This window comes from Pelodiscus sinensis, chromosome 3 (genome assembly GCF_049634645.1).
Source record: "Pelodiscus sinensis isolate JC-2024 chromosome 3, ASM4963464v1, whole genome shotgun sequence".
Lineage (NCBI taxonomy): Eukaryota > Metazoa > Chordata > Testudines > Trionychidae > Pelodiscus > Pelodiscus sinensis.
In genome coordinates, this window is record NC_134713.1 from 140144808 (window position 1) to 140426582 (window position 281775).

General features: G+C 52.4%; 5 protein-coding genes across 19 annotated transcripts in view; 4 read left to right on the forward strand and 1 right to left on the reverse strand.

Annotated features, from left to right (window-relative positions):
* Positions 1 to 9783: 9783 nt before the first annotated feature.
* On the reverse strand, positions 9784 to 26936 carry MRPL14 (mitochondrial ribosomal protein L14). Of its 3 annotated transcripts, none has more exons than XM_006126512.4 (3): positions 26804 to 26936; positions 14365 to 14458; positions 9784 to 10369 (listed from the first exon to the last, which is right to left on the reverse strand). In XM_006126512.4, exons 2-3 carry the CDS (start codon positions 14436 to 14438, stop codon positions 10003 to 10005), a joined length of 441 nt encoding a protein of 146 aa, XP_006126574.3. In that variant the 5' UTR covers positions 14439 to 14458; positions 26804 to 26936; the 3' UTR covers positions 9784 to 10002. The 3 variants fall into 3 exon arrangements, with proteins under 3 accessions (XP_006126574.3, XP_006126575.1, XP_075781167.1); XM_006126513.4 differs by having other exon boundaries at positions 26772 to 26921; XM_075925052.1 differs by lacking the exon at positions 26804 to 26936 and adding an exon at positions 15933 to 15972.
* A 110-nt stretch (positions 26937 to 27046) lies between these two features.
* TMEM63B (transmembrane protein 63B) lies at positions 27047 to 126669 on the forward strand. 4 transcript variants are annotated; one of them, XM_075925034.1, is made up of 24 exons: positions 27047 to 27196; positions 87354 to 87552; positions 90486 to 90565; positions 97460 to 97498; positions 104690 to 104780; positions 105929 to 105966; positions 107078 to 107220; positions 107685 to 107736; positions 108653 to 108761; positions 109273 to 109343; positions 110157 to 110237; positions 111061 to 111184; positions 111647 to 111780; positions 111973 to 112110; positions 112512 to 112665; positions 113608 to 113714; positions 115166 to 115252; positions 117795 to 117860; positions 118169 to 118331; positions 118813 to 118918; positions 121491 to 121658; positions 121875 to 121990; positions 122509 to 122589; positions 124194 to 126669. In XM_075925034.1, the coding sequence occupies exons 2-24, from the start codon at positions 87376 to 87378 to the stop codon at positions 124359 to 124361; spliced, it is 2493 nt and encodes an 830-aa protein (XP_075781149.1). In that variant the 5' UTR covers positions 27047 to 27196; positions 87354 to 87375; the 3' UTR covers positions 124362 to 126669. The 4 variants fall into 4 exon arrangements, with proteins under 4 accessions (XP_075781149.1, XP_075781152.1, XP_075781150.1 ...); XM_075925035.1 differs by lacking the exon at positions 27047 to 27196 and adding an exon at positions 51558 to 51703; XM_075925036.1 differs by lacking the exon at positions 27047 to 27196 and adding an exon at positions 71565 to 72294.
* Positions 126670 to 134148: 7479 nt separating this feature from the next.
* CAPN11 (calpain 11) lies at positions 134149 to 172381 on the forward strand. 2 transcript variants are annotated; one of them, XM_075925039.1, is made up of 22 exons: positions 134149 to 134291; positions 150131 to 150412; positions 151054 to 151123; positions 158638 to 158756; positions 158949 to 159082; positions 159244 to 159412; positions 160815 to 160898; positions 160983 to 161068; positions 161557 to 161631; positions 162020 to 162180; positions 163000 to 163169; positions 163424 to 163435; positions 164047 to 164258; positions 164767 to 164806; positions 165077 to 165142; positions 165866 to 165923; positions 166036 to 166100; positions 167048 to 167116; positions 167247 to 167325; positions 167825 to 167941; positions 169092 to 169150; positions 169732 to 172381. In XM_075925039.1, exons 2-22 carry the CDS (start codon positions 150167 to 150169, stop codon positions 169756 to 169758), a joined length of 2118 nt encoding a protein of 705 aa, XP_075781154.1. In that variant the 5' UTR covers positions 134149 to 134291; positions 150131 to 150166; the 3' UTR covers positions 169759 to 172381. The 2 variants fall into 2 exon arrangements, with proteins under 2 accessions (XP_075781154.1, XP_075781155.1); XM_075925040.1 differs by lacking the exon at positions 134149 to 134291 and adding an exon at positions 134338 to 134475.
* An 18021-nt stretch (positions 172382 to 190402) lies between these two features.
* LOC102448657 (uncharacterized) lies at positions 190403 to 249097 on the forward strand. Of its 4 annotated transcripts, XM_075925031.1 has the most exons (34): positions 190403 to 190561; positions 191117 to 191186; positions 199308 to 200600; positions 206671 to 206778; positions 212643 to 212804; positions 213746 to 213877; positions 214080 to 214271; positions 215029 to 215112; positions 216208 to 216326; positions 216476 to 216590; positions 217511 to 217597; positions 217972 to 218087; positions 219083 to 219230; positions 220494 to 220603; positions 220934 to 221015; positions 221647 to 221784; positions 222385 to 222641; positions 222967 to 223090; positions 223865 to 224059; positions 224412 to 224567; positions 226933 to 227153; positions 228330 to 228507; positions 229023 to 229124; positions 229741 to 230154; positions 230547 to 230666; positions 235555 to 237393; positions 238681 to 238761; positions 240750 to 240836; positions 241976 to 242067; positions 243544 to 243629; positions 245129 to 245195; positions 245611 to 245783; positions 246865 to 246999; positions 247330 to 249097. In XM_075925031.1, exons 3-34 carry the CDS (start codon positions 200178 to 200180, stop codon positions 247545 to 247547), a joined length of 6561 nt encoding a protein of 2186 aa, XP_075781146.1. In that variant the 5' UTR covers positions 190403 to 190561; positions 191117 to 191186; positions 199308 to 200177; the 3' UTR covers positions 247548 to 249097. The 4 variants fall into 4 exon arrangements, with proteins under 4 accessions (XP_075781146.1, XP_075781147.1, XP_075781148.1 ...); XM_075925032.1 differs by lacking the exon at positions 230547 to 230666; XM_075925033.1 differs by lacking the exon at positions 221647 to 221784.
* Positions 249098 to 252665: 3568 nt separating this feature from the next.
* Positions 252666 to 281775, forward strand: part of SLC29A1 (solute carrier family 29 member 1 (Augustine blood group)) — a 79823-nt gene continuing 50713 nt past the window's right edge. Inside the window, exons 1-2 of one of the 6 annotated variants that reach the window (XM_075925044.1) lie at positions 252666 to 252799; positions 272485 to 272661. The gene's annotated coding sequence lies outside the window, so the exon portion shown is untranslated. The other 5 variants (XM_075925045.1, XM_075925043.1, XM_075925042.1 and 2 more) reach the window with 5 other exon arrangements.

Genomic DNA, 281775 nt, shown 5'->3' on the forward strand with positions numbered 1-281775 from the left:
CGTTAGCCGAGCCCAGACTGAGGCGGGCTCCCCCCAGGACACACTTGGCATGTAAAATCCCCCTGGCTGGGCCCAGGCTGGTTTGCCATTGGCCCCACTAACAAGCAACCTAGCAAACTCCCCACAGCAAATTCCCTCAGGACAGGGGAGGCCTCCCACGACCAGGCCAAGCTTCCTCACCGCAGGCTGCCGCTCCTTTGTCCTGTTGCAGTTGCCTGTGGAACGCGCTGACAGAGAGAGATTTCAGCTATTTCATGTCAATCAGGCTTAGACTGCTTAGTCTCTGGGAGCTCATCTTCACAGCCTCTGGCCCGGCCCACATTTTTGCACCCACGCTGCCCTCCAGCGGCCAAAAGAGGGTTTGTGCAGAGATCTGCGGTGGCTTATAGGAATACCCTTACCTTGTGATCTCTGGTTTAAGACTCTCCCTGAGAGGCAACAGGTGGTCCACTATCTGGATATCGCTGCTAGAGAGAAGCACAGCGACAGTCCCACCTCTCAGTCTTTTGCTTTTGTGTTGCTGGTGATAGGTTCTCAGGCTGGACTTTGCTAAGGTATATCATACCAGGGTCTTACCTCCTTTGGCATCACACTCCCTCACTGCCTCAGTTTCAGGGCTGGATTAAAGCATGGGCTAGCCAGGCAGCTGCCCGGGGCACCAACCTATGGTGGGTGCCTGATGGCAGCTGTAAGGGACGCACAGCACCCCTTATGGCTGCCATCAGACACCATGCGCCCGGCTCCCGGGCTGCAGCAGCTCCCAGCGGCCACTCTGCAGCGGCCGCCTGGGGCAAGGGACGCATTAACCCCCACAACACTGGCCAGCAGCACCCTTCCTCCTGCAGCCCTGCATGGCCAGGCTCGGCCCGCCCTGGGCAGCCTCGGACTGCGTGCCAGCAGCAGTAGCTGGGCTGGGCACATGTGTCCTGCCGCCACCAGCTCCACATGCCCTCCCTCATGTGCCGGCGCGGGGCCACGCGTGCGCCCTTCCCCACACGCCGGCGCAATTAAACTGTCTGCCCGGAGCGCCAGAATGGCTCCGTCTGGCCCTGCTCAGTTTACCTGCTCTGGTCAACTCGTGTTTCCCCTGATGGTCCTCTGTCTCCTGGCCTTTCACACTCCAATGCACCACTTCTTATGCTTGCTAGTGACGTAGCCCTCTGTGACGGCGCGTTGGGGGTTCCCCGTCTCCTGCACCCCGAAATGGCACAAACAGACTGCACCAGCCAGTGGAATTGAGGGTGGTTTATTGCTCCTCCAGCACAGCGCAGCACAGATGTAATCTGGTTACAGGAACTGGGGCTAAGAGGCCTCAGTGCCCCCCCCTTGAGATAGGGGAGTCCCAGCCCCCTCCCCAGCTCCTTATTCCCTGCCTTCCAGCCAGGAACTAACTAACCCTCTTCCAGCCCTGCCCCCCAGCCAGGGCAGCATTCCACCACCCTTTGTTCCTCTCCATGGGGGGTGTCTGGCCACTGGTTCAACAAGTTTGGCATTACCTTTGCCTAGTGAGGCTTTCCCTGCTGGGTCTTGCTCCAGACCAGCCCAGCAAGTACCCCCACTACGTCACACCCTCCTGCCACATCAGAGTGTCCATGGTGGGGAGGAACAAAAATCCAATAAAACAGCTCTCTTGCAACCTCACGTTGGGTCTTCCCCCATTTGACCAGGGTGCACCCCCCACACACTTCACTGAGGCTGGGCTATAGTTCCCTTCCTGGTCTCAGCAAGATCACAGAATAGCAACTTCCTTCCACTCTCACTGGAAGGCCCAGCCTGGACCCCTAAGCCAGGGTGAGTCAACTCTCTTTGGCATCTATCCTGTCCAGATACTTACTTCCTCAGGTACCACTAGCCTCCTTGTATCAGAGCTCCAGGCCCTGGCTCTCTCTCAGCTCCCAGTCTCCTCAGAGTAAGAAAGCATAACCAGTCCTACTCCAGAGCCTAGGCCTGCGGAGAGATCTCACTGCAGGTCTTTCCTAGCTAAGCAGCTCCTGGCAGTCTCTCCCCTCCAGCCAAACATGCTGTATCTTCTAAGAAAGCTTCACTCCAATCTGCCACCACATTATACCTGGGCATCTGAACCCCAAACGCATCACCAGAGAAGCAGGCCTAGAGGGGACTGGGCCTCACCCTAGGAGAGAAGTTCAATTTGGGGGGAGGGGAGGAGGATTTAATCCTAGGCAAGCGCCATCTCTCAGCACACAATCCGATAATAAATCATACATGGTTGTTAGTGCGCTGGCTTTTCACTGTGAGAAAACAGGTTTCTTTGGAATTTGCAGGCCAGTCTGACTTCAGAGCATCTCAGAGGCAGTACTCCCAACAATTACAGCTTGAGCTGGAAAGGGAACATTTATTACTACTCAGTGGGACTGGGGCACTATTTGGTCTCCCTTTGCATAGGGGCTCAGTGGCAGGACTACAGAAAAGACTGCTTGGGAGACACAATGGGGAGAATGCCCTTGGGAAAATCAGGGCCCATAGTAGCTTTATAGAACTGGGTTGGACTCCACACACACTGGTCAGACTTTCTCTTTAGAATGTATAGCACTTGGCTCCTTAGTTATGAACATGAACGGGGGATGGAGAAAAGACACACACCTTGTGGACAGCAGCTGTACTTTTCTGACACATTCCATCAGGTGACAGCCACCTTCGCAGGCAAAGAATTAGAGGGATTGGTAATAGGGCAGGAGGCAGGACTAAGTGATGAACAGTGCAGATGCATAGTAGGGCCTTGCTTATACTTAATACAGAGATCTATGCTCCAGCGATCAACCTTTGGAGTTTGATTTAGCAGGTCTAGTAAGAGACTGCTAAATCGAATGTGGGGGCACCCCTATGAATCCTGGTACGCCATGTGATTTTGAGTAGTAGGGGATATCAATGGGCGAGTTTCTCCCATTGACCTCACGCAGTGCAGCTACCCCAGAAATTCGGCTGAAGGTACGTCCACTCCAGCTACACAATTCTCGTAGCTGGAGTTGCATCTCTTAAATCGACTCTCAGTTTCTGGGGCCCTTGGTTGCATTTCCCAGAGGGCAAGCTGCGTAAGAGGGGCCACTAAAAAAGACACTCCAAACAGGTGGCAACCTTTTCCTTGAAGTACAACCAGTGGAGGATGCTTGTTACAAAGTAAACATGCAACCCTGAACTAGACACAAGGCCCTGAGTTCCCCAATGGGATTGCCTGTATAGTCACTGTCTCTCCATTTGAAGGTCTTTCAGTAGGCTTCCCTGCACTTAACAGAAGCAAACATGCATACAGAGCATAGATGGCAAGAGAAGAGCGTCGGAAGAAAAAGTGAAGATGAGAAGAAAATGTATTTTTGGTTATTGCCCTCTGTGCAGAAAGAAAACCAGCAACAAAGGAGATGGAAATTTTGGACAGATCACAGGAAAATAAAATTAAGACCCCTAAGCCAGCCAGAAAACAGGGGGAAGCAGTCTGTCTACCTTACTAACAATTCTGGACTTGAGATATAGCTAGCCCATCTGTGCCAGCCCACAGTTATTGGGAATCCTATGATAACACACACTAGCACTGGGACTGTTGTAATATATGCATCTCCCAGCATATTCTGAGCAGGACAGAATTCTGTACAAAACACACAAATTACTTAGCATCTTATCTGCACTGCAAGCCACCCAGTTCTATTTTTCCCTCTACCAGCCCAGACACAAGAACTGTTTCAGCAAAAAAATCACTACAAAGGGACTGGAGTTTTTCAGACAGAAAGCATAACACCGGGACACTGATTTCTGGCAGGCCTCTCTCCAGCCACTCATTCCTTGCTGGGCCAAGCCTGGTAAAAAACTGCAGTAGGTTCTATACAGGATATTAGCTTAGTTGTCTGGCGTGTCTGCTTATTTTAACCTCATCAGTTTGGGATTTAGTTCCACATATTTATTTCCTTGCAAATAAAAATCTCTTTATAGTTTAATCCTACATACATCCCATTGTCTTGTCCATTTCCCCCTACCCCTGGCAAAATGCTGGAGAGTTTTGAGATTACCCCATGAAATATTTAATATCCTAACAGCAGGGTCCACTTATCCCAAAAGAAATACATAAATCCTGATGTTCAAAGGTTAAGGACTGGAGGATGTGTGCAGACTTTTAAAGACTCCAACCATTTCTAAGATGACTGTAAGAGCGGAGTAACTGATTATGCAGGAATTACACAGAGTGGATATTTAAATGATTTACAAAGTAATAAGGCAGCTTGATTGTCCCAAGTGGCTCTTGTTCTCGTAACCATGAAGATAAGGCTAGACTCCTTGCAGAAGCCTAAAGCAGTGGCAAAGGACACTTGAAAATACATTTTCATCCTTACCTGTTCTGGACGCAGTGAAAACAATTGTATAGCAGTTGTCCAGTGCATTTTCCCCTACTTCTGTCTCCCTTTCAAAAAATATTTACAATAGGAGAAAGTCTGACTTTCCCGGGTCTTCAGGAAGGATGGAAAAGGCAACTGAGCTGATGAGACTTGATAGGAAATACAGCTTCCTGGAGAGGAGGGTGGCTGTTGAGGTCAGAGGAAGGTTTCCTAAAAGTAGCAGGAAGGATTATTTAGCAATATACAGGCTCATTCTGTGGTTCATTCAGTTTTTACTTGAAAGGCTTTAGCCAGTAGCACACAGTTATGATGAGCATCCAGACAGCTGTACTTCAAAGCACTTTAACTTTCATGATCTATTAGAAAACTATATCACATAATGCTGATTTTCTAAACCTTGGTTGGTTTAACTCACATCATTTTAGGCTCCCCTGTAATTGCACTGGCTAATGCTATATGGGAGTGAAGATTCTGCAAGCCTGACATCCCTGAACCAGAGGAATGTTTATCTGAGGAAACTAGCTATTGTAGCTCCTCAGTGCTAAACTCTTTCACGAACCTAGGAGTCTGTTTTCCAAGTAGATCTTTGCTCAAATTACCTAAACATATACCTGCTCAATCATGGCAATCTAACCTATTTCCGATCTCTTTAAGGATCTCCTGGGATTCTAAACAACTTTAAAACAGGAAAAAGTTTGTCTTGGAACCATTTGACAGTAACCCTTTAAAGCAGGGGTGGCCAACCCATTAAACGAAGAGACCTGAAACAGTAGCGGAAAAAAATGCAAAGAGCTGCACCAGAATTGTTGAGCAACAAAAAACAGAACAAAAAAAAATGCTGGCCTTTTAAAACCAGGCAGGCTTTTTTGCCACATCAGGCTCCTGTCAGCCGCCACCATCCTGCCATGCCAGATGGCTCCCCTGCACCCGGTGACCACAGGGGGTCAGGGGCCGATTATAGGGGCACATGGGGTGGCTTCGCAAGCCCTGGGGGAGGCTTTGCGAGCTGCACCTTCAGGGGGTGAAGAGCCGCATGTGTATTTGGCTTGTGGAATTTATTCTTGTATTGTGTATACAATGCTTCCCTGTGTATTTGGCTTGTGGAATTGGCCTGAAACAACAAGATGACTCTGAGATCCATTAATAAGTGCCAGGGCAGATTAAAGTGTTCTCCAGCAGGTTTGTGTGTGTTGCCGTTTTGGATATCTGATTTGTGTCCATTAATTCTTTTCTGTAGAGACAATCCAGTTTGGCCAATATACATGGCCATGGGGCATTGCTGGCTTTTGATGGCATAGATCATATTAGTGGATGTGCAGTTAAATAAGCCCCTGATGTAGTGACTGTGGTTGGTGGGTTCAGTGATGAAATCGCTTGTCTAGATGTGTGGACAGAGTTGGCACCGGCTGATTGCAGAGGTGGATTCCTGGATGATGATGATGGAGATGTGCTGCATGGTTACTGGAGAGAATTTGTTTGAGGTTAGGGGGCTGGCTGTAGGTGAGGATTGGCCTGTCCCCAAGGCCTGTAAAAGTGAGGGGTCATTTTCCAGGATAGATTATAGACTGTTGATAATGTGTTGGAGGGGGTTAAGTTGTGGGCTGCAGGTGATGACAAGTGGAATTCTGTTTTCTCTTCTTGGCCTGTCTTGAAATAGTTCATGTCTGAGTATTCTTCTGGCTCTGTCAATCTGCTTTTTCATGTCTCTGGGAAGGTAATTCAATTTTAAGAATGCTCTATATAGATCCTGTAGGTGTTTGTTTCTGTCTGTAGGATTGGAGCAAATCAAGTTTATTTTAGGGCTTGGCTGTAAACAGTAGATTGAGAAATGTGTCTTGGATGGAAGCTAGAGGCATGAAGGTAAGTGTAGCGGATGGTAGGTTTCTGGTATAAGGTGGTGAAAATGCATCCATCATGTGGATCTCTGATCCAGGCTGAGACTGATGGTGGGGTGGAAGTTGTTGAAATCCCTGTGAAATTCTTCAAGAGTCTCTTTCCCATGGGTCCACATGATGAAGATGTCATCAATGTAGTTAGAGGGAGAGAGCGGAGGAAACGTTGTTCAAGGTCAGCCATAAAGATGTTGGCATACACATAGAAACCTGTTGGAGAACACTTTAATCTGCCCTGGCACTCATTAATGGATCTCAAAGTCACCTTGTTGTTTCAGGCCAATTCCATAAGCCAAATACACAGGGAAGTGTTGGAGCTTAACTTCATTTACAAGTTTGCGACCCATCACAAAGGTATGAATAAAGTCATTACCTGGCTAGCACACTATCTTCCACATCCTAATGAAGAGAAGAGTGAGGGGGGATTTGATAGCAGCCTTCAACTTCCTGAAGGGAGGTTCCAAGGAGGATGGAAAGAGGCTGTTCTCAGTAGTGACGGATGGCAGAACAAGGAGCAATGATCTCAAGTTACAGTGGGGAAGGTCTAGGTTGGATATTAGGGAAAACTATTTCACTAGGAGGGTGGTGAAGTGCTGGAATGGGTTTCCTAGGGAGGTAGTGGAATCTCTATCCCTAGAGGTTTTTAAGTCTCGGGTTGACAAAGCCCTACCCTTGCTGGGTTGATTTAGTTGGGATTGGTCCTGCTTTGGGCAGGGGGCTGGACTCAATGACCTCCTGAGGTCTCTTCTAGCCCTATGATACTATGACTTTACCAACCAAACAATGAGTAGTCAAGAACAATTTTCACCTTCTCAATTAGCTTTATGTAACGTGAACTCTCTAATTCACTTCCCCCCCCCCCCTCCTTCTATCCCATCCTCCTACCCCATCCCCTATTTATTCTGGAACTGGACTTTTAATACTCCGTTCACGTGAAGAAGTGGGTTGTACCTATGAAAGCCATCTACAGTTTTTTTTAGTCTTTAAGATACTGCTAGACTATTCGGGTTTTTTTAAGTGTTTCCAGTTATAGACTAACTCGGCTACCCCTCTGAAACTTCAGTTGATGAGGTGAACAAACCTGCAACAAGCACAGGAAGTAACTGCTAAAGATCTCAGAGGTTGCCTTACACCTATAAGAGAGGCAATGCTAAATGTCTGGACTACCTCCACATGGGGTTTATAAATACGTAATACAGAGGAAAGAAGATGGCTTTCAGCTATATAAAATCCCAGCTGCAAGACTCATTCAGGCAATGGAGATCCACTAGAGGGCACCACGAGTGCAGAAATAGTGAATGCTTCTGTCTTCACTCCCTCTAATGTAGGATTTTGTGATTCTTTTTAGGAAACAATCGGATCATTTCTGCTGCCCATGCCTTTAACAATCAGAATTATTATAACAAATAAACCATCACTGCTACTCCACTAACCTGGAGAATATGAAAAGGATTACAGATAGAATTTAATTTAACTCATGGGATTTTCACATAGCCACCTTTATCCCGCCAGAGCCCTGACTGTATTGCATCAGCTGTATGCAATCTTTCCCAGTCCTTAGCCAGCACTTCGTAAGCCTTGATGCAACATGTAAGTCAGATGTTTGCTTCCCAAGGTGGCAGATGCCTGTGACACTGTGGAACACTGTAGTGCTGATTTTAAAATAAGTCACAGCAGCTGAAACTCCCTAAAAGTATCATGCCATTCTGGGCCCACGCTCAACCAAAAATGACTTTCTACAATGCCTATGTTTGCAACTCCCTATAGTAGAATAGTAACAAACTCAGGCTCAGGTATCTAACCTACCTGCACTGATCACTGTTAACCACCAGAAGTGGCGTTCCTACTGACCACAGAATCACAGAAATGTAGAACTGGAAGGGACTTTGAGAAGTCATCTAGTGAGTCCAGCACTCTGCACTGAGGAGGTTCACGTATAACTAGACCATCACCAACAGGTATTTTCCCGTCCTGTTCTTAAAAACCTCTAACAGGGATTCCAGAGCCTTGTGGGGGTGCCTACTCCAAAGCTTAATTATCCTTAGAGTTAGAGCCCAGGGCAGGGCCTCTTTTCTACCACAGACACAACAGGTCTTGCACAAAAAAGTGACATAAATGTCCCCTCAAAGGTTTGTTTGGAAGGAGATTGCTATAAAATGAGATGAAGAAACTGTCCTGGGTTAGACTAGAACTAGTCTTTTCTTTAGTTACACCACAAGGCTGAGAACCCGGAAAGCTGGTGGTGTGAAGGTGAAAAAAGGAACCTGAAAGGATTCAAAAAAGAAGTTTTCTAAAAAGAGACTGGGTCTAGTTTAAACCCAATTTTAATTTACTTTTAAAATTATTAAAAAGATTTGGTTTAAAACACACAAGAAACAGTCTGAATATACACCTTCCACAGCAACCTTTGCAACTTGAACCTAAGAGCTAGTGCAGAGAACTAGAAAACAAAACAGACTAGTTTATTTCCAAAGCCCTCCCCTTCAAGACTCTACACACCTGAGTTAGGTATGTAATAGTGTAGTTGATTAACGGATAAGCAAAAGCTTATACATTAATGCTATAGACTACATGCATTTCCCTCCCCCCCCCCCTTGCCAGTACATTTTTTAGCATGCTGGACAGCAGCCCAGCTCAGTCCTGGCTTGCGCAAGGTCCAAGATCTGCTGAGGCTCTGCATTTAAAGTGTAATTAGGAGCCAGGCGGGCAGGCAGCCCGATTCAGTTCCGACTCACACCAGACAGGGGCTGCTGCCACCTTGTGCTTCTGCCTCTGTATCAGAGGCAGCAGCGTGGGGCAAGAGGCAGCCAGGCCATGAGGGGAACTGTTTTTTAAACTGGCTCCCTTTGTGGACCAGCTCCCTCCTACCATCCCGTGCCACTGCCTCCGATACAGAGGTAGCAACGTAGAGCGGCAGGGGGCTCCTCAGGAGAGAGGTCAGAGCACACTGGCTGCTGTTCCCACCCCCAGGGACTATAGAATAGTCGAGTAACCAAGAAGAATTCATGAGGTTAATCGACTATTCAATTAACCAATATTTAATATCCCTAACCTCAGTCCTGGCTTGCATCTCAGATCTTATCAGATTCCCTCAGGCCCCCATTTGTTTTCACTCCCATTCTCACCTCTGCACCTTCCTCTGGAGTGCCCACAGACATGGAGCAACTTCTCACTACCACTATGGTAATTCCCCACAGCTATCCTCATAACAAACCCTCCTGAAGACTTGCTTTTTTCTGCAAGGTCCTAGGAGACTAAGCCATCACTCAAATGCCTTTAGCACTTCAACATTTAATTTCAATCATATACTTTTCTCTGGCTTTCCCCCCCGTGTTTTTTATCTGAGTCTTTTAGACTTGCAAGATCTTTGGGGGCAGGAACTGTACTTATTTGTGCATTACGCATCAGAAAGTATTCTCAATGCTCACACTGTCAAAACTGAGAAACGCAAAAGAGTAAAAAACCAATATAACTGAGCAAAGCAAGTTAGAGTTTTAACATATTAAGTGTTAATGATCTTAGATCAGGTTAACACCACAGGAGGGAAAGGGTTAATCTAAAATAGTTTTATTACCTAACTGCATCACATCCTTTCAGATGTTTCTGCCAAAGTACTTAAAAAATGTTTTTTAATCTTTACAATCTTTTATTCTTAATTCACAATCAGAAGATAAGTCTCCAAATGAACCTTAATTCTTAAATTGAAGCACATGGAACTCTTATGGTTTCCAAGATTATGCAGCAGGACAATCCAAGACCTTTCTTAGTCTTCACACCAAGTTTTGGGCAATGGCCAACACTTTAGAGAACTCTCCTTCGTGCTTCCGCAGGATCAAGGGTATTGGGGTTTTTATTCTAGTCCCAGTTGGGTTTCCATTGTCTTCAATGAGCACTACATTGTTGGAATCAAATCTAGGTGTCATGCAAGGGCCAGGCCTCCTGTGACCTACAATTAAAGCCTTTTTCTTTTCTCCTTTGATAGCCAGGAGAATTTTATCTCCCACTTTACCAACTCCACTCTTGTTATACACATGGATGCATTTGGGTGGCCGATGGTATGGCGTGTTCCCCAAGGTGCTGTTGTCCACCACTCGCACGCGGGTCATTTTCTGTATTGCGCTGCATGCGCCAGTGATGCTGGGAAAAGAGAAGTAAGAATGCTAGACAGAGATTCTCAAACAATTCTTAGGGATCAAGAGCAAAGCCAGCACAGTATAAAACTGATACATGAGCTTGTAATAAGGAGTCAGTGAGAAATACATTCTATACTGGTCATACATTACTGCATGGAAAGTGTTCTTTGAAAGTCAGGTGCTACTTTGGGCTTCATGTACAATTTACTAAATGTAAACAAATTATTCAGGCTAAATTTTAACAGGGTATTCTGAAATATAACTAACACCCTGGTGAACATGAAACCCATCAAGGTTCTATGTCTGGCCTGCAAGGCATTTTGTTTACCATTGCCCATGCATGGGGTTGCCAGATTCTACTGGTTTCTGTCCATGTAGTTTTGCTCCTATCAGTATTACTAAAGTGACACACAGGTGAAGCAAGGGCATGGTAAGTGAGTTGCATGCTGCTTGTATACAACACTGACTGTAAGAGCTATGTGCTCCCCCTTTATCCAATCAAAGCACTGCTATGATTCAATCAGCACATCCCACAAATTTTAGCTATGCAAGCACAGTTAGCAAAATTATCCTATCCCAGGGGACAGTTTTGGCTGCAACAATCTTGCTTCCCACTGAGATGAAGGAGGGCCACTCATAAAGCCCACTCACTAGATTACGTTGCCCATCGTTGCCTCAAAACATGACAATGCAGAGCTTCATGTTTACTTCACCCTTTAGAACCTCCACATGCAAGGTGTTCAGTTTAAAAGTGAAAGGATTTGGGGTTTGGTTTTTTAGTCAGTGCCAAAAACAGCACCAGGGACTTGAGAATCAAACTGAGCTTTTTGTTTCATGCATGTCTTCATGAGTAATAAAGGTTCTATATATACTACATTCTCCCTTCAAGTGACATCTGTGAAGCCCCACTGCCGTCTGCAAATGCGCACAGGTGCCACTTAGGTGGAACTTAAAGGAAAATTCTCTTCATAATTCAAAATAAGGAACAGAGCATGAACTGGCCAGAGACGGGCAACCAGGCCAGAGCAGAGCTGGCCCGCCTCCCGGTCCACCCCTGCTTTTTTTTTTTTTTTTTTACTTTTGTTATTCCCATGAATTGCAGAGGGGCCAGGCAAAAATCGCTCGTTCAGGACCAGTCAAGACCCCAAGGTGCCAGACCAGGGAAGTCCAATCTGTTGTTAGTTACTGAATTACACATGGTCACTCAAAGAAGTTCATGGTGAAAGGCCAGCCTATTCACTCAGGCTCTCCCTAGTTTTACAGATTATTGTAACAATCACAAGATCTTCCTCATTCTCTCTTGAACATAAAGGATTTATGCACATAAATTTGTCTCCCACCCTCCTGAAAGGAGTGGTACACAAACTTCCAGACTCATCAAGTACAGCAGGGGGATGTTAAATTTAGCTTAATCAACAACTGACTAGTCAATAAGGAGAGGGAGCCACAGCAGGGTTAGCTCCTGGCCGGGGAGGGGGGGGAGGGGGGCCTGCTAACCTCACTGCAGCTCTGCCTTTTAAATATATTAAGAGCCTGCTCTTAGATGTGAGCCAGGACACCTGATTCCTGGCTCATGCCAGGTGTCGTGTGTCCCCCCCCCCCCCCCCCCACCCCCTGCACTTCTGCTGCACTTCTGCTTTTTAAATGTATTAAGAGCTGGCAGGTTCTTGGTTTGACAAGATTTGTTCTTTATAAATTCATGCTGGCTGTTACCTATCACCTTATTATCTTCCAGATGTTTGCAAATGGATTCCTTAATTACTTGCTCCATTATCTCCCTGGCACAGAAGTTAAACTGACTGATCTGTAGTTTCCTGGGCTGTTCTTATTTCCTTTTTTATAGATGGGCAAAATATTTTCCCTTTTCCAGTCTTCTGGAATCTCTCTCGACTTCCATGATATTTCAAAGATGATAGCTAAAGGCTCAGATACCTCCTCTATTAGCACCTTGAGTATTCTAAGATGCATTTCATCAGGCCCTGGTGACTTGAAGACATCTAACTTATCTCTAAGTAATTTTTAACTTTTTTTTTAACTTCTAAACCTACCATATGCCTTTGCCTTTCTAATCTTTTCCCTGCATACTTGCATTGTTTACTTGTATTCATCCTTTGTAACTGTACATAGTTTCCACTTTTTATAGGACTCCTTTTTTATTTTTAGAACATGTAAGATCTCCTGGTTAAGCCAAGGAGGTCTCTTGCCATACTTTCTATCTTTCCTATGCAGTGGAATAGTTTGCTTTTGGGCCCTTAATAATGTCCCTTTACTACAATGATGGGTGTGACGTGAATGACTAATAAAGAGTCCATTTATTATACTAACACTCCCCTCGCAAACTTAGGCTTTAATACACATTCAAATTTAAAGCATTTTAAGACATCAGTGTGGCTATGGCACCAATGCTCTAGGTCAGTGGTCGCCAACCAGTCGATCGGGATCTACTGGTAGATCTTGGAGCCTCTGACAGGGGATTCCGACTGGTTTGGCAAAGTGGCTATCAAGCACTGGCACTTCAGCTGAGTCCCCAGAGTGCTGTGCATCTCCTGCTCTTTGCTGTGGAGCTGTCCCTTTCAGGATCCATAAGCTTTCTGTGCAGTGCAGGAGAGGGTGCGGTGCTCACGCCAAGGTGCCCCCTCTCCCACTCTGTATCCTATTTCCACAGAGCAGAGAGGGGGCACAACAGGACTTGGGATGGAGTTTGCTGGCTGCTTTTGAGAGTGGTACAGGGCCAGAGCAGGGGTGAGCCTGCCTTAGCCCCACTGCTCCACCACTAAGGCGCTACCTGAGGTCAGCGGGGCCCTGCTGGAGCCCACATCCTGAAACCCTACCCCAGTCATGAACCCCCTCCTGCACCCCAAACTCCTGTCCTAGCCTGAAAACCCCTGTATCCAAACACCCTCCCAGAGCCTGCACCTAGAACCCCTTCTGGTACTCCAACTGCCTGGCCCAGGCTCAGCTCAGAGCCCCCCTGCACTCCAGATCCCTTAATCCAAGACCAGAGCCTGTGCCCCAATGCCTGTTGAAAAGGAGGGAGGATGGAGTGAGCAGGGGGTGGGGCCTCGCAGAAGGGGCAAGGGTGTTTGGGTTTGAGGTAGATCTTGGATTGCACTTAAATTCAAAAAAGTGATCTCCTGCTTAAAAAGGTTGGAGACCACGGCTCTAGGTAAACCACCTCCACAAAGGGAGTAGCTAACAGTGCGGGGAGACTTTACACTGGCACTTTACAGAGCCATAACTTGCTTCACTTGGGGAGTTCACACCCTAGCCAGAAAGTTACAGAGCAGTAACTTGCAGTGTTGATAAGCCCATCTCTAATCAATCCTGCAATTAATACTGTGTTGGTGGCTCCACACATCCACACACAGCATATTGCAGGATCGTGGTCTTAAAGACTAGTCAATACGTTGCAGTGTATGAAATTAATAAATGAGACTTTAAATTCCTAGAGGCAGGGACTGGCACTTTAAAAGAAAAAGAAAGCTACATAAGGGACACAGTCAAGATACAAGGAAAGAATTTTTAAAATTATTTGTGGTCTAAATACTACACAATCAACACCTGAAGAATTCTAAGCATGTAACTTGACTTTTCACCACTTGGGGCTTTGTTATCTTTTCTGCAAATCATATTCCAGGTGGCAAAAGTAACAAGGCAGCTTTACCTTCTGCTCACAAACCCTGATCATGCAATCAAATAGATACAAGAACTCAGTACACAGCCACAAGATCTGATCATTGGATCAGGCCCACAGCCAGTATCATATCTTGACTGTCAGGCACCAGCATACATTGTTGTATTTGGATTGCTTAGGCAATCTTCTGAATGTCTTTTCATGGATTGTAATTACAATGTTTCTATGACACTGATTTTATATAAAATTAGAATCATGACATTTTGTGTTTGAGATACTAAATGTCCCTTTAAACATGAAAAATACTCAGTTTAAGAAAACAACAGGCATTTCAATAAATTCTGCTTACAGTATTTGAAAAGTACCTGAAATGTCGCTGCTCAACTGCTCTGTTTACTTGGGTTAACAGCAAGCCCAGTCGCCTACTCAAGAAAGCCATTGAGATTCTGGTGACAAGCCCTGCATGAGAAACAAGAGAATTGTGGATTCTGGAAAATGGATAGTGCTGATTTCAAGGGTTTTTTTGTTAAGTAAATCATAGGCTAGAACGCCAAAGACACATTTGGGATGTACAAATATTGTACTCTGAGCATACATTACTTGAGTGCTGACAGCATCCCCAGCATTGGACAAACCAGAGCAACAGTCCCTGTTTGAATCCAACAACCAGTACAACTCAGGCATATTGCAGTGGCAGTAGTAAGTTCAATATCACTACAGTGCAGTTTTCTACCTACGGGGAAATATATCATCTTAGTGCATTTTCTCTCAATGCAAGCCATAAACCATTAATTTTTGGAATTGTGGCCCTGCATGGAGAGAACATAATCTCTATGTAAAAGACTTTATGCAACCATTAACATCTATTAAAATTCTCCATAAAAACAAGAACCAAAATGGAAAAAGAAAATTCTGATTCCTTTAAAGCAGGTTTAAATAAAAAAAATCTGTGAGTTTGTGGATTGCAAGAGTCAAGTCACTAGAAAACATGAAAGGAATGAAGCTTAAATTCCCACTGATCAATGGTGTTCCAAATCTTAGAGAGCAGCAAGCACTCCTCTAGTTTGTAGACCCCAATGCTATTTTCAGACAATATTTCCCCACTTAGGGTGTCCACAGGACACAATCCCTATAACTCAAAAAGTTCTTTCAGGAGACACAGCACTGAGTAGTAATGCCATCCTTCAGTTCCTGCAGCATTCCGAACTCTTATAGCATTTTGTAAGACTTAGGCAGGAATTTATCAGATACCAAAAATGCAAAACTAGATTCCCTGACTTTCTCCCAGACCTATATTTTAGGCACCTTTATTTCTTTGCATCTATGACCATACGGTATAACTAGATTATTTTAAACAAGACTCCCTTTTGCCTCTCTCCTTCCTGAACTAACACTTAAAATACAAAAAATGCTTTTTCCTTCTTCCCCCCCTTCCCCCACATTCCCTATGCATTTAGAAACTGGATCTTTATTAACTCCATTCATCTGAAGTGGGTTGTGCCCACAAAAGCTCGGGATACCATTTACATGTTTTGTTAGCCTCTAAGGTGCTGCAAGACTATTTGTTGTTTTTTAAGTTTTTCCAGTTACAGACTAACTCGGCTACCTCTCTGAAACCTTAAAATACAAGGAGGAGTCCTGTCGCACCTTAAAGACTAGCAGTTTTATTTGGGTATAAGCTATCATAGGTCAAAAACACTTTGTCAGATGTGGCAGAAAGATTAATGTTGACCTTGCCTAGCTACATCAAGGTTAAGACTCTCTATGCCTTGACTCCACTGGGATTTTACAGCCAGATTGCTTCAGTTGCCTAACCCTAAACACATACCTTTCCTGGCACTGACGACACAGACTTTGTCCCCAGTTTTGCTAACCATCTATATGCTCAGTTTTACTTAATGAAGTGAAAGTAAGTCAGGGATGGGCAAGATACCTCTCACAGGCCAGATAAGGCCCATCAGGCCACCGGATCCAGCCCATGGCCGACCCTTCCGGGCCCCATAGGCATGCAACACAGGGCTGCTCCGTGTGAGACTCTATTCTGGAGGGAGAGAGAAGCTTCAGGTCATCTCCATGCCCCCAGACTAATCCTCAACTCCTATTAGTCAGGAACAACCAGCCAATAGGAACTGACCCCACCCAATCTCTCAGCTCCTAGCGGCCAGAACAACCAGACAATAGGAGCTGAGAGATTGGCCTGGGAATGGGGGCAGCGCAAGCCTCTCCCCTCTCGCAGAATGAAGAGCCACGCAGAGGGAGGAGGCTGCATTTTCAATGCTTTGGTGCTGCAGTAGGCAGAGAGCCCATCCTGCCTTGGGGGGTGCTACAGGGCTGCTGGCTGGGAGATGCTTAGGTAAGCGCCTCCCAGCCAAAGCCTGACTCTGGCATCCTTGCCCCTCCTCCACCCCAACTCCCTCCCCTAGGTCACTTTCCAGACCCTCTGCCCCCTGCACCCAGGTCACAACTCCCTCCCAGACCCTGTACCCCCCCTTCCCCCGGCCAGAATCCTCTCCTGCACCCATACTCCCTCCCTGACCTTACACCCCAATTACCTGACCAGGTCACAACCTCCTCCTTCACCCAAACTCCCTCAGACTTCACTGTCTCCTGCACTCCAGTCCCTTACCCCACGTACCCTTCTGCACCCAACCTCCATCCTAGACCCCACACCACCTCCACAGAAAAGTGTGGCCCTTGACCACTTTTTAAAATCTTGGAGTGCCCCCCCACCAAAAATTATTGCCTACCCCTGAATTAAATACACACACAACTCCAGAGCCTCTGTCTAGGCCATGGATCTTTCCAACAGAAGGCATCAATGAGAAATACCAGTGCCTGTCTGCCTCTTATGTTTCACGCTCTCTGTTAAACTCTACACTTCTTATCTTTCAGTGGTGGCTATCCCTTCATGCAGGATGATGCCTGCCAGGGGGAAAAAGTCACTAATGAGATTTAAGATGACTGAGGAATCTGATCCATGTTCTACACATTTTTCCATATACAATACGATGAGTGGGTGCAGGGAGAGAACACAACAGCTGGCTGGGATACAGTAGACTTCCTTCCTCCTCTGCCATTTCTTAGCACCTTGAGCAAAGTGATTCTTTTCATAACAAGCTGAGGCTTGGTGCAAGATGGGACGCCACTGCGATGTATTGCCAGCCAGCTCTTTCCAATTCATGGGGTCAAGCCTCCCTTCTTAAGACATACTTTCAGGTGTCTTTGTGGAGTTTCCTCTCTCCCCCCATGAGTCCTCTTATGACTAGGATGAAAAAAGGGCCCCATTCTCAATCCATACTGGTGTTAAGCAAGGCTGTGTTGTTGACCCCAACCCTTTTTTTCTGACTTGCCATGATCTTGATTCTTATTTGTGACCACTTTTCTTCTGAAATTCAGATTGAAGAGCTGGAGGTCCATGCAATACTCAACCTGTGACACCTTCATTCTAAAACGTAAGTAACCGGGACTGTTATTACTGATCTTCAGTATGCTGAGAACTGTGCTCTCCTCACATACATGGAGGCTGACTTGCAATCCACTCTAGTTCTCTTCTCAGGTGCCTATCACAGCCAGGGACTTTCCCTCAACACTAGGGATGTTAACTAGTTATCCAGTTTAACCAATTACCCAATAAGCATTAGGTTTACCAGAATGCTTACTGGAAAACCGGTTTCACAGCCAACCACAGTAGGCTCAAGCAACTCTGGCTGAGTTCAGTCTGCTATGGGGAGCGGCAGGCAGGGCTGTGCCTGTGTCGGCCGGCGGGACCCTGCCTGCATCAGGGTGTCAGACAAGAACCCCAGCTGCTCCGACTTAGCATGGGGTGTTCCAGCATCCTAGCCTCAGCTGCATGGGGCAAGCAAGTGGATCTCTAGCCCCTGCCAGCCAAAACCACTGTCAGTCGGACTTGGCGCAGGCATGCCAGCAGGAAACCACCTCCTCCACCCTGTGTTAGAGCAGCAGAAGCCAGGAGGGTGTTGAACCAGTTAAATAACTAAAATGTTAGTAGTTTAACTAGTTAACTATTTAAACTCTTTTACATCCCTACTCAACTGTGAAGATTCAGGTGCTCCACCAGCCTACTCCAGCACAAGTCTCTCCTCCCCCTTCCCCCACAAATTGTCATTGGTGGTGAACTCCTGGAAAACACTGAGCATTTCATTGGCTAGCCATTGGTTCATGGAAAGCTGCTGGATGCTTCTAACCCCAAAGCCTCTGTGTGGCGTAAAATTACCCGGCCACTGACACAATACACGCTCTGCATTATTCAAGTGGACAGTATTCAAGAACTGTGTGATCAGTATTCCATCTTTATAGCAATGCTGAAAGAGTCTTCCATTCCCTCTTTCCCATCACATTCCACTAGTCTTAACACTCCCTTTAATCTGAAATGCCCTGCAATTTAGCTACTGCAGTGAAACACACCTTGCACTTACTACTACATAAACAGCAAATCCCCAGGGAACAACAGGTAAGCAGTTTTTTGGTCAATAGTACTGGGTGCCAGACACTCCTGAGTTAAAATTTAGCTCTGATATAATCTGGGTAGCGTTTAACAAGTGATCTATCCTCCCTGCCTTTTTTTCTCCATCTTAATCCCAAGGGGTAGATTTATTTTTTTACTATCTGTGTGGCTGTATAAAAAGCTGGGTTTAAATACACATTTAACAGTCCTTATAAAACACTGAAACTTATCCCATCAGTTGAGCACAGAACAAGTCAACACTCCAGAGAGCTGTTCCCTCATGCTGGCAAATCTTCAAAGCAGGACAGAGAGGAGGAGACAGCATTTGGTACATTCTGTTAGAACAGTAACCACAAATGTATGAACAACAAATTGACTTAGTTTACTTAAATTAGCTTTCCACTGTCATCTCTGTTAATGTTTCAGTGCTTTGACATGTATTTGTAAAAGGTTCTTTCCAGCCCCTCTCAAGCATTCGTTTGGGCAGTTCCAAAAGCTGCTACTGCCCAATCAGCTACCTATAGCTGCTACTGCCCAATCAGCACACAAGAGTATGTTATCTAGGCTAGGCAAGGGACTATTAAACAGTAAAATTTAAATATTAGCATTCTTCTGACTGTTGAATCATTCATGTTAGTATAGAAAAGGCATCTTCTTGTAGCTACTGTTGAAAACAGACTCAAGATAGCCACCGAACCAAAAGCCAATTTCACACAGTGTAGCATTTATATGTCAAGAGCGGCTGCCTTATCATAGAAATGCTCTATCAAAGGCAACAAGTGAGGGGGGCGGGGGAGCAGGAGCCAGTGCTAGGGAGAGCTGGCTTAAAAGCCAGTTCCCCCCAGCACTATTGCGGCAGTGCTGCCTCTCTCCCCATTCCCATGCTGCTGTCTAAAGACAGCAGCACAGAGGGAAAGGAGTCAGGGAGGCTGCCATGAAGGAGCCTCTGCCTGCAGCATGCCCAAGCCTGGCCTGCGCAGACAGGGGCTGCTGGACCCAGCGTGAGCCAGGAATGAGCAAGCCCGGCTCAGTGCCGGATCAGGCCAGGTCCAGGAGCTACTCCCGTTGCAGCTCGGCATTTAAAATGTAGTAATAGCTGGGCAGCTCTTACTACATTTAAAATGTAGAGCTGCAGAGGTCCTGGATCCGGTGTGAGCCGAGACTGAGCCAGGCTTGTTCAGTCCTGGCTAACACTGGGTCCGGGACCTATGCCTGCTGCAGCTCTGCAGTTTAAATGTAGTAGGAGCCGGGCTGCCTACATGCCCAGCTCCTCTACTACATTTAAACTGCAGAGCTACAGGCAGGTAGCTCCTGGACCCATCGTGAGCCAGGACAGATCACCTTCCCTTATCGACTAATCGTGTAGTCAATACAAATTGCATCAACTATACGATAGCCAATTACCCTCCTCTTAGCATCCTTAACTCACACAATAACATGTTCTTAAATGGCGACTACATGTTAAATCCATCCTTTCTAATTTACATCACATAACTGCAGCTAAGCTTTAACAGATTATTTCATATTGAGAGGGTCAACTCTCTAAAACAAAGACCCTGAAGCTGTGTTATCCATCTGCCCCCAACCTTATCAGGTACACTGAACATAAATGCAATTTTTGCTCAAAATACATTTCTGAAAGAAAAAAAAAGTTAATCAACTATTCACTCAAAGGTGACCCAATTCCTAGTCTCCTGATTAAGTCTGAATGTGCAATAACTCACTGCAGTCAACATTCCATTCTCAAGTGTAGTGCAGCATTCCCTCCACTTCAAAAGGCCTTCAGCAGATTTACACTAAGCTCAAACAATGCTAGGAAGAGGAACCTTTCTTAGGTCACAAACCACTGAACGGTATTTACATACTGTACCAATTTTCAAGTGCCACATTAAAATCTACCTTACTCCCTGTCCTTTGGGGATTAAACATTTTTTTTATTTCAATCTTGAAAATATAAGTGTTTTTCAACAGAAGTAAGTATACTACTGCAGTTCTGGAAAGTTCCACTCCACTGAAAACAACCACAGCCAAACTAAGATATTTAATCTAATACAATAATTCCTCATTTAACATGTGCCCGCTTAACACATTTTCGCGATAGCACAATTTTTGGGGGGGGGAACATTTTAATTACATGACTGTCCCCAGAATAACAAGATTTCCCCAGCCAGCCAATTGCTGGCGAATGTGTGGGGCTTCCCCTGCCTCCCTGCAAAGCGGCGGAGGGTTCACCGCTCGCCATGGCATTCCCCACTGACTCCCCCTCACCAGATACAGTGCGGGTCCCAGCAGACCTGTCACAGGAGCATACTCCCAACCCAATCCCCCACCCCTTTCCTCCCCTTCCCTTCCCCAGAGCCAAACACCTCCCCTCCCTGCTGTAACCCAGACACCACTGCTTGAAACGCAACCCCCACCTTTTCCATTATTTTCAATAGGAAAATTGACACCGCATAACATGTTTTCACTTAACACGATCATTTTCTGAAACATATCTATAGTGTTAAATGAGGAATTACTGTACACTGGGCTGCCTCGTTTAACTAATATGATTTGAGGATGTCTTACCACTAACAAAAATAAAAGCAGTGATCATGAGTGCTTATTCCCAAAGGGAGCCAAACAAACCACAAGTTGCTGCTGAGTACCTTTTGCAGGATTCAAACCAAATGGGAAACAAGACTTGGGTCTTCAAATTCTCTTAATTCTCTCTGTGATTCTGCCAGTCAGAAAGATGCTACAAGACCATCTCATCCCAACTCCTTTTTGTGTGCTAAAACCTTAAAGCCCATTGCTAGGAATGGGGTTTAGTATACATAGTCACCATTATTACTACATAAATTCCAATAGCTCAATTCAAGGGACAGAAGCACTTACAAATTGGGAAAGCATTCTGCAGAAGAAGTTCCTAATGGTACATTAGGTCACTATGGGTACATCTACACTGCACAGCTATTTCAGAATACCAAAATAGTTACCTTGTGTCTACACAAGCCACCCGTTATTTCAAAATATTTTTCAAAATAACAGGCATGCTATTTCACTATTCCAGTAAACCTTGTTGCATGAGGGTTAAGGGATGGCTCAAAACAGCACGTTATTTCAAAATTTGGCAATGTGTAGATGCGCCAAATTTCAAAATATCTTATTTTGAGTTTAAGGTGCTATGTAGATGCACCCTAAAAGAGTAAAATGGAAAAAGAGGAAAATCCATTTTTAAGGGACACAATCCACATGACATCTAATCAGTTTGGAAAATGAGTTAGCTACTTGCTTCCTATGGGACCGCATGTAGTCTGACAATCACATTTTCCTATTTTTAACTTATTTTTCTGTCCACTATTGCCAAGTAAAAGGGCAAACATAGAAATCAACTACACACAAAATTGCTATTAAATGTGCAAAACAAATCTGAAAAAAAAGGGGGAAAAACATCTTTGCTAAAATTGAGAGCGAGTAATCTTATTATTAATAGAGTAGCATCTAACATGACCATTCTTTCAAACTGAGACTGAAAAAGTCAAATTCTGGACACTAGGAAAAAATGAGTTCTTTATTCATCATTAAATTGAAGGTGATGAATTCAAGATGATATGCACAAAGCAAATGTCTGAACCTGCAGCAACAGTGTAAGGGCTTATTTATGGAAGGTCTGCCAATGTGCTCAATGAGAGCCTACTGAGAGCTACAGGGGCTCAACCAATTCAGAGTTTTCTTCAAAAGGAAAGATGTGATTAAGAGTTTGTATGTGTTAAAAACAAGGCATAATTGGTTCTATATTAATAACAGACTGTAAAGCCAAGACTCACACAGAGGGAGTTAAGTCTTCTAGAATTCAGGATTTATGAATGGGACTGGTTATTAACTAGGGTATTTATTGGTTCAAGGCAGCAATAAAATTCATTACACCTGTCTTTCAAAAAGAAAAGAAGGAACAATTCTACTTTTACACAGTTTCCAAATGAATCACAAGAATTTGGAATTAGTTATAAGTAGGAATGTAAGAGTTTAACTGGTTAATCAATTAATCAATAAGCTGGTGCTTATCAGTTCTAGGTACTGTTAAACTCTACTGGATCTTACTTTCTAGTCCCCACAGGCTATGCACATATACATCTCAAATCTCAAAACATCTCTTAAATATTTGTGAGATCTAGCAGATAAGACAACAAACAGGAAGTCAGAAGACTGAGTTCTAGTCAAAGATACTGATTTGATTTCCTTTCCCCTCTCCTCCCCCCAGTTCTGCCTTGTCCTTCCTTTATCTCTGCTATTATAGTCCATGATCCCTCACATTTCTGAGCCATCTCCAAGGTTTCCATATTTTTCACTTACCTGAGGGCAGGTAACCAAAGCCCACAGTTAAGTGCAAAACATGGAGACCTGGAAAATGGCTCAGAAATGGGAAGGAGCATGGGCTATAATAGCAGAGATAAAGGAGAGACAACGCAGAACTGGAGGGCAAAATCAAATCAGTATCTTAGATGCCTATATATAAATGCAAGAAATATGAGGAATAAGCAGGAAGAACGTGTTGATTTATTAGCACTACAAAACTATAACATAGTTGGTATCACAAAGACTTGGTGGGATAATACACACATCTGGAATATTGGCACAGAAGGGTACAGCTTGCTCAGAAAGGATAGGCAGGGAGGAAAAGCGAGGTGTTGCCTTATATATTAAGAATGAATGCAATTGGACTGAGGTGGAGATGGACATAGAAGACAGACTTGTTGAGTCTCTGGGTTAGGTTAAACGGAGTAAAAAAAATAAAATAAAAATAAAACAACAGTGACGTCATGCTAGGGGTTTACTACAGACCACCTACCCAGAAAAGGTGGATGAGGCTTTTCTTAAACAACTAACAAAATCATCCCAAGTCCAGGATTTGGTGTGATGGGGGACTTCAACTATCCCCCATCTGTTGAAGAACATATCTATCTGTTGGAAACTAGAACAGCAGGGCACATATTTTGTAATAAGCTCTGGTATTGCATTGGAGACAATTTTTTATTTCAGAAGGTGGAGAAAGCGACTGGGAGGAAGCTGTTCTAGATTTGATTTTAACAAACAGGGTGGAACTGGTTGAAAATTTGAAAGTGGAAGGCAGCTTGGGTGAAAGTGACCATGAAATCATAGTATTCATGATTCTAAGGAATGGTATAAGGGAGAACAGCAAAATAGAGACAATAGATTTCAGGGAGGCAGATTTTAGTAAACTCAGAGAGCTGGTAGGTAAGGACCCATGGGAAACAAGACTAAGAGGAAAAACAACTGAAAAGGGTGGCAGTTTTTTAAAGGGACATTATTAAGGGCTGCAAGCAAACTATTCCACTATGTAGGAAAGATCGCAAGTATGGCAGGAGACTACCTTGGATCAACAGGGAAATCTTATATGATCTAAAAATCAAAAAGGATTCATATAAAAAGCAGAAACTAGGTGAAATTACAAAGGATGAATACAAGCAAATGACGCATGTATGCAGGGGGAAGATTAGAAAGGCAAAGGCACAAGATGAATTCAAACTAGCTAGAGACATAAAAAGTAACAAGACAACATTCTATAAATATATTAGAAGCAAGAGAAAGACCAAGGACAGGGTAGGCCCATTGCTCTGTGAAGAGGAAGAAACAACAATAGAAAACTTGGAAACGGAAGAAGTGCTCAATGACTTATTTGTTTCACTTTTCACCGAGTTTGATGATGAAGGAATGCCTAACATAGTAAATGCCAATGGAAATGGGGGTAGGTTTAGAAGTTTAAAAATGTGTTAAAATTACTTAAAAATAAGTTAGATGTCTTGAAGTCACCAGGGCCTGATGAAATGCATCCTAGAATACCCAAAGGAGCTGATACAGGAGGCATCTGAGCATTTAGCTATTATCTTTGAAAAATCATGGAAGTCAGGAGAGATACCAGAAGACTGGAAAAGGGCAAATATAGTACCCATCTATAAAAAGGGAAATATGAACAACCCAGGAAGCTACAGACCAGTCAGTTTAACTTACGTGCCAGGGAAGATAATGGAGCAAGTAATTAAGGAACCCATCTGCAAACATCTGTAATAAGGTGATAGGTAACAGCCAGCATGGATTTGTAAAGAACAAATCATGTCAAACCAATCTGATAGCTTTCTTTGATAACATATCAAGCCTTGTGGATAAGGGACAAGCGGTGGATGTGGTATACCTAGACTTTAGCAAGGCATTTGACATGGTCTTGCATGAACTTCTTATTAATAAACTCAGGGAAGTGCAACCAAAATGGGCTTGTTTAGTTTAGAAAAGAGAAGAGAGAGGGGATATGATAGCGGTTTTTGGGTATCTAAAAGGGTGTTATGTGGAAGAGGGAGAAAATTGTTCTTCTTGGCCTCTGAGGCTAGAGCAAGAAGCAATGGGCTTAAACTGCAATATGGGAAGTTTAGGTTGGACATTAGGAAAAACTTCCTGCCTGTCAGGGTGGTTAAACACTGGACTAAGTTGCCTAGGAAGGTTGTGGAATCTCCATCACTGGAGATATTTAAGAGGTGGTTAGACAGACACCAGACAATGCTTGGTCCTGCCATGAGGACAGAGGACTGGACTTGATGACCCCCTGAGGTCCTTTCCAGTTCTAGGATTCTAGTCTTAGCTCTACCGCTGACCTGTTATCTAACTACGGCTGTCTTCTCAGCAAAAGAAAAAACAGCTGTGTGTTTACACAAAGAGCTGAGTCAGCTGTCTCAATATAAAATTCTGCAGGAGACCAAGCTAGTTTTTACTCTAAGGGAGCTAGTTGAGGCCAATGTTAGGTCTGGGTACAGTTTTTATCAAGATAAAATCTTAGTCTCCACTGAAGTTTTACTGAGAAACAGCTACGATATTAAATTGTCTTGGTCCATTTCACCTTCAATTTTTTGCGCTTGTCTTCATTAAACATTTACCACCTTCACTACAGTTGGTTCAAGCATTTACATGGGTGCTGCCCCAACCCCTCTTATCAACATGGCTAGACGGATAATTGGTCTGGTCTAGTGTGGCCGTTCTTATGTTCTCAAGAAACAAAATTGTGAGTTATAGTACACTTATGGAGTATCCAGCACAGACATACATGTTGTCTACCTTTTGTAGTTATACCATAAGTTCATTGACACAGGGAGTGTCTCTTACTACAGTGGTTCCAACTGCCGGTCCGCAAACCACTGGCTGCCGGGCCACGGCAGCTCTGGGGACTATGATACATCACCTAGCTAGTGCTCCCTCTGAGGGCCGCCCACCTCAACAGAGCCACGCAGTGGCAGCTCAGCTGCTCAAGAGTGGGGCCATGTGGTGGGCTGCTGCTGCCCCCATCCCAGGAGCAGCAGGGCAGCCACCATGTGGCCCTGGCCCTAGCTTCAGCCATTCCCCAGAGATGGAGCAGCCCCAGCCAGAGACAGAGCAGGAGCTGTGTGGTGGGAGGCCTGTGGCTGCTCTGGTGGCCCCGGCCAAAGCCAGAGTTGGAGCTGCTTGGTGGGAGGCCTGTGGCTCCTCTGGCAGCTGGGACCAGAGCCATGTGGCTGTGGCGGCTCCTCTGGCAGTCAAGGCCAGAGTTGCATGGCCCTGTGACATGACCCCCTATGGTAATGGGGCTCTAGAAATAGGAGGATGTCACTGGAAGGTCTGGGGGTCTCTACGGGGCAGGGACTGGCAGAGCTAAAGCAGGCTGTTCACAGCGGCTCTGGGGGGCAAAGCTTTTGGCGGACTGTCAATATTTTATCTTCATATTCATTACTCGCACAACGAATATGGAAATATGCAAATAAAATGTGACCAGTCCACCAAAACTTTGTGAATGGGTTTGCCGGTCCATGGTGTGCAGCACTAAAGTAACGGCCCCCAGTGTTGGTTGGGGATTAGCGGCACTAGTAAAGAATCACCGGGATGGCCACCCCAAGCCCCATCTAAACCTGAACAAAATGTCCCCTGGCCCGCCAGAAGGGTTACAAGAAAGGGCCGGGGCAGGTTAACAGAAAGGTCTTGCGGCGGGAAAGAGAAGCGGGACAGGCTCGGGGCTGCCACCAAGCGAAGGGGGGGAGGCCAATGAGCGGAGCGCGGGCCAAGCCCGACCCCCCCGGCATTTCAGAACAGCCCCTCCAGGCTGCTCGGTCCTGTATCCCCGTGGCGCCGGGACCCCGCCGAGAGAAGCGGGGCCTTTGCACAGCGCAGCCCCCCCCCCCCGGGGCGCGACACCCCCGCCCGGCCGCGCAGGAGAGGAGCCCGGAGCTGCCTCCAGCCAAGCGCCCGGCCGCCCCCGCCCCTCAGCGCCCCGCTCCGGGCCACGCTCACCCCGCACGGGCTGGGCCCCCACAATCACTCACAGGCTCCCGGGCCCTCGCTCGATCCCAGCACGCATGCGCAAGAGAGGCGCCTCTGAGAGATGAGGCAGGGAGGGACTGGCGTTCCAACCGGCCCGAGGGGAGGGGGGGCGCATGCGCACCAGCCTCTGGCGAGACGTCCTGGGAATAGCCCCTCCCACCCCTACTACCTCCTCCTCCTCCTGCGCAGGAGAGGCCACGCCCCCTCGCTCCTTGTCCCTCTCTCCGCCTACCAGTTCTGCCAGCTGAGCTAGCCAGTGGCTGGCGCGGGAGACTTGGCTGGTGAGGGGCCGGGGTGCCTCTTGTGGGTGGGTGCGGTGCCGCCCTCCCTGCTTCGGAGGGGCCAGCGGGAGCCCGGCAGAAGGAGAGGGGAGCCGGTCCGTGTCTGACCCTGGGGTAAGAGAGCCGCCCGGCACAGACATTGCAATGGCTTATTCCTTCCCTTCCTCCGCCCCCTCCCCCGCCGCTCTTCCCTCTGCAGCAGCACCAGGGACCTGTCTCCAAGGCAGCCTGGAAATGTCTCACTCCTGCGTGCACCTCTCGCCGCCCGTGGGAACTGCTCTCCCCTTCCCTGCTCCGAGATCGGTTCTCCATAGAGCCGAGGGTGGCGCTGAGCCTGCCTCTGAAACAATGGTAGCGGGGTGGCTCGGGGCTCCCTGTGAGCCACCGCTAGGGAGGTGGCTCCCGCAAATGCCCCCGGGTGGTTTTCGACTCTGCCGGGAGCCCAGCAGCGGGCTAGGAGGCTGTCTCAGAGTAGCCCGGGCTGCCCGCAGACGCACGCCAGCCGTATCGGTGTGTCCCCGGCGACACTCGTTCCCCGTGTCGGTGGCGATTTTTATTTTAATCGATCCAGCTCTGTCTGCTTGCAGCTTTCCCCTTCCCTCCCCCACGTCCCCATGTCAAAGCCGATTGGCAAAGGAGGCCACGTATTTTCATGCTATTGAGGCTGGATGGTAGGACTGATCCGGGTTCATTGTCAGGCTCCGAGTGTACGTGAAGCAAGATGGCAAGAGGAGTGTTTCTTTGTTGCTCTCCGTTTTTGGTGGGGTGGGGTAGCGTGATGTGATGTGGGTTCGCGGTGCTGCAGTCTCGCTTTCCCTGGCGGAAGGTGTATTTGTGGGGAGTTGCTTCCTTCTGTTCCACAGTCCCACTCCAGAGCCGTTCTTCTTGGGAGATGACTCTGCAGTCGCCCTTCAAACTGCAGCAGTATTCCTGGGAGAGAGGCCTTGGAAGATCCAGGGCGCTGGAGGCAAAATCCACCGTCCTCCTCCTCAGTTAAAGGAATCTCTTTGAATCCACTCTCCTTCCCCTGGGAGCAAAAGGACTCCCTTGCTTCTGTTCAGTAGCTCATTGTCTGTCAATCTGCCCGATTCTTCTTTTAATGGAGCCTGGCTGGACTGAAAAGGCTCTGAGACAATGTGAATGTAGCCACACACAAAAAAAAAACCAGCTGGGGCAGCTAGGGTCTCTGTCAGAGATGCTTTCTTCTGTCTGGTTTTGAGGAGGAAGGGGGGCTATTTTTGTCAGCTCAAGCAAAGGTATAAGGAAATTATTTTGCCTTAGACTAGATTACACCTCCTAAACCCTTTTATCTGCTGCATGCTGACATCAGCTATTCACTTGCTTACTTCTTTTCCCCAATCCTTTCCTCTTCTCTCCTTTTACTAGTGCTTCACCACCACTACCACCTCCTCCACTTCCTCCTCACTTTCTACCAGGATGTGTTTCTCCTGCTGCTCTGCTATAAATAACAAAGTTGGCTTAAAAGCAAAGAAGGCAACCAGGAGAGATGGGGTGTGATCCTGGGCTGCTGCCATTCCTGTTTGTTATGACTTAGGAATTCCTCCATTCTTCCTTTAATGATCGCAATATTGTCTAATTTTATTCCAAGTCAGAGTGTGCTAATGTGGATCGTCATCTCATGATGCTGATCTGTCCCCCACCCTCCACCCCAGGGATGAATTAACTAATGTTGAGCCATGTTCAATACTGTATACCTGCCATATTATTAAATGGCATGGAGTTGACCCCCAACTTTGTCCAGGTTTGTCATTCTGGATGGAATTTATTCTTTGACTATTGTAGACAAAATATTAAAAGCCTGAATTTTTAGTGAGCAGTAAGAAAAATGGGAGGGGGGGCACTCATGCCCCTTCTGGTCACACTGTAAATTGGGAAATAGCTTCAGATTTTTTTAAATGACATGTCTGATGTGGGAGTATAACATAATTCACATGGGTAGGGCCTTCTGGAAAGCTGAGGGGCATGAATGAGCATCCAAGAGCCTTGTGGGTCTCTTGCTGGTTGGATGTGATTGGCTGGTAGTTTTGGTACTGATTGCATTGGTTCTGAAGTTAGTGCCCCTTCTTAACAACAGTCACCCTTCTGTGAACAGCCTGAAATGTACAATAGGTGTTGGGACTTTGGCTTACATTGCCTCTTATATAAATGGGGATACCGTGTGAGTTATATTTTTAAATGCTGATGGCAATAAAGTCTAGGTACCAATCCTTTCTGTCAAGTAAGTATTATTCACTAGTTCTCAACCTCCATTCAAACAGAAAATTAATATGCATAATCCTGGCCTTAAGGACATACAATTTAAGGCCATCATTCTATAGCCACGACCAGATGCAAAGCCCCTCATGCTGGCATGCCATGCCATTACACTTTCAGGACTATGTATAGTGAGGGTAGAATGTGTATATATTGTTACATTTTATATATATAATGTAACCAGTGGAATGTTACAATATTTCTGCAGCTACAAATGTACCATAGACAACTATATTCCTGATGAAAAGCTGATGCCTATAGCTGACCATAGAACCACATCTCAATGATAAATTACATTAGCGATGGTCATAACACTTAGCATATAGTGTAACTACTCTCTGCAAATGGTTTTTCTAGCCGGTTATGCACCCACCTTTATAGTAGCTCCAACTAGGTTGTATTTCCTTAGTTTGTTTATCCTGGCCTCTGATTTTCTGGATACTATGCTCTGTGTGAGGCTGGCCTTGAAAGGATCATCTGACACAGAATGTGGCTATATTAGCCCGACAGGACATTACACCAGTTCTCCAAAGATGACATTGGCTTCCTCTTCCCTTCCAAGTGCAATGTGAGATGTTGATATTGCTCTATACAGCTTGGCTACGTCTAGACTGGCCCCTTCTCCGGAAGAGGCATGCAAAGCAGGCAAGTCAGAATAGGGAAATCCATGGGGGATTTAAATATCCCCCGCGGGATTTAAATAAACATGGCCACCGCTTTTTTTCCGGCTTGGGGAAAAGCCGGAAAAGAGCGTCTAGACTGGCGCGATCCTCCGGAATAAAGCCCTTTTCCGGAGGATCTCTTATTCCTACTTGCAAGTATCCCACGGGGGATATTTAAATCCCCCGCGGATTTCCCTATTCTGACTTGCCTGCTTTGCATGCCTCTTCCAGAGAAGGGGCCAGTCTAGACGTAGCCCTTGTGTATGGAGTGGGTCTTGGCCACTTGGGAGACATTGCTTCTCTCTTCCAGTGCATCATTGTGGTGAGTGACAGCAGATGGGGGCAAGCAAAAAATGCGGGCATCAGGCAGATATGTCGAAGTTAGGGGAAGGCTAATAATGCTTCTAATGTCTCCAAGAGTCTTGAAGCACTTTGCAAAGATAGTTAAGTATTATCCCTGTCTTGCAGGTGGGGAAACTAAGACACAGATGCCAAAGGACTTCCCCACAGTTGTACAGCGAGGCAGGGCCAGGACTCACTCTGCTGTCCTTCAGTCCCCGGCTCCACCACTAGACCAGTGATACTCAGACTGAGACTCGCAAGCCACAAGTGGCTCTTTAATGTGTCTCCTGAAGCTCTTTGCAGCATGGTACTAAAACACTATGTGATTTTAATTATTAAGCAAGCTGGATATTTTTCCTATGTTGTTAACCAACTGTAGTTGTTAAAATAATAATACATAGTCATTTTGCTGTGAAAATACTTTATAACACAATCTACATATTTCCCTTGTCATATTGTTTAAATATAAATATGAGGTAATATAATAAATGAAACAGTGAATTCCCACTGCTGTGGCTGTTTGGGGGAATGTGGGTCTGTGTGTCCCTGCATGTTCCTTCTCATACCCAAAAGTGTGTCTACTGGGGCAGTGGCCCCCGAACTTTTTTATGCTGCGGACCAGCAAACCCATTCACAAACATTTGGTAGACTGGTAACATTTTAGTTGTATATTTGTTATGCAAATAATCACTATGCTAATGTGCACATAAAATGTTACTGGTTCGCCAAGCCCCTACCCCGTCTCTTGCTCCCCAGTGCCTAACACCCTCCTATGCCCCATGCCCTTTGACCTTTAAATCTCTGACCCCTACAGCCCATGCCAACACCCTCTTGTCCCATGACCCTACCATGCCCTCACCCATCACCCCTTTGCCCCCACCCCTGCACTCACCACAGTGAAGCTGCCACCTCTAGAGAGCATGGCTGTTACTGCTGCATGGGCAGGGAGAGCAGCCCTCCTCCTTTGTACCCCCTCCCTCCTCAAATGCATCTTGCACCCCCATGGGTGGGGAGGGAGCGCAGAGCCCTGGCCAGCCTCCATTACAGGGTGGGAGGTGGGAGGCAGGTGCCTTCTGCTGCTGCCGCTGGCAAAAAAGATTGTGTGGGTGGGAGGAGAGGAGGAGCCCTGGGGAGGCGCCTGCTCCGCCTCAGTGCTGCCACTGGCAAAAGCGGCTGCATGGGCAGGTGGGAGGGGGCAGCAGAGCCCTGGGGAGGCGTCTCGTGCTCCACCTCCTCCTGCTGCCATTCGCAAAAGTGGGCGCGTGGGCAGGGGGAGCGGCCATTGGTGGTATGCGCACCTCCCTCCTTCTTTGTGCCCCCTCCTTTCCTAGCACAGCATGGGGAGGAGGAAGGGAAACTCCTCCTGCTGCCACCACCTGAGCCACCACAGCTGCCAGAAATGAACCACGGGGAACAGCCGGCTTGTGCTCTGACAGCCACCACGGTCCAACAGCCAGTGGTTCAAGGCCCGGCAGTTGTGGGATGCAATGACCACTTGTAGGCATCACACAGAGAGTCTGGGTTATGACTGTGGGCAGCCTAAAGACTATTGCTGATTAAAGAGCTCCCAACTGAATGGAGGGCAGGTAGTAAGGAATGCACCTGAGTGGTGTATGGGGGAAAGAGGAACTTAGTGTGGTGCTCATTAGGTGGACCTGAAGCCCAAAAGCTGATGTGTGTGACTGTGTCTAGGAAACAACCCATCTAGATGAACAGTACATGCTGTACCCCTGTTCTGGTTGTTGAAGCAGTCTATTCCACACCTTAATTAATCTTTGGGCGTGTGTATGTGTAAAGCCATTGACTTTTTGGGAGGACTGTCCATTTCCAGGGCTTACTCCTAGTGACCAAGTGGTTTGCATTTTTACTGGTCCCTCCTGACTGACTACTTCTGCAGATGCTTCACCCTAAGATTGGAGAAAACCTTTGAGGATACGTTGCAGGGATAACCTCACCTTGTGACTGGCATCTAGGCTAGATGGGCTTTAATAGCTTTTGATCCTTCTCTAACTCTCTGTGCAGCAAGCAAGCCAATCACTCAGCTAATAAGAAACTCCAGGAGGACTCCATGCAAACCAGAAATAGCAAAGCATTAAGGATATTACCTCTAATGAGTGCAATTAGCTCGAGTCTTACCTAGAAAATGCCTTTTCCTCTGAAACCTTTTTGCCTTAAGAATATTCTCTCTTCACTGATGGAGGAAGCCAATTCTGCCTTAGCCACCCAGGTAGCACTAGTGGGAATTACATGAACATGACCAACTGTAGAGGGTAGCGGGGAGACCCCAGTGGGGGATGGTGAGTAGATTGTATTACACAACGTTCTGTGTGTCTTTGTAACCTTGGAAGGAAGTGGGGCTACAGGATTTTCTGAGTATTTTGGCTGTTAGCTGTGTAGCCAGGAAATCTCTCTGGAGGACTTGTATACTGGTACCTCTTCCCCTTGGACAAAGACACAATTTTGCCAACCCCAACCGTGTACAAATCATGAACTGGGTACAAAAATCATGTTGTTTTTAAGTTGGGCTCTGAGCCTTCATGTAAACTGAGGGCAACATGTTCCTGATTTGTGAGGAAGCCCTAATAGTCAGCCACACTGTTGGAATGTTTTGTCCCGTGCTAATAATGGAACCAGGCTGAGGTGCCTCAGGCTGCAGGTAGCCTCATGGAATTGCTACCTTCTCCTTTAATACTGTGAGATAGTCTGGGAAGAGTGCATATCCCAGCATACAGTGCTCTGTCTTCATCCAGGCAGCCCAGATGGCACATTGCATGCTGGGACCTATACAATATGTCTACATTGCAACGAAATTAACACCTGTAGTTGGTACTGGTCAGCTGACTGGAGCTCCAGGGCTACAGAATGGCAGTGCAGACATTGAGGCTCTGGGACCCTGAAAGTGGGAAGAATCCCAGAACCTGGCCTCCAGCCTGAGCTCAAACATCTAAATTTCAGCATTACAGCCCCACAATCTGAGCCCTGTGACCCCTGTGGATATCATTAGTCTCTGTGGGAGGCACCTCTAGCCCTGGGGCTCCTGTTCAGTTGCCAAGCCCTGTTCAGTTCCCAGCCTCTGGAAGTCCTTTCTCCCTGCACTGAGATAATTGCAAGAGAGCATTGATTGTGGCTCTAAAAGCCAGTTTGCATATGAAAGGATCTGTGAGCTCTGGAATCTGTTGCCTCCCCTCCTCCACCCTGGCTTACTGGACTTTGGGGTAAATCTGCCCCCTTTTTTTTTTTTTTTTTTTTTTTTAAAGCAACATAATACCCTGGTTGGCATCTGTGGTAATAAATGTCCTGTCAACAGCTATCTGCTGTAGAACTGTCTTCTAGAACACAGGAACAACACAGATGGGAGAAAATGGAAAGTTAAGCAGGAAGGGTCACTCTCTGGGATCCTGGTGCAGCCCTTCCCCCATCTCATCTGGAAGCTGTGTCCTCTGATTGCTAGCCCTTCAAGGCCTTGCATATTCCTGTGTGTGAAGTGCCTCGTGCAACATGACATTAAACAAATAATCAATCAACAGGCTGGCTAGAGGCCAGAATCTGCCCAGTGTTCCCCCCTAGGCACGTGTAACCTTGTTCTTGTGTCAGCCCAAGAGCTTGGAGGTTTTATTTTAAAATGGGTGCCAACCAGGCCAGCCTGCATCTCTGTCCCTATGGTAACAAGCCAGCAAATACAGCCCTGGAACCCTGGGCTGTCGGGAGAGCAAAGAGCCCAGGCTTGCATCGCCCTGCTGACCCAAACTATCTTGCTTGGCTCCACACTCACAAGGAGACCCTGTAATCAACTGGTGAGCCGCCAAGCCCATTTTGTGAAGGATGGTTTATTTCCTTGTTACCACTAGTTTGCTCAGGACTGCTTGGTGCATACAAATCCAGGCATTGTCTGCCCCAAGGAGCTTTGCTAATGAAGCAAACTCAAATGTTAGCTTCTCTAGCGAACTGGCAACTATGACCAGGAATGGGGGACTAAATGATGGAAAATCTTTGGCCAGTTTCCCATCTAGGATTCTGTGAGGTTGCTCAAAGGAAGTTGTTCGAGCATATGGCAGCTGGAATCTCTGGGGATGCCGAGAAGGAGGTTGGAAGCTGATGTTCCCAACATGTGCCATGCAGGAGGGCTCCTTGCCATCTGCCCAGTGCAGTGATCTGCTGGCAGGCATGGCCCAGGAAAAGAGAGCAAAAGCACACACAGGATCCAATTCTTGATGCATATTTTCTCCTCTGAATTTTCCATATGACTTGCTGACCACAGGAAGGAAACAGAAAGTCTGTCAAAAGCTGGAAGTGAAAGGAAAGGATTTCTACCCCTCCAACAGGCTCTGCAAAGTCCCAAACCATGCATAATGCACTTGGAGGCCCTGGGGAGTGGGGAGGAAGGAGAGATTGGAATTCTTAATGCTGCCATTGCCCTTAAATTTCGGAGATGTCACATGAATCTGAGCAGGCCTGGTCAGTGCAGAGCTGGATTTCCTGCTTTGTCCTGTATCTGAAAGTCTTGTGAGTGGGCTAGCAGGGAATGTATCTCAGTGCAATGGCTGAAGGGGCCCAACTACCCCCAGTCCATTCATAGCTAATCTGAGACACTGCAGCTACTGCAACTCAGGGTATGTCTACGCTTGATTCCTCCTTTGAGGGAGGAATGCCAATGTAGACATCCGAAATTGCAAATGAAGCGGGGATTTAAATATCCCACGCTTCATTTGCATAATTGCAGACTGCCGCTTTTCCGCAATAGCGCTATTTTGGGACATCAAACTCGGTCCCCGCGAGGTTATTTCGAGAGAAAACCCTTCCCTCAAAATAACCCTTAAACCTCATTTTTTGAGGAGTAAGGGTTATTTCGAGGGAAGGGTTTTCTCTTGAAATAACTCCACAGGGACTGAGTTTGATGTCCCGAAATAGCGCTATTGCGGAAAAGCGGCAGTCTATGATTATGCAAATGAAATGTGGGATATTTAAATCCCCGCTTCATCTGCAATTTCGGATGTCTACATTGGCATTCCTCCCTCAAAGGAGGAATCAAGCGTAGACGTACCCTCAAGGAACTGGACTGGTTGATCGTCTGTCTTGAAGAAAAGCTTTCCCTTTCAGGCCTGGATGTTGCGGAAATGGGACCTGTAACTCCCCAGCACGGCGAGTGGGACCAGAAGTGCAAATGGGGTGCACAGAGCTTTACTGAGAAACAGGATAGAAATATCCGCCCGTCTCCCCCCAATGGGATTTAGAGTCAAGCAAATAGCTTGCTGAGTTTAAGCAGATAGCTCTACTGAAGCCACTGAATCCTGCCCTGCAGCCCCCTCACTAGTCCAACCCTGGGCTCCCCAGTTAAAATCTGCTATTTCAAAGCTAAATTATAGTAATGCCCAGTGCAAGCTAGACTAAGATGGTCCAACTCATTTTAATGTGTTACCTGAGCTAGATTTTCAGCCCAGATTTCTTGGGAGGAGGAGGTGAGAGCCCTGTGCCCCTTGGAGTACTTCCCTTACTCCTCCCAACTCCTTGCTGGACTTCTTGGTCTTGGTGCTGCTGCTTCTAAAATTTTTGATGGCTCCTCATGTAGTGGCTCCTCTTGCACAACCCTGACTGCAGCCGGGATGGATGGAGGGATCAGCACACGCTGGGAATAGCTCCGCCTGCCTGCTTCCCAGTACAGACCATCTCCCTTTCAGATTCCTCGGCCCCTCAGCCTGCAGGAACAGCTCTGCACTTGTTACATTAGGAAAGGAACGTCTCTGTCTGAACCCATCAGGATGCGGGGTGCAAATGCTAATTCACTGCTTTTTTTTCAAGACTGAAATCTGGAAGTGTAGGCCAGGGATACTGGGGTTTCAATGAGACTAAATCTTATGTGATGCCACAAAGCCTTCCGCCCTGACCCTGGCAGCCCATCCCCATGACAGGCCTGGCACCGCTCCTAGGAAGAAGGGTCTCTTCATACCGAAGTCTGGGGAAGTGAAACACATGCAGCGGAGGGTGAGGCACTTACGGAGCCAGAGCAATATCTGGTCCAGAGAGAGTGCTCGGAGTGTGATATGGCAATCCTCTGTGCCCCCAAGCCTGTAATGAGCAGTACCCTCTTTCTCCATGCTCTTGTTCCTAAGTTAGTCTGGGCATCAGCTACTAATTTCAATGCAAATTAGCAGCAGGGAGCCCATGATGCACAGTGTAAGGGGCAGAATGTTTGTTCTCCAACCCGTAATGGATCATGTTTGTTCCTCTCTGTTACATCATCTTCACATGCTGCCCATCATCCAGCCTCCCACAAACCTAGAAGGTGGCTCTTGAAGTTTTATCCTTCCCTTCCTCAAAGACAGAGATGCTCCTGCCCAGGCCCTCTCTGGGTATGTCTACACTACCACCCTAGTTCGAACTAGGGTGGTTAATGTAGGCAACCGGAGTTGCAAATGAAGCCCGGGATTTGAATTTCCCGGGCTTCATTTGCATATTGCCGGGCGCTGCCATTTTTAAATGTCCGCTAGTTTGGACTCCGTGCCCACGGCTACACGCGGCATGAAATAGGTAGTTCGGATTAGGCTTCCTATTCCGAACTACCGTTACTCCTTGTGGGCGGGTGGCGTATGTGTGCACCCGTTGCAAGGAGCTCCTGACCCTCAGAGACCGAGTTTGGGCTTTGGAGGCCAGGGTGGCTGAACTGGAGGAGCTAAGGGAGGTAGAGAGCTATGTTGATGAGACTTTCCGGGACACTGTAGTACAGTCCCACCTCCAGGCTGAGAGCCCTAGTGCTCTTAAGGAGGATAAAAGTCTCAAGGGAACAGAGCATTCAATGGGAGCAGAGGGAAACCATCCCGTAGTTGGGACCCTCCTCCCAGAGGATGTTGCGGTATCCTCTCGCACTGAGGATACCTCTGAGGGGGAGGGAATGCCAGTTAGGAAGAGGCAGGTGTTAGTAGTGGGTGATTCGATCATTAGAAACATAGATAGTTGGGTTTGCGATGACCGGGAGAACCGTATGGTCACTTGCCTGCCTGGTGCGAAGGTTGTGGATCTCTTGAGGCATCTAGATAGACTTATGTGTAGTGCTGGGGAGGAGCCGGTGGTCGTGGTACATGTAGGTACCAATGACGTAGGGAAGGGTAGGAGAGATGTTCTGGAGGCCAAATTTAGGCTGCTAGGAAAGAGACTGAAATCCAGGACCTCTATGGTGGCATTTTCGGAAATGCTTCCGGTTCCACGCGCAGGGCCAGGTAGGCAGGCGGAGCTTCAGAGTCTCAATGCGTGGATGAGACAATGGTGTAGGGAAGAGGGGTTTAGATTTATTAGGAACTGGGGACACTTTTGGGAGAGGGGGAGCCTATACAGGAAGGATGGGCTCCACCTAAACCAGGGTGGAACCAGACTGCTGACACTAAACATTAAAAAGGCCGTAGAGCAGTTTTTAAACTAAGAGATGGGGGAAAGCCGATTGGTGCGGAGATGCACGTAAATCGGAGGGAGACTTCTCTTAGAGGAGAATCCATTGATAGAGATTCTCTAAGCTGTAGTCAGAAAGAGGGGAGAGGGCGAACCATGGGCCAGGGCAGACAAACAACCGCATACAAAGGAATCCAATGCATCAGGGAAGGGCAGACAAATAAGCAGTGGCAAATTTTTAAAGTGCTTGTACACAAATGCTAGGAGTCTGACTAATAAAATGGGTGAACTAGAGTACCACGTATTAAATGAGGAGATTGACATAATAGGCATCACTGAAACCTGGTGGAATGAGGAAGATCTGTGGGACACAATCATACTGGGATATAAAATATATAGAAAGGATAGAGCAGGCTGGGTGGGTGGCAGAGTGGCACTGTATGTGAAAGATAATGTAGAATCAAACGAAATAAAAATATTAAGTGAATCAACATGTTCCATAGAATCGCTATGGATAGTAATTCCATGCTCCAATAATAAGAAATTAGCAGTAGGGATATATTACCGACCACCTGACCAGGACAGCGACACTGACATTGAAATGCTGAGGGAGATTAGAGAGGCTACCAAAATAGAGAACTCTATAATAATGGGGGATTTTAATTACCCCTATATTGACTGGATACATGTCACCTCAGGAAGAGAAGCGGAGATAAAATTTCTCAATGGCTTAAATGACTGCTTCTTGGAGCAGCTGGTGCAGGAACCCACAAGGGGAGAGGCAATTCTCGATTGAGTCCTGAGTGGAGTGCAGGATCAGGTCCAGGATATAACCGTTACAGGACCGCTTAGGAATAGTGACCATAATATAATAACATTCAACATTCCTGTGGTGGAAAGAACACCTCAGCAGTCCAGCACCCTGGCATTTAATTTAAAAAGGGGGAATTACACAAAAATGAGGAGGTTAGTTAAACAGAAATTAAAAGGCACAGAGACTAGAACCAAATCCCTGAAAGCTGCATGGAAACTTTTTAAAGACACCATAATAGAGGCCCAACTTAAACGTATACCCCAAATTAAAAAACATAGCAAGAGACCTAAAACAGTGTCACCGTGGCTTAACCACCATGTAAAAGAAGCAGCGAGGGACAAAAAGGTATCTTTTAAGAAGTGGAAGTCCAATCCTAGTGAGATAAATAGAAGAGAACATAAACACTGTCAAATCAAGTGTAAAAATGTAATAAGAAAAGCAAAAAAAGATTTTGAGGAACAGCTAGCCAAAAACTCAAAAAGAAATAAAATGTTTTTTAAGTACATTAGAAGCAGGAAGCCTGCTAAAAAACCTGTAAAAGGAGCAATCAAGGAGGATAAAGCCATTGCGGAGAAACTAAATGATTTCTTTGCTTCAGTCTTCACGGCTGAGGACGTTGGGGAGATTCCTGAATCTGCACCGTCCTTTGTGGGTGATGAATCTGAGGAACTGTCCTGGATTGAAGTGTCATTAGAGGAGGTTTTGGAACAAATAGAAAAACTTAATGTTAACAAATCTCCGGGACCGGATGGCATTCATCCAAGGGTTCTAAAAGAACTCAAATGGGAAATTGCTGAGCTATTATCTGTGGTTTGTAACCTATCCTTTAAATCGGCTTCCGTACCTAATGACTGGAAGGTAGCCAACGTGACACCAATATTTAAAAAGGGCTCTAGAGGCGATCCTGGCAATTACAGACCGGTAAGTCTAACTTCAGTACCGGGCAAATTAGTAGAAACAATAGTAAAGAATAAAATTGTGAAGCATGTAGAAGAACATAATTTGTTGGACAAAAGTCAACATGGCTTCTGTAAAGGGAAATCCTGTCTTACTAATCTGTTAGAGTTCTTTGAAGGGGTTAACAAACATGCAGACAAGGGGGATCCAGTAGATACAGTATACTTGGATTTTCAGAAAGCCTTTCACAAGGTCCCTCACCAAAGGCTCTTGTGTAAATTACATGGCCATGGGATAAGAGGGAAGGTCCTTTCTTGGATTGAGAACTGGTTAAAAGACAGGAAACAAAGGGTAGGAATAAATGGTAAATTTTCAGATTGGAGAGGGGTAACTAGTGGTGTCCCCCAAGGGTCAGTCCTGGGACCAATCCTTTTCAACTTATTCATGAATGATCTGGAGAAAGGGGTAAGCAGTGAGATAGTAAAGTTTGCAGATGATACAAAACTGTTTAGGATAGTCAAGACAGAAGCAGACTGTGAGGGACTCCAAGAAGATCTCACCAAACTGAGTGACTGGGCAACAAAATGGCAAATGAAATTTAATGTGGATAAGTGTAAAGTAATGCACATCGGGAGAAATAACCCCAACTATACGTACAGTATGATGGGGGCTAATTTGGCTATGACAAATCAGGAAAGAGATCTTGGAGTTATCGTGGACAGTTCTCTGAAAACTTCCACGCAGTGTGCAGCGGCGGTCAAAAAGGCAAATAGGATGCTAGGAATTATTAGGAAAGGGATAGAAAATAGGGCCCAGAATAACTTACTGCCCCTGTATAAAACTATGGCACGCCCACATCTTGAATACTGTGTACAGATGTGGGCTCCTCACCTCAAAAAAGATATTTTGGCCTTGGAAAGGGTTCAGAAAAGGGTAACTAAAATGATTAGGGGTTTGGAACGGGTCCTATATGAGGAGAGGTTAACGAGACTGGGTCTTTTCAGTTTAGAAAAGAGGAGACTGAGGGGGGATATGATAGAGGTCTATAAAATCATGAGTGGTGTGGAGAGGGCCGATAAAGAAAAGTTATTTATTAGTTCCCTAAATAGAAGAACTAGAGGACACCAAATGAAATTAATGGGGAGCAGATTTAAAACGAATAAAAGAAAGTTCTTCTTCACACAGCGTGTAGTCACCCTGTGGAACTCCTTGCCAGAGGAGGCTGTGAAGGCTAGGACTATAACAGAGTTTAAAGAGAAGCTAGATAATTTCATGGAGGTTAGGTCCATAAAAGGCTATTAGCCAGGGGATACAATGGTGTCCTTGGCCTCTGTTTGTCAGAGGCTGGAGAGGGATGGCAGGAGACAAATTGCTTGATCATTGTCTTCTGTCCACCCTCTCTGGGGCACCTGGGGTGTGTCTAGACTACATGCCTCCTTCGACGGAGGCATGTAGATTAGCCAGATCGGAAGAGGGAAATGAAGCCGCGATTAAAATAATCGCGGCTTCATTTAAATTTAAATGGCTGCCCCGATCTGCCGATCAGCTGTTTGTCGGCAGATCGGGGGAGTCTGGACGCGATGCCCCGACAAAGAAGCCTTTCTTCATCGACACAGGTAAGCCTGGTTTCACGAGGCTTACCTGTGTCGATGAAGAAAGGCTTCTTTGTCGGGGCATCGCGTCCAGACTCCCCCGATCTGCCGACAAACAGCTGATCGGCAGATCGGGGCAGCCATTTAAATTTAAATGAAGCCGCGATTATTTTAATCGCGGCTTCATTTCCCTCTTCCGATCTGGCTAATCTACATGCCTCCGTCGAAGGAGGCATATAGTCTAGACACACCCCTGGTGTTGGCCACTGTTGGCAGACAGGATACTGGGCTAGATGGACCTTTGGTCTGACCCAGTACGGCCATTCTTATGTTCTTATGTTCAAGAAAAAACAGGAACATGGAAATCTCCTATGCAGAGATAAACATCTAATTTAAAGTTTAAACTCACCCTCAGACCAAGCAAAATCACTTTACAGTAACAGAATTAATTACGACTTTCAAAACCTCTAAACTATCCAGAGACTGTAAACAGCATTTCAGAAGGTAGAATCACTAATCACAGAAGCTCCTCCAGTTCCTTGTCATACAGATGAAAACTCAGATGTGACTGAAAAATTGGCGAAGGCCCGAGGACCCACAATGATTTAAATCAATTTTTTGCAGGTATATGGATCGTCTTTTGTTGTCACTATTATAGTTGCAAGGTGTATAATAAATGGAAATGAATTGGAAGACATAGGTCGAAGTTAGAGGCCCCTTTGTCTCCTGAGGCCTGGGCCTAATGGCCCTGCTCCTCTACCCCCCCGCTCCCCCCATAGGGCCTGCTCTTGCCTTGCTCCTCCCCCCTCCCTTGCCAGCTTGAATGAGTTTAGAGTAGCCCCATTTGAGAGGTGTGTTCTGGGCAGATGTCTGTGTCTCCTCTGAAGGGAAGGGGATGCACTTTCTTGGGCTCTGTGAATTTCAGTGCTCCCCTAGGGGTGTTGCATCAGCACCAGAGCAGAGCTGCAGCCAATGTTTGTTTCTGAAAGCTCCAGGTATCAGGGCAGCTACTCCATGATCCTTCAGTAAAAAGATCTTAGTCAAGTCTCTTCTTCATATTCTCCTCTCCTCTCTTCCCCCTCCTAGGGAAGTGGTCTGTGTAGCGTGACTTCTGTCTGGTGTCACTGCTAGTGATCTGATCTCTCCCTGGAACAACCCTCCTCCCCACCTGGCCCCACATGCTCCCATATTGGATGTGCTCTGTAGGTTGCCTTTCAGCCTCTTCTTTCGCCCCTTGATTCCTCTGATTCTCTGTGTGTTGTGTCTGCTGGCTGTGAGCCCCTGCTTGTCCCAGTAAGGAGTTGGCAGAGAGGTGAGGTTTTCCAGGGACCCTCTCTGGAAGGTGAAGGAGCTTGGAGTCTAGGGATGTAGAATTTCAATTAATTGGCTAATCAATTAATTTGCATTGACTATTCGATTAGCCGATAAGGGCAACTCCACCCTTGAAGTGTAGCAGCAGCCCCAGGGCTGTTGCTGCAGAAGCAAAAGTGCTGCAGGCAGAACGGGGCCAGCAGGGGATTCAAGCAGTTCCCTGCTGGCCCTGTGCTCCCCACGCTGTTTCAAAGCAGCAGTGCTGCATGGAGCCCAGGGTCAGCTCAGGCTCCATTCGACATTTCAAAGTGGCAGCACCGCATGGAGCCTGGGGTCAGCTGAGGATTCCCCTGCTGACCCCGGGTTGCACGTGGCATTTCAAAGTGGCAGTGCTGCATGGAGCCCAGGGTCTGGCCCCGGGCTCCACATGGCGCTGCCTCTTTGAATTACTACCTCCGCTTTCCCCACCTTGCTGCCTCTTTCTGATAGAGACAGCAAGGTGGGGGGAGGGGTGGAAGTGACTAGTCGACTAGCCTATCGAATAGTCAACTAGTCATTCACATCCCTATTGGAGCCTACAGACTTTTCACCAGCCACAGCTCTAGCTGGTGCTGAACAAAGCAGCTCAGCTGTGATAGCAAGGGATAGCATGGTTACCTGTCTAAGATGTGATCTCGGAAAACTATGTGTCCTAGCATGCAATGTGGCCTGGCTGCTTGGATGGAGAGAGAGCATTGCTTGCTGTGTTCTGTAGTCTCTGCTGACCAACATCTGTAGTGAGAAAGAAGGAAGCTTCAATTTGTTCCACTTGGTGCCACCTTTACTCTCCTGTCAAGCTGCTGTTGCTGCTCTAGATTGGGTGAAGTTTGAAAACTCCAGTGCCAACAGAGGAGAGAGTTGTTACCTTGGTTCGGTGATGTGGTGGGAGCCTCAAGGGTTAAAGCCGACTACCCAGTGAAACTACTGGATGATGGTGAAACATATGATTTTTTATTAAATGGAATGATTCTTTTATTAAAACCAAATAACTTTCAAATGATTTAAAAAAAACAGGCAATTGCCTAATGCTTATACAGGGTGGAAAAACCTAAACTTAGCTATACTTAACGAATTACAAACTTATTTGATTACAATTCAACTATACGAAATCACTGTTTCTAATTCTCTTAAGGCAGCGCAGCATGCAAGCAAAAAATACAAAAACAAAGCCAATATAATGATAATAAAAACTTCATCCACAGCCAGCCCCTCTATAGTTATTTTAGGTAGCTGGTGGTTAGTTATTAATCTACCTCTACAACTTAACAACTCCTGGGTTACTATTTCTAACACTTATACTTAGCCTATATACAACACCACTATACAACACAAGATTATACAATTTACACAGTGTGGTTAATAGAACTCAGTTACACTTTACAGAATTACACAGTGAAATTAACACGATTCAAGTGTTAACTAAACCAATAACTCATATATTTAAGCAATACTTAACAAATCCAGCAATGATAACAGCATAAAGACACACTAGAACTCGGAGCATGCTCAGAACTCGCACACCCCTATCTTTGACTCGAAGGGTGGGGAGGCAGCTGCAGGGTGATCAATCCTTCAGCCGGACAAAAAAGACACGTGCCCTCAACACTCAGAACCTCCGTCAAACAAAGGAGTTGAGAGTCTTTTATAACATAACCTAATATCCGGTACCTTATTAGGGTCTGTTCCCTGGCCGGGCCTGATAGGCCGGTAATGAAGTAATGTGCAATATTGCCCTATAGGATTATTCATGATGCCCGCCTGATGGCCCCGTGGACAGTGCCGGGTGCGGGCATAGTCAGTGTGCATGGCAGTTGCATCTTATCTCCCTATGCCTACCTCCCTATTTTTCAGAGCCTGTAAGTCCCAGGATGCCTGTATGGTTAAATTCCGTTCACAGAAAGCTGCATTGTGCTTCCCATGCCCCTCTGAGTATCTCACGGTCTGGGTTTTCTGAGAGGGGCCTTGTGTGGCAGGATGGGCGATACGCGAAGGCCATGGTCAGAAAAAGCCTGCTTTACAACACGAGTCCTGTGCTGTTGAGCCTGAACTGGCTAATTAAATAGAGATCTTTTGGTAGTTCCTGACTCAGACTCCTCTGTGCGTAAATTATACTTGTTAAGGATCTTTTGGACTCCCGAACACTATAGTCCTGGCTACACAGACTTGCAATGGTTTAGTTAAGACAGTGCAATCCCCTATGTGGAGATTCTTATTTCAGATTGAGTGGTTTATTTTGAATTAGTTTAGTCCAAAAAAAAAATCTTAAACTGAGTCTGTCCACACTGGGTATTGCATTGCTTTAACGACAGAGGTGCAAATTCATACCTTAGGTGAAATATGTTGACAAGTCTTAAGACCCACTTACTGGCATGTGAGTAACACGTGTCCCTGAGTGAAAGGTGGGTAAGATTGTGAGACACACATGCCCAGGATCGAGGACTGAGTTACTTTCCTTTCCATATCCCAAACAGCTCGGGGGGGCTAAGTTGAGGCTACTGCCTCACTGTCTGCTTCCATCTTGGCCAAATTCCCTTGTCTGCTGAGTCATCAGATGGGAGGTGCAGACCTGGTGGTTCCTTCAATTCAGGTAGCACCACTGTCCATCTGGAATCATTGTTCAATGGTCACACCTCGCTGAGGACATGTCACCATGGAGGAAAAAGTAAATGCTCACTATCCACACCTAATATAGTGCAACCTCTTTACACATCCCTCTTCTCCATACCTCTATGTATGCAGCCCTACCATCCCACAGTCCATCTCTAGATCGGTATAGTGTGCCCATCTCCACAACATCTGCATGCCTTCATTCTTGAGAGCTGTCATCAGTACCGCACGTCCCACCTGCCCAACACACACAGCACGCCAGGCTTCTAGCTGGCTAATGAAGTCAGATGAAACCAAAGGTAAACCTGGTCCCTGCAATTCCCACTAGATAGCAACCTTGAGTTCAGTAGCTTGTCATTTATAGCTCCCTTTCTTTAGGATCCTTAAGCCAGTTTCCAGTGTATGGGACAGAGTTCCTACTCCAGCCTGTTTGAATCAATATTGAGAGTGAAATCTGTGGAAACACTGCTGCAAATGCTGTATTAAGTTCCAGCCATGTCGCACATGCAACTTTCCCTTTGGCCACTAGTGCTTTAATACTATTCAAAATAAAACATGATCCAGTTTGTTTGGCAAGATGTATCCTTGATAAAATCCATGCTGCCTATTGCTCATGGTGTGCTGTAGCATGGGAAGGGAAGGGGATTTATGAAGTCCAGTTACAATGGGGAATCCTGTGGCACCTTAAAGGCTAACAGGTTTATTTGGGCACAAGCTTTGGTGGGCAAGGACCCACTTCATTAGATGCACTGGAGTGGAAAATCCAGTTAGGCTCCTTACTCCTCTTTTGAAATAGGAGTTTTGTGCTTGCTTGTTCTTCTGAAACTCCCTCCCTCCCCTCACCCAGTGGATAATTATACCTGCTTTCTCTTTGAATCGTGAGTGTACGATTTTAGTGGGAATGGAATTTTGACTCCTGGGCAGAGACTGCCAAGACCATTCCTGTGTCCTTTTTGGAAGCTTGGTATTTCAGCAGGTTTGTGAGGTAATTATCAGGGGCTGAGTGAGTTTTATCAGGGGCTGAGTGAGTTTGTTCAAAGGGAGTGTCCTGTGAAAGAGCAGTGTGGCTCACTCTGAAGCATGGTAATAACAAGCTAATCCTATGCTGCTGTCCGGATAAAGCAGGAGTGTCCTTGAGGCAGCTTTGCAAATCAGAAGATAGAAGAATAGGAAGAGACCTGGAGAGATCATTTAGTCCAGTGGTTCTGAACCTTGAGTGGGGGGCCACGAGCAGGTTTCCAGGGGTCCTCCAAGCATGGCCAGCATGAGATTGTTGGGCCCAGGGCAAAGAGCTGAAGTCCCACCTTAGGCAAAGCTTGAGCAACTTGATTCAAAGAGACCAGTTTGGCAAGGGCCTCAGGCTATTGCCTTGCTTGCTACCCCTTTAACATTGACCCTAGCTTTTATATGTAGAAACCCAGGCGGGCCATGGACTTTTTATAGCATGTTGGGAGGGGCCTCAGAAAGAAAAAGGTTGAAAAACAGAGGAGGCCACTAGCCATGTGACACTTCCCCCCTCCCCCGCAGCCCGGGGAAGGGCCAGGACAACCCCCCCTATGTCCCAGGTCTCACTGCTCCCCGCTTTCCCATGCTTGCTCTACTCCTTCCCCACCTCTTTTCCCCCTCCCCAAAAGCAATGTGACCCAGGGGATAAGTGGGGCCGGGAGCTAGCACTGACAGGAGGGGTCTTCCCGCTCTCCCCCCACTTCCCCCGCACTCACAGGCAGCAGTGAGGTGAATGGAGCAATGCAGCCCCAACTTGCTCTGCTCCCCGGCCACATCTCTCCACTTCCCACTGGTGAGTGCAGGGCTGTCCCGCCCCTTCCCCAAATGACATGGCTGAAGCAGCACAGCGAGCTGGGTCGGTTGTTCCACTTGTTCCACAACTGCTGGTGAGTGCAGGAGGGGGAAGACCCCTGCTACAGGCACCAGACCCCCTTTTCTGCCCCTGCAGCTGGTCCCCCCGCACCGGTTGGTGGCTGGGCCATTGACTCTTGCCCTTCCTGCCTATGGTGTTTGAGGGATGTAACCCCTTGTGCTTCCTACATGCATTGCCTATGTTGTGACCCCCTGATTTAGTCCACACAGACACCCCTCTCCCTTATCGCATGCTGAGGCAAGATCAACTAGCCCTAATCTGCCTAGATCATTCCTGATGGCTGTTTGCTAACCTGTTTTTAAAAACTTCCAAGGGTGGAGCTTCTGCAACCTCCCCTGGTAAACTATTCCATGCTTAATTATCTTTTTGCTTAAAAATCTTCACCTAATATCTAGCCTACAGGCCCCCTTGCTGCAGAGTAAAACCCATTGCTTCTTGTTCTTCTGTCAGTGGACAAGGAGGACAGTTGATCACTGTCCTCTTTACGCAAGCCCTTATTTGAAGATTGTTCTTAGGTCTCTCCTCCAATGTCTTTTCTCAAGACATAGATCAAGTTTTCTAAACCTTTTGTCATTTTTGTTGCTTTCCCTGGACTCCCTCCAGTTTGTCCTCCTCTGTCTTGAAGGGTGGCACCAAAACTGGACACGCTATTTCAGCGAAAGCCTCATCAGAGTAGAGTAAAGCTGAACGATTGCCTCCTGTGGCTTGTAAGTGACCTTCCTGTTAACACAGCCCAGAGTATTAGCCGTCTTTGCCACTGCATTACAGCATTGACTCATGTATTCAATTTATGATCCATTATAATCCTGAGATCTTCTTTAGCAGCACTATCACCAAACCATTTTTCTTATTTTGTATTTTTTTGCATGTCATTTCTTCCTTCCCTAAGCATTGTACTTGGCATTTGTCTTTAATGGATTTCATCTTATTGATCTCAAATCAGTTCTCAAGTTTGTCAGGTAATTTTCTCCTCCAAAGTATTTGCAACCCCTCCTGAGTGGCACACAACTTTTATATGCATGCTCTCCAGTCTATTTTCCTACTCATTAATGAAAATATTGTGTAGTGCAGACACAGACTAGATCTGCAGGACCCCCTAGATACATCTTCCCAGTTTGACAGCAAAAAACTGGTGACTACTTTTTGAGTATGGCCTTTCAACAAGTTCTGGACCCATCTTATAGTAATTTCATCTAGACCATATTTCCTTAGTTTCCTTATGAGGATATTGTGTCGGGACTGTATCAAGAACCTTACTACCATCAAGTTCTATCACATCTACTACTTTTCTCCATCTAGACCACTGACATTGTGAAAGAAATAGATTATGTTGGTTTGATATGCTTTGTTCTTGACAAATCCATGTTGGCCAATATTTATTACCCTACTTACTACCTTTAGGTGCTTACAAATTGATTAATAATTGGTTCTAGCATCTTTCTAGGTATTAAAGTTAGGCTGACTGGCTTATAATTCTTTGGATCTGCTGTGTTCCCATAACTGCTAACAGTTTGGAGATTAGTTTCAGATTGCTTCAATTAGTTCAGTACGTATCTTAGGGTGAGCTTCATCAGGCCCTGCCAACTTGAATATCTTCAACTTTTATGTAACTATTCTGTAACTTGTTCTTCTCCTATTCTGGTTTGTGTTCTTTCCCCCGGTTGTTAATGTTAATTGTGACCAGGTGCTTAAACACAATTAACGTTTTTAGTGAAGACTGAAGCAAAATGTACGTTAATGCCTCAGCCATCTTCATGCCATCTGTTAGCTCTTCTTCCCCACTAAGTAGAGGATCTGCACTTTCCTTTGTCTGTCTCTTTCTCCTGATGTATTGATAGAATCTCCTCTTACTGCCATACATGTACCTTGCTAGGTGTAACTCACTATGCATTATCTGACATTAGGTTGTGCCTAGAGGCCTCAGCTAGGTTTGGGCCCCATTTGTTTGGCATTGGACAAGCTTTATAGTGCTGCAAAGCTGACAGTTTAAAAGGCAAGACACAACTGAGGCAAGGAGGGGAGGTGGTGTGCGATGACTGGTGAATGCTGCTCTTCACAGATCTTTGGCAGTAACAGCAGCACTGCTTTGTTTGGCAAGGCACGAGCCTGAGTGTGGCTGGTAAAGATGGGTAAGGAAAAATGGTAGGATAGCTGCAGTTCTATGCAGTCCTTTTTAAACATATATGGATAGGAAAGGCTGCATTGTAGGTTTAAAAGAGGAGCATGGAAGTGCACTGTTATGAATAGAGAAGTAATATGATTACAGGCAGTCCAATAACTTTTCAGCCTTCTACAAAATGCCGTGCCTGTTTTATATGCAGCGTTGTCTCTGCTGTTGCAATTGGGGGAAAGGATAGCTATAATATCTAGCTTGGTTTTATACCCATTAATAAAATCAGCAATGAAGATACAACAAAGAAAAAGAATGTTGGCCTGGATGATTATAAACATGTGCTGGAAACAGACTTGGTGTAGACAGCACTAGGTCAACAGAAGGATTCTTCTGTCAGCCTGTCTACCGCCACTCTAGGAGGTGGAGTAACCCATCCTGTTGGCATTAACAGTCCCCCAAATAGTCTCTACTTACCTCCTACCCAGCCCCCTTTGTTCAGAGCAATCTGACCTTGTACCTCCCTAGCTGCTATTCATGGATTATTTATATTGCTTCTGATGACTTCTCCCCGCCTACCTGTTTTATAAAAGCTCTTTTTTTCCCCTGGGAAGCAGTTCCAAGCTAAATCAGAACTTATTTCTTATTAACCCCATATAGTGAGACAAGAAAGGATTTGACTGGGAAAGGTGTGCCCACTCCAACACATAAGCACATAGCTTGTACCTGATGTTCGCTTCCCCTACAGGCACATGCATAAGTGTACCACCTACGTACACCTGCATTGCTATCCTCCAGCTTTGTGTGATGGCAGAACTGCTGCCTGCATGTACTTGGAACAAGGGCCTGAGAGTGCTTATGCCAAGAAGCAATTCTTAGTGCATGAAATTCACCCCTATGCAGAGGGTCACCACAAGATCTGTTCCTTGCTGGATCATTCGTTGCGGAGCCTCTGCAAAGGGTGAATCTTTTCCACGAGGAGTAAACTGAGGGGAGTTTGGGAGGTTTTTCTTGGCATTCTCCCACCCCTTACAAATGGCATTTCAGAGCCAACTGCAGTCAGCATTTGTGTGCAGAATTGCTCCCCTGACTGATCCCAGCAGGAGAGAAGTCCAGGACTGAGGACTCTAGGCTAAGCATTGCTGTTGACAGGGCATTTGTGGCTAGAGGGTTCTTGAAGCTGAACTGGAGGCCCCTCTGACATCTCCTGTCTGTCTGCTCTTCATAAGGTGTGTGGGAGAGAGGAGGCAGTGTAGGGGTGTGGACTGATAGTGATTCTTAAACTGCCAAATAGGAATTTGCTTGAGACAGCCAAAGTCTCTTCCTGCAGCCCTGTGCCTCAGTTCACCTCATGATCAGGCCAGCCCTGCCTGAGAGAGGGGTTGGCTGTGGCCAGGAGAGGTAAATAGCGGAGCTCGGTGTGTTACAATAAAGATTAATTTTCCCCATGGACAAAACCTTGTTCTTGTTCTTAGATGGCATGTGATACATTTTCATCAGGCTATCGCATGTGTAGTGGGCAGGAATTTTTTTTTTTTTTTTTTGCTTTTGAATGAGATTTGTTTCTCAGCCACATTAGCTCCATCAGAAATGTTTACAGTCCCCAAAACAGTCAAGCTAGTTGGTGTGCGTGCGTGCGCATGCGCACGTACGTACGTATGTATGTACATACGTACCTACACCAGCCCATCATGGCATCTGGAAGCCTGGGCAGGAGGAAGGGCCACTGGCCCAGGCCCCACCACTCGCAGAACTGTCAGGACTCTCGAGGGCAGGTTCCTAGGGATTTTGTCATGCCCTGGTTTACCACACTCTAAAATAACCCTTTGTTGGATTTCAGCAGAAGGATGGCTCAGGAGGCAAGGCACTAGTGTAGGACTTGGAGACCAGGGGTCAAGTCCCTGCTCCGCCACCAATTTCCTGTGTGATCTTGGGGAAGTCACTTCAATGTGACTCCACTTTCTCCCCTACCTCCTGCGGATGGCGTGAGAATAAATACATAAGTCTGGGAAGCACTTTGAGATCTGCTTTTGTTATTTATCACCTTCCATTTGAGAATCGCAGGGTGCTCTACTAACAGGTTCATCTCATAACATCCTTGGGAGGGGACTAAATATCCCCATTGGGCAGATGGGGAAACTGAGGAACAGAGAGGTGGCAGTGACTTGCCTACGGTCATCTAGTGAGTCAGTGGCAGGGTTAGGAATAGAACCACTGCCCTGAGTTCATTTGCCACAAGTCCATGCTGCTTTCCCACTAAGCTTTAAAGCCCGGCGACCGGAGCCCTAGGTGTACTTCTGTCACTTCCTCAGTGAGGCTGAGTGGTAGGCGAGTGCCTGTGTGAACAAACAGCAATGGGTTGTATGAGGAATGGAGAATTCAGCAGAGCACTGCCCAGAACGGTGGGTCTCTGGACTTCGCATTGGGTGGCTGCACAAGCATCTATGACTTAGCAATTTAGGATTTCTGAGTCTGGGAGGAGGAGAGTGGATGAGCACATGAATGAGGGGGTGGGAGAATGACTCAGCTGCGAGGGGGCGGGTGGGCGGAGTGGAGGGGCAGGACATATATGAAAACAGCTGGGCAGTGTTTTTTTTCTGAGAGCTGTGACCTGAAACCCTGGGGAAGCAAACTGGGAACAAGGAGCGTAAACAGAGGAAGACCCAGGGAGGGCCTGAACTCCTCCAGAGACAATGAGGTTCTTCCTGCTCCCCAAGGTAAGAGAGAACATTGGGCTCCATGTGGAGAGCGGGACATGGATTTCTAGAGGCAGCTTCTCAGCTTGGAGCTTGCTCCTGCTCTCCCTGGATGAGCTCTACTCTGCTTGTTGTTCGCCCAGAGGGAGGTGAAAGATATTTGGGAGCAGAAAATCCAGCCAGGTCCTTTGGTTGTTTTATATGCTGTGTGCTCCCTTCACTGTGCCCTCCCTATGCCGTTCTCTAATCCCTGTCATGAGCGCAGACTGGAGTCTTTTGGATCAAGAACATGGGCTCCCCAGCCAGGGCCCTGTGCTCCAAACTCAGCCCTGAGCAAACTTGCAACCCTTGTACAAGGGCTTGTAATGGAGTCGCTTGCCCCATGGGCGTGGCGCCTGCAGGCAGAGGTCTGGGGCCCAGACATTGATTCTGAATCCCCCTCTAAGAATATTTTCTTTCCTGCAAGGGGTCTGAGCCAGCAGCCCGACCATATGGAGGAAGTGAGTCCGGGAAGTGTAGGGGGGAACAGAGCCAGGGGATCCATTACAGACTGATAATGGAGTGGAACATTTCTGGCTATTGTCAAGCAGGAAAGCATTAGATTTCTCTACCGGGGAGAGCTAAGTGCAGGGTCCTGAAGGTGAGCCCAGCATGATCAGACAGTGGGAGAGACAGAGGGAGCAGATAGTGTTCTGGGAAGAGGCAGGAGTAGGCATCGAGGGGTTCGCCTGGATGGTCTTCCAGGCTGTGATCTGGTTTTCCAGTCCAACTATATTGTGTGTTTCAGGTCCCACATTTTTTATAGCCTTCCTGTGAGCTTATCTACTGGACAAGCTTATTACAGGTGGCCGTGCATTCCTGGCACCCTGGCTTTGAAATGAGAGTTGCATTTCTCCTAGGTGAGCGGCCTATCCAAACTGTCAAACCACAGCTGCCCCAGCCAGATGTACTTTTTACGCTGGCATATATTGGCCTTGACACCCTCGTTGTTGGGCCCCTGTGGCATTTTACAGAAGTAGGCACATCACCTACCCCTCCGCCACCTGCTGAGAGACGCTGCCACTTGGTCCATAACTGCTGTGGGATGTTCACAGCTGCCTTGCGTCTGCCGGATGCTCACACGTCTATCACCTGAGGAGGTGTTTGGTGGAAGCTTGTTGTTGTAGGAGCCCTCCAGCCAAGTAGCCCTTATCTATAGCCCCTTCTTGTTCTTTTCGATCAGGGACTGTGATCCCAGGGTGCCATAGGAGAGTGAAGTGAGCAGTTCTGTAAGAAGCCCTTGGTTCAGCTTTGAGATCTTTTTGCCGTTCGCTGATTGCCCTGTGTTCGAATGTTCGCTGGGCCTGTGAGGTTGAAAGCAGTGTGCTCTGATGGCCCTGGCTCAGGCCTCCCCCTCCCACCGGAATCTAATCTAATTCAAGGATGTTTCCTTACACAGTAAGTGGCCACAGGGAAGGCCAGGGCCCTGGAGGCTGCAGCAGCGCGTTTGGTACAGCGTCACGCTGGCTCTTACTCACAAGGGCAAGTCCAATGGCCTTAGCTCTGACTCTCCTGCGGGGTGGGAACCAGCTGAAGGAACCTTACTAAAGGGTGAGGACAAGCCACAGCAGCATGCAGTGCTGTGGGGAGGTGTCTGGTGGGGGCTGCAGAAATCTGTGTTCTTGGTTCCAGTTTAACTTTTCATGTGGCTCCAAAGCGCCAAATACAGCAAACCGAATGTTCGCCACTTCCTGAGAGGCAGGAACGAGAAGTATTATGTTCTCTGTTGATCACCAGGGAGATTAAGGGCCCGGTTTCCAGACGCGTCGAGCACCCGCAGCTCTGCAGGAGATCAATGGGAGCTGCAGGTGATTAGCACCTCTGAAAAATCACTCCCCAGGTGCCACAGAGCTTCAGTGGCAGAAGGATTCTGCGGTTCCAGGCTCCCGGTGCTGTGCCTTGATCCGGAGGCCACAGTGGGTTTTTTGTTTTGTTGTTTTTGTTTTTTCCCAAGCTGGAGATCAGGGAGGCGGTAAAAGTCTATTGAAAGGACATCTGGTACTAAATTAGTGGGATCCTGGAGCATTGCTGATGACAAACCTTTTGTGTAATGGGACAGAGGGGTTGCTAACGTGAACCCCAGTGCATGGATCTGTAGCGTGGCTAGTAAAGCCAGGAGGTGTGGAGCGGATGCTTCAAGTCTCTGTGGTTCTGGTGCAGGCACCGGTGGGATACTGTGCTTGTTTTATCCCAGGTCGGCGAGAGGCTAGCTTCTCTCACCTGCCCTAGCGAGACCGGTGGTGGAATCCTTTCTGGGCCTGTCAGTGTTAGAAAAATGCCAGGTGTAGAACATGGGAGGGAGTTAGAAGAAGAGTGATAAAAGCTCTACTCCTCGGGAGAAGTATGCTAAGTGCAAACAGGCTGGCTCAGTGTGCACAATGCCCAAGGAGCAGTGGGTTTGTTTAGAGGCCCAGGAAGGTAGAACTAGGAGTAATTGAATAAAACCGAACAGAAGGCAATATGGGCTGGATAGCCATAATATTCCTAATAGAAATAGGCAATCAATAGCTGGCCTGGCCTGGGCATAGGATATTTGCCCAGGACAGGCTACATATTCATCTAGATCTCTGGGGCTATGTCTACACTACAGAGTTTTTCCGGGATACAGAGGTATCCTGGAAAAACTCTGCCACATCCAGGGAATGCATCCGCTTTTTCGGGTCCGTTTCCAAAAAAGCAGACGTGCTCTTTTGGAAGCCCTGTATTCCTCATTTCCTGAGGAATAAGGGCTCTTCCGAAGGAGGAGGTTTTTCCCACATTTGGCCCGTGTAGACAGGCCACATGTTGGAAAAGCCTCTTCTGAAAAAAGAATCGGGTAAAGGTATGCAAATTGGGGTTTGCAATTTGCGTGCCTTTTTACAAAAAATACCTGCAGTGTAGACATCACCTGGTTCTACCTGTCCAATCCATATATTACCTGTCCAGTTCCCCACTATTTCTTTTATAGGGAAATAGTGAATCTGAAGTATTGCTAGGTGCAGGGACTGTGGACTTCCCATGATGCAGAGACAAGGGCTGGATCTAGCTCGCTGCAGTTTGTCCCAACTACTTTGACTTCAGTGACGTTGTGCTCAAGTGGCCAGGCCTGCGCCTGGTTCAGGGCCCTCTCCAGCTGTGTTTCAATGCTCTACCCCGGTGCCATCCAGGAGTGGCCGTCAGCCACTTACTGCCGTGCCCGCGGCTTGGCCACGTGGTGGTCTTAGGAGGGCTGGTGGAGTGCAGTCTTGTTTCCATGCTCTGGGATTCCTCTGAGGTTTTGCTCGGGATGCCAGTCACAGAGCGCAGGCTGCTAAGGATGAAATTCCATCCCTCCTGCTTGCTCACGGGGCTGTGGCAAGATTACAGTGACAGGAATAGAGTGTAAACAAACCAGCAGGTTGGCGGAAGCCTAGGAAAGGCAGGAGGAGGTGTTGCCTTCACCCCAGGATCCTTGTACTTTTCCATTTCCAAGTGTGGCGGACTATATATAACCCAGAGCAGGTTGGAGGGGGGTGGGCTGGCTTTGCAGGCTCTGGCCCTGCAGGTCTCTGGCCTTGTTTCTCTCCCAAACTGGTCCATCTTCTCACTCGCTTGTGAGCCTGTCCTGTCCATACACCTCCCTACAGCCTTGGCTTAACGTATCCAGGAACCAGCAGCAGGGATCTTGTTGCAATAAAAAAGATTGCAACAAAAATGGCGGTCAAAAAAGCAGATCAAAAAGGCAAAGAGGATGCTAGGAATTATTAAGAAAGGGATAGAAAATAAGACCCAGAATATCTTACTGCCCCTGTATAAAACTATGGTATGCCCACATCTTGAACACTGTGTACAGATGTGGTCGTCTCACCTCAAAAAAGATATTTTGGCCTTGGAAAGGGTTCAGAAAAGGGAAACTAAAATGATTAGTGGTTTGGAACGGGTCCCATATGAAGAGAGGCTAAAGAGACTGGGACTTTTCAGTTTAGAAAAGAGGAGATTGAGGGGGGATATGATAGAGGTCTATAAAATCATGAGTGGTGTGGAGAGGGCCGATAAAGAAAAGTTATTTATTAGTTCCCTAAATAGAAGAACTAGAGGACACCAAATGAAATTAATGGGTAGCAGGTTTAAAACTAATAAAAGAAAGTTCTTCTTCACACAGCGTGTAGTCAACCTGTGGAACTCCTTGCCAGAGGAGGCTGTGAAGGCTAGGACTATAATAGAGTTTAAAGAGAAGCTAGATAATTTCATGGAGGTTAGGTCCATAAAAGGCTATTAGCCAGGGGATAAAATGGTGTCCTTGGCCTCTGTTTGTCAGAGGCTGGAGAGGGATGGCAGGAGACAAATTGCTTGATCATTATCTTCGGTCCACCCTCTCTGGGACACCTGGTGCTGGCCACTGTTGGCAGATAGGATACTGGGCAGATGGTCCTTTGGTCTGACCCAGTACGGCTGTTCTTATGTTCAGAGGCATGTTTCCTCCACCATTTCAGTGATGTCCCTCCAAACCCCATGTTCTGCAGCCTCGACCAAAGCAGCATTCCCTGCTCCGTTTCAGCTGATCACCCAGCTGTGTGAGTGCTGAGATGCTCCTCTGTGTCGACAGTCCCTTCTGCTACTTGCACCATCTCGAGAGTCCCCCTGGAGGGACAGGGATGGTGAAGGAGCTGAGTGGTGCCACTAAGTGAATCAGACGGGAGCAGAAAAGGGGAGAGTTTCCTCTGTGTGGGACGTGGCCTGGCACGTGGGTCTCAGCCTGGGGGCTGTAACCTCCCCCCTTTCCCTTTCCACATTACCACATGAGAAGGGAATCCTGGCTAGATCCCGCCTCACTCGGGTATTGTCTTGGTATGGAATGGTGCTTAGCATAGGAGGTTGTCCATCAAGATGCCTGGGCTGCCTTTGTGTGTGACCCCAGGCCTTTGCTGTGCCTGAGCCTCTTCATCTGTAAATAGGGTTGCCAGGTGTCCGGTTTTCACCCGGACTGTCCATTATTTGGGTCCTCCATCCAGTGAAAAAAAACAGAAAATACCGGAAGCCTGGCTGAGACAATTTTCTTCTACCGCATCTGGCGGGGGCGGTGGATTAAAGAGTGTGGGGCCATTTAAAGACGCAGTGCTTTTTTCCTTTTTGTTGCTCAACAGCTTTGGTCTCCTCACCAGATTTTTTCCTGGTGTTTTTTTTAGTGTTTGGTATGTTTTGTTAAACCATCTGGCAACCCTATCTGTAAAGTGGGGATACTGCCACATGGCGGAGTGGGTGCTGCTTTGCTGATGGCCAGAATGCCCCACAAGGCACTAGGCGAGCGAGGACACGTTGGTCGTGCATGGCTCGGGAGCAGGCAATGCTAAGAGAGGCAGGTAGCAAGCTGAATGCTCCTAGGAGGTGGGGGTGTTAACAGCATTTGGGAGCCTGGCAGCAGCTTTCTGAAAACCCTTGCTGGACTCCATCCTCTGAAAGGCCTTGAAGCTGAGGAGCTCTGGGACTGGAACATTCTGCTCCTGGACAGGCAGCACCGTCAGTGTCTTCCGGGTTCTGCTCCCAGGAGGGAGGATGCATACCGGGCTTGGGGTGTGAGAAATCTGGCTGCGTTCTCCAAGTTGAGGACATGAGGCAGAGTTAAAGCTGAGGAGCAGAAACTCTGGAGAGGACTGGGCTGACCTGTGCAAGCGCCGTGGCCACTCTCCTGTCAGCCAGTCCCCACTCTTTCCCTGCTCCTGCACCAGCTGTAAAAAGGCAAAGCGCTTTCGTGAAAGATTCCTCCTTATCTCTTGCTTGCAGAGTATACTTTCCTGCTCTGTTATTGGAAGCCCAAATCAAGATACCAAGAAGCTGTTTTTCTCTTGCATAGTAATAAAGTTCTCGCTTACACTCAGTATTTGCAGGTAGCCTCTTCTAGGCAGAATGCATTGCAAAAGGCTTTTTTGATTATTGCAGCTGTTGGGTGAAATGGTCAGACCCAGGTCAAAGCACTGTCAGACTCTGTGACCCTCACTCTTGGAGCTTTCAACCATTTCAGGTCAGGCAGATTTATTTAGATTTGGAGTTGTTTCCTTTCAGAATACCCAGTAACAGTTGCGTGGAAAGCACGGCACCTGTTTTGATGCAGGGTGTGCTTTCTAAGGATCGGATGTTTTACGCAGTTACCTTGTGAGCTGAAACAGAGTCCTCCGTTGGGGAAAATGGCTGTCTTTTTAAAAACTGAATGATCCTAGTGTAGGGAGGCCAGGTGGCTAGGGTCATATTGTTAATAGACACAACTTCTGTTGAGGAACGAGACAAGTCTTTGAGTGCTATAGAGCTCTTTTTCAGGCTCTGTGGGGCACTAAAGCCTTGTCTCTAAGGGTATGTCTACACTGCAAAGTTAATTCGAAATAAAAGCCGTTATTTCGAATTAACTTTAATAGCGTCTATACATAGCAACTGCTATTTCGAAATTAATTCGAAATAGTGGAGTGCTTAATTTGAATTTGGTAAACCTCATTCTGCGAGGAGTAACACCAAATTCAAAATAGCTATTTCGAATTAAGTGCTGTGTAGACACTTAATTCGAAATAGGGGGCCTCCAGCTCTTCCCAGGGAGCCCTGGTGGCCACTCTGGGCACAACCAGGAAAACTTCCTCTCCTTTCCCCCAGCCCCGGCGCCATTAAAGGGGTAGACCCTGGCCACAGTGCCTGTGCCAGCTCCAAGCCTGCCAGCCCAGAGCCACCAGTGGCCACCGGGGCCCCTGACTCAGTGGCCCCAAAACATGAGCCAGCAAGCCACTGGCAGCCAGCCCTCCACTGCTCCCAAGGAGCAGTCTGTCAGCTCCCAGGAGCCTGACAGAGGCTGGAGAAGGTGGGCGCCTTCCTGGTCCAGGGTGGAGATCATGGACCTTATTCAGGTTGGGGGGGATGCCCCCAATTTCCATGATATCCGCACTAGATGGAGGAGTGCGGCTGTCTACGGCAGGATAGCTGCCAGCCTGGCCACCAAAGGCCACATGTGAACCCAGGAGCAGGTTTGCATGAAAATCAAGTTGGTCTGGTGAGACCTCCAACCCTGTGCCCTGATCTTCCCCTCCCCCTTCTTCTCCTTGCTTCCCCCTTCCGGCTCGCCCCTCCAAGTTTTCCCTTCCCCTCTCCTGCCACTCTTCCCTGGTCTCCCCAGAGGTTCATCCTCCCCCCCCCCCATTTTGTTCAATAAACCCAGTTTCTATTTTTGAACATACGTGTCTTTTATTTGACATTAGGAAGGGGGGCTAGGGAGGGGTAAGTGGAAGGACGTGAGGGAGGAATGGGGCACAAGCCCCCGGTGGGGAGGACCGGGGATGCTCTGAGGGCTCCTCGGGGTGGATGCTCTCCCTCAGGGCCTCCTGGAACCTGACAGCCCCCTGATGGACCTCCCCGGATGGCAGCCTGCAGTAAGTGCAGCCGGGCTGATGGCAACGACCCCACGAGACACACCGGCGTGCCCAGGGGCACCTCTGGCTCCATGTGGCTGAGTGCTGTGGTGTCCCGAGTGAGGGCACTCCATGACAGGACTGCTTTGCTGTCCCTCATTGAGGTAGACAAGCAAGTGGGGAACCCTGAGAACTCTCTGTCCAGGGTGGGGGTAGGGTCCCTTTAAGCACAGAGCTCAGTTAGATTCAGGCAGCAGCCCTGCACACTAAGTCCTAACCTGATGCCCTGCCGGCACTGGTTTTGGCCAGCCTTAACTTCAGTTCAGGGTCCACTCAGTGTGGACTTGCTATTTCAAAATAGCAAAATGCTATTTTGAAATAGTTTTTGTGTATAGATGCGTTATTTCAAATTAGCTTAATTCGAATTAACTATTTAGAATTAAGTTAACTCGAATTAATGCTGCAGCGTAGACATACCCTAACAGATGTTCATGCAATAAAAGAGATTATTCCTCATCTCACTCATGTCCAGAGACCAGCACAGCTGCAGCACTGCAAACAATCCTGAGTAGCCCAAACGAGGTACGTAACAACCGATGTGTTAAGCTATCATGTTTGCACAAGGGGAAAAAAAGTTGGACAAATTGTAGAGATGAGGGAAGCTTGGAGAGACCTGCATGTGGGAGTGGGCAGGAAATTAGACTTGTATTTCAATGTGATCGGCATGAAAGAAAGTGTCACATTTCGGGCCAGGAGTGTAAAGCTTTCATGTCCTGTATCAGGGAGGTGACAGTCTATCTCGCTGGGGTATTGAATGCATTCTAGGCACTTCCTAATCAGAAAGATATTGACATACTGGAAGGAGTTCAGAGAAGGGCCATGAAAATGATCAGGGAGTGGAGACAAGTTAGAAAGGGCGAATGTGTGGAGCTTGGCTTGGAGACAGCTAAGGGAGATGGGATAAGTTGACCCATGTTGGAAGGACATAAGTGCTCATAAGGGAAAAGCATTATTTAAGCCTGGGGCTTGATTTAGCAGGAATGGGATGAAATTAAGAAAACCAACGTGTAGGTGGTTGAGAGAAGAGGCTGTAGAACCGTTGTCCAGGAGAATGGATGAAAGCGTCAGGGACTGGGAGTTTGTTAAACTAGCCACGACAAATTATCCTACAGGGAGGTCCTGCAGGGCAAAAAGACTGGAGTAGCTCATCCTTGCCTGAGTGCGACTTGTGCGGTTCCCAGCATCCCAGAAGATGTGTGCATTGTGCTGCCTGGGTAATGAGCTCACAAAAGGGGTGGCCCCGCTTTGGGAAAGCACTCTTAGCACATGTTTATGTCCATCCCTAGGCGGGGAAATGTTTAACATTAAGTATGTCTTTACATCCCCAGTCACTTGAATGGCACATGCTTAAGGTTAAGCACGTACGTAAGAGCATTCGTGGGTAGGGATGTTTCCTTGATGTGGAGCCCTTAGGTGGAGTTGCTTAACACCCCCTCTCCCTATGCCAAGCTCAGGGCAGGCTGTGTCCACAGCAACAATGGGACAAGAAGTGCTGCTCAGATGACAGGACTTTGCCCGGGGAGCAGGTGGGCTAGGACCACAGGGCAGTACAGGTTCTCCCCCTGTGCTCTCCAGGCTATACCCTGCTCTGGCATTGTGGCCAGGGCTTTCCATTGGGAGCAAGCATATCGGGATGTGCCGGGGCAGGATGGGTCTCAGCTTGTCCCAGTGCTTCCTTCCCTTGCTGCAATCTTGCAAAAGTACCACCTTCTTGCTGGCTACCACTGGATAATGGCCACACTTTGCCATGCACCAAGAGAGCACTAATCGGCGGTGTCTCCTATATTTAGCAATAATTGTGTGTGCTTCATTTCTCGGCAGTAATTAATTTCTTGGCATGCCACCAGCCAGCAACAGCTTCCGTAGGTGCAGCTTCTTGCTGATGTAAGTCTCAGTGAACGTCACTTCTGTAGCGCTGCTGCAGGAGGAATCGTCCAATGCAGTGATGTCTTAGAGAACAACCTTTCTAGCCTAACTTCCGCCTGCAATTGCTTCCTAAAACATGCGTGGCTGGTCTCCTGATCCAGCTACCCAGCTGGCCTGGGCTGAAATCTGAGGCCAAGGATGTGGCATCTGTGCCTGCACAAGGAATAGATTTGTCTCAGTTCCCAGGAAATGTGCTGCCTGTCATTAGGCCTGGCTGCTGTCTTGGGGGGCTGTTGGCTCTGGTTTTGACCAGGTGCTGATCCTTCTGCCAGTTTCTGAGTGACGTTTGGGATCTCGTGCCTTCCTGCCCGAAAGGCCAGGGTGCATTGCTCCATTCAGCCCTTCAGGGAGGAGTGGATAGGCTAGGCAGCCCTTAGGAGTTTATGGCACCCTCAGACACTCAGTTGCCATAAGATTCCTTTTCCCCACCAGGGGTAATGGAAGAGCCATCAGGACGGGGCCAGGAAGCCTGGCAGAGGTGGGTGGGGGTATGAGGAAGGAGTGACTGTCTCTTCAGGTTGTCAGGCTGTTTGTTCTACTTTCCCCAGCGTGGCAAGCAAGCACAGTGCGGGCACTAGGAAAGAGAAGCAAAGCTGCAGCTTCTCCCTGGTCAGGGGGTTAGCAGGCAGGCCATCGCCACAGTCACATGCCTCGCTTTCGGTGCTAGGCCATGTGACGTGGGTGCAGGGGAGCGTTGTAGGGAGCTCCGAGGGAAGGGAGCTCTTTGAGTGACACATGGCACCAGCGCTGAGCTGGTGCAGAAATCCAGTGAGGCCTGGTCAGACGGGAGGGGTCACGCTGTACTCACTGTTTGCTCTCCCTGAGGGCTGGGTGCCCAGGATCCCACAGAGCCGGGCGTGTGTGTTCAGAGTTTAAGGAACACACCTGGCAGAGCTAGCAGAGGGAGCTCTGCGGTTCCTTTGCACATGAACCCCAGTGGTGCTGCTACTAAGGAGGTCTGACGTGAGTTGTACAGTGCAGGGAGCAGAGGAGCCTTCCATGGGGCAGCAGCCACCGGGTGCCCAGCCAGTCATGCCTCGTTGATGATCTCCAAGGGCGAGACCCCCCCATTGCAGGCCAACGGGAGGCCCTGTGTTAGGAAGCAAGGTTTCTGTCCGTCTGTCCAGTAGCCTGGCTCTGACAGGCGCCAAAATTTGGTGACACACTGCACTGTGCTGCTCCTCACCCCCGAAGGGCAGCCTTCCTCACCTCACTTGTGGAGGTCTTGGAGCATGGGCCTTGCTGTTCTCTCCAAGTGAGCGTCACTTGCTGGCCGGGGGGGCAGAGCTTCTCCTTCCCAGGAACATAGTTCAAAATGGGGTCAAAACCGGCTGCGCCTTTGACCTCTTTCTGTCTTTCCACGGGCACCCTTTCATGTGACAAGCCCAGGGCCTACACGTCTCTCCGGGTGGAACCCTGCCATTCACCCCACTTTTCAACTGGGTTTCCAGGCTACCGTACCTCTCTGGACCACCCAGGAGTGCTCAGCATGGCACCCCGGGGCTGTAACCTGGCGCTAAGTGCAGTGACACAGGACGGCCTCTTCCGAAGAAGCTGCGTCTCAATCCCAATGACTGTAGCATTTAGGGGGCAAAGGGTTAACACAACAGTCAGCCCACACGCCTGGGTCTTACCGAACGCTGAGCATTCCCTCAAAGAGCAGGCAGGGCCAGCTTATCCCCCGGACTCCAGCCTTTAGGGGCTGGGATTCAGGCCAATTCCCTGCCTCAGTGTCCCTTGTTTCCTGCTGAACTTCAGGGGGTGTCTCTTTAAAACCAGGCATGCCCCTTTGTGCTCTGTTCTCCCCAAACCAGGGCCCCTTCCCCTTGCCAAACAGCTCTGGTGCGCATAGGGGCCTGGAGCGAGACTAGCAAAGAGAACAGCCCAGTCACTGTCTCCTAAATGGAAGCCACAAACTCCTTTCCTGGGACACCACATGGCAGGGCCCCAGCATGACACCCGGCAGCAGGTACAGCTCTCCCCCATTTGCTCACAGCGCGTGGAGCAACATTTCCTGTAAGCTGTGCACTTGGGCGGCCACCCAGGAGAGATTCAAATGCCACCCAGTGGATTAGCACCCAGCAGAATGTGTTTCTACTGGTGGTGCACAACTGCATATAACAAAATTTATTCCACGCATGGATGGAAAAAAATTAGAGGGAACGTTGCTGCAGAGCAGGTATAGTCCAGGCAGCATCAGGGCATGCTTCCTCCTACCACCCCACCAATCTGCCTCCACCCCCTGCCCTGGCAGCTTCCTCTCCTGGGACACACTCTCTGTTCCAGTCACTTGTTATATCAGTGCAGGGACTTGCAGCCCAGGGGCTGTTAGTGCTGCTTGGGGTAAGACCCCCTAAATACCAGGTGAAAGTCTCCAGCCAGTGGATAACGTCACGGTGGGTAGATGGGTAGAGCCCTGTGCGGATACAAAATTGGTATCCCCGTCTGCTTTTGTTATGCTCAGCCCCAGGCTGGTCCATGCTGTCAGTCTCTCTTGGAGGTGGATCAGTGTGTCTGTCTGAGTCTCGGAGGTAGCTGAGGAGCATGTTGGATGCTGTGGCTCATGTTAATCTTCCCCAGCCGATGTGGAATGCCTGTTCCAACTGCTCTCCCATTGTCTGGCCTAGTGGCTAGTCTCGGGTGCTGAGGGCCCTTGGCTAATGTCTGCTGTCAATCAGGAGCACTTGATCTCCTTCCTTCCTATGCTTTGGCTGTCCTATCTCTTTTCAGGGAGGTGTCACTGGGTGGAGCTGGACTTGAACCACTGATAGGCAGTGGCAACGCTTGTATCTCCTCTGCACCTCACCTGTGTAGTGGAGCCATCTGTTAACTGGTGCATGGTGTTTGGCCTCACAAGCGAGTATCTGACTGACACTGGCTCAATTGTTAGTCCCACAAAGATCCCTGATCCTGGGACCCTGCCAGACCTCGCTCCTCTGCATTCCTCCCTCGAGCTGTCTTCCCACCCGCGTACCAGACAGTTCCCTGCAGGTGTAAGTCCATGAGCGGCACTTCTCAGGAGCAGTAGGGATAGGGGGAAAGGGACAGGATGGGAACACAAGCAATTAACAGAGTTTGTGGGGGGGGTATAATAAAGCACAGCTAGTCAGATGAACTTGATTACTTTCTGGGAGGATGACAGACCAAACGCGGCTGCAGGAGAGCAGCAGGTAGATGTATTTGGAATTGAGAAAAGTGTTTGATTCGGTGACTCATGAAACTGAACACTTCAGATTTAGTGCAAATCAGCGCAGCTCTGACGCGGGTGCTTGGACTGAAAAGTGGCTGCAGGATCACAAACAGAAGGAAGCCATTGGACGGCAAGATGTGTTTTTTACTGGGAGGTTATTGCCTCTGCCATGTTTTTACTGCAAGGAAAGCAGAAAAATGGGCAGGAAAGAATTGAGGTTCACCACCATAGAGAGGAAACGGCACTCATACATCTGGGGGAGGGGGACAGGGAAGATGGCTGAAAGTCTATAGGCTGTCAGCTGATTAATAGGAGTCTACAATAAGGTAGGGTAGAGGGAAAAGACCTGCATGCAGAGGGCTTAAGCCACAGTCATGCTCAGATGCACCCAACCTTACATTGCATTCTGGGAATCTTTAGCAGAAAGCTAGATTGGAAGGAGTTCTGCAAAGAGGTGTCAGCATGACCAGTAGTCTACCAATGTGATGGTCAGGATTTCCACTTGTGATGCAGGTGACTGACGTGATTTCCCAAAGAGTTGAGAACCTGGCCCCTCTATGGGTCGCAAGCTGAGCAACCAAAACCATGGGGGTTGCTGGTGAAAATCTTGCCTGAAAGGTGAAGACACAATGGTGGGAGAGAAATTATTTCAACAAGGGACACACAGGGATTTCACTAGGGGAACCTAGGAGGAAATTTAAAAAGGAAGATGTTATTTTTGGCTGAATCTAAAAAAAAAAAAAACCCTTCTAGACAGAGCAGCCTCTCAGACCATGAAATGATCTCCCAAAGAGAGGGAGGGGAGCCCTATTGCTTGGCATCCTGCAGACTGTAACACCCAGAACCCTGACATTATACTGTAGGGCACAGGCCTGAGTTGGGTACCAGGGATGGGGTAAGATTTGTAAAAGCTCTTCTCTGTGTCTATGCCTACTGAGAGGCGACTGCAGCACTTGCAAATGTTCCGGAGCTAGCTTAGCTCTAGCTATCTCCTAAGACAGCAAAGCCACAGCATTTCAGGGCTGTACAAGCCACTGGGAGCAAGACATCTGGGGCCTGATCCAGAGCCCACTATGTCCATGGAAAGATCCTTATGGAAGCAATGCTTAGCACTTTTATGGTGCTTTATTAGGTTCTGTCTAGTCTTACTCTCCTTTCCAGCCACCACAGGATTGTTTCCTCCTGTATCTGTCCAGTGCTTTGCCCAGTCTAGTTTTAAATATCCTAAGGGAGATCCTGCTGCTTCTCTTAGCAGATTATTCCTCAGCCTAGCAGATCACATTTCTCCCTTGCTCCCTCCAGCTTGTCAATATTCCTTGAGTTGCCCAGAGGTGAGTGCAGGATTTGTGCTCTGCTGTATAGGCAACTCCCGCCATCCTGCTCCCAAAGGCAATGCCTCTGCGTGCGGACAAAATGATACTTACTCTTTCTTGCATTAGAGGCTCTTGGCTAATTAGCAGACTCAGCCCATTTGTCCGCTTCTGACCCAGCTGCTCACAGAGCTACACTGTTCTCCCCCAGGATTATTTTTATGGACAGTATCTTTCTCTTTCTGTATGACTTTCAGATTATATGTCCTGTACAAAGTTCCATTGAGCGACTTCCCCGGGCCCACTGCTACCAGAGTGCAAAGGCTCCCAAAATGCACAGACCATTCTTGGCTGTATTCCCGCAGCTGTGCAGCAGTTCAGCACTCTCTGGGTACGTCGGCGCTGAGCTGCGTTTGACTGGTGCCTGTTGATTCAGGTTCACAGGGTTGGGCTGCAGGGCTGTTTCACTGAGCTGCAGATATTTGGCCTCAGCCTGCAGTCTGAGCCCTGGAACCTTCCCAGCATCCTAGAACCCGGGCTTCAGCTGTGGCTTTGTAACTGCCATGTAGACACGCTCATGTCTTCTGTGGCCTGGGCATTAGTGCACCTTGTATGCTAGGGGAGTTGTGTGCTCCAGCGACTACCCCCAGAGAGATGGGCTAGAGTCTCCTGGCTTGCTGAGTGGCCACGTTTGTTCCTGGTCTCGGACTGGGCGCAGCTTGATGAAGCGTCTCGTGGGTGTTACAGAACAGACCTAGCTCTGCAGCTCAGAATTTGATGGGACTGTTTCGGTAGGGCCTGATGTGCAGGAGGCACTAGGATGGGGGAGCGTGTCCACAAGGCGAACAGATTGGTACAGACAGCAAAAGCAGGGTTCTTTGAGAAGCCTAGCCCCATCTCTCTATGGAACATGCTGTGGGTGGGCCCTTTGGGAAGCCTATGGCCCTTGCCCCTTTAGCAGCATCCCCTCACACACAGGCTAAGCCTCTCTTTGCTACTGTTGCCTGGGGCTGAGCCCAGTGTCCCGCGGGCACCACAACAAGGGCCGGTCCAGGCCTGTGGGGAAAGACAGGGATGGGTTTTCTCTTTCTTCCTTCCTTCCGCCCGCGCCTTGGCCGAGGCTGTGGGGACAGTGGCTTCTTCAAACCCACAACTGGTTTTAGTGCTGAAGTGCTGTGATCGGGGTTTGGACTGCTCAGCTCGGTAGATTAGCCTGTGAGACCGTAGGGCTGCTGAGTAGGGAAAGAGAGAAGAAGAGATCCTGGTCTGCTCCTGCAGCCCCCAGGGTGGCTGGCTGACTACATGGCTTCTGGGCGTGCTGTTCCAGCTCGCGGGCACTTTGGCTACACCCCCTCGCAGAGATGTTAGAGTGAAGGCTATTGTGGGTGCTGTTTCAAAACGCCTGAGTCCCACTTCTCTGCATGTCTGTCTGTTGGTCACAGAAACCCCACAGGAGCAAGGGTCGGGGTGATAAGGTCAGCTGAGGAGCAAACCAGATCTGCCAGGTGCTCCAGTCTGGAGGGACAGGGCTGCTCTTTCTTGTGCACCCAGCTTGCCCTCTGCCACAGTGGAGTTGAGCCCAGGGCTAGACAGTCTCCTCAACAAGTAGCTCATTGTTAGCTGCCCTGCTAGGCCCGTCTGATCCCTGCCTGGTGTCAGCTTCTGCTGCCCAGAATGCAAATGACTTAATGTGCATCGCACAGAATGACTTTTCCCAGCTGCTTTTGCCATCTGTCTCAGACTGCATGGTGCTGGGCTGAGGAATTTCATCCAGTCCTTTCCAAAGGGCTCTCCCTCCCTCCCATTCACCTTGCCTTTGCAGAGCCCAAAAAGCACAGGGCCTCGTCTATAAACATGGACAGATGCCCCGACTTCCCCTGCTTCAGAGGGGGCCACGCTCTCCCTCTCCCTGCCACCTTGGAAGAAAGGGAGGCCTGTTGCCCACAGCAGAATGATTGTGCTGAGCAGGACGGAGACCACGGGGAAGATTCTTTGTGCGACACAGTCGGCCTCATCCTCTGAGACAAGCCGTCCTCACTCACTACCCCTCTTGAGGTCTCCTCCGAGTTAGAGCATAGTCAGTGATGCTAGAGCCTGTGGGATGCTGTGGGTGTGGGAGACCTCCACTGGTTAATTTCTGGGGCCTAGGAGTGGACTTGAGAGCTGCCTGACAGCAGTTGATCTGGGTATGTTCTGGAGCACTGCAGCTTAGTGGCCTGGCCTGAGATCTGTGGCTGTCTCTGGTCCTGGGATTTTCTCTCTTCAGCGGGATGCCAGAGGAGGCGTAGACGTGTTAAGGCCTCAGTGAGAGTGCACTCCCAATACCGAGAGACTTCTAACGGCGGGTGCTGGTCAGGGGGAACCTTTTAACCTACAGGCTGAACCTAGGGATGTAACCGTGTAGTCGATTAACCGATAAGCAAAAGCTTTAGGTTAATGCTATAGACTACACTCATTTCCCTGCCTCCGCTCTTGCCAGTAAATTTTTTGGCAGGCTGGCCAACAGCCTGGCTCAGTTCTGGCTCACGCCGGGTCTAGAACCTCCCCCTGCTGCGTCTCTGCATTTAAAGTGTGTTAGGAGCCAGGTGGGCAGGCAGCCCAGCTAGTTCTGGCTCGCACTAGGTCCAGGAGCTCAGAGCCCCCTTAGAGAGGGGCTGCTGCCACCGCGCGCTGCTGCCTCTTTATCAGAGACAGCAGCACTGGGCAACAGGCAGCCGGTCCAGAAGGGGAGTTGGTTTTTAAACTGGCTCCCCTCTTGGTCCAGCTCCTGCCTGGCACTCGGTGCTGCTGCCTTTGATACAGCGGCTGCTGGTCCCACCCTTTGAGACTATAGAATAGTCGACTAGCTGATAAAAATTCAGGAGGTTACTCGACTATTAAATTAACCAATATTTAACATCTCTAGTTGAACCTCTCTAATCTGGCACCCTCAGGACCAAACCAGAGAATTTGCCAGACCACAGGAGGTCAGTATTGTCTAACTGCATTACCGACACTTCCACTGCTGACTGGGCTCTTAGAGGACATTGAGGGGTGAATTAGAGCTAAATAACAGCCCAGAACACAGAGCCAGGGCTGGTGGCTGTAAACAAACTTTATCCATAAGTGGACACCCGGCTAACTAAAATCATGCCGGACCATGGATGGTGCCAGACTAGAAAGGTTCAGTCTGAACTGTGAAATATGATATGGCAACTTGTCCTCTCTGCAGTGCTACCTAAGAGCCTTTTGGCAATTTGGAGCCCGGCCTGGGGCAGTGTCATTCATTATGAAGGGGGGTGTTTTGATGAATGGCTTATGAGCATTGACAGTCCGCTGGAAGCCAGTACAGCTGTGAGAGGCACACACTGAGTCCAGAAGGAGCAGGCATGCTCATGGGGCCAGAGCACAGGATGGAGACTTGGGAGAGCTCAGTTCGATTCCTGACTCTGCCACAAATTCCCTGCATGACCTTTCACGAGCTGCTGCCCCTGTTTTCTGTTCTATACACAGGGGGGTAATGATCCTACCCTACACACCCTGCCAGGAAGCTAAATTCATTGTGCAGTTTTGTGTCCAGGGCTGCAGGAGGAGGAGGAGTGCCATTTATTCAGTGAGTCTAGGGCTGGCACCAGCAGCCCCCCTTTTTCCCCCCAGATGGTTCTGTCGCTGAGCAGGGAACCAGGTGCCGTGACCCAGGCTGGGTGGTGTGAGGTGCCTGCTGCAGCAGAGAGGGTAGGTTACCGTGCCTGTTACACTCTCTCCCCTGGGGGGGCTGAAGCCCATGGCAGCCCGCACTCTCTGAGCTGCATGCTTACAGACAAGCACTCACTATGCAGGAGGCGGCTGAAATGTGGCTTTGAGAGCCTCTGGCCAGGCAGCTCTCACAGGTCAGAAAGTGTAGACAGGCGAATGAGGCCCAGGATTACACTTTCCAGTGAGGTTTCTAGAGGCTGGATTCTCCACCCTCACCGGGTGGGAGGGAGAAATATACTGTGGATAACAGCCGCAAAGAGTGAACTGTGACCCAGACAAATGGACTCTGGCGTTAATGCCTATCCGCAAAGCTAATCTTATCCTTCCTAGTCCCACTTCCCTGCCGTTGTCCTGCACCCTTTTCCCTCCACATGCTGGGCCCTGTCCCGCCCCTTGGACCAACGTGTAGCCATCCAGATGTAGTGGCATCCAGACCCACTTCCACAGCCCCCCAGGGCTCTCCGCATGCCCCAGTGCTTGTTATGCTCCACCAGCCCGCCTGGCGCTGAGGCCAGGGAGTGGGGTTGGGTGCTGGGACTTAACCCCTGGCCCTCCTCATTTCCCACGCATGCTTCACTGCTGCCTTGGACATGTATGGGCCTCAGTGGGCCAGATGCCAGGCTGCAGTGTGTGATGCTTGGTGTGTTCTCCTGCACTGTATAAGAACATAAGAACAGCCAGACTGGGTCAGACCAAAGGTCCATCTAGCCCAGTGTCCTGTCTGCCAACAGTGACCAATACCAGATGCCCCAGAGGGAGGGAATACAGCAGGTAATCCTCATGTGATCCCTCCCCTGTCACCCACTTCCAGAGAAACAGATGCTAGGGACACCATTCCTACACATGCTGGCTAATAGCCGTTGATGGACCTGATCTCCATGAATCTATCTAGCTCTTTTTTGAACCCTGTTAAACTTCTACCCTTCACTGCATCCTCTGGCAAGGAGTTCCTCAGGTTGCCTGTGTGCTTGCATAAAGAAAAACTTCCTTTTGTTTGTTTTAAACCTGCTGCCTATTAATTTCATTTGGTGACCTCTAGTTCTTATACTGTGAGAATAAATAAATAACTTTTCCTTATTCACTTTTTCCACACCAGTCATGATTGTATAGACTTCTATCATATCCCCCCTAAGTTTCCTCTTTTCTAAGATGAAAAGTCCAAGTCTTTTTAATCTCTCTTCATAGGGGACCCGTTCCAAATCCCTCATCATTTTTGTTGCCCTATTCTGAACCTTTTCTAATATCAATATATCTTTTTTTAGATGAGGCAACCACATCTGTACACAGTATTCACAGTGTGGGCGTACCATGGTTTTTTATAGAGGCAATAAGATATTCTCTGCCTTTTTCTCTATCCCTTTTAAATAACTACTAACATTATATTTGCTTGTTTGATTGCTGCTGCACACTGAGTGGATGTTTTCAGAGAACTACCCACAATGACTCAATGATCTCTCTCTTGAGTGGTTGTAGCCAAATTAGTTCCCATAATATTGTATATATAGTTGGGATTATTTTTTACTTTGCATTTATCAACATTAAATTTCATTTGCCATTTTGTTGCTCAATCACTTAATTTTGTGAGATCTTTTTGAAGCTCTTCACTGTCTGCTTTGGTCTTAACTATCTTAAATAGTTTGATATCATCTGCAAATTTTGCCACCTCACTGTTTACCCCTTTCTCCAGATCATTTATAAATAAGTTGAATAGGATGAGTCCCAGGACAGACTCTTGGGGGACCTCACTAGTTACCTCTGTCCACTGGGAAAACTGACCATTTATTCCTACTCTTTGTTTCCTGTCTGTGGCTGTGTACATGCGCACTTCCTGCACTGGGGCTGGGAACCTGGCTGGGAGGCGAGGCGGAAGGGGGAGTTCCCTTGTCAGATGGCTCTGTTCCAGGGCGAGGCAGCACCTTGGAGAGTCAGACCTCATCGGGGTGGGGCATCTGGGCGCAGGGACGGCCTCTCTTGTTGCAACACATGATATTTATTTTTCATACTAAGAAGCATGCCCCTGACACCAAGGCTGCACCCTCTACAAGTCCTCTGTGTTCTCTCTCTCTCTCTCTCGCACACACTCTCACACATACTCTCACAGAGCGTTTTTCCTAGTGTGAAACAGTCCACCTGATCTGTGACTACTGCTGCCCCCGAGTTCAGCAGTGTGGGTCCCCCTCTGGAGGCATCTATCCATTGCCCTTGTGCCTGACTGTCCGATGGTGCAGATGAGTGAGGAGAGCACCCGGAACCAGCTGTTAAATGTCACAACCCCGCGGGTGGTTCCTGGCATCCTACAGAACTGCTCTGTGTCTAATGATGTGCCAGCTGTATTGTCCCAAGCAGCAGCTGTATTGTGCAGCTCCGGGACAGGCAGGCTCAGTAGGGAAGGCAGTGTTAGGGGAACTACCCGGAACAGGTAGAACAGGTCTGATTGGGGCAAGGTCTATACCCCGGTTAGTGGGGCAGCTCAGCACATCTGAGGAACGTTTCTCCCTCCTGCCAGCCCGATTGCCGTGAATGTCATGCAATGCTTGACCCTGATTCCCATCTAGGAAGCCTGGGGCGGCTGCACTCCCTCTCTCTCTTTGCCTTACTTCCTCATTCCTTTATGCTTTCACATGCTGACTCATCAAACTCAGGGCAAGCCTGGGAGAGGCGAGGGGATCCTTCCTCTAGCCAGATGGGTCTTTGAAACTCCCCAGCACACCCTCAAGGGACACTTGGGGCGTGATCCCTGCCACAGCGACCAGTCTGGGTTCAGACTCTGGCAGTACAAGTGGGACAAACGGAGCACGAAGGAGTCTCTGTGCAAGTCCGGTGGTGGGTGTGTCGTGAGAGAGCTGTGTTACACCTAGACTGCCTTGGGAGAAACAGAACAATCTACAGTCACGGAGCTGGGTAGAGCAGTTGGATCTAATTTGCCTGTCATCTGCCTCCTGACCTGTGACTCCCAAGTCCCTTAGACCCGTCAGGAAGCTGATCTGTAGCTGCTGGCAGATGCTTGTGCTGGTGAGTCTAATTCTCCAGTCCTGCTGACTGGACATTTATTGGTTTGGGAGCCTTCTGGCAGAGCTGTGAGGAAGTGGAATGTGTCTTTGCCCGCACACCCTACTGGGCAGAGGTGTGTTTGCCCAGGTTCCCACCTCCAGCAGGAATAGCATGAGATGTCTGGCACCCAGAGGAAGCATGGCCAGCTGGTGCAGTTTCTGCCAGCGCAACTGTTGGGAGAGCTGTGCCCACAACTAATGCCTGGGCTAGCCAGCTGTTGAAACTGTATCCAGGAGCAGATGTAAACAGTGAGTGTATGTTAAGCTGTCTGCTTGGGCAGGGTGCATGAATCTGTCGATCCAGCCTCAGATCTGGCTTTCACATCCCAAGGCAAAGGCTGATGTGGGTGGCACTGGGACAGAAATGGCAAGTGGCATTTCTCCAGCCCACCCCCAAGAATGTGCCCCAATTCTGCTCCAGGGTGGGACAGGGACTCCTCCTGCCATGAGCTGTGCCCACAATGGGCACAGAGCTTCCCCTCCTGGTTCCACGTACATCTACAGGCTGAGACACCTCGCTCCTGCCCAGCCAAAAGGGTTGGACCATGACTGGGAATCTTCTCCCATTCCTGTTTATGGGCCGGGAGTAAATCTCTCACAGCCCATTGTTGTGCCAGGGCTGGGCCCTCTTGCTGTGCCCAGAACTCCAGTGCCACAACTGGGCCGGGCTGGGGCAGGGGAACAGCCTTCAACTGAACCATTCAAGCTTCCGTACGTAAGGACTGGAAGATAGCTAACATGCTGCCAATATTTAAAAAGGGCTGTAGAGGTGATCCTGGCAGTTACAGACAGGTAAGTCTAACGTCAGAACTGGGCACATTTGTTGAAACTATAGTAAAGAATAGAATTGTCAGACACGTAGATGAACATAATTTCATAGAAAGTCAACATGGTTTCTGTAAAGGGAAATCATGCCTTACTAATCTGCTAGAGTTCTTTGAGGGGTCTGTCCTGGGAATAATCCTATTCAAATTATTTCTAAATGATCTGGAAAAAGGAGTAAACAGTAAGGTGGCAAAATTTGCAGATGATACTAAACTGCTCAAGATAGTTAAGACCAAAGCAAACTGTGAAGAGCTTCAAAAAGATCTCACCAAACTTAAGTGTTTGGGCAACAAAATGGCAAATGAAATTTAATGTTAATAAATGCAAAGTAATCCACATTGGAAAAAATAATCCCAACTAGATATACAATATTATGGGGACTAATTTGGCTACAACTACTCAAGAAAGAGATCTTGGAGTTACTGTGGATAGTTCTCTGAAAACATCCACTCAATGTGCAGTGGAAGTCAAAAAAGCAAACAGAATGTTGGGAATCATTAAAAAAGGGATAGAGAATATCTTAATTGCCCCTATATAAAACCATGGTACACCCACATCATCAATACTGCATACATATGTGATCGTCTCATCTCAAAGAGATATTAGCATTGGTAAAGGTTCAGAAAAGGGCAACAAAAATGATGAGGGGTTTGGAACGGGTCCCATATGAAGAGCAATTAGAGACTGGGACTTTTCAGTTTAGAAAAGAGGAGACTAAGGGGGGGTATGATAGAGGTCTATAAAATCATGACTAATGTGGAAAAAGTGAATAAGGAAAAGTTATTTACTTGTGCCCATAACATAAGAAGTAGGGGTCACGAAATGAAATTAATCGGCAGCAGGTTTAAAACAAAGAAAAGGAAGATTTTCTTTACTCAACGCACAGTCAACCTGAGGAACTCCTTGCCAGAGGATGTGGTGAAGGCTAGAACTTTAACAGGGTTCCAAAAAGAGCTAGATAGATTCTTGGAGATGAGGTCCATCCATGGCTATTAGCCAGGATGTGTAGGAATGGTGTCCCTAGCCAATGTTTCTCTGGAGGTGGGTGACAGGGAAGGGATCACATGAGGATTACCTGTTGTGTTCCCTCTCTCTGGGGCATCTGGTATTAGCCGCTGTCGGCAGACAGGATACTGGGCTAGATGGACCTTTGGTCTCACCCGCTATGGCCATTCTTATGTAACAGTTGCAGTTGCCCTGTCTATGTTCTGTCTTTGCTCAGTGCCATAGGCGTGCAGGCACCTCTCTTCTGTGCTCCTTGACCACACATCACTTTTGCAGAGGTGGGGGAGCAGTTCCCCTGCCTCACTCAGATTGGGAGAAAGCTGGCAATAGGCATGGTAGCACCAGCTGGTATGGGGATGGGAATTGTTACTAGAGGCAAGTGGATCAGCACAATGAAATAGCAGGGAATAATCACACACTGCAGCGTAGGGATGGATATGAGAGGACCGACAACAAATGTCTCTAAGAACCCATCCAGAGCATAGAATCATAGAACCCTAGGACTTGAAGGGACCTCGAGAGGTCATTGAGTCCAGTCCCCTGACCTCGTGGCAGGACCCAGTACTGTCTAGACCATCCCTGATAGACATTTAGCTAACCTACTCTTAAATATCTCCAGAGATGGACATTCTACAGCCTCCCTAGGCAATTTATTCCAGTGTTTAATCACCCTGACAGTTAGGAAGTTTTTCTTAATGTCCAACCTAAACCTCCCTTGCTGCAGTTTAAGCCCATTGCTTCTTGTCCTATCCTCAGAGGCCAGGGAGAACAAGTTTTCTTCCTCCTCCTTGTGACACCCTTTTAAGACACCTGAAAACTGCTATCATGTTCCCTCTCAGTCTTCTCTTTTCCAAGCTAAACAAGCCCAATTCTTTGAGTCTTCTCTCATAGCTCATGTTTTCTATGCCTTAATCATTTTTGGTTGTTCTTCTCTGGACCTTCTCCAATTTCTCCACATCTTTCTTGAAATGTGGCTCCCAGAACGGGAACAGTACTCCAGTTGAGGCCTAATCAGCACAGAGTAGAGCAGAAGAATGACTTCTCGTGTCTTGCTCACAACACACCTGTTAATCATCCTAGAATCATATTTGCTTTTTTTGTAACAGCGTCACACTGCTGACTCATATTTAGCTTGTGGTCCACTATAACCCCTAGATCCCTTTCTGCCGTACTCCTTCCTAGACAGTCGCTTACCATTCCGTATGTGTGAAACTGATTGTTCCTTCCTAAGTGGAGCACTTACAACACCGCAACTGACCCTGTGCGAAAGCTAGTGGCTTCTGCTTCCAGCCAGGCACCAGAACGTGAGCTGTGACTCTGAGAAGCAGATGCTTTCAGAGTGTGCTGCCAGCTAATAACTAATGCTCTGCACTAATTCAATCAGTTTCTGTACCAGAGGACTTGAAGCAAGAGCTGTGCACCTTTGTGTGTAGGCACTGAGGTGACCCTGGGAACCACACACCAGTGAGACTAACTGGTTGGACTAATTTACAACATTTTTTATAAAACCCTTAGCTGTGCATTACCTTTGTGCAGTTCCACAAAGGGAAATCATGCCTCGCTAATCTAATAGGATTCTTTGAACAAGTTGGTAAAATAGTGAATAATGGAAATCTGACCATCCTAATCTGTTTAAAAAAAGCCTCAATAACGTCTCCCACAAAAGGCTGTGAAGGAGACCAGTGATGGGAGGAGATGTGTTGTCATTGATCAAAAACTGGCTAAGTAACCAGAAACACACCGCTGGAATAAGTCACATTTTCAACATGGCAAGAAATTAAAAGCAGAGGACCACAAGGTTCTGTACTAGGAATGGTGTTGTTTAAATATATCTATTAATGCTCTGGGAAAGACATGAGCAAAGTAGCAGCCCACTCTGCAAATGACATGGAATTATTTAGATTAGTCTGGACAAGAAGAGAAGACTAAGGAACTCCCGAGTGACATGACATACAGCTTGGTGAATGGGCAAAATGATGGTAGATGGAACTCAGTATTGAAAAATGCACGTGAATGCACACTGAAAGGAATAACTTGTATATTACTCAGCCATCGCTGTGTTCTAAATTAACTGTAATACTCAGGGAAAAGACATGGGCATCACCAGGGGATGGTTCATTAAAGACGATCCTCACGATCCTCAGAGGCATATGGAACAGGGTAGAAAAAAGTACTGAAAATATTATAACGCCATTATGTAAATCAATGACACTGCCTCATCTGGAATACCATGTGCCGTTCTGGTCAGAAAGTACTTTGCAAGCAAAGGACATAGTCAGAAATGGGCAAGAAGAATGAGCAGAGATTGGGAGAAACTTTACATGAAGGGAGGTCAAAACAACTGGGTAGTTTTGGAGAGGAGGCACGTACATACGGACCTAATGGTGTATAAAACAAAGAATGGCCTAAAGAAGGGAGAGTGGATGCTCGTAGGCCAGGGTTGGGCAAGAGGCTATCAGAGGGCCGGATCTGGCCCACCTATCCTTTTCACCCGGCCCATGGTTAGGGTTGCCAGATACTTTCAGAAAAAATCCTGAACATGGCAGGGGGGATAATTAGCTGGGGGGGGGGGGAAGCACTGCGCCTTTAAATTCCCACGCTCCCTGCTCCCCTCGCCCCCGCCAAGAATGTCCCCACGAGCCTTCCGTCCGAGAGAAACAAAATATCGGACATTTTACTTGTCTGGTATTTTCTGGTTTTTTGGGTTGGGGGATGAGTGGGGTTTTTTTGGCTTTTTTTATACCGGACTCTGCAGGTGAAAACTATTAAATAGCAGAGTTGAAAGGGCTCACGCCTCCATGGTGGCTGTGACGGGGTGGAGCAACCCCGTCACCAGCCGCGGGCGGAAGGACCATCCGCGGTTGCGGGGGACGCGGTTTCAGCCCCGGCGACCCAGGGGAACCCGCCGTCGGACAGCCCCCGAGAAGGGCGGGGGCTGGGGAAGGCTGCGGCCGGCCGGCCCGACAGCGGGGAAGACGGTGCGCTGTGTCGCCCGGCGATGACTTTGCCTGACGTCACCGACGCGCCGGCGAAGAGGGACACCAGGCACCCGGGGGCAGGGGAAAGCAGCCGGGGGAGGGAGGATAAAATGGGCCGGATGGACAAGGGAGGGAGGGAGGAAGGCACAGAGGGGAAGGAGGAGCAGGTATCGGAGGGCGCGGGGGAGCCAGGGGGCGGAGGACCCGGGCTACTCACGCTGGGGTAGAGGGAGAGTTGAGCCCGTTGCTGGCGGGGTTTACAGGCCCAGGGAGGGTCGCGGAGCCCATGAGCAGGCGAGTTTAGGGGCAAGCCCCCACCTGCTTCCACTGGGAGTCAAGTTCCTAGTGTTAGGGCCCTGGGCCAGGGTCCGGGAGTGAGGGAGGGCCCGGACCCCACCCTGCCGGCATCGGCCGCGTATCACCTCAAATCCTTTTTTTTGAGCGACACGGTCTTGACCCACGCGAGTAAGGCGTGACAGTGGCTCTCAAGCAACGCGTTAGTGGTAGGCTGGGAACCCTGACAAGGCACAAGTCCTTTAAATAGAAGCAGTTGAAAGGGCTCCCAGCTCCCAGCCCCGCTGCTAACACGTTGCCTGGGAGCCACTGGGGAGGCACGAGCCCTTTCACTTGCTTCTATTTAAGGGTTTGCCCCTATCAGTAGGCTGCCAGGCAATGCACGAGCACACACATCCCACCCTTGGCAGACACAAGCCCTTTAAATAGAAGCATTTGAAAGGGCTTGAGCCTCCCATGGTGGCTTCCGGGCAGCGTGTTAGTGGTGGAGCCGGGAGCTGCGAGCCCTTTCAACTGCTTCTGTTCAAAGGGTTTGCGCCTTCTGCGTGGCTGCTAAGGTGCGAGATCTTTAAATAGCAGGAGTTGAAAGGGTTCACAGCTCCTGACCCTGCTGTTAATGGGTTGCCTGGAAGCTGCAGGGGAGGTGCGAGCCCTTTCAATTCCAGCTATTTAAAGGCCACACCCCTCCTACCTGAGGCTCCACCTCTTCCACCTGAGGCTCCACCCCTTTCAGGGCAGCCCATGACCACTTTGGCATTTTTGAAGTGGCCCCCTTTCAAAAATTATTGCCCATCTCTGTCCTAGGCTATGTCTACACCAGCACATTTGTTTGTCAGAGGTGTGAACCCCCAACCAGTGTAAGTTTCACAGACAGAAGCACCAGTGTGAATAGTTCTTTGTTGGCAGGAGATGCTCTCACAGCAAAGTAGCTACCACTGTTCATTGGTGGTGGTTTAATTATGCCAATAGGAGAGGTCTGTCCTGTTGGCTTACAGTGGCTATAGCACAGCTGTGCCGCTGTAAGGTCTCTAGTGCAGACATAGCCTCATTTATTCTTTCTTATGACAAGAATGCAAGGAAAATTGAAAGGGGATACATTTTAATATGTATAAAAAGCTATGGTCTTATTCAACATAATTTGCCTGGGGAACTCACTGTCACAAGAAGTAATTTGAGGCCAAGCACATAAAAGGATGCACTAAAAAAAGTTCTGGTATTTCTGCTGATAATGAAGCCATCCACAGTTACACTGGACGGGACAAAAACCCTCCTGTTTCAGGGCATGTGCCAGTGTCTACTGGACAAGCTTGGAAGACACTTCCCTATAGATGGGTTTTTTCCACAGTTGTCCACTATAGGTATCATTACACTTTCCTCTGAAGCATCTGGTCCAGCACAGAGAGGATATGGGGCTAGAGACACCTCAGGGCTGATCCAGAAGGGCAATTGTTATGGTTCACAGGTATTGCAGAGGTATTTTGGCTCCTAACTTCCAGTGAATTCAATGAGACACAAGGTGGGTGAGTTAATATCTTTTAATGGATCAACTTCCATTGGTGGAAGAGACAAGCTTAACAGAACTCTTCTTCACAGCAAACCATGATTGAATTCAGTGGAAGTTAGGCACCTCCATACCTTTTGTGGGTCTGTTCCAGTGTTCCTAACACATTTCATACGGGGGCTGTTGAACAGCCATCCTGCTGTTGTCAATCACTGGCACCCTGGAGCTAGGGGGAAACTGGAATCTCGGGGGCTAAGATCCCCAGAACTGGCTTCTGACCTCTCCTCCAGCATCTGAGTCTGTGTTTGGCTCTCAGGATTCAGCCAGCTTCGCCAGAAGTCTGTCCCCACCTCAGTACGTTTCTCCTCAGGAATCCTGTGACTGATTTGCCAAGGGTTTGCCTGTCTGTGTGCTCCAGTTCCTGAGAGAGGCACGCTGCTTCTTAGCAAGCCTACAAGTGCCTGAATTTGCTGGTGCCTCTCTAATTGGTCTCTAGCATGAGCGCCCATGCGTCTTGGCGATTGCCCATCGGTCCTTGGGAGCTGTGTGAAGGGCAAACTGACTGATGGTCTGCTGGGCTACTGACCTTGAGGGGCACGGGTGCACATTTGGCACATCTAGGGCTACCCTGGCCTAGGAATTCCCACACACCAGGTGCCCCAAGCCAATCCTTTGACTCCTGTTCTTTCTTGCTGTTATGGTCCCTTCTTGTCCGCCCTGCATCTAATTGGCTGTCATGACAGCCGTTCAGCCCTGTTGCTGTGGCTGAGCTAAGTGAGGCTAATTGCCGTGCAGGTGCAGCTGCTGCATGAAGAGGTGGGAAGTGAGTCTCGGGGGAAACCAAGCCCAGGCTGTTGTGAGCTGTGAAGAAGCTTAGCCCTGACTCTGCAGCATACATGGCTGATGCCTGAGCAGTCTGGTTTTGACCACCTAGCCCCTCAGAGCAAGTCTCTTTCAAGCTGGCCAGCTCTAGCGCCTGTAAGAGTTTAGTCCTTTGAGTTCCCTGGGGTCCTTCAGGCACAGCTCCCATCCTCCCCTCTGCCCACTCCTGGGTCCGGTGGACACAGCTAGTGAATCTGAGACCTAGAGCCTGGGCAGCAGTAGGACAAGGCAAACGTCCCCTGGGCCCTGCCCTGGAGGGTCCCGCCTCTTGAGAGGAGTTGTCTCTCCATTGCCCATGCTACGTACAAGAGGGCTGATCGCTGCTAATTGAACTAGTGGTGGTTTGTGCGATGGGGCTGTTCTTCCTTTATTATGACTTGGGTCCATACTGGTACGGAGAGTGGAGGAGTCACTGAGGCCGGCACTCCCATCCACAGCCAGAGGTGACTCTCAGACAGTAGAACAGAAGGTTTATTCGTTGACAAGGACACAGCGTAGCACAGACTTGTTAACACAGGAGCCAGGAGCAGTCAGTACAATCCAACTTGAGGAGAAGGGGACCCAGGGCGGCCTGTCTGCATCGTCCACCAGCCAAGAATTCACACACCCTGCAACTTGTCCCCCAGCTTGGAGGCAGCTCCGCCCCCTCCTTTGTTCAGATTCCAGGGCAAGGTGTCACCTAGGTGAGCTCCCCTCACCTAGGCTCAGGTTACAGGACAGCCTGAGCTATTGTGTACCTACTAAAATGGGACAGCCTCCCTCAGTGAGAGCCGCACCCAACATTCCCATTCCCATCTGGACACTGGTGCAGTGCCCAAGGAAACTGAGGCGCACGTGCACACACACACTGTTTCAACAGAGCAGCACAGGAGAGTAGGAATCACCCACAACATCACAGAGTGAACACAACCCCCTCTGTGTCACACGTACATAACTAATCTCTGCCCATCTGCTAAGCTCCTTCCCATCAGGTACAGGTGACATCCACTTCTTCTCTGCTCCCTACAACACTTTTTCTGGCCCTTTTTCCAGTCTAGTTGTGAACATCCTGACTGGTGGAGTTTTAGCCCTTCCCCTGAGACACCGCCCTGCAGCCTCCTAGATCTAGGTCAAGAGGATACTCCTCTTCTGCCACTCCACTCAGTCACTTGTTGACTCCCCCTCCGGTCACTTTGCCCCTCCTAATGTTGGTTGATTGTTATTATTTTCCCCTTTCATTGCCATGTGCGTGTTTCCCAGCAGCCTTCTACCCTATTTAGAGCCCACTGAAGTCAGTGGAAAGATTCCCCTTGACTCCAACGGATGTTGGATTGGGTCCTCTAGGCCTTCCATGTTTGTTGATACCCTGTGGTCTTGCTCAGAGTTGTCTGCAGTATCTGAGGCGGGGTTTCCTCAGCGCTGTATCACACAAGGCCTCCTCCCCTGATCTGCATGCAGCCCAAAACCACAGGGGCCCTTGGGTAATTTTGCTGTTCAACTCCATTCCAGGCTCCTGTGTCATTTGCTGCCCCCTTTTACTCACCCAGATTGCTCTGAGCTGCCGTGTTTTCTCCCTCCCATCGAGTACCTGTTTCTTATTCATTTTGCCAGGGTGACTAAGCTGGCTGACTCCCACGTTATTAGACCCTGATCACTTTATGGCAGCCTGCCCCCTGCTGTCCTGGCTTTTCCTCTCCCTCTCTGACCATGTCAGCACCCTCCCCCATCTCTTATTCCCATCTGTGAATTTAAGGTGATGTATGGCTTCTTTTCCAGGTCATTAGTGCTGCTCTTAAATAAAATCCCAGCCACCTCCCAATTCCCACTGGACTCCTCTAGCCAATCAATAAGCTGCTGTATGTTGTGGCCTTTTGCTTACAGCTTTTCTGGCAGCTCTTCTCCATGTGATTGTGCCTCAGCTGAGCCAATGGGGGGGTTGTTTTTCAAGCAAGATCTCCTGGGACGCAGCAGCAAATCTTCCTTCCTGTGAACCAGCATCCTTGTGCTGGGATGGTGATAGAGCTCTCCAGCTAAACAGGGTGGCTCAGGATGTGGGTGGGAGATATTCATGAAAAACCCAAGTGTTCAAGGAATCAGTGTTGGCCATTTAGCAATGAGGACTCTTTCCTGTTGGTCGGTAATGAACCAGGATGTCACTATGGGGGTTGTGGGGCTTGCCATTCTTTGCATGTGATCTCATTAACTCCTTGGTAGTCCCAGCATCTTGGCCAAACTTGAGTTAACTACACTCTGCAGACCTCTGTCCTTCCTCTATGGGATGACCATCCTTCTCTTCCCGCCTTCAGCTGTTGGGTAGAGTTCCTGGGTGCTGTTAAACAGCTTCCGTATGTCCCCCAGTAGTGGCTAGCCAGGAGAATGTCACTTTGCGCTATTGTTCTGTGCTCTTGGGGTGTAAGGTACTCCGGGGAAAAGTTAATTACAGCAACCTAATGGCTGCATAAATCCTCCCATAGAGCCTTTTCCTTCAGCAACTGATTTTTGCCCCCATTCAATGAAATTATCACACTTCTGTGGGATGACTGGTCTTCCATAAACCACCCTCATGTTCTAGTCACTGCTTCTGAAACTGATTCACTGTACAGTCCCATGTGGTCCACAGCTTCCATGCCGGTGGAGAAGTGTGTGTCTCAGGTTTACAGGCGTTTTTCTGACTAAGTGATCTAAAACTCCCAAGCTGTCACTGCCCTTAGTTGCCTATATGGGTGTGTCAGACGTTCCCTGGTTGGCTGCTGCTTTGATGTAAATTCAGCTTGGAGGCAGGAAGAAAACTCCCAGGAAGATGGAACCGACCTGGAAAGGGGCCTGGAGAGATTAAAGCGGAGAGGGGGGAAGGGCATGTAACCGGATGAGAGGTGGAGTCAGTCTAATCAACCTGAAGGCCTGCCACCGGAAATGGAAAATCGAGTCCAAATACAGACCAGGGGAGCGTACTGCAGCAGCTGCCTCCGGGGAAAAACAAAAAAAACAACCCCAACCCTCAATGATGTGGCCCCCAACTGAGACACTTCACTACCCTGGCGTTCCAGCCCCACTGGGGGAGGAAGAGGGACAGGGAGGATTGAGGTTCGGAGCTTTCCATAGGCCAGATTTACCCTTCTGGGGTTCCAGAGTTAGTGGATTTTGTGGACCTTGCTAGTCTCTGGGGTTGGGACAGAAATAGGGGGTTCAGTGTGTGGGACAGGGCTGCCAGGGGTGCGAGGTCTGGGCATGAGAGGGTAGGGGGTGCTTACTTGTCTTCATGCCCCATGCCAATCCCAGGCACCACCTCCCACTGCTTCCATTGGCCAGATTCCAGCTAATGGGAGCAGCAGGAAAAGCCTCTGTTCTCCAGCCTGGGAAGGGGAGCACTTCTTCCCCACAAGCCAGATCACACTGTGAGGCTCGCAGTTTTCTCCCCTCCCCCCTGCATTGGGAAGCTGGTGCTCCATCCGGGGAGGGCAGGCAGACGAGGCTGGAGTGCCAGTGCGGGCTCCCCACTATGGGAGGAAGGAGGGAGGCTGAGCTCCAGCCACAGACCACCAGGAAGGTGGCCACGGAGCCCCCTCGCGCTGATGAGGACCATGGGGAGGGTGCGTTTGCACCCCTCCTGCATTTGAGCCTGTTATCCCCTGACTGGGTGCTCTAGCTCAGTGTTTCTCAACCAGTGGTGTGAGTACCCTTAGGGGTATGCGAGAGACGTCTGAGGGGTATGTCAACACAACTTGAAATTTGGAGAAAACTGAATTTTTGTTTTAAGTTTTACAGCACTTTATTATTTTTGTACTTTTTACACCCAAACATTTCATCACCCAGCTACTATTAAGTTGTTTAAACAAATGTGTTGCAGAAAACTGTGTGTCTGAAAACTGTATGTCCTGGGGGTACTTATACTTTGAGGGAGGGGGGGATACTTTATTAAAAAAAAGGTTGAGAAACACTGTTCTAGCTGCTGTAAGGAAGGGGACTGAAGTTACCAGGTGGCTGGTGATTACACTGGGAGAGGCTATGAGTGCTGCATTGTTGCATTTCTGGGGCCCTCCTGCCGCTCTCTTGTAAGGACAGAAGCTTAAGCTCACAGGGCACCAATTGTTCTGCTTCCCAGTGTCATGTTGTAGAATCGTAGGTTAGAAAGGGCCACCAGGGTCGTCTAGTCCAACCGCCTGCCAAAATGCAGGATCCCTTGTGTCTGAGTGATCCTTTGAAAACATCCAGTGAAAGAGTTTCCACAACCTCCATGGCAGTCTGTTCCCTTCTCCTACTGTTCTCACAGGTAGGAAGTTTTTCTTACAGTTTAGCCTAACTCAGTCATGCCGTAGTTTGAATCCATTGCCTCTTGTCCTGCCCCGTGGCAAGAAAGAACAGCCTTTCCTCTTCTCTCTCTCTCTCTCTCTCTTTTTTATGGCAGCCTTTCAAGCATCCTGTCCCCCTCAATCTCTTTTCCAAACTAAATGTACCCAGTTTCTTCAGCCTTTGCACATATAGCTTGTTCTGACCCTTTGATCATCTTTGTTGCCCACCTCTGAATCCTTTCCAGTTTCTCCTATGCCCTTTCTATACATTGGAGCACTCTCTCCAGGTTGGGTCACCAGCTAAGACCCAACCAGAAGTACTAGCATCCTCTGCTGATGGTAATGAAATCCAGAACTGTATTTGGTTTTTTGCAGCAGCATCGCACTGCTGACTCATACTGCGATTGTGGTCCACTACAACTCCCAGATGTTTCTCAGCCGAGCTGCTGCCAAACCAAGCAGCCCCCATTTTGTATTTGCGCATTTGGTTTGGCTTCGCTAAGTGCTGCACCTTCCTTTTGTCTTTGTTGAATTTAATTTTGTTGTCTGTAGCCCAGTTCTCCAACTTATCGGGATCCCTCTACATTTTACTTTTCTCTTCCAAAGTATTTGTAACTCCCTCCCCCTTCTCAGCTTTGTGTCATCTGCAAATTTGATCAGTATATTCTCTCTGTGTACATCCAGGTCATTAATAAAGATGTTAAACGATGCCAGAGCCAGCGCAGATCCCTGTGGGATTCCATTTGAGCCCTCTCTCCATTCTGACATCATTCCATTAATAGCTACTCTTTGTTTGCTCTTGTTTAGCCAGTTATGTAGCCACTTAATGGTAGATCTGCCAAGCCAGAATTACTCCAGCGTACTTATCAGAATGTCATGTGAGATTATCAAAAGCCTTTCTGGAGCCCAGGTATATTACGTCCACTGCATTCCCTCTATCCACAAACCAGTCACCCTGTCAAAGAAGGAAATCAAGCTGGTTAGATGTGATTGATTTCGTGATATATCTATGCTTGCAGCTAGTGATTACCCCTTCATCCTCCATGTATTCGCAAATTGAATGTTTTATATAGGGATGTCAGTTATTCACAGTGAACTCCTGTGATTAACTCAAAAAAATTAATTGCAATTTTGATTGCACTGCTAAACAATAGAATAGCAATTGGATGTAATATATATTGGATTTTTTTCTACATTTTCAATTAAAACACAGGTTATCAAACGTGCAGTGCTTACTTTATAGTATTTTTATTGCAAATATTTGAACTGTACAAATGATACAAAAATAGTACTTTTCAGTTTACCTCATACCAGCGCTGTTCCGCAGTCTCTTTATTGTGAAAGTGCAGTGTACAAGCATAGATTGCCACATATCTGCACTCAAACAAAACAACATAAAACTTCAGAACCCTCAAGTCCACTCAGTCTTAGGTCTTTTTCAGTCAATTGCTAAGAGAAACAAGTTTGTTTACATTTGCATGAAATAATGCTGCCTGCTTCTTATTTACAATGCCACCTGAAAGTGAGAACAGGTGTATGCATGCACTTTTGTAGCTAGCATTGCGAGGTTTTTATGTGCGAGATACATTGAGCATTTGTACGTTTCTTGGTGCTTTGTCCACTTTTCCAGAGGATGTGCTTCCATGTTGATGATGCTCATTAAACAAATGTGTTAATTACATTTGTGACTCAACTCCTTGGAGAAGAATTGTACATCTCTTGCTCTGTGTTTTACCCACATTCTGCCATAGATTTCATGTTATAGCAGTCTTGGGTTATGACCCAGCACACATTGTTCATTTTAAGAACACTTTTACTGCAACTTTGACAAAACACAGAGAAGGTATCAATGTGAGATTTCTAAAGATAGCTACAGCACTCAACCCAAAGTTTAAGAATCTGAAAGTGCCTTACAGAATCTGGGCGACAAGGTCTGGAACATGTTCTCAGAAGCTTTAAAAGAGCAACACTCTGAGGCAACACTACAGAACCTGAGCCACCAAAACAGAAAATCGACCTTCTGTGAGTGGCATGTGACTCAGATGATGAAAATGAACATGTGTCAATCCACAGTGCTTTGGATCATAACCGAGCAGAGCCCATTAGCAGCATGGGCACTTGTCTTCTGGAATGGTGGTCGAAGCATGAAGGGAAATACGCATCTTTTGTGCATTTGACATGTAAATACTTTGTGATTCTGGCTACAGTAGGGCCATGTGAACAAACAGCTGTTTTACTTTCTGGTGACATTGTAAACAAGAATCAGGCAGCATTGTTTCCTGCAAATGTAAACAAACTAGCTTGCCTGAGTGGACAAGAAATAGACCTTGAGTGGATTTGTAAAACTTCAGCGCTTACATTGTTTTATTTTTGAATGCAGGGCTTTTTTTGGACATAATTTTATGTTTGGAAGGTCAATGTTCATGATAAAGAGCTTGCAAGTCATTTCTTGCATTAGGTTCTATTTCTTTTGTGTTCTACAGTACAAATATTTGGAATCAAAATCCTCAAAAAGTGAGCACAGTGCACTTTGTATTCTGTGTTGTAATTAACATCAATACATTTGAAAATATAGAAAATATATAAATAAGTAGTATTTTGTTGTTGTTTAACAGAACAATTAACCATGGTTCATTTTTTTAATTGCTTGACAGCCCTAATTTTGAACATTGCTCTAGTAACTTCCCTGGTATCAAAGTCAGGCTGATTGGTCTATAGTTCCCTTATGCCTCTTTTTCCCCCCTTTTTAAAGATGGACACTACATTAGTCCTTTTGCAGTCTTCTGGGATCTCCCCTCTCATCCACCAGTTTGCAAACATCCTTGCCAGTGGCTCCGTGACTTCTTCCACTCCTTCCTTTGGTACTCTGGGGTGAATCGCATCAGGCCCCTCGGATTGAATTCGTTCACATTGGTCAGATCTCTGCTCACTTATTTCAGTCTGCGTCCCTTCCCCTTAATTATTTATGGTACTTTTGCTAGTTGTCCAGTCACATGCTACTTTTTGAGAGAGGGCTGAAGCAAGGTACGTGTCCTCTTCTGCAAGCTTTTGTACCTCCCTGGGCTTCCCGCTGATGATCGCTAGCCAGCTGGTAACTTCATTAGCCAGCTCCCCTTGAGATCACAAAGCAAGAGGCTGCTGTTCAGAAGAGACTGGCAGCTGTGGGAGGTGGCTCTGGGAGATCCCCAGCAGCTGCTTCCTCTGTTACCCAGGTTGCTGACTGGTTGATCAGGTGGGTTTCTAACTGTGCCTTCTCTCCCTCCTCCAGGTAAGACGATGAGGCAGTAGAGATGCTTCCGTTCCTGTTTGCCACCCTGGGCTCGGCAGGGGCCACCTGCAAGGCCTCCACCTGTAGCAACGGCACCAAGGATTACTGCTACAGTGCCCGCATCCGCAGCACTGTGCTGCAGGGCTTGCCCTTTGGGGGAGTGCCCACTGTCTTGGCCCTCGACTTCATGTGCTTTCTGGTACGTCTCCTGCACCATTCTGAGCTGCTGTTTTCTGCGGGGGGCACAGTTGTATGGACATAACCAGTCAGGACTGTCCCCAGATGTGGGAGGGGAATACATCTGGATTGGAGCTGGGATGCCTGGGAGTCAGGACTACTGGCCCTGGTTGTCAGCTCAGGATGGAGGGTGACGGGATGGCATGGGAGCTAGGATTCCCTAATTCTTTCCTTTTCTCAGCTTTGCTACTGGCTCCTCTGTGACCTTGGGCAGCTCACTTGACCCCTCCGTGCCTCGGTTTCCCCTCAGTGAGCACGGGATAATGCTACTGACCTCCCAGAGGTGGTGCGGTTCGGAAGCTCAAGGGATTAGCATCCACAGAGCATATGGCAGCACTCATGTTTGGCAGCCCGGTATTGCTCTTCCTGCCTCGTTTTAGCCACCCGGGGGCTGCTCTGTCCCTGGCAGTGGTAGGCTGGCCAGCTGGAGCACACTGGCTCTCAGGCATCAGAGCACCTGGGTTTTCAATAGCTTCAAGAAAAAAATGCCATGAATCCCTGCTGAAAGGGCGGTGCGCCGCATGGGCAGGGCGAGCTTTCCTGGCAGCCCCACCAGAAGGAACAGCGCCAGGAAGTCACTTACCATGGCCCTCAGTCCTTTGGCTTCTCTGGCAGGGCTGCCAATGAAGGGGCCAGCTAGGGCTGGCTGGGATGGTTGTGAGGAGCAGACTCGGACTCAGGCCTCTCCAGCCCGGCTTCATGCCACGTCCCTCCTGCCCTCACTCACGTCTCACTAAGGAGCGGCGTGAAGTGGACAGGCAAGAAGACAGGGATGGGGAAGGGTTGGGGCTGGAAGGTGGAGGTTTAGGGTAGGGATGCTAAGAGGTGAGTAGTTTCTAATCGTGTAGTCGATTAGAATGTTTATCAACTACACGATTAGTCGATAAGGGAAGTTAAAGCGCCCAGTCGTGGCTTGCGCTGGGTCCAGGACGTACCCCCGCTGCAGCTCTGCAGTTTAAATGTAGTAAGAGCCAGGTGGACAGGCAGCCCAACTCCTACTACATGTAGAGCTGCAGCGGGGGGATGTCCTGGACCCAGCGCGAGCCAGGACTGAGCCAGGCTGCCTGCCTGCCTGGCTCCTACTACATTTTAAATTCAAAGCCGCAGCAGGGGAAGTTCTCTCCCCCCCCCCCCCCCAACTGGGGCTCTGCATTTAAATGTGAGCAGTGTGTACCATTAACCCGTAAGCTTTGCTTATTGTTTAATCAGCTAATCAACAACTCTGTTACATCCCTAGTTTGGGGTGGGCACTAGGGCTATCTATAGGAATAGACACAACTAACGCCAAGGCCGTTGGGCCTTCCTGCCCTGCCAGCCCCGAGCTCCCCTCTGATTCTTCTGCTGCTTCCTGCATAGTCTGAGAGCAGATGGCTTAAACTCCACTAGTGAAATCAGGGCTCGGGAGGCGGGAAGGTTCATCTCTTTGTGCCCTGGAGAGCAGGCGAGGTTGTCACCTATAACGTTCATTGCTTTGTATGACCACAGTGCCTAGGAGCCCTAGGCATGGACCAGATCCCCAGTGTGAGGGGTGAGACAAACACAGTCTCGAGCTGTGTGTGTGGACACAGACGTGTCCCTCAGGCTGGGGAGCTGATCCCGACGTGCTTGTGCTCTGCCTGGGCATCGCCCAGCAGCCATTCCTGTGGAGCCTCCATTCAGGGCTAGGCTCAAGGCTAATGACATCCACCAATCCAGAGCTCCTTTATCTGGAGCCTCTGGGCCGGCTCCGCCTCTCTGGTGTGGCCAGCGTCCATGTAGGCTGTGGGCACACACTGCCTGTGGTGGGCTTGCCCCCTCACGGCCTCTGCTCAGAGGCATTTCCAGACTGGGACAGGATCAGCGGCAGGTGAATGATGCCAAGCCCAGCTGTGGGGCTCTCTCCGAGGAAGAAGCAGGGCCGTTCCAGCCGCTCTGGGAGCAGCATAGCAGTGGGGGCAGGAGCTCTGGTAGGAGAATGCTACAGACTCACTCCAGAGCTCAGATGTGGGCAGTCCTGCATCTCTCAGTCCCGTTTTCTGGGTCTGCCTGCCATGGTGCCCAAACAAGGGCCCTGTTGATGCCTTGCCAGGAGCTGCAGGGCTGCAGCCAGCATGGACACAACAGCAGCCCCCAGGGAGTCCCAGGAGTTCAGAAGTACACCCTTCCTCTCCTGGATTCACACGCAGCACGACCCACTCACCTGGGTCCTTGCTTGCAGGGACTGTGCTCCCTGTATCCCCCTACCCATCAAATGGGATGGCCACCCTTCAAGGTTCCCTCACACCTGCGTGGCAGCACGGCCTTGCAGCCGCTTAATGAGCCCTGCCCAGGGGCTCAGGGCAGCTGGGCACGGAGCTGCCTGTCTGGGGGAGGGATACTGTCTGGGAGAGACTCACCGCTCTGGCCTCAGCAGGGGGCTGCTGCTGTAGCTGAGAGAGAAGTGCCCCCCCCCCCCCCAGGCTGCTCCATGGCCGGGCTCAGTAAGCAGCTGTGGGGCCGTGCTGCTGTGCAGCTTAGCGGGAATCTTGCCACCCTGCAGAGCTTTGCTGGTAGAGCAGTGGCCACACCCACTTCCTGCCGTGCCTTTTCCCTCCCCACAACAAGAGCAGGCCTCTGGGAAGCTTTGGCTAACCGGCAGCAAACTCACACGTGCGTTTGGCTGCCGCTCCGCAATGCGGCCACCCCTCATGGCCGGTTAAGCTGTGATGGCGCCTTGGATTCTTCTCCCTTCCTAGGCCTTGCTGCTGCACCTGGGCGAGAAGGCCTGATTCCTTACACCACATGAGCCAGACAAGCTGCTTCCTCTGTGCCCTGCCGTTATTCTCGCTGTGTCAGGCAGATGGGGCGGGGCGTGGGGGGCAGATCCACCAGCTAGTGGGGCTTTGTCTCATGGTTTCTTCTTGGCTCTTTTTGCAGGCACTGCTGTTTGTCTTTTCAATCTTGCGTAAAGTAGCCTGGGACTATGGACGCCTGGCCCTGGTGACTGACGCTGACAGGTAAGGTCAGGATGTGGGGGGCTTGAAGAAAACTGAGTGCAGTGCAGTGTGCCTAGATGGCACTAGGGTGGGGAAGAGGTAGTGCTTATATTGGCTTACCCCCCATAACTCCCAGGAAGAAAGAGTCCCTGGAGTCCAACCTGCCAGCCCTTTGTCACTCTGATTTCATCCCTGTGCGGCAACAAACCCCGGTGGCTCCAGAAGTAGGATTGCAAAGTATGACTTAAGATTCCCACAATGCTTTGCCAGCTCCCTGCCTTGTGAAAACAGCAGTGGCCCAGCAAGGGATGGCAGAAGAAGATGGGGTAGGGGAGAGGACAAAGGGCAAGGCCTGCCGCAGTAACTGCGTGGCTAGCAATGCAGCAGAGGGGATTGTGCTCACTGATTTCACCTTACGTACAGGTGGGAGCCGCATGCTGGGCTGTCGGGTGTAGAGTTCTTAGCGGGACGGGTCCCGGTAATTGGGGAAGCAGATGTAGCCAGGTGGGGCTGGCTGAGAAGCAGGGCTCTGAGCAGGACGTGTGAGTGAATTGGGTCAGGTGCAGGGGTCCAGGTGACGTTATTGAGGTCCGTGGTAGTGGCCGAAGGGAAAGCTTTTCCCCTTACTGCTGAGGGCAGCGTAGTCTGAAGTCTAATGGGATGTGGCTTGGCTACGGCACTGCCGTGTGGGCTGAAACCCGGTGGAAGAGTTCCAATGGCAGAGAGCAGTGCGCCAGGCGGAGGGGGGGGACTGGAGATCCCGGCTGGCTATGACCTTTCCTGAGGTGGAGGAGGAGTGGGATAATGGTAACGACTGGGAGGCTGCGCTCACACCTACCCTCCCTCGCTCGCGGGAAGCCAGCTCCACAGGGAAGCAATGAGAAGCAGAGTTGTTTCGGGGGCTGCGCCATTCCCCTTATTCCTCAGCATTCCTTGTTTCCAATGCCAAGATGATCTTGCGTTCAGATGCTACTCAGCTCCTCCCTAGAGGCTCTTGAGAGAGGCTTCCATGCTCTCTGGGCCTTTGGTAAAAGCAGGGGTGGCGAACCTACGGCCCATGGGCCGAGTCTGTAGACTCTGCCTTGCAGGGGGGAGGAAAGAGCTCTGTGCACTGCAGCAGAGCGCCCCCTGCAGACCTTGCCAGGCAAAGGCAGCTATGTCCCGTCCCGCCCACATCTGAACTGCACCAGGTAGGTGTCCCAGATCCCACATACCCTCCCATTCCCCTTCTGCACCCTACCTCCCGCCCAGACCCCACCCACCCCGCCGCTTCCCAGCAGTCCCCTCCCGCACATTGAGAACCCCTCCATTTTAGCCCTCAGCAGAGTGGGCCCACAAAATCTACTAGCCTGAGACCCCCAGAAGAGTTAATCTGGCCCTGGGGGCAAGCCCTGAGCCTCGATGCCTCCCCTCCATTCTTCCTGCTTATCACTTGTCTGGCCCCGACTGATATTTTCTGTGGCCCTGGACTCAACAAAGGCTCCCTACCCCAACACGCTTCCTTTCTCAATGGAGGCAAAGGTGTTCTATGTATTTTCAGTTTCACTTTCCATTACACAAGTTACTAGATTGACCTTTAAAAGCAACAGGGAGTTCTGTAGCACTTTATAGACTAACAGATGTATTGGAGCATAAGCTTTCGTGGGCAAAGACCCACTTCGTCAGGTCTTTGCCCATGAAAGCTTATGCTCCAATACATCTGTTCGTCTATTAGGTGCTACAGGACTCCTTGTCGCTTTTGCAGGTATCACGGCTACCCCTGTGATAGATTGACCGTTGCTTCTTTGCTGTCTGTGGTAGGCATTCAACATAGTCTGGTGCAGCAAGGGAAAGAATGGCAGAGCCATTTTCTTCTAGCACTGAACAAGGACTTTTACTAGAATAGATACATTGCCAGAGCTGGTCTGTCTCCTCTGTACTTAGTCAGTGCTGTAAATACTGCAGAGGGGAGAGAAAAATAACACTAGAGACCCAGAGAGATGGGGAAAAGCAGGCGGGAGCTAGTCATGTGAGAAATGTAGCTTATCCCTTGTGGGGAAACCAAATCTCAGTTGGACGGAGGCACCTAGTCAGCAGTAAGACCTAGGGTGAGAACACACAGCTAATTATATGGTCATTGCAAGGAGCTGAAAGAGTTACTACACTCCAAAGCCAAGAAACTCTCACATGCCCTTACCCTTTACAGTCCAGTGTTCTCCGTCAGCCTTGCCAACCACACCCCAAACGATCTGTCCAAGCTGAGGCCACGTCTATGCTAGACCCAGAAGGTTGGCTTAACATACCTGGAGTCAACATACCTTAAGCCGAGCTTGGCGTTGTCTTCACAATGGGAGGTCAACGGGAGCAAATGCTTCTGTTGGCTTCTCTTATTCCTCGCGACTGCCAGAAGTACCAGCGTCGACCAGGAGCACCATCCACATTCGATTTAGTGCAGTGGTTCTCAATTCATTTCAGTCCATGGACCACCAGGCCAATCAAAAAATTTTCTTGGACCACCTCCAGCGCATGTAGCACAAGACGAACGACACAGCAACCGCTCAGCACAACGGCAGCAGTTACACTGACGCTCAGAGCCTCAGATGGAAGTTACTGGCAATACAACGCGGTTGCGTCCTAGGTGACGCTATGGATGACACGCCACGTGCTTGTGAACACGGCGTAAAACAGCCTAACGGCGGCGCTTGCTCATGCCGTGTGACTTTTTCGGTGGTCCACAGGAACATTGTCCAAAGTCACCATGGACCACCAGTTGAGAACCACAGATTTAGTGGGTCTTTGCTAGACTCATTAAATCAAACGCCAGAAGATCAGTCTTCAACTTTGCAAGTGGAGACATGGTCAGCATTGATGCATCTCCTATTTTTTTAGAGGGAGGAGTTGAAGGGGCCAGTAGTTTGAGAACTGTGCCAGGGTCCATCTGGTCCTCCCAACAGAAAAGCAGTACCCCCAGTTCTCCTACCCATCCCTGGGCAGGCAGCAGGGACAAAGGATACCGGGGTGCTGCTTCCGTAAGGAATACTTTGGATTTTCACATGAAATGTGGTTGCCCATGTGACAGTAGCTTTGGGCTGGGATGAGAAACCTAACCCAGGTATGGAGACACAGTCCCTGCACCAGGGGGCCTGTAGTCTCAATTAGACAGACAAACCTTCCCCCCCCCCTTCCCCTCCGCAGGAAACCTGCTGCAGGGGCAGGCTCCATGCGGAACAGGCGGTTTTGTAATCCATTACCACACTGCCCCTTACCAGAATTATATTTCCTGCACCTCCTTATTGGCCTTTTACATTACACATTATGTAAATTCACATCTGAACCCAGGCCCTGCCCATGCTATCAATATTGATAGAAATTGGAATAAAACATTCACAATCCTCAAAAACACTCATTACAAACCCTGCTTAAAGCAGTTCTAACCAAACCAGAACAGCACCATGTCCCTGGCTCATGTCCTTGCTTGATGTGTTTTTTCCATCTCACTGTCTCCAGCTTCTCTCTAATTCTCTCACACTAACAACCTCCATTCTCCTGACCGGAACACCTGTTTGAAAAGGGACCTTGGTGACTCTGGTCAGCACCACTGACCAGCCAGTTAAAAGGCCAGTTGGTGCCACTGCAGGGACCTGCCTTGGCTCTGTGCTGCTCCTGGAAGTAGCTGCCATGTCCCTACAGCCCCTAGGTCAGGGCTACTCAACTTTGGAAGCCCTGGGGGCCACAGTGATACTCACAGCACATGCCGAGGGCCGAAACTTGTGTGGTTGCATGTACATGCAAATATATATGCAAATAGCTTCTTTCACACTGACGGGCATGAATATAAAGATTAAGGCAAGACTACACATTTAAGTCAGTCCTGCTGTTATTAATAAAATGCAATACAGGCAGTCCCCGGGTTACGTACAAGATAGGGACTATAGGTTTGTTCTTAAGTTGAATTTGTATGTAAGTCGGAACTGGCTCCTGATTCAGCCGCTGCTGAAACTGATCAGCGGCTGACTACAGGAAGCCCTAGGCTGAGTTGCTCTGCCCCCGACTTCCTGAAATCAGCCGCTGATCAGTTTCAACAGCGGCTGAATCTGGGCTCCTGGGACAGAACAGCTGGGGCACTGCCGGGTAGGTCCCCGCAGGACCAACCCGGCAGCACCCCACCTGCTCTACCCCAGGCGTCCCGCAACAAAAGCCTGGTCTGCTGGGGGGGGGGGGCGCACTAGCTGCGCCTCCCCCCCCCCCCCCCCAGCACAGCAGGGAGACCCGAGCAAAGCCGCACAGGCGGCGGGACCCCGCTGCCCGTACGGCTTTGCTCCTTTGCCCCGGAGCAAAGCCGCAGAGGCGGGGGACCCCGCCGCCTGTGCGGCTTTGCTCGGGTCTCCCTGCTGTGCTGGAGAGCTCTCCCTCCCCCCCCCCCCCCCCAGCACACCAGGGAGACCTGGAGCAGCTTTTCTCACCCTGGAGGACGTGGTGGTGGGACCGCTGCGCTCTGGGCGGTCCCGCCGCCCGCGAGCTCTGGGGCGAGAAAAGCCCCATTCGTAAGTGCGGATCCGACATAAGTCGGATCCGCGTAAGTCAGGGACTGCCTGTATTTACCCGATTTCCACCCAGATGACAGCACTTTCAATGAGCAATGACAGTCCAGGAATTTAACTACTAAAACGCATCTCAACAGAAGACCATTATCTTGACTTGCCATTGTGGAGCATGTTCCCAGTGGAGGCTGTGTTCAAAGGATCCCACCTGCAGGCCACGTGTTGAGCCCGGCGTAAATCCAAATCGCACCCTGGGCCACAAACACACAGGCCGAGGGCTGCGTGCTGAGTAGCCCTGCTCTACGTGCTGGGACAGCCAGGAATGATGAGGCTCCGCACACTGGCCTTCCCTGACTGCTGGCTCCGCAGCTCCTGTTGGCTGGGAGCCATAACCATTGGGAGCTGCAGAGGGCTAGAGCCTCTTCCTGGGAACTGCAGTAAGCGCCCCCAGGGTCTGTAACCTGCGCCCACATTCCAAACCCCTCAACCCTGGCCCTACTCTAGAGCCCTTACCCCCACTCCTTGCCACTCTGGAGCACCCTCCTGCACCCCAAACCTCTCATCCCTGGCCCCACCCTCTACTTTCCGCATCCTAAAGCCCCCTCCTGTACTCCAAACCCCTCAGCTCCAGCCCAGAGCCCTCTCCTGTGCCTCAAATGCCTCATCCCTGTCCCCACCCCAGAGCCTGTATCTCTTGCCCCAGCCAGTGAAAGTGAGTGAGGGTGGGGAGGAGCAAGCAATGGAGGGAGGAGGGATGGAGCAAGTGTGGGTCAGGGTCTCGGAGAAGAGGTGGAGCAAGGGCAGGCCGGGGTGTTTGGTTTTGTGTTTTAAGTAAGCAACCCTGTATTGGCTGCATCATGCACACTAGTCCTCGCCCCGGTCACTGCTGACTCATTGGCCCCTGCCAGAGGGCAGGGAGTTCTGGGGGGTGAAGTTTTCATGCTCCCCATTCTGGATGCACCAAACAATGAAACAAGGCTCCAATCCTGCTTCCCTGGGACTCTGTGGGGTTGTGCCATCGTCTTCAGTGGGAGCAGGATTTGGCCCCAGGTCTTTGCCTCTAGGAAAAGTGGAGCTGCTTGTCCTAAACTGGCCCCTTAGCTAACACAAAACACGGGGCCTACTTCCCTCGCTGTCAATTTGTGCTAGATGGCCACCGGCACTGCAGGGAGAGGCCTCCATGTGGAAGAACAGCTCAAGGGAAGGAACAAAAGAGAGCAGGGAAGGGGAGCTAAACCAGGGGACTCCTCTAACTTAGCATGGCAGGGATCTTGGCTTAGCCGGGAGCAGCCCTACCAGATCAGCCGTCCAGTTCTCTCAGCTGAGCAGACTCAGTTCTTCAGCAGCTGCCCCAGTCTGGTCTGGAGTTGTGCTGGCGTTCCCAGCGAGGGCAGTTCCTGAAGATCAGCTGGCGTTTTCCCTTTCTGTTGTAGTGAACACAGTAGTGTCCCACCTAGTTGGGGGTAGCAGGCCCAGCTGGAATGTCAGGGCAGATTACGTGGCACGTTTGTAAAGAGCTGCACAACGCCATTGGCTAGAAATGAGTTCTGGGGCCTTGTGCTTGCGTTGCACTATGCCTAGGGCATGGGTTCCCAAACTGGGGGGGGGGGGGTATGTGAGGCAACCCAGCCCCCCCCCTTCCCCCAAGTTTTGCTGCTATTTGGGGGGTGCGTGCGAGGGTTTTTTCAAAAATCAAAAAGGGTGCATGATGCTGAAAAGTTTGGGAACCACTGGCCTAGGGAGTGGAGGACTCATTTTGCCAGATTTAGGAGTCACTTGTGCACTGTGAGTTCTAGATTTTAGGAGCCATTTGCAAACAGTAGGTTCCAGATTTGGGACAGAGCTTGAAACTTTTGGGGATCATTGGGTTCTGGCCTGCTGGGTGTTTCTTTATTTAATTCCCTGAAGATCTCTGAGGATAGACGAGCTAATCTGTCCTTGAGGACACTGTTTGCACTGGCTCGGGAGGGAAAGCCAATGTTTGTTTCCTTCTGTTTGTCTGGGGAAGCAACCATTCAAGTGATGGCGCAATTTTCTACAAAACCCCAAATTCCCGGGCACACCCAAGAATCATCCTAGAGGTTTCATCATTTTAGGGTCTCCCACTCCAAACTAAGGGTCCTTTAAAGGGTGACAGCCTCAGCTGCGGGGCAGACCTGCTAGGAGTGTGTTACTGAGGGAGCAGTGCCATCAGAGAGGTTTCCAGACAAAAAATGCCCTTTGGAGCCTGAAACTGAGTGCTGCATGGAAGGTTTCCCTTGATTTTTCTTTGATCAGATCGTTGACAGGTTTCTCCCAGGTTAGCAAGGGTGTCTGCTGGGACCCAGGAGGCTCCCTGCATGTGCTGCAAAGTTCCCACTGTTGTAACCCTCCCTTTTTGTTTCTCTGCCCCCAGGCAGCGGCGCTGGCAGACGGAGCGAGAGGAGCGGGAATAGTATGTTGTTTTTTTCAGGGTTTTTTTCCTTCCTTTTCTCTCTTTCTCTCCTGTTTTTTCCCTTTGGAGTTGTGTCTCTTGCTTCCAGACTAATCTAAATGGCTGGGGGCTCTGGGCTGGGATTTAGTGTCTCCTGATCAATGCAGACCCTTCCCCTCGTTTCCGTGCCAGCTATACATCACCACTGCGGGCGGATGGGGCTCGTTGTGGCCCCTCTCAAAGAATGGCGCTGGGACACTCCCCCTGCTTCACCACAAGTTCATGTGTGTGCTGGGACTGAGACCTGTTTCCAAAGGCTGGCTGTGCCTGCACACAACTTACCCCTAGATCTTTTTCTCCACCCTTCCCCTGTGTGTCTATGGATCAAGAGGTAGCAGCGATTGTGGGATTCCTGAATACAGATTGCCTTTCATTACTGCTCTTTTATTGGGGTGGCTGGGGGAAGGGGTTTCTCTCACCCCCTGTTTGGAATTAGGCTTTGATCGTATAAGGCCTAGAGGAACCAGAATTCAGTGACCCCACCCAAACCAAGGGCAGCTATGAATAATGCACTGGTGCACTGTCCTGTTTTCCCAATCGCTCCCTCCAGTTCAGCCAGCAGTGCAGATATGAGCTTCCTAGTAGAGAACCGTTGCCAGCACCTCCTGGGACCTTGGCTTGGCATTACCCACTGTAGACCCCCGCAGGGATGGCCGATATGCGGGATGGGCCAGACTGAATAGTCCCTTGTACAGCCACACGTTTGACTTGTCCCCCTCCCTCCCGGGATGTCCTTTTGCATTTGGGTTTCTTCTTAAAAATGCCCCAGAGCCACAGTCTATGAGCGGCCATATTGGGTCAGACTAAAGATCTATCTAGCCCAGTACCCTGAGCCAGGTGCCCAGGAGGGAGTGAACAGAACAGCGAACCATCAAGTGATTTATCCCGTCGCCCATTCTCAGCACCTACACTTGGAGGTTTAGGCCTAATCGCTGAGTCTTTCTTTTGCTGCTGAAAGTGGCGAGGCTGTCTGTCCTGAGGAGGGAGTAGTCGGCTCTCACTGTCGCTCCGGGCCAAGGTGGGAGGCAGTCTGCAGCGGCAAAGCAAGTTTTGCTCAGCTCCAGGGACAAGCAGGGAAGCAACAGAAACTGACCCCATTCACAAGTTCCCGTTGCTGCTCTGCTCACCGCTGGGGCCAGGTGACAGGTGATGTGGGCAGGGTCGGTGAGGCTTCAGAGGGCAGTCCTGCCATTTCCCCCCACTCTGTACTCTTGGCCCTGTGTGCAGAGCCACAGTCTGAAGCCTTTGGCGTGAGAATGTGTCCGGCCCTCGTTCTGTGAGTCTGTCTCACTTGGGCAGCACCAGTGCCTCGTCCTCCTGTGTGGGTTCCTCGTCCGGCTGGGGAGACTCAGGCTAATGTAGGGCTACAGGTGTGAGGACTACAGCAGGAGGGCTGCCTATAGCAGCGTGAGCCTGTGCACCAGAGGGCAGCTGGTGCTCGTCCCAAATCCTGCAGCTTTTCTTATGTCTGAACCGTGTACTGGTGAGGCTGTGGGGTGAGCTGCTCCCAGCCTAACTCATCTGCCTTTTGGCTGACAATGTGGGTGTTGGGCCCCATCTTGCCTGGCCCCAGTGCTGGCTGTGGGGAGGCACGGATCAGCCTGTGTGTGCTGCCCGGAGAGATGTGGGCAGGTACTGGTTGCTCTTGGGGTTAGCGTGGGGCAGGCAGTGGAGATGGGACAGACCTTTCACACCAGCCGCTGCTCTACCAGGGCCTAGTGCAAACACGGCCAGAGAGACTCCGCAGCATCTCCTGCCTCTCCCAGTTCTTCCTGCCTCATTCTCCCCAGCAGCAGGCACAGGCTTCTCTAGGAGCCTCTCTGCTGTCAGCCTGCGAGTGATCTCCAGGTGAGGGGGGGGGGGTCCCAAACCTGCTGGTTGAACTTCGAAGTCTCACTCCCCTCCAAGTCATGGATCTGAAGGAGGAAACCCTGCACCAGACCCATCCTCCTCCATGCTGGCAGGAAGGATGTTAAATTGTGTTTAATCAGCTAATGGAGTCATCGATGGAATTTCCATTGACAACTTGATAAGGGGGGAAACTGCAGAGCTGTAGTGGGGTTAGCTCCCGGCCCGGGAACTAACCCCACTGTGGCTCTGCCTTTTAAATGTAGTAAAAGCCACCCGGCTCTTACTACATTTAAAAGGCAGAAGCGCAATGGAGGAATGAGCGTGAGCTGGGACAGCTGAGTCCTGGCTCGTGCCTAGTCCCCCGCTGTGCTTCTGCCTCCCCCACCGCTCCCACAGAGATGTGCTGGGGGAACTGGCTTTTAAACTATCTCCCCCCAGCACTGGCTCCTGCTCCCCCCCGCTTGTTGCCTTAGCTCCCCATTGAGCCTAGGTTTATCAGGTAGTCAACTACTCAACTAGTTGCTTACATCCCTAGCTGGCAGCATCCTCCCCCAATTCTGTGCGGGGACACAAGACCTACGGAGAAGCAATGCCAGCCACAGTGAGTCTGGGTAGGTTCCTGCTGTAACACTGCTCCTTGCTGGCCATGATCGGGCACCCTCCTCTCCCAAAGGGTGTGGTGTGTTTGTCAGTCTGTCCCTGCGCACACCTGTCTGTCTGCTTGGGCTTTTGGCCGTCTGGCCCCTGGGAGCCCCTCCTCCCTCAATCAGTGAGTCAACTGGCTGGCATCAGCGGAAGTGAAGGAGAAGACTAGCTGAATGCCATGAGAAGGAAGCCAGTCCCCATCTCAGGCTTGCAGCCCCGCCGGGGTTCCCACCCACGCGGCTGCCTACATCACACCACCGACATCACACCTCCCAAACCTTCCCCCATCATCTGCCTGGCAACACGTTGCCCGCTGGCTCCCCCTGGTGGGTCCTGTGTGCGTTTGTTTCTCTGCGCACAGGATTATCGACTCCTACAGTGAGTCATAGCTGCACAGAAATCAAAGCCTGGAGGACACAGATTGCCGGGGGAGGCCTGCCCGTTCCCTTCTCGACCAGGTCTTGAGGGACCAGGCAGGATCAAGCCCCACAGCAGGTTTTGCTAGAGCTTTGTGTCCAGCCTCACGTCCAACGTCCTCATTGCTGGGGCTGCCCATTCACCAGGGCAGGCCACGGTCGCACTAGTGTCATTTGGAATAATCATTTTGTTAATGTTGCCGCATTACTCCTAGTTATATCCCCCTCACCAGACCCTCTCCTCTTCTTCCCACTCAGTCTCCTTCTCCCCCCTTCCCCCTCCCCCCACATTGCTGAGCCAAGCTGGTCAGATGAAATCCTCCTTTCCTCTAAATTGCTTCTCGCTGCCCTTCTCTGCACACCCTTGGTTTGTCTTTCTGATACCAAGGAGCCCAGAGCAGAGCACAGTCACCCAGCTATGGAGCCAGAGCAAGGAGCTTGCGGCCCCTCTGCTTAGGGACATAAAGCCCATGGAATTGAGGGGCTCAGAGTGAAGTGTGGGATACCTGTGTGCCTCAGGGCAGTGCAGAGGGATATGTCTGCCAAGTTCCGCCGGAGCTGCCCGGCTCTTCTCCAGACTCCCCTCAGGACCCTTGGCAGGCAGTATGAATCCTCCAGATTCCTGCAGCTGGGTCACAGTGTGGCCAAGGTCCTTACCGTGGAGTCACTAATGAGGAGCATTTGCCTCTTGCTCCCTTGCTAGGCCTCTGACTTCCCCTCAACTGTTCTCCATCTGATCCTCTGCTTTGTCAGGCCTGGTAGGAGGTTTGAATGGCTCCATGATTTGCTCTGTTCCTATTGCTGCCTGGTTTTCCTGCTTCCTGCACCTCATCCTTCCTTTCCCCTTTCAGGGTTTAGACAGATGGGACTCTCCCACTGTTCCTCTTCTGTCTCCCAGTAACTTTGACTGCTTTTTGCCCCACAGCTCCATATTCTTGTGGTCCATCTGTGGGCAGCCATCTTGAGCCTTGCTCATAAAGAGAGGCCTTATCCATGCCATACATGAGCCAGCCTTGGATGCTTCAGTAGCAAGCTGTCCCAGAATCTGCCACAGGCAGCGGCTAGGGGCTTCAGGTGCAGAGCTGTGGCCCCATTGCCAAACGTACACTGAGTCCCAGACGACGTGTGCTCCTTCAGGCAGGTCTTTGCTTACTGGAGCCTGTTTAGCTGCCTTCAGGCCTCCCATTAGGCCTCTGAGTGCCCTGCTGTTTAAAACTCCCACTTCAGGTAATCACCCTCTTCACCCTTTGCCTCCTCAGGAGATCATAGAATCATTGAGGATGGTTTTCTGGAAGCATCCACTCAGTGTGCAGCTAACAATGTTGGGAACCGTTAGGAAAGGGGTAGATAATAAGACAGAAAATATCATAATGCCGCTCTATAAATCCATGGTACGCCCACAGCTTGAATACTGCATGCAGTTCTGGTCACCCCAGCACAAAAAGATATATTAGAGCTGGAAAAGGTCCCGAGGAGGGCAACAAAAACTATTAAGGGTATGGAACAGCTTCCGTAGGAGGAGAGATTTAAAAGACTTAGAAATGAAATTACTTGGCGAGCGGGAGGGTGGGTGGGGGGAAATGGTAGAGATCTATAAAATCAGAACTGGTGTGGAAAAAGCAAATAAGGAAGTATTATTTATCCCTTCACATAACACAAGAATATGAAATTTAATAGACAGCAGGTTTAAAACAAACCAAAGGAAGTATTTCTTCACACAGCACACAGTCAGCCTGTGGAACTCCTTGCCAGGGGATGTTGTGAAGACCAAAACTGTATTAAAAAATGGGTAAGTTCATGGTGTGTAGGTCCATGAATGGCTATTAGCCAAAATGGCAAGGGACTCAACCCCATGCTTTGGATGTCCCTAAATCTCCAACTGCCAGAAGCATTCTCAGAGACCGGATACTGGCTAGATGGACCATTGGTCTGACCTAATGCTATTATTAATAGAGCTCTGCGTGGATACAAAATTGGTATCTGCATCTGCAAAAATGCGTCATGGCTATCTACATTGATATCTGTGGATGTGGATACCTGTGGATAGAAAGTAGGCATCAGCAGATTTGCAGGACTGTACTTACTAATTCGCACGCACACGTACACACACACATACACACAAAGAGCCTTGCCTAGGTTTTCCTAGCCGGTATGGGCCCAGCTAAAGCTATGGAGCCAGCCCACGAGGTAAACCTCATCCCACGAGGCATAACGGGGCGGTCGACAGATGCGTTTGACGTCAACCGCAGAGCGTCCAGACTAGCGCACTGAGCTGACAAACAGCTGATTGTCACAGCGTGGCAGCTATTTTAATTTAAATGAATTGGCAGTTATTTAAATCGCCTCTTCATTTGGGTATGTCTAGTAAACTAATCTACATGGCTCTGTCGCCAGAGCCATGTAGTCTAGATATACCCTTACTAACTATCCCTTTCCTAACAGTTCCTAACACCCTGTAGTCTTCTTGACTGCTGCTGTGTATTGTGTAGTGGTTTTCAGAGAACTATCCACACTGACTCCAAGATCTCTTTCTGGGGAGTAACAGGTAACACAGAACCCATCACTTTGTGTGTATAGTTGGGATTTTTTTCTCAACGTGTGTTACTTTGCACTTATCAACATTGAATTTAATCTGCCCTTCGGAGCAATCCTGGAAATGAAGTATTTTACATTACTTTGCATTAGTCTATTTGCTCTGCTATGTGGTTGGAGTTTTTTAAAGTATTATGTTAATTCATTCTCCCACCAACCTGATCATTCGTCCAGAGGGGCATAGGAATTGGTCCATCTTTTCCAGAATCATACCTATTGAAATAGCTAATGGCTCCTAGTCACAACACTACCCTAGGAGGAGCCGGAGGCTGTGAGCCTTTAAAATAGCCACAGCAACCCTGGATGGCTGCCAGGCAATACAGTGAGGAAAAAATTGGTTGAATACGGTGAGGAAAAAATTGATTGAGCAAAAACAACCAAAAGTTGTTGAGAAAAAAAAAATCAGACGTGGTGGGGGAAGAATGTCCCAAGTGGCTTTCCATCTGAGAAAAACAGAAAATATCGGACATTTTTTCCAGACACATGCTGCAAATACTGGGCTGTCTGATCCAATACCAGACACCTGGCAACCCTAGGCAATATGGTAGCGTCTGAGCAAGGAGCCTTTTGCTGTGTTTTTAATTCAAAGCCTCCAGCCGCAGACGATTCTGGGAGGAGGCTAGTCCCCAACCCCTCCTCTTCCACCCCACATCCTGCCCCTTCCAGGGGAAGGGGAGCTAGTCCGTGACCACATAGCAAAATTCATTAAGTGGACCTGATGCGAAAATTATAGCTCACCCCTGCTCTAGAAGAAGGTCCAAGAACCCCTCTAGTGGATAGTTATAGCATAACCTCTCCTACTTCTGTGTTTCCCAGCTTTAGGGGTTCCAATTTGAATGGTCCCTCTGTGCACAAGCCCCCTGCGCTTCTATCTTAGCTAGTATCTGTCATTTGTATTTATTCCTTTAAATGTCTCATTCTTACTGTCTTTAACCTTGCTTAGCTCCTGGCCTCAGTAATATCATGTGGCAGAGTGTTCCACAGGGTACAGTTCACATTGTGTTGGGTATTTCTTCCCTTAATAAGTTTAAAGTTTGCCTCTTGGTTTCATGGGGCGCACCGGGGCATTGTGTTATAAAAGGGAAATGGGAGCTCCCACCTCAGCTATGTGCAACCATTGGTCATGGTGTGTCTCTTGACTGGCTCCTCTCTTATTCATCACCTTTCTAAACTAAACAGCCTTCATCTCTCCTCCGGTGGTAGCCTGTGCAGGCCCCTCTTCACTGCGCCTACCGTGTACGCTCTCTCTCCTGTGCATGTTCATGGAAACGCCATGTTCCTTGGTGTTGTCTGAGCTGCTGCGGGGGTCTCCAGCCAAACCTGGGAGGGTGGGGTTAGCAGGGAGGGTGGAAGGGCAGGGACGCTGCTCACATGTGCTCCCCTATGGAGGCCTGCAGAGCAGGTGGACTGTGAGGCTGGCCCTGTGCGCTGCAGCAGGCCCCCCTGGACAACTGAACGGTGCTCTCTGAGGAGGGGGTCTTCACTAACTGCTGTCCTCTCTGCTGTCTGAGGCTCTTCTCTCCATCTCACCTGGAGCAAGCTGACCTGAATTAACCTCTGATTTCCTGGCTAACCTCTGCTTCCTAGCTCAGCCTCCCTCCTCTCCTTCATTAACCCTTTGATTGCCCTCCCCCCCCTGTAATTTCAGCGTGGCCTCTGCTCTGCACTCCGACAACCATGACCGCTACGAGCGCCTCACCTCCGTCTCCAGTTCTGTGGACTTTGACCAGAGGGACAATGTGAGTAGCAGCAAAAATAATCCCGTGCCTGCCAGCTGAGTAGCTCCTAGCCCATCACACACTAGCCAAGTTTTCCAGCCCCCTCAGAAGCGGGGCAGTGTCATCATTCCAATTTTGCAAAAGGGAAACTGAGGCATGGAAAAGGGGAGCCCAAAGCCATATGGTAAATGGGTGAGGGAACAGAACCCAGGAGTCCTGGCTTCTAGTCCCATTCTCTAACCACTAGACAATATTCCCCCTCATAGAACTGGGAAAGGGCCCCAGCGGTCGAGGCTCCCAGTCACACTTCTCCACCCAGTAATTAGCTGTTCAGTTAGCAAAATGTGGTACCATGCAGAGGTGGCCGGTCACATGGTACTGGCTCCTGCTGTTCACATCCAGCTGCTAAATCCCATTACAAGCTAGGCAGCCCACTGATGATTTCCCCGAGGTTGTGGTGAAATGGGGCGGCAGTGTCCAGGTCAGTCGACCAATAGGAGCATGGTTCCCAGGAGACAGGTCCTCCTGTCATCTGGTAAGATGGCTGCTTTTGACATCCTGGGTCAACAGAGGATGACCAGGCCATTGGTGGTAGTGTTGAGCCTGGCACATGTCATAGTCAAGGGGGCATCTGAGGTGTGACCTCCCAGGGCCGGCTTTAGGAAGTGCGGGGCCCAATTCAAACCAAATTATGGTTGAGAAAAAAAAAAAAACCCCGCACACAAAGAAACAACTCACAGACCCTTTAAATCCCCAGAGTTTCAGCCAAACCCACAGGCCGACTCCCCCTCCCACTGCCGCGCTCCTCCTCCGGAGCCAATGTCCCCTCCCGCAGAGCACCCAGCGCGCCTGGCACACTTCTGGGTTTAGGGCGCGGGGCCCTTTTAGGCGCGGGGCCCGATTCGGGGGAATCGGGCTAAAGCCGGCCCTGTGACCTACCACCGATGGGCCTGTCTGTGGTCCTGTATACCTGGGCATTTGTGACCATGTGTGCCCTCTCAGCGTCCCTTTTGTGGCAGGGGAACAAGTGGGCCTGGGGAGAAAAGGGAAGAGGAGCTTTATGTTGCCTGGGGAGGAGCGACAGGGGTAGACTCCCTTTGCTAGGCCCCAAGGAGACTAGCAGAAAGAACCCTCAGTAACCGGGAGCCCCCCATTGTCTCTCTGCACAGGGCTTCTGCTCCTGGCTGACAGCCATCTTCAGGATAAAGTAAGTGGCCCTTGGGCTTGGTTCTAGAGCTTACCCCTGCCAGGCCCAGCAACTAGCGGGCAGTGGGAGATCTGAGGTGGTGGTTCTAGCTGCTTATCTGGGTGGTTGTAACACCTGGTAGCCCCAGCTGGGATCAAAGCCTCCTTGTGCTCGGTGCTGGACAAGCATGTTTTAGGAGCTGGCCCCTGATCATTGAGCTTACAGTCCAGCTAGAAACAGCAGACAAAGGAAGGACTGGTCCCCCCACCCCCACTGTATGGATGAGGCATTGGGACACGGAGACTAAGGGCTCGTGCGTGCAGGTGTGGGTTGCACAGCTGCGTGGGCCCTGCCGGAGTGAGTGCTTACAACAGCCGTGTGGCTACGCCAGCACGGGCCAGCTGCCCAAGGGCAAGCGGCTAGCCCCTTGCGGCCACACTGCTGCGTGCAGCACGCTCACTGGAGTGGCGCTAGCTCGCATCAGTGTCTCCTGGCGGCTCTATAGGTGGGCCTACGTGACTTGTCCAGGGCCACCCAGTGAGCCTGCGGCACAGCAGGGAATTCAGCCCAGCTCTCGCCATCCCATTCCAGTGCCTAGTCACGAGCCCTCTCCCCGCCACCTGCTTCCTTGCTGTATGGCCCCTGCTGAACATGGTGCTCTGAGCAGGGGTCAGGGTCAGTGAAGATCAGGAGAACCTGCCAGGGCCTTTGCAAGAGGACACCTTTGAGCACTTTCCATCCTTCGCTCTGCCAGTCCTGGGGTCAGCGCCATCAGCCCCCTTGCACGAGTGGTTACGGAGACAATGGATTGCATGGGCACCCAGTGAGCCTCCCTTCCCCATGCTGCAGGGCTGGGAGCACCAGGCTTCAGCAGCAGCAGATGGATGTTGGCTGGTGGATTTCCATGTGGGCTGGTGCAAGGCGCTGAGGTCCCTCGCAGGCCGCTCGTGGGCTTTCTGCAGCTCCTCTGAGGGAAGGGGCATTTCGCTCCGGTGTTAGGGGCTGGTGCTCCGGGCGCTTGCCGTGCCCACATGACACATGTAGACGCCCCGGCAGTGGGGACCAAAGGGCTACTGGGATCTGGCCCAGGCCTGTATTAGGTGACACCTCACCACCTTTGTGTCCTTGCCAGGGACGATGAGATCCGGGATAAGTGCGGGGCCGACGCAGTCCATTATCTCTCCTTCCAGCGGCACATCATAGGGCTGCTGGTGGCCGTGGGCGTGCTCTCGGTGGGCATCGTGCTGCCCGTGAACTTCTCAGGGGATCTGCTAGGTGAGTGGGGAGTGGGTTCTCGCTGGCTCTCTTGCGTTCCTGCCTGCGGAAGGGACTCAGCCGGCCCTGCTCACAGCAGCTCAGCACCAGCCCTTGTAGGGGGCCAGTTAGGCTGTGGGCTTTCCAGGTGAAGGCTTCATGCAGTGGCAGGCAGAAGGGGTGCTGTTGTGGGAGGGAGTGGGTGTCTTTTCTCTAGTGGAGACTGGGGTTCTAGCATGCTTAGGGGATGTCCCTGCTCCCTCCCCCTAGCCCCACTGTGGCCTGCTGAACCATCACCCCCTTGCCACTCAGGCAGGAAAACTGGAGCTCACAGACTTAACCCCGTGACCCGTTAGTGTTCCATGGGGCCTGGGGGGTGACTCTGGTTTCAGAGGCATCACCGAGGTGACTCCATGCCCTGCGCCGCCCCAAACCACCACCCTCTGGACTGATGGAAAGGTGTGTGTCTGTCACTCTCTCCCCAGAGAACAACGCTTACAGCTTCGGGCGAACGACAATTGCTAACCTGAATTCTGGGTACGTCGAGGAGGGGTGGAGTGGGGCCCTTGGAGTCTCTCAGGTGGAGCCATGGGCGGGGGGTGCTATCCCAGGAAGGCCCAGGTGGCTCTTTTGCTGCCTCCTCTGTCCCCTACTGCTGCTGTCCCAGCTCATTCACCCTGCAGAGCCAGCTCCCAGAAGCTGTCTCCAGAGCAGAAACCTGGGCGCAGCCTCTGGGGGGCCACAATTGAGCCCTGTACTAGGGATATAATAGTCGATTAACCAATAAGCAAAAGCTTTGGGTTAATGCTGTAGACTACATGCATTTCCCTCCCCCCCACCCTTGCCAGTACATTTTTTGGCAGACTGGTCAGCAGCCTGGCTCAGTTCTGGCTCTCGCCGGGTCCAGAACCTACCCCTGCTGCAGCTCTGCATTTAAAGTATGTTAGGAGCCAGGTGGACAGGCAGCCTGGCTCAGTCCCAGTTCGTGCTGGGTCCAGGAGCTCAGACCCCCTTAGAGAGGGGCTGCTGCCACCCCACGCTGCTGCCTCTTTCTCAGAGTCAGCAGCACTGGGCAGCTGACGCACAAGGGGAGTTGTTTTTTAAACTGGCTCCCATCGTGGACCAGCTCCCGCCTACACTGCTGCCTCTGATACCCTGTCCTCTGCCCCTGGGGACCACAGAATAGTCGAGTAACCGAGAAGAATTCATGAGGTTACTCATCTAGTCAATTAACCAATATTTAACATCCCTACCCTGCACTGGGCAGCAGCCTCGCTGCGTGGGCGCATCCTGCCAACCATTGGACTGTCCCCAGGTGCAGTGCCTGTGGCTGGGGGCGTGGCCCTCGGGGAGAGGGGACTCCCGCTTTGGCTGAGTAGCCCGGCGCGAGGTGGGAGAGGGTTCACTGCACAGGCAGGGTGGCCTCGGCTAAATGGCGTCCCTCTGGTGACAGGAATAACCTGCTGTGGCTGCACACGTCCTTTGCCTTCCTGTACTTGCTGCTGACGGTATACAGCATGCGCCGGCACACCTCCAAGATGCGCTACAAGGAGGATGACCTGGTAAGGATGGCCTGGTCTCCCACCAGGGCACTCTGCTCTTCCAGGCCCCCTTTCTCTGAGTCACGCCCCAGGCAGGATTCTTGCCCACACCTCACCCCTGACACAAGTGAGACAGGCTCTGCGACCCCAGGACCCTCACTGGGTGAATTGAGCTGCAGCAGCGAGCGTGCAGTCTCCTGCCCTGTCCCACTAGGCCCTGCCCCTGCTAGATATGTTCTGGGTCTCCCCCCACTGCACTAAGCCACCTCGCCGCCTGTGGTTAATGCTCCTGCCCTGTCTCTGCACAGGCAGCCGCGGTGTAACAGCCTCACCAGGACAGAATCTGGGCTGGAGCAAATGTTGGCTGTGTCGGGTTACTGACATGCCAGCCAGTGCGGGATAGGAGACTGCCTGGTAACTGTGGGCGCAGCCTGGCCTGGCTTCACTCCATGACCACGGCCAGCTGTCCTGTGCTGCCCACGCTGGGGTTCCCATGCTGCCCTCCTCTCCCCGGCCCCTTTGTCTCTTGCAGGTGAAGCGAACGCTCTTCATTAATGGCATCTCCAAATATGCCGAGTCGGAAAAAATCAAGAAGCATTTTGAGTGAGTCTGCGCATGCTGGGTCCCTGCGTGAGCTGCTTTTCTCCTTGGTGGGAAACTTTTTGGCAAACAAATGAAAACTGCCAACATTTCATTAAAAAAATATTGTCGCCGTAGTTGTTCGTAGGGGCTGTAGTTCTGGTGCCTCGAGCCTGCCGTCTGTTCTATGGACTGGACTGCGTCCCCCAGGGGTTCCACTGTTGTAGCACAAGGCTGCCCCAGTCCACTAGGAGGGACGTAGTCCAGCAGGGGAACCTGGTTGATAGAGAAGAATGGGGGCATCAGGCACCAAAACTGAAACTCCCATGAGGCACCGGGGTGGCATTGCCGAACTGAGTGGTTCTGGTGCTCAGGTGTGGCCGCTGTAGAAGGCAGCCCTAGTCCCAGCCTGTGGAGGAGAGGGAATGCCAAACCTTTCTGCACCCTCTGGAGATCCCTGGGCACAACCAAACCCAGGAATGTGGGGGGATGATGGATTCTGGGGCAGTGGCCAAGCTACACCCAGACCCTCTCCAGCAGTACAGAGGATTCCCCCCCACCTCTTTTTGGGAGCCCCCTACTGAGACCCTGGCTCTCCTTGGGTAAAGGACTGGAGAGCCCAAGGGCTCTGCTGCCCAAGCAGGCCCTCTCCTCCTCAGCCACCCTCAGAAGGGCAGCATGCATGGACACTCACTCTCCCACCCTCGCCCTCCAGGCACAGCGTTAGCTGAATTCCCTGATGGCCTGAGAACCGAGTGTGGGGTGCGCAGAGACCCCCCTGGCACTGGTGCTTTTCACCTCATCACTAATGAGCCTGGGGGTGTTTGCTGTCCACAGAGAGGCTTATTCCAACTGCACTGTGCTGGAGGCCCGCCCCTGCTACAACGTGGCCAGGCTGATGTTCCTTGATGCAGAGAGGTAAAGCTGGGGGCTCCCAACAGGTCTAGGCTAGGAATGTTGCACAGGGGGGCAAGGGATGCAGCTGGGGTGAGGGGCTGGGACTCAGCAACCGGAAGGTTACAGGTCGCCAAAAGAATGCATGTGATGGTCTTGGGGTAGACTTATCTAGGCCATGTCTGCACCACTGAACAGCAATGGAATGGGGGACTGGGTGTGGGAAGCCCAGGGCTGGGATAGCGGGGGGCTTCAGGGAGGGGCACTGGCAGAGCTGTGTGTGGGGAGCCCAGGGCTGGGATAGCAGGCGGCTGCAGGGCAGGGGGAGGGGCACTGGCAGAGCTGTGTGTGGGGAGCCCAGGGCTGGGATAGCAGGCGGCTGCAGGGCAGGGGGAGGGGCACTGGCAGAGCTGTGTGTGGGGAGCCCAGGGCTTTGAGGAGACATTAGCAACTGTGTGGGTGCAGGGCAGAGTGGGGTAGGGCAGAGTTGAATTACCTGGGATGCTCTGGGGTCACCCATCCGCACATATGATCCCCACCAGTGCAATGTCTGAACCCCCCAGATGATAATGGATTTTACTCTCCCGCTTGAGGCCGGGAAGGACCCGCACAGAGGGCCGTCACTTGCTATGGTCACACCAGTGCAGCCTCTGCTTCAACCAACCAGGAAGCTTATTTTCCAAAAATCCATATGGGAGATTCACATAGGCGGAGAGAGCTCCCCATTCTGCACCCGTGTCTGTGCCCCACGGTGCTTCTACCACCCCTGTGTTCTCCCGCACTCTCCCTGTGGTCACTGCTGAGCCTGTCTGAGCCTCTGCTTCCCCTCCCGCCTTGTCCCTTGCAGGAAAAAAGCGGAACGTGGGAAACTCTATTTCACCAACCTGAAGACCAAGGAGAACACCCCGACGATGATCAACCCCAAACCCTGTGGCCACCTCTGCTGCTGCGTCATCAAGGGCTGTGAGAAGGTGCGGGAGTGGGGAGGAGGGACTGAAGGGCCCTAGGCAGCAGCATGGGTGAATCCTGGGAGATGGCCCCTGCTGCTAGCTCCCGCCAGCCACCACGTGGACAAGGGGTTGGCCCAAATCCTGGCACACCAGCTTGCTGCTGTCCCCTTGTCTGCCCTTTGCATCTCAGGGCCTAGTCAAGGAGAGGAAACGTGTTGTCCCCACCCTGTGGCCCCATGCCACCGCCCACCCTGCTGGCCCCCTCTAAACCTCCACCACCACGTCCCCACTCATTGCCTTGTTAGCTTGGATGCGTCCCACCCTAATGCCAGGTGGAGCTGATGCATCACGAAGCTGGTCCAGATTTCCCGGTGGAGCCGCCTGCCACAGGCTGTGGGGCAGGCGAAGGAGCTGTATCCCCAGGCCCTCGGGGCCATGAGGGGGTGGATGGCTCTCGGCTCAGCCCTGCGTCCGTGTGTCCAGGTGGAGGCCATTGAGTATTACACCAAGCTGGAGGAGAAGCTCAAGGATGACTACAAGCGGGAGAAGGAGAAGGTGAACGAGAAGCCTCTGGGGATGGCCTTCGTCACGTTCCACAATGAGACCATTACAGCCATGTAAGCACACGGGGCTGGGGAGGGAGAGTCCCTGTCATTCCCAGGCAGGTGTCTGAGCAACTAGAAAACTTCTTCAGGTCCCCTAGCTCAGCGGAGGCTCAGTGCTCAGGCACCCCCTCCTGATTCCCTGGGGCTCAGCCGCCCTGATCTCGCCCTCTGAGGCCGCCTCACTCTCTCTGCCTCTCCCTCCAGAATCCTCAAAGACTTCAACGTGTGCAAGTGCCAGGGCTGTGCGTGCCGCGGGGAGCCCAAGGCCTCCTCCTGCAGCGAGTCCCTCCACATCTCCAACTGGACCGTCACCTACGCCCCTGACCCACAGAACATTTACTGGTGAGCAGGCCGCCCCTCCTGCCAAGCAGCTCTGGGGAGCCGCAGGGGCAGGCTGGGAAAGGGAAAGTATCATGGACCTAGCCCAGCAGTGCCTGGGACAGCTGGGGGGCTCAGGAGACGGAGTAGTCCCACTGACAGGTCCACACAGCTGGCCAGAGGGGTTTGGCTGATTCTGGGCCAACGGCCCAACCCCGTGTGAGGAGCAATGGATGCGGGAGCCTCTCGCAGGGGTACACGCACATGAAGATTTAACGTCCTGGGTTCTGTTCACCCTGCCTCATAGCCCTACCCAGCACAGACCCAGTGTCTCGGGCACTGGGCTCTGCCCTTCTGCTCCCCCCCTCCCCCCGTGATCCCCTCCTCACCGGCTTCCACACCCCGTCTCTCCCCTCCCCCTGCAGGGAGCACCTCTCCATCCGGGGTTTCATCTGGTGGATCCGCTGCCTGGTTATCAACGTCGTCCTCTTCATCCTCCTCTTCTTCCTCACCACCCCTGCCATCATCATCACCACCATGGATAAGTTCAACGTCACCAAGCCCGTGGAGTATCTGAACGTAAGGCCGGGGGGACGCTCCAGTCCCATCCCATCCTGTGGCACAGCATGGAATGCCCCTGGTTGGTGGGGGTGGGGAAGGTCATGAATGGGCACTAGGTCCCTCCACCTCACGTGTCCATATGGGCTTGGCCCTGTGGGTTCAAGTGCTCCTGCTGGGGAGTCCTTGTCTACGTGACTGCTGTGTGGGCACTGAGAGGGCAGAAAGGTGCCAGACTCCCCATCGCACAGAGCCTGGTGGAGTAGAACAGGGAGCACGTGTTGTTGGAGCCAGAGCCTCTGAGGGGCTGCAAACTGCGTTCTCAGGGAAGACGTGAGTGCCCAGCATTCCACCTGGGTCTCTACAAGAGGCCTTGAGAATATCTCTCTCGTCAGAACCTGGGCCAGTGGGCAATCCCCACTCTCCCCAGGGACCGCCGGGGCACACCAGCCCACAGCCAGCCACGCGTGGCAAGCAGGAGGAAATCCTGGCTCTCCTACCATAATGGAGAGCACGAAAACGCTGTGCTGGCATGCCAAGAGGCCAAGTGGGAAAGCCAAATGTTATGAGAGCAAAGGGGAATTGCAGGGGACACACTGACTGCATTAGGCCACCCCAGCCCGACAATCGGAGTAGCTGCACCCTGGCTAATCCCTACATGGAGATAAATGATCCCCAGGCCTGACCTGAGCTGGTGCATCATTCCCTGCACTATACAACTCCCAGACTCTCCTCTCTCACCAGGGGATAAGGCAGAGGTGCTGCAGGCTTCCATCCAGGATTCCCAAGTAGAGGAAAGCGCCCCTGTTGTTACAGCCCCCAGAGGGGCAGAGTCACACTCAGCTCTGCCTTGGCACAGCTCTGCCATTGGCGATGCACTAGCTTTGCCCCCTGCCCTGCTGAACATGCCCACCTCCGGATTTGCATGGGTTGCAATGAACAGTGTGTGCTTTGCCTTCCCAGAACCCCATCATCACCCAGTTCTTCCCCACCCTGCTGCTGTGGTGCTTCTCCGCTCTGCTGCCAACCATCGTGTATTACTCCGCCTTCTTCGAAGCTCACTGGACCAGGTGAGGACCGCTCTCTGCCTGTGCACCGCTGCCAGCTGTGCACACGCTCCCCACGTTGCACAAGAGCAGACGTCTTAGGCTTGCTAGTCCCAGGCACTGAAGTGCAGCCACCACTGTGCACTGCAGCTGTGAATCAGGCGCTGGATCCCACATCAGAGGCGGCTGCACTTGAGTGACTGGAAAACTGACTGCTGTATGCACAGTCTGTTTTGCTGTATGGGTTCTAGATGCCTGGCAGGCACGGCATGCGCATACATATAATTATCGTTCATGACGTGTCCCATGACCCAAGAGATTTGCTGTGTCTGTCCCGCATGTCCCTGTTCACATGAGGTTGCCTGGCTCAATCTGTTTGAGCTGAGATTTGCTGTAGACCTGCAATCAGGGGGTCTAGTAATCTGACCATAGGGCTGGCAGCCTGGAAATCCACAATTCTCATCCTAGCTGGATATGGCCCTGCGCCTCAGTTTCCTCCTCTGACCAAAGCGATGAATGATTCGAGACAGGGACAAGCTGTGTCCGCCACAGGGGAGGGCTTTACTATACCACTATACCAACAATTCTTGTGTGGTAAAGACTAGCCTCAGTTACTGTTGGGCACTAGGCATGATGCTGTCTGCATTTCCTCCTGTGGCTGATTCAGGAGGGCTGGAGGCTGTACTAAGTGAGAGGGGAAGGGGAATACAGGGATTAGAGTGCCTGCCTGGGGCTTAGGAGACTAGGGTCAGTTCCCTGCTCTGTTACAGATTTCCTCTGTGACCTTGGGCAAGTCTTAGTCTCCCCACCACATAGGGCTGTTGTGAGGATAAAGATATTACAGACTTTAAGAACGTAAGACATCTAAGTACTCAATATCCACTGGATCCCCCTTGTCCATGTTTGTTGACCCTCTCAAAGAACTCTAGCAAAATAATGTTTTTCTTCATGCAGTGTGCAGTCAACCTGTGGAACTCCTTGCCAGAGGATGTTGTGAAGATCAGGACTTAGGGTTCAAAAAAGATACATTCATGGCAGTTAGGTCCATCAATGCTTATTAGCCAGGATGGGTAGGAATGGTGTCCCTAGCCTAAGTTTGTCAGAAGCTGGAAATGGGTGACAGGAGAAGGATCACGTGATGATTACCTGTTGTGTTCCCTCCCGCTAGGGCATCTGGCATTGGCCTCTGTCAGCAGACAGGACACTGGGCTAAATGGACCTTTGGTCTGACCCAGACTGGCCTTTCTTATAGAATCATAGAATTATAGAGCTGGAAGAGACCTCAGAAGGTCCAGCCCCCTGCCCAAGGCAGGACCAATCCCAACTTACATTAATAGTCAAGTGCAACAGGCGGATCGGTGCCAAAGAGACCTAGTGGGTACTTTATAAGTATTTAAGATGGATCAATAGATGGCTGTGATCACCCACAGCCAGGCTCTCAGTCCACTTGCTAATGGCCTCCCCTTTTCCTACAGATCTGGAGAGAACAGGACGACCATGCACAAGTGTTACACCTTCCTCATCTTCATGGTCTTGCTGCTGCCTTCGCTGGGCTTGAGCAGGTGGGTGAGGAGGGAATGAAGCAGGTCTGGAGACCCATGCAGCACTGGGCTGAGGATCCCCTAGTCACTGGGGAGACAGCACGCTCACCCACCCAGCTCTTCTGTAACTATTTGCTGCCATCTGCGCATTGAGAATCGTTTCCCTGGCATTTAGGATGGTGGCAGGCACCTCAGAGTTATGGGGTTTGCCCTTTCAGCTCTCTGCAAGCTGGATCATTTCTCTCCAGTTGCACAGAGCTTAGATCCTGCTCAGTGGGCCCCATACAAACCTATTCAATAAGCGCATTCTCAACTCCGAATTGGCACAATTCCCCACTGTAGTCAGGTGGGGGCAGGATTCAGCCAGCCTCCCCATATATAGCAATGATGCACCGTGCTTTCAGGGTACAGAAATGACAGCCTGTCTCCTGAACCCCCTTCCCAAGCCCTCATGCAGGGTTACATGCTGACGCTCACAAAGCTGCCATTGCTGGTTACCCGCCTGCTCTGCCACCAGGACAGGTGCTCTGCACTGGAGGCCTCATTGCCCAGCTGCTCAGGCATGAAGTGGGAATGAAGGAGCATGCAAGAAAAAAGGAAAACTCCAGGAGATGCTCTTACTTTGTTAGGCCGCCTCCGCACTGAGGGAAAACCTCATTCCAGTGATCGGCATAGCTGCACCCTGGCTGACCTTGATGTGGAGACAGGGACATGCAGCACCGATTGCTGAACTGGGGCTGCTCCTGAGAATGGGCAACCCGTACACGGCTACAGAAAAACACTCTGAATCTGACTGTGTCAGCTCAACAAAAAAATTCTCCTGCAGAAGCTGAAAATACCTGACGCTGTAGCTGAATCTCCACTGATGCGAGCTGAATACAGCCGGTCCCCAAGTTGCGAACGGTTGACTTACGACCGTTCACAGTTACGACCAAAGCTGTCGTAAATGGCGGACCCTGAGTTACGAACGCAATCCGCGCTTACAAACAGCGTAGTCGCGTGTAACTCTATGGGGTCCGATTTACAAACGAACCGAGTAACGACCAATTGCTTGGTCCGTCACCGGTTCGTAAGTCAGGAAGAGGCTGTAGCTGTGTAATCTCTAAGGTGGGGGGTTCCCACTTAAAAGGTCCCTTCAGTTTAAAAATAGAATAATAGAACACTAGAACTGGAAGGGACCTTGAGAGGTCATCGAGTCCAGCCCCCTGCCCTCATGGCAGGACCCAGTACTGTCTAGACCATCCCTGATAGACATTTATCTAACCTGCTCTTAAATATCTCCAGAGATGGAGATTCCACAACCTCCCTAGGCAATTTATTCCAGTGTTTATCCACCCTGACAGGCAGGAGGCTTTTCCTAATGTCCAACCTAAACCTCCCTTGCTGTGATTTTAAAATAATCATGCTGTTGATTAAGAATATTTTACTAGCTATTTATACAAGTGATGCTTCATGTTCAAACTCTTTGCTCCACAGATGATTCCATAGGAGACTATAGGCTGCAGAATTTGGGTCTAAATCTAATAGAATTAAAAGAAATCTGAGAACAAGGATTTATTTTCTGCCTGTTTATTCTGGTGTGTTTGAGGCTATTTGATCCAGATCCTCAAAAAGATTAAGGCACCTCACTGCCATTGATCTTAGGGCCTGGGACTTTGGGACGAGTCAATTTCACTCTTTCCCTTACATAGTTGGGTTCACCCATTCTCTGTGTGGGTCTTTCACCCAGCAAAGGAGAGAGGAAAATGATGCTGCAGGGAGAGGGGCAGGGGGCCTGAAAAGACTTGAAATCCATTTTTTAAAATTAATTAGATTTCAAGTTCATAGGACACGCAAATCACTGATATGTCAGGAGGCAGAAAGATCAAATGAGCAGCCCGGACAGCAAGAGATTATCTCTACTCTTGTTAGGGCAAGTTCTGTGAGGTTTTTTCCTGGACATGTGTATATATTGCCCTAAAAAGATCTGTAGAAATCGCCTGCCCTTCCCGACAGTCCTGCTCTTCCAGCCTTGATATAAATCCTCAGACTGAAAATGCCTCTGCCTCCTCGTTTCATTTTGTATATAACCTCAGAGGTTTTAATCTTTTATATATATATATATATATATGTTGGATCAGATGAGTGGAAACTACTTCCTGTTTTCATGCAGCTTTTCTTTAAAGCAACCATGTAAAGCCCGAGTATAGGGGTCAGCAGAGAATTGCAGCAGACGTTGCTGCTAACTGCCAGGCTAAACTGAATGTGGAAGACCAGGTGTAACAGTGACCAGGGACAGACAGCCCAGTATAATCCGGGCCTTCTCTCCCAGTAGTCTCTCCATGTCCTAAAGATTGCCTCCTCCTCTCTAAACCCTGCCCTGAAGACTAGAAAGGGGAGGAAGGCAGCACGCTCTCATGTACCCGCATGTCAGAGCACCTCCGTGTTCCAAGATTACTCTGCCTTCGCAGCAGGTGGTGTTCCAGCTCCCACCACGAGTCACGACCAAGTGTGCGTACAGTGTGGGATCTCCCAGCATCTATATACTCACGCTAGACCCTTTGTTTCCCATTGTTCTCCCTAGTCTGGATGTGTTTTTCCGCTGGCTGTTTGACAAGAAATTCCTGGCTGTGGCCGCAGTGCGATTTGAGTAAGTGGTCTCCAAGGCTGGAGGGTAGGGAAAGCCTGTCTTCACAAAAGTGACTCCTGCTGGGCCTGCAATTGGGAGGCGGGAGGGGGGCTCTCCCCATATATTCGTGGGAAATGTGGTGAGGCCTAGTCTCACACAGACTTCCTAAGAGGCAGAATATTAGGAGGAAGAGGCAGAACAGTGGCCGTTGCCTGGCAATGCCAGCCCTGGCCAGCATCCTGTCTGCTCCTCTGAACCCGCCCGTATGCCCCTCTGTGCCTGCAGTCAGGTTCAGGTGCGTTACTTAGCTCGCTCTCCTTTGTCCCCAGGTGCGTCTTTCTGCCTGATAACGGGGCTTTCTTTGTTAACTACGTCATCGCCTCCGCCTTCATCGGGAACGCCATGGACCTGCTGCGCATTCCCGGCCTGCTCATGTACATGATCCGCCTCTGTCTGGCCCGCTCGGCCGCCGAGCGCAGGAACGTCAAGCGGGTATGTGCCAGAGCCGCCTCCCCCCGCCCTTGCAGAGAAGGGGTGTGGAGACCTGCGCTGCGCACTGGATGCGTGTCAGGCCTCTGGTGAACAAACAGAGTGTGTTCCAGCAGTTGTGCACTTGTGCAAGCGTGCATGGGGGAGTCTCTGCCTGTGCAAGCTGAACAGCCAGACGCATGCTCGCATGCAGAGGTATGTTGTGTAGTGTATAAGGAACCAGCTGGCTGGCACGTATCCCCTCAGGAATATCAGTGCTGCATCCTGAGAGCCTGGGGAAAGCGGGGGATTCCCACAGCTCTTCTTAAGGCATGTCCCTGTGGAGCTGCAGCGTGTGCAGGCCCATCCACCGAAAGTCTGAACAGGCTGCTGTCCACAGACAGAGCAGTGCACCGGCTCCTGAGATGCCCTCCTCCTTCCCACTGGCCAGGGCACCAGGCCACTCCGTGAGCCATACTGATGCGATGTCTGCTTTCTCCTGCAGCACCAAGCCTACGAGTTCCAGTTCGGAGCCGCCTACGCCTGGATGATGTGCGTCTTCACCGTGGTCATGACCTACAGCATCACCTGCCCCATCATCGTCCCCTTTGGTAGGTGGCACAGCGCCCCTCTGCCTCGCTGCTCATGGAAGGGCTTGCGGCCAAAGCAGGGGGAAGCGGTGTCTTTCATTGCCTCCAGTGGGGGAGCCCGTCTGCAGGGCGGGATGGGAGGCATGGGGGTAAAAAGTTGGGAAACTGAGTCACTGGTTCACTTGATATAGGCTTACTCAATTTTCACCTTCCTTTATACAATTTCAGGCAATGATTGTCACTTACAGGGCCTGGGCATACCATTATGCCAGACAGTTGATCACAGGCAAGACAGAATTGGTAAATGGGCCCTCATTACCACATTGTGGGGTACCGGGATGTCCTACCACTTTCCATGGTTGTCATCTCCTCCTCTGATCCCTTGGTCTGGCCCTTTCTCTTTCTGGCCCAGTGCTTCTCAAGTCTGGGCCCATGTTTGCTTAGGCCTTTCATACATTCCTACGCTACAGAGCACTTAATCAGTATCCTGATGGCTTTTAACAGGCTAGCCCACTGGGTGTGGGTGGCCCTTAAAATGAGCATGTGCACATGTTAATTACCACCGGCAAGGTTTTTCCTGTTCAGTTTTGCAGTTTCTGTGTCATGTCATTTTATATCATCCTGCCCTGGGTCTTCCCCGAAAAACATGGGGGGAGGGGTTCTTTGTCACAGGTTTGTCTGTTTACCTCAACATTTCCAGTACAATACGTACCTTTGTTCTGTCAGCAATACCCTCATTTTGTTCTGTCAGAAATAACCTGTGTAAAAGAATTGGCAAAACCACACTTACGCAGCGAGGTCTTGGCCTGAGTGTTACCTTATCTATGCTCCTTCACTTCCCAGAGATACAAACCCTTAAGCTAGGACTAGCAATGCTTTCAGTGTTTCCGTTTAGCCAGGCTGCATGCATCTCTGTCAGCCCTGCCAGCCAGTCTCCAATATCTCCTGATCTGTCTGGAGAGGGGAGTTGGAAAGCAGGACTATGATTCTTTAAGGGCACAATTTCTTATTGTTTCCAAATGGGGCTTTCAGTCCAAATCTGGTCTGGTTTGGGAACCATTATGAAGAAACATCATAAAGATGCTGCTCTGAATGCATTTGGAGGGCTGTCTCCATGTTGAGGGTCTTGCTGTTCAAGCAACCCCCGTGAGGCCTGGTTAGTGTCCCCTGGGTCCAGTATGTGAGTGTGTGTGCAAATGAGACCCTTGAGAGAGCCAGTCTGTACATAGACACAGTGGCTCTTGCCCGCCCCCCGCCCCAGGTGCCCTGCATTCCCAGCGAAGGGACAGCGAATCACCAGCTGGAGGCTCTGTGCAAATGCCTGCTGCTCCTTCTCACCTGGCCATGTATTGCACAGCGCAGGTAAGAGACGTGGGCCCCCTGCTCCCTACCTGCAGGCTCTCTGCTGCCCCCATTTCAGGGGATGGCCACCCCAGGTAACTGCAGCGAGAACCATCTGCCAGGCTGGGCACTGAGCTGTAGCTTTCCCAGCAGGAACAGAAGGGGCCTGGTTGTCTTTGCATCACAGCTGCTTCGGCTCCGCCTCTTACCCTAAAGGATCCCAGATGCTTTCCCAGATGGCAAGGTGGCCCCTCTGGTGCCCTGGAGGCAGCAGTCCCTGCAGGGTGACAGTTGCAAATTTGTGAGGCTGGCGAACAGAGTCTGGAGGGCCCAGGCCATGCTGTGAGCTGGCGGATCATGGTCTCCAGATGAGGGTGGAGAGTGGTACCCTAGCTACATGATGCTCCATGCTTGGCTGGCTGAGCAGCTTCTCTGCCCAATATGATCAAGGGGGTTGCCATCTCTTGCCTGAAATCGCTTCTTTGAGAGGCCCTGTTTGCAGAGCCCCTGCCTGGAAGGGTGTGCCTGGCCAAGGGTTCCCAGCCAAGCCTCTCAATGCCTGCTGAAGTGGTCATTGCTAATGCCCTGCCTGATTGCTGGTGTCCAGGAGATTGAGCTTTTGGTGTGGTGGCACGGGATGCTTTGTCATGTGTAGGTGGCACAAGCTTCAGCTGGCACAAAGGGGCACCAGAGAGGTCTTTCCATAATGACACGGAAATAGGCCGGGTGTGATACGCCAGGGGCTCGAGGATCCCCCTCTCGAGCAGGGGCAGAGCAATGTGCTTGTGCCCCAAAGCAGGTGGGAGGGAGTTACAGCAGGTACATGTGTCACTGCGAGCACTCAGCTGCCTAGCACAGCAGCCCAGCCTGCTGGAGAGGAGACTGGGAGTGGGGAATAGGCCAGATCGGTCTGGAAAGTCCTCCCTCGCCCTGCTGAATGATGCCTTTCCTTTGTGGAAACGCTGGCTCTGCGTGGGGTGAAACTCCCCCATCACTCTGACCTGCTGTTCAGCGGCGAGGTGGGCTCTGGAGAAGGGCCCTCCCGACAGGAATCGGCACGTGCAGGGGGTAGGAGGGTGTAATGGATAAGTCACTCCCGCGTCCTGGCACCTTGCCTCTGAGTTGTCTCCCTAAAGTCGAGCCCTAAACAGCCTGGCAGAGAGACACTGCTGCTGTCTGTGAGCCATGCCCTGCTGCTGACCTTGGGGCCCAGCAGCCACCTCACTGCTCTTTCCCACTGTCTCTCTCCCAGGGTTGATGTACATGCTCCTCAAGCACCTGGTTGACCGGTACAACCTGTACTACGCTTACCTGCCAGCCAAGCTGGACAAGAAGATCCATTCAGGGGCTGTGAACCAGGTGGTGGCAGCCCCCATTCTCTGCCTCTTCTGGCTCCTCTTCTTCTCCACCATGCGCACCGGTGAGCACAGGCTGAGGGAGGGAGCTAACAGGGCAAGGGAGCGAGTGGCGGACACCGGGTTATAAAGACGTACTCAGCCTGGCTGAGCCTGACCGTGTCAGGCTGCCGGTCCCCCCAGAACCAGGCGCTCACTGGATGTCTCCTCTCGGTGGTGGGCAGAGGCCCCGGAGCGGTGGGTATGGGACCACCCTGACTGTGACTCTTTGCCTTGCCCAGGGTTCCTGGCCCCCACCTCCATGTTCACCTTCGTGGTTCTCGTGATCACTATTGTGATCTGCCTGTGTCACGTCTGCTTCGGACACTTCAAATACCTCAGTGCTCACAACTACAAGGTGAGGTTGTGGGAGGCACCGGGGGGGAGGGCACTGTGGCTGAGGTGATGAGGGGTTACCTCAAGCTGGGCTGTGAGGGAAACGCCTCACAAGGCCGTTCCCCTTCATTATGGGCTCCCTGGTCTAATACCTCTCCTGCCTCCCATATCATACACAGATGGATGTAGTGGAGATGGGGCTCTTGCCGCACCTTGGGGGCACCACACTGCTCTTGGGCTGGGGGGCTTATTGGGGGCATGCCCTCTTGCCATGCCCCATCATCGGCACATGAGCCTGTTCCCTCTCTAGTGACAAAGAACAGGAGCCTCATAGGGCTGCCCCTGAGCTAGGTGTTCAGCCCCCCTTGCCCCTCCCAAACACCAAACCATTGCTTGTGCGCGTTGATTCCCGGATCACATAAGGCTCCCAGGGAAGGCTCGAGGGAGGGCAGCTCCTACAGCAGTGAGGGGGGGCTCAGTGGGCCAGCTGCCCTGCCGTCTCCAGTCCGTGTCTCTCCATTTCATTCTGTTGCCCTCTAGATTGACCACACGGAGGTGGACGCCGTGGACGGGAGGGAGAACGGGCAACCTGTCGCTGTGCCGCCAGTTCCCAAATCCGCTGTAAGTCACCTGTTCCCCTGCTGTCCTGTGTGTGGGTTTGGGATGGGGGAAGAGGGCAGCACATGTCTCTTCCTGTCAGAGGGCCTCGTTCCTGGCCTGGCCCAGCCGGCATCCAAGAATATCTTTGTGCATGTCGCTTGCCCAGCAGAGATGGGGAATTGTTCCACCCTTGCCCCATTCCCCCTCACGCCCCTGATGCTTTGTTCACTTTTTGCCTCTCTCTCAGCTGGGACAGTGAAACCAGACTGGTCAGTTTCCCTGTTGGTTTTGCTTTGTGGCTCTCACCTCTGGGGACGCTGCAGGGCTGGGACCACCATGTCCCAGCGCCAGCTGTTTTCATTGGAAGCTGACATAATGGAATGAAAACACTTTGGGATAACCCCTGCCCCTCCTGTCCAGCCTTCTGTCCAAGGCTGCCCCTTTAATCTCCTGAGCTCACCGGTTCTGGTAATATCTGCTGAGGGGGGAGCTTCAAGGAGCTGGTTATAACTCCTTAACTCTGCCCCCACCTCCGTTGTAAGTTAGAGCTACCTGAGGGCTGTTCTGACCTGTGCCAGCTAGCAGCTGATCTCCAAGAGACCACTGGCCATCTGGGGCTAGCTAGACTGCAACACATCCTAGCCATGCCCTTCATGTACCAGGGCTCTGAAGGCCTCCTAGAGGGGCTGGCTACCCCTGTTCTGAGCGGCACAAAGGGGATGAGGAAGCGGAGCTGGGAGTCCTTCGTAAAGTCCAGATTTGTCCTGAGAGTGACCAGAGGGTGACTAGTAAGGGCAGTTGGGTTCCCCTTCAGCAGTGTGACTCCGCTGACTCTGAATCCCCCGAGTATGGGGAGCAAGGGCGGCCCCTGCCAACTCAGCCAGGGCTGCGTGTGTGCGTGCAGTCGGAGTGGCTACCCCTTGTCACCATTTCCGTTGGGTAAAGCTGCTGTGATGACACCGCTGATCTGTCAATGCGGGGCCAGAATTCCCCAAGCTGTCCTGTCTGCTCCCGGGCTCACCCTGCAGCCCAGCAGGGGCTGTACCAGTAAACCAGCTCTCGTGCTGAACTCCAGCTTGGCAAGGTAGGGGGGAGGCTGAGGGTTCAGTTCCCTTCTGTGCCCCATCTCCACAACAGGGCAGCATCTTTCAAAAGGGCTTTGCTATGTGAGGGCTGGGCTTGTTGATGGCAGCAAGTGTTGGGCACCTGTCCTTTGAGAGAAACTCAGACCTTTCTAATATCCGGCTGGCTAGCCCTCCCCACCCACCACCACACACACACACACACACACACCCAGTTCTCCCACCCCGGCTCTCTGGGGGGCTCAGGTGTTCCCTAAGGCCTTTAGAAAATGGGGGGATGACCTGCAATGGAATGTGAAGAGCTGCCCCCCGGGGCATGTTGCCGGCCTTTCCCATCATCCCCGCGGCTCCCCCGAACACCCACCCCCTCTCTGGGGCCTGTCCCCTGCTGACACAGGCATTCCACCCAGCAGGGATTCCTTCCAGCTCCGGTGTGCCCTGCGCTCAGCCCCCAGTCTGCATGGCGCTGGCCTGCCAGCCTGCGCTGCCGTGGCTTTCCAGCAGCCTCACGCAGCTAACGACCTGTTGTCTTCCTCGCTCCAGCAAAAGTACATCGCCCAGGTGCTTCAAGATTCCTCTCTGGAGGGCGAGGCCACTGAGTCCGAGGAGCAGGGGTCTCAGGACGAAGAGCTCATCAACCCGGACGGCATGAACGACACGGATTTCCAGTCGTGTGAGGACAGCCTGATAGAGAACGAGGTCCACCAGTAGCCCCCCCTCCCCCACCATGGGCAGGAGGGGCAGGAGAGGCCTGGGAGCCGAGGCAGCCGCTGTGAACGGGAGAGAACTGAATGGAGCCGGAAGTGTGGCAAGGACAACGCCAGCCCGGGCCCCTTCCCACCTGCCCAGGCCCTGAAGCTCATTCCAAGGGTGGGACAGGACTGTGCATCAAATTCTCCATTCCCTGCTTCCCCGCCCGCTTCCTCTCACTCCCATCAGGGCGGCCGAGAAGGGACCTGCTCTGACCAGTTACCTTCTCTGACATGGACCGAGGCCAGGTGAGCCCGGCGAGGGGGAAGGAGGAGGAGGAGGAAGATGACTTTGACCCTTGCTGCTTCCATGCTGGGAGGAAGAGGACCCAGAGGCAGCAGAAGCCTGGATGCTTTGGGGTGGCAGGTGTTGCAGTGGGTGTGCTCGGGCCTCCCGTCTGCCCCCCACACATGAAATCTTGAACACTAATAACTTATTAGATTTAAAAGAAAAAAGCTTTAATCAAGGTATTGCAACCCCAGCTAGTAGAGGGTGGCTGTGAGCCCGGCAGCGGGCACTGGTCCTAGCCGCGGGAGGAGCAGTGCCCTGGCACTGTGCTGCCCTCTACCCCGTGCCCGTGTCTCCCCCACGCATGTGCATCGGCGTGTGAGGGCCATGATCCTGCTTGGGTGACGTACCCGGGCCCACTCCTGCTCCTCCGACAGGCTGCCGGGGGCTGGTGGCAACACCCAGCCATGTGTGGGGAGTAGACGTGTCCCGGTGAAAACTCTGCTGGTTCCCTGATGGCGGGAGAGCCCCTCTGGGTGGGGAGGATCCTGGCAGGGCCCCTTGCAGGGCAAGGGGAGCATGGGGCTAGCACGGGCGCATACGGCCTTTTCATGCCTGTGGTAGCTGGCGCCGTCAGGCCACGATGGGGCTCACCGTGGAGCATGTGGCATTGTTTTAAGTGGCTTTTTTGTACATTTCCCCCCCTTCCTTTAAAATAAAAAACTGACACCCAGCTGCTGCCCCCTGTGCTCTCCTGTGTCTGCGCAGCGGGGCCAGCAAGGGCGGGCACTGGGGTAGGCTTTCCCTTACTGCTGTGGAGCGGGGCTGGGCCCTGACCCCAGCCACCAGCCAGTGCTGGGACTGACCCAGATGCCCTGGCCTGGGTACGGAGCCCTGGCTGACCCCTCCTGTGTGTTTGGTTTCCGCCAGTGTAGGGCTGCATCTCCTCGTCCCCATTGCTCAAGCAGCAGCCTCTGCCATCCGCCTCCCCCAGCTCTAGAATCCCCCTCCCCGCCCTGGGAGAGCGGGGTGTCTCCTGGGAGCCTAGTCCCATGGGTGCGTGTGACATGCTGCTGTGGGATTCTCAGGAGACACTGCCGCCTGTTGGGCATATTCCAAACCTCCCCCACCCCGAGCACCGCACTCGTGCTAGGTTGGATTTGCATAGGGAGCTGAGTGCTGGGCAGCTTGGGCACGTGACAGGCCTCCCTGCTGGTAAGCTGAATTTATTTTCCCTTGCCTCCCTCCCCCTGCTGCTCTGTTCCTTGGCCACGGCCAGCCACAGCCCCGACTGTGCAGCCTGCATGGGCACAGCTCCAACGAATTGTAGCTCAAGCAGCACTTGGACTGCAGGGGTGTGTTGGAGCCAGTCGAAGCAGGCTCCGCAGAGGGCTGTAATAACTCGCTCTGGTCCTTCGCTAGCAACTTCCAGCCGGGAGCACCAAGCACTTTATAGACACTAACGAACTATGCCCCTGTGCTCCCAAGAGGGCATTCAGAATCACCACCCCCCTGGTACAGAGGGGGAAACTGAGGCACAGGGCAGGGAAGAGACTTGTCCAAGGTCACACAGGAAGTCCATGGCAGCTTGGACCAGAGACCAGATGTCCGTCCTTTACCTGCCCCAGATGTCCGTCCTTTACCTGCCCCTCTGATAGGAAGTCCAGAGACAATAGCAGGCTTTGCTCCTCGATGGAAGACGACAAAGGAGGAAGGACTCAGACTCCGGCTCCTTCTTAGGAGCATGTTCTATGATAGAGGCTGTGAGGGGTTGGGCCTGGTGAGTTTCTCTGACTTACTTCCCCTCCCCTTAAGAGCTCCCCCTTGAAATGCACGTTGTTGGGGTCTGAGCGATTTCTCCCAGAAGAGGCTAGAAACGCAGCCCAGGGCTCTGAGTGTTTGTGCCCAAACAGGAAAGCCAGGCGGCTGGCTGGCAGTGGTTGCTGTGTCCATGCGGCTGGTGCTAACTGGCACCGTGTCTGTGTCGAGCTGTGTACAATACCCTGTATATATTTGTGTAAAAAAGAAAAACTGGAACTCACCAGCTTGCCAGTCTCTCTGTGTGGAATGGGTTCGTGCTGGCGGTTGCAGCACCTTGGGGAGGGCGGTTCTGCCTGAAGCCAAACCCCAGAGCCTACCGCACTGTGGGGAGGAGACCGCTGCCTGGAGCTGGGACCCAGTGTGACACGCAGACTGGGGCTGGCCCTCAGAGCCGTGGGCACCCTGCGGGCAGGGCATTCTGCCTGCAGCTGGGAGCCACTGGAGGGGCAGGAGGCTCTGCCCAGCCTTGAACGTGACCCTGTCCCCCCGGGTCAGTGTGCCGACAGTGTGGCAGGAAGGCCAGACTGGCCATGCAGTTCCCCAGCTGCCCAACCATCTTCCTCTGCGCCGTGGATAGACTCAGGCTCGGCCACCCAGAACCCAGCGTGGGCTCCTGGTTACCACACCCTGAGTCAAGCACCCCTCCCCCCCAGCCTGAGGTGCTGCCTGCTCTGCCCATTAGCTCCCACAGGGCCTTTTGCCTGAGCAAGCACTCCACAAAGGCACCTGCCACCAGTGGAGAGGGTGGGGCAAATGCCTTTGTAAGGTTCAGTGGTCCCAAGGTGGAGCCTGTGCCGAGAGCCCCAATGTGCCCTCGCTCTGCCTGAGCTGTGGGGCTGGGGGGCTTGGTGGGGTGACAGTCTAATAACCAGTGGTGTGAGGGGCACATCCCAGCCTCTGCTCCTAGGCCTCCCCTGCTAGCTCCGGGCTGGCTCTGCCATCTTGCCCTTTCCTGTAGGGAGATGGAAGGGAACGGAGGCCTGTGGGGTGCGTAGCTGGTGGCTGTTCCCCACTCTGTGCTCTCCACAGCTCCGTGTCCCCTCTCCGGCTTGAGAGGGAGGCTGACTGTTGTATTTGCCCGCTCCCTCAGCCCACTGCCCAGTAATTGTGCTGCCCCTCAGGCGTAGCAGTACCTGGCCCGGCTTTGTGCTCATGTGCCAGGAGTATGGCAAGGGAAGTGGGTCTTCTTCCAATCCACCACAAACAGTCCCACCTATTGGGGGGAGTCTGCCCCTCCACATGATGTCATTGGGGCAGGGATGGGCTCAGCATGGCCATTTTTCCTGGAGGGCTAGGGTATAGGAACCAGCACAAGAGGCAGGGTGAGGGTGGCAGGTTGGGGAGCTTTTTGTCTCTGGCTCAGCAGGGACCCACAGTTGGTCACTGACAGCCGTTCAGTGGCCCATGTGGGAGATAAATTGGCTGGTCTCCAGACAGATCTCAGTGGACAAGTGCTCATCTCACGCCTGCACTGACTGGCTGCCGTGTCGCCACCTTCAGCAGCAAGCCCAAGGATTGACTGGATACCTTGTGGGCGCCCACCCTGTGCCTGCACGTCTGGCTCCAGAGCTGTCAGTTCAGCACCTTTGCCAGCTCTGTATAATCCCAGGTGCCCAGCGACTCTCCACACTGCAGCCCAAGCTGCCTCTGCTCTGGAATCTGCCTCGCCCAGCTGGATCCAAGCGTGAAGCTCCATGCACTGAACCCGTCACCATCCTGCAAGTGGGTGCTGGGCTCACATGGTCCCATACACAGTGTGCCCAGAATTTCTCGGCAATGGAGAATCAGGTGAGCTCTGGCCCCAGCCAGATCCCTGTAAAGGGGTGGCGCGGGTGGCATCTTGCAGTGCGGCCCTGGTGCTGGATAACCTTGGTGGGTTGCAGAGGTTGTTTGCTTTTCCGTTTATTCCTGGTGCAAATGCGGGGAAGTGGTTTCCCTTGGCAAACAGGTTCCCTGTGTGCTGGGCAGGGCTGCAGCTGCCTCTCCACTGCAGAAGCAGGGATGCTTGCTCAGCACCTCCCTGATCCTAAACAGTATAGCTGCCCTCAACCAGTGTGAGCAGTGAGTCTGTGGTCCTGAGCTTGCCCCTGCTGCCCCCGGGCTGTGGGTGGCCCGCACAGCACTCTGGTGTGGCTTTGGGGGCATGCTGATGGTGACCCAGGATGGGATGACCCCCCACAGCACCCTGGGAGGCAGGACTGGAATTGGGGAGGCAGCCAGGGCTCAGGGCAGAGCTGGTTATCAGGGGTCGTGGGTAGAGCTCAAAGGTCCATGAGGGTGTCCCTGACTTAATCTGAGTCCCTGATTGCCATGTGCCCTGCATTGGCATCTCCCTCCCCTTACTGGGTCACGGACATTGGGTAGGGAAGGGCTTTGGCAGGCCCCTTCCAACAGGGCACAGGAGGGTGGGTCCCACACTCCCCTGCAGCCTCCTGCCCTGTCTAGGAGGCAGAGCTCTGGTTTCAAAAGCTGTGGGGGCTGATGTTCCCCGTCCTTCCCTGCGGAAGGTGATTGCCCAGCCTGGCAAGTCTGGGTATGGGGAAACCTGATCCAATGGGCAGCTTTCTGCCTTAGTTGCTCCTTCTGGGGAGGAGACTATCTTCCCTTTTCCTCTCCCGCCAGCTCTCTCTTCTCTCTGCCCCACGCGCAGCTCTCCCCCGCTCTTATCTCCTGCCACCCTTTTTATTCAGCCTTGTTCTCTTGGCACGTCCTTCAGCCCTGCAACCCCTGGGCCCCAAATGGGAAGTGTCCCTCTTACCCACTCCCAGAGGGCCCAAACTGGCAGGGCCCTCTCTTGCTTTGCCTCCCTCCCCAGGGCCCTGAGCTGCTTGGCGAGAGCCAGGCCCTGGCCTAGAATGACGCCCTGTTGACTCTCAACCTTTGGAGCTCCCTGACGTCTTGGAATATTTGAATCTGACATTCCCACCCTCCACCTATTCTCTCCACTTGTCCCTTCCCACTGTATCCCCTGATGCATCTCCTGACACTGCCCAAAGGCGCCCCAGACTCACTGTCACAACAGCAGTGCCTGGCACTTCTAGCCCACGTCACCCATCCAAAGCGCTGCCAGTGCCCAGCAATAGTGTTCAGTGGAGAAATTGTGGGGGTCCCACTGTGGCTGGGTGAGCTGTGGTTCCTTCTGCATCCCGGACAGATTCTCACTCTGCTTTGCTGGGAGCTGCCAGGTCACTTGGGACCAGCGCTGCCTCCTCTCCAGCTGGTCCTACCCAGCTCCTTCCAGCATGTGCCTGGAAGAGGGGGACAGAGCAGATGGGAGGGGGGGGAGGAAATGAAGAGCAAAGGGAAGTTGAGTACCGTTTGTTCTGAGATTGCAGGACAGGCCAATCAAGCAGCAGCCCATTCCTGGTGGCACAATCCCAGGGAACGGAATGACTCCAGAGATGGGGTGCTGTATCCTAGGTGATGGTGACTGGCAGGGCATGAGGGCAAATGGTGTGGGGTGGGGCCACAAACCAATTTTCTATCAAGCCATGGCCCATGCTGTGAATATCCTTGGATGGCTCCGGGCTCCGGGGGCGGGGACAGTCATGTGTGGCAGGAGCCAGTTCTCCTTCTAGGTTGCCAACTGTCTAATGCCACAAACCCAAAGGTCCCTGCCCCGCCCTGAGCCCAGGCCCTGGTCCCAACCTTTCTTAGGCCCCACCCCCACTCACTCCATTTCCCCCTCCCCACTCCATTGCTTGCTCTCCACCCCTTCACTCGCTTCACCCTGCTGGGGCAGGGGATGGGGATGCAGGAGACTGTGTGGGCTCCGCTCTGGGGCAGAGGGTGGGAGTGCAGGAAGAGACTCAGGGGACGGTGTGTACCTTGGGCCGCTCCTGGCCTGCACACCCCTCTAGGAGCTCCTGCCAGGCACCTCCAGACTGTCAGTACCCAAAAGCTAGTCTGGCGGCAGTAGCCTGCGAGAGATAGCAGGGCACGATGCCAGGAGACTCCCGGCAAAACCGGGAGGGTTGGCAAACCACAGGCAATGCCAGCTCCCGGCAGCAGGGGGTGCTCATGGAGCAATTGTGGGGTGGCTTCCTCTAGTTTTGTCTACGGCCACTATCAGGGTTCTGGGCCCCTTTGCTGGGTGCTGCCTGGCTGCTCTGCTCTAGCCAAGAGCCTGGGCAGCACTCAGGCACTCTGGGTGAATGTCCCTCCTGGGCACAAGAGAGCAGCTTCAGGCCCTGCTTCTGGGTGTGGTGCCAGGCATAGCTGAGGCGTGACTCACGGGGATGTGGCTCCAGAGACAAAAACAGCTGTCACTACGATGAGAGGAGGGCTGCCCTCTTAAAGGCGCAGGGGCCTTTCTTCCTCTGCCTTGGCCCTGAGGCACCGCCAGGGGTGCTGGAACAGTTTGTGGCATGAGGGTGCTGAGAACCATTGGCCCAGCCTGCAATCTCTGGATACGATGAAGACCTCATCAAACCTGGGGGTGCAGCAGCCCTCCCCGCAGGCCTGTAGGGTCCGGTGCCACAGGCCAGTTCACAGGCTACATCTTTCCACAGAGGCGCTGGGCCCGCGGCTGCTCCCCTTGAATCAGTGCCCAGACTGTCGCTGGTTTCAGCAGGAGCTGGAGCAGGTCCTCTGGGAAGGAAGGTTTGTCCCAGAGCCCAGGAGGGCACCCAGAAGGCAGGTAGCCCAGAACAAGCTGTAGATAACAGGGAAGACACCAGCAGCAGGAAGGAGGTGACAGGGCCATCTCAAAGGGGCAAGGAGTCTGGGGGGAACATGTACATTTCTCCAGCTTCCCCTGTACCTCACTGACTGCACCCCTTACCCGCTGCTTGTTCCCATTTGAAATGGACCCATTGTGTCCCCTGGGGCAGCCCTTGTTGCTCCCACCTCCAGGGAGATAAGGCAGGGCCTGCAGCTGCATGGATAATTCTGCAAATGCTGATCTTGGGGAAGCACTTTTTTGTACTGGCACCAGAATGAATGAGTCCATCACCCAGCTCCTGGGGCACCTATGAGCCCCTCACTCAGCCCAGTGGCCTCTGAGCCACTAGCCGTGCCTGGGAGCCTTGATGGGCTCACTGAGCAGCTCCACCCACCCTGGGGCTGCACACTGCATGTAATGAATGGACAGTTCTCGTCAGCCGCCTTTGTCTCTCTCCTCAGGGCCAGAAGTCCCGGCACCCTTGCCCCTCTCCTCCAAGGGTTCAGTAACCCTTCTCCCACCGCTCATGCCAGGGGCAGGTGGGTGACGCTGTGCTTGCCATCTCTACAGCTACCACATGCCTGTCCCGTCCCCCCCGCTAGTCTCTGCAGTGGCTGGTAAATAGTGCTGAATGTGTAGCCACCAGCTCTTTCCCGTCAGCCCAGGTGGATCTTCCCTCAGACCTGGCCACGTTGCCTTCACCAGAACTTCTGGAGTGGTTCTGCAGCTCTGTTCAGCTTGCCCTGTTCTCTCCTGGGTGTGTCTGTTTGGCCTAGTCCATGAGCAAGGGATCTCTTGTCTCTAGTTCCCAGCTTCTTGTGCACCCCACAATAGGCTGCTGGGTATTTTGGAGCTAGCTCTTGATCAGTGAGGGACACCTAGAAGATAAAAAGGTCCCAGCAGGTTTTCTGTTAATTCAGCCGCCCAACTGGAGTTTCAATCCCACTCCCTTGGAGCCAAGGGCAACATTTTCACTGCCCTCACTGGAAGAAGGCTGAGGTTAAAAGGGGTGAAAGCAAAGCTCATTAGCCAAATCTAACCTGCTCTGAGTGCTTTGTCCTTGGAGATGTGACCCCTTTATAGCACAGCTGTGTCTGTTCCGCCAGGGACAGGCTTGGGCTGCCCAAGGCTCTGGGTACACCCTGCACCAGTGGGACTGCCCAGGGCAGACACAGAAATGTCATGGGCCAGGGGTTCTTGTGTCATGTTCACCCCACCCGACATTCTCTCCCTCCCAGACCCCAGTTCCATTCTTGCCCTCGCTCCCTGCAGCATTTTCCTTCCTGCAGCTAGTTTGAATTAGTACTTGGCTAGCCTTGCCTGCTTTTGCCTGTCAGCAACAGGCTCTGCCTGTGTTATCCCACCAAGGCAAACCTGTCCTCCAAGTGGAAACGGACTCCCTCTCGCTGTCTCCTGCCCCTCCCATGCTTTGCACCAAAGCAGCGGGTGCTGCTCTTTTCAAACACAACAATGGAAACAAACAAACAGGAAGCATGGGTAAGCTTACAGCAAACACTGAGCCAGTTTCTTCTGCTAGGACTTGCCTAGCCACATGTACTGCAGGGTAACCTAGCACTGCATGCACAGCCCCTCCCTCCATGTGGGCCAGGCGCACACAGCTATACACCACCCCCACTCCTCACACGCCCACCCGACCCAACATTCACAGCACCCCTTTGTGTACTTGCTCCAGGTGCATCCCCCTCCACCAATACTCTTGCCCTGCATGTGTAGCCCCCCAGAACATGTGCGCCTGTAAGGGCATATTACTGTGTGCAGTCTCATAAGCTGCATGTGTGGCTTTATGGGAATAGATGGGTGTACTTGTATAGCCAAACTCGCTGTACAGCTCCGTGTGCTTTGGCACATCCTTCCCTCCCACAGGCTGTAACTATGGGGGGAGATGGGACACTGCTTTGCCCCTCCCTTGAGAGGTGTCTTGAGGGAGAATGCTATCAGGCCTTTCAGTGCATTAGCTCCTAATCTAGCTTGCTGGGGATCTGGTCCCCTCGAGGGGCATCAAGAGCTGCAAAGCCCTTCCCACTGGGTGCTGACTGGATCACTGACCTTTCTGCAGCGCCTCCGGAGCAGTTCTCAGACAAGTGCCTGGAGCGGCTGGAGAGGAGTTTCCCTGTGACCAGCTGAGAAGGATCCAGTTGGCTTAAGGCTGCTGTGGAGGAGCACAGCCTCTTGTTGTTGAGTAAGCAAGGCCCAGCCCTAGGACATCCCAGGCAGTGTGAGAGGAGCATCCTGCTACTGGAGTACAACATGCAACCTGGGCCCAAGAGGCAGAAGTGATTGTGATGAGCGAGCCCTCTTCAGGGTGAAGGAAGATGGCAGCAAGTCCCCAGGGCCTGAGCATTCGAGAGGGAGCCAGGAAGGCTAGGGTTATATTCCTGATTCTGCTGTGGATGTGTTTTGTCACCCCCGCCTCAGTTTCCCCACAGAAGGCTGATCCTGAGCACCTCTTATGTGGGGAGGGTGAGAGGTTGTTTGCACAATGCTGCATGGTTGGCATGCAGGCTAGAAAGGCAGGGTAGCATTATGTGTGTCCTCTACTGGATGGAATCAGAACTACTCACATGTGTGTCAAAGACCCTATACCCATAATGGAGATTCTCCTTCATTTCAGTGATTAGCTCCTCTGCTTCTGGATCCAGGCAGGCCTGAGCCTCTGCTTTAGCCTAGAGTGGGGGGCCAGACTTGGGGCTTTCTCTTAGCCCCAGGGCTTGCCCCTCTGGATGCATCCCTGGCACAGGCACCTTGTGTGGCATGGGGGATCTCTTTGGGCAGCGAAGTGGGAGTGGAGGCTTGTAGTGCAGTCTCCTCCGGCCTTATAACAGCCAGGAGTCGAGTCCTGAGGCAGCCGGAGGCGGACAGGAGCTGCAGCCCGGCCCCCAGAGCAGGGCGAGCCCCAAGCAGCGAGGAAATCCTGCAGCGGGGCGGGGAAGGGGAAACGGGCTTCTCCAGGGAGCAGCTCCAGAGCAGGGAGTCCGACAGCAGCGGCTGCGCCTTTAATTCCTCCGCCCATCCCCCCCGGAGCCCCGGCCCTCCCTCACCCTCAATCTGAGCTGCATGCTCGGCACATCCTGCCCAGCCAAACCCCACCTCCCTCTGCTGCAGCGAGCGGGCCGGGCGGCGCCCAGGGCAGGAGCCGCAAGAAGGGAGCAGCCCGCACAGTAAGTGCCTGCGAGCCGATTAACAGCTCAGCTACTAGCGGCTGCTATTTCCAGCCCCCCCCCCCCCCCCCCGGCGGCCAGGGCCTGTCTGGCAGGGAGGGACGGGCTGGTGGCAGCCCCTCACCCCCCACCCCGGGACACTGGCCCTTCCTGGCAGCTGTTGGGTGTCTCGGTGACTGAGCAGGTGAGTCAGGGCGGAGGCCGCTGCCCCTGGAACAGGCTCCCCCCCCCATCGCTGAAGGGGGGGGACTCGTAGGGCTCTGCCTGGGAGTTTGTGCGCCAGGCCGCCCCCCCTTGGGAAGCGTGAAAAACCCTCCCCACCCGGCTGGGGGCAGCGGTGGCATTTTCTCTGCGCCCTGCCCGGCGAGGGGGAGCAGCTGGGCTGCCCCGGTGCCTGTGAGCCGCAGGGCTGCGGAAGATGCGAGTGCTCAGCCTCCGGGCTGGGTGTGTGTATGGGCGGGGAAGGGCGGGTGTGGGTGCCCCCTGGGCATTGTGGGGTGCCCTGCTGGGAGTGCCAGGCTAGAGCATTCCCCTTCGCTGCACTTCCCCAGTGCACCCCGGCTGGAGAGGGGCCTCTTGCGGGGGAGGGACAGTGGGCATGGGGAGGATCCTGCCTTGCTGAGAAATGACGTCCCAGCCTTGGCCCTGGCAGCAGATGTGTTGCAGCAGTGGGGCCCTGTAAGTGCCTCTTTAGAGGAGGGTGCAGCCCGCTGGCCCTATGGGACTTGGGGGGTCCAGTGGCTCAGGACTGGGAGCTATGCGGGAGCCCGGGGGAGCTGTGTGTGAGGGTGGCTATTGCAGTTTGGCCTCTGCTTGGCTCCTCTTCGGTGCTGTTTACAGGAAATACTTTTCCTGCTGAGAGGCTCTGTGCTGGGCCTTGCGCCCTCTGGGAGGGTCTAAGCCTGTGTGCAAGCACCTCTGAAGACAGCACCTTTTCCTCAGTTGAGATGTCAGACTCGGCCAGAGTGGCTTTGTGGCTACAGAAGATCCCAGAGCATGTTTCCCAGGAGTTGGTGCAAACTCCCTTGGCCTGGCCAGATCCCAGGCTGGGTAACAGAACTGTGCCTTCCTCTAGTCCTCCTTGTTGCTTTTGTTTGGGTGCTTGCCTTGAGTTCTTGTGTGCAGTGTTACTCTCTGAAGTGTTTCACCCCAGAGCCTTTCAGTGCTGGGTGATCAAGCATGTAAAGCACTGCAAATCTGCAGATATCTACTTTAGCTCCATTGGTATCTGCATCCCAGGTGCGGATATCCATGGCTTATTTTTGCATATACAGATGTGGATACAAATTTACATCTAGAAACCTGCAAATTTGCAGATACCAGCTTTATATCGACGAATATTTGCATCCATGGATGTAGCTGCAGATATCAGCAGCTCATTTTTGAAGATGTGGCTACGGATGCCGATTTTGCAAACGCGTGGGGCTCTACAAGTGTGTACAGGCAGTCCCAGAGTTACGCGGATCCGACTTATGTCGGATCTGCAGTTACGAACGGGGCTTTTCTTGCCCCGGAGGATGGGAGCGGCAGGACGCCCAGATGCACCGCGGTCCCACCGCCTGCGTCCTCCGGGGCAAGAAAAGCTGCTCCGCGTCTCCCTGGTCTGCTGGGGGGGGACTCCCCCCCCAGCAGACCAGGGAGACGCGGAGCAAAGCCGCGGAGCACACGGGCAGTGGGACAGCCCAGATGCGCCGCGGCTGTCCCGTGGCCGGCGTCCTCCGAGGCTTTGCTCCCCGTCTCCCTGGTCTGCTGGGGGGAGCACGCGGGCAGCGGGACAGCCGCAGCACATCTGGGTTGTTCCGCTGCCCGCGTGCTCCATGGCTTTGCTCCGCGTCTCCCTAGTCTGCTGGGGGGAGCCCTCCCCCCCCAGCAGACCAGGGAGATGCAGAGCAAAGCCGCGGAGGATGCGGGCGGGACCGCGGCGCGTCTCTGCGGTCCCGCCACCCGCGTCTCCCTGGTCTGCTGGGGGGGGGCAGCTAGTGTGCCCCCCCTCCCCCAGCAGACCAGGCTTTTCTCGCCGATGACGCCTGGGGTAGAGCAGCTGGGGCGCTGCCGGGTTGGTCCCACAGCGCTCCTCGGTGCTACTGGACCAACCCGGCAGCACCCCAGCTGCTCTGTCCCAGGCGTCCAAATTCATCCGCTGTTGAAACTGATCAGCCGCTGATTCCAGAAAGCCCAGGGCAGAGCAACTCTGCCTCCGGCTTCCTGTAGTCAGCCGCTGGTCAGTTTCAGCAGCGGCTGAATCTGGACGCCAGTTCCGACTTACATACAGATTCAACTTAAGAACAAACCTACAGTCCCTATCTTGTACATAACCCGGGGACTGCCTGTATTATATGGAATTTAGGATTGGGGTGTGGCATTCCTTGGACTGATGAGAGGGAAAGTGCTATGCAAACAGCCATGGTAATTCCTTTGTTGCACAGTGTGGTGGTCAGGTGGGTTCAGGCCAGGTTTGAATTAGACCAGGGGTGGGAACCTAAAGCCCCAGGGCAGAATGCAGCCCCCAGCATGCTGGATCCGGCCCCCACAGCTCAGGGCTCCCCTCAGCATTGGTAAGCCTGCACTGGCACTCCCGTCTTCCTGTGGGGCTAGAGCACACACAATCTACTAGCTTGGGACCCCTAGGCTCTGGTGTGCGAGGGAAATGTGGGAGCGTCTTTCTCCTTCTCGGTCAGGAGCCACGTCCGTGAGGATTTGGTTTGCTTCTCACTTGTGTGTAGCCCCCAACTGATTTTTCTGTGGTCAGCAGCCCCTGACCCAAAAAAGGTTCCCTGCCCCTGAACTAGACTCAGTTCCTGTGGTCTGAGCAGCATTCCAAAGTGCTGGGCTCTTTGTGGAGTGAGCAGGGCCCAACCACACACAGCATGAGTGCAGCCCCAGTGCTGCGTGTCCTGTTTCCTTTTGCTTTCTAGCCATGGAGGGGGTTTACCCCTTTTTCCAGTGGGCGATGCAGGCCTTTTCCCTGACGTCATAACTGCAGGGAAGCAGGGTGCTCGTCCTCTTACACAGGCTCTTGATTCAAATCTGGAGGGTTGGCATGGAGCCAGGCCTGTCCTAGATGTTTTGGCAACACTCTCTCCTGCATTGAGTAGGGATGTGACTGGTTAACCAGTTAACATCACTCTTACCGGGTGATGCTTACCAGTTCTGGTTAACCCACAGCTAGGCTGGAGCAGCTCCCTACTGGCATTGCAGTGCAGTGGATCCAGGCCAGCCCCTGCCATGGCCAGACACAGACACATACACACCCTGTTTAAGCAGTTAACTGATTAAATGGGATTTTACATCCCTAGTATCGAGTACTACCTACGGCCAATCCTGGCCAAGGCATGGGAGGAAATGAGACCTGCAGCCGCCCTGCACTTGGTGGGCAGCCCCCTGCAAGCCCATCAGCTTTAGTCCAGGGTGACTTAGTCAGCTCAACAAGGAGCCACTCGCAAATGCCTGGGGAACAGCATGGCCCACAGCAGTGTGGACGGGGCACTTGTGATCAGAGCCAGAACAGTCACCTGGGTTCTGTACCTGGCCTGTGCACTTGTAGAGGGGTCTGCCTGCTGGGTCACCTGCTGTCAGGTGTCAGAGTCACACTGGGGTCCCAGTGCATGGTTCCAAAAAGCTTTGATGTCTGTTCCCTCCTGAGGGGGATCAGTACATCTGAAACTGCTGTCCCTCAAGGGGTACCTAAGACGGTGGTGACCTGGTTGGCAGGAATTGTTGGAGATCGAAGGGCTAGCTGGAGACTTGTCTCCCCCAGTGCATGGAGACTGGAAGAGTCAGCTCCTTGCACAAAGATGGAGGGGGAATTGGTAAGACTAACCCTATTGTGCAACTGGGGAAACTGAGGCAGAGAACAATGGCCTGTTCATGATTGCACAGGGAGTCGGTGGCAGGGCTGGAATTTGAACGCAGGAGTCTTGTGCTGCTTTCCTGGTTAATAATGATTGCAGCCACTGGGTAGTGGGATTCAATGAGGGCATGATGTCGCTGGGAGCTGAGCGACGATGGAACTGGTTGTACGGGGTCAATTTGGGTTTTGGGGGGCCTGGAACAAGAGCAAGTGGAGGCCCCTCCTCATCCCTTTCTCTTGCAATTGTCCCCCACACTCACCATCCTTCCCCCCACCTTGCTCCTGCGGGGAGTGGAGCTAGGGCACAGGGATTTGCCCTGCTTCTCCAGCCAGCCCCTGCATCCAGACCCCATGCCCCAGCAGGAGCACAAGGTGGGCAGAGTGGATTGGGGTGTGAGGGTTCCCCCATTGACCCAGTGGCTAATCTTCCACTGTTGGTAGAGGGGTTGTTTGGCCACTGGAGAGAGGCCTTTGGGGACTGGGAAGGCTGGTTAGTTTGCACCAGACACTGAATAGTCATGTAACTGCACAGAATGTTATCTGTTACATGATGACTCTTTGATAGTCCCCGGGGCGGGGGGGAGGCTGGCAGCAAGTGAGCTCCTGGCCCCACTCCCAGGGAGCCCCCTGCCACCCTACACTGCTGTTTCTGTATCCGAGGCAGCAGCACAGGGTGGCAGGTGGAGCCGGTCCATGAGGGGAGCCAGTTTAAAAACTAGCTCCCTGCTCAGACCAGCTCCCTGCTGCCCCACACTGCTGCCTCTGATACAGAGCAGCAGCATGGGGTGGTAGCAGCCTCTGTCCGTGGGGAGCCCAAGCTCCCCAAGGAGAAGCCTCTGTCCCTGGGATGCAGAGGCTGCTTTGCAGTAGCCTCCCCTCCCCTTCCCACCCCAAGCTGCTGCCTCTCTCTGAGACAGCAGCATGGGTGGGGGCAGGTGGCACTGCAGAGCCAGAGCTGGGGGGAGTTGGCTTTTAAGACAGCTCCCCCCAGCACTGGCTCCTGCCTGGCCAATATGTGTGGGGAGCTGGCTCCCTGTGCGTATTGGATTCAGCCTGCCCCCCGGCCCTCTGCACTGCTGCCTCTCTCTGAGAAGGGAGCAGTGCTGCTCTGAGAGGCAGCAGTGCGGGGGAAGGGGAGGCAGATCCAGTGCTTATGTGGAGCCAGCTTTTAAGCCAGCTCCTCACGGACACCGGCTCCCCCACGCTGCCCTTGATACAGAGGCAGCAAGGGGGGAACCCGCATAGTTGACAGAAGTAACCGATAAGCCCAGGCTTACCCGTGAATTGTCTAGTGAACTGCACGTTTCCGTCCCTCGCTGGAACCCGAGGTCATGGGTTCAGCGGGGGGGAGGAGGCAGAGCAGGATCTCCCTGGCAAGGCACCGAGCTGCTGGCTGCTCTGATGCTTGGCAGGGCTTGGGGAAGGGAGTGAAGTCAGGGAAGGACTTGGAGGGGGAGCCGTGGCATCAAACGATCACACTGAAGAGAAGGAGCTGCAGGGAGAGATGGGAAATGGAAACCTATTGGGTGCCCTCCCGTCCAGCTCCCGGAGGTCAGTGCCCTGCTGGCCCTGTTCCACGTGGCCTGGCCATGGGGCTCCCCCCTCCTCTGCAGTGGTGATTCCCCAGCCATAGCCATCCTGGTGGGAAGACTTCCCTGAGATTCAGCTTTAATTCCCACTATGGATGTGAATGGTTAACTGGTTCCAGTTAACTGGGGGGGCTGGAGTAGCTCCCCACCTGCTGTGGGCAGGGGCTGCTGCAGCCAGTCATTCAGAGCAACCTCTGTCCGCTGGGAGCCTGGGCACGTCGCAGGCAGGGGCTGCTCCATCCCACTGAAGCAGTCCCTGACCTCGGCAGGTGGGAGGGTCACTCCAGCCCAGCCCAACAGGACTGGAGTGACCCCCCCCCCCCGCCCGCATTACCCTGTAATCGGTTAACTGGCTAAATCTTGTGTTTAACCGCTTGACCAATTAAATGGGATTTTACATCCCTAATTCCCACTTCCTTGATCCCACTCCACCCCTCCAGTCACATCCCTACTGCCCGTGGGGTTTACAGCTGCAGGGGCTGCATGATCCACTCCCAGCCACCTCTGAGCTAAGGCTGGCAAACCTAGCTCTTCTGATCCTCTCCTCAGCCCCCACCTTCCTTGGGCCCTTCTCTGAGCTCCTTCCAGCAGGCTGCCATCTATGTGAGGAGATGTCCAGAAATAAGCACTCTATCCCCGACACCAGAGCCCCCCCGCACACCCCAGGAACAGCCCCTGGATGGCACTGTGATCTAACAGTTGTGTCAGTGCAGGATTTGACACCCCCCCACCCAGTAGAGCAACCTGTGGCTATCCAGAATCAATAACTACCCTATTTTGTTCTGTTCTATTCTGGTTCTTATGCTGTGCCCATCACCTTGGTATCTTAGCACCCTGTCCAGAAGAGGCTTGTGATGAAGTGAAACTCCTGGTGTGCTGTTCATGCCACTGCTCTCTGGGGCTCCCCACCATACTCTTGTCCTGGGCCTGGTCCTCTGGTCTCCCCCAGCCAAGGCACAGAGTTGAGGTTACCGCCCCCCTGCAGAGCAGCACAGACACTGAACCAGTTCCGTTCTGGGAGGACTCGGGCCTAAGGGCTCAGCACCCAGGAAACAAACCCCCAACTGGGACCAAAACCCCAAATAAATCTGTCTTACTCTCTGTAAACTTTTACTCCAAGAAAGCTAAAAGGTCTGCCCACTTTATGAACGAGAGATATGCACAGTGATTGCTGTTCCCTTCTAGGTGACAATTATTTACACTGCGTTTGATAATAAAAAAAAGTTTGTATGAAGTATAAAAAGTAGGATTTCAATGGCTGCAAGTGAAAAGAGTCAGATCCAAGCAAGTTGCTAAATTAAAACGAACAAAAAAAACACTTAGCTAGTTCTAATTCGCTAAGAAATTAGTTACAGGCAAATTCTCCCCCTAAACAGCTGTTCTTATCACAGGTAAAATCTTCAAGACAGAGTTGATCTTAACTTGGGCCTACAGCTTTTCTAAGTTCTTTGTCCTCTTAGGGTGGCCCAGGCAGTTTCAAAAGCCAGCTGAAGACAAAGGCTGATTACTTCCCATTGCTTAAAAGGATTCCCCCACAGGGCTGGAACCCTTTGTTTGGCATCTGCCATCCCCATGGAAAAATACCAGGTTCAAGATGAATTCCAGGGCCAGGTGGCATGGTCACATGTCTTTCTAGGACCAACCTCAGTGGACAAATATGACCATTCACAAGTCATTGGTTTGAATACTGAGTCATTAAATACCTAAAGTATCACAAATGATCCTCGTGAGCATATTTAGTACTATAAACAGATTCACACTTCATATTTCTAATCTCATCTGAAGAAGTGGGTTTTGCCCACCCAAGCTCCTGATATATATATATATATTTGTTAGTCTCTAAGGTTCCACAGGACTACTTGTTTTTAAAGTTACAGTCTAACAGGGCTAACTAACCCTCTGAGACTTTTTTCACAGGAAAGGATATACAGGTTCAGCAGACTGTAACTGTAAAATTGATGAGTCACATGACCGGTTTTGCCTAAAGCGTCTGAGTCATGCATATTTATATGCCAGTTCTCATAAAGTGGGGGGAGGGAAGGGGCACATCACAGGGCCTTCTCACCAGGAGGCCTCCAAAGCATCTGGATGGAATTGGGGGGCCCCATGCCACAGCTGTGCGGAGGAGCAGGCTTTCTGGTTGAGCTGGTATTTCAGGGCCCTATTGGTAGCGCTGTGTCTGGGGTCAGTTTTCCAAAAGTCTGGGGCGCTAGAATTGATCCCTGACATTAAAAAGGTCCATGCTGTTGGAGGGGCCTGCCAGGTATGGAGGGGGCCTTGGGCGCTCCCTGGATGACCGTTTGCTTGTGCTTCTCTAACTAAAGCACAATCCAGGGGATCCATTGGCTCCATCAGCACCCGGCTGCAGGGAGATCTGTCTGTTTCTGCTCAGCTGGCATCCAGGCCTGTTCTCCCCTGTGCCTGAAATGTTCTTCACTCCCTCTGCACTGAGGAGGCCTCCAGAATCAGCTGCTGGTTTCCCTCCTTTGTGATCATAGCAGTCATCAGAGCCTTCCAAAATACACTGGATCACAAGGCTAATAATAACCTATGTTGAGCCTACTGGGCAAGGCTCAGCTTATCCACGGGTGGCTTGGCCAAGACAGGGAGCTGCTGCAGTGCTGGGAGGAGCTTGAGATCTTTAAAGAGGAACCAGGAGTGTAGGGAAGGGTGCAGGACCACTAAAAAAGAGGCTGCTAGTTTCTATCCCCCTTGGGGATGAAGAAGAGCTTATAAGAATGGCCAGTGTTGCTAGCGCAAAGAAGTCTGCCTGCATCTGCAGACAGCCTGAAACCGTTGCTCTGTGGGGGTGGCAGCCCCCATCCTCATGCAGGGTGTTCACTCAGCTGGTGATAGAAATGTCAGCATTAATCACCTCATTGCTGATCACTGCATGGAGGGATGGGGAGGGAGGGGTGGTCTGTGCAGCATGGCTGGGAGATTTTGGGGTCACAAGTGGGTGGCCCTTGAGAGATGGCCCCCAATTATTTTTTTTCATCTGATCCCTAGAGCCAGGCAGCCAGAGGGCAGGAATCGAGAGCCCTGTTATGGCAGAGAGCCCCACCCACCAGGAACTAAATTGCAGAAGCAGTGAGGGGTGTTTCCCACTGCTTAGTTTGGGCCTCATTGTGTTCCCGGATGACTGACAGTCCCTGGAGGTATGAATCACCTGGGCAGGCTGTTGCTGGGCACTTAGCCTTTCACCTGCAGCACAGAGCACTGGCAGTGCCACTGGGCAATGCTCTTTCCCATGGCCAGAGCATGTTCACACCCCTTTCAGTGTTGCACAGGCCTGACAGGGAGGTAGGAAAGGGCCTGGCAGAGCACCACAAGGAGGCAAGGGAAACCACAAGGCAGGAAGCAAAGGTAGCACAGATGACTGCCTGATCGTCTTCCTCGCTCTGCCCTGCCTGTCAGGCTACGGCTACACTATGGGTACGTCTAGACTACATGCCTCTGTCGCCAGAGGCATGTAGATTAGGCTACCAGACATAGGAAAATGAAGCGGCGATTTAAATAATCGCTGCTTCATTTAAATTTACATGGCTGCCGCGCTGAGCCGACAAACAGCTGATCATCCTCATACCTGGGATGAGGTATACCTGGGTGGTCGACAAATACCTTTGATGTTGCCACCCGCGCGTCCAGACTATTGCGCTGAGCCGACAAACAGCTGATCAGCTGTTAGTCGGCTCAGCGCGGCAGCCATGTAAATTTAAATGAAGCGGCGATTATTTAAATCGCCGCTTCATTTTCCTATGTCTGGTAGCCTAATCTACATGCCTTTGACGACAGAGGCATGTAGTCTAGACGTACCCTATGCAATTTGCTGGAAGAGGCAATGTCAATAAAGCGCGGATTAGCATTTTCTTGTGCTTCATTTGCATAATCTCTTCTGGTCCGTTGTTGCGCAAAAACAAGCGGTGCGGATGTTTCCTTGTTGTGCAAAAACCTCTTGCGCAAAAACAGACCAGAAGAGATAATGCAAATGAAGCACAAGAAAATGCTAATCCACACTTCATTGGCACTGCCTCTTCCGGCAAAAGCCATAGTGTAGCCGTAGCCTCAGAGACAGGAGCGGCTGACAAAGGTGTTTCCTGGAGGGGAAGGTATTGACTGGACACCCAAGTAATGTGGCTGTGAGGTGCTTGGGCATCCAGAGGTGCTGGTGCAGTGGACCCCGGGGATGGGGAGTCGGCAGTGGGAGCTGGTGAGGGTGCAGGGATGAAAAAGGGGAGTCATAGTATGGCAGGGAGGGGCCGGGTGATGGGGAGAGGAGCCAAATTGGTATTGCCTGGAGTAAGGGATACTGGACAGGCAGTGGGGAGCTCACGCTGCCAGGGAGCGGGCACTAGGTTTATGAAGCTGCTGCAGGGAGAGTATATTCCAGGGGTGGGGAACCTTTTTAGAGTCGGGGGCTGTCGACCCACAGAAAAATCAGTCCGGGGCTGCTCATAAGTGAGAAGCAAAAAAAAGCCCTCTCTGACATGGCCCCCAACTGAAGAGAAAGACATCTCCACATTCCCCTTGCACACCAGAGCCTTGGGGGGGCCATAGCTAGGAGATTTTGTGTTTTCCAGCCCTATAGGAGGATTGCAGGGGGGCTGGAGCACCAGTGTGGTCTCCCCAATGCTGGGGAGGGAGCCCTGAGCCTCAGGGGCTGGATCCAGGCAAGCTGGGGGCCGCATCTGGCCCCCAGACCTTAGGTTCTCCACCCCTGGTATATTCTCTCCCTCCTTACCTCAGTGAGCATCGAAGCAGATGCAGCCAGTGCCTTGATAGGGCGACTTGGTGGGGTGGGAGCCACTTGCACATTGGATTTGAGTCAGGCTTGGTTTCTTGCCCATACTAAAGGAAGCCAGCAAAAGTATAATGTGGGATTTGCCAGGAATTGACCCAGCCTAGCACTGCATTCACTCCCTCCTGATAGGATCTGGGGAGACCACCTCATGACCTAGCCCCATCCAAACTGTGCTGTGCTGAGGGTTGTTGGGGTTTCCTGCCCCACACTGTAGGTGTTCTATGTCCCACCACGCTAGGGGGCTCTGGCACTGGTGCCCCGTAGAATGGGAGGATCCTGGCTGGCAGCAGGGAGGCTGGGGGAATCATAGAATACTAGGACTGGAAGGCACCTCGAGAGGTCGTCGAGTCCAGTCCCCTGCCCTCATGGCAGGACCCAGTACTGTCTAGACCATCCCTGATAGACATTTATCTAACCTACTCTTCAATATCTCCACAGATGGGGATTCCACAACCTCTCTGGGCACTGTGATCCCTGGGGCAAGATTTCTGGCAGCACACGCTACAGAAAAGAGAGTCTAGGTTGGCTATTGCAGTGAGATGTCCTGGGGGTAGCGTAGGGATGTTAAATTTAGTTTAATCAACTAATCCACTAGGTTGATGGATTTTTCCATTGATTAGTTGATAAGCAGGAGAGCCGCAGGAGGGTTTGCTCCCAGCCCGGGAGGTAACCTCCCTGCAGCTCTGCCTTTTAAATGTATTAAGAGCCTGCCAGCTCTTAATACATTTAAAAGGCTGGTGCACAGTACGAGCCAGGAATCAGCTGTCCCGACTCGTGCCAGGTCCCCCCCACTGCACTTCTGATTTTTAAATGTATTAAGCAGAGGCACAGCATCTGGGACTGGGCGCAAGCCAGGAATCAGCTGATTCTCGACTCTCATCCCGTCCCTGCTCCCCCTCTGCCTCCCCTACCCCTGCATTGAGAGGGTGCTGGGGAGAACTTGCTTTTAAACTGTCTCTTCCCCAGCACCGGCTCCTGCTCCCCCCCCTCACCCACCGCTGCCTCTGATAGGGTAGCGCGGGGTGATTGTCTGACCTTAGGACAGATGGAGGGGTGAGGGTCAGCTCCACCAGGGTCCTTCTGCTGCCTTGTGCAAGGAGATGTCTTGTATATTTCCAGCATTGGTCTTGCTAAGTGCCGCCCCCTGTAGGATGAGGAGGAGCCAGCATTGCTGAGGGGGCAGGGATTCCATCAAGCCCTTGGTGTGCTATTTTTTACCTGATGCTTCCCAGCCTCCATGGGCACTAGTGCCAGTACTCTGAGCGAGGTCTCGGCTGTGCCAGCCAGTGCCCATCCCATCAGTAGTGCCCCTCTGTGCTGCCAAGGACCCTGCACTGTCTGCGGTCCCAGAACAGACTCAGGAGCAGCAGCAAGGTGGGTTAGAGTAGACCTTGCTGGATAGAGCTAAGCAGCATACTGGGGCCTGGTGGTCAGGGGAGACCAGTCACATACACCCACAAATTCCAGGGTGGGAGCTGCTAATTAAAGCCTTAATCAGGGGCATGGACTTTGCAGGCCTTTCCTTGTTTGTGGTAGACTCCTTGCCAGCATTCCCTGTAAGCTGAGTGCTTGGGCAGCCATCCAGGAGAAATTCACATGCCACTCAGTGGATTAGCAGAGCGCCCACAGCCGGCAACATGTGTTTCTACTGGTGGTGCATACCCACACATGCCTTGGTGCACATAATAAAATTGATTCTACACATGGATGGAAAAAATTAGAGGGAACATTGCTCCCTGCCTCCACCCATTAGTCACCTACCCAAGAGGTTGCAGTCAAAGCACAGGAAGCTGGGATCTGGCCCAGGTGATCCAGGCTTACGTGGCTGTGGGCCCTATTTGGGAACAGGTGGCTAATGACTGGTGTGGGGAGGGCCACTGTCCACCCATGTCCCCAGCACCGGTGGGCGTTGGTTAGTTGCACACATCTCAACCAGGCCAGAGCTGTGCTCTCACTAATCTGGCATACGGTCTCCTGTGGGGATGGATGGCTGGATGCTCTGGACCTGCCCCTGCATACACATACGCCTCTCCCTCCTGAACCCTCTTGTGGAGGGAAAAATGGCCTGTCAAGCTGGGCGCCATGGCCCAGTTCTACACACTCGCCACAGTGTCTGTGCTATGGAGTGGGGCGTGGGAATGGCTCCTAATTGGGAGGCTGTCCCAGCCAGGGTCCTTGCTATGCTGCCAGCTGGCTCTCACTCAGTCACTTGGTCTCTGTGGCGCTCCTTACCAGGAGGGGCTCTCCTGGAGCAGATGGCACTTTCCCACAGGTGTGGGGAGCCATGCAGCAGGGTCCCATCCCCCCACTGCGACCCGGCTGCCTCCAGGCAGGGCTGCCCAGCCCATGAGCTGCCCAAGGCAAGGAGAGGTGAGAGCAAGGGAAAGGCAGCTGCACCCCAGGAAGTGGGGGAGCATTGCTTATTGAAGGGAGGGGCATAGCTCAAAATGTTCTAGGTTTCTGCCCCCTCCCCCCCCCCACAGAGAGAGAGAGAGAGAGAGAGTCAGCAGGCACTGGCCATCTGCGTTTCCAGGAATCATGCATCCTGTCTGCTCTGAGCTGGGTTTGAGTCATTTTCTCCTGCAGGAGGCGGGCTGCCCCCCTTCACCCCTCAGCAGTTTATCAGCCCAGTGATTCTTGAGCTGGCACCCTACCCAGGGCTGAATCCTATAACTTAGCTTCACAGGACTCCCTGTGGCATGGGGTCCTGGGCAACTGCCCTGCCTACCACTCCCCCCTCCTGCACTTGTGACCCCTTAAAACCTGTCCTGCAGCTCCCAGGCTGGGAAGCCCTGATCTAGACGAGTTGACATACCTGGCTGAGAACCACTGCTCTCGCTCCCTGAGCAGTGCTGGCTCTGTCCTGCAGAGACCTTGCCACTTGCTAATGGGCCTACACATGTGCTGATTCAGCACGGGCTCAGCCAAGGGCCTCAGAAGAAACTATTGTAGGCAAAATCAGCAGTGCAGTGGGAGGGGAGCCTGAGATGCAGCCACTGGGAATGCCTGCCCAGGGCCAGGGGGAGCCTGAGGAGTTCCCACTACAGCCCGCTGCCCCACTCTCACCCATCTCTGAGAAGCGTATCACCCACACCTTCCCCTCACCGACCCGCAGGGAGAGCTAGAAGTGGGACTAGGAGGGACCCAACATCTCCAGTGCCAGTCTCACCCAGCAGGAGCACTGGAGTTCCCACATACAGGGGTCCCCGCTAAAAGTCGCCCTGTTATACATCCGTTCCACACTAAAGTCGTTGACATTTGTAGGAACTGATGCTTTGTAAGTCCTCCCATTCCCCACTATAAGTCATTCAAAACACTTCCCCCCAATTTGCTTAAATGGAAGTCAGCTGCGGGAAAAAAATTCTGCACTTTAAGTTGTTTTGCTATAAGTCCCAAGTTGTTTTTTTTAACGTATCTGGGACTTGTAGCGAGGATCCCCTGTATTCCAGTTCCAGCCTCTATCTGGAGGTGCCATGGGTTGTGGGGCAGGGGCACTGGTGGAGCGGGTGTGCCCACCTATTCCAGGCACTGTAAGCAGGAGTACTGGCCCTGGGAGCAGCTCCCAGCCTCCCCCAAAAGAAGGCACCATGGGGCAGTATCACAGGGACTGGCAGGGCTCCCATCTGTTCCAGTCGCAGAAAGACAGAAAGAGCTGTCAGCAACAAGCATTGCCTTTGGAGGTGGGGGGGAGGGGCAGCTGAGGTGGGCAGGATTCCTGCTTGCTTGGCCCCTTTGCAGCCAAATCTGAAATCCCTGTGTGCTGCTTGGTTCAGAGTTTCAGAAGTGGAGCTACCCTCCCCTACCCCCATCTGCTCGGAGCTGGGGACCACAGCAGCTCTGTTTGTTCAGCCTAACATTATTGTGGATGGAAATGTGGCCTGTCAGGCTGGAAGCCATGGCCCAGTTCTGCACATTAGCGACACTGCCTGTGCTGTAGAGTGGGGTGTGGGAATAGCCCCCACTGTGTATGGCCACCCCAGGGGTCCTTTCTGTGCTGACAATGGGCCCAAGCTCTGTTAATTGTTCTGAGCCAAAAACCAATCTGTAAGGAGAAGATGGTTACTTGGTGGGCGGAACTTTCCAGCCTATTGAAGTAATGGCTGAAAGTACTGGTCAGAGTCCAGAATACAGCAGCTGGATGGTCTACAGCCTTCTCCATAAAGCTGCACTGTTGCATTGCGCACTGGACCAGCTCTGGGCTCCCCACACACAGCTCTGCCAGTGCCCCTCAGCCCTGCCCTGCAGCCCCCTGCTATCCCAGCCCTGGGCTCCCCACACACAGCTCTGCCAGTGCCCCTCCCCCTGCCCTGCAGCCCCCAGCTATCCCAGCCCTGGGCTCCCCTCACACAGCTCTGCCAGTGCCCCTCAGCCCTGCCCTGCAGCCCCCTGCTATCCCAGCCCTGGGCTCCCCACACACAGCTCTGCCAGTGCCCCTCCCCCTGCCCTGCAGCCCCCAGCTATCCCAGCCCTGGGCTCCCCCCACACACAGCTCTGCCAGTGCCCCTCAGCCCTGCCCTGCAGCCCCCTGCTATCCCAGCCCTGGGCTCCCCACACACAGCTCTGCCAGTGCCCCTCCCCCTGCCCTGCAGCCCCCTGCTATCCCAGCCCTGGGCTCCCCACACACAGCTCTGCCAGTGCCCCTCCCCCTGCCCTGCAGCCCCCTGTTACCACAGCCCTGGGCTCCCCACACACAGCTCTGCCAGTGCCCCTCCCCCTGCCCTGCAGCCCCCTGCTATCCCAGCCCTGGGCTCCCCACACACAGCTCTGCCAGTGCCCCTCCCCCTGCCCTGCAGCCGCCTGCTATCCCAGCCCTGGGCTCCCCACACACAGCTCTGCCAGTGCCCCTCCCCCTGCCCTGCAGCCGCCTGCTATCCCAGCCCTGGGCTCCCCACACACAGCTCTGCCAGTGCCCCTCCCCCTGCCCTGCAGCCGCCTGCTATCCCAGCCCTGGGCTCCTGTGACTTAGTGAGGGGTACCTTGCTGGTTGCTATGCTGGGCAGTGGGCTGTGAGTGACATCTGCTGTCTGTAGCGCGGCCCAGCAGGGTAGGGGATGAGTCATTATGCAAGGGGGCTCCGAACCTGTCCGACCACTTATCTCCCAGGGAGCGGAACAATGGGAAGAAGGCAGAGGGGAGCCCTGGCTGGGAGGCAGGGCTGGAAGAGAGTGGTAGTTTCGTCTGGGAAGCAGGGGAGAAGGAGCTAGGGAGGGGGGCTGGGATTGTAGGGCCCAGCCACCCCCCATCTCAAGGGGGGGCACTGAGGCCTCCTAGCCCCGGTTCCTGTAACCAGATTACATCTGTGCTGTGCTATATTCTGGAGAAGCAATAAACTCCCTCTATTCTACTGGCTGGTGGAGTCTGTTCATGCCACTACGGGGGTGCAGGAGGTGGGTAACCCCAATGTGCCGCCACAGCTCCCCACACACAGCTCTGCCAGTGTGCCTTACTCCCAACTCTGCCTCTTCTCTGAATCTTCTTCCAAACTCTGCTTTCCTAGCCATTCCTGAATCTCCTCTTCCCCAGCATCCCCCCTCCCCAACACGCACGCACGCATGCGCCCTGCTGTGCCATGTCTCATCTGGTGCCTTTCTAATTGCAGGGGAGGTGCTGAAGCTAGTGCAGCCTGTGCCTGGCCATGATGCCCTTTGGGGGAATTGCCGCCCGGCTGCAGAGAGACCGGCTGCGAGCAGAGGGAGTGGGTGAGCACCACAATGCCGTCAAGTACCTGAACCAGGACTACGAGGCTCTGAAGCAGCAGTGTCTGGAGAATGGCACACTCTTCGAGGATCCCCAGTTCCCAGCTGTCCCCTCCGTCCTCGGCTTCAAGGAGCTGGGCCCAAATTCTGGCAAGACGCAAGGGTTGCGCTGGAAGCGCCCGTCGGTAAGTGCCTGGCTCTCTCCTTTGTGGGACCTATATCGTCCGTCTGGATCCATGCAGTCACGAGGCCCTGGGCTTTGAGAGCTGCTCTGCCCGGTGACCGCTCTGTGGCGCTCCATCCCTTATTCCTTGGCTCCCTCTGCCTGCCCCAGGCCCCATCTCCCTCAGATGCCCTCCTCCCCACAGGGTGCCAAGGGAGTTCTGTTTGCTTGTTGCCTGCTCTGTGCCTGTAGCCTTCTGCAGGGAGTTCCTTTTCCCTCAGTTAGATCCAGGCATTGAAATTTGGGGGTAGGTCTCAGGGTCACTCCCGCCCCTTCTGCATGGAATCAGACTTGTGCAGGGGTGTGCGCATGTTGTCTTCAGCGACTGGGACCCTCAGTGTGAGTTCTCGTACCATGGCCACTAGCGAGGCTTGAGGCCTTTCTCTGCAGCAGAAGGGCTCAAGGTCATTCCCCACTGATCCCTTTGGAGTGGTTACAGTCCCTGCCCTTGCCCACTGCTGGTGGCACTGGGCACCCATCTCCCCTGAGAGTGCTGCCACCCCTGCTCTCTGAACCAGTCCAGCTGACAGCTACTGGGTAGAGATCAGCACGCAGAGCCTGCTGAGAGCTGGTGCCGGCTTTTGAGTCTCTGCCCTTCTGCAGGAAATCGTGAGTGACCCTCAGTTTATTGTTGGAGGTGCCACGAGGACGGACATCTGTCAAGGGGCTTTAGGTAAGTACTGTACACCCAGTCCCTGCACAGCAGCACCTGGGGTTCAGTATAGGGTGGGGAGCAGGGGTTTGGGTAAGGAGTGCTCAAATGGATTGAAATTGGGGGGAGGGTCCTCTCTCAAGTGCAAAGTGAGGACCACAGTGGCAGGGGCCAGGAATTAATAAGGGGCAATTTCCCAGCATTCTTTCCAGGAGGTGGGGAAGTGACCCCAGGGCGCCAGTCAAATCAACGCTTCTATGACTTCTGTTCTTCCACTATAATCCCGCCGAGCCCTGGAGCTCTGGTTCCAACCAGCTCACCAGGATCTAAGTAAGGCTTCCCTCCTGTTTAACTCTATGGAAAGGGCAGGGGCTCACAACCCCTTCCTTTGTGTGCCTGACTCTTGCTTACAGTAGTACCTGGACATCCCAGTCAGGAGTCCACACCCCATTGTGCTAGACACTGTGCGTCCTTGTCTGTAGAATCATAGAATCATAGGACTGGAAGGGACCTCGAGAGGTCATCGAGTCCAGACCCCGCCCTCAAGGCAGGACCAAGCTCCGTCTACACCATCCCTGACAGATGTCTGTCTAACCTGTTCTTAAATATCTCCAGAGAGGGAGATTCCACCACCTCCCTTGGCAATTTATTCCAATATTTGACCACCCTGACAGTTAGGAATTTTTTCCTAATGTCCAATCTAAACTTCCCCTGCTGCACTTTAACCCCATTACTCCTTGTCCTGTCCTCAGAAACCAAGAGGAACAAATTTTCTCCTTCCTCCTTGTGACACCCTTTTAGATATTTGAAAACCGCTATCATGTCCCCCCTTAATCTTCTTTTTTCCAAACTAAACAAGCCCAGTTCATGAAGCCTGGCTTCATAGGTCATGTTCTCTAGACCTTTAATCATTCTTGTCACTCTTCTCTGTACCCTTTCCAATTTCTCCACATCTTTCTTGAAATGTGGCGCCCAGAACTGGACACAGTACTCCAGCTGAGGCCTAACTAGTGCAGAGTAGAGCGGCAGAATGACTTCACGAGTTTTACTTACAACACACCTGTTGATACAACCTAGAATCATATTTGCTTTTTTTGCAACAGCATCACACTGTTGACTCATATTCAACTTGTGGTCCACTATGACCCCTAGATCCCTTTCCGCCATGCTCCTTCCTAGACAGTCGCTTCCCATCTTGTATGTATGGAACTGATTGTTCCTTCCTAAGTGGAGCACTTTGCATTTCTCTTTATTAAACCTCATCCTGTTTACCTCTGACCATTTCTCTAACTTGCTAAGGTCATTTTGAATTATGTCCCTATCCTCCAAAGAAGTTGCAACCCCACCCAGTTTGGTATCATCTGCAAACTTAATAAGCGTACTCTCTATCCCAATATCTACATCATTGATGAAGATATTGAACAGTAAGGGTCCCAAAACAGACCCTTGCGAAACTCCACTTGTTATCCCTTTCCAGCAGGATTTAGCACCGTTAACAACAACTCTCTGACTATGGTTATCCAGCCAATTATGCACCCACCTTATCGTGGCCTTATCTAAGTTATATTTGCCTAGTTTATCAATAAGAATATCATGCGAGACCGTATCAAATGCCTTACTAAAGTCTAGGTATATGATATCCACCGCTTCTCCCTTATCCACAAGGCTCGTTATCCTATCAAAGAAAGCTATCAGATTAGTTTGGCATGACTTGTTCTTCACAAACCCATGCTGGCTATTCCCTATCACTTTATTACCTTCCAAGTGTTTGCATATGATTTCCTTAATTACCTGCTCCATTATCTTCCCTGGCACAGACGTTAAACTGACCGGTCTGTAGTTTCCTGGGTTATTCTTATTCCCCTTTTTATAGATGGGCACAATATTTGCTCTTTTCCAGTCTTCTGGAATCTCCCCTGTCTGCCATGATTTTTCAAAAATCATAGCTAAAGGCTCAGATACCTCCTCTATCAGCTCCTTGAGTATCCTGGGATGCATTTCATCAGGACCTGGTGACTTGCTGACATCTAACTTTCCTAAGTGATTTTTAACTTGTTCTTTGTGTATCCTATCTTCTAAACTTACCCTCTCTCTGCTTGTATTCACTACGTTAGGCACACCTCCAGACTTCTCGGTGAAGACCGAAACAAAGAAGTCATTGAGCATCTCTGCCATTTCCAAGTTTCCTGTTACTGCTTCTCCCTCCTCACTAAGCAGTGGGCCTACCCTGTCCTTGGTCTTCCTCTTGCTTTTAATGTATTTATAAAAGGTCTTCTTGTTTCCCTTTATGCCTATAGCTAGTTTGATCTCATTTTGTGCCTTTGCCTTTCTAATCTTGCCCCTGCATTCCCATGTTGCTTGCCTATATTCATCCTTTGTTGTTTGTCCTAGTTTCCATTTTTTATATGACTCCTTTTTTATTTTGAGATCATGCAAGATCTCCTTGTTAAGCCAAGCTGGTCTTTTGCCATATTTTCTATCTTTCCTACACAGCGGAATTGTTTGCTTTTGGGCCCTTAACGTCCCTTTGAAATACTTCCAACTCTCCTCAGTTGTTTTTCCCTTCAGTCTTGCTTCCCATGGGACCTTACCTACAAGTTCTCTGAGCTTATCAAAATCTGCCTTCCTGAAATCCATTACCTCAATTGTGCTGGTTTCCCTTCTACCTTTCCTTAAGATCATGAACTCTATTATTTCATGATCACTGTCCCCTATACTGTCTTCCACTTTCAAGTTCTCAACTAGTTCCTCCCTATTTGTTAAAACCAAATCCAGAACAGCTTGTCCTCTGGTAGCTTTTTCAACCTTCTGAAACAGAAAGTTGTCTCCAATGCAGTCCAGAAACTTATTGGATAGCCTGTGCCCCGCTGTGTTAGTTTCCCAACATATGTCTGGATAGTTGAAGTCCCCCATCACCACCAAATCTTGGGCTTTGGATAGTTTTGTTAATTGTTTAAAAAAGGCCTCATCCACCTCTTCCACCTGGCTAGGTGGCCTGTAGTAGACTCCCAGCATGATATCACCCTCGTTTTTTACCCCTTTTAGCTTAACCCAGAGACTCTCTACACAGCTATCTCCTACGTTCATCTCCACTTCAGTCCAAGTGTGTACATTTTTAATATACAAGGCAACCCCTCCTCCCTTTTTTCCCTGTCTGTCCTTCCTGAGCAAACCGTACCCTTCCATACCAACATTCCAATCATGCATCCCATCCCACCAGGTTTCTGTAATACCAATGATATCATAGTTGTATTTATTGGTTAGCAATTCCAGTTCTTCCTGCTTATTACCCATACTTCTCGCATTTGTATATAGGCATCTAAGATTCTGATTTGATCTTGCCTCCCTGTTGTGCCCTGACCCTCCTTTCTCCTTGCCATTATAGGCCGTAGTCCCCCCCCATTTCCAACCCATCTCCCAGTCCCGCACATTCAGCACTTACCTGTGGGCTTTGCTCACCTGTCCTCCTCGAACCTAGTTTAAAGCCCTCCTCACAAGGTTAGCCAGTCTGTGTCCAAACAAGGCCTTCCCACTCCTGGAAAGGTGAACTCCATCTCCGCCAAGCAGTCCCTCCTGGAAGAGCACCCCGTGATCAAGGAAGCCGAATCCCTCCTGGCAACACCATCGTCGCAGCCAGGCATTCACCTCCAGGATGCACCTCTCTCTGCCTGGGCCCCTACCTTTGACAGGAAGGATCTAAGAGAATACCACCTACGCTCCAAACTCCTTCACCCATACTCCCAAAGCCCTGTAGTCACACTTGATCCGCTCAGTGTCACACCTGGCAGTATCATTTGTGCCCACGTGGATGAGTAGCATGGGGTAGTAGTCAGAGGGCCGGATAATCCTCGACAATGCCTCTGTAACATCTCGGATACAGGCCCCTGGCAGACAGCATACCTCTCGAGATGAACTGTCAGGGCGACAGATGGGTGCCTCCGTTCCCCTCAGAAGAGAGTCTCCAACCACCACTACCCTACGTTTCTTCCTCGCAGTGGTGGCAGGAGACTGCTCAACTTTGGTGGTGCAAGGCCTCGTCTCCTCCACCGTGGGGGGTGACTCCTTGTCTCCTGCAGAAAGTAAAGTGTAACTGTTATGTAACAACACAGTGGGAGGGTTAGGAGCAGGGGTGGAACACTGCCTGCTGCCAGAAGTAACCAGCTGCCAGTGCTCACCCTGCACCACCGCCTCCTCCATAAGTGGCTGGTCAACAGTCCCACATCCTAGGACAGTGACCTCAGTGGACTCCACAGGAATACTGTCCAGGAATTCCTCATGGCCTCGAATGCTCCTCAGCCTGGCCACCTCCTCCTGTAGCTCTCCCACCTGCTGCCTGAGAGATTCCACCAGCAGGCACCTTTCACAACGGTTGTCTCCCCCAGCCTGGAGATCACTCAGTGGGAATTGCAAGCCACAAATACCGCAAGACCACACCAGGACCTGGGTAGAGGCATCCATGCTCAGGTTCTGTCTGGATACAGGCACAGGTGGAGGAGACAGGAGAAGTACTGGCACAAGCGCTTCAGGTCTTCATCACCATCAGTAACTCCCTCTGCTCAACTCCCTCTTCAACTCCCCTGTAATAAGCCAGTTCCTGCTCCAGAGAGCTTTCAACCTTGGCATGTGCTGAGAAGGGATAGGGACAAGGCAAGGTAACAGAGCGCAGACTGTGCATGGTGATGGTGGCCGCTCACATAGTGTTTTGCGTGCGGTGTGGTGGAGATGCAATTCAAGGGCTGTGCAGTGGCCCTGCTGATTTTCACAGGGAATGCCTTCCAGGCATGAGGGGAACAAGAGAGAAAGCACAGAGATGGCCCATGGTCTGCGAAGGCTGAGGGAGGCTGTCTGGATAATCTATTAGGTGGGTAGGGTCGAGTAGGGCAGAATGTTAAAGATGAAACCAAGTAGCTTGTGTTTGATGCTGGAGAAGGAGGATCCCATTGAGGGACCCAAAGAGGAAGGTGACACAGTCAGAATGATCTTAGCAGCAATAGGGATCAAGATGGGATGGAATCACAGACATGTAGGGCTGGCAGGGACCCCAAGCATTTGTCTAATTCAGCCCCTCATGCTGAAGCAGGACTAAGGAAACGTAGACACATTCCTGCCATGGATGGTCTAACCTGTTCTTAGAAACCTCCAGTGTCGCAGAGTCCGCAGCCTCCCTAGGTAATCTATTCCAGCACTGAGCTTTCTGTAGTCTGAAAGTTTCCCTGACAGCTAGCCCAAGTCTCCCACGCTATAGTGAAGCCAGTCATTTCCTGCTCTACCCTGAGAATGCTTAATCACTGTTCTCTTTATAACAGCTCTTCACATATGAGGAGGCTGTTTTCAGGTCCCCTCAGCAGGCTGTCCTAAAATTCTGCTTGTTAAACTGCTGCTGTGTTCCACCCCAGAGAAGGCTGCATTTCAGATCTGGGGAAGTGACTCCTGTGTCTAGTCTGTAGTACTCCTTGGATCCTCTGGGAATGCCAAAAGCTGTCATGGCTCTGGGTGGACAGCTACAAAGCTGGGCTGGGCATGCTCTTACAGGAGAGTGGCATGATCCCCAAATCCTCTCAGCAGGCAAAATTAGCTGCAATTTTCAGGCTGATCTGCCAAGAGTCTGTCCAGGACAGAGCCATGCCCAGAATAAAGGTGGGAGGCTGCAGGCCAGAATTGAGAGGCATAGGCAGAGTGGAGTGGATGGGCCAACACTGGAATGGTAAGGTGAGGGGAGCTGTGGATCAGGAATGAGGGCATTGATGCAGCTGGAGCTAGGGCCCCAGGACTGGGAGAGCAGGGGGAGTTGCTAGTCAAGATGGCCAGGCACTGGCACAGCTGGGGTAAGGCAGGACACTCAGTGGGGTCCCCCTGGCATCACCGCCATCTCCAGAGCAGGCACTGCTGCCTCTGCCCTGCTGGGGTTAGTGAGTGGAGCACATGTCCCAAGCCCAGCCGTGCCTGGGCAGGAAGTTCCCAGGGAGCTGAGTCATGCGGGGAGGGTTGTTGTGGCTTGTGGGTTGTTGGTTGTTGTAGTGATGGTGCGTGTGTTGGTGCCTAGTCTATATTTAGAATTCCCAGGGAGATGTCAAAACTAGGCACAGCCCCTGAGTCTAGTCCAGAGGAGCCTCTGAGTCCAGGCCTGGTTCTTCTGCTGGGGGCTTCCCTGCTCTGCCTCTGGGGAGCGCTCTTTTTCATCCCCCTCCCTGCCCCCTGTGTCCCCTCTAGCTGTTCCCCTCCCCCAGCCTGTGCACCATTTCCCAACTGCACCCAGGTTCCATCTCCCATCTATCTCTTGGGTCACCACCTGGCCAATATTTGACCAGCCCTGCCAGGATTTTGTGTGGATTTACCTGTTGCTAGAAAAATAATTAAATTTTCCGGGTTTTTTTTTTTTTTTTTTTTTTGTAATGTGGGTCTAAAGGTTTGCATTGTTGTCACAATAGACGGGGATAGCCGCTGTTCAAAGTTTCTGCATTCAATTAAAGAGGCTGGAGTAGTCCCACTTCTGCAGTTTAAGTGCTGGCAGATGAAGGCGGTTAAAAATACAACAGCCATCCGCCCAGCAGCACACAAGTGCAGCGAGCCCCTGTGAGAGAAAGTTTGGGTCACGCCAAAGTGAGTAGAAGTGTGAGGTGAAGGAAGAGCAGGGCGAAGGTGGGAGTGATCCTCCCCCCACAACCCCGGGGAAAAAAAAAACGCTAACAGCAAAAAACCTGCATATTAGTGACAGCTGGCTGAATGAGACAGACTACAAAGAGTGGCTTGCAAGCTGTGCTGATAAAACAAACCTTCCCTTTGTTATCAGTCATGTCTAGACGTGTTATCTCTCTAGATACTATAAGGGGGTGGGGGATGTTGCGGAGTGGCCTTGTGGTGGGGGGTTGGGCTTGCTTGTGTGGAGGATGCTGGGTTTTTGGGTGTTTCGGAAGGGGTAACTCCATCTGTCTCCTGGCGCCCTCAGCTGCTTGCCATTCACTGCCTGGCTCCTGCCTGCAGGCCAAGGCAGCCTGGCTTGTTCACTTCTGACTGACAGGAGCACCTGAGGGGAAGGCACAAGCTGGCTGGCCACCCAGCAGTTCCTGCCCTCCCTGTGGCTCTGAGATACTCTGGGATGGAGTGCAAACCACAGGGCACAGTGCTGGAAGCCCCTGGTGGTCCATGCATCCAACCCCACTGGGCCCTGGGGCTCTGCCTGCAGAGCACATGGGGCATCCTTCTGTATCCACAGGGCTACCCAGGGATCTTGTGGGGGTGGAGTATATGGCCCAGAATCCCTGGGAGGAAGCTGCTGTGACTGCAACCCTCACCTCACCCCGCCCCATGTTAACTCTTCAGTGCCTGGGTTCTGTGCGCCCCAGGGATGTGACTGGCTCTTGTGACGTAGTGGGCAGCAGGCTGGAGGAACCCATGTGGCCTGCCTGGGCAGGGAAGATGTTGAGGTAGAAGTGGGGAGGGATACAGTCTCCAGTTCCAGTCACTCGGCAGGGAAGCTGTAGGGAGCAGAAGGCTGGGGCAGATATGGTGGCTGACCTCACTTCCTTGTTCCTCAGGTGACTGCTGGCTATTGGCTGCCATTGGCTCCCTCACCCTCAACGAGGATCTCCTGCACCGCGTGGTGCCCCATGGGCAGAGTTTCCAGGAGGACTATGCTGGAATCTTCCACTTCCAGGTGGGGCCAAAGGCCAGGCAGCTTCCTCCCCACAGCGTGTTTTGCAGAGCCAGCCCAGGCCTGCCCCATGGCTCTGGCCTGCTACACTGAGTAATAGAGACTTGGCCCCTCTCTGCTCCCAGCTCCACAGCTGTCCCTGTCCAGAGGAGCCTGGTCCTGCCCCACTCACCCCCAGCTCTCCTCCCTCCCCAGATCTGGCAGTTCGGCGAGTGGGTGGACGTGGTGGTTGATGACCGGCTGCCGACCAAGGACGGGGAGCTGGTGTTCGTGCACTCAGCAGAGTGCACTGAGTTCTGGAGTGCACTGCTGGAGAAGGCCTATGCCAAGTGAGTGCCCTCCCAGCTGGGCCTGGGGCCAGCGAGGTTGGGGAGGGTGTGCGGCTGAGTGGGGAGCACATCTCTGAGGACTCCTCCTCAGATCTGGGGAGCAGCCGGTGAGTCCCGGTGCTGTCTGCCCTGGCTCATCCCCGGCCTTGTCTGGGCTGCAGGCTGAACGGCTCCTATGAGGCCCTGTCGGGGGGCAGCACCACAGAGGGCTTTGAGGATTTCACCGGCGGCGTGTCGGAAATGTATGACCTCAAGCAGCCGCCCAGAGACCTATCCAGGATCATCCACAAGGCGCTGGAGAGGGGATCCCTGCTTGGCTGCTCCATCGACGTAAGGGGTTTTCTCTGCCCTTCCCTAAGGGATTGTGGTGTGGGGAGCTTGGGGCCCTTTCCTCTCCTTCTACCACTGGCTCTGAGGCCAGATTGCTCCTCGCAGTGCCCAGCTGCCCAGGGGAAGATATAAAATAGCCCTTGGCTGGGTCACAAGTCCCTCAATAGAGAGGCTAATCCCCAGCTGGTCTCCCACCCCCACCCCTGCAGGGCTGGCCGAAGAGACCCCCACCAGATCCCTCCCATCTGAGGTCAGCATGGCCCCCTGCTGAGCCCCAGGGGGGGGGCCGGAACTGGGTTAGTCCTGGCAGATGTCGCTGGCAGGGGAGTCCTGTGGGTGCAAAAAGACCATTCATGCCCCTCTGCCCCACTGGAGGGTTTTGGAGCAGGCATGTGTCTACTTGGTGCCCCCTTGTGGTGACATAGCGAATCCACACCCACCGAACAGTCATTTCCTAGGGGGCCAGAAAACCAAGACCTCCCCTCAAACAACTCTTGGGTTGGGTCAGTCCAACCCTCTGAGGAGAGGACCCGGGGGGGGGGGAGGCTCCAGCATTAGCCCCCCAACCAGAAGGGTCCCAGGAGATGTACTGTGCAGTAGGGGGATTCCCCTCGCCAGACCTTTGCCTTAGGTACAGGCATTCACACACTGGGCAGTATCCATTCATCTCTCCCTGTGTCCCATGGAACCCATCACATTGCAGCCATCACTTCAGCAGAGCCCTCGGGGTTGCTGCTGCAGGGAGGGCGAGCGAACTCTGTCCAGGCCAGTCCCACCTGTGGCAGCTTGCCAGGAGCCCAGAGGTTGCTCCCAATGTGCTATAGGGACTGCACCTTTGCTCATTTAATAGGGAGACTGTTGCTCCCCGCATGCAGTGCGGTGAATGGCAGGGCTGCTGGAACAATGCATGCTGGGGCTTGTAGTCGCCATGGACAGCATCTCCCAATGGGAGGGGCTTTGTTTTGGGTACCTCGAGCCAGTGCTGGAACAGTTTGTATAGTAGGAATGCTGACTGACAGCCATTGACCCAAGCTGTAAGTCCTGTGTACCATGGAAACCTCTTCAAGCCAGGGGGTGCAACAGCCCCCCAGCAGCCATAGATCCAGCCCCTATGCCTTGAAATGCTTTTGTTGTATTGCGCTAAGGGCAGGCATTTGCCAGGCTGGCACTTGAGGCACAGGCAAGGGCGAGGTAGCTAACTCCCCATGGCAGCTAAATAGATTGGCCCACATCTACAGTCCTGATCCTCTGTGGGGCCCCTCTCTGGGGCTGGAGCGGCTCAGGATGGGGGCTCCCTGTGGGCTGGCAGCAGGACGCAGGTGTCAGTGTCTCCTTAGCTAGAAGAGGAGGTGCTGGCTCTGGACTGGGGGAGATGCACTGATGCCTTGTCCTTTCCCCTCAGATCACAAGTGCCTTTGACATGGAAGCAGTGACCTTCAAGAAGCTGGTGAAGGGACATGCCTACTCTGTCACAGGTTTTTCCGAGGTGAGCGGCTGCCTGGAACCTAAAGGAAATGCATGGCTCAGCCAGTGGTATCAGTTTAACCTTTTGATCTCTGAATTTTGCCAGGTGGATTACCGGGGTCGCCAGGAAGAGCTCATCCGAATCAGGAACCCCTGGGGTCAGGTGGAGTGGACTGGAGCCTGGTGCGACGGGTGGGTGAGAAACGGCTGCCAGGCCGGCCACGCATGGTACTGCTAGGAGGGAGCGCTTGCAGTGTGTGGTCTGGGTGCCATGCACGTGGCACTGCTAAGAGAGCTCACAGCTCGCCATGCCAAGGCTAATGGGGTAGTTGAGTCACTTAAAAGCTGGTTCCCCCCAGCACTGTCTCCAAAAGGGGGTTGGGGAGGCAGAGGCACACCAGGGTGCGAGCTGGGACTCAGCTGTCCTGGCTCACACCTGGTCCCTTGCTGTGCCTCTGCTTTTTAAATGTAGTAAATGCCACCCGGCTCTGTAGCTATCCCCCTTGTGGCTCTGTAGTTTCCCCTCTTATCAACTAATCACATCATTAATGGAAATTCCATCAACTACTCAATTAGCTGATTAAATGCAATGTAACATCCTTAGCACTGGGGCACCAGGCAGGCTGGCATAGCTCAGTGTCGGTGTGCCCTGTCTAACTGCCTGTCTCCTGCCATCCCAGCTCCTCTGAGTGGAACAATGTGGACCCCTCGCAGAGGGAGGAGCTGCAGCTGAAAATGGAGGATGGCGAGTTCTGGTGAGTATCAGCACAGACAGATGGTGCCACTCTCTGGCACCTGCGAGGCAGGGCAGCCTGCAGCTTTGGCAGGCCTGAGGCGGGGCCGTAGGTTCTGATCCGGGGGAAGGGAGAATAGCATGCTTTGTCCTAACTGGCTGGAATCCTGCCAGATCAGGAGACTAGGAAAATGTCTCCATCTCCCCAGGGAATAACTCTGCTCTTCTGTGGCCCTTCCACCCAGCCAGTCGCTTCCGAGCTGGCCAGCAGAGCTAGGAAGGTGAAGGTCCCCTGGATGGGAGACTGGGAGCCCCCGTTCCCTCACCACTGCTGACAAAACCCCCTGGCAAAGAGAGCCAGGCTGTGTGGAGCCTCAGTCTTTTCTCTGCCTCCCCTCCCCCGTGCTCAGGATGGCTTTCAGGGACTTCATGAGGGAGTTCAACAGGCTGGAGATCTGTAACCTGACCCCTGATGCCCTGGACAAGGACAGCCTGAGCAAGTGGCACACAACCCTGTTCGAGGGCTCCTGGCGTCGAGGCAGCACAGCAGGGGGCTGCAGGAACCACCCAGGTACCACTCACCGCCAGCCTGCTCCTTAAGGGGATGTCTGTGCTGCAGCCTCAGCCTAGATTCCAGTTCAGGCTTGGCATAATCCCCTTTCCACCAGCATGCAAATTGCACTAACCAGGGCTCTAATCGGGCAGGAGATCCAAGGGGTTCAAGCCCTATTGCTCTGTAGTGTAGATGCAGCTCTATTGGGCTCCTGCTCAGGGAATCTGCCAAAAGTATCCTACGGGCCAGCTTCCTGTGTCCTCTGGACAGCCGGGTTTGGTGAGCAGGCAGGTTTTCCGGGACCGAACCATGAACAAAACACTAGAGCAGCCACATCTATGGGAGGGTGCTAGGAGTCTAGGATATGAGTAGCTGGACTTGTGCCCATGATGCACTGTAGATGCTGAAGACCCAGGCTGGGACTCAGCGGTTCTTAACCAGGGATTACAAATGAGTGTAGACGCTCAGGCCCTAGGTTAGCAAACCCCGGGACTGCTGACTCGGGTTCTACTAACCCAGTGTAGACATACCCTAAGGTGCCAGTTTCCATGTGTGTGTGATCGGGGAGCTGGGTGATGCTCTGGGAACAGGTCTCCCATGGGGAGAGGTTGTGGGGCCTGCCGTTGCTCTGACAGGGGGCAGCCCATGGCAAGGAACTACCTCTGCAACCCAGCCCATTTGAGCCCTGCGACAAGGAGGGAGTGGCTGGTGATCAGAGACACAGGGCGGATGCAGGAGCCTAGCCCTTGTGCAGCGTCACTGTGGGGAAGTGGGCGTGATGGGGAGAGGAGGTTGTGGGCCCTGCTCACCTGTTATCCCGCATGCTCGTCCCTGCAGCCACCTTCTGGATTAACCCCCAGTTCAAGATCAAGCTCCTAGAGGAGGACGATGACCCTGAGGACAACGAGGTGGCCTGCAGCTTCCTGGTAGCCTTGATGCAGAAGCACCGGCGGAAGGAGCGGCGGGTGGGGGGCGACATGCACACCATTGGCTTTGCCGTCTACGAGGTAAGCCTCTGGGAGTCACTCAGCACCCCCTGAAGGTGGCAAATCCCCCTCCCCACCCATGTGGAGGCGGTACTAGCTGAACCCCAGGGAGAGCCAGAGAAGGGATCACAACACCCTTCCCTTTATTATTCCCCATGAGTGGGGTGGCACTTGCCACTTGCCCCCATAGAGTAGTGAATGCAACAGGGAGTGGTCAGGGGCTCTGATCCCCTCCCCCCACCCCGGTCCTAATCTCTCTCTCCTTCTTTCCACAGGTCCCAGAGGAGGTACGTCCTGCGCTGCCAAGCCCCGCCGCTGGAGTGTGTGAGGGGGTGCTGGGGTTGACAGGAAGTGGCCCATGCTCCTGAGATCCACCACCAGCCATGGGCACTTCCTTCCTCGGCCTTTTGTCCTTCCAGTACCCTGCTAGGGCAACCCCTGGCCACGCCTCTCCGGGGCTGGCAGTAGAGAGCATGCTAAAGTGGGCTTGGCGAGGTAATGCCAGGAGGAGCTGCCTGGTCTCGGCCTAGCTAGGGGAACAACAGGGGCTCTGCCTGCTAGGCTGGGGCAGGGAGAGCCCCCTGGAGTAATCACTCACTGCAGTGTGTGCATGCACATGGGGTGGGGCTTTTGCCTTGTCCTCAGAAGATGCAGTATTGGCCAGTGTTGAGAACAGCTGCTGGATTAGCTGGGCCGTGAGTAGGACAGGGTGAGGCTGGGCTAGTCTAGCAACTTCCTGGGGGTGGTCTTTTTGGGATGGCTAGGGTTGGTGGGTGCCTTCCAGAGCAGTGAATCTGCCTCTGTGCTGGTATTCTCACCTGTCTGGTGCCCTGTGCCCTGGGCAGCTGCGTCCCTGCCCTTGCCTGGGCTGTTACACAGGGCTGTGTTTGGTCCCCAGGCCCAGGGCTGCCAGAACGTGCACCTGAAGAAGGAGTTCTTCCTGCGGAACCAGTCCCGGGCTCGCTCCGAGACTTTCATCAACCTCCGGGAGGTGAGCAACAAGATCCGGCTGCCCCCAGGCGAGTACCTCATCGTGCCCTCCACCTTCGAGCCACACAAGGAATCTGACTTTGTCCTGCGCGTCTTCACGGAGAAGCAGTCTGACACAGAGTGAGTCCACATGTGGGAGGAGCGACCAGGTCTCGAAATGGTAGCCCAGCTCAGGCGTGGCTTGGTTCAGGTGGTCCCTGGGCAGATCTGGCTGAGTAGGAAGCTTCTCCAGAACCTGCTTACATAGGGATAGGGAAGGGCAGAGCCTGCCCGGTTTGGGCATTGGGATTGGGGTCCCACACAGCTGTGGGGGAGGGACTTGACCCTGCCCTGTCCATCACTCCAGGTCTGTGCTACTGTGTCTCAGCACTTTGAATCCCTTGGGTGTCTGTCTCCACTCAGTTCGGGGGTAGGACAGGGTTCTCAGGAGGAGTTCCTTGGTCCCCTCTCTCCGGGGTCTCAGAGCTAAGGTTTCTGTCCCCAAACCTCCTGGCCTGTCTCACCTAGCTGCACTACGGGACATGCCATACAACCACCCCCATAGCCCTCCGTGCCCATCAGGACCCTGCTCCTCTTCCAGCTGGTGCCCGGCCCCTGCACTCACTGTGTCTCCCTCTTGTGTCCCCAGGGAGCTAGATGAGGAAATCACAGCGGATCTGCCAGATGAGGTGAGTGTCCACGAGCCTTGTGCCAGTGCCACCCCCTTTGGGAGCTTAGGGCAGCACAGTGCGGTCTGGGGGAAGAGCGCCTAGCTGCTTTAAAATGGCCCCTCAGCCAGAGGACAGCAAACTGGGCGATGGGGCACGACTGAGGGAGGTGGGCAGCTGACCGTAGAGAACAGGTGGGGAGCTGAAGGGCAGCTGGAGGAGGGGTACACAGCTCCCCCTGCTGGCTCCAGGGCTTATTCCGTAACTTTCCCCTTGTTTCTGTCTCCCCAGGAAGAGATCTCCGAAGACGACGTGGACAGCTCCTTTAGGAGCATGTTCCAGAAGCTGGCAGGAGAGGTGGGCACTGCCACATTGGGCTCCATTAATCACCTACCCCCCGAGGGGCAGGCTAGGAGCATTCTGCGAGTCAGAGATGCGGGTGGTTGTGGTTACTGCATCCCTGCCAACACCAGGCCCTGTTGGGCTGGACACTGAGCACACATGGCTGAATGCTCCCTGCTCTGAACAGTCCCAGGCGCCACAGCAGGCGTGTGGACACCAGTCTCCGAGGTGGTGGGTGGGCAAGGCCAGGTCGCTCTGTATCAGTGGGGGGTCCATTGCTCAGTGACTCAGCCCCTCCTCCTGTCTGGGTGTCGGGTGCAGCCCAAATCCATAAGTACCAGAGAGCTGGGCCTGAGCATCCCCATTCCACACAGGCTGAGATGGGGCAGTCTCACTTCAATGTTCCGCCTCTTCCTGCTCCCATTTTGTACCTCCTGCAGCCTCAGCGGAGTGGGGCTGAGAGGCTGGGTGCTGTGCTGGCTCTGGCCTGTCCTTGGCCGGCAGGGAGATGCCACAGGCCAGCACATCTCCATCACTGACAGCAGACCAGACCGGATCGCAATACGCCGCTGGGGGCAGGGGGAAATCCCTACTTTGGGGGTGATCCTAGAGGGGCCCAAGTGCTGCCCGAAGCCTGCCTGGCTCTAGGGAAACCCACCTCCCTGGTATCCCGTGAGCAAGTCTAGGCCGGGGACGGTGCACAGCTGGGATGTCACTAACCCTCTGCCTTCTTGCCAGGATATGGAAATCAGCGTGTTTGAGCTCAGGACTGTTCTGAACAGAGTCATCACCAGACGTAAGTGCTGCCCCCTGGCTCTCCTCCATCTCCATAGTTCTCGCTCCCCTGGGCCCTGTCTGCTCTGTGACTTGTTCTCCAAATAACGGCACCTCCTCCCTTCCTCCTGCAGACAAAGACCTGAAGACGGATGGGTTCAGCATGGAGTCCTGCCGCAACATGGTCAACCTGATGGATGTATCCTGCTGCATGCTGGGGGGAACCTCTCCCATCGGCACCCACCCTTCTTGCAGAGACCCTTTTTCCCAGGGTAGGGGTGGAGGGTGAATCTGGTTTGGGCATGCCGTGGGACGGGTTGGAGCCATGGGATGGGTTGGAAGAGCAGGCTTTCTGGAACAAGCTTTCACGTCTTCTCTGTGCCTGCTGCCCAGGGAGCTGTGCCTGTTCCAGCCCAGAGCCTGGCCACCCTCTTCTGCGAGGGGAAGCAGCCTGCCACTCTGTTCCCTCTCTTGGTGCACTCTCACGCCCCAAGCTGGGACCGTTTGTTGCCCAACAGTGATCTGTACCATCCCCAGACAGGGGCAGATTGAGGGAGACGCCTGGCCCCAAACGGGACTGAGTGAGGGTATGTTAGGGTCTCAGCCAGATTCCTTCAGTGCAGCAGAGCATTTCTCTCTCTGCCCTTCTCCCTCTCCTCCGCCTTCTGACTGCCAGGGCTGGAGGTGGGAATTTGACAGCTGCTGGTCTGTGCTCTCAGCTCACACTGAGCATCACTAGGGCAGTGCCAGAGAGAGGATCACTAGGGAGCAAGAATGAAACACCAGCACAGCCCTCCAAGGGGGAGTGGGAGTATGTGCCAGACTAGACTGACTTTTAGAGCCTCACTGATCCCAGAGCGCATCACAAATTGCATGTATACAGTGCCACTGAAATGCAGTCACCTCTGGGATGGGGCCCAGCTACTGTGGAACTGCCGCACAGCTCAGCAGTATGAGGGAACCCTGTGCCCAGTTCACGCCACAGGAAGGAGAAAGGCAGGTTAGAAATTGGCCTGGCTGAAAGCTCTGTTCTTGCCAAAAGTATACTGGGATCTTGCACCCAAGTGGCCCAGGCCTCTGCCCTTTGCAACCTCTTCCTGCCCCTCCCTCCACTCAGAGCTAGAGATCCTTGACTCTGCTCCCCAGAAAGATGGCAGTGCCCGCCTTGGCCTTGTGGAATTCCAGATCCTGTGGAACAAGATCCGGAGCTGGCTGGTAAGAGAGTGGTTTGTGGCATGCTGGGCCGAAAAGCACTCCTCCCTGCTAGGTGGGGGGCCGTGGAGCACGTGGGGTGGGGGGAAGGAAGCGCCAGCCTAATCTTCACTCCCCTGTTGTGTCGTTGCAGACAATCTTCCGCGAGCATGACCTGGACAAGTCAGGCACCATGAGCGCCTATGAGATGCGCATGGCTCTGGAGTCAGCTGGTAAAGCAGAAAGGGCTGGAAGAAGGGCCCTGGGTGGGGCTAGGGGATACATTGATCTTAGACCCTGTTTGAAAGTCCCTGGCAGCTGTAGCCAGCCTAGTACTCGGATGCCATCTGCTCAGAGACTGCCAGCCCTGGCAGTAGGGTCGTGCCTGCGGTCACCTGCTCGGCACGGGGAGCACTGTCCACACGGCTGTGGTCACAGCATTGCTAGCCCAAGGCCCTTGAGACGAGATGAATCTGGGCACCCTCCATCCACTCCAGAGTGGGCTGGCTTCCTGGCAAAGGGGAATCCTGAGGAGGGAGTGGGCAGATTGGGGGAGTGAGCTGTAAGCAGGGGGCTAGTGTCCTCCAGCCCATGGGCCCCTCATTCCCACATGGGCTGGATTCAGTTTTCACCTCCCAGCTGCCGCTGAAACCCAAAGGGGAGGGCCCCCTCTCTGTCGCCCATCCCACGCTCGCCTGGGGACTCAGGGCTTCCCCCGTTTCTGCCCTTCAGGCTTCAAGCTGAATAACAAGCTGCACCAGGTGGTGGTGGCCCGCTATGCCGATGCAGACTTGGGTGTGGACTTCGATAACTTCGTCTGCTGCCTGGTCAAGCTGGAGGCCATGTTCAGTAAGTGCCATCTGTAGGGCACCCACGGGCAGGGGAAACCCACCTGCGACTGAAACGGGCAGGTCAGGGGAACCCAGTGACATTGCCTGGGCTGGGGGTGGGTTAACACCCCTGTCATGGACTGTAGGTGGAAGGCTCCCCCCATTTCCCCCACAGGTGCTCTCCCAGCTAAAGGAATCCCAGGCTGGCCAAAGCCCGGAGCACCCCTCCTCCTCCCTCCTCCTCCACACCAGAGGAGCTCCAGGCAGGCCGAGAGAGGCCTTGTAGGCTCGTCGGGGATGGGTGCACCCACCACCCATTGGCACTAACACACACAGCATGGTCAGTTTATTAGTGCACTGGAACTCAGCAGAGGAAGGTAGCATAGTCCGCTCTGGTCAGCCCAGAGCCCAGCCAGGCTGTACTAAACCCCTATGGTCACGCTCTGTCTCATCTGGCCCCCGTGGTCGGACTCCAGGTAAGAGCTCCAATTCTTTCTGGTGGCCAGTTCCTCTTCCTCCCACCTCTCTCTCCAGTCCTTTGCTCTCCAGCTGGGGAGTTTTGCTTGAGGGTGGGAATGGGGCAGGAGTTCTCACCATAGTTACACTGATCTCAATCCCCCGGATGGACAACGCTGTGCTGGCAGGAGGGCTCCTCCTATTGACATGGCTGCCGCCTGCCAGGGAGGTAGATTAACTACCCCAGCACAAGAATCTCTCTGTTGGCAGAGGAGTGTCTTCATTTAAGTGCTACAGCTGCTCCAATGCAGCCTGTTAAATGTAGGACTGCTCTAAGCGCCCCTTTCCACCCACTGGTTTACAATCCAGCATATGGGGAAAGTGAGGCACAAAGAGAACTTGGTAAAAATATTCCCACTTCGTCACACTTGCTATGACTACAGCCTGGGTTTTCTGCAGGGAGGGAGGGGGGAATCTCCCTTCCATATCCTGATTCAGCCTGACCATGCTTACCTTGGTGATGTGACCTGGTGCCATGTGTGGGCTGGCTGTGAGTGGTGAGGTGCTGGAGAGTCACTAGGTGCAGTCAATGGCTCCCACATCACAGCTAATCAAGGGGTTGGGCATTCAAGGGAGGGGCTGTGGCTAAGAGGGGAAAGGAAAACTTGTGCCAGCTGCCCCCAGAGCAGCTCTCGCTCCTTCTGCCCCTGCAGGATTCTTCCGCAGCATGGACTCTGAAGGCACCGGCACAGCAGTGATGAACCTGACTGAGGTGAGTGCAAGCCCTGCAGGCAGGGGGCAAAGGGAGTTCTCCAGTGGGGCTGGACTTGGGGAAGCTGGGTGGATCCTGGAGTAAAAGGGGAACCTAGGTTGGGGAAGGGGGAACCTTCCCAACTCCTGGGGTAGGAGAAGGAGAAAGTTCTAATAAAAAAAAAAGATGGAGAGGGAGACAGCAGACTCCTGCCCTCGCTGGCTCCCTGCAGCTGGGCAGCATCCCCAGCTCAGTGAAATCTGGTTCCAAACTCCTGGGAATGTCCCAATAGGAACAGATCCTGCCAGGGGTCAGGTTTCTTTACCACCCCTGTCCCCTGCATCTGAGGAAGCCTCCTGCAGAGAGGATGTACCCGCCCCAGTGCCCATCAGAACCCGTGGATCAGAACAACCAGGACCTGAACTCCAACTGAGCTGTGGATCAAGGGAGTGGGCTTGGAGAGAATCATTACAGTGTAGCTCCTGCCCCTCCAACGCTGGTTGTTCGTTCACTGTCCCCTTATTGGTGGCCCAGTGCAGGCGCAAGCTTAGGCTTTGGGTTTCCCTGTGTGGCAGCCTGATCACTCTTTCCTCTCCCCACAGTGGTTGCTGCTGACGATGTGTGGCTAGGAGCAGAGACAGAGCCATGCTGGCTGAAACACCCCAACGGGCTGGGACACCCCAAAATGCTTCCCCCTCAGATTTACAGACACGAGACATCCTGTCGTCACCCCTCTCCTGGCCTCTCTGTCCCCTTCCCTTACCAGCGTCTCCCGGCATGACAGACTCTAGCATCATGTTGCCCCATTCAATCCAGTCTAAGCGTGGGGCCCCACGGGTGTTCCAGCTGGGAGTAGAAATTGGCAATAGGCCAATCTCTCTTTGATGCAATTTTGTGTATTTACAAAGAATGTAAAAAGTCCTGTGTCTGTGAAGGCAGAGGGAATCAAATAGCAGGAACCAGTTTCTTTGGTACACAGCACTTAACCACTTCTTTTCACCTGCACCCTGGCACATAAATGTCTCTCCAGGTTTCTTTCCAGGTTAGCCATTGTGCTTTCAGCTTTTCCTCCTGCCTGCCTCTCACTCTGTCTGCCACACCATTTGTGTGTTATTCCCCCCACCCCCACATCCACCTGCTGACCAGACCCAGTTGCACGCATGCTAGTTTCTGAGCAGACTATTATGTTTTCTTTCAGGTGTGACCCCTTCGCTGTCTCCTACGGTGGGGTTAAATGAGGGACTCATTCACACATCAGTTAAGGGTTTCAACTCCACCCATAACAAGGGTTTTAGCTAGCTTGTAGCCCAGCCTCTCTAGATTATTTCCCAGGCTGAGTGTGACTTGTACCCTCCAGTAGGAGGTGCTTGGGGACGATATGCTGCATGTAGAGCATTGTTGCATGTGGGCTTCAGACCAGCAACTCATGCTGCTTGTAGCAGGGTGCTAGTTAGGGATGCAACTTGACTGCAGGGTGCAGACCTGGCTCCCATGAGAACAAAGTGGGATCTGTGTCACTTGCTGGGGGGCTGCTCTGGCCCGCTCTGGTAGGTTGATATTTGTGAGTGAATCCCACCAAGGCTCAGTATTGGGAATTATAACTCTGCACCTTTGTTTGGGGCTGAGCAGCAGGCAAGGTGGGGGTTGCCTCTGGTTAAAACCAAGAGGGAGCATGTGAGTAGAGGGGAGAGGTCTAGTGGTTCAGAACCAGGCCATCGGACTCCAGACTTCTGGATTCTGGTCCTGCTCTGAGAGGAGAGTTTGGTTGAGTGCTTGGAGGAAGGAGAGGGGAGTCAGGACTTCTGGCTGCAGAGCTGTTCTGAGCACTTACACGCTCATCACCATAGTGCCTCAGCACCTTCTAAATGTGGACATGACCAAAGTATAAAGCCCCTTTGTGGGTCAGAACTTCTGGGTCCTAGTTCCACAGATCCATTGCGTGGCCTTAGACAAGTCCCTTCAGCTGCTCTGGGTCTCAGGCCCTGTCTACACTAGAGAGTTTAGCATGGCACAGCTGTTCCAATCCAGCCACGCTACTCTAATATTGCTTATGTAGCTGCTCTCTGCCAATGGGAGAGAGCTCTCTCGTCAGCATAATCAAATCTTCTCCCCGAGCAGCGGTAACCGTGTCTCCTGCCGACATAGTGCTATCCACACGGGTGTGTCTGCTGATGTATTTATATCGCACAAGGATGTGTGGGTTTTCCCCGCACCCCTGAGTGACATAAGTTACACCAGCAAAAGTGGGATAGACGAGCCCTCCGTCTCTTCATCTCAGGGGTTGCTGAGCGCAACAAGATTGTGGTGGACATTACTCTTCTGCCCCCTGCTGTTTTGCAAGGCACATTGCCCCCTATAGCTGCCCTAGAGCAGTGTTTCTCAGCCAGTGGTACGAGTACCCTTAGGGGTACTCGAGAGAAGTCTGGGGGGTACGTCAACACAACTGAAATTTGTTTTATGTTTTACAGCGTTTTATTATTTTTGTACTTTTTACACCCAAAATGTCATCGCCCGCCTGGCTACAATTAAGTTGTTTAAACAAATGTGTTGCAACGGTAGAAAAAAATCGTGTGTGTCTGAACATTGTAGGTACTGGGGGTACTTATAGAGGCTTTTTTTTAAGGGGTACTTTATAAAAAGAGGTTGAGAAACACTGCCCTAGAGCAGTAGGTCCCAACCTGTGGCCTATGGACCCCTAGTGGTCTGCGATAGTACTGGAGGGGGTCCACGGAAAGTTTAAAATGTACGGAGCCTCGCGCAGCTAGCACATCCTTCAGCCCACGTTGCTTCCCGAGTAGCGGGAAGCAACTCACGCTGAGGGATCTGCAGGCACAGCTATATTGTTGGAAGGGGGGATCTGTAAAATTGTAATAGATTGAAAAGGGGTCCATATGCTGGAAAAGGGTTGGAGCCACTGCCCTAGAGAGAAGTGCAGGGTTTTCTCTCCCCTGTACCATCCCCCGGTGTCTTGACTGGAACAGGGCTGAGATGCCCCCAGGCACGAGTGCCTTTCTCACCCCTCATTTCCTATTCTTACCCCTCTATGCTGCAGTGGGCTGGCCCAGGCTCTGTCCAAAGCCCCTGCCCTGAGGGATCTGGGCAGCCGCACTAGCACTGGGTCTTCCACCTCCTTGCCTATGCATTTCTGAGGGACATGGCTGTGGAAATAACCACTTCTGCTCGGCTGGCAGAGCTGCCTCCCCGGCCCCTGCTCACCGTGTAGCCTGGATAATAAATAGTGAATTGTACGAATGCAGCCTCTGCAGTGAGTGATTGCGGTCATTAAATCCTGCAAGGGGCACGGAGCTGAGGATCAGCCTAGGCCTGTGCGTGGCCTGGCCCCTAGGCAGCCCTTTGGGCTAGGCTGAGTAAGGAAGTAGCCCCCATCCGCACTGGAGAAGAGCAAAGTGCCTGTCCCTCTCCAGCTGCATCTGGGGGTAGAGCCTGAGGATCAGCCCTTGAGTAGTAGGATGCTGGCACTGCTCCCTCCCTGTCATTGTACCATAGCATAGCAGGTGCTGTCAGTGTTTCCTCCTCCCCCACTCTAGGTGCTGTCAGACAGCCTCCTCTCCCTATCTCTGCTGAACTGAGGTAGAGCCTGAACTAGGGTTTGGGGGTCAGGGGACTGGGCAGGTGGCAATGTTCTGATTGTGTCAGGGCCCAGCGCCTGTGGGGATGAGACACACAGCTGTGTCAGAGTGCCTGACTGGAGCCCAACTTCCAAGGGGATCCTGTTTTTTGGGGTGCAGGGGAAGGTACAGCTGCCTTCTCGTGGGTCACAAGCAGAGGGGCAGTGCTGTCTGGGGGAGCAACAGGAGAAAGCGGGGGCCGAAGGGGCCATTAGGCTTCTCTCCCCAAGCCCTTGAACTGGGGAGGTAGCCTTGGGGAGAGAAGGGTGGATGGAGGGAATCCCCAAGCCCTGGGTTAGTCACTGCTCATGAGGGGAAAACCCAGCCTTTCTAGGGGTAAAGCGACACCATTGGGTTTCAGCTCTGTGCACAGCTGTCCCATGTGTGTGCTGTCCCAGTTGTGGCCCCGGGGCAGGTGAGGTGAAGCTGCAGTGCTATTACTGCATTGGAAAAGTAGTTAGCTAGGAATCTGCCCTGAAGCCCTGACTGCCCTCTGAACCAGTGTGTAATATCCTGTGGCATTTCTGCTGGACAATCACTAGTGGGCAGTATGGCTGTGCCACAGCCCGCCTGGCAAGGGCCTGAGGTGCCAGTGGGCCATGCTCCAGCCAGTGATGCTGCTGGCTCAGGTCCTGGAAGGAGCCATGTTGGAAGTCAGCAGAGGGACTCGGGTTGGGAGGCCGGGAAGCATCTGGCCAGCCAGGCTGGCTGGGCAGCACCACCCTCCTGTGCTGGGAGCCCTGCCCAGCTGCCATCCTGTGAAGTCATTTCTCACTTAGGGGAGTCCCTGGAGGGGAAATGCAGGGTTGAGCGGCAGCTCTTGGGTCAGCATCCTAGGGAGCCCGCTGAGTCCCTGCAGTATTTTTAGGGGGCTTGGAAACTTAGACCAAGTTTCCGACCCTGATAGCCCAGCAGCCTATGAATTGCAAGTCAAGCTCCAGGTCTGTTTCTACACTATGTCTGGGGCCCATGTCCCACCCCATCTCAGCTGTCTGTGGTAACGTAGCAGCCATTCACCACCAGGAAGCCAGCTTCCCACATGGCTCACGTGACAGTCAGTGTCTGGGGACCATGCTGGATTGCTCTCCCCAAAGAGACCTAAAGCAGGAGTAACTGAGAGGGCTGCTGGTGAGGAGCCCCAGGCTGGAATAGCAAGGGGGCCGCAGGACTGACTAAGGGAACATAAAGCAGGACTTGCCCTTCTTCCTGAAGCAGCGGGTGCCCTGGATGAAGAGGCTGGGCTCAAGGTCATTTCTCCATGCCCAGTGTGTCAGTTGTTGTTTATTCCTGAGAGACCAGGTGGGTGAGGTCAGAGCTTTTAGTGGAACCAGGTCTGTTGGTGGAAGAAACAAACACGGCGCTCTCACCACCAGAAGTTGTTCCACTAAAAGCTATGACCTCACCCAGCTTGTCTCTCTCATATCCTGGGCCCAACATGGCTACAGGGACTGTTTACTCCTGGCATTCGTCAGCACAGAAAAACTCACGGCTTGCCACATGCAAATCTGAGCCTGGGCATGTTCCTGGAGGAGTGCAGGGAGGGCTAATGTGGGACAGGGTTAGCTCCAGCCCCCACTAACTAGGCCAGAAGTGCCAACTTTCTCATTTCCCTGGAAGTGCCCGACCCTGCCATATCCCTGCCCTCAAGGCCACACCCCTGCCTCACCCCTTCTCCCAAGCACACCTTACCCTTACTTCCCCCTTCTCCCCTCACCAGCACCGCCTGCACATTGCTGAGCTGCAGCAGGCCAGAGGTGCTGGGAGAGAGGGGGAGGAGCATATTGGCAGGACTGAGCACCCCTATGTTTTTCCTGAAGGTGCTCCGGCCCCACAGCACCCCCGGAGTCAGCGCCTATGAACTAGACCATTGCACAGCATCTCTGGCTTCAAACAGCCAGGTCACAGGAAAAAGCCCTCCTATAGCCAGGGCCACTTGGCACATCACAGGTTGCCCATATGTTTTGTGTTGGGGGGCTGGCAAGGACAGGGGGAGGATGCTCAGGCAGTAAGGGGTTAAACATGCAGGGGGAGGGACTCACATGGAGACTGGCCAGCAGCTTTGGGCCTCTGGCCCTAGAAAGGAGACCACACACACGGCACTTGACCTTGGGGGTGGGAACAAGGGTGGTCCTTAGCCTGAATTGCTCAAAGCAGCTTCAAGACTTGGCTTCTGCTGGTGGAATAGCCATTGGCTGCTAGTATCCAGCGAGGGATCACAGCTCACCCTTGGAGCAAACCTCATGTTTTCAGGTGCTGCTTTCCCTTGGGTGCCTCACCCCCACGTTCAAGCTGTGCCAGAATAGCATACGCAGCGGTGAAGGGGGCTGCTCGCTGAGCCAGTCTCCTGTGCTGGACGGTGCCACTGCAGAAAAGTGTCCCATCCACACAGCTTCTGCCATCCCCCCTGCTCGTCTCCTCCACCCCGCTCTCCTCACCACTTGGGGCTGAGTGCCTCTGGGAAAGCTCCCTTTGTCTGCACTGCAGCTGCCTGACTGGATAAGCTCCCTGTGTGTGTTGGTGGGGCTGGCAAGTGTAAGGGGAAGCACTGGCTTAGCCTCCCTCTCCCCCTCCCCCCCAGCTCCTTGTGGGTCTCACTGGCTCCATGCTGTCTCCGTATAGGACTCAAAAGGGCCTCTGCAGCTGGGTCCCCTTGGTGGGGGAGGGGATAATGGGGGCTGGGCAACCAGGACCGGCTGACAAGCAGGAGAAAAGCAGAAGCAAAAGTAGCTTTTGTTGATGTCCCAGCTGTGGGGACTCATCACTGACACAAAGGGCTCAATTGTGGGGCACCTGGCCTCTGCCAGTGGGCTGACAGGTGCCCGAGCTTAGCCTCATTGACCAGGCCTTCTGGGCAACAACTGGTGGATCCTTCCTCATGCTGCAGCTACCCAGTGCGGAGGGAGGGGGTTGTAGGGAGGCCCCGCTGATGCCTCACTACCCCCCAGAGGTATGGTCCAAAGAGGGCAACTGGGACCCCTAGCTGGGCCCTGCACAGACACCCTCCCACTCCATATAAACTCAGGGTGGGAGCCATCCTTGGATGGTCCAGCCCACAGGCTCGCTTACCCAAGGCTAACCCAGACCCACCTCTGCCAGCTAGAGGTGGCAGTCACATTCCTGCCTCTCCCTGCACCCTGGGGACTTCCACCTTCCCAAAGGGCAAACAACTCGTGCCCAGACTGCTGTGAGATCAGCCAGCAGGGGGCACTGTGGAGCAGCTGGGAGGTCAGAGCTGCTCATGGGCAGGCAGAGCTGGGGTGGCTGATGCCTCTGAGAGGGCAGTGTGTGCCAGAGGGTGTTGGATGCTGCTCAGCAGGCAGGGAGCGCTGCAGCAGCAGGGGGCAGTCAGAGCTGGGTAGCAGGCAGGGGGGCAGCCTGGGGTGGGCAGCTAGCAGGAAGGATTGGTCACTGTGGCGCTGCAGGAAGGTGGGTGGTGGTCAGAGGAACTCGGTGGGCAGGGAGTACCACAGCAGGGCCAGGGAGGTAAGAGCTGCTCAGATGGCAGGGGGGCACATCCTTCCTGATGGGCCTGGCCTGCCTTTGGTCCCTCTGAGTCTGATGGGCAGGCTCTCTGTCAGGGAGACCTTCTCTTGGGGAAAGTGAAGGACCGTTGAGACCAATCATGAGTCAGCTAAAGTTGGAGGGGCCTGCGTCCTGACAGTGCCCCATCACCCCCATCACTTGAGCATGCACCCATCGGTCTCCTGCCCAGCTGTCAGTATCTGAGCGCCTTCCTCCAGCCATTACTAATTCCTGCCACTGCTAATCCTCAGTGCGGCCCTGAGGGCCAGAGACTGGCCTAGAAGACCTCTCATGGTCCCAGCCAGTCCTACGAGGCTGTGATTTGGAACAAGGGAGCATACCTTCTGTGACCTGATGAGGGAAGGGAGGGCACTCCCAGGACCTAGGACTTCCCCAGGTTACAGAGGGTGCTCCTGTGGGCTGAGATTCCCCCTAGGATGCGGGGCAAGGTGCTCCCATGGGCTGGGATTCCCTAGTTTATCCTGGGGAAGCTGTGTTCACTAATAGTCTGTGCTGGGACCAAAGGGGAAGGGGGACGCTAGTTCCCCCCAGCACCCACAGTGGGCAGTGGAGACGGGGTAACGGGGACCGGGCACAAGCCGGGAATCAGCTGATTCCCAGCTCATGCCCAATCTCAGATGCTGTGCCTCTGCTTTTTAAATGTATTAAGAGCCTGTAGGCTCTTAATGCATTTAAAAGGCTAAAGCACAGGAGGGGAGACCTAGTGCGAGCTAGGACAGCTGATTCCCAGCTCATGCAGGGTCCCCATCCTGCTCACCAGCCTTTTAAATGTATTAAGAGCCTGCAGGCTCTTAATACATTTAAAAAGCTAAAGTGTAGCAAGAGGGACCCAGCACGAGCCGGGAAAGCTGATTCCCCGCTTGCGCCAGGTCCCCCTGCTGTGTACTTTTAATACATTTAAAAGGCTGGTGCACAGTGGGGTGGGACCCAGCGTGAGCTGGTGTGATGTAGTGTTGGTACCTTGCTGGTTGCTAGGCTTGGGCTGTGGGTGACCCGCACTGGCTGCTGTCTGTACCACAGCCCAGCAGAGTAGCTGATGGGTCAGGTAGGTAACCTGTTCTACTGGTTACCTCCCAGGGAGAGGAACAAAGGGAGGAAGGCAGAGTGCAGCCCCTGGCTGGGGGGGCAGGGCTGGAAGTTGGGCAGTTTCTGTCTGGTATCATGGAGGAAGCAGCCTAAGCAAGGGGCTGGGATTTAGGGGCCCAGCCTTCCCCATCTCAAGGGGGGCTGAGGCATCTAGGCCTGCCCTGTAACCAGATTACATCTGTGCTGTGCTGCATCCTGGAGAAGCAATAAACTCCCTCTATTCTACTGGCTGGTGGAGTCTGTTTTCATGCCATTATGGGGCTGCAGGAGTCAGGGGAACCCTGATGCGCCGCCTCAGCCGGGAATCAGCTGTCCTGGCTCACTCTGGGTCCCTCCTGCTGCGCTTTAGCCTTGACATTTATTAAGAGCTGACAGGGCCTTAATACATTTAAAAGGCAGAGCTGCAGCAGGGTTAGCTCCCAGGCCAGGAGCAAACCCCCCTGCGGCTCCCCTGCTTATCAACTAAACTAAATTTAACATCCCTATCCCAGCCCCCTTGCCACTGTAGCAACTATCAGTGCCTCGCTCACTGGGCCCAGCATGGCTCAGAGCCTACCTCAGCTTTGGGCCTGTCACCCTGGCAGCAGAGGCTTTCCTAGCCCTGTGAGCATGAAGCCTGGCCTGTCGCTGTGCCACTTCTTCTGGCAGGGCGCTGGGCCAGGAGCTACCTCAGGCGCTTTGTCTCAGAGCCAGCAGTTTGCTTGGCTGGCTGGTGTCAGGCCCTGCCTCAGAATGTGCCCTGCCCTTAAGGCCTGGCCGCCCCATCGGGTCCCTAGCATTTGTTTTCAGTGCCAGCTGCTCCTGTCGATCCTCCCCCGCCCCTCCCTGCCAGCCCATCGGGTGCCTGTGAGTGAGAGGAAGACGTGGGGGATTTGCAAGCCATGCCCACCTGGCCCTACCAGCTGCTGCTGCCCATAGCAGGCATGCTTTCTGGCCTGCTCTCCCCATCAGATGTGGGTTTCACCCTTCTCCCAGGCCCACGGCTGCAGGAATTTCAGACCCACTGGCACAAAGGGCCCTTTGTGTGAAGAGAGGCTGCTGCTCCTCAGAGCTCAGCCGCTGCTTCTGGCAAACGTCTCACACGAGGTTCAGGCTGGGGAGAACTACCAGAGTGGGGGCATAGGTGACTCATAGTAGCACTTAGGAGATGCACTGCCCCCCTGTGCATGATCGGGCCCTTCCCTACATCCTCCACCCCAGCAAATATCAGTCACCGCTAGTGGGGGGAGATGGCAGACTGGAGCCTGGGGGGGCTGCTAGGCCCACTGCAAGCTCAGCCATGGGGCAGCAGGACAAATGTAACTGCCCCTCTGCAAATGTGCCTCAACCCTGCCCTGTGGAACAGATGGGGGTTTAGTGTCTATGATCCAGCCAGTCCTTGGCCTCTCTGCAGTGGCTGCCCATGAATGACAATAATGGTGGGGTTTGCCGTGGCGATCCCTAGTCACCAAATACCCAACCCTTGCTACCAGACTGGGGCTGCAGGGGCGGCAGTGTTGGAGGTCTCTGTGGGCAAGGCTAAGAAACTCCCTATACCTTCTGTTCCCCTGCCTACCCCCTCTTGTTCCCAGAGCTTCACCAGCCTGTGCCGGGGGTGGGCTCGGCACCTCGAGAGAAAGCCATCAGTGGGACTCTCCATCCCTAGAGGTGTTTAAGTCCTGGCTTGATAAAGCCCTGGCCGGGTTGATTTAGTTGGGGTTGGTCCTGCCTTGGACAAGGGGCTGGACGTGATGACCTCCTGAGGTCTCTTCCAGCTCTATGATTCTATGTGGGAGAGCAGCTAAATGAAAATACAAGAGCAGCCCCCCAGCCAGTCTCTTGGGAAATGCCAGCAGCTCCATAGGGATGAGCTACAGCCCTGGCACAGCTTGGAGCCTCACTGCTTGTGTTCTGCAGGCTAGGGGGCAGTAATAGACAAAGGCCCCTATGCAGAAGGGGGAGCCAGCGGAGGGGTTGGCTGATGGGGATGTTGGAGTACAGCATGGGGGGGTGCCTGAGGGAGGTGGTCCAGATGGTGGGCGAAGAAAGTCTGACTGCAGCACTGGGGACGGGCAGGGAAGCAGGGGTTCTGGGAGGCAATGGAGGAAGCCGTGGGAGGCAGAATTCTGCTGCAGGCCTTAGGGATGGAGAGAGGAGCTCTGCTTCGGTGGCCATGTCTGGAGCGCAGGACGGCGGGCAGGTGTCGGCCACTCCAATCAGCTGCTATCCTAATACCCGCAAAGCAGGGGGAATGTGCGGGGCCTGGCTCCTTCCACGCCTCCCAACTCACTCCATTATCCAAACTATGTATAGACAGAAACCTCCCCGAGAATGACTATCCCACATTCATCCTGCAAAGGCCTGCCAGCAGATGCTGCCCAGGAGAATGCCCCGGATCAGCTCCCAAGAAAAGCATGCAGCTCACCAAAAAGCAGCCTGCCTCAGCTCCCAGGACACAGGGAACCCCTGAGATGCTGAGGGAGCCCTGTGCCAGCCTCCAGCGGAGGCTGGGCTTGCCGACGGAGATTCCTGCCGCTGCAAGGAGAATGCTGCTTGGGCCAGCCAACAACCTGCAGGAGCTGACTGAGAAGCAGGCCCTTGTTCAGCCCATGCCACAAAGCCCAGAACTCCTTACTGCCACAGTCCCCACAGCCCACCGGCCCACATGCAGCGCTACATAGCGTCTTGCTACATGATTTCTGATGCACATGGGCTGCAGTCACTAGACAGCCAGCAAGTTCCCACTCCCCTGTATCCTTGCTACCCTGGCCATCCGGCCCCACCCCAAGCCGGGGCCTGCCAACGGTCAGTGACACCACCCTTTATCTGCTTTGTGTCTAAGCTGTTGAAATGCCTCCTAAGGGGGGTGGCAAAGGCAGATCATTCGTCTTGTGGCTTTGTCGTTCCCTCCAATAATGGCATCTCCCTCCCACGCCCTGGGTCTGTCACCACTGTTTCTGCAAAGGCAGTGGCGTCGGGGGCAAAGGTTACTGTTCTGGACTAGCCAGCCGCCTTCCCACCATCCTTGCCTGCTCCTTGAACCCCGTTCCTGTGTTATCTGTACAGTGTGTCCTCACACTGCTTGCGTCAGTCTGACCTACTATGCCCACTCCCAGCCAGCGAGGTTCCTTTGGGGGATAGTGTCAGCCTGGTATCTAGAGTCAATGAGAGCAGCTCTGGCTCTTAGCTGGTCCGCTCCAGTGTGCTGAATCCTGCAGTGCCGGTCCTGTACATATGCTTCCTTGGGGCCTGCACGCAGGCCAGGGACCTTCTCCCTGCCTCTAGAAAGGGGCCGTGGAACATTACTCACTGACAGCCAGATGCTGGCAGGCTCTATCCCTCGGGCTGCTGCCTTTGCACTTGGCTCGTGGGCTGTGATCTCACCCTTATCCGGCAGGAAGAGGGGTTGGGCCACAGGCAGTCCAGTTCTCTCGAGGGTTGGGATTTCCTGTGATTAGGGCTACATCTGTCCAGCCCCAGCCACCCTCACTCCCAAAGGAAGCTGTTCCCCACAGCAGGCTTCAGAATGAACATATTGCTATGGAGCAGGCATCTGTCCCGATGGACAAAGGGACATTCTCTGCAAGCCTGTGGATGTGACCACAAGGGCACTCCCATCAGATTAGCCACAACATGGGGTATAATATGCAGCTCTTGTGGAGCGCTGCAGAGTCCCACCAGGGCCCTCCCTGCTCTGTCCTTAGGAGCCTCTGAGGCTCTCAAGGCACTTGGAATCCACCTCCCACAAGACAGGGAAGAATCCTTCTCCCTATGACACAATTGGGGGAAACTGAGGCACAGAGCAGGCAGTGACTTGCTCAAGATTACACAGCAAGTCAGCAACAGAACTGGGAACGGAACCAAAGGAGTCTTAACCTGTAGTCCCTCTGCTCTAACCAGGAGCTACCACGCCTCTCTCAGAGCCAGGAGGGGATCCTGCTAGCACAGGCTCCCTTCATCATCACATTATTATGCATCTGGCTGAATTTACAGTGCGGAATGGGAAAGGTACGATCTCCAGCCACAACAAACCCTGAGAAACAACCAAGAGCCCCAGACCCTAAATACACCACAAAGTGTGCGTGTAAAGCAGATGGAGGACATCTTTGCTATGCAGAATCCTCCATGCCTGGACACTCAGGCTGGCTGCAGTGGGGACAACTGGTGGAGGATCCTGAGCTCAGAAGGGGAATTCACTGAAGGAGCAGCAGTGGATAAAAAGCCTCTTCTTATGCCAAAACCTCTGGTCCTAAAGAAGGAGGGGGAAGAAATACAGTGTGCAGAAAGACCCTTGCCTCTCTGGCAAGGATCCCTGCCTTTCTGGTAGCTGGAGGCATGGCTTTTTGCACTCCCCAGCCCAGCATAGGTAGGGGCAATGTAACCAGGCCGGGACAGAGGCAGCGAGCGCAGCACCTTCCCATAGCAGGCACTTACAATGGCTAAGGCAGTGCCAAACCCTCCCCCAGCAGAAGAGCAGGCTTTTTGGTGGGTGCACAGAGAAGGGCCATTCTTCAGACTGGCCAGCCCTGCTCTGTGGTGGTGAGGAAGGGGAGATGTCATCAAGCAGTGCATGGGTTTGGCTCTGGGAAGGAGCTGAGGGAGCAATATAGCTGTAAGGAGCCAAATAATACCCCAGTGGTGCAAGGGTGTAGTCTAAGGTTAGAGCACAAGAACTGGGCCACCTTGGATCCATTCCCAGCTCGGCTGAGGAAAAGCAGGAGACAGGGAGTTGTGTTCAGCTCTGTCAGTGGCTCACCGTGGGACTTTGAGCAATGCCCTTCCTCGCTGTTTGCCCAGTTGTACAATGAGGGTAATGAGCCTGACCTTTCCGGCAAGAGAAGGGGGGGACCTGGCAAATGTTTAACTGCTCGAGAGCCCCGGAGCAAGGGAGCTGGAATCAGGCAAAGCGTTATTAGCATTCGTTCTAGTCCCAGCAGCTCAGCAAACAAACCTGCCCCACTTAAACTGAGCTCTGGTATTCAACAAGCCCCTTTCCGAGGGTATGTGAGCAACCCGGCCCTTCCACTGGAGCACATTACAAGCAGTTGTTTCTGCCTGTCCCTGCTCTTGTTACCATTGGGGCCTGACGCTCACAGCCTGACACTCAACAGGTTTCTAAACATCGTATTCACTAAAGCCCCTTTGTTCCACAGGGCCTCTCCCCATTCAGTATCTCTCTCCAGGTTTGGTAACCTGCATACTCAATACACTTAGAAAAGTATTCAAATATTTTTCCTCTTGGCGTGAATTTCTCATTCTGCCATCATGACATGGAACGCCTCAGCACAGGGCGATGGTGGGCAAATCTGGGCCATGCATAGTGATAGCTCACAGCTGATCATGCAGGGCTTTCATAGGGAGGTGCAGGCTTTCTGGTCACTGTCTCTGGCCGCTCCCAGCCATGCAACACCTTGTATGGATTGGCATCAACAATTGTTTGCTCCTTCTGGGAGCCACCCCACCTTGGTCTGATGCTAACTGGGAGGCTGCAAAAGTGCTCTGTGTGATAGAGGGATATTAATGTATTACTTGCATTGTACTGATGGAGAAACTGAGGCACAGATGGGGCAGTCACTGGGCCAAAGCCAGCCCTGTAAGTCAGTAATAGAACCCAGGAGTCCTGACTCCTATTCAGCTGTTGTAGTCACTGCCTCTCCCATACAAGCTGAAAAGCTCCCAGCTGTGAGAGTATAAAACCAAACACAGCTGCAGCAAATGGCTTATCCCCTGCCTCCTGGGCTGAAGGTTGCTCCTACTCCACTCGTGCAACCTGCTGACATCAGTGAGGAGGAGGGGTGATGGAGGGCAAATACTGGCCCGAGGGGTGTACCATGTGGGATACACCTGGGCAGCTGTGTGCCTTTGCATGTCAGTACCTGCGCTCTGTGTGTGAGAAAGCGCGTTCATTCTGGGCCTAGGACACAGGAACCCTGGCAGGCCCAGGGGCGTCTCGGAGGCAAGTTCCAGGAGGGTCACGTCACTGGTGACCCTTGCAGCTCTCATGACTGTGGCAGAGCTGTTGAGTGAGCGTTTGTGCTTTTTAGGCGCCGAATATCTCCCTGCTGGGGCTGGGGCTGGGCCAGCCCCTCAGCCGAGTGTGCCGCTCTAGCTCCCCGTGAGAAAGCTACAGGGCTGGGAAAGGTCATGGCAGCTGAGCTCATTGCCGGGGCTTTCGGATGGGATCGTCTGGGCGATGGATGGGTGTGTCAGCCTGGGCTGGAAGGAAAGGGGAGGCGGGCTGTTGTGCTCACTGTCCCTGCCCCCCCTGCAGCGTTTAGAAATGAGCCTGTAGGCTCCAGTCTTTGCCCTGGCTGTGCCCCATCCCGTAGCGACTCCCCAGTCCACTGCATGCCCAGGCTCTGAGTATGTTAGCCCCACCCTGGGCACCTGGGCAGGCACTGTGTGGTGCAGGAAAGTGAGGCAGATGGAGCCACAGCATTCTCTCAGTGCAGGCAAGTGCGGGGTCAGCGTGTCTGGGAAGGGAGTTGGGAATCTCAGGACTTTTGGCTAAATGGAGGAGGAGTTGGGGAGATGACACAGCTGCGAGCTCCTAGGTACAACGTGCAGAGGGACAGACTAGAAATAGAAAAATGAGCGCTGGGACAAAATAAGGGCCTAGTCTGACTCCCCCCGGAATGCTGTGGGAGGGCAGGGCGGGGTTGGGCCTACCCCACCAGGGAGCTGTCCTCTAGAGCAGTGTTTCCCAAATGGTGTTCTGCGGAACCCCTAAAGCTGCCAGGTGGTTTCCCAAAAAATACCAAACACACCGACAAAAATTTGTTGAGCAAGAAAAAAAAAAAAAGAAAACCACCGCAACTATGCTTAACACAGCCTCCCAGCACCGCTTGCAGCCCTGCCTCCCCAGCCACTCCCCCCGCTCCCGCCAGGCTTCCACACACAACCAGCTGAGCTGAGAGTTCCCGACGCTAATCACGGCCCCACCTCCCCAGACAATCCCCTCGCCCCCACCAGGCCTCTGCCGGGTGCCCAGCTGGAAAGCAGAAAATACTGGACATTGCACATGTCCAGTATTTTCTGAATTTTTTACTGGGCAAAGGATGCAAAATATGGACTATCTGGTTGAATACCAGACACCTGGCAACCTTAGGAACGCCGGGGTTCTGCAAAGTGAAAATAAGGGTTCTTTGAGAAAATTCCATTACAATAACGTTCTATGATTTTAAAAAATTAATATTTAAGCATTTATGAATTGTATTGAAAACAATTTTCATTTGTGTTTGCCACGATAAGTGTCCCTTTGTAATGCCAGCTTAGCCAGAGTGGGGACGATGATGTCACTACTCGGCGCTGCGCGCGCAGCCCATTAGTAGTGCAATCGCCTGTTATATACCACCGTAAATCCCCGCACTCACTCTCAGGGAGCGTGGATCATGTGGGCGACTGAATACGAATATACTAGCACCGCGTCGGACAAAGTCGAAGCTTCAGCTGTCAAACCAGTTGTTTGTATGGGAGTGTGCAGGCAGTGCTCTCACAAATACTTTACTTCAGTATAGTCACGTGATTTCTTGTATTTAAAAATCCAACCGTGACAAATATAAATTGACTATGATAGATTAATCTACATATGATCTTGTTTAGCAATTGTTTATTATTATCCTTACTTATTTGTGGTCTACTTTTTCAGCTCCATATATAAGACTGTTATTAGGGGTTCCGCAAAATTCTTTCGAGTTTAAAAGGTTTCCGTGGCCAAATAAAATTGGGAATCACTGCTCTAGAGAAGGGGCAGAGGAGGGCATCAAAGATGATCCTGGCCTTGAAGGGTTTGGAGGAAAGGTCTGGGCAGCTGGAAGGGGACAGTGGTTTGAGATTCCACCTGGAGAGGAGATGATTCTGCAGGGAGGTTTGAGATTTGCACAGTTCCCAAAAGGATTGAGAAATAGAGAGAGAAAATAGAGAAAAATCTGTCCCCTAGGGGAGGGGACATGACCTGAACCTGAGCAGCCCCCCTCCCAAAAGGGAAATGAGCAGATTAAACCAGTTAGCAGGGAAGGTGTTTGGAATGGAGTGCATGAAAGCATGTGAGGCACCTCGATTTGCATCTTGGATAGGAGGGATTACATGACACAGTGGAAGGTGGGATTCTGGTAAATGTGAAGAGATGGGGATGAACAGGTGCCAGGTAGGGGCTAGAACTGAGGGACTCTCAGGACCAAAGAAAATGCCATGGAGACACAAGGCTTTTTTTTTTTTTTTAAATCCAGGTTCTATGGCTCCTGCTTTGCTGTCTTCATCAGCCCATGTGCAAATCTCTATATCTATGAGTCACGGGGCCAGGCATGCTCCAAGCCCCAGGATCACTATAGCCCACTGGCCAAGTCTCTAATCTCCCCCTATTATGGTTCAATATGGCCCAGCAGCTGAGACTCTGATTGCCCCTGTCGGGGTTCAATATGGTGTAGCGAGATGGGGGGTCTGGGCCCTCCCTCTCCACTGGACCCCAGCCGAGGGCCCTATCAGTGGCGGATGATTCCCACCACTAGCTCAGCGGGGGATCCTCCCTGAAAAGTGCCAAGCCCTCTGGGGCAGGCCCTACTCCCTGTCCTGGGCTACTTCCTATCCCATCAGCGGTGGCTGGTCCAGCGGCTGGCGCAGCAGTGTCCGCTGGTGCGTTGGGGTTGGGGAGCACAGCAGCAGCTGGTGGAGCAGTGGTGGCTAGAGTAGCTGCAGGCCACGGTCGGTGTGGAGGCTGGTGTTGGCACAGTGGTTGTTCCTGAGGTCCCACAGGAGCACCTTCCCCTTCAAAGGTCAGCCCCAACTGAGCTGCTCCTCTGGCTTTTATACCAGCCCTGCAGTTGGAGCATGCCCAGCAGGGCCTTGGGGGAGGGGCCTTCTCTGCCCAGCAGGCCTGGTTAGCCTCCCCTTTGCCAGTGTAAGAAGCAGCTGCTGGTTGACTCTACATGTTGAGTCCCTTGCTAGGCAGGAGGAGACTTTGCATGCTCCCCCACACCGAAGCCAGTGAGGGCTTGAGGGTGAGGGGAGTGTATGAAGTCTCCTCCTGCACTGCCCCTTTCCTGCAAAGAACGTGCAGCGCTTCTAAACACTGAGCTCTCCTTTCAGGGCAGGGACAGGGAGGGAGGAGACTGTGCGTTTCACCCTGCCTCCAGACCCTGATTGGCATGAAGTCTCTCGCTCTCTGCCCTCTGGCAAGCAACGCTTAGAGTCAACTGCCAGGGTTGACTCTAAGCGCCGTGCGCTCCCCATCCCCAGGCCCTGATTGGCCTGGGGGCAGGGAAGCGGCAGTACCTCTGTGGGCTGGATCATCCCTTTTGGAGACCCTTTTGCCCACCTCTGTGATAGAGTATAAAGTTCTCCATGCTGTAAGGATGTCATACATTCCTTGTTCTCAGGTGTATATGTTTACATTTAGCCATATTAAAACACACATTGTTTGTTTGCACTTAGTTTACCAAGTGATCTAGATCACTCTGTATGGGTAACTTGTCCTCTTCACTAATTACCACTGCCCCAGTTTTTGTGTCATCTGCATACTTCATCCGTGATGATTCAATGTTTTCTCCAGGTTATTGATAAAGATGTTAAACAGCATAGGGCCAAGAACTGATCCTTGCAGGACTCGCCTGCAAACAGATTCACTTGATGAAAATTCCATTTACAGTTACATTTAGCCACCTATCAATTACCCAGTCTTAAATCCTTTTAATGTGTGCCATGTTCACTTTATACCATAATAGTTTTTTTAATTAAAAATGTTGTATGACATCAAGTCAAACACCTTATAGAAGCTAAATATATTATGTCAGCATTACCTTTATCAACCAAATTTGTAATGTCATCAAAAATGTATCCAATTATTTTGGCAAGGATCAATTTTCCATAAACCCGTGTTGATTTGCTTTAATTATATTACCCTCCTTAAGGGACTCTATTAATAAACAAACTTATCAGCTACTCCATTATCTTGCCTTGGATTGATATCAGTCTGACAGGTCTATAATTACTAAGGTCATCCTGTTTGCCCTTTTTAAAAATTGGCACATTTGCTTTCTTCCAGTCTTCTAGAACTTCCCCAGCGCTCCAAGACTTATTGAAACTCAACACTAATGGCCCAGCAAAATGTGGATAGCAATTATCTGAACCAGCTGATTTTAAAATGTATAATTTTAATAGCTTCTATTTTAATGTCCTCCCAAGATGCAAGAGAAATGGAAAGAGTGTTAACATCACCATATGATGAGACTGCATCACCAGTTTTGCCCCGGTTATAGAACAGAAATATTTATTGAACACCTGTGCCTTTTCTGCATTATTACTGATAATTCTGCCATTTCCATCTAGCAATGAATCAATACCATTATCAGGCAATGAACCATCACCATTATCTTTTTGTTCCTAACATATTTTAAAAACTCCTCCTTATTGTCTTTAACTCTGCTGGTCATAGAGTTCTGCTTGTATCCTTTGGATTCCCTCATTGATCTACTATATATTTGAGAGAGTTTGTCTGTCTGTTTGTTTAAGAACTCCTCCTAAATGGTAACAGCTAGGACCACCAAATTCAGTATACAGTTGCTTCTTATCATAACTTAAAGCAAGGTAAGGATTTGGTTGCACCAGGAAAATGGGGTGTGCCTGGAATGGGATCATCATCATCATCATCATCATCCTTCACACCCACTGGCGTATAGGGCAGCAACAAAGACTTCTGTCTGTCTCTGGCCAGCCTCTCAGTAGTGCCCCAAGTGTAATTCACGCTCTTCATTCATTTCTACTTCAGCAGTCTAGTGCCATGTTGTCTTGGGTTGTCCTTGTTTCTGCTTCCCTTCAGGGGTTAAGTGCACAGCAATCTTTATGATGGAGCTTCCATCTTTCCTGAGCACGTGCCCAATCCATCTCCAGATTTCTGCTTTCACTACTGGCAGTCATACAAGCCACTGAACCTCCCACCCCCCAGCGCTCATTAGGGAGGCTGGGGGGGCTGAAGCCTCTCCCCCCCCCCCATCCTGATTCATACAGGAACACTGTTGTCTGTTCCACTTCATCAGGGAGTGAGGGGAAAGGGCGCAGTCTGTTGCATTCCTCACTCTGGCAGGGGAGCAGACAAACCTAGACCTGCCTACCCAGGGAACATGCACCCTTCTCTTAGCTGTGTCCCCTGAAGCTGCAGCATGCATGGAGGAGTGCTTCTCACCTGGCCCCAAGCTGCTGTGGTGAGAGATGGCTGAGATAGTCCTCTCTCCCCAGGGCAGCTTTCATATTGAACCCCTCATCTCCAGCCCCACCCTAGAACAATGATTTAAATGAAGCATATACATTTTCACTTTATTTTCTGAAACCCAAAAAATTAATGGAATTAAGGACCTGAGCAATGCCAGGTAAATCTTCTAGTTTTCTCGTAACTTCTAACTTTTACATCCATTGTCTTAAAGTACCCTTTCTTCCAGGTTGTTTTTAAAACTCACGCACCCTTTTTTCCTCAGTTGTGAGATTGTGGCTTTTGGGGCAGCTAGTAAAGTGTTCTTACACATGTCCCAATTATCATCCACGCTCTGAAGAAAGCAAAAAAGAAAAAGCCTCATGCTTCCTCTTAACAATTTGCAATAGTGTCCCTACCTGACACCAGCATGTAAGTGGCACCAGGCACCACCACCCACCAAGAAGCACTCTCCGCTAGGATCCATATGGCACCTGTATCCATCTCTAGCATCTGTGTGGATGGCAGTTATTCAGGACCCCAGATCCCGTGGTACATTTTGCATAAATGGGCAGATCTGCAGGGAAGTATATTTGCAACAGCAGTTCTGATCCTAAGCTTGACCTTCACACTTCAGGTTGATGGCAGCATGAAGCAGGCTGGAATGATTTAAAAGGACCTGCTCTGGCCTGTATTTGAAACAGGGTTGTTGGATTGCCACTTTCCTGGGACAGAAGGAAAGGTTGGATGCTTGAAGAGTAGAGAAATAACAAAGGGAGAGCACAGAGCAAGGCCCCTTTCCTTCCAAAGTCTTAATATCTACCCTATTGGTCAGCACTGGCTAACGTCCTCAGAGTGTAACTGTAGGACACCCTTACAGCAGAACTTACAAACAACTATCAGATGGCCTTAAAAACTATAATTACTGCACCCCAACTGCATAGCCTCTGGAACCCCCAGTGATAATAGATTACAGCACCTCCTACATGCTGTGGTCAATTTACTCCTAAGGCCCCATATGATTACTTCTGCTGCTGCTGAATCCTCCATGCCTTTTGAGAGCGATGGACCAACCCTGAATGCCAGTGGCTCCCGACATCCACTTTCTCCTAGGCTGAAGCACAAGTGCTTGTGTTATTTGGATGTACAGGCAGTCCCCAGGTTACGTACAAGATAGGGACTGTAGGTTTGTTCTTAAGTTGAATTTGTATGTAAGTCGGAACTGGTACATATTGTAGGGGAAACTCTAGCCAAACATTTCTCCAGAGCTCAGTTTTATTCTCCCACACATCATTTCCCTCAGTCCTTTATTCTCAAGCTGAGGTGTCTGCTGAGAAAAGCCGCTCTGCGTCTCCCTGGTCTGTTGGGGGGGAGGCGCTAGCTTCGCAGTTCCCTGGTCTGCTGGGGGGAAGCAGCTAGTGTGGGGTTGCCTCACCCCGTTTGTAAGTAGGGATCCGATGTAAGTCGGATCCATGTAACCCGGGGACTGCCTGTACTACTCTCCCCTGGGAAAGCAGCAGTGAGGAGCAGGGTGTGGGTGACAGGGCAGCAGTTGCTGTGGGGGTTGGCTGTATTTTTAACTCAGCTGCCTGTTTGGGGTTTCAACAAGAACTTGTATTGAAACAGAACCCTGCACTGCTGCCAAATTGTGTTATTGTGCAGGACAGATGTTGTTATTGCAATCCCCTCCTTCAGCCCCCAGCGCTAACCGCCCTGCATGTGCTGGGAGCCAGCGCAGCCATGCCGACAGATGGGGTCATGGGGTTGAGCACTATCACTTACACCAGAGCATGTGCCTTGCCCCCCTCCCTCCCCCCCCACCCCAAGGGAGAGTTTAAAGGGGCAGCTGGTGAGGAGGGGAATTTTGGTTGTTTCGCATTGCTGGGGACATTATTTCTGTTAGTGCCGGAGACAGGTCAGGTTGTCAGGGGGAGCTGGGCAGTGAAGGCTCCTCTTTGGGGAAAGATCCAGGGACGTTGCCCAAGCAATCCCAGAGAAGGAAGAATTCCAACCACTGTAAGAGCCACTTGATCTACATGAGTCCTCTAAGGTTGATTTCCATTTGGAATCTCAGTGCTGGAGCCCCAGAGCTCTGGGGTGCATCCCAGGACAGGTTTGATCCAAGGCAGGGGCACCTTTTGGCACCCTTGCTCCATAGGACACTCAAAAGAGGCAGACTAGGGCTGTTTGTTGGGGAGACAGGGTATTTCTCTGCCACCATAACATCACCCTGGCATAACTATGAAGAGGTGGTGTTTGGAGCTGGGTATTTTCATTGCTCTGAGAAGGGAGCTGAGTGCAAGCAGACTGTGAGCATGGGGGCAGGGGGAAGATGTGGACAGTCAAAATCAAGACTGTTGGCACTGAGCCATTAAAGAAGCCATTGCTGTGTATAAGATCAATTTTTGGATTTAATTCTTCCCTGGGTTACTCCACAGGCTGCGGTGGGCTACTCAAGGTAGCAAAGTGTTTGCTGGGGCAAGCTCCCAAATCTGACCATGGGGCACAGACTATGCCTCTTTGTAGAAAAGGGGATCTACTTTACTATGAGTATTTTTCTTGTCTTCCTAGATTTTTTCCCACATACAGGCCTTCTTGAGAGTGAGAGCTGCCCAAGGGGAAAACTGTTGCTGAGTTTGCGGTAAGGCTGATTGTCATATACAGAGTTCAGGGCAGAGCTACTGTTAATCGAGCTCCTCTTGCTGGTGGTGTGGGGTCAGATCCTTCAGCTTCTCTTTGGCAGGTGTTACTAGGTTGGGCCTTAGGTTGGACATTAGGAAAAAATTCCTAACTGTCGGGGTGGTTAAACACTGACCTAGGGGGATTGTGGAATCTCTATCATTGGAGATTTTTAAGAGCAGGTTAGACAAATGTTGTACCAAATAAAAGCAAGCAGGATCTTATGAGGGGGATAAGGCAAAAAGCCACATTTATTGTAAAGATAATAATGAAAAATAAAGAAAAGATAGAAGCAAACAACGTTGTTTAACTACTTATTCCTAACACTACTTAACCCTTATACACTTATATATATATATATAAACCATTCATTTATACATCTATTCATTCAAGTTCTGTGTATAGTTACCAGCCTGGAAGTTGCTTGTGACAGAATACTGGCCAGGTACTCTGTACACAAGTGATGGTAGTGGGGAGCGAAGTCCTGATCAGATGCGCATCTGAAGCTCCTGGTAGGCTGGCAGCAGAACCTTGGACTCTGATTCCATAGTTTTTTAGTCCAGTTCTTATAGGAATTTTTTCCTATGCCAGTCTATGGAAATTGCTGTATCATGCTGATGTCTCCAGGGTGGCTGCCAGGTGCTCATCAGTGATCTCATCGGGTGGACCTCCAGTTTCTCCACTTGACACCTTTTGGTTGCACTGGCACCTGACGCCTTCTTCAGCCCTTTGTTGCTGTATTCTCAGGCTGGCACCTCTCAGAGCCATTCATTCATCATCCAAGCACTCTCTCATACATTCATACAGTATTTTGTATAATAATAAAAGTTGTAGTTACAAAAGTTTCTGGGTGGTATTGCTTAAAACATTCTCTGAGTGCTGAGTAAAGTTACAATGTTTTAAAGAGAACAGGTGTGAATTATGTAACAATGCCCTTAGTTAATTACAGGGCTTGGCTCCCATAGCAGAGTTAGTGGCTTGACAATGCATCCTTACAATGTATCTCTGCAATGTCAATTTCAAGCAGCCCCTTGCACAAGCTTGAGCATGCCCTGGAGCACAGGGGGGGGGGGGGGGGGCTGTTTCTGGCTACATAGGATTATATTCTTAACAGTTCTAAGTTACATGAGCTAATACATTATATTCTAAAGGGGCAATAATAATCATAAATCTAAACATTTAACAATCTTAACAAATAATAATAATAAGAAGGAGAATTAATAATAAATCTAAACACTTTAAGTTGTGGGGAACAAATTATGGGGAGTCACTTCCATTTGGAGGAATTATTTTCAATACATTAATATGTTATCCCTACATACTCCCCCTTTTGACACTACGATATCTGGTATACTCGTAGTGTCACTTTCTATTTAACTTGTTTAAAAGAAGGTATTGTGAGGCAACATGTGTTTGTGATTGAAATGTAACAAATATATATATATATATATATATATTTTATTCAGGTTAGGTGACTTTGCCCAGAGTGAGAGAAAATAAGTGATTTTATCCAGGGCAGCTTGGGCACCAGTTTGAAACCCAATTAACAGTGCATTAATGTATGTGCTCTTATCCCACATAGTGTAGGCATCTTTGCATTTAGCCCTGAAAACAAAATTGGTGGTGTGCCTCAGTTTCCCTTTTTACATCACACACCAATTTTGGATTCCCCTTTCTTAGGTGAGAAGCTCCAACACTAGTTACAAGTACGAACAGTAAAATACCAGTGTTACAAGGCTTTTGAACATACAATGTGCTTTTGGGTACATTTTTTTTTAACCATTTCCAGGGTTTTGGTATAAAATCCTGCACATTGAACATTGTTACATTCTTAGTAACTGCAGTACAGTGGTCATGAAAGTTAGCATAAGTAGCAGGAACAAATTTATCCCAAGTGTACGCTGACAATTTTGGGTTTTTAGGTTGAAAAATCTGCAGCCTTCCTTGGCCACATAGGTCTTGCCCCATTGCCCTGTGGTTTCAAATGCAAAACTCCCTCTTTCAAAGACAAAAGGCCTGGCTGGGTGTGCCTCCCCTGCCTGGGAACACTCCTGTCCCAAACACACTGACTTCCCAGCAAGCTGGTCATACCCAGTCACTTGGTTGCCAGACTGCTCCAATTCCCTGGCTGATTCTGCCTCTTCTGAAACAACTATTAGTCCCTTTGAGATTTCTCCACAGCCATCCACACTGGGTTTTTCTAAATGCAGTTAACATGTTTAATGCTTATTGAACCTTTCCTGCCTAGGGCAGATTATCTTTAACACAGTATACTAGTTAGTTAGACAGACAGACAGACATGAGACAAACACAAAACATAAAACAATTTTTGTTGCAACAATACATCCATGGTGTTGTAGGGTATTTAGCTGGTACCAGCTTGTTCTGATTTTCTGAAAGACAAAACAAGAACATACTTCTACCCCTTTGGGGGTGGCATTATTATTTACATACTTTCTCTTTTTATTTTACAGATATGCTATCATGTCTCTTTGCTTACAATTACTCCTATAGTTAAATATTTTTGTTTTGTAGCAAAACAGGTTTCAATGGTTTTTACCCCTTCTTGTGGGTGAATTACCCCACTGTGTAATTATTAAATTTAGGAGGTGTACTTTAGTTTTCCTCTTATACAGCAGACTAAGTTAGTAAGTTTCTGCTGTGTTAGGTTTATGAATAGAGAGTAGCCAAGAAGCATTGTTACTATAATGTTGGGAGGGTTTTAAGTGTGAGATGTGTTTCCAATGATTATTTTAACATTTTAAAGGTTTTTCTTTTTTTAAAAAGAAAATCATGTACATATTACAGGGTTACTTATGAACATTAGCATTAAACAACAAGTAGCCCTGTGGATCTTACCAATAGGTGTTTAAGTATCCTGTGATAGCATGCCTTTTATTTAGACAACTTAGCTTTGAGACCAGTGTGTTTAAAACCATCTTGAAATTTTTTCATATGCAGACCCCTTTTTGTTCTGGTCTCAGGTAGTTTGCTAATCAAACTATTTATTTACCTGCAAACATTTTTTTTTTGTTTTGTTTTTATTTTTTTGGTGCTGCCAGCTAGGGCATTTGCACCACAGACACTTTCTGGCTTGCTTTTAGATTAAAAGCTGTTTGTAGCTTTGTCTTAAAAAGGGACACAATAACTTTTGCCAGAGATTTACAGTTTTGAGTTTTTACTTTAAGTTCTGCTTTCTCACACAGCAACCTGAAAAGGAAATTACAACCTGTTGTGGCTCCTGGAGCCTTCACAGGATTTTGATTTGTTTCCAGTTTTTACCTCCTTCTACAATATACATTGCATGTCACAGGAAAATGTGCATTCTTTGTTTATAATGTTATTTAGCCTTATTAATTTTTGCATTGGGTGTAACTTTTTTATGCTCACTGAGTTTTAACAAACCAATTTGTTTTAAGCATACAAAACAGTTTACTAATCTACAAAACAGGAGTTCTGGATCTTAAAAACTTCACCTACTATTTACACTATATTTACACACAGATACATGCATATATTCTCTGAATATTTTTAACACTATTTTTACATTCCTGTACAAAGATTACATTTACTTTTATTTATTTGGGGGTAGTTAAGTTCCCAATAGTACCCTCTTGAAGTTTTTTAGTTAAATTTGCCTGGATTATTTACAGACACTCTTTTGGAAAAGGGCCCCTTTTTCCTTCAGAATGGCTGCAAAGAAACCAAGAATTCTTTTCCTATAACATTTTAGCATTTTCACAACTGCTCAATTTCCTTCAGACTTTGTAGAGTTAACTTTTCTGTGTTTTTTTTTCTTTCTTAAAACACTTTCTTATTTCTTAATGAGAACTGGCCTTGTTTCAGATATTACTTTTTGTAAGTATTGTTTTAAGGATTTAGATTTACAGTACCTGTACTTACTACTTTTTCTTAGTTCTACCACAAGGCCTTCAATCTATTTTTTGCCTGCCTGCTTGTCTGGGCCTGATCCTGTTTTTTCTTGATGAATGGCCCTTTTCCATGGACACAGGCTTTGTCCCATTACCAGTTTAGCAAGGAGGGTGGCCTTGTTCTCTAAACCCCACACCTCCTGGTTCTTTTCCTTAAGCATATCCCTGAAAACTTTGAGAGTGCTACTTTAACTTTCAGTACCCATCCTTAAGGGACTCTAACTGTGTCTGGGTACTGAGGGACAGACATTTCCAACTTTTTGCTTTTGCAGCAGAGGCTTTTACATTTTGCAGTTTCCTATTTGAATTTTTATAATTAGTTAATTTGAGGAACACCTTATTACAGGTTTTATAGGAGCCAAACTGAATCTGTGTTTTCTTTTCCCTTTTTCTTTTGGGTTTAGCTTTTTCTGCAGAGAGAGATTTTTTTTTTCTTTGCAGGTAGCTAAGTGGAGGTAACTGTTATTACATGCCTCCCATAATATACAAATTGCTGCTGCATCTTCTTTGGCAGCATTAGAAGGTCTGTACATGAGGATATACTGTGCCAATCTATCCTCTAGGTCCAAAATATTACAAACATCTTCAAGGGCTTGTCCAGTCCAGGGACTTGTGCCCATATCTCTGAAGGATTTGTTTAAAGAGTGTTATTTCTTTATAAAAGGTGAGGTTTGAGCTCCTTCAAACTTTATTCCTCCCTCTGAGACCGCTTTCCCTGGACTTTTCTTAAACATCTTTAATACTTGTGTAGTTTCCTTTATCACCCCTGAACCCTTGCAGCGAGTGACACAGCCTAGACTATCAATTAATAATCGTATCTTCTTTTTACAGCCTAAATTATTTTAATAATTGTAGCTTCTTACACAGCCTAGATTATTTCAATAGTCGTAGCTTCTATTTACAGCCTAAATTATTTCAATAATTGTAGCTTCTAGTTACACAGCCTAGATTATTCCAATGAATAATCGTAGCTTCAAGTTACACAGCCTAGATTATTTCAATGAATAATCGTAGCTTCTATTTACAGCCTAAATTATTTCAATAATTGTAGCTTCTAGTTACACAGCCTAGATTATTTCAATAAATAACCGTAGCTTCTCTTTATTATGAGCTCTTTTGTGAAGCCTCTACCCTCTGGAGGTCAGCAGGCTTTGGTTAACCAAAAAAAAAAGAAAAAGAAAAAGAAAGAAAAAAAAAATGGAACTGCTCTCTGTAGAGTCAGCTGTGTGCACACCAATGTCCACAATACCTGAGGCTCTTTTACCAATATTCCCCCTTTCGCATTCTCCACCAAAATGTTGTACCAAATAAAAGCAAGCAGGATCTTATGAGGGGGATAAGGCAAAAAGCCACATTTATTGTAAAGATAATAATGAAAAATAAAGAAAAGATAGAAGCAAACAACGTTGTTTAACTACTTATTCCTAACACTACTTAACCCTTATACACTTATATATATATATATAAACCATTCATTTATACATCTATTCATTCAAGTTCTGTGTATAGTTACCAGCCTGGAAGTTGCTTGTGACAGAATACTGGCCAGGTACTCTGTACACAAGTGATGGTAGTGGGGAGCGAAGTCCTGATCAGATGCGCATCTGAAGCTCCTGGTAGGCTGGCAGCAGAACCTTGGACTCTGATTCCATAGTTTTTTAGTCCAGTTCTTATAGGAATTTTTTCCTATGCCAGTCTATGGAAATTGCTGTATCATGCTGATGTCTCCAGGGTGGCTGCCAGGTGCTCATCAGTGATCTCATCGGGTGGACCTCCAGTTTCTCCACTTGACACCTTTTGGTTGCACTGGCACCTGACGCCTTCTTCAGCCCTTTGTTGCTGTATTCTCAGGCTGGCACCTCTCAGAGCCATTCATTCATCATCCAAGCACTCTCTCATACATTCATACAGTATTTTGTATAATAATAAAAGTTGTAGTTACAAAAGTTTCTGGGTGGTATTGCTTAAAACATTCTCTGAGTGCTGAGTAAAGTTACAATGTTTTAAAGAGAACAGGTGTGAATTATGTAACAATGCCCTTAGTTAATTACAGGGCTTGGCTCCCATAGCAGAGTTAGTGGCTTGACAATGCATCCTTACAATGTATCTCTGCAATGTCAATTTCAAGCAGCCCCTTGCACAAGCTTGAGCATGCCCTGGAGCACAGGGGGGGGGGGGGGGGCTGTTTCTGGCTACATAGGATTATATTCTTAACAGTTCTAAGTTACATGAGCTAATACATTATATTCTAAAGGGGCAATAATAATCATAAATCTAAACATTTAACAATCTTAACAAATAATAATAATAAGAAGGAGAATTAATAATAAATCTAAACACTTTAAGTTGTGGGGAACAAATTATGGGGAGTCACTTCCATTTGGAGGAATTATTTTCAATACATTAATATGTTATCCCTACACAAACACCTGTCAGGGATGATCTAGATCATGCTTGGTCCTGCCATGAGGGCACTAGACTGGACTTGATGACCTCTCGAGGTCCCTTCCAGTTCTATGATTTATAAATGTACAGGGTGCTTTACTAAGCTAGCATGTTCCCTATTCTTCATGAGAGATGATGAGACCTGCACTAGGCTGTACACTGCCTACATGAAGCTTTCAGTCACTGGTGACCACTTTTAAAAGTGATATAAGTAAGGATAGTCCAGGGGTTAGGGTACTTACTAGCTAGGAACTAAATGGTCCTAGGTTCAGTTCACACTGACTTCCTGTATGAGGCTATGTCTAGACTGCACTGCTATGTTGGGATACCGGAAGTATCCTGAAATAGCAATGCAGCATCCAAGGAACGCATCCATTGTTTCGGAAAAAATTTCGAAATAGCGGACTCGCTCTTTCACCATCTCTGTAAACCTCATTCAACAAGGAATAAGGGATGGCTTGAAAGATTACTTTATTTCGAAATTTGGTGCTGTGTAGATGCACCAAGTTTCAAAATAGCCTCTTTCGAAATTAAATAAAAAAATATGCAATTTGCATACCACAAATTGTGTATCTTTTTTCGATTTTACAGTGCAGTCTAGACGTAGCCTGAGTGTGGGCCTTAGTCCTTCCATTTATAATGTGGGGAGGTAGCCCTGCCTCATAGGATGTTGTGAGGAACAAGACACTAAAGCTTGTGAAGTGCTCAAATACTGTGTTAGTAGGGGCCACAGAAATATATCAGATGGGTGGCCAAAGATCTATTCCTGGTAGGTAGCATTTGCTAGTCCCTTGGGGCAGATTTCCCTGTGCATTGTATTAGAAAATCTACTCCCAATTTTGCTACTATGCTGCATGCTGTGGCCATGGGGAAATTAATGGGGGGAAGCAAGAATAGAACTCTCCTCCTCTTGCTTTAAAGGCCCAGGCATCACTAGACCTAAAGGAGATTTTCCATGAGCAGTACGGGGCGTATGACTCACAGAACAGTTCAGAATCCCCCCCCCCCCCAGATCTCCCTCACACCGGCAAATAGGAATTTGCTGTCCTAGTGTATAACACAGGCAGCTGATCAGCAGATCCCCGTGACCCTTGCTAAGAGGTGACCCCGGCAGAGGTGAGGCTGAGCCCCCGAGGGGCAGGAGCCTGGCGGGGGCCAGGAGGCGGTGGAGGGGGCCCTGGCCGTGCAGAGCCGACGGGAGCGGGCAGGCTGGCCCTGCAGCGCCCCCTCCCCCGCGTGTTTCCCGTTGCCATGGCGCCCGAAGAAGTTTCCTTGCCGAGGGCCGCTCCGCCGCCCATGCCGGTGGAATCCAATTGCATCATCGCCTCCGGCGCTGGTTGCCTGGACAACTCCGGGCACATTCGGAGATGATGATCCCTCCCCCCTCCCCCGGCCGCGCGCTGCGCCAGGGGGCAGCAGAGAGCCGCGGGGCAGGGCGACGCGCGGGCCGCAGCTGGGATCCCAGCCCCGGCAGCTCGGCGGGCTGCTGTGCTGGGCAGCGCCCCGGCCCCCAGTCGCAGCCCCGGCGAGCGCGGCTGGAAGTGAGCGCGGGAGCCGCATGACCTCATGCTCAGGAATTGCCTGCCGGACGGGCTGGGCTTGCGCGGGGGAGAGGGAGCCGCGGGCCGGCCTGACTTTGGCGTGAGCCCCGCCGGCAGGATGCGGGCGCCCCGGGCTGCTGACCCCTCTGTGCGTTTGCCCCGCAGAGCCCGGCCCGGCGCCCTGAGCGCAGCATGCCCGCCCCGCTGCTCCTGTTGCCGCTGCTGCGCACCCTCCTCGCCCGCCTGCTGCTCCTGGCTCGCAAGCGCCTCCTGCCGCTGCTCCGGCGCCTAGGGGCCCGCTTGGGCTCCCGGGAGTCCCGCGAGGCGGTGCTCACCTGCCTAATCTGCATCCTCAACTTGCGCAAGAAGGCGGACGACTGAGACCTCGAACCGGACAGCGCCGTGCACCCAGCCAGGCGGAGAGAGCATACAGCCCAGCAGTCAGCCCCGGAGCGGGGGGGAAGTTGCTCAACACTCTGCAGGAGCCAGGCCCCCCGCCTGAGAACAGACTCCCCTCTTCCCATCCCAGCTCTGCAGAGCTGCACCGTTTCCAGCCCTTCCCTGCGAGGATCATTTCCCTCATCTTCTGAAGATGGGACCCATTCCCCCGCTGGCCCCCCTTCTCCTCTCACTCCCTCTCCCGCCTGTTTGCTGACTCTGGAAGGGATCCCTCCCCTTGCTCTCCCCTCCCCCCCACTCCTCAAGAGACCTGGGATGGTGTTTTTGTGACTGGTGCCCTGTGGAACAATTGGAAACCCCACGTTTTGGGCCATTTCAAAGGAAGCTGGAAAGAGGCCTGGGAAGTGATCTGGCCCTGGGCCCTGGGGGACGGACTAGACGGCACCAACTGGGGCTTCTCCATCTCTGTTTCTGGAGGCGGAGTTCAGCTGAAATCCTGTGTCGTTTCCTTGCCCCGAGGCTGTGCAGGCTGCTGGCTGGATCCTTCTCTGCCTTCCCTCTCCTTTGGCAGCTACATGGGGAGTTTGGGGTTGTGATATCTCCTGAGGACTCCACAAGGCCCATGCTGGGGGAAGGATGTCCGGCAGCACAGTGAGGAAGGTCCAGCCCTTTACCATCAGCACCAAGCTCTCCCTGCCCAAGTGCACTGGGGACTTTCCTGCGGGTTCCTGCCCTGATGACACCACGGCTGCCCTGGATAACCGAGTCCTGTGCCAGAACCTCAATGAGCGTGTCCCCCTCTACTTGACCCAGGCTCAGTCCAGCCCAGTGCCCACTGAAGGTGGGTTCCGGAGCACCAGCTCAACTGAGGAGGGCATCACCGAGGAGGACCAGCTCAACCGCAACTCGCTAGCCCGCTCTATTAAGAAGATTACACTATCCAATTGGCAAGGGGAGGCTGGCCCAGGTGAGGAGGGGGTTCCAGGGAGTCCTGGACACACCAGCTGTGAGAGGAATCATAACAACAACAACAGCAGACCGGGGAAGGCTCATTTCAAGGTAAGAACTCTGTACCTGTGTCTGTACCCTGCAGAAACATGGTCTTTTTCTGTGCTGTGCTGCTCTGCATTCTGCCTCTTGTTACACCAGGGCTAGATTTGCCCCCTTAAGCCCCCAACCATCTCTGTTCTCAGCTGTGGGAGTCTGTCTCCATGTCTGCTGCCCTCTTTCCTTCCCAGTGAGAGGAGAGAGCAGAGGGCATGTGGAGGGGGACAAGCATGGGATTGGGGAAGAATGTCCCTTCTTATGAAGGGCCACTGGGAGCTCACTGGCTTCTCTATTTGTCCTGTTATTGAAGACTGGCCTTCTGGGAGCACTGACCACATGAGCTGTAAAGGCAACATCACTGCTCCCCCTCCCCCACAGAAGAAACCCTTTCTGAGGGGAGTTTGGAGAGAAATAAATGAGCATTCCTGAGCTTGGAAGAATCTGAATCCAGGGTTTGTTCCTCTGAAGCATTGTGCTAACTGCTACAACACTCCGGGGGGCAGGGGGTGTCTCTCAACCATTTGTAAAGAGAGGGCAGCATCATTATCCCCCATTTTACAGAACGGGAAGTTGGGGCTCAAGGTTTCATCTAGGAACACACAGCATGTCAAAGCTAGGAACAGAATCCAGGAGTCGTGGGAGCCAGTCACCAGTGCTCTCACCACTCAGACACACTCTTAATCACATGGTGCCTGAGCTCAGAAGATTACACCCTCCCCCAGGTGGAATAATGCAGTTGGGGGAAAACCAAGCAGAAACTCCCCAAGATTTAACCCCAGCCCAAAACAGCTGCTTTCACAGTGGGGCAGGACTGAGAAGAGCAGATCCCAAATCTTTGAGCTTTAGCACCCCTATTCGTAAAGGCCACAGCATTATGTGAGCCTCTGATGTGCTCAGCACACAGGCAGAGAATTGCCCCATCAGCTTTCACTGAGCAGCCCCCTGCCCTAGCAATGAATGAGGGATTCTCACAGATCCTTTGCCTCCTCTTGTCTGAGAGGGGAGGGGGGATGTGTGATAATTGCTTTCCTTTTTCTGTTACCTGGGACTGGGAGATTGAAATGAGTGAGTCAGCCCCTATTGAGGGGGACTGGAAGGGAGGGGACACCTGTAAACTAGGGCTTTATAAGAGTGGGAACGATAGAGGGCTGACGGAGTGGGGACATGTTAGCAGGAGTACTGTGTGCTGGAGCAAAGCTGTGTTGGAAGAGAAGGAACTATGATATCCACACAGGGTGATAGTGGGGCTGGAAGAGAGCGAGAGCAACATATTACTGCACTCTTTCCTGCCCTGCACCCCTCCTCCTCCCGCTATCCCAGCCCTGGGCTCCCCACACACAGCTCTGCCAGTGCCCCTCCCCCTGCCCTGCAGCCCCCTGCTACCCCAGCCCTGGGCTCCCCACACACAGCTCTGCAGATGCTCCTCACTCCTGCCCCTCAGGGCCTCTCCCCACTGTCCTGTTTTGAACTTCTGACTCATCGCTCCCTCAATGCCCTTTGATCCTGAATTGCAGCCCCTCAAGCCCCTCCCTTCATCTCTCTGCTGTTCCAGCCTCATGAGTAGCGACCGATTTGCCAAATTAAGGTTGTGGTTTGTGATGTAGAGAAGCATCTCTTGGAGAGTCAACTGAGACCACTAAGCTCATTTCACTTATGAGTGAAATAGGGATTGATGTCCAGGTTCTCAGTAGTGACCTGCTAACATGTTACCTCACTACACTCATTAGACCCTAAGGAACAAGTCCTCTAAGATGACGATGAATCCTCAGTCAAGAATGTGTGCGCATGCGCTCATGTCTTCCTGGCATTGAGCCCTATGGGATCTGTGCTTCCTCCTTTGGGTGGCTCTGGTTTACATGGTTGTGGCTGGCAGTGAAAGACACCAGCCTCTCATTTGCAGCCTCCAGTCGCCAAAGCAAGGCGAGGCTTAACTTATTTCTTCGTTTCCCATGCTCTCCAGAGCAAGTCACTGCTGTCTGCTGGAGGGGCCGGGCCGCGCCGCCTCTGCAGCCCTAGCGCAGCAGCTTGGCAGGAAGGATGAGGTCATCTTATGCTGACAGCCCTGTTTTCCTCGAGCTGGTGGATTCTGAGGCACAGTGTGTATAAAGTGCTGGTGTCACCTGCAGGCTTATTGCTCATGGCTGGGCGCTGGGTGGGGAAAGGCTGACCAGATCACATTGGGCATGGGGTCAAGACTTCCCAGAGGTGGTTCCCAGGACATTACCTGGCACAGCAGCAGCCGTTCAGTGTCTCTAACCCCTTGTTGTTCCACAAACAGGAAAGACACAGAGGTGCATATATATCCGTCACTTCTGGGGGTTTAGAGTCAGACCTGTAGGCACTGGTTGGGCAGAGAGGGCCCTGTTCTCCCTGAGATCTGCCCATCCTGCAGCAGCTAGGATGGTCCTGCCTGGGACCCTTTGGCTCAGTTAGATTTTTGTGTGCCTCTGATCATCCATTGCTGCCTCATGTCCCCTTTCCTGTTCAGGTGGTTCACCTCCTGCAGTGAAAATGAGACAGATAGAGCTGTTGCAGGGCTACTTGACTCCATTATAGGAATCTGCTAGCAGCAGAATGGGTTGAGCATGTTGCATAGATGCCAGGTCTCCCAGGGTGTTAGCTACAGAGATTCCTGGGGTGCTGCCACTTGACACTTAAAGCAAAAAGCTAGACCCCTGCAGATAACATCCAGTATATTTTTGAAGCCATCTGCATCCATGAACATGGATATCTGCGGGCCATGTTTGTGGAGCGTGTAGATTTTGTATCTGCACAGGGCTTTACATATAGACATCCTGTCAGGGCCGGTTATGTCCAGATGTTTCCAGACCCAGAGAGTGCCAAACTAGAGAGGTTCAACCTGTATAATTAAATTTAACATACTTGTGGCAGGAAAAACACCACAACAGCCCAACACTGTGGCATTTAATTTCAGAAAACAGAACTAAACAAAAATGAGCAGGCTAGTTAAACAGAAATTAAAAGGCACAGTGCCAAAAGTGAAATACGTGCAAATTGCATGGAAACTTTTCAGAGACACCATAATAGAGGTTCAATTTAAATGTATATCTAAATTAAAAAACATAGAGGATCAAAAAAGTGCCACCGTGGCTTAAAGACCAAGTAAAAGAAGCAGTGAAAGGTAAAAAGGCATCATTTTAAAAAGTGGAAGTTAAATCCCAGTGAGGAAAATAGAAAGGAGCATAAATTCTGTCACACAAAGTGTAAAAATGTAATTAGGCAGGTCAGAAAGGAATTTGAAGAACAGCTAGACAAAGCTCAAAAAGTAATAACAATTTTTTGTAAGAACCTCAGAAGCAGAAAGCGTGCCAAACAACCAGTGAGGCCACTGGATGATTGAGATGCTAAAGGCACACTCAAGGACAATAAGGTCATTGCAGAGACACTAAATAGATTCTTTGCATTGGTCTGAGGACGTGAGGGAGATTCCTACACCTGAGCTATTAGTTTTAGTTGACAAATCTGAGGAACTATCTCGGATTGAGGTGTCCTTAGAGGAGGTTTTGGAACTAATTAAGAAGTAACAAATGACCAAGACCTGCTGACATTCATCCAAGACTTCTGAAGGAACTCAAATGTGAAATTGCGGACCCCTACCAACTGTGGTTTGTAACCTATCCTTTAAATCATCTTCTGTATCAAATGACTAGGTGATAACTAGTGTGATGGCAGTTTTTAATTTGTACCAATTATAGGCAGGTAAGTCTGACTTCAGTACCAGGCAAATTGGTTGAAACTATAGTAAAGAAAAGAATTGTTGAACACATAGCCGAGCATAATTTGTTGGGGAAAATTCAACATTGCTTTTTGTAAAGGGAAATCATGCTTTATCAATCTACTAGCATTCTTTAAGAGGGACAAAAAGCATGTGGACAAGGGGGATCCGGTGGAGATAGTGTACTTAGATTTCCAGAAAGCCTTTGACAAGATCCCTCACAAAAGGCTCTTGAGCAGAGTTGGACAAGATGCAGCCTGGGGGCTGGATCTGGCCCACCTAACACTTTGATCCGGCTTTCTATTTATGTCCTGTTGCCAGCACCACTGAATTTCCAGGCAGTGACTCAGGCAGCAAGATCTTATTTAAATGGCTCCCGGTCACAACACTACCCCAGCTGGGGCCGGAGCTGCCTGCGAGCTCTTTGCTGTGTTTTTAGTTCAAAGCCTCTGGCCTGAGATGACTCCAGGAGGAGGCAAGTCCCCAGCCCCACCCTTTCCATCCCAGACCCCGCCCCTTCTGGTAGTGGAGCCAGCCCATGACCACATATCAAACATGGTCCCCCTACAAGCAGTTGAGCAAAGTAAGCTGTCATGGGATCAGAGGGAAGGGTCTCTCATGGATTGATAACTGTTTGAAAGATAGGACACAAAGGATAGGAATAAATGGTCAGTTTTTGGAATGGAGAGAGGTGAAAAGTGGTGTCACCCAGAGGTATGTACTGGCACCATTTCTGTTCAATATATTCATAAATGATCTGGAGAAAGGGGTAAAAAGTGAGGTGGCAAAATTTATAGATGTTACAAAACTGCTCAAGATAGTTAAGTCAAAAGTAGGGATGTCAAGCAATTAAAAAATGTAATCACGATTAATCGCTCGATTAAAAAATTTAATCACAATTAATAGCATGATTAAGGGCGTGCACTGCCCCTTTGAAATGCTGCGGCAATGTTTCAAAGGGGCAGCGCTGCAGAAGCCCGGGATCAGTGGGAGTCCTCAACTGACCCCAGGCTCAGTGCAGCTGCCCCTTTGAAACGCAGTGGTGGCTTTTCAAAGGGGCAGCACCGCGGGAGCCTGGGATCAGCTGGAGTCCCCAGCTGACCCCAGCTCAGTGCAGTGCTGCCCCTTGGAAAGGCCGCCCTGATGCCAGACCAGTGCTTCAAAGGGGCAGCGCAACGTGGAGCCGGGGATCACTGGGCACACCAGCTGATACCCGGCTCCTAATGCGCTGCCCCTTTGAAGCACTGGAGCAGCACTTCAAAGGGGCAGGACGGCATTAACACCTGCAATTAACGTGTTAAAAATATTACTGCATTAATTCTTCCCAGCGTTAATCGCAGGCATTAACGTACATCAATTGACAGCCCTAGTTCAAAGCAGAGCTTTAAAAAGATCTCACAAAACTTAGTGATTGGGCAACAAAATGGCAGATGAATTCAAACATTGATAAATGCAAAGTAATGCATATTGGAAAACATAATCCCAGATACATGTATAAAATGATGGGGACTAAATTAGCTGTTACCACTAAAAAGAGGGATCTTGGAGTCCTTGTGGACAGTTCTCTGAAAAAATCCATTCAGTGTGCAGCGGCGGTCAAAAAAGCAAACAGAATGTTAGGAATCTTTAATAAAGGGATAAAGAATAAGACAGAGAATATCTTATTGCCTCTATATAAATCTTGGTACTCCCACATTTTTAATACTTCATGCAGATGTGGTCACCTCATCTCAAAAAAATATATTGGCATTGGAAAATGTTCAGAAAAGGGCAACAAAACCTATTAGGGGTATGGAACGGCTGCCTATATAGAGAGATTAAAAAGACTGGGACTTTTCAGGCTAGAAAGACACAACTAAGGGGGATATGATAGAGCTCTATAGAATCATGACAGATGTGGAAAAAGTGAATAAAGAAGAGTCATTTACCCCTTTCCGTAACACAAAAACTAGGGGGTCACCAAATTAAATTAGTAGTAGCAGGTTTTAAGCAAACTAAAGGAAGTGTTTCTTTGCACAACACACAGACAACTTATGGAACTCCTTCCCAGAGGATGTTATGAAGTCCAATACTATAACAAGGTTCAAAAAGAGCTAGATAAATTCATGAAGGATAGGTCCATCAATGGCTGTTAACCACAATGGGTAGGAATGGTGTCCCCAGCCTTAGTTTGCCAGGAACTGGGAATAGGCAACAGGCGATGGATCACTTGATAATTACCTGTTCTCTTCATTCTCTTGGGGACACTTGGAGTTGGCCACTGTTGGAAGTTTGGATATCAGGATAAATGGACTTTTGATCTGACCCAATCAGATGTTCTTATGTTCTTGTGTTTTTTACCTCTAGGTCTTTCTCAGAAAGGAAGTGGATGTGAAGGAAGAAAAACAGGAGGCCAGGAGCCCCCACGCTGGTGATTTCTGCTCTCCAGTGGACCAGGGCTCCCCGTTCCATATGGTACAACCCTGGTTCTTTTGATTTATAAAGGACTGTGTGGGTGTTGTCCTGGGGAGGGATATTCTGGGTTGGTTTGGTGTAGGGATGTAATAGTGTAGTCAATTAACCGATAAGCAAATGCTTATAGGTTAATGTTAGGGCTGTCAATTGATGTGCATTAATGCCTGCAATTAACACATGAAAGGATTACTGCGTTAATTTTTTTAACACGTTAATCGCAGGCGTTAATGCTGTGCTGCCCCTTTGAAGCATCGCTCCAGGACTTCAAAGGGGCAACGCATTAGGAGCTGGGGATCAGCTGGAGTCCCCAGCTGACCCCAGGCTCCGTGCAGTGCATTAGGAGCCAGGGAGCAGCAGGAATGGCCAGCTGATCCCCGGCTCCGCGGTACACTGCCCCTTTAAAGGGACAGAGCAATGTGGAATCAGGGATCAGCTGGACACTCCATCTGACCTTTGGCTCCTAATGCACTGCCCCTTTGAGGTGCTGGGGCAGCGATTCAAAGGGGCAGTGCTGCACGGAGCCCAGGGTCAGCTGGGGACTCCAGCTGACCCCAGGCTTCCACAGCGCTGCCCCTTGGAAACACCAGGGTGGCGTTTCCAAGGGGCAGCTGCACTGAGCCGGGGTCAGCTGAGGACTCCAGCTGAGCCCGGGCTTCCGCAGCGTTTCAAAGGGGCGTTCACGCGATTAATCACAAAAAATGTTTTTAATCGCTTGACAGCCCTAGTTAATACTATAGAGTACACGCATTCCCCCTCCTCCCCTTGACAGTAAATTTTTTAGCATGCTGGCTGGCAGCCTGGCTCAGTCCTGGCTTGTGCTGGGTCCAGGGCCTAGGCTCTCTGCAGCTCTGCATTTAAAATGTATTAGGAGCCAAGCAGGCGGGCAGCCCGGCTGAGTTCCGGCTCGTGGTGGAACTGTATCCGAGGCAGCAGCGTGGTGTGCCAGGCAGCCAACCCGCGAGGGGAGCTGTTTTTTAAACTGGCTCCCCTCACAGACCAGCTTCCGCCTGGTACCCCGCGCTGCTGCCTCTGTATCACAGACAGCAGTGAGGAGTGGCAGGGGGCTCTTTGGGAGTGGGGCTGGAGTGCACTGTCTGCTGGCCCCGCCCCCGGGGACTATAGAATTGTCGAGTAACCAATAAGAATTCAGGAGGTATCTCGACTATTCACTTAACCAATAATTAACATCCCTAGTTTGGTGCTGCATGAATGTGGCCTGCGAGGGCCCTTTCCTGAGCGCAAAGATAGCTGGGAAAAGTGAGCTCCCTTCTACTCCAGGTGTGATGAAAAGCCAGTGAAACAGGAGGTAATGGAGCCTCTCATTTAGAATCCTTGTGGCAAATGCGCTCCATGCCAGTTGTGGGGCTTCAGTTTGAGCGAGCTTGTGATGTCTATGGAGAAGACCCCGTTGCTGAGCAGCCCTGCGCACAAGTGTTGGTGCTGCTTATTTGACCCAGGCTGGGTTAAGGCACCATGGGTCTATGCCCAGGGCCCAGGCTTATGGGGTCACATGATGGTGCCAAACTCTGTTTCCAGGGTTGTTTCTCTGGTCCTTGAGGTTGCATAGAAAAGCTGGCGAAACGTGGCCCAAGTGTAGTGAGCGCAGTGTGGTCTGCCGACAGAGAGCCTGGCATGAGTGCCCCAAGGGGGTACGCGGCCTGACCTATCTCGGGTAACACTGCTGCTCCAAGTGCCCCACTGATACCATCCCAGCAGAGGACTCTGTGTGTTGCGAGACCCTCACGGCTAGGGCGGTGTCAAACCTCCCCACCGAGTCCTCAGCTTCAGTGGTTGAGGGCTGAATCCTCCCTTCCCAGAGACAGAGCCCAGCCCAGCCTGATGACAGGGAGCAGTGACACAGTGCAGAGCCATGCCCATGTCATGGTGATGGGTGTGTCTAGGGCCCTCGATTGCCTTAGTCTAGCCCTGCTGCCAGGGCAGGTTTGGTAAGAGGGCTGATGAGGGTTACAGGTTTGTTGAAGGTGGCAGTGAGCAAAGAGCCTGCTGGCTCAGTTCGGTGCTGTATGGGGGAGGGATTTGTCCATCCAGTTCAGATCAATACTCATTTCCCAGCTGATTTATTCTTTACCCTGGGTCCTCCCATTGCTGGAGCTCTGAGCTTCAGCTTCTTGTGGACGGATCAGCTGCCATCTCATTGCTGCCTTCTCGCGCCACGCACCCCTTGGCCACAGCATGTGGACTGTCGTCAGGATGTCCGGTTCCCCATTCAAACAGAATTCCAGCCCCCAGAGGCTTCGTGGAGACAGAATTGGTCACCCCCATGGTCAGGCACAGAGAGAGGCAGGAGAGCCCCTTGGCATTGGTCATAGAGCAATAAGGCCAAGGGACCGGAGACACAGAAGTCTAGCCAGAGAACTTCAGCCAGTGTGCCCCACAGGCTGTGTGGCAGCTGCTGTGTTCTAGGGGAGCTGTGTCCTGGTATGGCCCCGCCCCATGGCAGGGCGGGGGGAAGTCCTTTACATGATCCCATCTCCAGATTGTTCTTGCCTTCTGCAGCTGGGCTGCTCAGGGGGTCTGGGTCAGCAAACAGCCCTGCTGGGGGTGGGGGAAATCATCCTGCAAGATTACAACTCTACTGACAAGCTACGTTACTCACCACCCACAGCGCGGCCTAGTTCCACCTCTCCCCACTCCATGCCAAGTGCTGCGCCTTGATCTGTCCCCTCCCAGCTTGATCTGCTAGCCAGGCCCTACCTTCCCTTCTCAGGGGCATGCACACAACCTTCACTATTAAAGCTATGGCGTATCGCCCACTACTGCCGATCCCTGTCCTTGTGGCTGGACTGTATGCTCCATGGGGCCGTGTCCACAACTGGTGCCATACCAGGCTTCTCTGCCTGCTCCGTCTCCCAGGAGAGGCTGGCACTGAGCTTCCTCCATGCAGCAGGACGTGAGATCCTCACAACCCCAGCCCTCTGCAAGGGTTTGTGCAGCTGGACTTGGGGCTGAGCTTGGAGGAAGGCCAATCCCGTCGCTGGCTGACCTTCTCTGTCGCCCCCGTCAGAGCTGGAGCCCGGACAGAACATTCCGTCAGCGCTGACCATGGGAGCCAAACCCCAGAGGAAATGCAGAGCTTCTCCCCCTTGACGAGTTACTTAAAATAAGAGTCTCCAGATGCCCCTGGAGGAGCTGTGGGCTTAGCTCACTGGGAAGGAAGCAGTGCCCTGTGGGAAGAGCGGGAGAATCACCCTTTTGTTTCAGCTGCTCTCTCACTTCTGAGCTCTGCTCATCATTAAAGAATACTGGATGTGCAGGCGAGGAAAACGCTGTCCCCAAGGCCCTCAGAGTCTGGTGGAGGCGGGCATGGGGGTGGGGTCAGGGCACTGCAGCCCCCTCCCCAGGAAGACAGAGCCCCTCACTCTTGACATGCAGCCGGTGAGCTGAAACCACAACATTAGTTGGGCACACTGCAAAGTAGTTCACATATGTGGAGAGAGATCCTTGGGGGCAGGGGTGATCCCCGCTCCCACTGGGCCCAGGCTAGAGGGCATTAGGCTCCTGAGCCACTCCACTCCATTTTCTGGCTGAGTGCAATTGGCACAAAGCTGATGGCTCCCTGTGCTCGCAGAGGGGAGACTTCCAAGATATCCCAGCATGCTTTGATGTTGCGCTTGAGGGCTGGGGGAGGGTGGCAAGATTGAGGAGAAGGCAGCTGTGGGGGGGGGGGGAGGAGTGAGGTAAGGAGAGAGCAACAGATGACTGAGTTTCTCACAGAAATATGCATTTTCACTAAAATCCACTACTTACCACAGGGGACTGAAGAGCAGCACGTGTTCTGAAATGGGGGGGGGGGGAGCACACTGGGAATTACAGGCCAGCATGCTTTATTGGCATTGCATGTGATAAACTAATTGAAAGGATGATTAAAAGTAGGAATTATAAGCCACCTGGCTAATCATGGAGGCTAACCAGCGTGGCTCCGGCCGGGGAGAATCTCTTCTGTCGGAACTCTGTGAACAATAAAACAGGGTAATGGCAAAATGGTTGACCTAATTTATTCGGACTTCCATAAAGCCTTTGATGAAGTCTGGCACAAGAGTCTAGTAAGAGAACTATGTAGCCATGGGGTGAGAGGCAAAATACCATCATAGATCACAGACTGGCAGAGACAGAAAACAGAGTTGGAATAACTGGTTAATTTCCAGCATGGCAAAGGTTAGCAGCGAGGTGAGCCAAGGCTCCAGGCTGAGACCAGCGCTGCTTGACAGATGTATTAATCTGGAAAAGGCAGGGAGTCGCGAAGTGGGAACATTTACAGCTAGCTCAAAATTACTTAAGTTAGTCGAGCCCTGAGAAGAGTGTGCAGAACTTCAGAGGGATCTAACCAAGCTAGGTGAATGGGCAATTTGATGGCAGATGTGTCCGTGGTGATGAATATGAGGTAAGGTACTTTGGAGGGAATTGACTGAATCACTCATACACCTTACAGGGCATAGGTGCTAGAACTAGGAAGCTGGGGGTGCTGTGACAACCCCTGTCTTGAAGTGATTTCCATCAAACACAGGATTTACGGTTCAGTTTGATGGCTCTCAGCACTCTGCCTAGTCCCAGCGCCTCGGTTACAGGGCTCTATATTAACTGTGTCAGTTCAGGAAGAAGACCCGAGCATCGTTGTGGACAGCTCAATAAAAACCTCTTGGGAGTTGCTGCCCAAGAAGGGAACCAAATGTTCAGGAGCATGAGCAATGAGAGGAAGAATAATACAGAAAATATTATAATGGCATGTGCAAGTCTGTACTACGTCCATTCTGATCATCCATCTCACAAAGGAACTAGTCAAAATAGAGAGGATTTGGAGACAGGCCATAAGGATTTGGAGACAGGCCATAAGATTGATTAGAGACCTGGAAAACCCTCAGAGGGAAAAGAGATTGAAAAGATTGGCATTGTTTATTTTAGAGAGGAGATAAGCAAGATGGGATGTGAGGGAAGAGTGCAAGCTAGTGAAGTGCAGAGAAAGTAGATCAGGTCATTCAGCTCATAACATCTGACCAGGGAGTATCTGGTGCATTTGAAAGGTGAGGGTATATTTGAAACTACCCCAAGGAAACACTTCTTCATGCAATGCACAATTGGGCCATGGAGCTCATTGCCACTAGATACCAAAAAGCCAAAAACTTAGCAGGATTCAACCAAGACTGGAGATTTATCTGGAGAACGAGAATGTTCAGAGATACAACAATAAGGATTTTTGAGAGAGGGAACGTTCTGGAAGGGTTATGAACTCTTCTGCTTCTAGAGAGAAGCCAACCTCTAACTGCTGGATATTGGAAGGAGACTTTTCATGGAAACAGGTTCTCTTACAACTGACTACTGTAGGGTTTCTTTCACTCTCCTCTGAAGCATGTGATGTTGGCTGCTGTCAAGGACCCTATCTGGAGGTAGCTCTGGGCTGATCCAGGAATGCAATTCCTGTGTGTATAAGGGAGAGGAAATGTACGGAACCAAGAAGAAGCCGATGGAGAGGGTTGCATTTTACGTGGTTTATCTATTTAGATTGCAAATTCTTGCCGCATCGGTTGTCCCTAGGACTATCCAAGTGCGGAGACCCGTGCATGTGTGTGTGTGAAACCATGCAAAATTCTGTGCACAACAAGCGACTTCCATCTCCGAAAAACACCAGACCAGAAACTCAGCTGGTGCAAACCATTGAAGTCAGTGGGCCAGATCCTTGGGTGGACTGGCTTGGCGCAGCCACATTGAAGCCAATCCTTAGTATTGAATGCCTGCAACACTCAGACCAATCGAGCTGCTACCCCCTTGCGTGTGGATGTGTGGGGGGCGGCTCAGGTTTCCATCCCCAAGTAAGGGCACTAAATCTTTTCTCTCCATGACTCCCTTAGGTTTCAGGGTGCCATGCAGCAGCTGTCTGGAAGGAAAGTGTCAAGAACAAGGAGCCAAATGGAGTGTCTGGGCTGAAAACTGGCATCCAAAACAGTGCAGGGCAGGCAAACCTCCCTGCCCAGAGTCCTCTGATAGTCCAGTTCAACCGAGAGATAATGCAGGTAGAGTCTGGGATATCCTCTTCTGGGGATCCCGGGAGGAAGGTCTGGGAGCAGTTGCCTGGGATGTTGATCCACACGATGTGCCTCTCCATTGCAGGGTGCTGGGAGTGGGCCTGGGGGTGGGGGGGCGGTGATGGTAGGAGACAGTCCCTTCCTTCCAGCTCCAGTGGAGTGGAGCAGGGATGTGTCCATGGCCGGAAGCCTTTCATCTGAGAAGCAGGCACATCGGGGAGTGAATGCTCAGCCCATTGTTGTGGCATAACGTCATATTTGGCAGCCTTTCTCCAGACCGTCTGCCCCAGGGAGCGTGGGTCAGTCCTCACAGGGACCCAGCTTCCTCCCGCCTCCCCCTGCAACAGAGGCGGCACAGGAAAAGGGGTCACAAAGAAGGGGTGTCTCTGCTCTGCAGGGGCATGAGGGCCGCGGGGGAGGGAATGAAAGGAGAACAGGCTCCTCGTGTGATGGGTAGAGAGACAGCCTGTGAGGCCTGCCTGCCTGGCTGCGTCCTCTCCGCTCAGCCTGCAAAGGGCTTTGGCAGCCCAGCAATGGAGATGCCGTCCGGCCAGACTGCGGGGCTCTGCAAGGCAGCGGCCTAGGGATCCGCCCAGAAGTTTCAAGCTTTAACACTTCAGGCACCTTCTCCCAGGGGCTGTGCCCGGAGCCCATGCCAGGGACCCGCAAAGCAGCCTCATTCTGCAAATCAGAAGCTCCTGTGCCACATCAGCCCCATGGACCCAGGCCAGTGTCCCCTCCTGCCTGCTCCCCCAGCTCACATCACTGGGCCCATCTCTCTGCCAGGCCAGGGCAGACCAATGGCCCCATGTGTCCCTCTCTGGGATGGGCCCCTTTACCCTGCCATCCCACCAACTCCTGCAAGTGGTTGTTTCCTCCGGGAAGGAGGCAGTGGGACTCCCAGATCATAGCACCTCCCTGTGTTCCAGGCCGAGAGCTGGGTGCGAGGGAAGCTGCGGGACCTGAAGGACAGTGGCTGTATCCAGGACTGGGAATGGGTGACACAGACCCTGCAAAGAGACATGAAGGATTTTGAGAACAAGCTGATCAAACTGAACCAGGTATGGTGGGGACTCCGGGACAGACCCACTCCTAGTCCAGCCTCCTCCCCAGCAATTCCCTGGGCTTGTGCTGTTCTCGCCTGCCCCCAGGCAATGCCTGGCTGTCCCTTTGTGCTGCTCCATGCCTGGGAAGTTCTCCAGCGGGCCAGTGGATTGAGGGCTTAGGTTCTCTGAGCTGCTTCACTTCCTTGCCTCTCCCCAGATGGGTGAGCAGCTCATGGGCCGGCCCAGCCCCAGCGTGGAGACAGTCAGGAGGCAGCTGCTGTCCCTGAGGGAGCAGTGGCAGTTGCTGAAGCAGACAGCCGCGAATCAGAGCAAAGCGCTGAGTGGGCTGCGCAACCTGCAGGAATTCAACAGGCGAGCAGAGCGACTGGAGGCTTGGATCCGGCAGAAGGTAGGCGGAGTGGGAGAGGGACCATCAGCTGGATGGGACCTTTTCAGCCTTCTCCCCACTGTGTTAGGGATATACCCCCACCTGGGATATACCCCCACCTGGGGGCTTGGAGACCGCCCAGGAGCAATCCCAATGCTGCCCAGCTGCTTAGCAGAGTGTCCACAGCTAGGCTTGTGTTTCTATTGGTGGTGCACATGCATGGTGTAACATGTCTCGATGCACATAAAATTTATCCTGCACATGGATGGAAAAGATAAAAGGGAACACTGCCCCCCACCCCTCTGCAGTGTCCTGGGGCCCTGCCCCTGCAGGGGGGTCTTTTGAGCACACACACCACTTGGAAAAGGCAGGGCAGCAGCCTAGGGGCCCAGGATGGGATTATAGGGTGGGAGATGTTAGGGCCCTGGCCCCACAGGGAACATAGCGCTGGATTACAGATGGCATCTTCACACTCTCAGCCTGTGGGCACAGTGCATTTGCCATGGCAGCCAGGAGCCGGCTGCCTGTGCGATGTAGAGGGCAGTCGAGATCACCCCTGTACAGGCATTTATCCTCTTTACAGAAGGGGAAACTGAGGCACGGGGAAAGGACTTGCCCAAGTTGACCGGTGAGCTGGGAGTGGAACCCAGGAGTGCTACCTGCCCATTGCCCAGCCCTCGCTCTAGACCTCCTGCCTCAGGTTCAGTCTGGGGCAGTTTCTCTGTGGATCTCTGAGCTTCCTTTGTCCTCCCCTTGTTCTAACTCCCATCTGTCCCAGGAAGAGAAGCCCGTGCTGGCTGCCCTCCTGCAGCAGAGTGTGGACAAGATCCAGCTCACGCGCCGCATCCTTGATTTAAAACAGGTGAGCGTCTTGTCCCTGGCTTGGCCCCTGCCACTCCACTCCCAGGGGACATTTTGGGGTTCTCCACTGTAGCTCAGCCCCCAGGAGACACCTCAGCTCCCTGTCCGCTCTCCACTTCTGCTTCCACTGGCTTGGTGTTGGTGCCAGAAGAACGACCAAGCTGAGCCGGGGAGCATCTCAGACACTGTCCTTTGGGGCGGCCTCTGCAGGTTCGCACTGTTGAGCCTAGCGCCCCCAAGAGCAGTAAGTATCAGAATGCTCTTCGAAGCCAGGCCCGTCAGCAGCAAAGTCCATTGTGCTGGGGGCCCCCAACTCAGCTGGGCCACAGCTCCCGCCCATGCCTCTCTGCAGCCAGTGCTGCTGGAGCATCTGGAATGGCGCTCATAGACTTCAAGGCCAGAAAGGACCATCATGATCCTCTAGTCTGACCTCCTGCACCTTGCAGACCACAGACCCTCATCCACCCACTCCTGATGGAGACCCCTAACCGCTGGCTGAGTTACTCACGTGGGTGAATCATGGTTTAAAGACTTCCAGTTACAGAGAACCCACCATTTCCACGTGTTCACACCTGCAAGCGACACGTGTGCCACGCTGCAGAGGAAGGCGAAACCCCCCCAGGAACTCTGCCCACCTCACCTGGAAGAAAATGCCTTCCCGACCCCCAAATGGTGATGAGGGAGACCCTGAGCATGTGGGCAAGACCCACCAGCCAGACACCTAGGAAAGAACTGTCAGTAGTAACTCAGAGCCCGCTCCAGCTAGTGCCCCATCACCAGCCACTGGAGATATTGGCTGTTAGTCACAGATCAGCTCCATGCCAACGTAGGCCGCCCCATCCGAACAATTTCTCCATGAGCTTATCAAGCTCAGTCTTAAAGCCAGTTACCCCCCCCCCCCCTTTTCCCCGCTGGGAAGGCAGTTCCAGAACTTCTCCCCTCTGGTGGTTAGAAACCTTCATCTAGTCGGTGGGGGCCAGTTTGTATCCATTTGTTCTTGTGCCCACACTGGCGCTTAACTGGAGCGGGCGCCAGGTGCTGAGTGCTCCTGTGGGGAGAGTTGGTGGGATTTCTCCCTTTCTCTGTCTGAGCCCAGGAGGAGCAGCAGTTCCAGGGCCTGCATGAAGAGATGAACAGCCTGGCCCAGAAACTGGAGAAACACGGCAAGAGTGAGAGCCGGAGCATCTCCGCCCGGCGCAAGCACCTCAATAAAATGTGAGCGATGGGGCCCAGAGAAGGGAGGAGTCATAGCAGCCAGGGGGCTACAGAGCCAGGCTGACTGGGGGGGGGGGGATGAGGAGGCCGGGGGAGGCTGCATTTGGCAGCACAGTCTGCAATAACCTCCTCCTGCTTTCCCTGTCTAGGTGGCTGCGGCTCCAGGGGACCCTCAGGGAGCATCACGAGACCCTGCAGCTGGCCCTGGAGGCAACTGCCTTCCTCCAGCAAGCAGACATGCTCCTCAGAGCCATCCACGCCAAGGTACCACCCAGGGCTCAGAGCGGGATCGGACTCCAGCCCTGTCTGTGGTTTGAGGAGTACTGGGGGCCAGGATGGGAAGTTCTCAGGCTGGGCTATCGGGGCACCCGAAGCCAGAGAAGTTTGGAGAAGAGCCAGCTCTGCTCTCAGCCCTGACATCTGGGCTAGAACAGGGGCTGAGGCGGGTGTGAAAAGAATATTCCCCCCACCAGACAGCTGGGGAGAAAGGCCTTTGCTTTGCTTTGCAGCCACCAGTAGCCAGCCCAGGATGAGCTGTTTCCACTCCCTCATGGCCACAAGCTCAGTGGCTGGTGCCTCAGGATATCAAGGGAATTAAGGGCAGGGGGACCCCAATATTGCAGAGAGGACACCCACAGAAAAGGGCTTGGCTGTCCAGGCCAGTTGGAGTGAGAGCTACCCCACGGCCTGTGCTCCGTCCCTATCAGGCCCTGGGAACTGAGCTGAAGTGAGATCTCTCCGCAGCCCTGGGTGTGCGCAGAGCCATGGGGGCCTGATGGGGAACATCACGCTCTGCCTTTTCTTCCCTGGGGCCAGTCTGTACTCCCAGGGAATGAGGGATGTTCCTCTTCTGAGAGCTGGTGGGAAGGTGACTTTCTGGGAACTCCCTGCTCTGGGGCTGTGTCACCAGCTGCCCTGCCTGCTAGGGAGTGGCTGCCCCGTTAGGCAGACTGAGAGGTGACGGACCCCTGAGTTACATCATTGCTGTGCTGGGAGAGATGACCACTGTCACTGGAGAGCATGATGGTAGGTGATGACTCCCATGTAGCTAGGGTCCTCCTAGCCTACGAGGCATGGGGTGGGGACTAGGGTCAAGCCGAGGGGATCCAAATGGCACAGAGCTCTGCAGGGCCCTCTCCCCATGTTTCCCTAAGGGGTACAATGGCGACTCTTTTTTCTTGCAGTGGAGGAGCCTGTGTGGCGTGGGGAAGCAGGGGGACTCTGAGCCCGGACGGGACCGAGATGTCAGGGATATTGCCAGCCAGATCATGGTAAGTGTTGGGCCCTGAGCTGCCCCCACCCCCGGAATGTCTCACCTGAGAGGCAAGGGGATACTGTGTGTGCCCTGGTGGAGCATCTTCCTCCCCCCCCTCCCATACAGCCCTAGCAGGGTGTGCCAGGGGCATCAAGGGATTTAGCACATGTCATACCCTGAATCCTCTTGGGCAGGGCCTGGTGTGTGGAGAGGAGGGGTCCGTGGGAGGGCTTGTTAGAAGGGAGCTGGGTCCCCTGTGTCCTGCTGCTCACCTGCCCTCGAAGGGTTAACCCAGCGTTTCCTGGGTAGTGCCATGCTCAGCTCTCGCCTCTGCAGGCCCACTCTCAGCCAGCCTCATCAGCTCACTCCAGGCCCCTCTTGCTCCTCCAGGTGTTGGATGTGACCATGTCCCAGCTCATCAGCCTCCACCCCAGCCTGGCAGCGCAAGTCCTGCACAAACACCGAGACGTCAAGGAGAGCTGGGCCCAGCTTCAGCAGGTGCTGAGGTATGGCAGAGCCTCATGGCAGCCCATCTGCCAGCACCCCCACCCCCCACCCTCAGAGCGAGTCCCAGGCTGAATTTAGCAAAACGTGTGGTCACTCAAGGCCCTCTCCTGCCTCAAGACCCGGTGAGCAGAAGGGCAAGTGTTTTAAAACATGACGGAGCCAGGACTCCGGGGTTCAGTTCCCAGCTCTGCACACGACTCACGCCCTGCTCCATGCCTCTTCTGCACCCGGGGCAGATTGCTCCAGACCTCTTTCTTACAGGGGTGCAGGCTGCATTAGTGGTGTTGTGGGTGGGAGAAGGCTCTGGGAGCAGAGTGGCCTGTGGGAGTGACCTCTGCCTGCAGAGCTATTGTGTGATTGACTGAGAATGGACTGCGGGTGAGCCTAGCCAGGAACATGCGGGTTGGCTTTGATTTTATACGCAGGCTGGTCCCTGACTGGCGGAAGTTGCTCTTTCCTGAGCTACAGAATCTGAATCCATGGCTGTGGTTGCTCGCCGCAAGCTTGGCGGTGAGGGAGGGGCTTTGCCTTGGCCCATTATACGGTCATGTTCAAATCTGAGCTGCCTGCCATTGGGAAGGGGAGTGTTGGAGCTGGGGTTGTAGGACACATGAGCTGGACTTTCCAGAGAACTCAGCTCCTGAGTAGGGGCAGACTGCTGGGAGCTGATGGGTGTACAGGGCAGGTGCAGGGAAGGGTGACCCCTGTCATTGGGGAGCATATTGGGGGAAGGGACTCCTGTGTGACAAGAGCCCCTCCCCCCATCATCTGCTGGTTTGCTCTGTACTGGGGCTCCCCACAGCTGGCTGGAGTGGGGTCCCTAGGACAGAACCCGCATGAGCTCTTGGCTGCCTTGAGCCTTTCTCTTCTCCGGAGTCAACCTCAGAGGATTCCCGGGGCCTGACCAGCTTAGGGCTCTCTTCCCCATTCTCTCTCCTCTTGCCCCTCCCTCTCCTCCTCTCCCCTCCCCCTGCGTGTGCTCCCTGTCCCCCAGGAACGAGAAGTCGCCTTTGCCAGCCCTGACAAGCAGTTTGCCGATGGAAGAGCCCAACACCCTGAGCCCTGAGCAGACAGCAGCCGGCAGCAGGGGGGTTGTGGAGAGGGATGTTGGAGAGAAGCGGAGGAGGATCCCAGGAAGTGTGGTGAGTGTGGTAGCTGGGGCCCTGTCCCTTTCCCCAGCCCTCCCCTGCCTTGCAACAAGAGCAGCCAAACTAGAGCCACTTGCCTTAGTCTCCCAGCAAAGAGACATGGGAAGGGCACATGGGGAATGAACCCTAAGTGACAGCTGTGTGATCCCTCCTGAGGCCCCCTCGCCAGCCCTTGGGACCCCCCCGCAACCCTGAGCGACAAGCACGTGGCCATGCAAACCCTGCGACCTGCGTGCAGTGCTTGGTGAGCGGCATGACCTGCGTGTGGCTCCAGACGCCGGCCTGGGAGATGGCCTGGGAGTGCTGTACGTGCCCCTGCGTGCCCCTGCACCAGCTCGCGTGCCCCCATACACGTCTGCCCAGGGCCACCCTCACACAGGCTCCTGCAGAGCTATTCTGACCCCACGCTTTTGGAGGCCCCGCAATGGCCACCCCGTCTGTCCTATGGCCACGAGGGACCTGGGGCATTACGGGGTTCTGGTGTGGGGCAGTGGTTGCCTCCCCTGCACTCTCCACGCAGGGAGCTGGAGCGGCCCAGCAGCCTGTTCCACTCTGCCGCTCCGCCCTCCCCCGGTTCACTGCGCTCGGCTTCTCCATGGCAGCAGGCAGCAGAGCGCCCCAGCCCCAGGGAGCTCCACTTCCCACCGCCACAGAGAAGTGAAGGCAGCCGGCCGAGAGAGGGCAGCACGGCAGGGCAGAGCAGGTGCTGGGGCACTCCAGCTCCTACCGCCCATGTAGTAAGTGTAGGGGGGGGAACCCTGCTGCCGCCACACCAGGCCCCCTGCATTTCCCCAGGCTGCATTGCTCGGGGGAGGGGGCAAAAAGGTGGAGCAGGGGCGGGGCTTGGGGAAGGGGTGGAGTGGGAGCCTATTGCTGCCGAGGGATTGCCTCAGGCCCCATGCCTGGGGCACTGCAGGGGAGAGGGGGTTGCTCCAGGCCACATGCCCCTCTCAGGATAGCCCTGGGTTCCTGCATGTCCCTCTGGACTCTGACGCATCAGTCTGCGGTGCCACCCTGGCCCCTGCAATTCTGGAGGGGTAGCCCAGCAGCACCTGCTCCACCCACAGCCCCAGGACCACTCACCGGGCTTTGCTTTGGACCCCATGCTGCTGCCAGGATGGCCCCATGCTCAAGGGTGCCCAGCATGTGGTGGCAGAGGAGTGGGTTCTAGGCCCGGTGCAGTGAGAAGTCCCCATTTCTCTGCCTGGTGCCAGCTGAGGGAGGAATCAGAGCTGGGAGACTCCCTTTGTGTCCTAGGTGCAGAAGGACGTTGCAGGGAGCGTGAGGGAGAGTGGGAGGAGCGAGGAGGGCAGCCCCAGCTCCCCACGAGGGCAGGCCACCCCTGGCTGCCACAGCAACAGTAAGAGGTACTAACTCAGCATGGGGCCGGGGGAGGGTGTCGGCCAGGTATTCCTTAGGAGGGGAGCGTTTGCTGGGCCAGGCCTGGTGCTTAGCTGTAAGAAACCAGCTCCAGGGCCTAGTCAGGCAGGGAAGGACATGGGCACCTGGGTTTTCCCTGGAGCAGGCAGCTGCCCGCATGTCCTGAACCTGCAGGATCTGTATGGCAGGGATAACTGCCCCTGCAGACATATCTCTGGGACTCTGTACAGTGTGGGGCTGCCTTGGCCTCTGGCAGAGCCTGCGAGGGTCCCTGTGACGGGAGAGAAACTGTCCGTGACTCTGCATCTCTCCCTCAGGAGGAGGAAACCCCCAGACACTGTGCGGGGCCCGGCCCAGCAGGAGGCCCAGCGGCAGGACTTCTGTCAGGCTGCTAATGTGGTAATGTCTCCAACGAGCCAAGGCGCGTCCCAGCCCCTGTCCCTGGGTCCCAGCGTCGGGCGTCTCCCCACTCTGCTCACAGCCCCCCTCCCTTGGCTGGCCGCAATGCCGTGTTCTGGCTGAGGGAGCACGCGGGGCTCAGATCCGGCTGAGCCAGATGGAGGACACAGCGAGCCTGGGGGTTGCACAGACCCTACTGGCCTCACTGCAGCAGGAGATCCTGGGCAACAGCTCCAGCATAGAGGCTGTGTGCCTGGTGAGCACCCACTGTGGGGGGGTGCTGTGTGGGGCAGGGAGTCCCCTACACATCTTGCTGCTGGGCAGGCCGAGGGGGCACCATGCTAGCTGGCATCCCGAGCAGCAGGCGTTTGTGCGACTGGGGGGATAACACTGGGTTCCCAAGCCAGGTACCTGGGGCGCCAGGAGCAGTTTCCTCTTTGCTGCCTTCTGGGGAGGAATGGGCGTTTGCAGTGAGATCCATGCCCCTGTGTGCCCAGGGACAGGCGGCCTGGGAAGGGCAGATCCCCACCCTTGGCATGTGCTTCATTATCAGACCCCCTTGAGGGCCTGCAGAGTGGGAGGCCCAGGCGGACAGGAGCTAATGGTGCGTGTCCGTGTCCGTGTCCCTCAGGGAGGGCAGAAGCTGCTGCGTGGCAGCCCTGGGGGGAGCTCCCAGGTGGAAGGTGTCCTCCAGGAGCTGGAGGGGCTGTGGGAGGAGCTGCAGAGGAGGCACCAGGAGAATGGGGCGGCGCTGAGGGAGATCGATCAGGTGCGTTGCGCCCCTTGTCCCTGCCAGGCATGAGCCTGAAGCAGACAGCGAGGGGCATGAACAGGACGGGAAGGGGATGCACCTGGGATAGCCCCAGTGCAGGCACTGGTAGGACCAGGAATCCCCACAAGGGTCACTGGCCAGTCTCTGGGAGGTGCTGGTGCAGGGGCCGTCTTGAGCCGCGGCTGCTCCCCTGGCAGCGATGTCTCAGCAGGGTGTGTGGGGGGGGGGTGCCCAGCCTCCCACAAAGATCAGCCATGTCTGTGCCAGGCACGTCGCCCGGAACAGGTGCCCTGTGGAGCCAGCTCAGGAAGTCTCTGCTCCTCCCGCTGGCTCTCCCCGCTGTGACTGGGATGCCTGTCGTTGAGCAACCCAGCACCGTTTGTGCTGCCGGGTGACAAGCCCTGTGGTGCTCATGGAAACATGCTGCCCTAGCGAGGGTTGCATGGTGCTGGGGCACACCGAACCAGCCTTCCCTGTGACCCAATGTCACGGCACCTGCGGAGGCTTTCATTCCTGCCCACCCTGAGGCTGGGCATGGGGTGGGGGGAGCTGGCCTGCGAGGTCCTGTCTGCCCCACTCTCCCATCTCTCCCCGCAGGTTCTGCGGCTGGTGGGCGAGCTGGACGGGGCTGAGCACTGGCTGCAGGGGGTGGCGGGCTCGCTGTCAGAGCCCGCCACCGTGAGGAGCCCGGAGGAGCTCCGCCGGGACCTCCAGGAGATCAGCTGCTTGGAGAACCAGGTCCTGTTGTGGGGCATGAGGCTCCAAGCCCTACGGGAGGAGATGGGGCGAGAGCCCCCTGCAGAGCGCGGGATGGCGGGGAAGATTCAGAGCAAAGTGGAGATGGTGGAGGAGAAGTGAGTCCTGGGGAAGCAGGACTGGGCGGAGCGCCAGGCTACTGGCATGGGAGGCAGCATCAGAGGACGGGAGGAAGAGATGGTGCTGGATGGGCGTGGGGGGTGGATGTGGCAGGGGAGAGGGGATCGCCTAAGGGCAGCGAGGGGATGGCAGGAGGGGGTGGTGCCAGAGGGGTGGGAGCCCCTGGGGGGCGGCAGCGTTGGGGGTTGCAGAACTGAAGGGACCGAGGAGGATTCCTCCTCAGTGGTTGGCATGGGGCATAGGAGCTCCCTGTGGTGCTGCCTTTCTGTGTGCCCTGCCCCACTGCTGTGCTTGCTGTGCCAGGCTGGTGGGCGTGCGAGCGGTGCTGCGGCGGCGGGCAGAGGACCTGCGTGATTCTCTGCTGCTGTCCGAGTTCCTGCAGAACGTGCAGCAGGAGGAGGTGCAGAGCCAGAGGACCCACACGCTGGTGAGGAGTGAGAGGAGGTGGGCCTGGACTCGGGCCCACGCTGGGAATCCCCTCCCCTCCCCACGCTGGGAATCCCTAGGTCAGGTGGGGAGGGGGAGCGGGTGCTACGGCTGGCTGAGGAAGGTCCTGGGTGGGGGTTGTTGGGCCCTCTCATGTCCCATCCAGCACCAGCCCCAACCCCAGCCGCACTGACCTCCTAGTGGGGGAATGGCTGTGGCCAGCAACCCCCGTGAGTGGCGAGAAGGCTCCACAGGACCCCTGGAGGGCCAGGTAGTGCCAGAGTCACCTTGGCTGTGTCCAGACTCCATGCCTCCGTCGACGGAGGCATGTAGATTAGCCACATCGGAAGAGGGAAATGAAGCCGCGATTAAAATAATCGCGGCTTCATTTAAATTTAAATGGCTGCCCCGATCTGCCGATCAGCTGTTTGTCGGCAGATCGGGAGAGTCTGGACGCGATGCCCCGACAAAGAAGCCTTTCTTCATCGACACAGGTAAGCCTCGTGAAACCAGGTTTACCTGTGTCGATGAAGAAAGGCTTCTTTGTCGGGGCATCGCGTCCAGACTCTCCCGATCTGCCGACAAACAGCTGATCGGCAGATCGGGGCAGCCATTTAAATTTAAATGAAGCCGCGATTATTTTAATCGCGGCTTCATTTCCCTCTTCCGATGTGGCTAATCTACATGCCTCCGTCGAAGGAGGCATGGAGTCTGGACACAGCCCTTGTGTCCCAGTCTCTCTCTCAAGCCCAGCACCCCTGTGTGTCTGTTTTAGAGAGGGACCAGCCGGCGGGGCTCCCAGGAGCCTGTGCACCCGCCCTTGGCGCAGGCTGGGCAGCAGCTGAGCCGTGAGGACATGAGCAGCCCCCTGGGTGAGCTGCAGGAGGCCGTGGAGATGCTGAATGATGTGGTGAAGGAGCGGGAGCGTGTCGTGGAGGCAGCGGCTGAGACTGACAGACTGCAGCGCCTGGTGAGGGGCCCAGCGTGGGGTGCCTGTGATGGGTGCCGGGGGTAGAACACACCCCCAGTGGCCATGCAGTGTAGCTAGCTCAGTCAGAGGTAACGGCAGGACAGCAGAGTCTGACTGCAAGGGGGCTCCTGTGTATAGTGCCAGCCTGAGAGAGTAGTGGTTAGAGCAGGGGGTGGGAGCTAGGACCTAGTCCTGACCTAGAGGGGAGTGTGTCCTAGTGGTTAGTGTCTGGGCGAGGAGCCAAGACTGAGGTAGCCGATGCTAGTACTGCACAGTTATCTGGCTCGCGCCCCATGTGAGGCCAAGGAAAGGGAACTTACATTGGGGTTCACCTCACTTCCCCCTTCCCCAGTTGGCCACAGTCTCCCCATGCATGGAGGCCTTTCGGTGCGGAGCAGAGGCGCTGGCCCGTGACCTCGCCCAGGTGGAGAGGAGCTTTGCCACAGTGAAGAGCAAGCTGGACCTGCAGGGGCTGCAGGGACTGTTGAGCCAGCAGCAGGAGATGGAGGTGAGTCCCCAGACTGCTGCTCTAAGCAGAGCCCTGCAAATCTGCCACTAACCGCTTCCTAGTCACCAGATGTGGCTGTGGTGTGGATATCCGCAGCTCATGGGGGCAGACACCGGTTTTGGAGCCAGGCAGGCTCCAGCTGTAAGTGGAGGCACTGGCGCCCTCTATTGCTTCTGGAGAGCTTGGCATGGCCCTGGCTCTGCAAGGCGTGTGGGAGCTAAGGGCTCCCCAAGGGTGTCAGCAATAGTGACCCTTGCCCTCAGGCCCCACAGCCATCAGTCCTGGCCTTTCATGGAGGGCTACCTGGAATCTTCCAGCAGACTCTAGTCCACTCCTGTTCACCGCCCCCCACCCGGGGGCAGGCAGGGAGAAGAGAAGGGATTGCGACAGCCCCTGTGCGCCAAGGCCTGGCAGCCAATAACTCACTCATCTTTCCACTCTGCATCCCCTTGGAGGAAAGCTGCACCATGCAGAGCAGAGCACAGTGGTGTGCTGGGAAACCTGGATCCCCCTTCAGCCTGCTGCTCCCTGTCGCCTGCACCCGCAGAGCACAGCTCCCCTGAGCACTCCCAGCCTGCTCCACAACGCCTGCAGCCGCAGAGCACAGCTCCCTTGTATTCCCCCCGTCGCCTGCAGCCACAGAGCACAGCTCCCCTGTATTCCCCCCGCGCTGCTCCCCGTCACCTGCACCCACAGAGCACAGCTCCCCTGCATTCCCCCTGCCTGCTCCCCGTCGCCTGCATCCGCAGAGCACAGCTCCCCTGTATTCCTCCCGCCTGCTCCCCGTCACCTGCACCCACAGAGCACAGCTCCCCTGAGCACCCCCAGCCTGCTCCCTGTCGCTTGCACCCACAGAGCACAGCTCCCCTGTATTCCCCCCGCCTGCTCCCCGTCACCTGCACCCACAGAGCACAGCTCCCCTGAGCACCCCCAGCCTGCTCCCTGTCGCTTGCACCCGCAGAGCACAGCTCCCCTTAGCCCCCCATCACATGTCACAGAGGAGAGATGATAAAGCAGAGGCTGCCCCTTGTCCAGTGGCTCAGGCTCTGAGCTGTATGCAGGAGGGCCAGGTATGCCTGTCTACATTAGCCTGTCCTGCGATGCTGTGATTTGAACTAGGGTCTAATGAAGCGATGGGCAACCTAGGCTAGTGAAAGGGCTGCATGAGAGGCCCTCCTTCATCTCAGTGGGCCACTAGATTGTCTTAACCAAGACAGTTTCCCGGGAAAGGATAGTTTGGCTAACTGCGCTTGTGTGCCTAGCGTTTGCGGGATGCGCCGATTGACCCGTAGCGGGGCTTTGATTGGATGCGGAGGGAGCACACGGCTCTTACAGTCAGTGCTGTGTGCAAACAGCATGTACCGCACCTCACGAGCCTTTGCTTTGTGTGTGTGTCACTTTAAGTCAGTGGTTCTCAAAGTGTGGTCCACAGACCTATTGTCTTGCAGGTGGGCCACAGGCTTGGTGCTTGCTCCCCCTTGCAGCGTGGAGCCTGTGCTAGCGCGCCAGCCATACTCCTCATGTCCTGCGAGGTTGGAGCGCCAGCGCTGGCTTCCCACTGTGTGGAGGGCGGTTGAGCCTTGTGGGACAGATCTGGCTTGTGGGGGGAGAAACCAGCTCTGCACACTGCTGTTCCTCCCCCCCCCTGCACACTGCTCTTCTGGAGGCTTTCTCCACTGCTCCCATTGGCTGGAATCACAGCCAATGGGAGCAGTGGGAAGCACAGAGCCAGGTAAGCACTTCCTATCCACCTCATGCCCAGATCCCACATCCCCATCCTCCTCTCACACCCAGACACTGCGCCCCCATCCCTCTTGCATCTCCCTTCCAGACAGACCCACACCCTCAGTCTGCTCCTGCACCCATTTTGTCATCATGGGTGGCTGGCTGGTGGTGCACAGAAAGGTCAGTGTTGAGCTGGGTGGGACATAGGCCAAAAAGTTTGATAACCCCTGCTCTAAGTTATACCAGTTGGAAGAAAGTTAAGTGGACTGAAACCAGTGGAATCTGGCAACCCTTGTACATTGGCAACGATAAACAAAATATCTCGCAGGCCACATGTCGAACCCCAGTGATTGCCCACCACTAGCCTAATGTCTGACACTGCCCATCTCCCGTTGGCAGTGCCTGAGGGGAGTCAGCCCAGTGCTCTGCCCTGCTATGTTGATCCCCAGCCCTGATCTTTGGTCCAAGTGGGAGGGGAAGGAAACCCCTTTGGTGAGCCAAGTAAGCAGAGTTACCTGTGTTCCTTTCTGTCTCGAGGCTGAGGTGCAGAATCACACTCCGCCTGGGGAAGGGAGCTGGGCGCCTCCTGCTGAGAGGGTCTCCTTTAAGTGTTCAGAGTCCTTTTGTCTTGTGTCCCTAGTTCAACATATCTGAGGGCCTGGAGGAGAACATGGGGGAGCTGGAGAAGGCAGCCATGCGCCTGGACAAGTTCTGCCTGGCTCAGATGCATGACCTGGGCCAGCAGATCCAGGGGAGGCTGCAGGCCTGGAAGGAGTTGCAGAAGCTGGTGCTGGAAAACAAGACCCATGTGCAGCAGGCCTATCGGCTGCAGCAATTCTTTGCAAATTACTTGGCCATGATGTAAGTGGCTGCAGCCTGCCGGGCTGCCTTCCAGTAACTACTAGCCCTGTCCGGGGAGCTGGGAGCCAGGGAGAACAGCCTGTGGGCTGGGGCTCAGCTTGGGGTTGCTCTGTGGGGAGCAGGCTGTGGAGGGACAAGGGGAGCTGAAAGAGCACCCTGGGGAGACTCAGAGAAAGCCAGGATGTTTGGAATTTAAAGGGAAAGGGGTGCATGGACACTAAGGTCTGCTGGGTGGCTTCCGGCTAGCTCAAGGCCCTGTGGCAGTATTGCAAGCCCCACACATGCAGAAAGCGCCAGGCACCCCGCCCCCCAGCACCAGGTTGGTGTTTTTCACCTGCCTTTGGATTTCTGAGCACACAGGCTGCCTGAGGCTGCTGCCACGGAAACTCCCCGTACTCTCTCCTAGCACAGCGGTGCAGGACCTGTCCCACCCTTTACCCCCTGCCTCTTTTCTGCCCCACCCACTCTCCTGTCCCTCCCCAGCTTTCCCCACCAGCTCCTGGCCCTTGCGTTCACCCCCCCTCGAGCTCTCCCATGCTCCCCTTCCCTGCCCCCTCACATCTTCCTGTGTTTGCTGCAGAGCCTGGTGGGAGCCCTCCTCTCCAAAAGCAGCCTGGCTGTAGGCCCAGTGAGAACTGTGGGGCCCCTCTTTACTGGGGAAGCCCGAGGGCCACTAGCAAAACAGTAGGTAGGGAAATGGCAGTCATCTTAACTAAGGGCAGCATGCATTTTCAGTTGAATTGAGAGCAGTGGCAGGCAGCGGCCATGTTCACTAAGGGCAGACATTCACAGGGACGTTACAGCAGTTCATGGGACTCTTTAACAACACAAGTGCCACAACAGTCGCAACAGCCTCTCTTCGTGCCTCAGCGTGGAGGGAGCCTCACGACTCCCTGCAGAGACTGAGTCAGAGAGAGGGCGTTGCCTCTGGCATTCCTTGTTGGTCACATCCATGGAGCAAGGGCAGTTCGTTGAAGGGGCGTTTTGTGGAGAGTTGGACTGAATGAAGAATCAGTTGCATGGAAGATCCGGTCCAGCCCGTGGTCTGCAGGGAGTTCTTCAAGACGGGGTGCGGAGTGGGGAGAGAGGAGAGGAGAGCACTGGCTACCATTTGGCAGCTACATTCCCGCCCATCGTCCCAGGAGCTCCTATGGCTCTGTCCCCTTGTCGCCGCAGCTCCTGGACAGAGGATACGAGGGCTCAGATCTTCTCCGAGAATGTGAGTGCCCATGGGCTCCTGGAGGCTCATTGGGAGGAGCTGGAGAGGAAGATTGAGGGCAAGTTCCAGGAGTTTGAGGAGCTGGCAGCCACAGGGCAGATGCTGGTGTCAGAGGAGCACTACCTGAGTGAGACGGTAAGTGGGGGATGAGGCTGAGGGACACTTCACAAGCTCCCCAGTGAAAACCCTTGGGGATCAACCTCTGGCCTGGTACAGGACAGGCATGACCTGCCGGCTCATCAGTGAAGTGAGTTGGGGGTACAGGCCCCAGCAAAACCATTCACTTATGGGAGCCCTGGGAGACAGATTTGCCAGCAAGCCATGTCCGGAGGAGCCAGTCTCAACCACCCATCCTGTCAGGGGCCCACTGGGTGAAGGAAGCGTCTCACCCTGAGCCTAACCTCTTCTCTAAACCAAGCACAGACCTGCTGGGGCTCTGCTTCCTTCCCACACCTGGCCCCAAACGGCCGATTACAAAGTTGCTCCTGAAGCCAGCGCCTCTCTCCAGTCCCTGACAATGGATCCTTGGTGTCTCGCCACTCTCCCCACGGGACGCTCTGTGCCCGATCCCAGGCTGAGGCTGCGTCCGCGGAAGAGGGGGCTGGGGAAAGGTCTCACAGGAACCTGTTGGGTCTCTGTTCTCCCATTAGATAAAGGAGCGCCTGGAGGAGCTGCGGAGCATGCTGGGCTGGGTGCTGGTTCGCTGGCGCGCACAGAAACAACATTGGGAGCCTGGGAGCAAAAAGGACCAGGTCAGCCCTCTGGACTCCGTGCACAGTGTGTCCCCCAGCTGCCAAGTCAGTCTGTAGCTGCTGTCTGAGTCTGAGGGCAGGGACCGATCGGGACCATTTAAGGGGATGGCTTCTGGCCCAGCCCAGCTGCAGGGCCTCTCAGCACAGTGAAAGGCCTCTGCACGAGGGCAACATGGAGCAGGAGCTGGTACACAGGCAGTGTGTCTGCCAGGGCAACTCACATCAGCCATGATAGTTGCTTCCTTCCGGAGAATCTCAGGGTTGCCTCAGGCCTGATAGAGGAAGCAGAGGACCAACTGTCAGGGCTCTTGGGTTCTAACCCTGGCTCTGCTACTCACTCTGCGGCACTGAGTCACTTCCTGGGGCTGTGCCTCAGTTTCCCCACCTGCATCGCAGGGATAAGACTCCTGATCCACCTCTCTAAGAGGGGGTGGAGGCTGTGAAGCCTGTAAAGCACTTGGAGATTCGTGCATCCAGCCTGGCACCCAGTGCTGTTGTGTACAGCATGTGAGTCCCAGGCTCCTAGGAGCCAGGTGTGGGGTGGCATGGAGGAGAGAAAGGAGGTGCACAGGACAGGGGCAGGCCAACATCTTCACCATCTTCTATTGCTTCCCAGGACCCATGTGCCCAAGCAGCTGTGCCCGAAGCAGAGAGCGTTCCGGACCCTGACGCTTGTAAAGGGCCTCAGCCCACGTTGCGCTCCCTCGCCTCGCCGCAAGGGCCTGGGACCCAGCCCCTGAGGCGCGAGGGAGAAGTGGCCTCTCCTTCCGCCCCATCTATCCCAGATGCCCCGCAAGTGCCGGAGCAGAGCGGGGCCGATCCTGCTGACTCCATGCCACTGGAGGTGGAACCCCCCAAGGAGACTCTACTTCTGGATCCTTTAGAGACCCCTGTGCTGCTGATGCCACAGCCTGGGCCCAGCAGCCTGGGCGGGACAGTCAGCTTGATCCTGAGTATTGGCAAGAAGGGGGAGAAGAAGCTGCAGCTTGCGCAGGCTGGAGCGATGCAGGGGGAGGAGTCCCTGCACAGGGTAGGTGATGCCGCACTGGGGGGGCACGCAGTGCGAGGGGAGACTGGGGGAGCCTGAGCCTCGAGCGTGTCCAGCTGCAGGTGAACTCAGAGTGGTGGCTTTGTAGAGCTGGGAAATGCCCTGGTGCATGGCTAAGCTGGGGAGCCCCGGCCCTGCAGGGGAGGCCGAGCAGCAGAGGGCTCAGGAGATTCTCCAGTGCATGAAGAGCGAAGGAATTGGACCCTCTAGGGAGCCCCAGCCCAGCACGTGGGATGGCAGATGCAGCACAGGCTCCCTTGGATTTCAAGCAGGGGGCTGGCCTTGAGCACCGTGTTGCTCCTCTTCCTCTCCTCCTCCTCGCTGTACCAGGCCACCTCAATGCTCTTTTTGTCTCTCTCTTTCCCCACACTCAGCTCCCTGGCATTAAACCCTCAGGCTGTAAAACCTTTTGGAAGCGTTGCCAGGGGCTTTTAGGACACACTTTGGGTAGTTTAAAGCGAAAGAAAAAGCCGTCCCGCCGGCCCGTGGAAGAGGTAATGTCCCAGGGGCTGCATGGCAGGCACGGGGGCTGCATGGCGTGAGCTTGCCCTATACTAACCCATGTCCCCATGCGTCCCTCTGTGTCCCGCTCTCCCCCGAGAGGGCAAGCTAAGGCTCATCCCCCTGCTAGAAGGGCTGCAGCAGTGGAGGGGGTGAACAGGGAGGCCACCATGCAATGCTGATAACCTGGCCACAGGAATAGGCCTCCCAAAGGCTGCCTTGAATTCAGGAAAGTGCCGATCCATTCCCTCCGCCGGGGAGGATGGAGGCTTTTGCCAGCATCTTCTCCCGGCCTCGGGGTGCACAGACCCAGTCGGGGTAGTCAGTTTATTTTTTGTCAACTTCGAAATTCCTGGGTTAAGATATAGTCAAGTTCCAGACTCCAGAGCGCATACTAACAAAGCAATAGCAATAACCATAATAGTAGGTAAATACAAAGATTTCAGGCCCCACTCAAAAGCAGCTGGCAGTCTGTATTTGGCCCATCCTCCCATCCAGTGGGAAAGGCCAGGAAACTCTGAGCATGGAAGAGAGTGGAGGTGACTTAGAGAAAGGAAAAGGTGCTTTCACTGACTGGTGGGGAATGTAAGGACAGAGCAAGTCCCAAGTGCTTGAGTCCTTTCACTTGGTACATACATGAGGGAACAAAATCCCAGCACCAGGGACCAGCAATGACTGAGGCTCCTTTGCTAGATGGGCTCCTGCCAGCAAAGGATGCAGGGAGGGGATCTGTGCTGTTTGAACCGTCCAGCCTCTGCTGTAGTGGGGCAGCCAGACAGGACATCTGGGGCTCTGCATCACAACTTGCAACCACCAGCCTCTTTAGATGTATTATAACAGGGGGGTTGAGTTCACTGCTGTGAGGGTCCAGTCAGGGCAAACTGCTTAGAACCAGGGCTACTTACAGCCCAAGATTGGGGTCCTCTGTAAGGCACACCAAACTAGTCACAAAGAGCACCTCAGCTGCCAGTCTGGCCAGCAAGAAGTCACACAAGCGATCCCCTTGGACACGCCAGCTTTGTCTGTGCCACAACCAGCACCACACCTTCCACAGATGAGGGGTTATGAAAACCTGAGTCACCAACTCCAAACAGGTTCTACTGATCCCAAAGGACCAGCCACGTTTCTAAGTCAGTTTATATCTTAGATCGGTGTTCCCAAACTTTTTGACATGGGAACCAGTAAATCCATTCACGAGCTTTTGGAGGACCAGTAACATTCATTTAATCATAGAATCATAGAATACTAGGACTGGAAGGGACCTCGAGAGGTCATTGAGTCCAGTCCCATGCCCTCGTGGCAGGACCAAATACTGTCTAGACCATCCCTGATAGACATTTATCTAACCTGCTCTTAAATATCTCCAGAGATGAAGATTCCACAACCTCCCTGGGCAATTTATTCCAGTGTTTAACCACCCTGACAGCAAATGATGAATATGGAAACAAGTTGTTTCTGGTCCTCTCAACTCCCCCAGTGCCAGCTTTAGCAAAGCTTTTGATATGATCACTCACAATATTCTTGCCAGCAAATCAAGGGAATGTGGATTAGATAAATGGACTGTAAGATGGATAGAAAGCTGTCTAGACCAGGATATCCCAAACTTGACTGGTCCCAGATGAGGGATTTTTTGGACCGGGGAGGTCATTTCAGGGCTCCTGGTTCCTTCCCTACCCACTAGGCTTCTTTGCACCTCCCTCCCCTGCAACCCAACTGAGCTGCCCACCCCTGCTGGTTCCCTGCACCTCCCCCAAAACCATCCCCCATAATCCAAGGGAGTGCAGCACCAGTTCCCTCCAGCCCCTCACACCGCAGCTGAGCTGCCCTTCTGTTCCCTATGCCTTCCCCCATCCACCTCAGCCCAGTTGAGCCCCACACTGGTTCCCTGCATGCCTCCCCCACAGCACAGCTGAACCCCGTTTCCCTGCACCTCCCCCCCAAATCCTGCAAAACTACTGAGCCCAGCTCTGATTTCCTGCCCATCCCTCCCCTTGAGTCTAGCCCCAAGTTCCTGGCACCTCCCTCCTCCTGCAGCCCAGGTGAGCCCAGCGCCCCGCACCTCCTCCACCCACAGCCCAGCCCGGCGCCCCCCCCTAGTGTCAGAGGAGTAGCGAGGGTGTTATGTGCCCGGGGGCAAAAGCAAAATTTGTGCCCCCCCGCCCCGCTGCCACCATGGGGCAGGGCCCTGAACCTGGCGCATAGCTGAGCCGGATCCCGAGAGGAGGTGGGGAGCTTGTACTGCATCTTCCCCCACCCCCTCTAGTTTGGGGCAGGCCCCCCGCATGCACTGTCCACAACAACACATGGAGCGAATCAATCACCTCAGTAATGCCAACTCCTTTAGAATTGAGGCCCGGATTATCCAGCACAAGTTGAGGTAGAGAGGGCACTGTGTGCACATGTCTGATATATTTTTACCAAAACTGCTGCCTGCCCAACTTGCCAAAGGAGAAAGGAAACAGGGAGGCCAACAGGAATGATTTGGAACAGTTTCTCAACCTTTTTTTATAAAGTACCCCCCCTTAAAAAATTATCAGTACCCCCAGCACAGTTTTCAGGTACGCACAAAATGTTTTTACCATTGCAACACCTTTGTTTAAACAACTTAATCATAGCTGGGTGGGTGATAAAATGTTGAGGTGTAAAAAGTTCAAAAATAATCAAGTTTTCTCCAAATTTCAGTTGTGCTGATGTACCCTCCAGACTTCTCTCAAGTACCCCAGCATTCTACTGGTTGAGAAACACTGGTTCAGAGCAGTGTTTTTCAACTTTTTTTATAAAGTATCCCATTTAAAAATTATAAGTATCCCCAATGCACCCACCCCTCCCCCAGATCCAGGCATCCCCAGCCCCCCTGCTTCAACCTAATGCCCCTTGTGCCCCAGAATACCCCCCTCCCGCTGTAATCCAATGCTCATCCCCCAGAGCCAGGCACCCCCAGCTTCCCTGCCCTAGCCCAATCCCTCTCCCCCTTCCGCAGAGCCAGGCAGGGTAACCCTACACTTACAGTGGCTGCCTCTGCCGCTTGGCCCTGCCTCAGAGGTGTGATTGCACAGGGAGCATGTGGCCCAACAGCGCTCGCTCGTGTAATGTAGAAAGCTGCTACCTTAGCGGAATGTGCTACTGGTAGCATTTTCTTATCAGTACGATTGTAAGGAAATGCTCCTATAGGAAACTGCTACCAGAAGTAGCACAATCCTACAGGGAGCATTTCCATTCAGACCAGGTTCGCCGCTCGCCGCAACTCATGGTGCTGTGCGCTCTGCTCCCACCCCAGCCCAGCACCCCCCTAGCATGATGTCCGGGGACAACTGCCTCCCCGTCCCTCCCCCTCGCTACGCCTCTGCCTAGAGTGGCGCCCAGGGGCAACTGCCCTCCCCCCACTTCCCCATCGCTACGCCTCTGTGCTGGGAGCCCAGAACATCCAGCTGCATCCTCCGCCCAGCCTGGTCTAGGGCTTGGGGGACCCGGTGCTTCATGGGCACTCGGGAAGCCTGGAGCACCCCGGCAGCCACGCTGAGGCCTGGTATATTTTTCCCAGGGCCCAGTACCGGGCCGTGGCCTTTAGTTTGGGAAACGCTGCCTTAGATCTTACCAGAAAGAGCATGCTGTGTTAGTCCTTTAGAATCTAATATCTAAACGTTTGTTAATAAAATAAAGAAATAGGTTGAGAGTAGAATTGTTAAAGAAAGCACATTCCATACATCAGTCACCAAGTTCTCGATGCAGGCTCTTAGCAGAGCTGTAACAAACTGCTAGCTTAAAAATCTCTGGAGTAGAACCTACGTTAGGATGGGTCAACAGATCCTTCCCGGCTCTCTGTCCATAGCGAAGATGCTTCTGAAGTGAAGGACAGGATTGAAGACAAAGATGGAGGAATCCTCAGGATCCTTTTATAATCTTGCCCATGTGGAGGGAAATCCATTGTTCTCCTGAGTGATGGTACCTCCCAAACTGGAGCTGATCACATGATAAACTAACCTGTCCACGTCCTTTTTAGGTCAACAGCCATGGTATGTCCTTTTTAAGCAAGGGGTTATTGTGTACTCCTCAGATGTTTACTGGCAACACTCGCGAGCCATTGTCCATGCAGCATAGCTATTTACTGGGTCACCACCCCTACCACTGTCTCCCAGACAGAAAACATTTAAAATACAAGTACAGAGCCGAGATTCATATCTTTACATACAGAAATCATACATGTATATGAACAGCACAAACAGAATCAGCGTGGCAGAAGCTTTCATTCTATACCTCGCGTGGCTCACTTTGCCCAGGATGTGAGGCAAACACACAACAGTGGGTGCAACAATGATCAGCGCTTTCCTATTAAAATCCAATAATGTCACAGTAGGTAGCTAGGGGCAGCCAACTGCATTGCATCGCCCAGCATGCCAAGCCACTAAGCTCCCTGGGAGCACTGCATGCTGGGACCTGTAGCCTGCAGGTGATGGGGGACACAGTTAGGAGCAGCCTTGGGCTGCTGCTGAGTTAGCTGTGCAGCTCCCGTTTAGGCAGCATTGGGCTGGCCCTGCACTAGAACTGGACTGTGGGAGCTGGTCCCAGCAATGAAGCCAAGAGACTGTAATATCCTGGAATGTCTCTTAGGCTGCCTGACTCCCTTGGCCACTGTGTGATGAGAATGAGGCTTACTGTGATGTGTGAGTGAAAGCTGGGCAGGAGGAGCCCTGTGCCAGTGCATGCCATTAGCCCATCTGGAGGGAAATCCATTGTTCTCCTGACTGATGGTACCTCCCAAACTGGAGCTGATCACAGACCAGGAGCAGTTCTGGGGCCGTGCCCAGCTGGGCAGGCTTGGGCACTGGTGACTGAGCAGTTGGACGGGTGGGTCTCACGTCTTTCCACCCTTGTGTTTCCCAGGTGAGCACCTATCTGCAGGTGAAGGAGAATGAGGGGGCTCAAGAGGCTGCCCCTCGGAGCTCGACCGTGCCCCGGCCAGCCAAGCGAGCACCCACCAAAGCTCAAGCTTCTTTGGTCCCAAGCCCTGGGCCTGAGGCCACCTTCCACACCCTGCCCAAGATCAGCTCCAGCTCCCTCTTCAGCAGTCCGAAGAGAAATGGGCAGAGAAAGGCAGAGGACGCTCAGCTGCAGGACATCATGGGGGCAGGCCCCAGCAGGCTGCAGTCTTTGCTGGAGGAGAAGCACAATCCCAGCAACACTTGGCCTCTGAAGTGCAGCAGTGGGAAGAAATTGGCAGGGAGGGCGCCGAGCCCCAGGCTTGGGCAGCTGCAGGACCATGAGAAAAACCCACTGGGGAGAGCCTCTGAGGCAGACCGTGGCACTGTCAGGGCAGCATCACTTGGTCCCAAAGCTGAATTCCTGAGGCAAGGCTGGGGGCCCAGCAGTTCCCAACTGGCAGTGGCGAAGAGTGCTTGCCGGCACCTTTCCCTGGGGTCTGTCCTGAGCTTGGAGCTGCCCAAGGACCTTGGTCTCCTTGGTGACGTCCAGGATGCTATTACAGTAGTGCAGAAAGAGGTGCCAGGAAGGAAGGAAGTTAGGCAGAATGGCGGGGTGATCCCGTGGGACCCCAGTGGGGCAGAGAGGGAGGCAAATGGTGCCAGCCCTTGGAAGGAGACTCGGAGCCAGCCACTGGCCACATGCCAAAGGCCCAGCAGGCCAGAAGATGCTTTCCGGAAGGCTCTGAAGAGCGAGGGAGGCACCTGGTTCGAAGAGGTGAGCTTCAACCCAAGCTACCGCAGGCCAAAGGCGCATGGCATGGGAGCCACCCCCTGCGTGGAAGAACCATGCACTCCCAGGAGCCAGGGCAGCGGCGGGGATGATTTCCTGGACTTCAGACTCAACCGGCTCTCCCGGATCAGTGTGCTGCACGAGCAGATTGGCCGCGAGTGGGACAAGCTGGCAGCCACGCTGGGCACTGGCAGGGCTGAGAAGCCAGCAGGCTGCAATCCCAGACTCGGAGAAGCAACCAGGGCAGAGTTCAGGCCTTCTCCCACTACGCATGCGAGTGGCACAGGAGGGGCCCCCAGCATAGCCAAACCCGAGCACCCCACAGAGAATGGCAAGCTAAAGGCAGATCCCCCAGAGCATCAGCCGGAGCCTGCCCCCTTCAGGGAGGCCTTGGAGGAAAGCCTGGTGACACGCCCTAGACGGTGTACGAACCTACCAACCCTGCCGCCTGTGTCTGAAAGCGAGCTTGGCTCCCAGCCGCGTGACGTGGCGTGGTCTGGGTTAGACCTCCAGGGCCTGACCGCAGACATCAGGGTGGCTGGATCAGGGCTGTCCAAAGGGGCAGATCTCCCAGGCTCAACAGAGGTTTGCCACCCTGACCACGAGCTGTTTGAAGAGGAGGAGGAAGAGCTGCGGGCCATCTGGAGGAATGTGGAGGCGCACAACAAGCAGAGCCCCTGTGCAGACTCTGACGCCCACCCCACACTGGGGAACAAGGCAGACAAGGCGCAGAGCCCGGAGGTTTCCAGTGGGAGACTGATCCTAACATCAGCAAATAACATGCTGGTGGCCAAGTTCACCCTTCCCACGTCAGGCCAGCTCCTTCAGAGCCCAGACAGAGGCACCAGAGATGGGCACAGTGGGGAGGGCAGCCCACGTGGGTTCTGGGCATCCCTCCCCTGTCAAGATGCACCACGTGGGGCAAAGGAGGCTGCATCCGTGGGCTCAGTGGAGGGCACCTGCCCTCAGGACCAGCAGGAGCATCAGGAAGAGGACAGAGACATTCGCAAGGTTTGTGCACTTTGTGTACTGTTTCTTAGGGCCTGGGGGAGACCTGCCAGGTACCCGCTGGCCCCTGTACTATCCCTTCACATGCCCTTGGGCACGGCAGCAGCGGGGCCAGATAGGTAGATATTCCCTGCTTTGTGCCAAGCCTCCGAGCCCTGGTTCCCTGGCTAACCTGCACTGGCCACAAAGGGCCACTCGCATGTGGGGCTTAGCTGGCCAGCCAAACTCCCTCTGCAGCCGATGCTAAGGCTTAAAGCCAAACCTCACCCACAGCCATCAACAGGGTCAAACCCAAGCCTTTCAGCACCAAAATCACGTCCTCCTGTCTCCTCAGCTGAAGCAGTAACTCTGTTAGCTGAGCTATAGCACGCTGGACCGGGTGCAGAGAGTGGACACTAGAGGGAGATGCCGTCCCACGCTCAGTCTAATCCAGTGGCTCTTAACCTTTCCTACTGGCCCCCTTCCAGGAGGCTCATTTGTCTTGCGTACCCCCAAATTTCACTTCTTGCTTACAGGAGTTAACATAAAACCACAAAAGTGCCCCGGCACACACTGGTACCGAACAGTCCCGTACGTGCTCATTTTACCACATAACTAAAACAACATGACTGGGCGATAGCTGTACTCACATAGTACAGCGAGCCGGATCAGCAAGTCTCTGTGTGACACTTTCGTTTGTACTGTGCTAGTGGTTTTTCCATTGCCTGTTGTGAAACTAGGCAAATATCTAGATGAGCTGCTGTACCGCCCGGGAGGGCTCCTTTAGCGTGGGCCAGAGGGGCTGTGTTTTGGAAGTGAAAGGCCGGGTTCTCGTCCTGCTGATTTCTGCAGCAAGGTGAATTTGTTGCCCTGTCGAGGGTGCACAGGGCTTATGGCAAATCCAGGCCAATGTGAGGAAGATGGTCTCTGTGCTGTGGTTCTTTTGGTGCTCTGCAATTCACTGCTGTCTTCTGGTGCCAGAGGCCCTCAGTGGTGCTGGGAAGAGCCACGTAGCTAGTGGGTCAGGGATACAGGATTGCATTGCACAGCACCACAGTGTTACCTCTGAATATGTGCAGCACTGCACATCTCTACTAGTCCACAGCATATGGCCCCATCAGAACACACATGGTCCTGTTACAAGTCATGCCGCTGACAGACACTAGCCCCAAATGACCCATTTGCCATGCAGGCCTCAAGTTATACTCCTGGGAGTCTGTGGGACCCCCTGGATTGATGGCTGCCAGGGACTACCCTTCCCACTGCCCAGTGGGGATGGGGCTGCTTTGCTCATTGTCTGTCTCCTTGCAGACTCCCCCCAGTAAAGTGGAGTTCCAGATGATGGAAGGGACTCTGGAAAGGAAGCACGTGCTGCAGACGGGAGGCAGGAAGGTACAGTTGGAGCTGCTCAGCCTTCCCCATGGGCCCTGTGATGTACCAATGCATTTTTCTTTTTTGAGCCCTCTCTAATCACAGCCATGCCACGTTAGATACGCCACGCTCAGGGCTCCCAAGGGCATGGCGAGGCACCTGAGGCAGTGGCTTGCTTCTCAAAGGGGCTGTCAACCAGCAACAGCCGCTCCCTTCACTGCGTGGCACAGGGTGCGCAGCACTCCTGGCGCAGTAGCCAGGCTTCACACATAGGGACCTCATGGGACGCCCCCGCTGTTGGACATCTTGTCTCCTGTTTTGCAGGTAACATGGAGAAAACCCGCAAAGGGCAGATTCTGCCCATCTAAATAGTTCCCTGAGCATTTCTCCATCTGTTCCCCAGCTGTGGAGCTGGGGGGTTGATTTCCCAGCTGTCCAAAGCATTTCCTGCTGGTCCTGTTTGCCTTCTGTCCAAGCAGGGTAAGCCAGGGCTTCATCCCTGTTTGGAGGCCAGTTGTGTAACACTTCGGTGCCTGGTCATAGGAGCTAAGCAGCTGCTGAGCTGTTATTCAGCATTCCCTAAACACTGGAAGCATTTCCCAGGGAAACTGACCCTGGACAGCATGGAACTAGCGCTTGATAGTCCTCAGGATACCAGCCATTGGCAGCAGCTTCTAAGAGTGTACTGCCCTGCTCAGACCCTGCCAACCGATGGCCGTGTGTGGGAGTCAATCCTGAACATGCCTGGTGACATGCCACGAACAGGGAGGAATTAGTGCTTGGACATTGAGGGCCTGGTCTTCAGCTTTTGTAAATTGGTGCAGGTTCATTGAAGTCAATGGGCCAGATCCTCAGCGGGTGTAAATCAGCGCAGCTCCACAGAAGTCAGCAAAGCTCCACACTCCTGGGCTAACAGCCCCCAAATGTTCGTTTGCAGGATAGGGGTGTAAGCGACTAGTTGACTACCCGATATACATAAGCTTATCAGATAGTCAAGTAGTCACTCAACTAGTCGCTTCCCCCCCTCCCCCCACCTTGCTGCCTCTATCAGAGAGAGGCAGCAAGGGGGGGAGCAGAAGCTGGTGCGGGGGGGGGGGGAGCTGGCTTAAAAGCTGGTTCCCCCCCAGCACTGTCTGGAAGAGAGGCAAGGGAGAGGCGCAGTGGGATAGCAAGTGCGCCCCTTACCGACTGATTGAGTAGTTGATGGAAATTCCGTCGACTACTCGATTAGTTGATTAATTGAAATTTAACATACCTACTGCAGGATCGTAGGGAGGGAGCTGCACTAAAGTGAGCTCTGCTAGGGCTGTTTTCTGCAGCATTGTGAGTGGGCTGCGTAGGGACTGGCAGGCACTAAGTCTCCTCCCTTCTGCCTGTGGTCTCAGGAAGCTGAGGGCTTTTGAGGGATGATACATGGGAATGTGAGCCACAGGATTTACCTGAACTCCATCTCAAAGGAAACCAGTCTAGGCCCAAACCAGACACTTGCTGCTCACTCCACCACCATAGCTGCGCTTGGGAGCAGTCTCGGTTCAGCCGTCAGAGTGCTGGGCCTGTGCTAACTGCTAACTGCAAACAAGGACAGGCGATACTTTGCCCCACCTGTGTCAGCATCGTTCCCAAATTAAGTAACTCAGGTTTGTATCTCTTAGCCTGGGGCCCCAGCCTGCTGCGCCCATGGTCTGCAGGGCTAGCTGTACACATCGGGGGCTCCTGGGACATCAGCTGTCTTCAGTGCTGCTGCTGGAGAAAGGTGTTGGCGGGGAAGGGGAATCTCACTCTGACCTGGCACACGGGTACCTCTCCAGATTCCTGACCTGTGTGGCAGTGCCACAGGGATCTCTGGGGACATCTGCTGCTGTTTACCTCTCACTAGCAGGTGACCAGATAAGCTCCGCATCCGAACAGGAGCAGTTCCAATGCCTGGCACTCTCCCTGGAACAAGGGCAGAGATGCAGGGTGGGTCTGGCCTTTGGCCTCACCTTTGGCCTCTGCCTCTGATCTCATAGGCAACCTGTCGCACCTGGCACCTGTTCCACGCGGTGCTGATGAGGCAGACGCTGTGCTTCTACCAGGACAGGAAGGATACTCTCAAGGTACGGCGGGCAGCCGGCCCCTCCCAAAGATGGGGGGAGGGAGGGAGCCTGACCCTGAAGGTGGAGCAGTGTCCACTGGTGAGGGCAGGAAGAATGAGAGTTGGGGCTTCTGGGTTCTGGTCTTGGCTCTAGTGGGGGATGAGCTCTAGTGCGGGCAGCAGTGGTTGAAGAACTGGGGGTGCCAGGACTCAGAATTCTTGGATTCTGTTTCTGGATTTGCCCCTCATTTGCTGCGTGACCCGGGGCAAGTCTCTTCTTCGTGCCTCAGTTTCCCCCACCTCCAATTGCAGAGCAGCACTGACACAGCTGCCAAAGGCTGTAGAGCCTTGTGCATGAATGCCAGCGAGTGCTGTGAGGAGCGAATCATCATCAGTGGCAGGGGGCTGCAGAAAGCAGGGCTGGGGAAATGAGCCCCTCACCTATCAGCCAAGACATGTGGCTGAGGCGGGGGGGCGGGGCGCTCCAACAGGGAAGCAAGGATCTCTAGGAAGATGGCAGGAGCTGAAAGGAGAACCAGGGTCTCTTGCTCTCCAGCCTGCCTCTCGGTGCCTGGCCTATTGCATTTGAAGGGGCAGGACAAGTCTCCCACCAATGCAGGAGTCCCCGGCCGCTACCCCAGGATCCTGCAGGGTCCTCTGCTGCAACTGGCCTCTGGCAGGCCATTGGGGGCTGGAGCATGGGGTGCTCCTCCTAAGGGCTGCATTGCTGTGAGCCTGGGAGGTGGCCTTGGTTTCCCAGACTCTTGTTGATAGTGGCACTGCATCCAGCGGGAGGGGCTACAGACTCAAAATGCTCCCCTTAGGTGAGTATCCCAGACAGCCACTGAGTGGCACCCACAGGAATTCACTCGCCTTTCACACCTGCATGGTGCTGCCAGCTGCCCTCACAACCCCGGTCTCTGCCCCTCACGGTGTCACCGTCCTGCAGTGTTGGTGTCGCGCTGCCACCCGCCCTGGGTACTTCCAGCCTCTAGAGCTTAGCACGGCATTGCTGCTCAGCCGCCTTGTCTTTCCTGAGCTATTGCCCCCTTCTGGCGCAGCAGCGACCTCAGAGCAGGGTGGACACGCGCTAGTTGAGTCACAGGTACGAGGGAATCCTGCTAGGCCTCACGGTCGTCTTTGCTCTCCCTTGTGCTGCAGAGCTCTGTGGTGGCCTTGCCCCTGAACCTCTTGGGAGCACAGTGTGCCCGGGAAACAGAGTACACCAAAAAGACCAACTGCTTCAGGCTACAGTGAGTAACCCCGGCCAGGCAATTCCACAGCACCTCAGGGAGAGTGGGTGGGCCCATGAGTCCAGTGCCCCCTGCTGGCCAGCTCATAGCTCTGTGCTGCAGGCCCTCAATTCAGTGGTTCTCAAACTGCAGTCCGCAGACCACCAGGGGTCCACAGCCATCTTCCAGGTGGTCTGCAGCTCAAGCTCCGCCCCCTCCTCCTCCCTCCTTCTCACTGCAGTAGGGAGCCGGGGCTGGTGCTCCAGCCTCTCAACCCCCTGTGAGGTTGGAGTGCCAGTGCGGCTTCCACTGCGGGCGGGGGGAGAAAAAAAAACCAGCCTCCCTGCTGGACCCCTAGTTTGCAAAGAAGCGGAGCTCGAAGCATCTCCACACGCTGCCATCCCCCCATCTCCAGCTGGGGGAAGAGCAGTGCACGGACACGCTGCCTGGAGGTTTTCCCCACTGCTTCCCACTGCCTGGGAGCAGTTCACAGCGCAAAAACAAGTAGGTGCCCCCCACTCCCTCATGCCCAGATCCTGCACCCCCAGCCCTCTCATGTGCTCCCACTAAGATCCTGCACTCCCAGCCTCATTGTGCATCTTCCCTTGCTCTTGCTCCCTTCCCCCTGGTCAGACACCCTATTCCCACCCTGGTCCTGCACCCTACCTCCCACCCAGACCTTGCACCCTCACTGCCTCCTGCACGCCCATCCCTACCCCACACACTGAACCCCTCATTTTTGTCTCCACCCCAGAGCCTAGGGGGGTCCACTAAATCCGCTAACCCTGGAACTTCAGCAGAGTAAACATGGCCTATAGGAAGCCCTGAACCTCGGTCCTCCCTGCCTCTGCCCCTCCCCTCATGGGGCTGGAGCACAAGAGGAGTGAGATGTCTTAGTTGGGGGCCACGTCAGTGAGGCCTGGGGGTTTGGGAGTGGGTTTTTTGCTTCTCACTTATGTGGTCCCTAACTGATTTTTCTGTGGGTCAGTAGCCCCCAACCCAAAGAAGGCTCCCCACTGCTGCTATAAGTAAAGAAAACTTTGAAACCTTTTGTGTTGAACATAAATTAATATTTTACATTATTTAAAATAAAGATTGATAAACTAACCTGAAAAAGTTAAAGCACTTGACCTGTTTAATAATTTAAATTCATATTTCCTTTCTTACGGGTTAAATTAAACTGTTCTCCCTAGCAAAATGGCTTGGGCATAATTATATAATTAATGGCAAGTTTCCATTAGCGACTGATGGTCCGCAGAAAGATTTATATTGAGCCAGGTAGGCCATGGGCCAAAAAGTTTGAGAACCACTGCCTTAATTGGCCACTTGAATAGACAGATAATGGTAAGCTGGCAACTCCAATGAAATGCTAGCCTCAGCATTGGCTAGGGGCCAGGTTTCCTTGCCCTGTGGCCTGGAGCCCAGAGGGTGTGAATATGGGGTTCCAGCATAATGTTATCCTTTTATCATTTTACTGACACGCTCTTTTCCGCCCAGGCTGCGGGATGGCTCTGAGTACCTCCTGAGAGCTCCATCCCAGCTGCTCATGAGCCAGTGGGTCTCCAAACTGCAGCAGAACTCAGGTGAGGCACCCTCCAGCCACTGACAGAGCCAGAGGAAGTGCAGTGATGGAGCAGTGAAGGGCATGGGCAGAGCTGTGTGTGGGGAGCCCAGGGCTGGGATAGCAGGGGGCTGCAGGGCAGGGGGAGGGGCACTGGCAGAGCTGTGTGTGGGGAGCCCAGGGCTGGGATAGCAGGGGACTGCAGGGCAGGGGGAGGGGCACTGGCAGAGCTTTGTGTGGGGAGCCCAGGGCTGGGATAGCAGGATAGCATCAGTTTAACTGTGCAGGAAGTTTTGTTCTCTGCTTTCATTGCCTCACTCTCACCACAAGCTGATAATCTAATATAGAAGCAGCAGCACGGAATGGCAGGGGGTTCCCCAGACGTGGGGCCAATAGTGCACTGGCTGCCGGCTACACCTCTGGGGAATATTGAATAGTCATGTAACCACTAAGTTTTCATGCACTTACATTACTATTCAGTTACACACTGACATCTCTAGTATTGTGCGTGAATTGCTGTGTGTAGACCACCCCACACCCATTACTATCCCTCAGTGAGACTATATGCTTGGGCTCTGCAGGGTATGTTAAGCAGACTTTGACTGAAAGTTAGACTAAATGTGGATGAGTCTGGGGACTGGAGGCTGCTGATGTGTGAGAGAGAAGCTGGAGACAGTAGGATGGGAATATTGCAGTTAGCAAGGACATGATGCCGTTTTGGTTTGGTTAGAACTGCTATAAGCAGGGCTTGTAATGAGCATTTTTGAGGATTGTGAATGTTTTATTCCAATTCTGTCTTTATTGATAGTATGAGAAGGGCCTGGGTTCAGATGTTAATTTATATAATGTGTAATGTAAAGAGCCAATAAGGAGGTGGAGGAAATATAGTTCAGGGAAGAGGCACTGTGAAGTTATGCAGTATGATAATGGATTACAAAAGGAATCATTTTATTCCTTTGAGAGGAGCTCTAATTAACGTCCAAAGGGACTTCACTGTACTAATGATCTAATCTCTTACTGATACACCATTTCATTTTTGCATGTAAGTAGAATTGTGGTGCTGTGTAAATGGTTATCACCTCCCCCTTTGCTTAGTAAAGCGTTTTGCTTTTGAATAAGGGTTAGCTTCATCATTCTAAGTGTCTCCTAGTGGTTCTCTACAAAATATATTTTCTGTAAATGACCTATATTTTTTGCATCCTTATCTTTAATGAATTCATATTAACTGGAAACATTTCAACATAAAGTCACAGCTCACGGACAGACACTGCCCCAGCCCATCCCACATGCCCAAGGCAGCCTCCATAACCTATTCCCCAGACAAGAACCTCTGCTGTTGACCCAACACTGAGCACAGAAAGGCAAACCCGGACCAGTGCCGAGCACCCTGTATTGTCAGCACCTTAGCCCCAGGTGGTTCAGCCCACCATGGCACGAGATGGGCCCTACCATCTGTGGATTTCAGGATGCTTAGTGCTGGCTCTTCCCCACATTATCAATAGGTATTTGCTTTGCCCACAGGTTTCCCTGAAGTGGATTATTTCCAGGCAGTCACCCAGCCTGCCGAAGGGGCCAGTTCTGCTCCAGGGTGAGTGCTGGAAAGCCCCATCCCGTCAGTAACAGCTGGTGGTTAATACTTAGCAGTCAGAACCACCCATGTGGGCCTCTGCTGATCCAGTGAATTAGCTGCAGTGCTCAGGCCAAGTTTCCCTCTATTACCTGCCTATGTCTCTGACCTCTCCCCACATTCCTTTGGCTATTGCCCTAGCCTCGCTGGAGTGCACAGCTCTTCCCAGATTAGTGTCCCCTCCCAGCACCATTAAGCTTCTTGGGCCATGAAGAAGCTTCAGGTGAGCCAGGCTGTGGCCTACATTATATGCCTCCCCCACTCAGAGCACCCAAGTAGGGGTCCTGTCCAAGCTGGCTTGAACTCTGTGTGTGTCCGATTGCAGGTGAGACCAGCTCACTAAATCTGTCTCTCTACCGCTCCCTTTCATTCCCAGACCCAGCAAGATCTGTGGGCCTGGAAGCGCCAGCAGTTCCCACCTGCTTGAACATCATCAGCCTGTTACAGCCAAGAACCAAGAGATCACGTTGCTGCCCAAATTTAGGGCCAGGTTGCAGCCGTGTTATGGGACTCAGGAGGACTCACTGGATTCTGCAGCCTCCCAAGCAGGTGGGAGGGGAGGGGGGGCGGGACTTCCCAGCCTGTCGGGGCCTTCTCAGATGCCTGGCTCAATCTCCCTTGCTCCCTGTGGCAAAGCAGTGCTCCTCACATTACTCCATCACTCCTGGGTAGGTGGCTCCATAATAAGCCCTGCCTGAGCCAGAGGTTCTAGCATCATGTCCTGAGTCCTTCCACCAGCAGGGCTTTCCTGCACGTTCTCAGGCCGGGCTGGTACGAAGCCCGTGTGAGCGACACCAGCCATTGTGTGGTGGGAGGAAGCCAAGCTGAGCGGGAGACGCTAATGTCCTCAGGAGCCTCTCTCCAGCTGGAGAGACACCATGGAGTTTGAGCAAGACAGCTGAGTTAACTGCCCCCCCCCCACCCACTTCTGTGCACATGACCCCACTTGCCCTGTGCTGGGGCACTGAGATCACAGGAGAGTGTGCCCCCTGCTGAGCTACACACCCCACCAGCCTGCAGCACAGCACCCCTTGGCGCATTAGGCTCAGTATTGACTTCCAGTATCTACTGACCTTCTGTTGAGATATCGCTCCTGTGCCCTGCAGCACAGCACCTCCTAGTATTGTGCTGGGTCACTGCTACTCAGGAGGGGAGAGTCGCTTACGCTCCCTTCTGCAGCCCCTGGTTTTAACTTGAGTCTCTTGGCCAAATGCCAGGCCTCACCCTGTCTGTTGAGCTGGGGATTTTGTGATGAGGAGGCTTGTGCCATCAGTGCCTGGACTAAGAGCCATCAGCTTCCCTTGTGCTATCTAACAGGAAATAGGGCTGGGGCACTCCTGACCAGGGCTGGTTTGGGACTGATCTCCAGAGGAGAAAGGTCCCATCTTCCATTCCCATCACCACCCTGAGTTGTACAAGTGTCCGGGGGTGCTTTGGGGCTGGCACAGTGGCATCCTGTTGTGATCTTGCATCGTCATGTGTCGCACCAGTGTAACGACAGCACCCCTGTAATGGGCTGAGCTTGTGCTAGGGCAACCTGTGCTGAGGAAGGAGGGACCCTTAGCTTTTGTCTGTCTGTCTGTCTGACATATATAAGCTCTTACCCTTGCATTTCTCCTTGCTGTATTAGGAGATAATCCCAGACCCGACAGCCACACAACAGGGCACAAGCAGTGCCAGTGGTTGCGTGCTGGGTCCCCAAGGCCCCAAGAGGTCGAGGATGCGCTGGTGACACACAAGAGGAGGTCCCACTCATTCACCTCAGGTATGCAGCACAGGGAGACTGGGTTAGCGGCAGGAGCAAGGGACTGGGAGCCCCCGGGCAGGGCTCTATTCCTGGCTCCTCCCCTATATCTCATTCCCCAAAGCCCCTTATCCAGACAGTCCCCCTCCTGGGAGGCCATACTGGAGCTGGAGCCCTGCTAGGGAATGCGCTCGTACCTCCTGAGAAGGAATTGAGGGACTGTGAGCCAGACAGTCCCCCCGACCTGGGGCCAGGTGGGCAAAGGCTCCAAGTTCCAGACCCCTTGATAGTTCAGTGGGGATGATGTTTTTAGGGGAAGCTGCAACCTACCCAACACTTCGTCTCTTTCAGCCACGTACCAGAAGATCACTCCGGTGTCGTTGCCCAAGGAGCCCTTGGAGGCTGGGAGCAGCTACTCCATCACGCTGTACATTGGGGAGCAGGCTGTGGTCATGCCCAGGGCTCGCTGCCACTCCTTCGTGGCCAGGCCAGGGAGCCCAAGGGAAGGCGCCCCCTCCCACCACAAGAACAAATCCATCTTTAAAAAGTTCTTTGGGAAGAAAGAATGAGCCCAGGATGGATTGCATGGGGGCTTGAAACTGGCAGTGCTTCCTCCATTCAGGCCTGCTAGCTACCACTTGTGGTATTCTAGCAGGACCTCTTCACCCAGCAGCTGCCTGCAGGGCCTGCTTCCTCCCCAAGGCTGATGGGAGTACTGGGGGGGGAGAGAGACTGCACTGCTGGATAGGACTAGCCCAGGGTCAGCCTGGCTCCATGGTGGCTGCACTGGCAGACACATTGCTGTATCGACCAGAGCCTTCTCTCTGAGTTTGCAGGGTCCGGTCTCTGTGCCAGTGGAGCTGATGGAGCCCTGTGGGGGGAGTGTCAGGCAGCTGGTTCCCCAGACACCCCAAGGCACATGCTGCTCAGAGCAGGGAAAGGAGATTATTAGTGTTATTAAAACCAAACAAACCAAACTATCTTGCTGTTCCTTCCTCTCCTTGTGAGAAGGGTCAGTGTTAGGTGGAGGCTCCCTTGGGCTGCAGTTCTCCTGCGTCCCATGCCACAGGGTCTTCTGCAGATCCCCCAGAGTGCTCTGAGGACCAGGACTAGGGAGCAGGGCTGGGTTCAGAGAAGAAGGGGGCTCCCTGGGACTGCCCAGGGAAGATTGTTGGAGAGAGGCACCTTGCAACACCGAGTTGCAGGAGAACCGGCCCTTCTCACCAGGAGCATTCCTTGGCCTGGAGCATTCCTTGTCCATCATAGCTCAGCACCAACCTGCCCAGCTGACCCCTGCCAGAACCTATGGCAGGATCTGCAGAGAACCTCACTCCATCTCAGGGAATACAGCCTGGAGGTGATTCCACAGCACCAAAGTGCTGAGTTGGTGAACTTTCCTCTCCTTGCCCCTGCCCCCTGCTGCCCAAGGAGAGCTGCCTGGGGAATGAGCCAGGCCCAGGTCAGGCCCAGACATCCCTCCCTGGGGAACTCTGTCCAGAGGTAACGCCTGCTCATCACCCACTTCTCCGGTGGGATTTTCATAGGGCTATGCCCCAGGTCACATGGTTGGTGAAGGGGTGTGTATTACTCTGTCCGCCAAGACTCCAGATGCTTTGCAGCAACTCTGCTGGGCTGCACTAGCCTCTAGTGTCTTTTAACCAACCATAAGGGCTTAAGGGATGGGCACAAAGGCAGTCATTGGACTTCTTGGGCTGCCGCTTGGAGTGGCAGGGTATCCAGCACTGGATGGAGTAGGGAGCTGTGTGCCCAGCCCTAGAGAAAGGGGAGCCATATCACACCAGTGGGATTGTACACCTCCCCACCCCCAGGCACATGCCTCTCTTCCCTGCTGAATTGGAGCACTAGGATGGGTTGGAAAGGCAGAAATGCTCCAGGATCAAGGAGAAGGCCCAGGCAGGTATGCCAAGTTTAGAGGGCAGTGTCCAGGGTAAGAGGCTGCTCCTGCTGGCTTGGGAGCTCCCATCCTTCCCTTTACCCACTTCTCTGCAGTCCCAGCCAGTACTGATGCCAGTGCCCTAGCATGTTGGAAGGGGTGCAGTGCTGCAGCAGCAGGGTAGGTAGCTCAGTAAGGAGCACCTCCAGCTCTGCCTATGCCCACTGAAGTCCATGCTCCTGTCTGGTACTGCTGCTTGAAGGGCCTCTTTGGGAAGCACCCTAAAGCCAAGGCCCTGCCTGTTTGCACCCCATGGAGCTCCCCAGCCTCCTTCCTCATCAGTTCTGGCACTTAGCCCTGGACTCCCAATCAGGTCACATTCTACTGAGAAGTCTTCCCTGCAGTTTCTGTGGGTGAAGCTACTTCCTCTTGCAAACTGCTGATGCAGGTCACATCCACCAGCTGAGCCAGTGTGGGATGTTCTCAGCTGGTGGGGCCTGGCTCCTACATGTGCCCCTGCAGTGCAGTTTGTGCAAGGGCTTGGGTCAGCTTTGGGATTAGGAGTGCTTCGTTCCTGTGGGTGCTAGACACACAGTGGGACAGTCCAGTCAAGAACGGCAGAGAAGGTGAGATGGCAATGTAAACCCGAGGCAGCGGGGTCCTGAGGTTTCATGGGAGAGAGAGGATGTGGGACTGATGCACAAAGCTGTGAGGTGAGGAATGGGGGTGATGATGGGAGTCCTGTGGGGCTACATGCTGGAGTGCAGGGGGACGAGGGGTCCTGGGAGCCCAGCTCTGGGAACACGGGTTGAGCTCTCATAATGGTAACGTGGGTGTTCTGGTGAGGGGTAACGCTGACAACTGAGATGCCAGCTCAGGGACCCAACTCTGAGCCCCACAGGGCTAGCCTGGCCTGTCCCCTCTGGGTTTTTCCCCTCCCCACACTGAACTAGGGCTCTGAGCTGAGCAAAACTCTGAGGCATCCCATCCCAGTGTCTGTAGAAAGGCTAACACTGGGATGACCTCCACCACGTGAAAATGAAAGGGCTTCTGGGGAGAAGACAAAAGCAGAACCAGCTGCATGAGTTGCTGTTTTCATCCTCTTAGTCCCAAGGTGACCCCTGCTTCTCACGGTAAACTGCTGCGCCCCTCCCCCCCCCCCCATCTGGTTAGGGAGCCATGGCCTGTCCCACCCCAGGAGGCTCTCAGAAGCAGCTCATCAGTAGGTTCCTCCCAGGAGGGGGATCCTATAGGACTGAAGTCCACAGCACTGTCTGGAGAAGGATCTGAGCTCAAGTTCAGCCCTGGGCACCCTGGCCTTGGAAACCAAGGAAATGGTGACAAATGTGGAAAAGATCTGAGTGGCTGGGGGGATCCCCTCCTGGCTAGGGAGGGCTAGTGTGTGGGATTCTTTGGCCCTCTTCTCTGGGATGAGGGGCTGCAGAGGGGGAGAACCAGGGGTAGACACTTGCTGAAGAGTCACAGTTGGATTCTGTCATGTTACAGGTAGAAACCCAAAGTGGGGAAAGGGCCAGATGAAGTGGAAGAAGACAGATCTCAGGCCTCTAACCCTCTAATCTAAATACTCCCCCCCCAAAAAGCTGCACAGCCATACAGCTTCCCATTAAGCCCCGTGCAGGGGCTAAGGGCTGCAGCAGGGAGAGAGATCTCTCTGCAAACCCTCTATACATTGCAGCCTGCCTGGAGGAGTCCCTCCCTCCTGACCCCCTTAGGGAGCTGCCCAGGTAAGCCTAAGTCCCAATTCCCTGCCCCATCTTGAGGCCCTTCAGCCCTGAGAAGCTTCCTGCACCCCAAAACCCTCATCCCTGGCCCAAACCCAAAGGTCATAACTCCAGAGCTTGTATCCCCTCCTGCTCACCTAACCCCAGCCCCAAACCTGCCCCCCCTACACTCCAAGACCCTCATCCTTGGCTGCCCCCCTGAATCTGCACACCCAAACAGAGCCCTTCCATCCCAATCCTCTGGCCCAGTGGTCCCCAACAGGGTGCCCGTGGGCCCCATGGCATCCACGGGGGCATTTGTGGGCGCCCACCAAGTGCTCGGGACTGGCCCCGCCCCGGGCGTGTGGCACATGCAGGGTGCCGGCCCCAGGCGCACTGTGCATACACAGCACCAGCCCTGGGCATGTGACGCATGCATGGTGCCGGCCCCAGGCGCACTGCGCATACACAGCACCAGCCCCGGGTGCATGGCGCATGGGGAGCGCCGGCCCCAGGCATGCAGCGAATTGGCCGCCCGTGCCCCGGGTGCGCGGCGCATGGGAAGCACCGATCCTGGGCGCACGGCAAATTGGCCACCCTGGCCCCAGGCATGTGGCAAATTGGCCGCCCCGCCCCAGGCACATGGCTACGGGGGGGCGCCAGCCTCAGGCGTGCGGCGAATTGGCCTCCCTGACCCCGGGCTTGCAGCTATGGGGGGTGCCGGTTCTGGGCGTGTGGCTCTGGAGGGCGCTGGCCCCAGGCTTGTGGCGAATGGGTGGCCCTGCGCATGGCCACGCGGCGCATGGGGTTGCTGGCCCCAGGCACGTGGCTGATGGGAGTGTGGCGTATGCGCAGCCCATCCCATGGGCGCACGAATGTCCCAGCCCCCTGGCACCCGGCAGGCAAACGGCCCTGCCCCCTCACCCCCAGCAGCTCCAAATGGTTGGGGACCACGGCTCTGGTCCATCTACCCAGGAGTCCTCACCCCCAACAAGAGCCCTCACACTAGTGTACCCTGACTTTCCAGCCCAGAGCCCCCTCCCACACTCAGGACCCCCTTGGCCCTACTCCCACCACGACTTATGTGCATGTATCTGAAGGTGATGGGTGGCACATCACCTCTGTGTTACACATCACCTCCACACTGGTGCACGTAAGAAAATTCATTCTACTCAGTGGTGGGAAAAAATAGAGGGAACACTGCCTCTAAGGCAACCAGTGTCAGAGCCACGTTGTTCTGCTGCAGGGCAGAGGGAGGGGCACTGGCAGAGCTGCGTGTGGGGAGCCCAGGGCTAGGATAGCAGGGGGCTGCAGGGCAGGGGGAGGGGCACTGGCAGAGCTGTGTGTGGGGAGCCCAGGGCTGGGATAGCTGGGGGCTGCAGGGCAGGGGGAGGGGCACTGGCAGAGCTGTATGTGGGGAGCCCAGGGCTGGGATAGCGGGGGGCTGCAGGGCAGGGGGAGGGGCACTGGCAGAGCTGTGTGTGGGGAGCCCAGGGCTGGGATAGCTGGGGGCTGCAGGGCAGGGGGAGGGGCACTGGCAGAGCTGTGTGTGGGGAGCCCAGGGCTGGGATAGCAGGGGGCTGCAGGGCAGGGGGAGGGGCACTGGCAGAGCTGTGTGTGGGGAGCCCAGGGCTGGGATAGCAGGGGGCTGCAGGGCAGGGGGAGGGGCACTGGCAGAGCTGTGTGTGGGGAGCCCAGGGCTGGGATAGCAGGGGGCTGCAGGGCAGGGGGAGGGGCACTGGCAGAGCTGTGTGTGGGGAGCCCAGGGCTGGGATAGCAGGGGGCTGCAGGGCAGGGGGAGGGGCACTGGCAGAGCTGTGTGTGGGGAGCCCAGGGCTGGGATAGCAGGGGGCTGCAGGGCAGGGGGAGGGGCACTGGCAGAGCTGTGTGTGGGGAGCCCAGGGCTGGGATAGCAGGGGGCTGCAGGGCAGGGGGAGGGGCACTGGCACAGCTGTGTGTGGGGAGCCCAGGGCTGGGATAGCAGGGGGCTGCAGGGCAGGGGGAGGGGCACTGGCAGAGCTGTGTGTGGAGCCGGGGCTGCAAGCGGGGTGACGACGACGGGGCACGGCTGGGGGCCCAGCACGCAGCGTTTCGAAGCGATGGGCACTAGGACCGGGGAGCGCTTTCGGCGCCAGGGGTGAGGGACCGGAGCGCTAGGGCGCCAAGCTGCCAGTGGCGGGGGAGCAGCGGCCCGGCCGGGAGACATGTAAGCACGCGCCGCTATGCCCCGGGGTGCCGCAGCGCTGGCGGGCTGAGCCCCACGCGCCGGGTGGGGTGGGGTGGGGTGGGGAGGGGGAGGGGCGCTACAGGTTGCAGCCAAAGGGGAGCCCCGCGCCGGAGCCCGGGCAGAGCGGGAGCGGGGATGCGCGGGGGCTGAGCTCGCCGAGCCCGGCGCCAGGGCGGGCCTGAGGCGGGAGCACACGCGCCGCGGCCGGGTTCGGGGCTGCCCAGCCCACGTGTGGAAAGTTGTCCCGAGCGCTGCAGCGACTCTGTTCCCGCCCGACGGCCGCACCCTGAGCCCGTGCTGCCCCGTTGCCCCGCCGGCCAGGCGGCTCTCCTAGGAGGCTGCCTACCCCGGCCACCTGCCTGATCCGTCACTGCGGCCCTTGGGCTCCGGGGCCCCGATTCCTGTGCTGCCCTTCCACTTTTGTCCCAGTCACGCCCTGCCCCGCTTTGCTCCGCACGGGGCTCACACTCGTGTAACTGGCGCGTTGAGAGCGCTGCAAGCCCCGGGCTGGCCACAGCTGCGCTAGAAAGAGCCTGATGCGAGACATCTGAGGGACCGCTCTCGGCACCGCCCTGCCGCTGTAACTGCCTCCCGACCGGACCACTACCGCTGTAGGAAATGGTGTTTGGGGACCAGCCTTCGGACTGCATCATCCCCGCCACTGTTGCCCTCCAAACCTTACTCCTGCATCTGGAGTCTCATTCCTTATGGCCCGGCCCCTTCTCCCCCCCCCTCCCACCGTGGCTCATGATCCCAGCTATGCATGGGGTGGCCTCCCCCCAGACCTGTCTGATGGCCTGCTTTCCCTTTGATGTCCCTGCTCAGATTCAGCATGGACATCAATGCCCTCACTGCTACTCGGGCTGCCCAGCACCACGGGACTCTCTGTCGCTCTCAGCTCCATGGCAAGGTCAGGCTTCAGCAGCAAATCCTGAGCCTGTAAGCTCAGCTGTGAGTAGCCAAGTCTGGCTCTCTGCTGGGTGCCAGTGTGTGAGTCAGGGACCTGAAAAGGGTGCAAATGCCACCTGTGCACACCATGCTGTGGGCTCTCAAGGTCACAGCTTTAGACTGCAGTCCTATTGAAGGGCAGGCACGCAGCTTGCTGGCACTCGTGCAGAGGTGTCACTGCAGTGCTGTGTCCAGGTCCTTTACAGTCCCTAGGCTCTCCCTCCCATCCTACTGCCCAGTGCTGCCTCCCAGAGGGAGTAGCATGTCCACAGTCTGTGATGGGTTGCATGTAGGGATGGGGCAGTGCCAGGGGTTAAGTATCCAGGGAAGGAGAGGCAGCAAAGCCAGGTAGGAGATGCATCCTGAGAACAGGGAGAAGACTGGGAGGGTGAGCTGGGCACTTGTCCAGCAGGAAAGAGTGTGTCTTCAGGAGTACAAGCACATGTTTTGTTGGCGTGGTTAGAGCAGGGACTGGGAACCAGGACTCCTGGGCTCTGTCCCAGACTTGCTGTGTGACTGTGGGTATACCTGGGGCCCTCCAGCAAGTTGGAGCTAAAGGTGAATTCTTTGTTTGCAAAACTTGCTGAACCCTCATCCAGAAGGCACTGTAGGAGGCAATGCATGATTATTGCCACATCCCTTTGTAGTATGGGGTCCATTGTGCTGCACAGCTACTTAAGAGACCTGATTCTTGCCACATAGAGCTTATAGTAGTAGTGGCCAAATTGTGCCCCCACCCCAGGCCACATGCAGCCCATTGAGGTTCTGTGTGTGGCCCATGAGACATTTTGTTTCCCATTGTCTGTGAGCAGGGTTACCAGATTCTGCTGGTTTCTGTCTGTGTATTTTTTTCCTCCCATTATTACTAAAGTGACACACATAAAGCAAGGGCACATAAAGTGAGGTGTGGCCTGTTTGCACAACACTGACTGTAAGAGCCATATGGTGCCTCTGCATCCAATCAGAGAGCTGCTATATGTCAATTGGTGCATCCTGCAAATTCTAGGTAGGCAGGCAAGCACAGTTAGCCAAACAATCCTATCCTAGAAGACTGTCTTGGTGACGATAATCTTATGGTTCAGTGAGGTGAAGGAGGGCCTCTCATGCGGCCCATTCACTAGCCTAGGTTGCCCATTGCTGGCTTATGGTGTTTTTAGAGATAAGATGCAACAAGTGTGTGTAACAAACTGCAGGGAGGGAACAGAGTGATCAAAGCAAGCAGGTCAGTAGCCAAACACTGCTCATAAGTGGATGGCTCCAGGCCTCATCCATGTGACTGCTGCTACAGACAAAGTGCAGATCCAGGACTTCCTATAGGGCTGATATTAATGCCAGGGCACCATCCTCTACAATACATTGAGGAGCAATTCATCTTCCAGGGCCACAGTGAGCATGTGTTATTGGAGGGACCCTGTGCTGCTTCCCAGCTGTGATGGATTGTGAGGGTGGGACCAGGACCCTAGGAACATTGTTTGGTAGCAAGCAGCAAGTAACCCCCTTCTGCTGGCTCAATTCCAGTGCAGGCCCACCCCCCTGCCAGTGTGCACATTTCTTGTCCTTTTGCACATCCCTATCCTAATCCTGCTGAGGGGCCATTCTGGGACCAGAAAAGCTGGCTGCCCCAGTGAGGATGCCAACTCCTGCTTTGGGCACAAGGGGATGCTATGAGCCCCGTTGGAAGCTGCCTCTCCCAAGCAACAGGAAGGGTCTGATACTCAGCTACGTGTATCCTTGTGTGATACTTTCAACTCCCCCTGGTTTCCCAGACAGGCAACTCAGAGGGACATTCTCTTGCTCAGTGGGCTGCTATGTCAGCTGCTCAAGTGATGCTGCTCTGGGGACAGCCTCTGAGTTACAATCAGCTGAGAACAAGAGCGGAAGGAGTGAGTCAGCCCCTGCAGTGAGTTCCCAGGATGGACGCTGGAGCCCCAGTCCTCTTTCCCTGTGGCTGTCTAGCCCACTGCAGGGATGCTGGTTGCATGAGTGCAGTGGAGAGAGGCTGATGCACATTTCAGGATAGAATTGTATGGCTCACAGGAGGTGACACAACCTGGGAATAGAACCCAGAAGTCCTGCCTGACTCCATCATGTGTTCTAACCACTGCAGCTCTTAAGACATCATTTCCTTCTAGACCTGGCAGTAGAACTAGGGATGTAAGGGAGAGTTGGCTAGTCGACTACTCCATAAGCATATTCCAGCTTAAAAGCCAGTTCCCCCCGCCCCCTCTTCCCAGCACTGTCTCCATGAGGTGGGAGGGCAGAGGTGCAGTGGTCCCTACATCCGGCGTGATCCAGGACTGAACAGCCCTGGCTCAAGCTGCCCCCAAGAACTATCCCCGCTGAGGCTCTGCAGTTTAAATGTAATATGAGCTGGGCTGCTGTGTCCCTACAATCGATGCCCCCATTTGTCACACTGATGTTGAGCCAATAGGAGAAGTCCAGGGAGACAGGCACACCTATTGGGGTGGTGCTGAAGGTTCAGGAGGGTCTGTTCTGGGATTTACAGCAGCGCCATCAGTCAATTCTTCTTGCCTTTCTAAGGGTACAGCTAGACTTCTGCATCCAGGGTTTGCTCTTCCTTTTTTTTTTCCAGAAGAGCAAACGCACACTTTCAGAAGCCCCTGTATTCCTCGTTCTACGAGGAATAAGGGGGCTTCCAAAAGAGGGTTTTTTCCAACATTTGGCCAAATCTAGATGGGCCAAATGTTGGAAAAGCCTTTTCCGATGAAAGGATTGAAAAAAGCTATGCAAAATGCATGCTGCATTTTGCATAGCTTTTTTAAAAAAGCGGCAGTGTAGCTGTACCCTAGCTGGGCAGCCCTCTTCAGTAACTCACTTGTGGGCTTCCCATCCCATCTCTCTTTTGGTTTCCTGTCCATCATGAGTTTCCTCCGTTATCTCTGCTCTCAATGTATCTCTTCCACCTTCAGCCAAAGTACCTCTATTCTGCATCTGATATCCATTTCTTCCTCTTCCTCCTCCTTTGCTCATTGCACCTCCCCATCCTCTTCCTCTACCATGCCACTGTGCACCAGGCCCCTTTTTCCCCCCATTCTCCTTGGAGATTTGGGGCCCATTGTTGGCAAACATTACTGCCAGTACAGGCTCCATTCTCCTATCCTTATTTCCTTTTCCTGTTTGTCCCCATGTGTCTCGAAAAACTATTCCTGCTCAAAAAATATCCTGCTTTAACTCCAGGTATCCCCTATCTGGATCTGTGGGCCTAAAATCACTTTCATTTTTTAATTCAAACTATCTAGCAATGCAGTCTTATAAGCCAATGTAGTGAAAATCAGAGGCAGTTCCTCAAACCATGGGCATAATCACACACAATTCTGGGGAGTCACCAGGGCCCTGTTCTGTTACATGGAACAATTTCCCGAGTTGTCTGGCTGACATCACTACCTTCATTACTTCCTTCACCCAGTCCCATCCAGTGACAGCAACACCGTTTCCACCTCACTGCCCCTCAGCACTGTGTATCACTAGAAGATTGTACTAGTGCCCAATCAGAAGCACTAGTACAGGCCTGGGCCAGAACCTCATAATCTGCTGGGCTCCACCCAATCTGGGACAACACCTTCACCATCCAATCCAGACACGTGTCCTTCTCTAGGGGTCCCAGTAACTAAGCAGATGCCTTTATATGATCTGGAGTAAAATCAGAAATCTCAGTAGTGGTGTGCCTGGTTTGCCTTTGTCGTTGTGTATTATTTGGGTCAGGTTCTGTGCTTGTTACCACCCTTGTGATAACTGGAGCCACAGGATTGAGTTGTTGTGCTTTTAATTTCAAATCCTGCAATTCCCTTTTTGCAGGGGCATAGGGCCCCTCAGGAAGAGCATCTGGGGGGTCTGGGCATCCAGGATCTCTCTGTTCAGGATCCATCCACCTATTCCTATTCCTGGTGTCCTCCCAGGTGTCTGTGTCCCAGTGCCCCCACACACCTCCTCTTGCTGCTGCTGCTACTTTGCCCCTCTGGGCTCCCAACATACTTTCCAACTTCTCTCTTCACTGCCTGCAGGCTGTATGGTCACTGCTTGTCTGGGCCCAATCCTTATTTTCCTGTAACACAACTAACAGCTGCCTGTGCATCCCCCAGCTTCATTTGCAATGTAGATAGCTCCCTATTCAGCTTTTCCACTCTTAGCTTCAGCTGCTCACACTCTCCTGTTTTTACTGTTTTTTTACTTCTGTAAGGTTGAAGCTGCACTGGCACACTCAGATGCCGTATACTGAGCCAAATTGCCCTTAATTATAGCCAAATTGAATTGGTAATCCTCCTGGGTATGTCTACACTACCCCGCTAGTTCGAACTAGCGGGGTAATGTAGGCATATCACACTTGCAAATGAAGCCCGGGATTTGAATTTCCCGGGCTTCATTTGCATAAGCCGGGCGCCGCCATTTTTAAATCCCGGCTAGTTCGAACCCCGTGCCGCGCGGCTACACGCGGCACGAACTAGATAGTTCGAACTAGGCTTCTTAGTCCGAACTACCGTTACTCCTCGTGGAATGAGGAGTAACGGTAGTTTGAACTAGGAAGCCTAGTTTGAACTACCTAGCTCGTGCCACGTGTAGCCGCGTGGCACGGGATTCGAACTAGCCGGGATTTAAAAATGGCGGCGCCCGGCTTATGCAAATGAAGCCCGGGAAATTCAAATCCCGGGCTTCATTTGCAAGTGCGGTATGCCTACATTACTCCACTAGTTCGAACTAGCAGGGTAGTGTAGACATACCGCTAGTTGCCTTTCCCAGAGTGTGACCAGGCTGGAGAGATTGGTGACCATTTTCCACAATGCTTGGGCTGCTGCTGCTTTCACAGCCTTTTTCTTTGGGTTTGGTTTCATGCACTTACAGAATACTTCAAACCCCTTCAAACCCTTTACAAGCAGAATCCAGGGCATCCCTCCCCTGGAAAGAATCTTGCCCCATGGGCATGGACCTTGTTCCGCTACCCATTTAGCAAGGAGGGAGAGCTCCTCAGCTAATACCCGCCCCTCCTGGTCACTTTGCTTGATTTCCTTTCCCTTCTGTTGCTTAAGGGTGAACATTCTGCCAAGTAGGTGGTGACCCTTTTTACACAATGCCACTAGTATTCTGCTATTACTGTGCTAAGCTGGATCAGTGTTTCTCAACCTTTTTTTTATAAAGTACCCCTTTTTTAAAAAAAAAAATTATAAGTACCTCCAGTATCTACAGTTTTCAGACACACAAAATTTTTTTCTACCATTGCAACACATTTGTTTAAACAACTTAATTGTAGCCAGACAGGCAATTAAATTTATGGGTGTAAAAAGTAAAAAAAAATAATAAAGCTCTGTAAAACTTAAAACAAACATTCATTTTTTCCAAATGTCAGTAGTGTTGATGTACCCCCCCCCCCCCAGACTTCTGTCGAGTACCCTTAAGGGTATTCGTACCACTGGTTGAGAAACAATTAGCTAGATCAATTTGGTCCAAACGACCTTAGGCTGCCCACATTCTCCACCAAATGTGTTACTCACACAGATTTCTCTTGTCATTCCCACACACTAGGGATACACACTTTTACTCAATTTCTAGGGCTCAAGGTGCAACCCTGTTAATTTAAACACCCACTCTTATCCAATTCCTAGGCCTCAGGGCGTACCTTCATGTGGGTTTGCAGGATTTTTTACCACTGAAAGAGCCTAACAGTAATATTCTTACTCTCTGTTGACAATTACCAAGCAAGCAGAATACACATGTTAAGCATACAGTGTCATGCTCACCAATCCTGATAAATGCAGGTAAACTTCCACTGTTGGCCACGCAAGGTCAGTCTCTGGTTGCTGCATGTCTTGGCTGTGCAGAGTAGTCCTGGCAGCTTTGGTCTTACGCTGGGTCTTGGAGGTGAGTTCTTCTTCCAGGTCTTTCTTTCTTCTTCTTTCTGTTTTTTTCTTCCTTTCTTCTTTCCCTTTGGTTTCTTTCTTGGATCCCGGTTTATGTAGTGAAACTTGAGTCCTGCTTAGCTCTACCGTAACCAATTATTTTACTGTAATTTTATTAACCAGTTGTAACATTCTGAAACAAAATTATCTAACCAATCATACCCCGCCACCTTAACTGATTTACACCTAGCAAAATTAATTATATAGCAGATAGAATTAATTAAAAACCAGACAGAGATCATACTGAAAAACAGTAGGAAATTGAGGACCATAATCATAGAATAACGATTCCACAGCCTCAACTATTGATTTTGTCTGGCAACAGTTTCTTGCCAGACAAAATGCTGTTAAACTAAGTTTTCTTTACCCTTCTTGAGATCTGTTTCTTTATCTGGTGATACTGGGTGCCACTAGGACAGGATCTCCTTCTGAACAGCCTGGTGTGACACTATTGTAATGCAATTTAGATGGAATGTGGGTATATGACTCCAAGCTGTACAGCTAATGGCTGCTGCTCTTCACTCTGGCAGAGAAAGCTGGATGTGCTATTTTGAAACCTCATTGGCTACAGCAGAACCCCCAAATTGCCCACTAGTGTCTCTTTCCCCATCCAGCAAAGCAAAGTGAACAAGACCTCTGGAGTGCTTCACTTGCTGTGTGCAGTTTTGCACTGCAGAGATGGTGTCCAGTTTGCTTTGCTGCTCCACTCGCCCTGTCTCCCACCCCCTGATCTCATGGGTGGTTAGCACTGTGCTCACTCACCCCCTGTTTAACTTGTCCTCCTACTTTCATATATCAAGCTACAGAGGAATTTAAGTCTGTAAACCACCTAATCCATTTCCCGTGCACCTCATGTGCCACCCTCATCCCTGGCAGGGAAAAGGCAGGACACCTCCTGCTCTCTACATGCTGTGGGAAGGAGGGGCCCCAAGTTTTCCCTCTCTGCTGCTGTGGCTGAAGGTGAGCTATATACGGGAGCCCTGTATCACTGGATGTCCCACCTCCCGAGGGAGGCTTTGGCTGAGCCAAATGTGTGTACTGAGCCAAATGTTAGCAGGGGGACTGCTCCCTCCTGCTGTCTGAGTGGATCAGAGTGGAATTGACAAACAAGCCGGGAAAGATCTGATGTGGGAGCAAATCCATAAGCAACTGGGATTTCACAGTTGTCTCAGATCTGCCCTGCCCATTGTGGCATTCTAGAACTTCGCTGCACCAGTGGGGATCACATTAAGATCCTGATGCGCCGCCACCAGCACAGGCCCAGCCCGAGGAAAGTTGCCATATCCATACAGGGGCTTATGGCACCTCACTCAGTAATTCAGCTTCCTACCAGCAGAGGGCAGTGGTTTTCTAGGTAGCTCCCTACTGTGCATTAAAAGTTCTCACCTACCTGCCATTCTTCTTGCAGGGCATCTGCCTGCTTTGTTTCAGTTCTCAGGCAAACCAGCCCAGGTAGTAAATTGCAACTTTATAATTGCCTGTCTTCACTGGCTTTGCCATAGGGACAAGAGTGTATAGATTCGTGGCTCCACAGCTGAAATGGGGAATTGAAACCAGTATCTGGAGCTCCAAAAGTACAAGACCTAAGGGAGTAATTCCATTAGTTGGCACTAAGTAGCAGTTTGTTATAATCCCTCAGTCCGGCCTCTGGGGGGGCAGCAACATGATCATGCATGCCAAACCAGCGTCTTATACCAGGGGTTTTCAAACTCTGGGACACCGCTCCTGCAGCGTCCCTTGGCTAGGAATGGCAATCTGAGGCCAACGGGAGCAATGATTGCCCGTATCTGGGGAGGTACAGGTAAACAGAGCATCTCGCAGCCAGCTAGTGGTTTGCCCTTACAAGCCACGACCCAGAGTTTGAAAACCCCTAGGCCCTAATCCAAAGGATGATATATTAAAGCTGTCATGCATAAGGCCTGACCCAGACACTCAGGGGATCCCAGGAGACCAACAGGTCTTTTCTTCCTCTTATTTCAGTGCCAATGTAAGTGTTCAGATATAGGCCCGTAAATTCTCCCTCCTTGCTTGGCAATGGCTGGAATGAACCAAGTTGGATAGCTCTGCCATCTGGGATCCACTGGGGAGAAAACCTGATTTCCCCACCCCGTTCACTTGTAATGTGTTGTCACCCAGCAGGTGCTTTAGCTTGGAAGTGGGTGCTCCCAAGGGAGCCCAGCGGGGCTCAGAGAGGCCATGTGGCAGTTCATGAGAGGTGCCCACCCATCTACTAGGCACAACTGGGCTGTGCCTGGCCCTGTTGCTGTCAGCTAGCTATGGTGAATTTGATAGCAGTGAAATACACAGGATTTCCTGGACTGGAGCTGCAGGCCTCTGTGGATGGGGGACAAACACATACCTTCACTCTTACAAACAATGTGCCACAACCCTTCTCTGGATCCTAGGCAGGGGACAGGCTGATTTAAAGGGACAGTGCAGCACAGAGGCACTAGCTGGGGCACTTCTCTCTGACCGGGCGAAGATGTCACCATGTGCTAGGTGGCTGAAGTGAGGGAAGCTGCTGGGAGACTGGGCCTTCCTGAATCGTGAGACCACCTCATGATCTGCAAAGTTTCATGAGGTGACATGAATAGGTAGCAGATTTAAAACAAACACAAGGAAGCATTTCTTCACATGACACACAGTCAGACTCTGAGACTCATTGCCAGGGGACGTTATGAATGCCAGAACTATAGCTGGGTTCAAAATAATTGGATAAGCCTGTGGAGGTTAGGTCCATCAACTGCTATTAGCCAGGATGATCAGAGAGAGACAGAACTCCATTCTCCGGGTGTCTCTCAGCCTCTGACTGCTGGGACTGGACAACAGGGGATGGATCAGTCAAAATTGCCCTGTTCTGTACATTCCCTTTTCAGCATCTGGCACCAGCCACTGTCACAGACAGGAAGGATACAAGGCCTCCATGGACCATTGGTCTGTCCCAGAATGGACGTTCCAGTGTTAAAGTCAGCAAGCCAAGGGCTGGCAAGCAGAGCGTGAATGAGTGAAATGATGTAAGAGAGAAAGAATTTGCCTCATCCCTACAGGCATCTTGCTGGCTCCATGGCAGCAGAGTCCAGAAAGCCACTTGTGATAAAGAGCTGGGCTGCTCAGCAGCAGCCTTTAGCTCAGAACTGTTCCTTATCTGAGGGACTGAGATAAGGCTGTTCCCAACCCAGGAGAAATGGAGCTGCTAGCAGGGCCTTAAGACTTTGTGTCTCCTTACTGCTGCAGCCTTTGGTGTGAACTGTGCACAGCACACAACACTCCAGGACTTTACTGTCTCCCCCAGCAAGCCCTATGGGAGCACCCCACCGTGGCCCAGTACCACCCACGCTGATGGGAGCAGTCTCCCATACATGGCACACACTTTCCTGGGGCATGGAGGAGGGGAGGATTGTTTCTCTGGCACAATCTCCGTGAAGGGCTTGACATGCTTCGGCCAAGCCAGGCTGCAGTGTTTCCAGAGCAGCTCCCTGGTCAGATCTAACTTTGTGACTAGAGCAAACAAAAGTCATTTGCTTAAAGCTTCAGCCCGCCCTGAATCTGGATCTGTGCTCTGCAGTGTATTGATTTTAAGAGAAAAAAGAGTTAAAGGCGCTGATAAGCTTTTGCACTGTTGTAATGTTTACTTACCAATACAAATCAAAGTTCCTTAAACAAGTGCAAGAACATAACTTTCAGCCCAATTGCTTCTTCTGTCTTAGGGGCTGGGAAAAGTAAAGTAAAACAAAACACGCTAAATTGTGTTGGGATGTTTGGCAAGATGTTTGCATCTTTTTTTAAAACTCCTAAATGAAAAAAAGTGGGTGGCATAGTTTATTCCCTCATTATTTTGTCCACCAATTAGGCCTCAGATTCGCCACATTATTTTTACTCTGTTGATTTCAGGACTCCTGTCTTTTTGTGGTATATTTAGTTTAATTTTAGCACAGTCCTTACCGTAAATCATATTAGTAGGCTTTTTTCTGTTTAGACTAATTTAGTTTCTCTGTCTGGTTCTCTTGCATTTGTTCATAACACTTAGTATTAAAAACAACTTGACCTATTTTCTGTAGTTCATTCCCAAGCCAGCATACAGTTATAGGTTATTGTAACAGCTGATAAACTTTTACATACTGTTTACATTGAAATTTACAAATAAAGTAATTTTTCAAGTCCAATAATTGCAACAATGTCTATCTCGTCCCACTCAGCTATGGCAGGCAAGTCCTTTTCCCAGAGCCTGGCTGGACTGCAGCAGGGCTGAGAGCGAGCTAGTTGAGCCCAGTGCAGAGATTCTTAGGGTGTTTTTTTTTTTTTTTTTTTCCAAGTTTGGATAGCAACCAAAAGATAGAATGAGGGTTGTATGTGAAGGAGGAAGTTTGCCTGCCAGGTGGCACTGGTGCTCCCAATCCAGGAGCTGAGTAGATTGCCAGTTACTGTTTAACCAGCTGCAGCATTAGTCTGGGAGGCTTTTTCTCATATGCATCCAGCTAGGCGGATATAGTCTTTTCTCCTCTATGGAGACTTTGCTACTTTGATTCATGCCTTTGCCATCAAGATTGGATTTCTGCACCACCCTGTGTGTGTGTCTGCACCTTCAATCCAGGCAGAAGCTGGTGCTGCTCACTCAATGGTGTGTCTCGCCAGGCGCACATGTCGACAGTGCTCCAGGATGTGTGTTGTGGGAGTCTAGATGGTCCAAGATCATGATAGCCCCAATGGCTCTGGAGGATCTGCCTATCTGAGAGACTGCCTCTTCCCCATGCTGTACTGCTACAATAGAGGTTGTATGAAACAGAAGGGGCAGAGCATCCTATTGGCTTTGGAGCCCTCTTCCCCCTGGGTCCAAAATAGTCCACATCTGGGGGTCTTCTTTGGAGGGGTACTTTTGGAAGAGGGGGAAATTGCTCAGGGTCCTATATAGGGAGGGCTGGGTGCTTTCCCTTTATGTAAGACGTGATCTGTTGCTATTGGCTGTTTCAGAGTCGTGTCTCCCTGTTTGTTATACATTTGTCATGGCACTGTGCATACTGGCTTGTGTGTGTGTGTTATTGCAAGTAACTAAAGCTGGGAAGCCATTTGGGGAATGTTTAATAACAACTTAGCAACTGCTTAGATCTAAAGAGAAAACATTTTCTGAAGCATGATAAATAAACTTTGCCTTCCCGAAACATGGATTAAGTATTAGGCAGCTTTAGACAGAAGATAAATATTTACTGCAGAAAGCTATTAGGGAGATCAGTTAATTTTGGGCGCTGTTGTTTCAGGCTGTGTGCAAACTCAGGCAGGCTAGGTTGGAAGATTTTGTGCATGAATGTGATGGCTAGAGATTTTATCATTTTAAAATGAAGAGTAAGAAGCTGGATCCTGAGTCTGTGGGGAGAGGGAGCTCCATAGCTGTAGCACCTACAGGTGGTGGGTACTGCTTCCTTTATTGCTGGGGCAGGTAGAGCTGTGTGCATTCGCAGTGAGGGGGAGAAGGCATGGGAACACCACGTACTACTGCAGGCCTTTTAAATTTGCTGTATGCGTGATGCGGGGGGGGGACCAGGTATTGGTGGCTGGGAAGTGGGTTAGCCAGATCCAGCACCTGCTGGGATGTGGAAGTCAGTAGCTCTAAATTCCCACTCATCCCCAAATTCAGGTGGCTCAGTGATGTGGTTGGATAGGAAGCCCAAAACTCAGGCCTGTTGTCAGTGACACATCCTGGCATTTCTGGTGGCAAACCTAGGGCAGGGGTTGGCTAGAGTCATGCCAGCCCTTAGCCCAGATGTTGGTTTGTTCTAGTGCAGGACATCTGATTTCAGCCTGGAGGGGTCCCCTAACCCCTTTACCATCCTCTGTTGTCAGGCCTGGCATTCAGCTGCTGGGACAGGCAGGTAGTGAAACCACAAAGGAATAGTGTGTCCTGCCAGGCACAGCCAGTCTGGGTTCTTCTGGCACCCTGCTACCCCAGGCACCTGAGCTACCTTGCAATGCCTGGGGTGCAGGGAGTAGCTACACAGGAGCGTGGAGCTCTGTTTTGAGGAGCAGGGCTCAGCAGGAAGGGCTCATTCTGATTTTTGCATGGCAGTAAGCACGCCCAGATGCCAAGGCAATGGAAACATTCTTAGGAGTCAGTAAGAAGCCCCCATTTCTGGGGAGCTCAGAGGCAGGGAGGCAGCACTGCGGTGGCAGCACCTGCACGTGAGTGCTGGAGGACGCAGATGGCACCGTAAGGGCCACAAAGAAGGGCTCTCTACGTGCCGTCTCTCGGGTGACGTGGAGCAGGCCCAGCGTGCTGCGTGGGGGAGGGCTGCTCTGGCGGTTAGGAATGGAGAAGCGAGCAGCCATGCAGTCTCAGAGGGAGGAGACCTCTGTGACTTCTCCCTCCCTTGCGAGGCCTTGATCCCTCCCAGCCGTCCATCTCCCTCTCATTGGATTTGATGAGCCTGGCTGGGCTCCAGCAGCTATTCTCTGCAGGGAGCTCTGTTCCTTCTCAGCACCCTGGCTCCAGCAACAAAGCTGGATGATACATGCAGCTCTGTCCAGCCAGGAGCAGGTTGCACTCGCTGAGCGGGTCTGTCAGGGCACTGGCAGTGCAGGGTCCTGGGTGGGGGCCGTGATGTTGCCGCAAGGGGCTAGAGTTTGGAGGAATTCACTTGGGGCCTGGCTGGCAAGGCGAGAAAGGCTTCCCTGCAGCAGAGGGAGCAAGACCTGGGTAATAGGGAGAGGGTGGATGGGAGGTGGGCAGTGTGGTGCTGGGTATCGCTGTGTCCACGAGTCCAGCGATTCATTCTCTCTGCACCTGTCCCAGAGTAGCAAGAAATCCCTCATGGGCTCCCATGTTGGGTCACTCCTGGAACCCCTCTGCCAGCACGAGCCCATGTGATGCATAAGGAGTTTGCTGGGTCTTAGCTCAGTCCCTCCCAGGTGACATAGATGGGTCTCCTCTCCGTACCCTGCCGCAAGCATGTAGTGCCTCAGGACTCAGCTAGGTGGGCACTGGGCATGTGCTGAAACCCTCAGGCTTAGCACCACAGCCAAGGGGCTGTCCAATTGCAACCAGCCTCCCCTGCCTGCCCAGTGAAGTGCAGCCCTTAGGCAGTTAATTACTGCAGTAAGAGAAAGTGAATCATAGAATCATAGAACACTAGGACTGGAAGGGACCTCGAGAGGTCACCGAGTCCAGTCCCCTGCCTTCGTGGCAGGACCAAGCACTGTCTAGATCAGTGTTTCCCAATTGGTGCTCCACAGAATTCTGGGCTTCTGTGAAGCGAAAGCAGGGGTTCCGCAAAGAGCCGGCACTCCCCCGCCCCCTCTGAAACAGAGAGGGAGCCAGCTAACCAGCAGAGGCATAGGGAGGCAAGGGCAGAGGGAACAGCTGTTCCCAGCAGGCACACTAAGGGGGTGCCGGACAGGAGTGACCTCACGTTACCCACAGCAGGGAAGGAAGCACTTCCCCTCCCCAAAGGAGCCAGCACGCACTGCCTGAACAGCTGGGGCGGTGGCATCCGGCAACTTAGTTCCGCCGCCTTTCTGCGTGGTTTGGGGGGGCAGGGGAGGTCAGGAGACCCAGGGCTGCACAGCTCCGACTATGCAGGCAGCACACTCTGCCCTGGGACTCACTGTGCCCTCCTCCTCTGCAGGACAGCGTGGTGGAAGTAAGTTGCTGGAGTGCAAGAGCCCCTGCTGTTCAGGCAGCGTGCACGCCAACTGTTTGGGGAGGGGAAGTGCAGTCGCACACTCCCGTAACCCGAGGTGCTGCAGGATTGCCAGGTACTGGTCCCAGCTGCCCCTGACCCCTGCCCAGACTCCCCACGGGTACCCTCTCCCCTGCCCCCACCAACAATGTCCCCAGAACCCAGCAGCACCCTGGCCCTGCTCCCAGCACCCTGCCACCCACCCTAGCACCACCCTGTCCCCGGCCCCAGCACCCCTGCCATCCACCCCAGGACCCAGCACCACCTTGTCCTTGTCCCCAGCACCCTGCCATCCACCCCAGGATCCAGCACCACCTTGTCCTTGTCCCAGCACCTGTCACCCACCCCAGTGCCCAGCAGGACCATGTCCCTGACACCAGCACCCTGACACCTACGCCAGCATCCTGCCCCAGCACTCTGCCACCTATGCCAGCATCCTGCCACCCAGCAGCACCCTCTCCTCAGCCCCAGCACCCACTAGCACTCTGTCCCCTGCCCCCACCAGCACTGTTGGGACCACATTAGTGAGGCTTGGGGGTTTTTGGAGGGTGTATTTTTTTAAGCATCTCACCTGTGTGGCCCCAACTGACTTTTCTGTGGGTCAGGGACCCTTGACTCAAAACAGGTTCCTCACCCTTCTCATAAATAAAGACAAAGCTGAAACCTTTTGAGTTTGACATAATATTTTATTTAAAAATGAAGCCTGGCCAACATGTCCGCAATTGGGGCCAAATCCCCATCTCACTGCAGCATCATAACACTCCTGCACCATCTGACCCCAAATCTGAGCCTATCATACACTGAAACCCCCTGTCCTGAGCCTCTTACATCCCCACACTCCTGCATCCCCACATCCTCAGTCTTCTGCCACAACATTCCTGCACCATCCACAGATCACAAATCTGTGACCTGAGCTCATCATACTCACAACCTCCCTGCCCTGGGCCCCTCACATATCCAACCCAAACTCCTGCACCCTCACATCCACAAGCCCGTGGCTTGCTCAGCACCCCAACCTTCCACCTGAACCCAACACCCCCCAGCCTGGAGCCCCCTCCCCGAGCCAGCATCCCCTTCTCCTGCATCCAAATTCCTTCCCAGAGCTTGCACTTCTCACCCCTTCCCACACCCAAATCCCTCATTCCCACCCCAGAGCCCACCCCTCCTGTCTCAACCCACTGAGAGTGTATAAAGTCTGGGGATAGCAAGTGATGGAGAGGAGGGGAACAGAGAGGATGGGGCCTCAAGGAAGGGGTGGGGTCTTGGGGAAGGAATGTGGTTTTCATGCATTGGTGGGTTCCTCCCCCCCCCCCTTTTTTTTTGCTTGACAAACCTAGAGGTTCCTTGAAATTCTGAAAAGGGTTCCATGGCCAAATAAAATTGGGAAACACTGGTCTAGACCAGGCCTGCACAACATACGGCCCGAGGGCTGCATGCAGCCCGCAGAGGCTCACTTTGCAGGCTATACCGACTACAGGTGGCATGGCCCCATCCGATCTGCCGGCCGGCCGGAGGAGCGGAGCACCGCCGGGGAGAGGGAAGTGTGGCGATTCTTGCTGCCAGGTTGCCTGCATGCAGCTCTGGTGCAAGGCGGCAGGGCGCAAGCTAGAGGGCGGGACGCCGGCAGACGCCAGGATGCTGGCGTGACATGGCGTCATGACGTCACGGCCAGCGACCGCCGGATTCAAAAAGGCTCCAGCAGCCCCGCAACCTGGAAGGCAGAAGCCAGGTAGGGGAGGGGAAAGGGCTTGTGCAGAGGGGAAGGGGGCAGGTCAGGAGAAAGGGGAAGGCACCAAGGGGCAGGGTGCAGACAAATGTCAGGGGGCCAAGTGGAGACACGCATGGTGAGTTGTTTTTTTTTTTTTTTTGGTTGGTTGGTTGGTTGGTTGGTTGGTTGGTTGGTTGGTTGTTTGCTCGACAAAAATGTTTTGCCTGGGTGTTCGGTATTTTTTGGGAGAGCATCCCTACTTGTGGCCCACAGCTGTTTTCTTTGGAGTAATGTGGCCCTTGCCGCTTTCCAAGTTGTGCAGACCTGATCTAGACCATCCCTGATAAACAAGGTGCAGCCTGCTTTGGTGAGAGGGTAGAAGCTGGAAAGAAGGAAATGTTAGAGGTGTGGGAGTGGCAAAGGCAGTGAAGGGAGCTGTGTGTGCGGGAAGAATAAAGAACAAGGTGCAAGAGGTAGGAGTATGGCAGGGAAGAGAGGGGCTGAGGAGGGAGATACGGGAGAGGCTGCTGGCGTGCCAAGGGAAGGGAAAGATCACTTCCAAAGATGGCTGTGCAGGAGTGGGCACTGTAGTCAGCCTAGGCCTGAACTAATCCTTCCCAAGGAGGGCAAGGCAGGAGGAAGCTGTATATCTTATAGGCCTTTGGACTGGGTGGACTGGAAACCCTCTGCAGGCCGTGAGGATGGGGAAAGCCCCTGGCCATCAACCCTTGCCCTGCTTCCTGAGAGAACAAGTGGCTGTCCTCTCATATCCATACCGAGATGTCCTTCAGTCTGAATGAGTTGGGGAGAATCGAGGGGTCTGGCCAGGAGCAATGATCATGACTCCAGTGGTGCCAGCATTTAACACCTCTCCCTCCCAGCTGTGCCAGACGGCCCTGCTAGTGACACAGTGACCAGGGGCTGTAGTTTGGATTTAGCCTTATGCCAGACTCCCCCTTCCCCAGTCCAAGGGGCAGTGCACAGCTCTGAGCTTGGCCCAGCTGTGGGGAGGCAGCTGGCTGAGCTTCCCTGGTGGGCCCCTCGCAGGGCTGCAGCCTGAGTCAGACAATGCGGGTTTGTTTGTGCCTGCTGAGCTGGAAAGGCAGAGCCCGCCTTCCGGGCACCGCCGGCAAAGCAACCTATTGAGTCTCCACCCAGCACGACAAGCCATTGAGTCCCCATCAGGGGCTAGAGACACAAGTGGGTGGCCTTATCTGTGCTCCTGAGGGGAGAGCAGCCACAGCTCTGCCTGCCTGGGGGTGATGGAGCGGGTGCAGGCTGATTTGGGAATGCTAGACAGGTGCTTTCTGTCATTCCCCAGCAGAGGGCAGTCATTCCATGCCCTGGCATTGCCACTAAGCCAGGGCTTCTCAGGACACACTTTTTGGTGGCATAAAAGTATTTTTTCCTAAAATACTTGGGGGCATCAGCTTGAAGCCTTGTGTCCAGATCCCAAAGCCCCACCCCTAGGAGATGGGGCCTGAGAAAGGAGCCTGAGGGGACAGGGACCTATGTCTCCTGGGAGCACCAGCAGCCAACACTAAGGCAGCGTATGCAGAAGCACCATAGAGGGGCCTCTACTTCCCCCACCCCCATCAAGCCCAGATGGCTGAGAAACCCTAAGCAAAGCCCTGTGAAAATAGTGACTAGATCTGACCCCTTCTCCTGTTAGATCCAGGGCTGGGTCTAGGGTCCCCACAATACAGCATGGGCCTGGCCCAGCCTGGCTCTTAGTTAGCAGCTGTATGGGGGAGTCAATGATAAAAGTAGGAAAGGGAAACATGCAGGCAGTGTTTGGAGGGCTTTCCTGGCACTTAGCTATGAATTGCTTCTCCAGGGAAGGAGCGGGAGGCCCTAGGATGGATAGAGCCCCTGTGGGACGTGATATATAGCCTCCTCCTGCCTTTCCCTCCTTGGGAAGGATTAGTTCAGGCCTGCGCAAAATACAGCCCATGGGTCAGATCCAGCCCACCAAGCCACCAGATCCGACCTGCAGACACAGCGGGGAGCACCAGGCAGGCTCCCTGCTTGCCTTGCTCCACCTGCACACCACTCAGAAAAGCAGTTGCTGTGCTGTGTCTCTTTCAAAACTGTGAGTCCAGAGAGAAGGGGGGAAGGTTTCAGAAGGTGCCCCTGCCCCAGTACAATCCCCTAGATTGGTTTCTGACCAGAAACTGGCCAATGGGAGTGTGTGTTTGAATAACAGGCAGCCATGAAGTATCATGCCCCTCACCTCGAGCTCGTACTTATTCACACACACACACGCCTCTGCAGCCTGCGTGGGGGCAGGACAGGCTGGTTGGTGGGCACCTGAGAAACATGCTGGGCTGCTGGCTAGGAGTCACTCAGGGAAATCTCCTAGCCAAAGCTTGCCTCTGGCACCCCAGCTCCTCCCTCTCTCCAAACCTCTGCCCCCCTATGCCTACCTTCTACTTCACATATCCAAACATTCTGCCCCCCTCGTGCACCCATATCCCCTTCTATATTTGGCACCCCAATCCCCTGCCCCAGATCACAATCCCCTCTTGCCTTAGGTCACAACCCAAACCCCTGCACCTCCTCCTGTACCTCAGTCCCCTGCTGTAGGTCACAATCCCCTCCTGTCCTAGGTCACAACCCAAACCCCAGCACCCAAGTCCAGTGCCCCAGGTCACAACCACCTCCGCCCAAACCCCACACTCCCTCCTGCACCCTAATCCCTTACCCCAAGCGACCTTCTGCACCCAACCTCCATCCCAGACCCTGCTCCTCCTCCATTAATATGGAAGAGTGCGGCCCGCGACCACTTTCCAAGTTCTTGGAGTGGCCCCCCATGAAAAATTATTGCCCACCCCTGGAATAGATGGACTCTGCTACGGCATCTCTGTCTCTGCTTTCTTTCCTGCTTTGAAGCCTCACTTTTCTCTACAGCCTGCGCTGGGTGGAATTAGGCTGGTTTATGACACTGGGCTGCCCACAGTGCTCTCCTGCTGTTAGCACTTTGTGCTGCAGCTTCTCAGCACTCAACTAAAAAATGTGTAGTCCTAGAGATGGTGAAGGGAAAACTTCAAATCGGGAGACAAAATGTTCAATGATGTCTGAGTCTTCAGGGAGCCTCAAGTAGTTGCTCTAGAGATAGTGATAGAGATGCAGCCGTGTTAGTCTGGTCTAACTGAAACAAAAGACAGAGCTATGTAGCACTTTAAAGACTAACAAGATGGTTTATTAGGTGATGAGCTTTCATGGGCCAGACTCACTTCCTCAGATCAATTTGAAGTGGGTCAGGCCCACGAAAGCTCATCACCTAATAAACCATCTTGGTAGTCTTTAAAGTGCTGCATAGTCCTGTCTTTTGCTCTAGGGATGTGGGAGCTGCCCCCATGCTTCTCACGGAGGTGTTAATTATGAAGCAGAGATGAGGAGAGTGTCACCTTGTCAACTGTTTCACTTCAGGTTGCATCATGCAAGAAAGGTGAGGGCAGGGCACACAGCGGAGATCTGCACAAGTCCATTGTGAGTGGTGATGCTAGCGGGTGGAACGCAAGCTGTGGGTGGACCTTGGAAGAGGACAGTGACATACTCTTCCCAGTCTGAGATGTGGAAACAAACCAGCCTGCATAAAGAAACCAGGTTAGTTTTCCAGCTGCCCTGCCACCCCTCCCACACTTCCTGTTCAAACACAGGAGGGCCAAGCTCTGTGTTTTGTTGTCATTCTCTGTCAAGGGGCTGTTCAGCAGGAGCTCTGTGAGCAATAACAGGAAAAGCCAACTCCCCCGGCTCTTTCACATGGAACTTCCACATTTTCAGATAATAGACATGATGGTGGATCTGCCGTGCCCCTAGATCTCTGACCCTGCTCGGTAAAGTGAGGTGGTAAGAATAAAAGAATGTGTCACCCCCGCTCTGTGCTCCATCCCCAAAAACTAAGAACACACCAGGTGGCTGCTGTTGTTACCCTGGTTGGTGTTTTTTAATAGAGGCATTTGCATTATTTATTTTTGTCTACAAATGAATCATCAACAGATGTTCAAGTCTCATTTTTAACCCAATTCCTGGGCCCCTGCTTGTGGGTCTGTTTCCCATGGTCAATAACCTGCTGGGAGTGACGCTTGTGTATTGCTTGGGACAGATGGTTAAAATGCGCATATCCTGGGCCCCTTCCCCTTTTTTATAAGAAATGCAGTGACAAGGCAATCATTTCCTGCATCTGTAGGGACGTGCAGTGTGATTCTGCTCCACGTTAAGGATGTAAAATCCCAGTTAATGAGTTAACCAGTTAAACCATAGGTTTAACTGAAAAAAATTAAAAAACAACAAATGGTCCTGCAGCACCTTAGGGTATGTCTACACTGCCATCCTAGTTCGAACTAGGGTAGCTAATGTATGCATTCAAACTTGCAAATGAAGCCCGGGATTTAAATATCCCGGGCTTCATTTGCATGTTCCCGGGCACTACCATTTTTAAATGCCCCGTAGTTTGAACTACCTGCCCGCATCTACCCGCGGCACGGACTAGGTAGTTCGAATGAAAGTCCTAATTCGAACTACCATATTCCTCCAGCAAGGAGGTTTAATGGTAGTTTGAATTAGGAGCTTTAATTCGAACTACCTAGTCCATGCCACGGGTAGCCGTGGACAGGTAGTTCGAACTACGGGGCATTTAAAAATGGTGTTGCCCGGGAACATGCAAATGAAGCCCAGGATATTTAAATCCCGGGCTTCATTTGCAAGTACGAATGCCTACATTAGCCACCCGAGTTCTAACTACGGTGGCAATATAGACATACCCTTAGAGACTAACAAAACATGTAGTTTTGATGGTATCATGAGCTTTTGTGGGCACAACCCACTTCTTCTGATGAATGGAGCAAGGGGTCCAGAGGTACAAATAAATAACAGAAAAGCAGGGAACATGGGGAGGGAAAGAGAAGAGAAAAAAAACATAGGGTTTAGTTAGGCTTCGTCTTCACTGAGAGTTTTTCTGGCAGAAAATATGCTAATGAGGAACTCATTAGCATAAGTTGTGACATTAGCATATTTTCTGCTGTTTCTTTTTGAGCAAAAAAAATGCAGTGTGGACATTTATTTTTTGCGCAAAAAAACCATTTTGCGCAAAATCCTAATGCCTGTCCCAGAGAAGCATAAAGATCTTGAGCAAAATGGGTTTTTTGTGCAAAAAATAAATGTCCATGCTGCTTTTTTTTGCGCAAAAACCCCTTCCGCAAAAAGAAACAGCAGAAAATATGCTAATGATGTTGTGACTTATGCTAATGAGTCCCTCATTGGCATATTTTCTGCCAGGAAAAACTCGCAGTGAAGATGAAGCCTTAGAGTGTCCATGTTAAATGAGGCTAATAGAATGGGTGTAAGTGCCCAATACTTAGCTTTTGATGTCATTAAGGTGTTGAATGTAGCGCCCCATCCAGTTCATGTCTTTGTTCAAACCTTGATTAAATGTGTCAGATTTGAAAATGAAGGCAAGTTCCGCAGTTTCTCTCTCCAGCTGGCTTTTGAAATTGCTTTGTAAGAGTATAGTCACTTTTAGATCCATTAGGCAGGGCTTCTCAACATGCGGACCACACTGTATTTGTTGTGGCCTGTGGTGCGGTTTGGGTTTCCACAGGGCTCAACATGCAGCCCATCAGTGGGATCCTTTGAACATGACCTCCCGGGGGAACGCGCTCCACAACAGCAAGGTGTCTCCCAGGTGGGGTGAGCATTGAAAGATGCAAGCGGACAGGCTGGCTGGAACAGACAGGTACAGGGTGTTGGCATTTCTAGCCTCCACATGGAGGAGGTGCCGGGAGTGCTGGGAATTGTGGGAAGTGCTTTGTATTCATGCCCATCAGTGTGAAACCACCGAAGTGTGGTTGTGTATATTTCCATATATATTTGCATGTATATGCAACCACACTTAAGTTGTGGCCCTCAGCATGTGCTGTGAGTAACATTCTTCCAAAGTTGAGTAACCTTGCTTTAGTGAGTGCCTGGGCAAGTTAGAATGTTCCCCAGCAGGTTTCTGTGTGTTACCATTCCCTTCCCATAGAGACTGTCCACTTTGGCCAGTGTACATGGCAGAGGCACATTGCTGGCACTTGATGGCATAGATCACATTGGTGGATGTGCAGTTAAATGAGCCTCTGATGTGGTGGCTCATGTGGCTAGGTCCTGTGATGGTGTCACTTGTGTAGATAGAGTTGGCACCAGGGCTGATTGCAGGGGTGGGTCCTGGGTCAGTATGATGGAGGTGTACTGTGTGGTTACTGCAGAGAATTTGTTTGAGGTTAGGGGTGGTCTGTCGGCGAGGATTGGCCTGTCCCCAAGGCCTGTGAGAGTGTGATCTATGCCATCAAGTGCCAGCAATGCCCCTCGGCCATGTACATTAGCCACACTGGACAGTCTCTATGAGGAAGGATTAATGGACACAAAGCAGATATCTGAAAATGGTAACTTGTGCTAAGAGAGCCTGCCACCAGTGAGGGTTTCCCCAGTCCCAGATAAGCAGACTATGGAAGAGTGTCCTGCACGGCTGGTTTTATGGGCTTGTTTTAGTGTTAATGAGACACTAACAATGCAAAGTCTGTGCTTCTGCCTTTGCTGTCACAGAGCCCTTGGCAGCAGCAGTGACCCTTGGCATCCTGCCCACAGCTTCCAGGTCTCAGGATCAGCTTAGAACAGAAAACCCACTTGGAGAAATCCTGAATGGATTTGGTGCCAGCAGGTGCCAGGTTGAGCTCTGCGGACAGAGGGCCTCTCTGCACAGAGCAGAAACTTGGCCAGGCTACAGTAAAACTCCTCAGCCCGGCCTGGCAGGGACCTTCTTTAGATGGGAGCTCTAGCTCAGTGGCTCCTCAGCCTCTTGGCCTCTGCTGAGACTGTCAGCAAGTGGGCCAATAAGTGCCAGCAGTGATGGTGGGTCTTGTGCCATAGACACATGTCTAATGGGAACTGGGCTGAGAACCCACCAATTCACTTCACATATGGGCTCTTGAACATCTGTCAGAAGGGGACAACTCAGTCCCTGCTGCTCAGAGTTAGAATTGGAACCAGCAGTGGCCTAAAGGATAATGTCTGTTTGATCCAGCCTCCTGAGCTCTCCTGTACCTTTTATGCTGAGCTCCTTGACCCTGGACCTCTTGGTGCCAGCTGGCAACAGGCATGGGAGCAAATAAGAGTTACAGGGTTGTGATTCCCCATTTGTTGATGTCTGTGGGTTCTGTTTCCATTTCTGCCACTAACTCATTGTGTGACACTGGGCGAGATGTTTCATTTCTTTTCACTTAGCTTTTGATGTCATTAGGGTGTTGAATCTATAACCCTGGGATTGTGCTAGTGTTTTACCTGTTGTGGAGGGGTTGGGAGGGTCCGTTAATGAACGGTTGTCAAGTGCTTCAGATCTCCAGGCAAAAGATGGAGACCTTCTATAGGGGTGCAAAGTGTAAAGGAGTCTAAACACACTGAGATCATACAAATATTGACCAGCTCTCAGGTCCTTAGAAATCAAATATTGGTCCAGGGAAATAATATTTTCTTAGATTGTCTGGTGTATTGCCCAATGCCGAGGGCAAATCTCTCTTTCCGCTGCTGCCCTCAAAGACTGTTTGTTTGTTTGTTTTTTCCCCTTTGGATTTTGTTACTTAAGTAGAAGACATTGACTGGCGGAAAACAAATGAATCTTTCATAAAACATTTTGTAGGAAATGGGATGTGTAAAAGGAGATCATGTAGCACATTTATTATGGATTTTAAAAAGATAACTGAAAGGGAAGGAAACAAATGGCCCATTGATGAGGAATTTTCTGTCCCACATTCCATGTTTTGGCAGGTTTCAGAAGCTCCAGTGGGCTGGAACAAGCTCGGCTACAAGCAGGGTTGGCATGTAGCTGTCACTCTAGAAATCAGTGCAACAACCTCTTTGCTTTCCCCTTGCTCCACTTGCTGCAGGGCTGTAGCAGAAGCAAATTGTCATGACACCCTGCGGATTCAGCTGTGTTAATGAGAACATTGCAGAGGGTGGGGCCAAAGCACTGCCCTCTCCCACCCACAAGGTCAGGAAGGAATAGTGGGCACACAGTCCCTAGTTATGCCTGTGTGTCTTCCCTGGGGATGGATATAAGGGGGGCTCTTACTTCCCGTAGATGCCAAGGCAGGAGTTGTAATACACCAGCTGAGGGTGTGGTTGCTATAATTTGTAAAGTCCCTGTACAAACCCAGCTTTTCTCAGGTTTGAGCAAAGGCGTCTTAGGTTTTTGTGGGTGTTTGTTCTTTCCAAATAGCTTGGAAGGAGTCCTGTGATGGCATATAAATCTTTTTTTTTTTTTTGTGGTCGGTGACTGAGATATTATTGGAAAGGTATTTGGCAAGGCTATAGCTGCTACAGCAGAGGCTCCTAGCTGTTTGGGGATTAGGTGGAGTCACAGGATACAGGATGATTCATCTGCCTTGTAATGAAAACTCTTACACATAGACTGCGAGTCACTAATTGTGCTTCAGATCCAGGGCTACTTAATAGAATGAACGTCACCTTCTTCAGATCCACTTGTGTCTGGTGTGGTGATGTGAATGACTCGATGAAGGGCAGAGATGTTCGTAAATATCCGTGAGCTGTGCCCTGAAATTGCTTTCATCAGATTCACCTAATTGAGAGAAGCCTGCTTCAGTTTTGCCTTTAGCTGTTGCCAGAAGCTGTCATTTGCGGGGTGGAATTGAAGGAAGTAGGCCAGCCATTTGAGCTTTCCTTCTTGGGTAAGTTCTCATAATAAGTCTGTGTTGCCTGCCTGCTCTGCGGTGTTGCTGTGGCTGTGCTGATGTCAGAGCAACACAATAGGTGAGGTAATATATTTTACTGGACCAATTTCTGTTAGTGAGAAAGATCAGCTTTTGAGCCACACAGAGCTTTTCTTCGGGTGTAGGCGCCAAAGCTTGTCTCTTTCACTAATAGAAGTTGGGCCGATAAAAGATACGACCTCATGCACCTTGTCCTTTGGACCTGCCAGCACGGCTGTAAGGATTAGTCATTTAGGCCCTGCTCTGGCAATTGGATCCACAGGGGGCCAAGGGTTTGCCTGAACAGATGCAGTTGCAGGATCAGGACCTCATTATGCATTCAGTACAGGCAGTCCCCGACTTACGCGGATCCGACTTACGTCGGATCCGCAGTTACGAACGGGGCTCCCCGGAGGACACGGACTGCGGGACCTCGCGGTCCTGCCGCCTGTGTACTCCGGGGCTTTCTCCGCGTCTCCCTAGTCTGCAGACCAGGAAGACGCGGAGCAAAGCCACGGGGGGGCTCGGGCAGCGAGGCAGCCCAGGCGCGCCTGGGCTGCTCCGCTGCCGGCTTCCCCGAGGCTTTGCAAAGCCTCGGGGAAGCCGGCAGCGGAGCAGCCCGAGCCCCCCCGCGGCTTTGCAAAGCCTCGGGGAAGCCGGCAGCGGAGCAGCCCAGGCGCGCCTGGGCTGCCTTGCTGCCCGAGCCCCCCCGCAGCTTTGCAAAGCCTCGGGGAAGCCTCGGGGAAGCCGGCTGGGCTGCCTCGCTGTCCCGCTGCTGGCGTCCTCAGCGGCTTTGCTCCCTGTCTCCCTGGCAGACCAGAGAGACTGGGAGCAAAGCCGCGGAGGACCCAGGTGGCGGGACCGTGGTGTGTCTCGGTCCACCGCCCGCGTCTTCCTGGTCTGCAGCTAGTATGCCCCCCTCCCCCAGCAGACTAGGCTTTTCTCCAGATGCCTGTGGCAGAGCAGCTGGGGCGCTGCCGGTTGGTCCCGCAGCGCCGCTCTGGGCGCTACTGGACCAACCCGGCAGCACCCCAGCTGCTCTGCCCCAGGCGTCCTGATTCAGCCGCTGCTGGTCAGTTTCAGCAGCGGCTGAATCAGGACGCTTGGGACAGAGCAGATGGGGTGCTGCTGGGTTGGTCCAGTAGCGCTGAGGAGCGGCGCTACTGGAGCAACCCAGCAGCACCCCAGCTGCTCTGCCCCAGGCGTCCCCAAGTCAGCTTCTGCTGAAACTGACCAGCGCTGACTACAGGAAGCCCAAGGCAGAGTTGCTCTGCCCCGGGCTTCCTGGAATCAGCTGCTGATCAGTTTCAGCAGCAGCTGACTTGGGGATGCCTGGGGTTCTTAAGTTGATTCTGTATGTAAGTCAGAACTGGTGGTCAGTTTCAGCAGCAGCTGACTTGGGGATGCCTGGGGTTCTTAAGTTGATTCTGTATGTAAGTCAGAACTGGTGGTCAATTTCAGCAGCGGCTGAATCTGGACGCCAGTTCCGACTTACATACAGATTCAACTTAAGAACAAACCTACAGTCCCTATCTTGTACGTAACCCGGGGACTGCCTGTACTTTGAAGATGAAAACTGCTATGTCCTGCTCTCTTTTGCTACATTCTGCTGGGTTTGGGTCTCCTCGTGGCCACTGGTGACTGCTGTGTGATTTGGTGCTAATGGAGTTTAAGCTTAGAAACTGTACTGAAAGGCAATCAATGCCTGTGTCTGGAAATGCCTGCACCTCTTGCAAAGATTTGTGAATGAAAGTCTCTCCAGTGCTTTGAAGCTTGAAACTGCTTGTGACCGGGCGCCCATGTCCCAGGCTGCCCTCGTCCTCCGTCCAGGGAGGGGTCGTGCCTAACACCTTTCAGGTGTAACGCCCATCCCGGCGTTCAATCAGAGCCTGAGTACCCTTTGACGTGATACACGCACTTCCTGGCTCCTCGGCGGGTGCCGAGACCGATCAGGGTGGGTAGGGGGGCTCAGGCCCACCCCCACTCCAAGCCCCGACCCAGGGCCCTAAGAACCAGGGAAAGGAGCTTCTCCCATGGTTCGGTTGGTGAGGGGTTCCGTCCCCACAATGCACCAACCCACGGACCGTCACAGCCGCGCCCTGGGTCACTTCCTACCTCCCGTGGTCAAGGGTCTGTGGTCTCAATGTTCCCACTGCTTCTCTCTCTCTCTGGGAGCCGTCTCCCGTCGCCCCCCCCCTTTCCTCTTCCACCGGTGGCTGCCTTTTGAGCCGTCCTGCCGGCTCCGTAGCTGGCGTCAGGGGGGGCGGGGCCGGGCCATCCCTCCTCCAATCCCCAGCACCATCCGAGAGGGTCTGTTCCGGCCGGGAACGTATGGCCGAGCCTCCTCCCGGCTCTTCTACCTTGGCTCCGGCCCCCCCCCCCCCCCCCGTCCAGTGCGGGCTGCCGCTGCTACGCCGGTTGCGTAGGGGGTGGAGCCTCGGGTGTCTGGCCCAATGCCGCCCGGCTGCAGGTGCGGCAGTGTTGGAGCCGTGGCCGGAGGGCCGCCTCCCCCTAGAGGGATGGGGACAGCACGGCCCCGTAGCGGGGAGCTGGAGCATCCCCGTCATACCGCTGAATACTACATTGATTGCGAACCTCTCGGGAACACAGCGGGATATGCACATCCTATCGAGAAGTAGAGACTTTCTAGAACACCCTCCCAGTCAGACGGAAGCGATGCTTCCCTTCCCCTGGTGTTCTGACTCAGTAGTTGTCCTTTGAGCACTCATGTACTTCCGGGAATTCCCCGGTTACAAATAATGGCTTTGTTGATGGCTCGTTCTGAGTGTTTATGAAATCCACAGCAGGTTCTTACCCTGAGTATTTCCTTCAGTTTATAGTTCTGAACCTTGCATTGCAGAGGCCCCCAGAGGGCATGAGGGGCTGGATTTTCAGAGGTGCTGAGCATTCATAGATTTCAGTGGGAGCTGCTGGTGTGTCTCACACCCAGCCAGAAGGCATATTAGAGATCATTAACTGATAGGTTCCCTGAGGAGTGAAGGCAAGTCTGAGTCTGATCTTGTTTCTTTCTGATGGCTTCGGAGTCTTTTTTTTTTAAGGTTCTATCTTTCCTCCCACAGTAAGATTTTTCCCTGACAGAGTTCCTATCATTTAGGACATGCCAATCTAGATGGGAGAAAGCTCTGAGAAAGAGGTTATTGGACAGACTCCACGTACTCCTAGTAAAACGGGCCTGAATTCCACATCATTCTGATGTAGCGGATGGGAGATTTATTAAGAGCTTTATTTACAAGACAAAAGAAACTTTTTAATGACTTGGATCTGAAATGAATAATACACTCAGTACCCTCGGTTTTTTATTTTATGCTGTTCCACCAAAATGCAGTTGGCCATAGAGTTTTATATTACAATACATAACTGAAGCGATGGAGTAATCAAAAGGGAAGTGGGGGTGGGGAGTTGACACTGGAATAAGGACATTAGCTGGATGTGTCAGCTAAAGTTACAGCAGAGACCTAGATAACAAGAGCTTCAGAGAGGGGTAGCTGAGTTAGTCTGTAACTGGAAACACTTAAAAAACAACAAACAGTCTAGCAGCACTTTAAAGATTAACAAAACATGTAGCTGATATCATGAGCTTTCATGGGCACAGCCCACTTCTTCAGAAGACAGCTATTTGTTGTTTTTCCTAGATAACAAGGTTGCTCTCTAAGTGTTTGTCTAAACTACATCCCTTTTTCGATAAAGGGATGTAAATTAGACTTATCAAAATTGCAAATGAAGCTGGGATTTGAATTTCCCGTGCTTTATTTGCATAATGGCGGCTGCAATTTTTTTTCAAAAAGCCACTTTTCGGAAAAAATACATGGTCAAGATGGGGAACTTTCGACAGAAATGCCCTGTTTCGAAAGATCCTGTAACCCTCAAAAAATGCCATTATGCAAATGAAGCGAGGGAAATTCAAATCCCGGCTTCATTTGCAAGTTTGATATGTTTAATTTACATCCCTTTCAAAAAA

What these genes read in the sequence shown, in the direction of transcription:
- LOC102448657 (XM_075925031.1), top strand. Translation starts at nt 200,178, where the DNA reads ATGTCCGGCAGCACAGTGAGGAAGGTCCAGCCCTTTACCATCAGCACC. An exon ending in GCCAGAGGACCCACACGCTG is followed by an intron (nt 223,091 to 223,864) that starts GTGAGGAGTGAG and finishes TGTCTGTTTTAG; the next exon opens with AGAGGGACCAGCCGGCGGGG. An exon ending in TGCAGACGGGAGGCAGGAAG is followed by an intron (nt 238,762 to 240,749) that starts GTACAGTTGGAG and finishes CTGATCTCATAG; the next exon opens with GCAACCTGTCGCACCTGGCA.
- MRPL14 (XM_075925052.1), bottom strand. Translation starts at nt 15,957, where the DNA reads ATGGGCCTTATCTGGCCTGTGAGAG. An exon ending in CCTTATCTGGCCTGTGAGAG is followed by an intron (nt 14,459 to 15,932) that starts GTATCTTGCCCA and finishes TTTCTCATGCAG; the next exon opens with GGCTTGTCACCAGAATCTCA. An exon ending in GTTGAGCAGCGACATTTCAG is followed by an intron (nt 10,370 to 14,364) that starts GTACTTTTCAAA and finishes CTCTTTTCCCAG; the next exon opens with CATCACTGGCGCATGCAGCG.
- CAPN11 (XM_075925039.1), top strand. Translation starts at nt 150,167, where the DNA reads ATGATGCCCTTTGGGGGAATTGCCGCCCGGCTGCAGAGAGACCGGCTG. An exon ending in GAGAAGCAGTCTGACACAGA is followed by an intron (nt 164,259 to 164,766) that starts GTGAGTCCACAT and finishes TTGTGTCCCCAG; the next exon opens with GGAGCTAGATGAGGAAATCA. An exon ending in CAGCGGATCTGCCAGATGAG is followed by an intron (nt 164,807 to 165,076) that starts GTGAGTGTCCAC and finishes CTGTCTCCCCAG; the next exon opens with GAAGAGATCTCCGAAGACGA.
- TMEM63B (XM_075925034.1), top strand. Translation starts at nt 87,376, where the DNA reads ATGCTTCCGTTCCTGTTTGCCACCCTGGGCTCGGCAGGGGCCACCTGC. An exon ending in GTGGCCGCAGTGCGATTTGA is followed by an intron (nt 117,861 to 118,168) that starts GTAAGTGGTCTC and finishes CTTTGTCCCCAG; the next exon opens with GTGCGTCTTTCTGCCTGATA. An exon ending in AGCGCAGGAACGTCAAGCGG is followed by an intron (nt 118,332 to 118,812) that starts GTATGTGCCAGA and finishes TTTCTCCTGCAG; the next exon opens with CACCAAGCCTACGAGTTCCA.